The 288,358-nt window shown below is 42.4% G+C and overlaps 1 protein-coding gene across 5 annotated transcripts; it reads right to left on the reverse strand.

Moving 5' to 3' along the window:
• Positions 1-921: 921 nt before the first annotated feature.
• Positions 922-238,183, reverse strand: lzts3a (leucine zipper, putative tumor suppressor family member 3a). 5 transcript variants are annotated; one of them, XM_073042182.1, is made up of 5 exons: positions 238,070-238,122; positions 236,965-237,067; positions 54,734-55,222; positions 33,793-34,629; positions 922-11,781 (listed from the first exon to the last, which is right to left on the reverse strand). In XM_073042182.1, the coding sequence occupies exons 3-5, from the start codon at positions 55,181-55,183 to the stop codon at positions 11,074-11,076; spliced, it is 1,995 nt and encodes a 664-aa protein (XP_072898283.1). In that variant the 5' UTR covers positions 55,184-55,222; positions 236,965-237,067; positions 238,070-238,122; the 3' UTR covers positions 922-11,073. The 5 variants fall into 5 exon arrangements, with proteins under 5 accessions (XP_072898283.1, XP_072898285.1, XP_072898287.1 ...); XM_073042184.1 differs by lacking the exon at positions 238,070-238,122 and adding an exon at positions 237,744-237,977; XM_073042186.1 differs by lacking the exon at positions 236,965-237,067 and having other exon boundaries at positions 238,070-238,183.
• Positions 238,184-288,358: the final 50,175 nt, after the last annotated feature.

Here is a 288,358-nt window from a genome sequence, read left to right on the forward strand (position 1 = left end):
TGTGAAACCTAATAGAACATTGTTTGGATATTCAGATAAATTATTAATGGATTCCAATGGAAAAGAAGGTCCTGACCTCATTGCACATGTATTCAGTTCATCCCTGAGGTGAACTTAACTATTTTCACAGGCTTGTGTGTTGATTCAATAATGTCACTCTGGCAATGCCAGATGTTACTATGGTTGTCTCCCTACGTACATGTCAAACATATACATACCACACCACTCAGGCACCTAAAGCTTATGCATTATTCAGCGTGCATTTTAGTGTTATTCACAGAAGGCAAATATTTGCTCTCAGCAATTTATATTTATGCACTCAGAGTGTATGTATAAGTGTACGTTCATGGTCTGCTGCTGCTGCTGTAGCCCATCCACTTAAAGGTTCAATGTGTTGTGCATTCAGAAATGCTCTTCTGCACACCAATGTTGCAACATGTGGTTATTTGAGTTTACTATCGCCTTCCTGTCAGCTTGAACCAGTCTGGCCATTCTTCTCTGACCCTTCTCATACAAAAAGACATTTTCACCCACAGAACTACTGCTCACTGGATGTTTGTTTGTTGTTGTTGTTGTACTTTGCACCATTCTCTGTAAACTCAAGAGACTGTTGTGCATAAAAATCCCAGGAGATCAGCAGTTTCTGAGCTGAGATACTCAGAACACCCCGTCCACAGTCGAAGTCACTTAGATCACAGTTCATCCCGCATTTGGATGTTTCGGCTGAGCAACAACTGAATCACTTGACCATGCCTGCACGCTTTTATATATTGAGCTGCCACACAACTGGCTGATCAGATACTTGCATTAACGTGCAGGTGAACCTCATAAAGTGGCCATTAAGTGCACAGAGATCATTTTACTCCCAAACCAAGTAAATCTGAACTTGAAAACACAACTCAGACAGACCTTGAGCAAAACTGTTATATAATCATGTTTATTTTCTTTTAATTTATGAGCCATAAACAAGAGTATTTTATGTTACAAAAGAAACAAAACATTAATTTAATATTTTGTATAGAATAGTTGATATTCAGAAATTAAAATGTTTTAAAGTAGCTTCTGACCACATACAAAGATGAATTGAGTCGATGTATAACAGAAATTCAGGAGGAATTTTTGAAATCTCTTTTGAAAACATTATGTTCCAATGCTTAGGTCCAGTTGAATGGTATGTGGCTCCTTCAAGACAGGAGGGCAAGAACTAGAAACATTTCAGCCATCTTTTGCCACATTTTTTATTGGTGAGAGTAATTTCTGGTGTACCTGGAGATAACTTTTACCCTTTTCCTTCTGAAAAACAATCTGCAAAACCTTATGTTTTCTTTTATCCTTTGGCCAATATTCAGAGGTGCAAAGGAATTGGTTTGGCGTGATGCTCCTTACATTCTCTAATTATGTGTGAATTGTTAACTAGTGGTAGGACTGTTAACCGAAACTAATTTAACAAACTCAAAAGTGTTACTGTTTTTATATAGGATGATTACAATCTGAAATGTCTTACCTGAAAGGACTCTGGAAGACTTTCAACAGTAATTTTTGAAAGGTCAATCAACCCAAAGAAAGGTGGAATGAGACTCAGTGGGAACATTAGAACTGGAGGCTAGCAAGTAGCCCCTTGAGCCTTGTCCTGCCAGTCTTTGTGATTATAACTATTATGAAATCTAACTGTATATATTTGCCTTTTCCTTACATCCCCTAATACTTTAGGTTAACAAAAATACATCAATTTCAGATTTAAAGCATTAGGAGAGGCTTCCAACTTTCCACCAGCTCCTGATGTAGAAACACTTTACTCTTGGAAGACGTGGTTCTAATTTTTAGGTTATTCCTGCCAGAATTGCCTAATCAGCAGAATTGGGTGGCAAGGTGGAGATCCGTCTCTGCCAAAGGAGATGCATAGCACTCCTTCCCTCCGCTAGCCTGCAGGTCACCCTCAGACAAGGCATAGCATCTGCTTAACCCCCATAACCCACCCCAATCAGGGTCATGTAAACCCAAGGGAACAGGTGGTGGATGGTCATATGAGCAGCTGGTTCATATGCAACCAGTGACGCCAGGCAGACAATTTCTGACGTATTGGTAAGGCTGGGGTTACTCATCTTGTAAAGATACTATCCAGAAGAAGGCAATGGCAAATCACTTCTATAGAAAAATTTGCCAATGGTCATGGTCATTGGGAGACCATGATCACCCACGTCACACGACACAACCCATAACAACGATGATGAATCAGCAGAGATAATTTATCACCCGTGGATCCACTTACTAGTCAGAAAACATCAAACTGGGATTATAAAATCCAGGGAAGACCATTCTATTCTCTGTAGTCTGTCACTGTCATTTAATGCTTTGCTTAGAAGTTGGAATCTACCCTTAATAAACAGAAGTTGATGGCATGGGGAAGAAGTAATTGAAATCCCCTCCAGAACAATTGGAAAACTTAAAATTTAGCTTTTAAAAATTAGTACTGTTGTTTTTACTGATTGGTCCATTAAAACATGTGCACCTTGCAATGGTAACTGCCTGACTGTGTCTTTGCTGCTGGAAATTGAGTCTGAGCCTCTGTGCTAGACGTAGTAATCTAAAAGGCCACCACAGGGGTGTGGGAAGCGGGGTGGAATTTACAAGGAGAGCATGTGCCTTTTGAGTGTGTACTCACTGCCTCATCTGTGATTGGGGCACAGATCGAGTCCCATGTTGTGACTGGCACCAGAGCACTCACGACTCTGTGCAGAGTCCAAAACACACCTGTGCTGTGAGTAACTTTCCTAAACCCAGAGATCTGGCAGTGACGTGTCAGCAGAGTACTATAAACTCGGGTTGGCAAATAAAGACAGCCAAACCGGACGCTCCAATGGGGGCCCTACCTCCTTTGAGGGTTGAAATCAAAGGTTATAGTTCACATAATATCGCTCCAACTTCTGTTAGCAAATCAGAGGCGGCTCTCACACTTGTCAGGGACCTCACTGTGTTTTGGAATGATGGTGGAAAACCACTAGCTTCACAAAGATGAATGGACCTCATTCTCAGTTTCACCATTTCCACAGGGAATTGCTACATCACGTTAAAATGTGCTTGTATGCATGATTTTTGCTTTAAAAGAGGGTGCAATTTCCAGTTTCTACACATTGGAATCCAGGGCTTCAGTCAAATAGTTCTTTTAAGGAACTAGCACAGCATGATAGGCCATATTGCTTCGTTCTGAAAGTGTGCACCTAAGTCATAAAGCTCGTCAGTCAATACCTGGTAATAAACAAAGCAATTGACAAGATTAACATTGGTACAATCCATTCACTGATGCAGCAGATTGGAGCACCATTGCACTGGGCTGCACTTGCTTGTGCTTTTGGGCTTTAGTTTTCTAACCAGATTCAACATGCTTCAAATATCTCTCCTGAGTTTCAGTGTTCTTATCAACTTGTGACAAAATAAAATTGGTGATGACATTTCTGAAGACTAATTTTTTTTAACCAGTTCCTGACAAACAATTTTACTTCTATTTTTGTTGCATGTGATCTGAGCTCATCTCCTAAAAGTCATTACCCACTGGGGCAGGGGTTCCCGACCTTTTTTATGCCATTGACCCCTACCATAACCCAAGGGGTTGATGGGCCCCAATTTGGGAACCCCTGCACAGTGAGGAATGTTGGCTGGGAAGAATCAGCATCCCAAGGGGATAGTTTATCACTAGACATCACAGCTCATTGATCCTCATACAGATCCTTCTAAACACAATTGTACAATAGTCAATCCTGGACAAAATGGCAAATTACAGAACATTATGAATCTACATTGAGGACTTACTGTAAAAGTAGACATTGCCTGCCATTGAAAAAGTGCTTTTACCACGTACCATTTTTTGTTTATTGCTATATTTCAATTACTTCCCTGGATGTGGTGTACGGGTGATTGTTACAACCATACACCCCTCTGAGAGGGCATATGCCAATTCAGCACTGGCATTGCCATAGTGCAATCCTTGGAGGTAGCCAATAAGAAGGTGGCCCTATGGGTCAGTCAGCATCCAGTTTATTATTGGCATCAGATTTGAACTATTTTGCATCAACTTAGCCATGTGCATGCACAACCAATTCTCTGACAAAGACAATCTTGCTGGAGCAAGTTGGTAAGGATATCTTAATGGCACGGACACCTGAGCACAAGATATTTGGGTTTCTAATTATTGAGCAAATGCATCGGGGAGAGGGACTTGAATGTTGCTTTTTGTATCTAGCATCATGAAAAAAAACACAGCCAAAGGTAACTTTACGTGCTCTATAGTACAGAGAGCACCAAGAACAAACAGAAATATACTTGCTGCTGCACAAGCTTTCCATTTCTTCTCCAGTGTTTGGTTTCTTAAAGGATAAATTAGCAACATTTTTAGGTGATGAAGCGGTAGTAAGGCTGTGCACACAGCCTTAAATAGATTTGGAAACCATGGACCCTGACTCTGCTGGAGTTCACTCAGCAGATCCTGGTGAGCTTTGACAAGATGGATGCGAGGAGAATGTTTTCTCTTGTGGGTGAATCTACAGCCATTTATGAAATAGATGAGGCAAGATGCTTTGAGGGTCTGTGGAACTCTTTCTCAGAGGGGGAGTGGAATGTTTTAAAGACAGGTGGAGATAGAAGCTTGAGAATTAAGTGGTATATGATACCACAAGTAGTGGGAGTGTGGGGTTGAGATTACAATCAAGACTGGTATGGGGGGGTGGGGGGGGGAACAACTGCACAGGATCAGCAAATGCTGCAGAAAGTTGTAAACCCACCATGGACAACAGCCTTCCCACCATCAAGGAGATCTTCAACAGGTGATGCCTCAAGAAGGTGCCATCCATCACTAAGAACCACCACCACCCAGGACATGCCCTCTTCTCAGTGCTGTCATAAGAGAAGAGGTACAGGAGCCTAAAGTGCTTTAGGAGCAGCTTCTTCCCATCCACCACCAGATTTCTGATGGACAATGAATCCATGAAAACTACCTCACTATTGTTACATCACGTACTAATTTTTACAGTGTATTTATAGGCTTCTAATTGTAATTTATAGTGTATCTCATGTACTGCACTTCACTTCTGCTGCAAAACAACAAATTTCATGATATATATCAGTGATATTAAATGTGATTCTGATTCTAATTCTGAAATCAGCGATGGTCTATGGACTATGGACTCACTTTCAAGGACTCTTCATCTCACGTTCTCGATATTTATTGCTTGCTTGCTTATTTATTTATTTGTTTGTTTGTTTATTATCTCTTTTTGTATTTGCAGAGTTTGTTGTCTTTTGCATGTCCAAGATGGTGCAGTCTTTAATTCATTATGTAATGGTTATTGTTCTATAATGGATTTATTGAGTGTGCCCACATGAAAATAAATCTCAGGGTTGTATATGGTGAGAGATGCACTTCGACAATAAATTTACTTTGAACTTTGACCATATTAAATGGTGCACCAGACTCAAGGATTCAAGGGGCATATCCATCCTAATTCATGTGTTGCAAACCCATTATCAAACTTCATACTATAGGTACTCAGGAATGAACTGTCAGCTAAAATATTGAGTTTCTTGCTGAGACTGGGGATTGGTTAACCAGACGGGATGGGGGTATCAGACTAATATCAGGAGAACTGGCCGCATTAAGGTGATGCAAGGGTAAGCACATGGATCTCAGTTAGTTATAACCCTCCATCAGTACTTGGGTGAGGGGCTGACAGTACAAAGCAGGGAGGTGAGCAGTGAGGAGGAAGCAGAGACCCTACAATTGATACGGAGGAGTTCAGTGACCAAACAGAAAACCAGAGGATTTAACCAAAGCAAATCACTATTGGTGCTGGAATTCTGCATTTTACATAACAAGGATTTAATTATATTTCACACTTTGACCTAAACATGGTCCAGACAATCTTTTATTGATGGTGATTTTGTATTAACCCACAAATTAATGATTCAAAGTTAAATCAAGATTCCCAAGGGATTCTTGGTGTGTTTTAGGACTCTGGTGATCAGTCAGCCTCAGAAGGTATGCTCGGAAAGCCCCTCCTCAGCCTATCCGGGGAAGAGTATGGGTACGCTGGCTAAACAAATACTCTTGTCAACCTGACGAATCGAGCAGCATACATCCAGCCTATTCACTCCCTTACTCACCAGGCCATTAAAGCTCAGGTGCAGCCCTTTACATTCAAGGGCAGACAGTCACCATGTTAGCTGCAAGTCGAGGTTCAGCAATCATAGCCTCCCATACTCTTCCCCTCACTTTTCAGAGTGTGGCTACTCAACCTTACGCTGAAGGGATCGAACCAGAGATGCCAGCTTCAGAACGTATAATGTCCTGCGGCTTGGGATGGTAGCTAACTGATCACTTCCTGTGTGTGTGGTGAGTGATTGAATCTTGAGGGAGCTGACGAGAATGTGGAAGAGAGTAAAATGCAGTCAGTGTAAGATGGTTAGCATTAACACACTGGGCCAAAGGGCCTGTTTATATCCTGTGTGATTCTACACCTGACCATTAACCACCACCTCCACAACCACCAATACCTTCTCTTTCAACTCTGCACCTCAAGCAGAGATTGCAGAGATTGGTTGTATGTGCAACTGGGTTAAAGAGATGAAAGTAGAAGCCCAAGATGTCCAGCCAGATGCCAGATGGTGTATAATGCAGTAAAGTGTAGCATTAGGCAGAATAAAAAAAAACAAATTATATTTCAGGATTATAACTTGATAAGTAGAGAGATTTAGGTAGCCTACACAGATTACCACAAGCAATGAAGAAAATACATGAATGACTAGTATTTATTGCAAGGGGATCTAAGTACAAGAGTTGCTTCAACTTAATGGGACTTCACCATCAGTATAGAGACTGACTGGAGGTAAAACTGGGTTCTCAAGGAATTAAAATAGAATTGCACTTTTTAATTTCCTGAATATTCGAGTTATCCGGGTGCAAATTACAAATCTGTTCAGCTTTAGGGTGAAATCTACTGATGGAGCAGCCTATGGTTAACAAGCTGGATGACTGTCTTTTGAAATGTCACTCATGCAAAATCATGAGGGGCATTTAAGAAACTCTTGGTAGGCATATAGATGATAGGAGAAAGGAGGACTATGTAGGAGGGGGAGTTATTTTAATCTTAGAGTAGGTTAAAAGTTGGCTGAAGAGCCTGTATTGGGCTGTAATGTTCTACGTTCAGTCTGTTCACCAGAGCCTCCGCAGCCATTTATGACGTGGAATCATCCACTTTAAAGGCAATCCCTCCTCTCCAGCAAGGTTTGGTCAAGGTATGAAGGACTGCTGAGTAAACAGGGAGCTTGAAATTAACTTTTCGTCATGGATTTTCAGATGGGAGTTTACTGCTTCTAGGTTCAATCTATTTTCAATTGCGTGATGTTTTGGAAAGATAAAGATCTCTTGGCGATCATTATCTTTCCAAAGAAAGCTGTGCAGCAAATAAGAAATGCATTGTCTAATTGTTTAGGAAACCTTTAGAAACCACAGTGTGTAACCTCAGGAAGGATAATGTCTACCTTTACACACGGCACAGGCATACATATTTACATAGAACTATACACGCGCTACCCAACATTTACCAACAGACAAATTACTGGATAACTCCTCTTTCGAGTGGTTTTACAACAGGTAGATTACCAGTAATTCTCTGAAGACTGAAACAGTGGGAAACACCTCTTAAATTAAGAGGGACAGAGGAGACATTTGTTTCCCTGGATGATACAATAATATTGACAAAGACGTGAATTACTGAATTACAATCATCTTTCCTTCCCTGTCACCTCTTTTAGCATAATGGGCCAAATGGCCTCCTTCTGTGCTGTTCGACTTTATTTAATAATATGTGATTCTCCTTAATCTTGCACATTCTCTTTTATCACTATGGTAATGAGGACAAATTTTTAAAAAATGCCAAGACAGCCAGGTTTGTGGATTCTATTTGATTGCAAAGCGACTCTGTTGGATTTCCACAATTGGAAACGGTGATGCAGTCAGGTTGCCACTGGAAGGACGTCACCTAGTGTTAAATTCCTCGTGCATCAGCTGCTCAGCAAGTAATCAGATGTACCACTGTGTCAAGTCATTGAATGCATTTACTTCTGATGTGAAAGAAACAATTCTAAAGGACAAATAGAGAGAGACACATCTTGCTGTGTACATATGGGAAACTAAATGTAAAATAAGATGAGCAAATGGCTAACACAAGGGGGCATAATTTTAAGGTGATTGGAGGAAAGCATAAGGGCATCTCAGAGGTAGTTTTTTTTAAACACAGACTGCAATGGGTGCATGTAACACCTTGCCAGGGGCGATGGCTGAGACAGATATATTAGGGACATTTAACAGACTCTTGGATAGGCATATGCATGATAGAAAAATAGAGGCCGATGTAGGAGTTAGATTGATCTTAGAGCAGGTTAAAAGGCCAGCACAATATCATGGGCTAAAGGGCCTGTACTGTGCTGTAATACTCTATGTTCTAAAGGATATCGCAATTAATAAATGGATAATTCCAGATGTTAGGAGTCAGACACACTTTCTCCAGGAAAAAAAACTGGGATGCCATTCAAATACAAGGGATTGATAAATCTCTTGTAAATGTAGGTGAACAAATCTTAGGGTTGGAGCAGGGCAAAGATGTCAGGGAATGCATTAACACCAAAGAAACTCATGCAAAGTACATTCACTGTGGCAGTGTTCATGAATCCAATTACCTGGGAACAAAGGAGATAAAGGAATTTTACAAGGCCAAGGGATGTGCAGGTTTGCAGGGTTTTATTCTGTCAAGCTGAGAAAATGCCTCTAACTCCATGTAAAATTTAAGATGGCAGCCAGGAGAAGGGGGTCACAACTGGGACAACAGGATGCGTCCCAGGCAGCTCGGTAAGTGGGATAGGAAAATTTGGGAGGTGATTATTTTTACAACATGGAAGGAATGGGAAATAAAAACAGACAGATAGTTCACAAGCACATTTGCAGCTGTGCCCCCCTAGTGTCAAGCACTGGTGGCACGTGGGTGACATGAACACCGTAGAGCTGCTTGGACCCCATTCCAGCTTTCCACCTGGGATTAACATGGAACAGACACCACACAAAATGGAACAGGGATAAGGAATGCTGATGGATATGCAGGAGAGAGAAGGGAATAGTGCTGCCTATGTCATTTCCTTGCCTGATTATGCCTTGTATCTGGTTTTGTGAACACTCTGTGCCATCCTTACATAAAGGGCGATTGTACAGGAAGCTAATGTACTCCAGTGATTTGCACAGAACATGGTTAGGATGGACAATTTCACCGACAGTTAGCTTGTCCTTTCTTTTACTGATCTTGAACACCTCAATTCCACTCCACTATTTAATTAAATCAGGGCTGATTTAGAGCATAACTTCAATAGGCTGGATTGGTAAAATGTCTCTTATACTCTTGCTTAACAGAATTTGTTCTTGTTTCCAGAACTTCAAGCCCCTCAAGACAATGTTAGGTAGGTGGCAGAGACTGAAGAGAGGGGTTGGGTAGGGAAGAGGGGTTTCAAGGAGGGTGTGAGGACAAAATAAAAACACAGAACAACTTAAAATGAGATCACGTTAGATTCAGGGTTGTTAAATGCTATTGGGAGAGGGACACTCGTGGGACAGGAATACGTAACTGCAGATGATTTCATCTACACGGGCAACACAACCATGGTAATGTAGAGGATAGCATGATGCTATTGCATTTCAGGGCCTTGGAGTTTGGAGTCCAATCCCGGTGAACTCTGAAAGGAGTTTGTACGTTCTCTCCATGGAATGTGTGGGCTTCCCCCAGGTACTCCAGTTTCCTCCACAGTCCGAAGACGTACCAGTTAGTTGGTTAATTGGTCATTGTAAATTGTCCTGTGTTTAGGTTAGGGTTAAATCAGGGGTTGCTGGGTGGCATGGCTCAAAGGGCCATCCTGTACCTCTAAATAAAACAAAATACTCAGCAGGTCAGGCGGCATCTGTGGAGAGGGAAACTGAATTAATGTTTCAGTGATGGGACTTCATCTGAACTGGAAGCTTCTGTACTTTAATGTGTGCAATAGGAAAGATTGGCTTTACTTGTCACATGTACATCAAAACATACAGTGAAATGCGACATTTGCGCCAAATCAAATCAGCGAAGATTGTGCAGGACAAGTGTCGCCACATAGCATGCCCACAACTCACTAACCATAACCCATAAGTCTTTGGAGTGTTGGAGGAAACCAGAGCACCCATTGAAACCCTACACGGTCAGAGGGAAAACGTACAAACTCCTTACAGAGTACGGTGGAAATTGAGCCCTGATCTTACAACTGGTGCTGCAATAGCGTCACGCTAACTGCTATGCCACCATGCGACGGAAAAGGAAGTGTGGGTGGAGGGAAAAGGAAAAGCAAAAGGGAAGGCTGTGGGAGGGAAATGGGAAAACACATGCAAAATAATGCTGCCAGCCTTGTCGTATTTTCTGCTTTTTGATTTCAGACTCACATGGTGTGGAGTATTTTGTTCAATTGTAATCGACTTCCCGAAGATCAGGGGCTTGAGGGCAGTGATCAAGGTGCCTACAGTCTGACTGAGGTATTGACTGCATTGCATACACTGGTAAACAAGTCACCCAACCCCTCTCTGCTGAAGGGGGAGAAACAGGGCAAGCGTGTTACCTTACCTAGAGACAGAAGAGACTGTAGACGCTGCTCAAATCCAGAGCAACAAACAATCTGCTGATTAGACGAATTCATCTGGTCATGCAGCATCTCTGGAGGGGGGGGTGTGGGGGAAGAGGAACTCGAGGTCAAAAACCCTCCATCAGGATTCAGACGCTGAGTTCTTCCAGCAGATTGTCTGTTGCTTGTTATTTGACCTTCAGGGCGAGAGTATGTGCTAGGGTTGGTGGAACGGGACTAATTTTGTCCTCACACAGTTTTGAAAGTAAAGGGGTCAAACTTTATACAAGTCAAACACAGACTGTAATATAAAATGAGAAGATGAACTTTACAGGTAAGTGGCTTCAGAGATCCGTGTAAATGATCTCAGTGATACATTAATGGAAGTGTCACAGGTTAGATCTCTGTGGATTCAATCCTTTCCAGACGAGATGGTGTCCATTGCTTCATGTCATCGGCTGTGGGGGAGTTGACCGTTGTGTTTATCTCATTAAGTTTGCTCTCCAGTGCTTGGTTCTTCTGGTACATCTCCACATAGTTCAATTGCAGCTGCTTCTGATACTTGATGACTTTGTCCTTCTCCTCCTGCCAGGTTTGCCTCTCCTCCTCGAAGTGGGAGAGCTGCTGCTCGTGCTGCTGACGCTCCAGCCTCAGCTCTCCCTGCAGCCGCTCGATTTGCCTCCTCAGGGCCTTCACCGTGTCCTCGTTCTGCCGCTGCATCTTGGCCTCGTCGCTCTCGCAGGTTTGCTCGTCCCTCTCCTCCTCTGGCGCCTCCTCGCTGCACCCTGTCGGCTGGCCCGCACTGGCCAGGGCTTGCTTCAAGCCCGAGATCTCTACCTCATTCTGGCCTAGCTTCTCCCTCAGGAGCTGGGCCTCACTGGCTTTCCTCTGCAGCTCATTCTCGCACACTTCCAGCTCGATGCCCTTGGCACCGAAGGAGTCCTTCAGCTCGAGGATCTGCTCCTCCTTGGCCCGCAGTGCTGATGTCAACTCCTTTAGCTGTGTCCTTAATACCACCATCTCGTTCAGCTTCTGGGCCACATCAGCCTGTGAGTCTTTCATCTGCTGCTTCATTAAGGAGATTTCACCCGCCTTCTGACATACCTGAGGCAAACATAGAGACAGCGTTAATAAAGATACAATTCCCACATTATACTCATAGAGTAATACAGTACAGATGGAGGCCCTTTGGCCCAACTGGTCCATACTGACCACAGCATCTTCCCTGCTAGCAGTCCCAGTTACCTGTGTTCACCCCATAATCCCCCAAGCCCTGCCCATCCTTTACTCTGATCCCTGTAGGATCTCACTTTCTGTGATAAGACTGTAACGCATAGGAACAGTATTAGGACACCTAGCCCATCTAGTCTGCTCCAGCATTAATCACACCAGCCCTATCACAGAGACACAGAAGACACAGCTGCCACCTCACAACTCTTGTGACCTGACCTTGGGTGCTGTCTGTGTGGAGTTAGCATATTCTCCCTGTGACAGCGTGGATTTCTGCCATGTCCCCTGATTTCCTCCCACACCCCTAAGGCAAGTGGACGGGTTGATATTCTCCGCGACCACCATACGATGGCACTCAACGGGGATTTCTTTGAGCTCATCTGCAGAAACAGCTTAATTTCTACCTTTTTCCTTTTCAAGGTGGATGGGGTTCTATCGAAGATCCTGACCTTAAGCTACATTTGAACATCGGTTCTTTGCGGTGATGGAACCCACGTCAGGGGCTCACCGACCAGCAGTTTACCGAGATCCCAAGGGTGCAGCTTAGAAGATGAGCACGCCTTCAGGGTTGCGAGGTTTTGAGGCCCTGGAGATGAGTCGTTTCTATGCTGATACCACTGACTGAAGTGTCACAGGCGAAAACGGAAAATTGGGAACAGCGGATTAGCAGTCGGGGGCTCCGTACTCGGATTGCGCTCTCTCTCTCTTTCCCTCGTTGGTGGGGGAGAGCTTGTTGCTGATTCTTAAGCTGGAGAACTCGGAAAAAATGCGACGCGGCACACTTTAACACCATAAATCAGTGATTTTTTTTGTTGGTCTTCCCTCTCACTGTGAAACAGGGGCAGCTCTTTGCCGTTTATAGGGGAGGGGAGGGGAGGGAATAAAGTAGGAATTGGTGTCAGTGGGTGGTTGACAGCTAGCGGAGACTCAGGGATCCAATGGGCCTGCGTCCACTGACTCTCTGAATCTGCCCTCCCTCATTCCTCCAACTCCAGCTTCCTCTGTACGCTACTAGTAACTGCACACGATCGACAGTTCTGATTTATTTATCACGTGTATATCAAAATGTACAGTGAAATGTGTCGTTTGAGTCAACAACCAACCAACACAACCCAAGGATGTGCTGGGGGCAGCCTACAAGTGCTACCACCCATTCCATAATGACTGGCAGAACAGCACAGGACACAACAAGCAACAAAACAGCTACAGCAAAACAAGCCCCATTCCTCCCTCCCACCCACACAGTCTTCCAGCACCAAGACAAGCCATCTTCATCCTGACCTCTAATTCGCCCCACATCCCCGTCACGAAACCTTACCCTGGCCTCTAATGCCTCTTTCTGTCCTCAAAACCAAATCTGCAAACCTAAAAATCAATTGAACAAAAACAACTAAGTCTGATCTGTGACCTTGACGGAGACCGCAGATCAGCACCATCTTGGAAATCTGAAACACCCTCTTTAAAACTATCCACTTCTATGTAAGAACGTCTGAGAATCCAGCCTCTTTAACAAAATATTTTATCAGCTGACTGAGGTCTCTTTCTGTTAGAGCTCCTGTTGAAAGCACAAATGCGAGATTTAATCAATCACTAGCGTTCTATAGCAGACCCCTTCATTGCAAAGACCCCACCTGTGAAAACCAATCAGAAGCACTCACTGACATTCAGACCCTGCGCCTTTGCTTCAAACTGAATCTGCATCTTCAGAGACACAGAGTTAGGTTATCACAGTTTTATTTCAGTAAACTATCACAATAAGGCAGGGCCCAAGTAATGTCTTATTCATAGATTTTGATAAAGCATTTCAAAATGAATTTGAGGTTTACAAGTGAGTTATAGAATGATTCAGCACAGATATAGGCCCCCCAGCCCTCTGAGATCATGCTAACTACCAAACATGCACTTGTCAGTAATCCTACATGAATCCCATTTTACCCTCCATACAATATCCAAATTCTACCACTTACCTTTGGCTAATTAACTTACCAACCCACACGTCAAAGATGTGTGCTTAACTCAGTGCTCTACTCTCCCTACACTCATGACTGTGTGGCTAAGCACAGCTCAAATGACACTTACAAATTTGCAGACATTGGTAAAATCCCATATGGCGACAATGGGATATGCAGTCGGCGGAGAGCATTTTGAATGACTGCATCACTGCTTGGTGCAGAGTCTCCAATGCACAGGATTGCAAGAGGCTGCAGAGGGTTATTGGGTCAGCCAGCTGCACGACAGGGAACAAACCTCCCCACCATCAAGGACAGCTTCAAGAGACAGTACTTCAATAATGCGGCATCCGTCACTAAGGGTCATCACCATCCAGGACATGACCTCTTCTCATAGACTCGCACTCAATGACTCAGAAATAGACTTTCCCCTCTGCTATCGGATATCCAAACAATCATGAACCCATAACTCCAAGTTGCTATTCCTTTTTTTTGCGCTATTTATTTATGTTGTAATTTATAGGTTTTTTCTTTATATTGTACAGCCGCCGAGAAACAAACTTCACGTCAGATATTAAACCTGACTCTGATTCTTTTGGATCAATTTACACAGCTAGGGTGCCTCAGACCTTTGCACAGTACTGTAGTAATTTTATGCATTGCACTGTACTGCTGCCGCAAAAAGAAAAATAATGACATATGTGAGTGGTGATAAGCCCGGTTCGGATTTGGGTCTCTGTTGCGGACTGAGAGTGGGGACGGGGGCAGGGAGAGGGGAGTCATGGTTGGGAAAAGGGGAAGGGAGAGGGGAAGCACCAGAGAGACATTCTGTAATGATTAATAAACCAACTGTTTGGAATCAAGTGACCATGCCTGGTGTCTCAGGGTTGGGTGTGTCTGCAGCAAAACCCTGTCCCAACACTTCACTGTCACCTGTCCCACACCCCACCAACTTCACCATTCCAACATCCTTTGCTCCCGCTGGATTTACAAACTCGCTCTCCGCTCCACGTTGACAAATGCAGTGCTGTATACGTGTATTTATTTAGAGATACAGCACAGTATCAGGCTCTTCCAATCCAAGAGCCCACACTGCCCAATTCCAGCTATGTGACCAATTAATCGACTGACCTGTATGTCTTTGAAATGCCAGAGGAAATCCATACGTTCACCAGAGAACATACAAACTCCTGGCACCATTACAATATTATACTAACTGCTAGCCTACCATGCTGCCTACGACATGTGAAGAAATCCATGTGGTCACATGGAGAACGTGTAACCTCCACACAAACAACACCAGAGGTCAGGACTGAACCAGGGACACTGGAGAGCTGAGGCCCCAGCTCTTCCAGTTGCACCTCTGCGCCTAGTTCTCTCTGCTACTGGGCTTAATGAAAATGCAAACCAATTTCAACAGAGAAGGGAAGAGGAATGAGGAAGAGCATGCTTGAAGAACTTGGTGGGTCAGGCAACATATGGAGAGGCCAAGGGCTCAAGTCAACATTTCAGATGGAGATACTGAGCCAGTCAATGAATCTACACATGCATGATGAACCTATTTAGTGATACAGTGCGGATCAGTATCTTCCGGCCCAGTGAGCTCAGCAACCCACCTATTTAACCCTAGCCTAATCACAGGACAATTTACAAAGAGCAATTAACCTATTAATCAGTACATCTTTGGACTGTGGAAGGAAGCTGGAGCACCTGGAGGAAACCCATGCAGTACACTGGAAGGTCATACAGACTCCTTACAGATGGTGTTGGAATTGAACTCCTAACTCCGGAACGCCCCGAACCGTAACAGCGTCACACTAACCGCTGCGCTACCATGGCGACGTTGGCAGGCATTGCCTCAGAGACCAATGTAAGCAGAATGAAGAGTAATTTTAAAAAGGAAATGAGTAAAGAGTTGGAAAGGAACATTGTGCAGGGATGTGGAGAAAGAGTGGGTGAGGTGGGTAGCACAAATTGGAGAGCACTCAATGACTTCCTTTGATGCGGTAAGATTCGGCACTTGCCAACGAAAACACATATTATTAACATGCCAGAACATTAAAATTATTTTCACACTTCTCTCTGACAAGGAAATGATGTCAGCATGTTAATGTTTCATCCAGTATCCATTATGAAAATAATCTGAGAAACACTAAACAAACTTCCTCTGTTGACTCATCAAAATGGAACAAAGTGCATGGGAGCTGCAACACTCAATTCTCTATAAGCACCAGCAGCCTGGACTCTGCCTTCAGCACCTGACGAGTTCCCAAATCATTTCTGCTCCACCAAGTGTTTTATAGTACTTACCTATTAACATGGAAATACCAAAAAAAGTAGGCCATTCATCCATGAGTCTGTTGCTAAGACCATAAAACATAACAGACTTAAGCCATTTAGCCCATTGAGTCCTCTCTGTCTTTCTATCATAGCTGATTTATTATCTCTCTCAGCCACATTCTCCTGCCTTTTTCCCATAACCTTTGGTGCCCTTACTAATCAAGAACCTCTCAACCTCTACTTTAAATATATCCAATGACTCTGCTTCCACAGCTGCCTGTGGCAAAGAATTCGACAAATTCACCACCCACTTGCTAAAGAAATTCCTCCTTATCTTTGTTCCAATGGGACGTCCTTCTCTCCCAAAGCTCTACCCTCTGGCCACAAGATCACTTTATATACCAAGTCTGCAACTTGATTCTTAACATCCATGTTAGCAAAATCTAGTAATTTTGGATCTTAAATTATTAAATGGCAATAAATTATAAACATTTGTTTTGGAACTATTTTCCCGTAGTCTTCCTATTCAAGGTATTGAATCCTGGGTGTAATTTCTAAGGTAACTTTTTCAGTTATCTTCCTTCATACACAAGCTAAGATGAGATAGCATTAATTTGAGGTTTGAGGTCAGCGGTCCCGAGAATGAGGGTTGATGATCTACCGAGGTCAGTGAGTTCAGGGGTCAGAGGTGTGAGGTCAGTGAGTCCCGAGATTGAAGGCCCGTGGTCAGTCAATGGGTCCCAAGGTTGGAGATCCATGATTGGTGAGGCCTGGGGTCAAAGCCTGGGGGTTGGTGAGTCTAAAGGTCAAAGACCGAGCTTCTCAAGTTTGAAGGTCGATGCCCCTAGGTCAGTGAGTCCTGAGGTTGGAGGTCCAATGTCAGTGAGTCTGGGTCCACGGTCTGAAGTTTGGAGGCTGGGGGGGAGCCTGTCCTGGGATTGGAGGCCAATCTGTGGATAGGGGTGGGGTGTGGGGGATTGTGGGAAGGGGGCTTGTTTTATTGTTGTTACTTACTGTATATTGGCTGCATGTTGTTCTGCTGAAATTTTTTTTCTCAATCTTTTTATTATTGTTATTAATATCAACAAAATAAAATTAATACAAAGATAATGGGATTACAAACATACACATTTTGACTAAACATGAAAGAATACATAAGCAATGATTACAGTATAAATGAGTATTCCCAAATCATGAACGATACAATATACAAATAAACAAGGCAAACCTAGGTATATCATAGTATATATTAAAAAAAAACAGAAAAAAGAAAAAGAAAAAAAAATACGCAAAAGAAAACTAATCTAATAATCTAATAACTAATAAAGAAAAAAAAACAAAAAAAAGAAAAAAGAGAAAAAGAAAAAATGGAAAAAAAGGGCTGTTTATAATATCTCACAAAAATACAAAATCATCAGTGTCATCAACTCCGATCCTCTCAACATATATAAAATTGAAACTGGAAAAACAAATAGGCTTGGAACAGGGTCATATTACATCATATGAAAATATTGAATAAATGGTCTCCATATCTTTTCAAATTTAATAGATGAAATACAACACTTCTAATTTTTTCTAAATTTAGACATAACATAGTTTGAGAAAACCAATGAAATACGGTAGGAGGATTAGTTTCTTTCCAATTCAACAAAATAGATCTTCTAGCCATTAATGTAAGAAATACAATCATTCGACAAGCAGAAGAGGATAAATGGAGTGAGTCCATCATTGGTAAACCAAAAATTGCAGTAATAGGATGAGGTTGTAAATACCACAGAAATAATATCAAAAATATCTTTCCAATATTTTTTCAAAAGCAGACACGACCAGAACATATGAGTTAAAGACACTATCTCAGAATGACATCTGTCACAAATAGGATTTATATAGGAATAAAAACGAGCCAATTTATCCTTGGACATATGAGCCCTGTGCACAACTTTAAACTGTATTAATGAATGTTTAGCACATATAGATGATGTATTAACTAATTGAAGAATTTTATCCCAATTCTCAATAGGGATAGTAAGGTTAAGTTCTCTTTCCCAATCATTTTTAGTCTTATAAAAGGGCTCTGAACGTATCTTCGTAATTATATTGTAAAGTTTTGATATTAGCCCTTTCTGAAAAGGATTTAGTTCAAACAAATTCTCCAAAATACCTGAAGACACAAAATTTGGAAAAGTAGGAAGTACAGTATTTAAGAAATTCCTAATCTGTAAATATCTAAAAAAATGAAATCTAGGCAAATTATATTTATTAGATAATTGCTCAAAAGACATAAACAATTATCCAAAAATAAATCGGAAAATCGTAGTTATCCTTTAGTCTTCCAAGCTGAATAAGCTTGGTCTATAATAGAAGGATAAAAAAAGCAATTGGATACAATAGGAATATTTAAAACAAACTGAGTCAAGCCAAAAAATTTCCGAAATTGAAACCATATATGTAAAGTATGTTTAACTATCGGGTTATCAATTCGTTTCGGCAATTTAGAAAGAGCAAAGGGAAGAGAAGTCCCTAAAATAGAACCCAATGCAAATCCTTGTACAGATTTAATTTCCAGGTTCACCCAATGAGGGCTAAAAGATATATCCCAATCCTTTAACCAACATATCAAATATCTGATATTAACTGCCCAATAATAAAATCTAAAATTAGGCAATGCCAATCCACCCTCCTTCCTTGCCTTCTGTAAATACATTTTACCTAACCTAGGATTTTTATTCTGCCATATATATGAGGAAATTTTTGAATCAACATTAGCAAAGAAAGATTTCAGAATAAAAATAGGTACCGCTTGAACTATATATAAAAACTTGGGTAAAATAACCATCTTAATAGCATTAATCCGACCTATCAGAGATAAAGATACTGGTGACCACTTAGTAAACAAACATTTAATCTGATCGATTAAGGGTAAAAAATTAACCTTAAATAAGTCTTTATAGTTTTTTGTGATTTTAATCCCTAAATAAATAAGAGTCATTAACTAATTTAAAAGGTAAATTTCCATAAATTGGAACCTGTCTATTTAAAGGAAACAATTCACTCTTATTAAGATTTAATTTATACCCGGAAAAATCACTAAATTGAGCCAACAATGATAAAACTGCAGGAATGGATTTCTCAGGATCAGAAATAAATAATAATAAATCATCTGCATATAATGATAACTTTGTATATCTGTCCCACAATTAATGCCAAAAAATGTTCTGTGATTCTCTGAGGGCAATTGCCAAGGGTTCTAAAGCAATATCAAATAATAATGGACTGAGAGGACAACCTTGTCTAGTACCCCAAAATAAATGAAAAAAGGGAGATATTTGATTGTTAGTAAGCACCGAGGCTACTGGAGTATGATATATCAGTTTAATTCAGGAAATGAATGTCGGACTGAAATTAAACTTCTCAAGCACATTAAATAAGTATGGCCATTCAACTCTATCAAATGCTTTCTCCACATCTAATGAAATGACACATTCTGAGGTGCTATGTGAAGGAGTATAAACAATATTCAATAATCTCCTAACATTGAAATAAGAATAGCGATTTTTTATAAAACCGGTTTGATCTTCCGAAATAATTTGGGGTAATACCTTCTCCAGTTGGATGCCAGTAACTTGGAAAAGATCTTGGAATCTACATTCAATAAAGATATTGGTCTATAGGATGCACAGTCAGTAGGGTCTTTATCTTTCTTCAATATTAAAGAAATGGAAGCTCTACAAAAAGATTGTAGCAAATTGCCCAATCTAATTGCTTCTTCAAAAACCCTGCATAACCAAGGAGAAAGAGTAGCGGAAAAACATTTTAAAAATTCTACTGTATACCCATCTGGACCTGGTGCTTTCCCAGAATTCATAGAGGAAATAACCCCTTTAATTTCTGCATCCCTAATAGGAGTTTCTAATATTGAAAGATCATCTGATGATAATTTTGGAAAATTCAATTTCCCAAGAAAAGCACACATGGTATTATGATCATGAGGGAATTCGGAATGATACAGGGAGGTATAAAAATCTTGAAATGATTTATTTATCTCATCATGGTTAACTGTCAGATCCCCATTCTGCTGACGGATCTTAGTAATTTGACGTTTAACCAAAGCATTCTTCAATTGACTAGCTAACAATTTACCCGATTTATCACTATGTATATAAAAATCAGATCTGATTTTCATTAATTGATTTTCAATCGAAGATGTAAGTAATAAACTATGTTCCGTTTGAAGTTCAACCCTTTGTTTGTAAAGCTCCTTACTAGGAGTAATCGAATATTTCTTGTCAATCTCTTTAATTTTATCAACCAACAAAAGAGTTTCCTTCTTGATGCGTTTTCTCAGACCAACAGAGTAGGAGATAATCCATCCACGTATATACGCTTTAAAAGTGTCCCAAAGTGTTCCGCAAGAAATATCATCCGTGGAATTAGTTAAAAAGAAGAAATCGATCTGTTCCTTCATAAATTTAATAAAATCCGGATCTTGTAGTAAGGTAGAATCAAATCGCCATTGTCTAGCACTAGAAGCTGTATCCGTAAATTTAATAGAAAGTTTTAATGGAGCATGGTCAGAGGTGCCTATAATATCATAATTACAACCAATTACCGATGGAATAAAACAAGAGTCACTAAAAAAAATAATCAATTCTCAAATAGGAATGATAAACATGTGAGAAAAATGAAAACTCTTTGTCCTTAGAATGCCGAAATCTCCAAATATCAAAAATTCCATTATCAGTCAAAAAAGAGTTAATACAAGTGGCCGACTTATTAGGTAAAGTCTGATTAGATATAGATTTGTCCATCAAAGGATTTAAACAACAATTAAAGTCACCACCCATTATTAACTTATATTCATTTAGATTAGGTAGAGAAGTAAATAAGGACTTAAAAAAATCGGGACAATCCACATTTGGAGCATAAACATTAACCATAGCAACCTTTTTGTTAAAAAGTAAGCCAGTAATTAACAAAAATCTACCATTCAGATCCAAAAAGATATCATGTTGGACAAATGCAATAGAGGAGTCAATAAAAATTGAAACTCCCTTAACTTTGGCATTCGAATTCGAATAATACTGTTGACCCCTCCAAAACCTAAAAAAATGATAATTGTCCTCTTTCCTCACATGAGTTTCTTGTGCAAAAATAATGTGAGCATTAAGTCTTTGGAATAATTTGAAAATCTTTTTCCGTTTAATCGGATGGTTTAAGCCATTAGTATTCCAAGAGACAAAATTAATGGTCTGAGCCATATTTCTGAAATCAACCCTTTGGTATATAAAGGGTTAACCAACTTATGAACTCATGCACCCGGAAGAGGAACAAAAATAAGGGGAGGACCCAGAAGTGATGACATCGCGGACATTTTTGTAGTTTAAAATCAGCCCAAATGAAAAAACTAAAAAAAAGTAATAAAAGAAACATAAGAATTAGAAAAAGACCTCCCACCCCCCACCCAAGAGGAAAAAACAAGACTATCCCAGCAAGGGATAGGCTGGGAAAAAGAAAAGATGAAACTAAATCTACCCCCATATCAGCAGAAGACAACTCCGTACATAAAGGATAAAAAAAAGATCCACCCAAACTCTAAAGAAATAATAATCACCATATAAAAACCAAACCACTTAATTGGTAGTAAAAAAAAAACAAAAGGAGCATAATCACTAGTAACTTATAAATCGGGTTAAAACCCAAACAAACTAAAAAAAAATTTAAACTATGATAAGAGATGCATTATAGGAAGAAGAGAAAATAAAACGGCGAAATAAAAAAAAACCAAAATATTTTAGAGAAGAAACCGCCATCTTAGTAAAAAAAAATTCACCTTCGAAGGATTAATAATAATGACCAAAGATAAAGTACAGTGGTTGAAGTAAGTAAAATAAAAAGATTAGCATGTCGAGAAAAAAAAACTTTAACTAGAGTATAAAATATAGAGTAAACCTACACCAATAGCCAGAAACAAATTCTGGTTTTGGAAATAAAAACCATCTTGCACGATCAAAATCACTCATTTATTTGGAATGAGTGTCCGTGGCAGTAGGGAAGTTCTCATCAAGAAAGCTTCTCGCTTCAGATGTAGAAAGGAAAACTCGCCTTGGTGCATTCGGAGGCGATATTCTGAACTTCGCTGGGTATAAGAGCGCAGGTTTTAGATTTTTCTCATAACATTCAGACGTCAGAGGTTTAAAAAGAAGCCTTGCCTTCATTACTTCTGGACTAAAGTCTTCTACTAAACGAAAATTGTGATCTTGAAATTTGACCATCCCTACACGCCGAGCCACATGAATAAGTTGCTCTTTAACATGCACATAGTGAAATCGGACAATTACAACCGGTGGTTTAGCTGAAGCACTTGGTAATTGACGCATAATTCTGTGAGCGCGATCGAGTAACGGAGGACTGTCTGGGAATACAGAAGGGAACGCATCCTTTAAAAGTTGAGCAAAGTACTTCGAGGGGTCCCCTTGTTCAATACCTTCCGGGAGACCAAGTATGCGTAGGTTCTGTCTTCTGGACCGATTCTCAAAGTCGACACTCTTGGTTTTAAGTGTTTCCACCTGTTTAATCGTTGAAAGTAAGTTCTGCTCCAATTTTTCAATGATCAAATCTCGCTTCCGAGCGTCTTCTTGCAAAGTTGCGATTAGAACTTGCTGCTGGTTAACTACTGAATCCGTCTTATCCATATAATCTTGAAAAGCCTTTATATCTTGTTTAAAAATTTGTCATTGTTCTTCAAATTTTTGATTTAAAACCTCCAATAACATTTCATAAGTCAATTCAGTGCCCTAGGATCAGTCGTCTTCTTCTTCCCGTTACCGTTAAAATCCTTCCCGTGTTCTCGCCCTTTAGATCTAAGAGCCATTTCTGTATTCCTTTCTTCAAAAATTCACAATAAACTCTTAAAGATAAGTCCAAAAAAGTAACAAGAATCTTTTGGTGTAGGTAAAAATAAGTTAAATAAGGGTGATCATAGATTAAAAAAAGTAAAGGTTATGGAGCGAATCTGAAACAGTGCTCACTCCATGAGCGTCTCCTGCTGACCTCCTGTTCTGCTGAAAATTGTGGGCATGTCTTGCTGGCACTGGAATGTATGCCACTGGACCCTGACCCCGATCTGTCAAGGACCGTGTGGTGGTTGCCCGTGCCTCAGCCTCCCCACGTTAAATAAAGTCAGAGGCAGGAATTCTCCACTAAGGGAATCCATCCTAACATCATGGATTGAGAACCGTGGCAATCAGCAAGAAGTGAAGGGAGCAAGTTGTGGTCTGGAAGCCGCTAATCATGATCTGGCCAGAATATGTGGATCCTAATCACCCCTACCACCAGACAGTCTCTTAGAAAAACATCAGACTTGGCTTGAGTGATCCCACTACTACTTAGATGCTAATTTACTGAATTACTGTGTGTAAAGCCTGTACCTGTTGTGAGCGTTGTGTTGGGGCAGGGCAGCTAGGGAGATCACCTCCTACAGAAGGTGTTAATGCATCATATTACCAAGACTGGAAAGCTTCCTGAACTAGTCTGGATAGTCCAAGGGTAGGGTAATGGAGGGGAATGAAATTGCTCATATATATTTCTCCCAAGTTGACGTGCTTGTTGCCAATCTCAGGAGCTCATGCTGTTTTGTGATTCAGTAGCATTTACAGAGTGTGGTCGAGTCTGGCAGATGCTGCCTACAGAGCTGCTGCAGGCCAATACACAACACTTTAGAAGTATGTAGACACCAATATACTTTACCAAGGCATGAAAGGCTTCAGACCAAATGGGATTAAGTGTAGGCAGGTATAATGGTAGATATAGACTTGGTGACCCTCAGGATCTGTTTCAGTGCTGTAGGACTCCATGGTACTCTGAGGATGGCCATGCCCATGGACATGGTCATAAAGAACCAAGTGTGGTGTGTGGCAGATTGAATGAGCCAGACAATGTTTTGTCAGTGGTCCTATATCTGTAGACCAGGGAAATAGCCCAGAGCAGGAAACCCTGGGCTAACATCTAGCCAAAATATGCACCATCTAGCACATAGGAGAGGAAAGCTCTCCTTAACAATAGCTAAAACCATCAGAATAAACAATTGGTATCTCCTCACAAGAGGCACAAAAAACAATGGCAACTGGAGGCAATGAGCACCAATAGAGAAGCTGGTCACTGGACTTTATAGCTCAGCTGCCCAATGACCCAGAAACAAGAGAAAATCTCTAGACGCTGGAAATCCAAAGCACATACAAACAAAATACTAGAGCAACTCAGCAGGTTAGGCAGCAACTATGGAAACGAGTAAACAGTCAACATTTCGGGCTGAGACCCTTCTTCAGGAGTGGGTGTGATAAAGTGTCTTTGCTCTGTGCTACAAGAATTCAGTTCCGGCTACAATTCTGGCCTTGACCGAATGCAGCTGGAGCAACAAATAGGAAGATGGAGGAACTCAGGAGGTCAGGCGGCATCAGAGCAGGGAAATGGATGGACAACATTTGAGGTTGAGACCCTTCTGCTGGACTGGAAGAGTAGAGGGCCGGGGGGAGGGGAGGGGAGAGCTGTGGAGAAAGAAGTGCAACAGGAACTGTCAAGCAATAGGTGGATCCAGGTGCCTTGGCAGAGAGAGAGGAGGAAAGAGGGGAAGTAGTGACAGAGGCTGTGTGGTGCCAGTGGAGGTGACAAAGAACAGCAGATGATGGAATCTGATTGGAAAGGAAGGTGGAGCTTGGAACTAACTATGTGTGAGGTTAACATTTTGCTCTCTCTCCCTATAACACTGGGAAGTCTAACAACTGCTCTTATAACCGTGACGATAACCTAAGTTTTTACAGGTTAAAAACTGATGTGAATTGCAGGACAAGCAGATGTTGTTACAGTTGCAAAATTTGATGTGTATTGGTAACATCCATAGATGCTGCCTGACCTACTGAGTTCCTCCAGCATCTTGTCAGTCTCACCGCCACGACCTTGCTGTTCTGGGGTTCAAAGGGAACTGCCCAGGACTCCTGCCTGAACCCAACACCTGCATCAGCCGCCATTCAGCCCTTAACAGAATCTCCTGAGTGTCACTGCAGTGACTTGCTGGGAACCCATTGCCTGCATTGAATCAGTCAGGGGCAACTGAAAGATCAGCAGCTGATGGGCAGGAGGGTAAGAGTGGAAAACTGGGTCAGGGTAGAAGTGGGAGACTGGGGCAGAATAGGAGTGGGAGACTGGGGCAGGGTAGCAGTGGGAGAATGGGGTAGGGTAGCAGTGGGAGAATGGGGTAGGGTTGGAGTGGGAGAATGGGGTAGGGTAGCAGTGGGAGAATGGGGTAGGTTTGGAGTGGGAGACTGGGGCAGGGTAGCAGTGGGAGAATGGGGTAGGGTTGGAGTGAGAGACTGGGGTAGGGTTGGAATGAGAGAATGGGGTAGGGTTGGAATGAGAGAATGGGGTAGGGTAGGAATGGGAGAATGGGGTAGGGTAGGAGTGGGAGAATGGGGTAGGGTAGCAGTGGGAGAATGGGGTAGGGTAGCAGTGGGAGAATGGGGTAGGGTAGGAGTGGGAGAATGGGGTAGGGTTGGAGTGGGAGACTGGGGTAGGGTAGGAGTGGGGGAATGGGGTAGGGTTGGAGTGGGAGACTGGGGTAGGGTTGGAGTGGGAGACTGGGGCAGGGTAGCAGTGGGAGAATGGGGTAGGGTTGGAGTGAGAGACTGGGGTAGGGTTGGAGTGAGAGACTGGGGCAGAGTTGGAGTTGGAGATTGGGGCAGGGTAGGAGACTGGAGCGGACTCGACTGCTGTACAAGAAACCAGCGTAGCCTCAACAGGATGAATAGAGCTTGCTCGTCCCAGGGGGCATATGGGGAAATAGAAATCATCAGGAGTTTTCAAGATTCTTGGGGGGGGGAGCACCCTAACTTGAGGCATGAGACCTGACCAACCATTAGTACGCAGGCACTTCCAACAAAAAGGATGAGGCACTGGAACACAGGAAGAACCATAGCTCTGTAAGTGGTTATCACTCACTGTAACTCATCCGAAACTCAGCAATCTCATCTGACCTTACCAACCAATTCAGGGAGTAGATGGGTGAGCATCGAGAGGGGGAAAGGGAGAAGGAAGACAGTGCAGGGTCCCCTGTGGCCATTCCCATCAGTAACAGGAACACCCCTTTGGATACTGCTGAGGGGGATGACCTATCTGGGCAGCAGCAGCCAGACCAATAGCACCGTGGTCAGCTCTGAGCCTCAGAAGGGAAGGGTGAAGTCGGGTGGAGCAATAATCAAAAGGGACTCAATAGTTAGGGGGACAGAGAGGAGATTCTGCGGCAGCAAAAGAGACACCAGGATAGTGTGTTGCCTCCCAGGAGCTAAGGTCTAGGATGTCTCTAAGCAGTTGCAGAATATTATTGAAGGGCAGCCAGCGGTCGTGGTACATGGTGGTACCAATGACATAGGCAGGAATGGGGTAGAGGTCCTGCACAGTAAGTTTAGGGAGTTAGGAAGGAGGCTGAAGAGCAGGACCTCCAAGATGGTCATCTCCAAGTTATTCCCTGTGCCACGAGCTAGTGAAGGTCAGCACAGGAAGATAGCACAGATGAATGAGTGGCTGAAGAGAGGGTGCAGGGGGCAGGTTTTCAAATTTTTGGATCATTGGAACCTTTTCTGGGGAAGAGGTGACCTATCAAGTGGGATGGGTTGCACCTGAACAGGAGGGGAACCAATATCCTGAGAGGGAGGTTACTGGGAAAGGTTTAAACTAGATTTGCAGGGGGGGGTGCGAACCGAAGTGAAGAGCCAGAGGATGGGGTGGTTGGCACACAAGTAGTGACAGCTTGTAGGGAGTTTATGAGGAAGGACAGGCAGATGATAGAATAAAGAAGCACTCAGGCCATTGGTTTAAGATGTGTCTCTTTTAATGCAAGGAGAATCATGAGCAAGGCAGGTGAACATTACAGAGACTTGGATGACTCAGGGGCAGGAATGGCTGCTGAGTGTGCCAGGCTTTAAATGTTTCAAAAAGGACAGAGAGGGAGGCAGAAGAGGTGGCAGAATGGCACTGCTATCAGGAATAGTGCCATGGCTGCAAAAAGGAGGAAGTCATGGAGGGATTGTCTACTGAGTCATTGTGGGTGGAAGTTAGGAACAGGAAGGGGTCAATAACTCTACTGGGTGTTTTCAGAGACCACCCCAGTAGTAACAGAGACATCGAGGAGCAGATAAGGAAGCAGATTCTGGAACAGTGCAATAATAATAGGGTCGCTGTGATAGGTCCTAATATTGACTGGCATCTCCTTAGAGCAAGGGGATTAGATGGGGTGGAGTTTGTTAGGTGTGTTCAGGAAAGTTTCCTGATGCAATTTGTAGATTAGCCATCTAGAGGAGAGGCTGTACTTGATCTGGTATTGGGAAACGAACCTGGTCATGTGTCAGATCTCTCGCTGAGAGAGCATCTTGGAGGTAGTGATCACAACTGTATCTCCTTCACCATAGTGGTGGAGAGGGATAGGAGCAGAAAATTTGGGAAACATTTAATTGGGGTAGGGGGAAATATGATTAAGCAGGAACTTGGGAACATGAATTGGGAACAGATGTTCTCAGGGAAATGCACGGCAGAAATGTGGCATATGTTCAGGGAACATTTGCATGGTGTTCTGCATATATTGTTCCATTGAGGCAGGGAAAGGATGGTAAGGTAAAAGAACCATGGTGTATAAAGGATGTAGAAAATCTAGTTAAGAAAAGAAAAGCTTACAAAGGGTTCAACAAACTAGTTACTGTTAGAGCTCTTGAAAATTACAAGGGTGCCAGAAAAGAACTCAAGAATTAAATTAGGAGAGCTAGAAGTGGCCATGAGAAGGCCTTGGTGAGCAGGATTAAGGAAAACCCCAAGGCATTCTACATTTATGTGAAGAGCAAGAGGTTGAGCCATGTGAGAATAGGACCAATCAGGAGTGAGAGTGGAAACATGTGCATGGAGCCAGAGAAGGTAGCAAAGGCACTTAATGAATACTTTGCTTCAGTTTTCACCAGTGAAAAGGACTTTGGCAATTGTGGGGATGACTTAAAGAGGACTGAACAACTTGAGTGTACAGACATTATGAAAGAGGATGTGCTGGAGTTTTTGAAAGGTGTTAAGTTAGACAAGTCACTGGGACCAGTCAAGATATAACCCAGGATACTGTGAGAAGTGAAGGAGGAGATTGCTGAGCCTCTAACAATGATCTTTGCATCATCAATAGGGACAGGACAAGTACCAGAGGATTGGAAGTTTACAAACATTGTTCCCTTGTTCAAGAAAGGGAGTAGAGATAACCCAGGAAATTATAGATCATTGAGTCTTACTTCAGTGATGGAAAAGTTGTTGGAGAAGATCTGGAGAGGCAGGATTTATGAGCATTTGGAGAGACATAATCTGATTAGGGTTAGTCAGCACGGTTTCCTCAAGGGCAGGTCATGCCTTACGAGCCTGATTGAATTCTTTGAGGATGTAACAAAACACATTGATGAAGGTAGAGCAGTGGATGTAGTGTATATGGATTTCAGTAAGGTGTTTGATAAGGTTCCCCATGGAAGGCTCATTTAGAAAGTAATGATGCATGGGATCCAAGGAGACCTTGCTTTATGGATCCAGAATTAGTTTGCCCACAGAAGGCAAAGGGTGGTTGTAGATGGTTCATATTCTGCATGGAGGTCGGTGACCAGTGGTGCTCTGCAAGGATCTGTTCTGGAACCCATCCTCTTAGTGATTTTTATAAATGACCTGAATGAAAAAGTGAAAGGCTGGGTTAGTAAGTTTGCTGATGGCACAAATTTTGGGGGTGTTGTGAATCGTCTGGAGGGTTGTCAGAGATTACAGCAGGTCATTGATCAGATGCAGAATTGGGTTGAGAAGTGGCAGATAGAGTTCAACCCAGGTAAGTGTGAAGTGGTTCATTTCGGTAGGTCAGATTTGAGGACAGACTATAATATTAATGGTAAGACTCTTGGCAGTGTGGAGGATCAGAGACATCTTGGGGTCCATGTCCATTGAACACTCAAAGCTGCTGCACAGGTTGACAGTGTTGTTAAGAAGGCGTATGGTGTGTTAGCCTTCATCAACCATGGGACTGAGTTCAAGAGTCATGAGATAATGTTACAGCTATAAAAGACCTTAGTTAGACCCCACATGGAGTACTGTGTTCAGTTTTGGTCACCTCATTACAGGGATGCAATAGAGAGAGGGCAGAGGAGATTTACAAGGATGTTGCCTGGATTGGAGAGCATGCCTTATGAGAATAGGTTGAATGAACTTGACCTTTTCACCCTGGAGCAATGGAGGATGAGAGGTGACCTGATAGAGGTGTATAAGATGATGAAAAGCATCGATCATGTGGATAGTCAGAGTTCTTCTCGACTTGCGGCATGGAGCGAGTTCATGCAATTTAACAGTTGGCAAGTCAAGCACACTCTCTCAACTTTCTCTACAGGTCACACAATGATACAGCACTGGCCAGAACCAAACAGTGAAATACAGCCAGTCAGTGAAGCTGCCAACCCAGAGGATTCCTCTTGAGGTGTTCAAAGCAATCCCGGTTTCATATGTGCAGTCAAGAGCCATCTTTGGGGATTATGAAACCTCACATGATTGGTCAATCACACTAACAGGAATAGTATAAAGGTAGTTTGCTGAACACCAGCGCTATCCTGACAAACATTCAGATTTTAATCTGAATCCTTGCCAATGCCATTTTTACTGTTATGATTGTCTTCATCTTCACCTCACTGTTCCTTTGCATGCTACTACCATCACTCCATCCACGTCAACTCATTGCGTTGCCAACATCTGATAAGCTATCCCAGTTTGGGTTAATCTTTTATTTTCGTTTAGCCCCGTTATTGATGGATAAATGTGTGTGATCTCTACGAGTCTGAAGGCAGTGAAGCCTTGAATTCTAATCCTGCTAAGAAACAGAAACTACAGAAAGGGTGTCAATACAATGTTACATACCTGGGTGTGGTTTTATTCTGTTCCCATCAGATCAGCAATGTCCCATGTGTCTTAATTGTAATACTGTACCATCTAATGAAGCCATGAAAACAGCAAGACTGCAGGAACACTTCCGTAAAAGACACTTTTGTGCACTTCATGCAGTCCTGTGTAGATCTGTAGTCTAGTGTAGCTTTCTCTGTGTTGTTTTTTTTTACATAGTTCAGTCTAGTTTTTGTATTGTGTCATGTAACACCATGGTCCTGAAAAACATTGTCTCATTTTTACTATGCACTGTACCAGCAGTTATGGTCAAAATGACAGTAAAAGTGACTTGACTTGACTTGACCTGACCTGAAAGGGCAACTAATGGTATTACTCAGTTCCAGATGATGAGAGGTGTAGTTCAAAAGCATTGCACACTCAAGAGATTTGCCAAGAAAGCTAAAAATGACCTTGATTGTAGCCTCATTGCTTCTTGTAAAATTTCCAAACTGATAAAGTGTGGAAGATCTCATACAATTGGTGAAAGATTGACAATGCCTGATGTATCAGAAGTGCTCACCACTGTTCTCAAAATGGATGCCAGTACTTTAAAATCAATTCCTCTGAGTAACAACACTGTAGTTCATCATATTGAAGATATGAGTGAAAACACTGAGTATCAGTTCTGCACAAAGCCACAAAAAACAGGATTTGGGATACAACTGGATGAGGCAACTGCAAGACAATGAGCCATTGCTAATGGCACATGCATAGTTTTTTCAAAAATGGAGAAGTTTATGAAGAGATCCTCTTCTTGTGTAAAGTTAAAAACAAATATCAACAGAAAATCAATCTATGACAACTCAAAATGTATACTGACTATAAAAGTATTCCAATTCGGAACATGGTTTCTTGTGTAACAGATAGAGCACTATCTATGACAGGTCGCCATGCCGGTTTAGTGACATTTATGAAAAAAGAAATTCCAAGTCTGTTTGCAATCCATTGTGTAATTCATTGTTAACATCTCACAGTTAAAAACCTCAGCTAGTGACTTTTTTCAAGCATGACTCTTAAAATATCTGCTAGCAACAAAATTAAAGCTCATCCATTAAATAGCAGAGTATTTGGCCAGTTATGCTAAGATAACAATGAAGAGTTTGAACGCTTCCTTTTCTCACACTGAATTATGTTGGCTGTCAAAATGCTGCTGTTTAAAACATTTATTTAATCTTTTTGACACTGTGGTTGAATTTTTGTTCAAACTGGACAAGAGCTTGGTAAACAAGATGTAACTTCTACATGTTGTGGCAAACCTAGCCAATCTGTATGACAAAATGAACGTTCCAAAAATGAATGTTCAATTTAATCCAGGCAAAAATTGCAGTGTCCATTTTTATCAGAAAATTGGAAATATATAAGCAAAACACTGGGAAAAGAATGTTCTTACAAGTTCCCTGCATGGAAATTATGGCACTCTCTTTCACAGACAGAGAGTACTGTTTACACCTGCAGTCACTGAAGGAGGATTTTCAGAATCGATTCAAGGATTTGAAAAATCTGGAAATTCCGGATTGGGCAATTAATCCATTTCTTTGCAAGATGGAAGAACAAGAAGAGAGCTTGCAAGAAGACATTATTGAAATTCCGAATGATGAAGAAGCAAAAATGCTTTTCAAAAATTTAGGCTTTCACGTTATGCAACTGCACTGTCATACAAGGTTTCCTGGTCTTTGGAGAAGAACCAAACTGGTACATAGAAAAAACATAGAAAACAAAGAAAACTTACAGCACAATACCAGCCCTTCGGCCCACAAAGCTGTGCTGAACATGTCCTTACCTGAGAAATTACCTAGGGTTGCCCATAGCCCTCTACTTTTCTGAGCTCCATGTACCTGTCCAGGAGTCTCTTAAAAAAACCCTATCATATCTCCCTCTGCCACCGTCGCGGGCAGCCCATTGGACACACTCACCACTCCGCAGAAAAAGCTTACCCCTGACATCTCCTCTGTACCTACTTCCAAGCACCTTAAAACTGTGTCCACTTCAGCCCTAGGAAAAAGCCTCTGACTATCCACATGAGCAATGCCTCTCATCATCTTATACACCTCTATCAGGTCTTCTCTCATCCTCCATCGCTCCAAGGAGAAAAGGCCAAGTTCACTCAACCTTTTCTCATAAGGCATGCTCCCCAATCCAGGCAACATCCTTATAAATCTCCTCTGCACCCTTTCTATGGTTTCCACATCCTTCCTGTAGTGAGGCGACCAGAACTGAACACAGTTGGGATCTGACCAGGGTCTTATATAGCTGCAACATTACCTCTCGGCTCCTAAACTCAGGGCATCATCACTGAAGAAGATGGCAGTCTGTCATTGAATCGTTGGTCATAATCGATAGCTGTACCTGGCTGGAAGCCCGAGAAGAGCTTATTCATCTTCATTGCATTTCCATCCTTCTACCTTGTTGAAAGAGGCTTCAGAACATTGATCCACATACTCACAAAAAACAGAAACCATTTGGACATTGTTACATGTGGAAATGTAAGGCTTTTGCTATCACAACGTGAACCAGACATTTCAGCTCTTGCTAAAAACCATCAAACTCAAGCATCACATTAATATTGAAGCTGCTGTACAGCGCACAGGTACTGTGCAAGCTAGGTTTACATACAAATAAAAATTTAAAACAAAATCATTTGTCTCATGTTAGCATATGTTTTTACATTATGAAAGTACACTGTGCCTAAGAGGGGCGCTGGCAAGTATGAAAGTGCTTTGGGGTGGGGGGGGGACATTGGGCTAAAAAAGGTTGGGAAACACTGGTCTAGTTGAAACTGCTTTCCTACTTTATCAGTAAGGCAATCTCCAGAGTGGGCGAACATTTAATAGGCAGCACGGAGGGGCAGTAGGTTCAGCCGCTGCCTTCGATTATCAAAGATCAGGGGTCAAGCCTGACCTCCGGGACAGTCTGTGTGGAATTAGCATGTGCTCACTGTGGCAGCCAGGATTTCCCCTGGTCGTCCATTTTCTTCCACATCCCAAAGACATGCAGGTTAATTGGTCAATGTATACTACCCCAGCGTGTAAATGACTGGTAAAATTTTAGTGAAGTTGATGGGAATGTGCAGAGAATAGGTTACCTAATAGCAGCGGAATGATATTGCTCGTGGATTTAGAAACTGGAACATAAAACTGTACAGCATAGGATCAGGCCCGTGCTGACCTGATTCAGCCACTGATGCCGAATTAAATTCTCATTTGCCCGCACGTGCTCTGTATCTCTTCATTCACCTATCTAAGATCTTCTTAAACATCTCTATTATACCAGCCTCAACTGCCACACCTGGCAACGCATTCCACACACCAACCGCTCTCTGTGTAAAAGATTTACCCCCTTCTCACCTTAAATGATTTGCTCCTTCTTGCATAAGACATTTTGATCCCAGGGGAGAAAAAAAAAGATGCAGCTGGTTACTCTATCTATCTATCTTATAATTTTATAAACTTCCATCAGGTCCTCCCTCAGTTTCTACCACTCCAGAGAAAACAACCCTAGTTTGTCCACTGTCTCCAAAGCCTCCCACAACTTTTCTATAAGGGGGCAACCAGAATGGAATGCAATTATCCAGAGTTTTTTGGAGGGCAAAAATAGCTGTCTTCTATGTTGTAACAGAATATGGTATGAAATATGGATGTCCATGAACCACAATGTGTTATTAATAATAACCAGTCCTCACCTCCCATTTGGTCTCCTCAAGTCTGGGCAGCAGCTCGGACTGCTCTTTTTTAAAGGTCAGGCATTTCTTCTCCAGCTCTTCCCGCTGCTGCAGGAGCTGTCCGACATCTTCCTGCAGCTTCTTCTTCTCCTGTTGCAATTTGAAGATCTGAAGCTGCAGGGCTTGCTGCGATCGCTGTGCCTTCTTCGACACCTGCTGCAACTTGTTTGCATAGTTTTGCTTCAGGTCATCCATCTCGCGCTCCCACATCTTCTGCTTCTCCTCGAAGACCTGCACGATGGCCGCCTCGCTCTTGTCGAGGCTCCGCCTCATCTGCAGGACTTCCTGCTCCTTCTCCCACAGCCGGTCTTCAAGGTCCTGAATGATGTCGTCGCTGGACGGCGAGTGGTAGGTGAGGGCCTCGTGTGCGTGGTTGAGCTTGTTGAAGGAGGACACGCTTTTGCTGGAGGAGCGACCGCTGTCCGAGGTTGAGATCCCATTGTACCCCAGCACGCCCCTCTCCCCGTACGACGTTCCGAGACGGTTGATGTGGCTGGTGGAGGCGCTCATCGGGCCAATGTGCTGGCTGTACCCTGAGCCATACGTCGGCAGGCTGGTCAGCGAGTTGCGGCCAGAATCCGACATCCCTCCAGTGTGGTTTATAGTCCTGCTGTGGCCTGCCTTGTCTATTCCAACTCTGCCCCCGGAAGGGCTGCTGCTGCTGTTGGGATGAGTATTAAGGCTTTTCCTGCTGTCTGATATCCCATTGGTTTGCGGCGGGCAGAGGTTCTGCATGGAGTGGAAGTTTTTGGGAACAACAGGCTTGAAAGCTGAGGGCCTAATCAATGCCTCATTGGTCTGTGGGGGAAAAGAAATAAACATGTTACTACTTCACAACATATAAAGTCTAATTAAGACTATTGAACAGTCTCCTAGTATGATAAGGTAGACTTATCAGTGATTGCTGACACTGTAAAGCGACTGTGATAATGGTGACACTCTCGCGCTGCCCTAGAATTGGGGGTAACAAACATTCTAACCCATACGCACATTAGGAATTTCTTCCACTGTAGAGCAGGGTCTTTGAGCACGGCTAACTGTGGACCCGAGAAACTTAGGGTCTGGAAGCACCAAGCAATGGGGGAAAGTGTCTGGCATTCACAAACTTGATGTGCCCTGACTGGTTCCACTTCCACTGTACTGCTGCCATGTGATCTGCGTGATTAATGCTGCTGTCTCAGTGAAGGAAAATAAAGAAACAATTCGTGCTATTGGGAAACACTGACAATCTGGCACTTCCATCGAAACGGTGTCCTTCAGACAGTTGACAGTTGTCAAAGATGAGCCAATAGCGGCTTGCCAACCTCTCTCTAGACACACACCCTCCTGAATCTCTCTTCCCTCTCCAAAGGGATCCTCAGTGACTCTAAAACCTATACGTTGGTAAATTATCTCAGAAGGTTGAACTTTGAGAGTTCAAACTTACCAGATGAGTCCATCCAACAGAATCACTCTCAATCAGTGGTTCCCAACCATTTTTATGCCATGGCCCCTACCATTAAACGTGGGGTCTGTGGACCACAGGTTTGGAATGCCAAATCCCAGAGGTTGTTGACCAAATCTGAAGCAGAATCAGTTTGGGTTTATTATCACTGACAATATCATGAAATTTGTTTTTTGACAGTACAGTGCAATACATAAAAAAAGAAACATAAGAATAATAAATAATAAGTAACTAGTTCAAAAAGAGAGAAAGTGAAGTAGTGTTCATGGGTTCACTGTCCATTCAGAAATCTGATGCCAGAGGGGTAGAAGCTGATCCTAAAACATTGAGTGGGTGTCTTCAGGCTCCCGTACCTCTTCCCTGATGGTAGCAATAAGAAGAGGGTATGTCGTTAATGACAAATGCTGCCTTTTGAAGACGTTCTCGACAGTTTCTTGATAAGCTCCTGCCTTCAGATAAACATCAGCAGCAGTTATATATTGCTACTTTGACATAACACAGCAGCCCAGGGCAATCCTACAGCATTCTCAAACAGAAAATAAAAGCACAGAGCCACTTAAGGAGATACTGAGGCAAATGGACAATAGCTTGGTCATGGAGTTAGGTGCCAGAATGAACCATACAGAGAGCAAATAGAGAGTTGAAGATATTTGAGGAGGGAATTCCAGAGGTTAGTTGCCATGGGCAGCTAAGGCCTGATGGAGTTACAGTGTCAGAATGTGGATATTGTGAAGGCTTAGAGCTGATGACACAAAACATAGGAGGTATGACTAGCAAGTCTAAAAAGACACAGACGTTGGTGGCGTTGCGGTCAGAAAGGAAGGTTGTCCAATGATACAGATCAGATAGAAATTTGAACAGAGCAGATGGAGTTTAATCCTGACAAATGTTATGTGATGGATCCTGGCGAAGTCTACTAGGGGTAAGACACATGCAGTAAATAGCGGGAACGTTGATGAACAGAAAGAACCTTGGGCAGGTTCAGGGCCATATTCAAACTGAAAACACTATAGATGCCCACGATACCTAGATCCGTTCTAATTAATTCAGCTAATGGTTCTATGGCCAATACAAATAGGGCAGGTGATAATGGACAGCCTTGTCTAGTTGACCTTGTTAACTGGAATGATGTTGAAATTTGACCGTTTGTCACTACTTTAGCTTTGGGACTAGTATTTAAGGTTTTAATCCATTTTATAAAAGATTTTCCTAACCCATATTTTTCCAATACCTTAAATAAAAAGTCCCATTCCAATCTATCAAATGCTTTTTCTGCATCCAAGGCAACAGCCACACTCATTTCCTCCCTCTCTTGTGCCAGATGAATTATGCTAAGTAACCGAGTTACATTATCCGCCGATTGTCTATTTTTAATAAAGCCTGTTTGATCCATATGTATTAATTTTGGTAAATATTTAGATAATCTATTAGATAAAATTTTTGCTATTATTTTATAATCCGTATTCAACAAAGGCCTATATGATGTTGGTTTTAAAGGATCTCTATCTTTTTTTGGCAATACTATTAGGATCGCTGTCGAAAAAGATTGTGGAAGTTTATGTGTTCTTTCCGCTTGATATATTAACTCCATAAAGGGAGGGATTAATAAATCTTTAAATTTTTTATAAAATTCAGGCGGAAAACCATCTTCTCCTGGAGATTTATTACTCTGAAGTGATCCTAAAGCTTCTTCAACCTCTTTTAATGTAAAGGGCATATCTAATCCTTTCTGTTCTTCCGAATTCAATTTTGGAAGAGTTATTTGTGATAAAAAAAATTCTACCTCAGCAACCTCATTTTGTGATTCTGATTGATATAATTCGGAGTAAAATTTTTTTAAAGTTTCATTAATTTCTAAAAGTTTATAAGTAATTTTATTTGCACTTGTTCTAATTGCATTTATTGCTTTGGAAGCCTGCTCTGTTTTCAACTGCCAAGCAAGAATCTTGTGTGATCTTTCACCTAATTCGTAATATCTCTGTTTAGTTCTCATAATTACTTTTTCTGTTCTATATGTCTGGAGTGTATTATATTGCAGCTTCTTATTAACAAGTTGTCTTCGTTTTTCTTCTGTCATATATCTTTGGGATTCTTTTTCTAATTTTGTAATCTCTTTTTCTAATTGATCTATTTCTACCATATATTCCTTCTTAATTTTAGAAGTATAACTTATTATCTGACCCCTCAAATATGCTTTCATCGCTTCCCATAATATAAATTTATCAACTGAATATGAGTTTGTATCCAAAAAAAATTGGATCTGTTTTTTCATAAAATCACAAAAATCTTGACATTTTAATAAAATTGATTGATTTTAATAAAAAGATAAAGAAATCTTTATTAGCAAAGAGAACCCTAAATTAAAATAGACATTCCTTTTCCAATGGATAATCAACTTTTATATAACTGGTTTCAAAAAGGGATCAGATATATAGGTGACTGTTTTGAAGGAGGTATATTGATGTCGTTTGATCAACTAAAGAATAAATATAAAATATCAAATAACACTCTTTTCTGTTATTTTCAATTAAAGGCCTATTTAAGAGATAAACTGGGTCAACAATGTTAATGCCAAAACCTAATGAAATAGAAACTTTAAATCAAAAAGGAAAAATTAAAAAATTTACATCTTGTATGTATAATTTGATTCAAAAACAGACAATCAAACCAGGAATTCATGTCAAGACAAAAATGGGAAACTGATTTGAATATTAAAATTGATGAAAAAAATTGGTCAAGACTATGTCTTGATAGTATGACAAATACAATAAATGTCCGACTTAGATTAGTACAATAAAAATTTTTACATCAATTATATATTACACCACAAAAAATAAACAGATTAAACCCAAATTTATCTGACCAATGTTTCTGATGTAATCAAGAAATCGGTACTTTTTTACACTGTACTTGGTCTTGTTTTAAAATTCAACCTTTTGGGATAAATCTAAGACTTTTACTGGAACAAATTATTGGAATACAACTTCCACATAGCCCAACATTATTTTTATTAGGTGATATTGAGGGGATAATACCGAAACCTAAATTGAATAAATATCAGAAAAAATTTATAAAAATTGCATTGGCAGTAGCCAAAAAATCTATTGCAGTTACTTGGAAATCAGATTCATACTTAACTATGGACCGTTGGAATAATGAAATATATAGCTGCATTCCACTTGAAAAAATTACTTATAATTTAAGAAATGAATATGATATATTTTTGAAAATTTGGCACCCTTATCTACAAAAGATAGGATTAAATATATAGGTCCTTTGAAGATAAAATTATTAGTTATTTGGGGAAAAAAATAAAGATAGATACTAAAGTTATTTTGAACTCCATGGTGCACGTGGGGATCCTCTGATATCCAGGCAATTCTTCTTTCTTTTTTTTCTTTTTTCTTTTTTTTAGACAGGGATGTTAAGGGGGGAATGGTTAAGGGGAGGGGGAGGGCTAATATTAATTTTCATTACTCTATTATTCTATTCATTGTAAGTAACTCTCTTAAAAATTTAATTAAAAAATATATTTTAAAAAACACGATAGATGGGATGGTTAAAAAAGTATACAAAATATTAGCCTATATCAGTTCAGGTAACTGAGGATAAAGCATGAAAATGATGCGACAGACACATAAAAATTTGGTATGGTGTGTAGTTTTCATTGGTGCTTTACAAGGTGGACGTGAAGACTTTGGGAGAAGGTGCAAGATATTCACCAATATGTTGCCTGAATTAGAGAGCTTAGCTATAAGAGGTTGGGCACATTTGAATAGTTTTCTCTGGTGTGTCAGAGGCTAAGGGGAGATATGATTGAAGTAAATAAAATTATGAGAGTGAGAGATAGGAAAGACAGCCAGAGTCTTTTTACCAGGTTGGAAATAATAATTAATACTAGCGGGCATAACTTTAAAGTAGGATGGGTAAAGTTTAAAGGATTTAAAGTTTAACTGATTTCCTTTTACAGAAGAACTGTTAAGTGTTGGAATGTGCTTACAGGGAAATTTTGGAAGCAGATATGAAAACAACATTTACAGACAATTATGTAGGCAGGCAATGGAGGGATATAGACCAGGTGCAGGCAGATGGGATTGGTTTAAATTGGCTTCATGGATCACCCAGATATAGTGGGCAGAAGAGCTTGTTCTTGTTCTGTTTCTCAGCTCAGAATGGCGAATGAACAGCAGCTCAAGGTGACCATACAAGTCTGGCCACGTTCCCAATGGGAGGAAGAAGATGTGGTTCTCAGTTAGAGTGGACCCAGAGGCAGGGAACCAGGATGCACTACCTAACAAGTCCCTAATCCTTCACCTGCTCCACCTCTCCATTCCAATCTGCCAAGCTCACTGTCAAACTGCTTTCCTTCGTCATCCCACCTGCATTTGCACAGTGCTGCCTGCAGCCCCGGGACACCACACAGTGCTTCAGAGACATTGCACTTCAGAAGTGCTGTTGATGCGGTAAAGTGTGGAAACATGGCAACAGGTCTGAGCATAGCAAACTCCCACAGGCAGGGACGAGATAATGACCAATGATCTGCTTGTCTGCAAGAGCAGCACTGCTCAGGGCACTAGATTAATTTGGGAATTTAAACATTCTCAGGATGGACAGGACCTCAGTTCATCAGCTCATTTGACATTGCTTCAGCACTGCACTGAAGTGCCAGGCCACGTTCCAGATTATAGAATAGAATAGAACTTCATTGTCAATGAGATTGTAGTGCTACTCCAGTCCGTGCAAAACTGATATATACAATGCATGAAGTACGGCTTAAATTAAATTTAAATATTTACATGCAACAAGTGACTTTGATTGTCCATAACACTCAAAAGGCCACTGGCAAGCCAGGGTGTAGCATTATTCAGTTGCACCACAGCCCTCCTGAAGAAGCTCTTTTTCAGTCTTACTATGATGATTCTGTATCTCCTACCAGGTGGCAGCAGATTGACCAGACAGGATCCGGGATAGGATGGGACTTTAGTTACGTTACAAGCATGCTGTAGGCATCAAGCATTGTAGACTGTAGATCATATTTCAGGAGTTGGCTTAAACCCAGACCACGTTGATGTGCAAGTGCTACCACCAAGATTAACGTGGAGCACTATGTTCAGTCTTTCTGATTCTGCCGATGCTGGAAATCCAGGGCAACACACACAAAATGCTGGAAGACTCTGCAAATCAGGTGGCAGCATCTATGGAGAGGACTAAACAGTCAACGTTTTGGGCTGAGACCCTTCATCGGGTCTGGAAAGTAAGGAGGAAGAAGTCAGAGAAGGTGGCATTGGGGAGAGGGGAAGAAAAGCAAGCCAGAAAGTGATTGGTGAAAGCAGGTGAGAGAGACGGTGGGGGAGGAGAGATGAACTGAGAAGCTGGGAGGTGATAGGTGGAAGAGAAGGAGTCTGATAGGAGACAAGAATGGACCATGGGAGAAAGGAAAGAAAGAAGGGGAACAGAGCAAGGTGATGGGCAGGTGGGGAGAAGAGAAGAGATAAGAGGGGAGTCAGAGTGGGGAACAGGAAATGAAATGAGGGAGAATTTACTGGAAGTTACAGAAATCAATATTGATAGCATCAGGTTTGGTGATTAGCCAGATAGAATATGAGGTGTTGCTCCTCCAGCCTGAGTGTGGCCTCATCATGACACTAGAGGAGACCATGGACTAACATGTCCTATTGGGAATGGGTAGTGGAATTGAAATGGTTGGCCATTGGGAAATCCTGCTTGTTGTGGATGGAGTGAACGTGACAGTCTGTTTCCCTAGATGGCTATGAGGAATGGAAATTGCCAAGAAGTGTAGAGGGCATTGATTGCTGAACCCAGTCCTTGTCGTAAGGGACAGATAACTCAATGGGCCTTAAAAGGACTCCTGTCTCCTCCTATAGCTGGTGATTAATAACCATTGTCAGCAACAACAGCTTAGACCATACTTCCCCTCGGACACAGACTGCTCGCATTGATTTGATATTTGACATTTGATAACACAGAAAGTATTATGAATTGCAAATTTTGAATAGAGCCTCATACTTCATCTGAAACCACACAGGAATTTAAGATAGAGCTTGGGATCATCACTCTCCATTTGAATTTCAATCAACCAAGATTTAATTTGAAGATATCTAGAAGGTTCGGACTTTGATTCAGAGCTGAGTAAATCAGGTATGTTATGGAAGGATTATAATGGAACATGCTTCAAAAATCTAATCATTCATTTACGTGCTGATCTGTGCTATTTAAACATGTGTGTCAGTCCTCCCCACTGCACACTCATAAGACAGAGGAGCAGCACTGGGCCAGTCAGCCCATCAAGTCTGCTCAGCCATTTCATCACAGCAGATCCATTTCCCTCTCAACCGCATTCTCCTGCCCTCTCCCTGTAACATTTCACACCCTGATTTATCCAAGAATCTATCAACGTCCGCCGTAAATACACCCAATGATCTGACTTCTACAGCTGACTCTGGCAATGAACTCTACAGATTCACCACCCTCTGGCTGAAGAAGTTCCTCTGTTAGTACAGTGTTTCGCACCTTGACTCTATAGTAACGCTGTCTCGTTTGGCTGTATTCATGGGTATTTATATATGGTCGAATGACAATCTAACATGAATTCCAGCAAGATGGTGGCATGACTGGTCGCAGCAGCTTCTGCGGGATCAACAAAAGGTGCTACCGTTCTACTTAAATGCACTTCTAATGATCGCAAGATCCTACTTCACATTAAGAATTTAAAGTACTGCAGGCCTATACCATCAGAGAGCTGCTCGCCGGTGAAGAATATTCAGGAGCTGCACAATGTACTGCTGCCTGAGTTGATGGAGGCTTGCAGTCAAATAGCGAGTGGCTGTCATGGTCGCTTTTCCTCTGATCGCAGGAGCCCTTTGGAAATTGGTAATCTGGTACCCCAAAAGATCGATTTACTGATTTATTAGATGAGAGCAGGGCAGATGGTGAGGAATTGTAGCAGACATCCCACCTCTCCCAAAAGTTCCGGGAGTCTCCCGCATATTGATAGCCACTCCCTGACGCCTGAAAATTCTATACAATATTCCGGAAATCGATTTTTTTGAGAGGGAGAGGGAGCATCCTGATTGGTCTCCCTTTGTGCTAAGTAGACCTATCAGTTTTCTCTGTGGGCGGGCTTTACAGTCAACCCCAATTTTTTTTGGCGGCTCACTCAGTGGAATCGGCCTCAAGCTGCAGAGGGGAGGAGTCCAAGCCGCCTCGCTCTACCAGGACAGCACAGTGCAGCTGTAGCCGACTGAAGATTTCAGTTGGACTAAGCGGCCCGGTTGTGCTTTTACTAATATTCTATCTATACTTGTATTTGCGAGGACCGGGCCTCAAAGCGGCAGTGTCACCTAGTGGGCAGAGGGGCAGGTCAACAGATGACATCGGTGGGCTGGTGGTTCTAGACATACATATTCCACATCACTGCATTTCACATTTTCTATGTGTTTGTTCACTTATAGGTGCGAGGACACTGGGCATCCAGCCGCAGTGTCGCTGGGTCGGGTGGGGCATCCGGACACTTTTACTTCTGTTCGACTACTGGTAATGTTTTTTAGCACCTCCACCCTGCTGTAACACCGTCTCGTTTGGCTGTAGTCATGAATGGTGGAATGGCAATTAAGCTTGAATTGAATTAAGTAGACGCTCAGAGCCATAAATACTTGTCATATGATAAGCCTTCCATTCCAGGAATCATTCTCAAGAACCTCTTCTGAACCCTCTCCAATATCAGCTCATCCTTTCTTAAATTAGAGGCCCAAAACTCTTTCTTTCAGCATTGTACTGACGATTAAGGAGTGCTTCATGTGGTAAACTCCATCCAGGTCCACTCATTGAAACCTCCACTGGGTGGCGCACATGAGCAAGCGGCCCATTCCCAGTCCGGCATGCCAGTCCATGGCCGCCTCTACTGTCATAACAAGGCCACTTTCAGTTTGGAGGAGTGACACCTCATATTCCGTCAGGATAGGAAACGGGCAGGAATGACTTGTGTCACTCCAGGTACAAAATTAAGGCTGCTACTTTGGCACAGTCTGAAGTGAGTGTTATACAGTCACAATTATTTTCTGGATCTAACAATCTGAGACTTCATCAGCTCTTGAAAGAACCTAATGAAAAAGTTCAGGCCAACACTTATCCCTAATTCATAGCCACTAAAGCAGAAATCAAATTCACTGCATTAGTATTTGTGGGATCTTACTCTGCCAAAATCTCACGGTGACCTTACTGGAACCTCAGCATTTCCTAAGCACAAGAAATTCTGCAAATGCTGGAAATCCAGAGTAACACAAATGAAACAGACAGCGTCTATGGAAATGAATAAAGAGTTGATGTCTCGGGCCAAGACATGATGTGGTCGAATGAGGGTTGACATTTGCTAACAACTTCTGCCACACCTGCACTACTGAGGTGGCAGAGTTGTGGGAAATCTTTGCCTGAGTGAGATCCCAGAAGCAACAGGAACTCAGAATCAATCTGAGATCAAGCTGGGGAAATCGGGGTTGGGGGGGGGACAGTTTTTAAATTTCAGTTTTTTAAGCTTTATAGTGGCACAAAAAGTGTCTGTTCATTTGGTCAGTGCACAAAATAAGTCCCGTCTTGCACTCCCCTCCCCTCCAAGTGTCTTCGCTATCTATTGTGGGTTGAAGACTGTCCAGACCAGGAACAACATCGAGTAGGCACATTAATGAAGTTCAGGCCTCCATCTTGCTCCATGAACCCCTTTGGTCTGTGGCTGTCTTGCACACCACACTGTTTATCACCAAACACTGACTGGCAATGACTCTTCCATGTGATTTTACAGCACATGCTGGGAAGCCAGTAACTGACAGAAGCCAGAAATGCCTCGAAACCTATCCAAGGAAAGATGTACTGGCTGTGGAGAGGGTCCAGAGGAGGTTCACAAGAATGATTCTAGAAATGGAAGGCTCAACACATAGAATGTAGAACAGCACAACTTTGTATAGATCCTTCAGCCCACAATGTTGTGCTGACCGGTTAACCTACTCTAAGGACAATCTAACCCTTTCCTCCCACACTGCCCTCCATTTTTCTTTCATCCATGTGCCCAAGAGTCTCTTAAATGTCTCTGAGCCACCACCCGACAATGCGTACCATGTACCATCCACTCTGTGTGTGAAAACCTACCTCTGAGATTCCCCCTATACTGTCCTCCAAACATCTTATAATTATGCCCCCTTGTATTAGCCATTTCTGCCCTGGGAAAAAGTCTCTGGCTGTCCACTCAATGCATCTTATCATCATTTGAGTGCGTAATATCTCCAAGCCTGTACTTGAAGAAGTTCAGAAGGATTGGGGGGGGGGGGGGAAGCTGGTTCTTATGGACGCTAAAAGACCTGAATAGAATGGAAATGGAGATGTTTCCATCAGTCAGTCAAGCACGGACTCAGAATGAAGGGGTGTTCCTTTCAAACAGAGATGAGAACGTATTTCTTAGTTCCAGAAAATCTGTGGAATTCATTGCCACAGAGGGCTGTGGTGGCAGAGTGATTAGGTGTATCCAAGGAAGGGATTCTTGATTGGCAAGAGGGTTGGGAAAAAAAGTCAAATATAACCGCATGTCAGAACAGACTCAACGGGCCGAATGTTCCTATGTTGTTTGCTCCTCTAGATTTTGGCCATATATTAAGACGGACTGGGATAACTGCAGTGCAGAGCTGCAGAGGATTATTAAGGTCACTCAGGTAGTCTCAGGCCATTAGTCATTGCTGAACTAAATGACAAAGTTGTTTGAATAATGGTTGAACATTAATAAAACAGCTTGGAGAAAGTTACATCGTGGATTGATAATGACAACGAGCACAGGGGAATGAGGAGCTGCACAATATTTAGAATCACAGAGCAATACAGCAGAGATACAGGTCCCTTTGTCCCAACAAGTCCTTGCTGACCCTGGTGCCCACCCACCTAGTTCCAATTTCTGCATGTGGCCCATACCCCTACAAGCCTCGCCCCTCCACGTACCTTCTTAAATGTACTATTGTACCTTTTTTTCGCTTTTTAAATGATACTATTGTAACTGCCTCAAGCATTTCCTCTGGCAGCTCCTTCCACACACAATCCACCTTCTGTGTATAAAAATCAGCTCTCAAGCTTCTTTTGAAAAATCTTCCCCCGCCCCGGGGAAAAGACTGTCACCACCCATCTTATCTTTGCCTCACAAGATTCTAAACATTTTCATACAGTTGCCCTTCATTCTCCTCTGTTCCAAGGAATAAAACAATAGCCTGGCCAACTTCTCTCCTTAACTCAGGCCTTCCATTCCTGGCAAAACCCCCATAAATCGTTTCTGCGATCTTGCCAGTTTAACCACATGTGTACTACAATGGGATGATTAAAACTGTATTCAGTCCTTCAAGTGTGGCCTCACCAATGACTTGTACAGTTACAACATAATGTCCCAACTCCTACAATTAATGCCCTGACTGACAAAAACCAGTGTGGTAAGCTCCTTGCTAATGCAGTCCTTAACCCATGAACTGTTCCCTTAAAACCTTCCTGGGCCCTCTCTAAAGCCTTCACATCCTTCAGCATGGTGACCAGGACTAAACAAGATTCTCCTGTTCGAGTCAGGCCTGTGTATTATAAAAGGAGCTCTCTGTTGCTTCTTAAAATTATAACTGGAGTTCCTTTTGTAACGTGACTTAGGGCATCTAAAATCAAGGCTTGATTGTGTTCGCTTCCAAAATACTAATCATAAAATAAACACAAGGCCAATCAGTCACGTGACCTCCACCTGCACAGCAAAGGGATTTCCCACAGCAAGAGACTGCTGAGTTCTGTCAGGACATAGCCAGGATTGCTGGGGTTTTGCCGGGAATTATAACCTTTGGCTGCTAGATAAGAAAATGGTGAATGGCCGGTGGGGTGACATGGCCATATATATTGACATAAAGGATTCAACATAACAGACATTTGAGACATTCAGTGAAACCTGTGTCGCCTTTTAGTCGCACGACCTGCAACTAATAAACCAATTAAAGCTACTACACAGCTACTGATAAACCTGCCAGGCAAGAGATTTTTCAAACACCGCATTCCATTTGTGACAGGTGATGCATACTCTCTATGCCTGGCAATTAGACAGGCAATTTAACAGAGTCCCTTGTTTAGCTTACTGTGTGTTCTTATGATGAAACCAGGATAAGAGTATCATTATCTTTCCCATCTCTTATTGTCAACTGTGGTTAAGTTCTCCTGCATGACTTCATACCTCCAAGTGGCCCATCTAGTCACACAACCTCTTCCTCTTTACCTCAATAATCAAGACCGTCCAAAGAAAATGGAAACAGGAAACATGTTTGGGTGTCGTTTTTCACTGATTCTAGTGCATTACTGGATTTCTTTGTTCTACTGTGAATGCCTGCAAGAAAATTCATCTCAGGGTAGAGTACGGTGACATGTAAAAGATCAAGTTCAACTTCAATTGTCATTCAACCAACTCATATATATAACTAAACAAAACAGCATTCCTCCAGGACCAAGGTACAAAACGTAACACCAACAGTCACACACAGCGCACAACACAAAGAACACATAGTTAAGATAGCATATAGGGCCACATAACATAATATTAGCACAAGTCCCTGAGTGACATGGCCTGCAGATTGATGGAGCATGGGATGTTGTCCTGAAGTCACGTCACGTTTCTGCAAGAACAAGCATGTAGTAGTTCCTTAACTGGTAGTGAGCCAGCCATAATGAAAACAGTCCTGCTTGTCTCATGCTGCGTCAGCCACAAGCAATCCAGATTGTTTTCCATGGAGCAAACACTGGACAGCAGCACCGATGGGAGGGGTCGGCACAGATTCCAGCACGCCTGCCGTGCCTTGTTCTCTCTCATACCAGCCCCCGTGCCTCCGCCCCTGGATGGCTGTAACAGGCGACACTGCGGCATCAGGGCCTGGTCTGCATTAACAGCCGAGGCCATGCAACTCCCTCACCGTCAGTCTCACCAGTGAGCAGGATTTGCAGAATTTTATATTACCAACTTTCAACACAAGAAAAACATTCAAGACAGACATTGCACCATATGTCGGACTACGCACCGCTATGGCTTACGTGCTTTGATAATAAATTTTACTTTGATTTTTGAATGATTTCACCCCTCCCCGACCGAGTCATTCACAACAGCTTCTGTGAGATCCTTGAACTCCGGGACTGTTGGCAACTCACTCCGGAGTACCGCCAGTGAATAGATTGTTGCTGAGGTACTGGGCTGATTTTCCAATGTTGCTCTGATCAGGCTCTAGTCACTCTTCCCAAGATGAAACTACTCATTTAAGTTTTACGTAAGTGAAGGCTGAGAAATGGTGAAACCCGGTGTACTGCAAAAAGAGTGCCATCGTTCTAAAGACCCAGGTGATTTACTAATATTAGTTCGGCAGAGAATCCTGCTCATTTTGATCTGTCTGGCTTCTGTCTAATCCTGGAGCCACAGTAAAGTGCTTATGTCTTAATTCCCCTCTGAAATGACCTGGTGGGTCACCGCCCCTTACCGTCACCTCTACATTCAGGGAAAGACTAAAACCAGGCCCACCAGCCTTCACCAACAGTCTCACAGAAGTTTCTTTACCACAGCCCGACATGGTTGTTTTGTACATAATCATACCACACCTTACCAAGAATGTGCCCAAGTCTTCCATCACAGCGGAGGTCAGAAAGTCAGGCAGCAACTATGAAGGGGCATAAACAGTCGATGCTTCAGTTCTGTTGAAGGATCTCAGCCCAGAATATCAACTGTTTATTCCCCTCCACAGATGCTGCCTGACTTGCCAAGTTCCTCCAGTGTTTGTGTGTGTTGCTGTAGATTTCCAGCATCTGCAGAAACTCTTGTGCCTTTCATAATGGTACCTGGACACTCCCTGTCCTATTGGTTGGGCAGCTGGTCCAGGAGGTTCGAGGTTCAAAGTTCAAAGTAATTTTATTATCAGAGTACTTGTATGTCACCACACACAATCCTGAGATTCATTTTCCTGTGGGTGTACTCAGCAGATCTACAGAATTATAACTATACTGCATCAAGTAGAGTGCAGAAGTCAACAAACTGAAAATGCAAATATAAATAAATAGCAATAAAGAAAAAGATAAAGTGTCTTTAAAGTGAGATCATTGGTTGTGGAACATCTCAATGGATGGGCAAGTGTTATCCCCTTTGTTCAAGAGCCTGATGTTTGAGGGGTAGTAACTGCTCTTGAACCTGGTGGGGCAAATTCTGAGGCTCCTGTACCTTCTTCCTGATGGCAGCAGCAGGAAGAGAGCATGCCTGGGTGGTGAGGATCCCTGATGGTGGATGCCGATTTCCTATAACAGTGTTTCATGTAGATGTGCTCAATGGTTGGGAGGGCTTTACCCGTGATGTTCTGGGCTAAATCCACTACCTTTTGTAGGATTGTCCATTCAAAGGCATTGGTACTTCCATATCAGGCCATGATGCAGCCAGTCAATACACTCTCCACCGTACACCTATAGAAGTAGGAGGGATAGATAAAGGACATGGAGAGGAAGGAATTGCCCTGCGAATTGTCAATACTGACTCTACAAGCCACAGTGTTTCATCACATCGGATTTTATGGGAAAGTATACCTTCTGTACCAACCACCATTCTCATGCATCTGAAGAATTACTCCTCCTCCATGTTGAGCAACATTTGGAAGAAGCATTGAGCAGCAAGGATTCCCTAAAGGTTATAGACAATAGGTGCAGAAGTTCAGCCCTTCGAGCCTGCACCACCATTCTGAGATCATGGCTGATCATCTACAATCAATACCCGGTTCCTGCCTTGTCCCCATATCCCTTGATATCCCTTGGGCAAATCAACCTACAAGTTAACTCTTAGGGAATCATTGCTGCTTCAACGCTTCTTCCAAAGTTTGGAGCTCAATTCCAGAGCCATTCTGTAAGGAGTTTCTATACATCCTCCCCTTGGAATGTACTGATTTTCCCCAGGTGCTCTGGTTTCCTCCCACAGTCTAAAGAAATACTGAATAGGTTAACTGTTTTTTGTAAATCGTCCTATGATTAGGTTAGGGTTAATTGAGGTTGTCAGGTATTGCTGGCTGGTGTGGCTCGAAGGGCCAACTCTGCGTTATCATTAAATAAGTAAATAAGGAAGGTGAATACAATATTACCATGCATTTCAAGAGGAAAAGAACACAAATGAAAGGACTTAATGCTGAGGCTTTATAAAGCATTAGTCAGACCACACCAGGGTTTTTGTGAACAGTTTTGGGCCCCTTATCTAAGAAAGGATACGCTGAAATTGGAGAGGGTCCAGAGGAGGTTCACAGTAGTGATCCCAGAAATGAAAGGGTGAGTATATGAGGAGTGTTTGATGTCTCTGGGCCTGTACTCGCTGAAGTTTAGAAGAATGAGGGGAATCTCACTGAAACACATCGAGAATTGAATAGTCTGGATAAGAGTGGATGTAGAGAATGGAGTCTAGGACCAGAGGGCACAGCCTCAGAATAGAAGGAAGTCCCTTGAGAACAGGGATGGGGAGGAATTTCTTCAGCCAGAGCTACAGATGACTTTGGAAGCAAAGTCATTGGCTATATTTAAACTGGAATTTGATCGGTTCTTAATTAGTAAGGGCATCAAAGGTTATGAGGAAAGGCAGAATGCGATTGAGAGGGATACTAAATCAGCCATGATGGAAAAGCAGAGTAGATTCATTGGGCCAAATTACCTAATTTGCTCCGATGACTTACGGCCCTACGGACAAAGATTCATATACACCCTGGTTTTGGTACAACAGCCACAATTCTATTGTGACTTGAATGATCGACTACCTGAAGGCTTTTCACTACTTTGCCTCTTTGGCTCCTTCTTCCACCCGTACATTCCTGGTGGGGCTAACATCATGTAGAAATACGTTACTAAGCTCCGCAGATACACACCATTTCTTCAAAGGAAAATAAATATCTGACATCAAAAGGCTGTGCATTCTCCTTTTAAATGCATGTTTCCACACCTACTCCAATTGGAAAGTCCCATTCACACAACCATTAACCTGGAAAGAAAGAAAACTCTGCTGCCTGGGCAAAGATCAAGTACAACGTCTTCACAACATGTTGTTCCAACTGATATATTTCAGAATACTTGTAATTCAACATGTCATCATGAGAATAGCTAGCTTTTGATTCATCTTTACAATTCCACAAGCTAAAATGTGCATTTTAAATGCACACCTTCCAGCAGAAAACACCATTCTGAACAACTTCATGTGGTCCCTCTGGTGCTTCCCCCCCCTTCTTTCTCCCGAGGCCTCCCGTCCCATGATCCTTTCCCTTCCCCAGCTCTGTATCACTTTCGCCAATCACCTTTCCAGCTCTTAGCTTCATCCCACCCCCTCCGGTCTTCTCCTATCATTTCGCATTTCCCCCTCCCCCACTACTTTCAAATCTCTTACTATCTTTCCTTTCGGTTAGTCCTGACGAAGGGTCTCGGCCCGAAACATCGACAGTGCTTCTCCTTATAGATACTGCCCGGCCTGCTGTGTTCCACCAGCATTTTGTGTGTGTTGTTTGAATTTCCAGCATCTGCAGATCTCCTCGTATTTACAAGTTAGGGCTAGTGAGTTGTAGTGATGGAAGTGTGGTGTCACGTGAGCTGACCCAGCACAATACCTGCTGATTTGACTTGATACAAACAACACATTTCACACCTTTCAGTGTAATAAATAAAGTAGATCTTTATCTTTAATATTCAACTATAGTCACCAAGGACACTGGAAATGCCCCTGATTTCCCACATGCCGTAAGAGAAACACACCTCTGCCTTAACTTCCATATCCTTTATCCCCAGTCTACCAAGAAAGAGAAGAAAACCCACCTTAGCTGGTCAGTACTTATCTTCACTGAAGCCTATTGCTCTCTACAGCCCACACTTTAACCTGCCTTTCAGTCTGCAAGCATGGCCATGAACTTCCAGTTGCTATCACTCCAAGTGTCTGCCCCATTCCCACTCTGCCCTTGCTGTCTATGGCGTCTCAAACCACTTCAGTGAAGTCCCATGTAGACTCGAGCCTCTGGACTCAAAATTGATTAATTGTAACAACGTATCATCAATATCAAATAACTGGCCTTTCCAGATTGCATCAGAACTGGCCAGTTCTGATGAAAAGCCATCAACCCTATAATTAACTCCATTGTTCTCTCCCTTCAGATGCAATCTGACCAGCTGAGTTTTTCCACCAGTTTATTTATTTCAGATTTCCAGCAATGGTTCCAGCAATGTTTCCTTTCTCCCTTCAGAGTCAGGGTAAAGAATAGTGAAAGGGCGCTTGGGCCTACCATATCTGTGGAGACCATCAAATACACACAACAAAATAGAGGCAAGAGTGCTGATTTTCTTTTATTCGTTACATGTTCATGGCTGATCTGTGCCAGCCTCAAATCGCTTCTGTGCCAAATCCCCACAACCTTCAAATCCTTTATCTTTCAGACATTTATCTACCTCCACCTTAAGTATATATAGAATGATCTGGCCATCACGCTCTACAGGGACAGAGTCTTCCAAACACTCATTAGCCTTTTAACACCTCAGCTTCAAATCACTGGCCTCTTGCTCTGTAGCTATGTACATTTGTTCCTGACTCTTGCCATTTCCCTGTGCTGTTCGTGCTTTGATGTTTCAGATTCTGGTTATAGTTGTGTCTGCTATGGAGGAAGGTTTCTCATTATCAACCCTTTACATGTCTCTCCTGATTTTGTATGGCTCTATGAGGTGTGCTGACAACACTGCCCAGGCCTCTCCGCTCCAAGGAAATCAATCCTTTTCCCTCCTTTTGTCCAAGCAACTTCCTAGTGAATCTCTCCTGCAGTCTCTCCACTGTAATCACTTCCTTCCTAAAGTATGGTGACTGCAGTGTGGACCAATGTCTTGTGTATTTAATACTTCAGTGACATTTGAGTGATCTTGTAAATATATTGTCTGATTAAGAATTCTTGTTCATATCAATAATTCATTATGGGTGATATGTAAAAATACGTGAATTGCGCTACCACATGATACATGCCTGCCTTGCTTAAGGTTAAACATGATCTCAGCTTTCGGTCTCCCACGTCTTCCTTAATGTTTTGAAGTTACAAAACATAGCATAACCATACTTTAACATAGTTGTATCTGTCTTACCCTAAACATTCCCATCGACTCTCCCTCCTCTCTACAGCCTAAGTCACACTTGTTTTCAGAACTACCAGTTCTGATGTTAGATAACCAATCAGAACTCTTGCTTTTAACTCTCCACAAATACGCCCACATCTGCTCAATGTTGCCTGCAGTTTCTACGTTTTTTTTTATTTCAGATTTCCAACATCTATAATCTGGGCCCTAAAGCCTCTTCCTCTTCCCTTTGGAGATTTCACATTTTTCAGTGCATGGTTGGGCAGCTGGTGTTGACAGTAAAATGAAGCTTAATCTGAACAAATCCTCAGTGCAGGCAAGAGCATGTTATATAAATAAAACATACTAAACAATGATTTTGAAGTTGTATGTTTGACAGTTCAAGGACTGGCTGCGATCTACTTTCGGCTGAAGTCTATGCCACATGTAGCCCTGTCTACTTAAAGTCTAGTAGGCAATCAATCCACATACAAGCAGGCAGACGGAAGAGTTGGCAGTCCTACAGTTTTACTGCATCTTAAGATCAGCAGTACCCTTTCATTTCAGGACAAGGTGCAAACAAGGGTGGAAACCACTGCTGGCAAAATAACAGAAGTTGGGAATGGAAAAAATAGTCTGCAAAGTTTACTCTATCAGGGTGGGCTGTAAGAGACTGCAAACATTTCATGCAGAATACCAAGTCAGCACCAAGCATTTCAGGAGCAAGCACATAGCAGTGTGACCACATGCATCCCTACACCATTGCTGCAATCACCTCATCATTCCATAACACCATAGTCCTAGGGACAGAATTAGGCCATTCAGCCCACTGAGTCTGCTCCACTATTCCATCATGGCTGATTTATTATCCAGCTCAACCCCATTCTCCTGCATTCTCCCCAAACTTCAAATGCTTTCGACGGCAAATGGGATTAACCTAGACAGGCACCTCGCTCGACATGAATCCCTCATCCAGTCCACTCTTGCTTCTGGAGAAGAATTTCATAGCTCGCTTCTGCCTGCCTTGTTCACCACTTTCATAAAGATTCATAAGGTTCGATTGTATGGAAACAGACTATTTGCTCAGACTCATTCATGTCGAGCAAGATGCCTGTCTAGGTTAATCCCATTTGCCTTCATTTCTTATCCAAGTACCTGCCCAGATATCTTTTTCAGATCCCATTAAAATACGGGATCATAAAACCACAAGACCCAGAAGCACACTTTGGCCATTTTACCCACTGAGTTTGTTCCGTCTTTCCATCATGGCTAATTTATTATTCCTCACAACCCCATTTTTCTGCCTTCTCCCAGTAGCCTTTGACACCCTGACTAATCAACCACAGCTCTAAATATACCCAATAACAGTCTCCATAGCCATCTGTGACAATGAATTCCACAGATTCAGCATCCTCCTGCTAATGAAATTCCTCAATGTCTCTCTTCTAAACGGGTGTCCTTGTATTCTGAGGCTGTGCCCTCTGATAGATGTAAATGCTTCCATTATTATAAGCCAGGGGATGATGGGGCTAGGAAACAAAGACAATAAAATGAAAGGAAGAAGCAAAGTATTCATGAAAATTCAAATCCAGGCCTGATCCTTGCTTTAGTCATTGTTATCCAGATTAACAGCTTTGAAATTCTTTTAGAGGCTTTTCATTCCAATTAAATATTCTATTAAAAAAATCAACCTACTCCTTTTCTTTCAATAAGACCATTAGATAAAGGATCAGAATTTGTGTCATTTCATCCCTTGAGTCTGCCCCGCCATTTCATCATGACTGATCCATTTCCCTCTCAGTCCCAATCACCCACCTTCTCCCCATAATCCTTCAGGTCCTGACTAATCAAGGACCTATCAACCTGTACCTTAAATATACCCAGTGACTTAACCTCCACAGTTGTCAGTGGCAATAAATTCCACAGATTCACCACTCTCTGGCTAAAGAAACTCTTCCTTATCTACGTTCTAAAATGAACGTGCCTCTGTTCTAAGACTCTCCCACCATAGGAAACATCCTCTCCATATCCACTCTATCGAGGCGTTTCAACATTCAATAGGTTTCAATGAGATCTCCCCCTTATTCTTATGAATTCTAGTGAGTACAGGCCCAGAACTATCAAACACTCCTCACATGACAAGCCTTTCAACCCTGGAATCATTTTCATGAACCTTCTTTGACCCTCTCCAATGTCAGCACATCCTTACTTAGACAAGTGGCCCAAACCTGCTGTCAATTCTCCAAGTGAGGGCTCATTTGTGCCTTATAGAGCCTCCACATTATATCCTCATGTTACAGTCAGACCTCACTGTCTTATTACCTGCTCTAGTTTGCCAGAGATGGGAAGTATCTTTGGAGGATTGCTTGGCTCTTTGTACTGTGGAGGCGTATTCTTCTCATTGTTGTTTGTCATGTCAGTTTTAGTTCTGGTTCCTATACGATGGTCCCCATTGATATACAAGGAATTTGTCATGTTCTCGGAATTAAAGCATTTCTCCTCAGACGAGAAGCGTTTTGAGAATTCCCGGGAAGCGTAACCGTTCCGCAGCCCGTCTTGCTGACGGCTGCTGTTCTGGATGAGGCCTGGTCGGTTGTTGCTGTTCATGCTCTTCATCGCAAACTCCTGCTCATTGGCGACACCGCTGCCCACGCTCCCCATTGTGCCCTGGGAGTAGCCCGGATCGGCGGTCCTGGGAGCAAACAACGGGTAGGTCTGGCAGCCGTGGTAAGCAGGCTCACTGGCCGTCGAAAGCATCTGAAGTTTGGCCATGTTGGCTCAGCAGCCGTGGAGCCACGTCAGCTGGCGTCCCTGAAAGACGGAAAAGAAACGGATGAGTGCCCTCAGCGGCAAGGATGGTAGATCATTTAAACCGCCCATCGATGGCAGGAATTCCACTCGCAATGCCAAGCTGAGAAGATAGTAGAACGCATCAAAAATTGGACAAAGGTGGACCTTTCAGCAAAAGGTTTGGTGAAATATTTCTTTTCCCTCCCCTGCCTTGTTCCACCTGTCCATCACATACTCTACCAACCAGCCTCATTATCCGCTTCTCCTACTGCTCCCATCTACCCATTATCCCTCCCTCATCCAATTTGACTCACCTTCCTTTCTTATCAGATTCCATTATCCGCAGCCCTTCCTCGCCTCCACCAATTATCTGCCAGCCTCTAGCTATCTCCAGCTCTCCCTCCACCCCACGACTCCATCTCCCCTTCTCACCTATCAATTGTCAGCTCCTGCCCCACCCCTCCCCTCACCTCTTTTTACTGGCTGTGCTTATATACTGCACTCTCATCCTGATGCAGGGTCATGGCCCAAAACATCAACTATCTCCCTCCCTCCACAGATGCTGCCCGATTCACTGTTCCTCCAGCTCCAGAGTCTAGCATCTGCAGCCTCCTGTGTCTCTTGCTTTCAACACCCTTCAAACCAGATTTATTATTAAAGTATGTATATGTCACCATGTACTATCTTGAGATTCATTTTCTTGCAGGCATCCACAGTAAAACAAAGAAATACAACAGAACCGATGCAAAACTGCACAAGGACTGACAAACAACAAGGTGGCAAACTGTGCAAGATAGACAAAAAAAAAACACAGAACAAAACATAAACTGAGAACGTGGGTTGTAGAGTCCTTGAAAGTGAGTCCTCAGGTTGAAGAATCCATTCTGAATTGGGATGACTGAAGTTATCGACACTGGTTCAGGAGCCCGATGGTTGAAGAGTAGTCGTTTTTCCTGAACCTAGTGGTGTGGGGCCTAAGGCTCCTGTACCTGCTTCTCCATGGCAGCATGAACTAAAAGGTGGGGACCTGTCTGGTTGCAAAGCCTTTGCCTGCCAGCACAACATGGTGGAGCAGCTTTAATCGGCCCAGCAGTCTAGAAGCCTGGACTGTTGCTTGGCAAACACGAGTTCAAACGTCGACTGTAGCAACGAGGCTTCGAAATTCAATTAACTGAGTAATCTGGGAGATAAACCTGAAGGGCATTGGCTACGATAAACCGATTGCAGTAAACATTCATCTGGTTCACGTGTCATTTCCAGAACGAAAATATGATATCCTTACCCAATCCATTCTTCATGCCAATCAGTATGAGGGTACTACAGGATGGTTAGAATGTTGGCACTGTCGATGCCACTTGGCACGGGAAAATGAATGACACTGTTTACTCTGCACAGTCCCGGCCTCTTGGTAGGTGACATTGGACAGTGAAACCAACATGAGTAACAATCTGCTGGAGAAACTCACTGAGTCAAGCTGCATCTGCGGGCTGAGGGGGGAGGAACTGTCGATGTTCTGGGTTGAAACTTTGTATCGAGTGATTGCAGAATTTGATGAGCCCCCCCCCCCCATACTTTCTTCTAGTCACTTAGAAAGATTCCCCCCGATATTAGTCATTTCCGTCCTGGGAAAAGGTCTCTGGCCAACCACTCAGTCTATGCCTCTTATCATCTTGTGTGCCTCTCGTTATTCAGGGCAAATTTGCAAATTGGTGTATTATTGTCAAAGTACTGAGACACGGTGGATAAAAATTTTGCTTTTGCCATCCACACAGATCAGTTCATCACACACACACACACACACACACACACACACACACACACACACACACACACACACACACACACACACACACACACACACACACACACACACACACACACACACACACACACACACCATGCTGAAGGAACTCAGCAGGTCAGGCAGCATCGTTACAGGGAAATGAGCAGTCGAAGTTTTGGGTCAAGACCCTTCCTCAGGACATCTAAATCTCCTGTCTTCATTTCATTGCAATACTGCATTGAAGCAGTACAGGAAAAATCAGAATGCCATATGAAGAGCTCAGTTACAGAGAAAATGTAGTCAATAAAGTACAAGGCTAGACTGTGAGATCGGAAGTTCACCTTGTGGTCCAACTGGAATCATTCAGTAGTCATAACAGAGGGATAGAAGCTGTCCTTCAGTGTGCAGGTACACACTTTCAGGCTTTTGTATCTTCTGCCTGAAGGAAAGGGAGAGAAGAGAGAATGTCCAGGGTGGGGTCTTCAATTATGCTGGCTGTTTTTCTGCAGCAAGAATTATTTTTCAAGATGATGGAGAGAACGTTGATTTCCATGATGTGCTGAGCTCCCTGCAGTTTCTTACATTCTGGGGCAGAGCAGTTGCCATACCAAACAGTGATATATCCCGATGGGGTGCTTTCTCTGGTGTATCTATAAAAGGTGGTGAGGGTCAAGGGGGACATGCCAAATTTCTTTAGCCTCCTAAGAAAGTAGAGGTAATGGAGCATGATTTTGCCATGGCATCGAAGTGTTTGCACCAGGACAATCTATTGGTGATCTTCACACCTGGAAACTTGAAGTTCTCAACCATCTCAACTTCAGCATTGTTAATATAAACCGGGACATTACACCATCCCCTTCTTGAAATCTATCATGGAAACCATCAAGAATTTGAAAGTACCAAACAAGTGGCACATATATAGAAAAGAAAATGACTATACTCATGCAATTGGCTATAAAATCAAAGCAATGTCCCTTCAACAAACAGCTCTTTAGGTTTGCTGACATCGAGGGAAAAGCTGAGGTCACAACATCATGCCATTTGGCTCCGGACTGCCTTCCTATGCTCCAACTCATCATTATTTGAGATCTGGTCGTGTCATCTTCAAACCAGTATATGGAGTTAAGAGATGAATCTGGACACAGACCAAGGAAAGAGCAAAGCTGGAATACAGAGTGGAGAATGATAAGTAGAATGCATTCCCTGGAAGAATGAGAAACGGTAGAACATAACATGGATGTTGTGTTAAAGTTGCACCACACAATTGTGAAGCCTAAATTCGAGTATTGTGCACAGTTTGGGTCACCTACCTTTCGGAAAAGTCTCAGTTGACAGACTGAAAGAATGCAGAGAAAATTTACAAGGATGTTGCTAGGACTTGAGGATCTGACTTGTAAGGAAAAGTTGAATAAGTTATGATTTTATTCCCTAGAGCTTAGGGGAATGAGGAGAGATTTGATGGAAGTATACAAAATTATGAGGGGTATAGATAAGGTAAATGCAAGCAGGCTTTTTCCTCTGAGGATGGACTAGAACCAGAGGTCATGGATTACAGGTGAAAGGTTAAGAGGAACATTTTCATTCAGAGTGATGAGAGTGTGGAATGATCTGCCAGCAGAAGTGGTGGATGAAGGGTTTGATTTCAACATTTAAGAGGAATTTGGATAGGTACATAGATGGTAGTAGTACAGAGGGCTACAGTCTGGGTGCAGGTTGATGGGATTAGACAAATTATATTAATGGTTTGGCGTGGATTAAGTTAGCTGAAGGGCCTGTTTCTGTGCTGTGAAGTTCCATGGCTCCAACATTGCATGGACTGCAAGAAATAGCTGGTTACCACTTTCTCTGTGTAACCAGTGACATGAAATAGACATGCCCTCGCCAGTCTCGGCAACACCATGAGCAACATTATGAAAAGTTCTTGAATAATTTGCCCAAATTTGACAGTCTTCTGTTGTTATATATTCTAAGGTGCTCGAAGTACACAGTTGTGAAAGACTCTTCAACAAACATGTTGACAGCACAGTGTGTCAACAAATTGATGGAAAGTGTCCCACTACACACCTTGTGCATGAGTAATCCAGCTATATATAATAACACAGCAAGTATTCTTAACATCCCCATGGGGCTTTCAAGGCCCATCCAGCAAGAATTGTTATGTCTCTTAGCAGTCATATTTTCCTCTCCAGTACCAGCCTCCCAACTGGATTATTCTCTGAACACAAATACCAGGTGCTCTCTCCACCTTTCTCAGCTTGTCATGTTTGATCCAAAATAAATCAGTTTGAAACTCGTACCAAATCCCTGATTTATTCCCATCTCTGCAACAGAAGAATGATGCTGGAATACTGAGCAGTGAGCTCATTGTTTAAACAGCGAAAGCTTTGGTCCTTCAGCTTCAACATCAGTCTCCAGTTATCATCTCTTTAATCTGAACTACACACTCAGTGGCCACTTTATTAGGTACACCTGGTTAATGCAAAATATCTATCAGACAATCATATGGTAGCAACTCGATGCACAGAAGCACACAAACATGGTCAAGATGTCCGGTTGCTGCTCAGACCACACTTCAGAATGGAGAAGAAACATGATCTAAGTGACTGGAATGATTATTGGTGCCAGATGGGGTGGTTTGAGTATCTCAGAAACTGCTGATCTCCTGGGATTTTCACACACAACAGCTTCTAGAGTTTACAGAGAATTGTACAAAAAATAAAAAGCATCCAGTGAGCGGCAGTTCTGTGGCCAATAATAATTCTGCGGCTTTGTTAATGAGAGATGTCGGAGGAGAATGGCCAGACTGGTTCCAGCTGACAGGAAGGCGACAGTAACTCAAATTACCGTGTGTAACAACAGTGGTGGTCAGAAGAGCATCTCTGAACAATAAACACATTGAACCTTGAAGTGGACGGGCTACAGAGGCAGACCTCGAACATCTACTCAGAGGCCACTTCATTAAGTACAGGAGGTAGCTAATAAAGAAATATACAAGTCTGGCATCATAATTCGCTGAAGGGCAGGTTCGTGACTATTTTCCCAAAATGCTGCCTTTTCACTCCAAAATCCACCTTCCTGAAGATGCTCCATCTGCTTAATGTTCCATGTACATTTCAAATTTCTCCTCAAATGTTACTGCAGTCTCTACCAGCTTACACAAACTGCCATTTATATTTATTTTCCACATAAGCAAGCCGACTACATGATACAGGAGCCTTTGGTCTCGCACCATTCGGCTTAGGAACAGTAGTAACCCTTCGACAACCAGGCTTCTGAACCAGCGTGAGTAACTTCATTCACTTCAACACCGAAAACAACCAATGGATTCACTTTCAAGATCTCTACAACTTGAGCTCTCAGCGTTATTTATTTGTTTCTTGTATTGGCACAGCTTGTCTTTTGCACATTGATTGTTTGTCCATCTTTGTGTGTAGATTTTCATTGATTCAATTGTATTTCTATGTTCTACTGTGAATGTCTGCAAGAAAATTAATCCCAGGGTGGTATATATTCACATATATGCACATTGATAATAAATTTACCTTGAACTTTGACTTAAAGCGTTTGGGTTAATTTATGCCACAACCACTGGACAGATGTCAATTCCCCAGTCTTATCACTGTCAATAGAGCAGCCCTCTGCTCTAAATTCTAATTTGAGTCGAGCCATTTGTATATGTTTATTTTTATTTAGAGATACAGCATAGTAACAGGCCCGTCTGGCCCCACAAGCCCTCACCACCCAATTACACCCGTTTGAATAATTAACCTACTAACCCATACATCTTTGGAACGTGGCAGGACTCCTGGAGGAAACCCAATCATGGCAGAATGAACAAATTCCTTACAGACATGGTGGAATTGAACACGGGTTGCTGGCACTGTAAGTAGCTTTACGCGATCTATTATGCTATCCGCTACACCTTGGACTCTCCAGCTTGGGAGAACAGCTGCTTACACCCATCCCACCTCTTTCTGCAACACTTTGTTAAGCAGAATTTGCACAGTGTGCACTGACCGGATGAGAGGTCATTTTCCCCTCGATGAATAGAACTGGCCTTAACGGTGAATACCATTGCACCCACTTTACAGGCACAAGGCAAAAGATATAGCCGTCTGCACATGCAGTATGTACAAATTTGGAGATGTGCTGCGCATTGCCGACTCTTCGGGCTCACACCAACATTGAATAAAAGCCCAGAATGTAACTAAGAAACTAGATGGTTAAAGGAAGAAATACAGAAATTCGAGCGGAGGCATGAGCATTGAAGAAATTACTTCTTTGAAACATGCTCCCGATGAACCTCGTTAATGCAGGTCTTGATGGGAGTTGTGTGACTCTATCACTGGTGAACGGGCCACGGAGCCAAAAGAACACGAGGAACTGAACCTTGTGTGGATTCTGACTCCCGAGCTCGAATGCAACATCAAGCCACGGGACGCAGACAGTCAAGGTGATTAATGTAGTTCAAGATCTAATTGGAGCTGGGATGGTCTGCAGAGTCTAACCTCAAGGCATGAAGTAAGTAGGCCTGAAGCCCATGACAGGTTCGACTGTAGTGCCTGTTTCTCAGGGAGGGATCGAATGGCTTATTGTCATTTCACGCATACTTGGTTCCTTTAAATTTCCTCCTAATTAAAGCACTAATCCGCTGGTGAGAGGAAACTGTACAGCAGAGCTCCAGTGTGCTACAGAATCCCTGTGCTTCTCTGCCCAAAATAAATATATTTAGAAAAGGTTAGACAAAACTGGTAATTTCTCACAGGCAACCGAGGTCATACCAAGAGAGGAGCCCCCATACCATACCGTGCAGTTAAACTCAAGCCATTACCTTCTTTCTTTGGTAACAAACAAAAGTGTCAGTTTTCATAGAGACATACATCACAGAAATGGCTGTTCAGCCCATCATATACATACTGATTATTGTACTTATCTATAATAATCCTGCTTGCATTAGGCTCATAGCCTTCTAAGTGTTTGGCTGGATGATTTTAAAAGATGGGATTGTATCTGTCTCTAACACCTCAAGTAGCCCATTGTAGATTCTAACTACAATCTATGTGAAAAAATTCCCCCTCAGGTTCCCTCCCTCTCATCTTATAACTATGCCCTCTTCTTTAAAAGACCCTCACTCTGAGGAAAAAGATTATTATTATCCTCCCTATCTGTGTGTCTCATAATTCTGCATTCCTTGTGGATCTGGAGCAATGTCTGTCTTCTCTCAGTCGTTTTATTTTCCCAACATCAGCTGGTAACCATAGTATGTGTGTGCTGTGGGTTCTTAACCTTGAACAAAGTCCATTGCAGAATGTACTGAATGATTTACCAGGAGCTCAAAAGCATTTTGGTTAAGTCATTAATTTTAATTACAGAGGAAATCATCACTAATCCTGATGTAGGTGAAAATACTAAATAGAAATGGCCCCTTCGGCCTACCATGTCCAATGTGACCTTTTGCCCATCTAGACTAAACCTATTTGCCCTCATTTGGACCATATGATTCTATACTTTGCCTAAATGTTTCTTAGACATTGTAATTGTATCTGATTCCAGCACTTTCTTTGTAATCTCAGATATTAACCACTCCCTGTGTAAAATAAAACTTGACCTTCAGATTCCCTGTAAAATCTGCTTCCTCTTACCTTAATCCCTTCAGTTTTAATGATGTTTACAGCAGACCATTTACGGTAGGTCATGCAGCCCATTATATTAGTGTTAGCTAATAAACACCAAAAGGGACTATTCCATTTTCCAGCCATTGATCTGCTGCCTCGTAGCCTCTGACAAAACCAAGGACTTAGGAAGTCTGATGAGCTTTTCCACCAGTGATCTCCAGATCACATGAACTTCTGGGTGAAAAACATGCTCTTTATGAGTCTAATCTCTAAGAGGCCACTGGTTTTGACTGTAACTTCCGTAGGACCATACAACAGGTTGCGGTGTTTTAGTTAGGGAGCAACACAAAGAACAGGGCTGCGCTTATTGGTAAAAGGAGATCTGATGGAGGCAGTCAAAAATCAGCAGCTAAAATAAATTTAAACAAATTATTCTAAGGGTTGTGAGTCTGTAACTGGAAGTGTAAATTTTGGTTTATCACAAAAATAGGAGTGGGAGAGATCTTGAAGTATTCCTTTGCACAGAAGGATGTTTTGATATAATAATGATGCCTAGCCAGCGTGAGCAGCAAAAGCAGAATTCATTAAAAATTCTGTGTTAGAGGAAGAAATGAGCTGGCACAGTCATGTAACTGGTAGAGTTAGAGATGGAGAGGGTCAGTAACATTAAATTCCTCAGCGATATCTGTTCAGAGGGTCTGTCCTGGGTCTAACACGCAAGGTATGGCAGTGCCTCTACTCGCTTAGAAGTTTGCAAAGCTTCGGATGCCATCAGAAACTTTGACAAACTCCTATGGACATGCAGTGTCGAGTATACAGACTGGTTGTACTATGGCCTGGCATGGAGACATTGATACCCTTTAATGGAAAACTCTACAAAACGTAGTTAATACAGCCCTGTCCATCACAGGAAAAGCCCTCTACACCACTGAACACATCCACAAGGAGCACTGTTGTAGGAAAGCAACATCCATCATCAGAGACTCCCACCATCCAGGTCATGCACTCTCCCTACTGCTGACATCAGGAAGGAGGTGCAAGAGCTTTAGGCCACACACCACCAGAACCAAGAACAGTTATTACCCCTCAACCATCAGGCTCCTCTTTCCAATTTCCCTCGGGATCAATAAAGTATGTCTGTCTGCCTCAGTGGATAATTTCACTCACCCCAATACTGAACTGATTCCACAACCAATGGACTTACTTCCAAGCACTTAACAACTCATTTTATGACTTATTCATTTTTTTCCCTTTTGTATCTGCACAATTTGTAGTCTCTTGCCCATTGATTGTTTATCTGTCTTTGATAGTGTACATTTTTTCTTTGATTCTATTGTGTTTCTTTGTATGTACTGTGAATGCCCACAAGAAAATGAATCTCGGGGTTGTATATGGGTGACATATACGTAGCCTGATAATAAAGTAACTTTGAACTTTGAGTCACCCCCTCACAGTGCCAGAGCCAGGAGTTCAGTCCTGACCTCTGTCTGTGTGGGGTTTCCACATACTCCAAGTGCTCTGCTCTCCTCCGACATCTCAAGGGCATTGAGCAAGCTAAGGCATTTCCCCTTGGAACATGGGGGGAGTTAACTTGATAGAGGTTATGAGATGACAAGTGGCATAAAAGAGTGGACAGCCAGTGCCTTTTTCCAAGGGTGGAAATGATTAATGCAAGAGGGCATAATTTTAAGATGATCATTAGAAAGTACAGGCAGGATGTCAGATTTTTTCCCCCAAACACAGAGAGTGGGTACATGGAACTCGCTGCAGGGTTGGTGGTAGAGGCAGGTACACCAGGGACATTTTAATGACACTTAGATAAGCACATGGATAAAAAGAAAAATGATGGGATCTTGGGATAGGATAAAATGCTAGCACAACCTCATGGGCTGAAGGGCCTGTACTCTTCTATGTTCTATGCAATCGGTCATTGTAAATTGGCCCTAGTGTACAAGTAGTCAAATCTGGGAGGAATGGTTGGGAACACAGAGAGAATAAAATGGCATTAATACAGGATGAGTGTGAGTGGATGACTTACAGATGGCACTGAGGGGCTTGTTTCAGTACTATATCTCTGAAACAGTGAAAATATTGCAAGGATAATGAAAGTAGATAGACAGCTCATTCACACAACTGGCACCGATTAGATGGGCTGGCTCGTCAGGTCCATGAGATCCAAGAAGGACAAGAGCACAGCCTTCAGATTCATCTCCATTCACAATATCCCCATTCTTCCTTTCTAGATAACCTTCTTCACCATCTACCATACCAGCAGATTTTAGTGTCATCCACAAAGTTATTAATCGTGCCAGCTACCTTACTGTGCAAAAATTTTAGGCACACATATAGAGCCTAAGACTTTTGCACAGTTACCATAGTAATTTTATGTATTGCACTGTACTGCTGCCGCAAAAATAAAACTATTCATGACATAGATGAGTGATGATAAACCTGATTCTGATATGGGTCTCTGGTGGGACGGGGAAGGGAGAGGGGAATCCTTGTGGGGAAAAAAAGGGAAGAGAGAGGGGATGGAGCTGGAAGTGCCAGAGAGACATTCCATAAAGATCAATAAACCAATTGTTTGAAATCAAATGATCTTGCCTGGTGTGAAGGCTGAGTGTGTCCCTGCCCCCGACACTCATTCTCTGCCACCTGTCCCATACCCCTCCCATGGGCCTCCACCCTCACCATACCCAATATCCTTTGCTCCCGACAGATTTACAAACTCACTCTTCGCTCCACGTTGACAAATACAGTACCATGCAAAAGCCTTAGGCACACTAGCTATATATATGTGCCTAAGATTTTTGTACAGTACTGTACATTCTCATCCAAGGCATTATCATAAATGATGTTGAACCATATAACCCAGCACCAATCCCTGCGGCACTCCGCTAGTCACAGGTCACTAATCTGACAAATGGCAGCCCATGACCAACACTCGCTGACTCCTCCCACCTTGCTAATTTTGTATCTAATTGGCTAACTCACCGTGGGTACCATGTGACCCTACAGAAATCCACAGCAGAATGGCAAAATCATAAAGTTACAAAACATTAGGATGAAATCACTGGTGATTTTCCCCACGCAAAGAAAAATAAAACCTTGCTTCTATATGGAAAAAATAAACTGCTGGAATAACTCAGCAGGTCAGGCAACATCTGTACGTCAGGGTTTTGACCCAAGATGTCACCATTCCTTTTCCTCCACAGACGCTGCTTGACCACTGAGTTATTCAGTGGTTTATATTTTGCTCCAGTTTCTACCATCAGCAGTCCTTCTGTCTTGCATTTATATATGGTCTGTTGCAAAGTCAAGCCCCTCCCTCATCCCCAGCCCAGAGTACTTTGCAACCAACAAATTTCATTCCATATAGCATCCAAACCTGATGGCCTCCCCTCACCCCACAACAGGAAGAGATGGGATGAACTGTACTTCAAGCTGCAGTGCCCAACAGGACTGACAAATCAGCAGCCAGCATCAAGCCTTGTCCTGTTTTCTTTAGCGAGTCATACAGCACAGAATCAGGTCCATTGGCCCAATTGGACCACGCCAACCAAGATAGTCCCAATTGTCAATATTTGGCTCATAACCTTCTAAACCTTTCCTAACCATGTACCTGACCAACTGTCTTTTTATTTTTTTAAAAAATTGTACCTGCATCAATCACTTCCTCTTGCAGCTCGTTCCACATATTTACCAACCTCTGTGTAAAATAAAAGATGCGCTCAAGTTCGTCATAGATCTTTTCCCATCTCACCTTAAACCCATGCCCTCTAGCTGATGATCCCCCAACTCCACAAAAAAGACTGAGTCCATTTACCCAATCTATACCCCTCATGACTTTATGCACCTCCAAGATTACCTCTCAGTCTCCAAGCAATAAAGTCCATGCCTGTCAATCTCTCCCTATAACTCAATTCCTCACATGCTGGCAACACCTTTGTAAATCTTTTCTGCACCCCTTCCCTGTTAGTAACGTTTGGAAACATCTGCAGTTCACCCAGAGTATCTCCAGTTTCAATTGTTGGTGCAGATGTAATCTTCATTCCTTCATTTCTTGCTGGACAAATACTGACTGACCTGACAAACATTTCCTGAATTTTGCTTCTTACAATAAAAAAGAGCTGTCACAATAAAAAGCTCTCAACAACCATTCTCTCCCCTTATAGAAAAGGGTTCATTGTGAGGTCATTCAAATACCTGCTTGTCATTTTCATCTGGGTCACTATCGACTCAATAACAGGTTGAACAAGTAACTAGTAAAAGGGACACTGTGCTTTCTTTTACTTGTTTAGAACTTATGCAAGTAACTTCTCTTAAAAAATGCTGAGACTTTCCTTTTGAGTATATCAGTCAAGTGACTGGTGTGACCAAGGGCAAAATAAACTTTAACGCTGAAATTCTGTTTCTGTGACATTCACAGATAGGTTTTGAAAAAGGAACAACAGCAATATTGAGAGTAGGTTTGCTCAGAGCCTGTGGCGAGACATAGAACACAAAGTACCTCTTTATCTATAAAAGAGGATGTTGTAGATGCACCTGTTCTCTATCTGCATTGTATTCTGTGTTGTGCGTTTATTATGGCAACTAGTCACAAGTGGGGGTGTGGTAAATCCGAGGAAATAAGTTTTGTATTCATACTTTGTTTAGGGCAGTTTGGAGCTGGGGGCTGACGGATGTCATATCTTTTATTTGCTTAGTCACGCTTATTTACATCACTTCAAGATTGTATGTTTGCTAATTACTAATAAAGGGTCGAATGCATATTTTGGGACAGTCATTATTGGAGTGATTGGAGGTACAAGTATACAAGTATAATAAATTTGCCAGGGTCACCAGCAACAGCAATCGGCTTGGTTAGAACTGGCCATTGCAGAAGTGTTGCATTACAGAAGGTCCAGATGAGGTTCTCAAGAATGATCCCAAGAATGAAAAAGTTAACATATGACGAGTGGTTGTTGGCTCCAGGCATTTACTTGCTGAAGTTTAGAAGAATGAGGGGGATTCTCATTGAAATTTATCGAATATTGAAAGGCCTAGACAGAGCGGACGTGGAGATGTTTCCTATAGTGGGGGAGTCTAGGGACAGCAGGCAAAACCTCAGAATCAAGATATGTCCCTTTAGAACACAGATGAGGAGGAATTTCTTTAGCTAGAGGGTGGTGAATTTGTGGAAATCATTGCCACAGCGACTGTGGAGGCCAAGTCATTAGGTATATTTAAAGTGGAGGTTGATAAGTTCTTGATTAGTATGGGAGTCAAATTTACAGGAAGAGGCAATGGAATGGAATTGAGAGGGATAATAAATCAATCATGATTTGATGGCAGAGCAGATTCAATAGGCCCCAGTGGCCTAACTCTGCTCCTATGACTTATGGTCTTACAATATACCCACAGATACACCAAAGGGGATGGGGAATTTCATCACTTCTGCTGTACCCACTGAGTGGAGAGAGGTTGTGGATGGGGCCACAGATGAACCACACAAACTTTGTACGGCATGATCTGTCTGGACAGCACACAAATGAAAGCTTTTCACCATCGTGGTACACATGACATCGAAAAGCCAATTGCAATATCACACCGTGTCACAGGGTTTTGAGGCCAACGTCACAATCCACAGTTTTTCCATCATACGACCTGAATTGGAAATGGGAAAAGGGACTTCCTTTGGTGCTTAGTGTCTGGTTGTGGTGTCCACAAAAGCATTTAAACACTGGCCCTCCAGCTCATGCCCAGCCTCTGATGTCATTCTTGGCACCAACATTTATGAGGTTTCTGCTGGCTGCAGATGGCTTTACAATCTGCTATTTCATATTGTTTCAAGCCTGGCTTTAAACTCAAAGGCTGCTGCCGAGTCCTGGCCTTTTCTCTTACCCCAATTTCAGAACCGCACCTCTACTGTTTTGAACTCTATTTCCCTGGGGCAGCACAGAAGCAAAGCGGTTAGCATATCTCTTTACAGCGCCAGTGATCTAGGTTCAAGTCCTGCCACTGTCCTGTAAGGAGCTTGTAAGTACTCTCCGTGACCACATGGAGATGCTCCAGTTTCCTCCCACATTCCAGTGATGTATGGTTAGGGTTGGTAAGCTGTGGGCATGCTATGTTGGCGCTGGCAGCATGGGCGCCAACACAGTACACTCACTGTTGCGGGCAGTCGCCAGCACATCCTCAGACTGTGTTGGTCATGAACACAAATTACACAATTCACTGTATGTTTCAATGTACTTCTGACAAATAAAGCTAATATTTAATCTTTAATCCAATTAATCATTACTGCTAAATGCAATGATGTAGTTATTACTCTCTCATATTGATTATGGGAATTTTCTGTGTTAATTGGTGTATCACAATAGTGACAAAAATTTGAACAAATGTGTTACTGACACTGCGGCACCTTGGGAAACCCTATGGTGAAAAAAGACAGAGAAATTCAATTCCTTTCCTTGGTATATAGCTTCATCTTCATCCTTTAAGGGAGGTTTCCTGACTCCCCGGTTTTAGGTCTCTTCATTTCATTTCAGCAACTTTACTTCCACTCTGAAAAATATTGGTAATTAGGGGGGGAGGGGGAATAGCAAGGGCAGTTCTCCTCTTTCCACTTGGTCACTGGAAATAGTGTAGTTAGAGGACAAATCTTGAGCCTTAGGTTGCGATGGGCGAGTGTGGAGGGCTCAAAGTTCAAAGTAAATTTATTATCAAAGTCCATCCAGTATATCTCTTTGAATCTAACCAACTAGAGTTGGCAACCTTTAGTTACTTTGCATTCATTTATAGCACAAGGGTAAAGCCAGCATTTACTGTCCATTTCGAAGTCAAAAAGGCAGTCCCCCAGCTAACAGCCAACATGAACGTATCAGCCAACAACATCCCTGCTGATGCTTTAAAAACTCGATGGAGAACAATATCCAACACAAATTCACAGGCCTGATTTCAAAGGAAGGGGGAAAAAAATGTGCTGGGTCTTCAGATATCTCTAATTATAACCATCTTTCAGAAAGAAAATAAATCTGACTGCAATATTGCACATTGTTCATTTAGACGAAGATGTAACAAAGATTTTTACTCCTCATGTATGTGAAAGATGTTAAGTAATAAAGTCAATTCAATTCAGTAACTATTTTCAAACTCTATTACAGCAGGAGGTTACCAGGGGGGTGGAGAAAGTGATTCTAAGATGTACCGCTAGCCTTCTTGGTATAGTACAACGTCCCCACAGATGACTGGAAATGCCTGGCCCATGGCCATTTAACATGGTAAGCTGGTTTATTAATGAGGCAGAATGGAAAGCTTTGTTTTGCACTGTCATCAATGCAGTTCACTTCATCACATCAGTACACCGAGTTAGTACAAAGGAAGAACAGTAACAGAATGCAGAAGAAAGTGTGACAGTTACAGAGAAAGTGCAGTGCAGGCAGTCAGTGGGGTGAAAGGCCATAACGAGGAGACTGAGAGGTCTGGAGTCCATCTTATTGTACTAGGTTCAACAGTCTTGTATCAGTGGCATGAAGCTGTCTTTGAGTCTGGTGCCATATGCGTTCAGGTTTCTGTATCTTTGACCCAATGGTATGGGGAGAAGAGAGAATGCAGGATTAGCACTGTGAAACTCACATCTATCTATCAGAAGTACACACCGGCCCAGCATACGTGGCGTTACTTCCCAAGCTATCTAAGTGTCTACCCAGTAAAGCACAAGAACAAAAGAAGTAGGCATTCTGGCTCATCAAGCCTGCTCCGCTATTCAATAAGAACCTGGTTGATCTGGCCATGGACTCCTCTCCACCTACCTGCCTCTTCCCCATAACCCTTAATTCCCCTGCTATGCAAAAATCTATCCAATCTTGTCTTAAATATATTTACTGAAGCACCTCCTGACCCTCCCAAAGCAGGGTCTAAAGATCCCACACAGATCTTAAAGGCCACGTACAGAGACAGTTAGCAGAGTACAGTTGAATCCGAATGGTGTTACAGGAATTCTAATCACATGTGGATGGCTATTTCAGTGACATGTAAAAAGGACCATGATTGGCCAGCCCTGACCAGTGCACCCAGGGTCAATAACACCCCTCACTAGTGAAACCAGACCACATCAAATCAGTATCAAGTTTATTAACATCTGGCAGGATTGGCGGCAGCAGTAAAACTCAATACATCAATAAGCTATGAATTGCAATAAGAGGGTGTCACACCGGTAGGAGTAGCTGGGTTAGGTCTTACACAGTGAACGGTAGGGCTCTGAGGAGTGTGGTAGAACAAAGGAATCTGGGAATATAGGTCCATAATTTGTTGAAAGTTGCATCACAGCTAGATAGGGTTGTTTAAAAATAAATCAAGGTATCAGGAAGAGGAGATGGGATGCTATGTTGAGGTTGTATAAGACCTTGGTGAGGCCTAATTTGGAGTATCATGTGCAGCTTTGGTCACCTACCTACAGGAAAGATGTAAATAAGGTTGAAAGAGTAGAGAAAATTTACAAGAATGTTGCCAGGTCTGGAGGACCTGAGTTATAAATGGGTTTGGACTTCATTTCTTGGAATGTAGAAGATTAAGAGGAGATTTGATAGAGGTATACAAAATTATGATGGATATAGATTGGGTAAATGCAAGCAAGCTTTTACTACTGAGGTTGGGTGGGACTACAAGTGTAGGCCATGGGTGAAAGGTGAAATGTTTAAGGGGAAGATGAGGGGAAACATCTTCTCTCAGTGAGTTGTGAAAGTGTTTGAACGAGCTGCCACTGCAAGTAGTGCATGTGAGCTCGATTTCAACCTTTAAGAGAAGTTTAGACAGGTACAGTATGGAGGGCTATGGTCCAGATGCAGGTCAAAGAGACTAAGTAGTTTGAATGGTTCAGTATGGACTAGATGGGATGATTGGCCTGTTTCTGTGCTGTACTTTTCTATGACTAAGAAATCTATATTAAAATATTAAATAAGTAGTGCAAAAAGAGACCAAATGCCACATCAGTTCCGCTGTATGCCCATCCATTGCATGCCACTCACAAACACTACTGCTGGATGGCTAATCAGATCCTTCTTCCTCACCAATCAATTACAACCAAGCCAATGCCCTGAACCAAGACCTGATGGCCAATCCATGTCCACCACCCCAACCCTCCACTCTACTAAACCTTGGACACCACTCTATTGCCTTGTCCTAGCTCCTCACAATCCGTCACGCATCTGACCTTCTCTGTGCAATCTGCCACTGCAGACTGATTAGGGGAATGGCCCTTGTGCACAGTAAACATGCACGGCCTGCTGTGTCCACACAAAGTCTTATGCCTCATCAGCAACGGGAATTCTTACAGTGCCAAGCTCTCACACAAATCTTGCAGAGTCCCACTGCAAGCCATTGATTTAATATATTCAAAAAGCAAAATAACTGGCAACTGTTAAAAGTCATAGAAATATACAGCATGGAAACAACCCAGTTGACCCAACTTGTCCATGGCAACCAAGGCATCTTCCTGAGCTAGTCCATTTAGACCATAAGACCATAAAATATCGGAGCAGAATTAGGCCATTTGGCCCATCAAGTCTACTTCACCATTTCCTCATGGCTGATCCAATTTTCCTCCCAGCTCCAATCACCTGCCTTCTCTGTACCCCTTCATGCCCTGACTAATCAAGAATCTATCACCCTCTACCTTAAATATACATATGGATTTGGCCATTTGCCTGTGTTTGGGTGATATGCCCCTCAGTGTCTTCAGTTAAAAATCTGTCTAAGTGTCTTCAGTTAAAAATCTGAAATTTAAATAAAACTGATTCAGCAGGTGAGGCAGCATCTGTGGAAAATGAGACAGAGTTAATATTTTGCCCAAAGTCTGATAGAAGGCCATTGATCTGAAACATCCCTTACTTTCCCCAGAGACGCTGCCTGGCCCACTGAATATTCCATTTTCTTTTATGTCCATTTAGTGCAGCTGACCCCAGTGTGGAAGTTGTTCTGGACCAAATTCCTCAGATAGCGTCCATAAACTAAGTCAGCACATTGTCTCAGCCCAGTTCAGTCCTGATCTCAGCTGCTTTCTACATGAAATTTGCATGTTACTCCTGTGACTGGGAGAGTTTCCTCCAGGTGCTCTGGTTCCCTCCCACATTCCAGGTTGGTACATTAAAAAACCATCATAAATTGCTTGAGTATCCAAATGTGTGAGAAAATTTGGGGTGGGGCCAGCTGGTGGGAGTGGAAGGAAATGTGCCGAGAACAATTCAGATTCATGTACAATTAGTGTTTGACAACCAGCATGGAGTCAGTGAGCCAATTGGTCTGTTACCACTCAGAGTGGTTCTGTGCCTAAATGAACCTTCCCACTGGGAGCACCAGTCCTGGAGCCCACAAGCTCCGTGTCTCGACACTGAACCTCTCCTGCTCCTTAAAAATCTCTCAATGATTCCAATCAACAACAACACACACAAAATGCTGGTGGAACACAGCAGGCCATGCAGCATCTATAAGGAGAAGCACTGTCGACGTTTCGGGCCGAGACCCTTCGTCAGGACTAACCGAAAGGAAAGATAGTAAGAGATTTGAAAGTAGGAGGGGGAGGGTGAAATGCGAAATGATAGGAGAAGACCGGAGGGGGTGAGATGAAGCTAAGAGCTGGAAAGGTGATTGGCGAAAGTGATACAGAGCTGGAGAAGGGAAAGGATCATGGGACGGGAGGCCTCAGGAGAAAGAAATGGGGGGGGGGGGGAAGCACCAGAGGGAGATGGAGAACAGGCAAACAGCTAAGTATGTCAGGGATGGGGTAAGAAGGGGAGGAGGGGCATTAAACGAAGTTAGAAAAGTCAAAATTCATGCCATCTGGTTGGAGGCTACCCAGCCGGTATATAAGGTGATGTTCCTCCAACCTGAGTTTGGATTCATTTTGACAGTAGAGGAGGCCATAGATAGACATATCAGAATGGGAATGGGACGTGGAATTAAAATGTGTGGCCACTGGGAGATCCTGCTTTTTCTGGCGGACTGAGCATAAGTGTTCAGCGAAACGGTCTCCCAGTCTGCATCGGGTCTCACCAATATATAAAAGGCCACACCGGGAGCACTGGACACAGTATACCACACCAGCCGACTCACAGGTGAAGTGTCGCCTCACCTGGAAGGACTGTCTGGGGCCCTGAATGTTGCTCTAGTTATCAACTTTCTCCATAAGTTTGATTCCGTTTGCTCCAGATTTCAACACCTGCAGTTTTTTTTGTATCCCTAGTTATCAGTATCATCTAAATTTTCTCTCCTTTCCGCACTGGCTCCACATCCAGCTTATGGTACCAACAGTTTACAACACTCCGAATATGACACCTGTTAGCTCAGGCTGTCTATGATCCCAATAAATGCACTTCCAGAAATATTTTGAAAGTTTAAAAAGTCTGCAGATGCTGGAAGTTTGAAATAAAACCAGAAACTCATCAAGTCAGTCAGTATTGGTGGAAGGAGGATCAGAGTTAACGTTTTGGTCAGAGACCATTACAGCGAATTGAACTCGATTTTTCTTTTCCACTGGCTGCAATATTTAAACAGCCCTTGCCCAGGTACATGGATAGAAAACATTTAGAGGGCTTGAGGCCAAATGCTAAAATGTGGATGGATCTTGGTCGGAAAGGACGAGTTGGGCCGAAGGGCTAAAACTATACAGGACGTCCTGGAAGGAATATTCCAACATACGTCCATCCTTTTACCAGAGCATCTTTGTGTTCCCACACTCGGTACCCACTGACAACTTGAAACCTAGTCTGTAGCTAACGCCGGGATATCCCGGGTTAGAATTTCTTCAGGAAAATGGAAATCCAATCACCACTGTCTACTGTTGGCTGGAATTGACGGTGTTTTGGTGTACGGAGGGATTAAAGGTTACTAAATAAACCACGTAAAGTTAAGATGGGACCCAAAAATTAGGATCTCCCCGAGTGGCGGAACAGGTTCGAAGGGCTGAATGGCCCACTATCATCCCCTGTTGCTCACAGATACCCGGCAACTGAAAGCGCCGAAGTCACCAAGTGAATGGAACGCCCGGGAGGCGTGCGCGGCAGCGCCACTGGAGAGCTCGCCGTGGATTACCGACCGGCTGTATTCAACGACTCTTCGGTAACGCGTTACGCGCAAAAGTAAAATGAGCCTGAAAAGAAGTGAAAATCTTTACCTCACAGCTCCTCCTTAAATGCATTTTGTCGTCTGCAATGCAGTAAGTGTTTCGGGAAGCTGGTGCAAGCGGTCATGTCTCACTGCGAAGTGCAATGGACACTTGATGAACGCGTCCTCGGAGCGCGCCGCCGACCTTGACACAGATGCTGCAATGCAGGAGGGAAGAGGAACTCACACTCGCACCTCCAACCTGGGAGGGGTTAAGGGACATTCTGCAGCCTCGGAAAGTAAACAACAAGCCAAGCCCGTCCAGTGACAAGTGGTTGACTCACAATCCCTTCTGTGTAACGTGGGCAAAAAGGCTACCAAGTTTGTTGATTCCGTCCGAGAGAAACCACCCCGCGGCAGGAAAAGCAAACACAGGAGTTTTAACTGTCGGGCACTGGGAAGTCAGGAATTCTTTCCGCGGGGAGACGCGAGCGCCTTAATGTTTCGCACCAGATTGCTTTCAACATTTCACTTTCAACGAATCACTTGAGACAAAGTCGTTGTTACTGCGGTTAAATACACCTGCTCCGGTTCGGGCACGGCAAGATCGCAAAATGACGGCTGCATTGGTGCTGCATCCCGCACTGGTGCGCAACCTGTCGGTTTTATTAACTTTACTGCCAATTTCCACCCTGCCCTCAAAATTCATGCGGGCTATTTCTGACACTTCTCTCCATCTCAGAAACCACACTATTCGATTTATATGGACTCACACAGCTGGACTACCCTGCCTCCTGCAAAGACACCATCCCCTTCTTTCAGTTTCTTGTATTATGGTGTCATATTATTCTTTAAAGATTACCTAATTTAAGGGATATTATAATTCAAGTTGGTTTGCAGATTGGAGGACTTGAAGGAACATTCCAATCAATAATATATTTTGTAAGACCATAAGCTGTAGGAGCAGATTTGGACTATTGGGCCCATCGAGTCTACTTTATCATTTCATCATGGCTGACCCATTTTTCCTCCCATTCGCAATCTCCTGCCTTCTCTCCGTATCCCTTCAGGCCCTGACCAATCAAGAATCTATCACCCTTTGCCTTGATTATTCACAAAGACTTGGCCTCCGCAGTTGCCTGTGGCAACAAATTCCACAGGTTCACCACCCTGTAGTGAAAGAAATTCCTCCTCATCTCTGTTGTAAAAGGACACTCATCCATTCTGAGGAAATGTCCTCTGGTCTTCGAGACTCCCACACAGGAAACATCCTCTCCTCATCAATCCTGTCAAGCCCTTTCACCACTCAATGAGGTCACCCCTCATTCTTCTAAATTCCAGTGAATACACGCTCAGAGCCATCAAACGGTCTTCATGTGAGCCTCCTTTGAACTCACTCCAAATTAAGCACATTCCATGATAAGGGCCACAAAACTGCTCACAATACTCCAAGTGAGGCTTCACCAGTGCTTTATAAAGTCTCAACATTACATCCTTGCTTTTATATTCTAGTCCTCTTGAAATGAATGCTACATCACATTTGCCTTCCTCACCACAGACTCCACCTGCAAATTAACCTTTAGAAAATCCTGCACAAAGACTATCAAATCCCTTTGCACCTCAGATTTTTGTATTTCGTATTTTAGAAAATAGTCAACCTTTCATTTCTTCTACCAAAGTGCAAGACCATCACACTTCCCAATACTATATTCTATCTTCAACTTCTTTGCCCATTCTCCTAATCCATCTATATTCTTCTGTAGCCTCTCTACTTGCTCAAAACTACCGGACCCTCCACTTATCTGAAAACTTTGCAACAAAGCTATCAATTCCATCATCCAAATCATTGACATATAACATAAAAAGAACACAAATCCCTGTGGAACACCACTAGTCGCTGATAAACAACCAGAAAAGGCCCCCTTTATTCCCATACTTTTCCTGCAGCCAATCAGCCACTGCTTTGTCCATGCTAGAATCTTTCCCGTAATTCCATGGTCTCATAGTTTGTTAAGCAGCCTCATGTGTGGCAATTTGTCAAAGACCCTCAGAAAATCCAAGCACACAACACCAACAGAATCTCCTTTGTCTATCCTTTGTTATTTCTTCAAAGAATTCCAACAGATTTGTCAGACAGGATTTTCCCTTGAGGAAACCATGCTGACTTTGGTCTATTTTGTCATATGCCTCCAAGTACCCAAAACCACATCCTTAACAATTGACTCCAACATCTTCCCAACCACTGAGGTCAGACTAACTGGCCTATAATTTCCTTTCTTCGGCCCTTCTCCCTTCTTGAAGTGTGGAGTGACATTAGCAATTTTTCAGTCTCCGGAACCATTCCAGAATCTAGTGATACTTGAAAGACCATTATTAATACCTCCATGATCTCTTCAGCCACCTCTTTCAAAACTCTGGGGTGTACACCATCTGGTCCAGGCGACTTACCTACCTTCAGATCGTTCAGTTTACCAAGAACCTTCTCTCTAGTTATGGTAACTTAACACACTTCAAACCCCCTGATGCTTAGAACTTTCCCCATACTACTAGTGTCTTCCACAGAGAAGACTGATGCAAAATACTTATTCAGTTCATCCACTATTTCTTTGACCTCCCCTCCCCCCCATTACTACCTTTGTGGCATAATTTTCCAGCAGTCCAATATCCACTCTTGCCTCTTTTACATTATGTTACTGAAGAAACTTTTGGTATCCTCTTTAATATTATTGGCTAACTTACTTTCATATTCCATCTTTACCTTCTTAATGACTTTTTAAGATGCCTTCTGTTGGTATTTAAAAGTTTCCAAATCCACTTCCTTCCCACTAATTTTTGCTGTATTATATGCCCTCTTTTTGGGTTTGTGTTGGTTTTGACTGCCCTTGTTAGCCATCTTGTCTGTAGAATACTACTTCCTCTTTAGGATGTGTATATCCTGTGCCTTCCAAATTGCTTCCAAAAATTCCATCCATTGCTGATCTGCTGTCATCACTGCCAGTGTTCTTTTTCAATCAATTCTGGCCAACTCCTCTCTCATGCCTCTTTAATTCCCTTTACTCTACTATAATACTGATACATCTGACTTTAGCTTCTCTTTCTCACTTTTCAGGGTGAATTTGATTTTATTATGATTGCTTGTCCCTAAGGGTTCTTTTACCTTAACCTTGCTAATCAATTACAGTTCATTGCACAACACCCATTCCAGAGCAGTTGGGGTTCAGTGTACAACTCCCATCTGGATCCTATCACCCTTGCAGTTCTTTTGCTCTATCCACAATGATTCAACATATTTTGACCCTATATCACCTCCTTCTCATGATTTAATTTAATCTTTTACCAACATGGTCACACCATCCCTCTGCCTTCCCATCTAACCTTTTGATATAATGTGTATCCTTGGACATTAAGGTCCCAGCTATAATTTTCTTTCAGCCATGATTCAGTAATGCCTACAACTTCATAAATGCCAATCTGTAACTGTGCTACAAGTTCATCAACCTTATTCTGTATACTGCACACATTCAAATATATCACCTCTAGTCCTGTAGTTACCCTTTTTGATTTTGTCCATCTTTTACGTTGCACCTCATCTTGTTGTCTGCAATTTTGCCCCATCATCAGCCTCTTCTTGCTAGGAGTCTCACTACACATTGCTTCTGTTTGTAACCCAACCACCTCATCTTCAGCACTATCACTTCAGTTGCCAAATTAGCTTAAACCCACCCAAACAACCCTAGCCAACCTGACAGCAAGGATATTGGAGCCCCGCCAGTTCAGCAGTAACCCATCCTTTTTGTACAGGTCATACCTTCCCTAGAAGAGATCCCAATGATCCAGAAATCTAAATCCCTGTCCCCTGCACCAGTTACTCAGCCACACATTCACCTGCTACATCATTCTATTCTTACCCTCACACTGGCACATGGCACAGGCATCAATCCAGAGATTACTACCCTGGAGGTCCTGTTTCTCAGCTTTCTACTGAGCTCCCTAAAAATCTCTCTTCAGGACCACCTCACCTTGTCTACCCATATCATTAGTGCCAATATGTACCAAGACTTCTGGCTGTTCACTCTTGCCCTTGAGAATGCCATGGACATGATCTGAGACATCCCTGATCCTTGCACCAGGGAGGCAACATACCATCCGGGTGTCTCTATCTAACAGAGATAGAGATTCGTCTCTGTTCCTCTGACTAATGAATCTCCTATCAACACTACAGTCCTCTACACTTCTCTGCTTTTCTGAGCCACAACGCCAGACACCCGGTCACTGAGGCTCCCCCTGGTAGGTTGCTCGCTCAATAGTATCTAACATTATTATTGAGGGGAACAGCCACAGATGTACACTGCACTGGCTGTGCACTTCCCCACTTCTCCTGACAGTCACCCAGTTACCTGTTTCCGACAACCTAGGGGTGACTACCTCCCTGTAGCTTCTGTCTGTCACCTCCTCATTCTCCCGTATGAGTTGAAGGTCACTGAGCTGCTGTTCCAGTTCCTTAATATGTTCTTTCAGGAGCTGCAACTCAGTGCACCTTCTGCCAATGGTGTTTATCCGGGAGACTAGAGGTCTCCCAGACTTTCCACATCCCACACACACTACAAAACGCTGCCCCGGAGCCATTCTCACTATACTATGCACTAATAGATGAGGATTGAACATAAAAGAAGTCAAAGAGAATAATTTACAAGACAATGTAGCTCACCCAAGCCTGATGATCAAAGCCACTCTAAAGACCGGCACACTCAAAAGAATGGTCGCTCTGCTTTATAACTTGCTCTTAGTAAAACAACTATATCCATCTGCCTCACCTTCCCCAGTATAGAAACCTTGCTCCCGATTAATTATATACCTCCTCAATGGCTATTGCATCAGGTCGAAGCAGATGGGTTTTGCTCATCAGCTTACGATCAATGTCCTCCTTATAATTAGATCCAAAGACATCCTGTTCTGCAAACGTTTGCTTTTATCCCAAATTAGATATTTTGCACTTCCATAATCGGCCATCCCAGATCCCTCTTTCTTGATCTGTCACCTGTTCATAAACTCCATGTGTCTGCTCTGCTTCAGCCACTGCCCTGTGCTAGCTGCTATATTCTTTCACTATAGAACATAGAATATGTTGGGCCATTTGGCCCACCAATGCCTTTGTTGACTGCGATGCCATGTTAAACCAACCCCATATGCTCACATATCCATATCCCTCAATTCCTTGTCTGTTCATGCATCTGTCTAAATGCCTTGTAAACCCTACTATCATATCTGCTTCTACCAGTTCCCCAGGCAAGGCATTCCTACTATTCTCTGTGCAGAAAATATTGCCTCTTAAATCTCTTTTAAAATCCCACCATCCCTCACCTTAATGTTATGCTCTCCAGTATTTTACATTTCCAACAGAGCAAAATGACTGACGATCCATCCTTTCAATACCTCTCACAGTTCTGTGCACTTCTATCAGTTTATCTTTCAGCTCCTCCAACACTCCAGAGAAAACATCCCAAGTTTGTCCACCCTCTCCTTATAGCTAATGCTCTCTAATCCAGGCAACATCCTGGTGAACATCTTTTGCACTCCCTACAGGATGTCCATATCCTTCTTGCAATGCAGTGATCAGAACTGCACACAATACTCTGAACGTGGTCCACCCAATGTTTTACACAGCTGCAACACAACTTCCTGACTTTTCAGTTCAACACACAGACCTATGAAGTCAAACATGCTGTTAGCCTTACCATCTACTTGTGTTTCCATTTTCGGAGAGCTGGGTACTTATACCCCGAGATCCCTTTGTAGATCAATTCTCGGCACTGTCTAAGAACATGTACATCCTCCCTGTGACCACACGAGTTTCCTCCAGGAGCTCTGGTTTCCTCCCACTTTCCAAAGGCATGCAGGTTAGAAGAGTAATTAGTCACATGGGTGTAAATGGGTGGTGTGGGCTCTTTATGTTGGAAGGGCCTGTTACCATGCTGTATTTCCTAAGGGTCCTGCCATTTACTATATACTTTCCTCTCAAACTTGACCTCCCAGAATTCGATACCTCACATTTTCAAAGGCAAAACTTGATCATTGCTTCCGAGTCTGTAAAAATCCTGGCAAAATATTCTTGTTCAACCTTCTCTGTAACACTGTTGAGTGCTCCGCTTGTGGCAGAGCAGTCGTTGTCAGGGCAGAGTCGGTTACCAAGAAGTAGAATGCTGGCTGTGGGGCTGGGAAAGCTTCACAACCATTCAGGGTCATACAATCATGTGACTCTGAGGCTCCACTCTCCTGAATTTCCTCCCCTAGCACCTTTGCATCTGCGTCTCACCGTCCCTTTCAAAACAACTGCTCTCACCAAGCTGTTCACCACCACAAATTTTGTTATCTTTGCACCTGTGAACTCACAGTGGGCATCCATGATCTTATCACTTCTGATCCACCACCACACAGTTAATGGCTGCCCCGTCCTGTCTGACACAGAGAGATGAAGGGATTGGAGCAGGGTCAGGGTAGATGAGGTGAAATATCTCTGTGGAAATGATAAAGGAGGATTAGGCCACTTTATTTGGGCAGTTATGTGTAGCTTATTTGCACAGTTCATCAACAAGAGGGTGAACAGAAACAAGCCCCCACTTTTAAGTCTTTTAACCTATTTTTGGGCAAAACTCTGCTGGAATAACATGTTAGAATAATTACATTCAGCATCAAAGGAACACAATTTAAAATTCCATAAGATCATAAGAAATAGGAGCAAGATTAGGCCATCAAAGCTACACCGCCATTCCATCATAGCTTATTTATTATCCCTCTCAACCCCACTCCTCTGCCTTCTCCCTGTAACCTTTGATGCCCTTGCTACTCGAGAACCTATCAACCCCTGCTTTAAGTATAACCAATGACTTGGCCTCCACAGCCATCTGTGGCAATGAATTTCACAGATTCACCTCCCTCTAGCTAAAGAAATTACTCCTCTTCTCTGTTCTAAAAAGACATCCATCTATTCTGAAGCTGTGCCCTCTGGTCCTAGACACCCCCCCCCCCCCCCACTATAGAAAACATCTTCTCCACATCCACTCTGATTAACGAAGCTGCTACAATGATAGATCATGTTGCAGTGAGCATTACAGCTGTATCTCTGCACTTAACTGGCTGACAGTTCTCTCACTTGCTTGACTTCCCTCTCCATTGGAATTTCTTTGTGCAAATTGGATGTCCAGTTCATTGAATGGTCTTACATGCTATTACACAGTGAGTTGACTAATCAATGTTCTAAGTAAATTTATCATCACAGCACATACATATAGTATATGTCACCACACACTAACCTAAGATTCACATTCTTGTGGTCATTCACAGTAGATACAAAGAAACCCAATGGAATCTCATTGGGGTCTCAATTACTTATAATGTTCAGTCAGCATCTGATACAGGAAATTTGCAGATTTCCAGATGCTTAGATGCAAAGTTGTTGTCACCAAACCCAATAACCATGACAATCCAGAGGAACTCAGCTATGGTTCATAGTAAACTGGTAAACTGGGCCACGAATGACAGACTCCCAAAATTCACCTAGGTCCTGGTCAGTTAATGATATTTTCTTTTCATTAATAAGATTCTTCTTTGTCTTCTCAAATGACCATCTGGGAACGAGGATGGGTTTCATCCACTCTAGAGGATTCAGAGGGGACAAGTCATGATGAGGACCTTGGACTCTTCCATAAAAGGGGCAGGAGTGGTTTGTTAATTGGAGTGCTTCTGCCATTTACGATGATCTTCTATGTGTGCAAGATGCATGGACACTAAGTTCTCAGTAACATTCTTCTCCGCGTTGAGTGGCCATGGACTGAGGTGTCCCAAGAGTTATTAGGGATGTTGTGTTTTTTTCTCCACCAAGGGGGCTTCAATTTTCTCTGTCCACCATATTAGAAGGCTCTAGAGTGTTATCCTGTGTGGGCCATTGGAGACAGAAGGTATAATAATGGGATCTTTCAGAAAATAATCAGGTTAGTGCTGGTGAATACAGCTTACCTCCCAGATGCCACACAAGGCTTCTAACCAAGAACTGATATGCACTACAAACAATGAGGTGTAACTACACTGCTTGGTACTTACTTACAATGTCCCATTTCTATCTGCACAAGTTGATTTGCTTATGTGAGACAGATTAGTCGGTGCCTCCAACAATCAGAGCAACAGTGTTATGATTTGCTGAGTCATTATCAAAAGTGCACTGTTCTTATCCTCAGTACTAATAAACTGACAGCTGTGCCAATGCAAACATATCTAGCGACATACCAAAGTCAGCCCAGCACAAGGAGTAAAGAAACTCCTCCTTTACTCCATCGGCCCTCACCACCTGAAAGCATCTGGCCATCTCTGCGATCGGTGTTATTGTGCAATCTTCTTCAGACTCTGAACAACCTTTCTGCCTATCATGTTCCACAGGTGGACCCCAGATGCAGCCCCGAACTGCAAGGACTACTGCTAACCATATACATATGGGCAACTGAGGCAGCTCATGTGTTGCTTGGACACAAGTGCAGCCTCTACCCTACCAGGTCTACTGCTGTTACTACACAGGTGAGTAAGAAAATTCTAAGTTCTAAGTGAATTTATTATCAAAGTACATACAATTTATGGCACCATATACTAATTTAAGATTCAGCTTTTCGCAGGCATTCACAGTAGTTCAGAGAAATAGAAAAGAATTCATGAAAAATTACACACAAAGACTAACATGCAAGTAATGTGCAAAAAGATGACAAACCGCACAAATAAAAATAATTAAATAAATAAATCGACAAGTAATACTGACAACATGAGTTGTAGAGTCCTTGAAAGTGAGTCCACATGTTGTGGGATCAGCTCAGAGTTGAGGTGGGTGAGGTTATCCACACTGGTTCAGGTGCTTGATGGTTGAAGGGGTGCCATCGTAGCATAGCAGTTAGCGCGATGTTATTACAGCTCACAGCGAGGAGTTCAGGGTTCAATCCTGGCATCGTCTGTAAGGAGTTTGTAGGTCCCCCCTGTGGAGTGCATGTGTTTTCTCTGGATGTTCCAGTTTCCTCCCACAGTCCAAAGACATACCAATTAGTAGGTTAATTGGTCATTGTAAGTTCTCCTGTGATTAGGCTAGGGCTAAATTAGGGGTTGCTGGCCCAAAGGGGCCCATTCTGTGCTATGTGTCAATAAATAAAATAAAAATAACTCAAGTTCAACTTCAAGTTTATTGTCATCTGACTGTACATACATACAATCAAATGACACAATGTTCCTCTAACAAAACTATTATAAATTAATAAAATATAATTCAAAATACAAGTAGTAAAGTACAGCAAGGTAAACAGTACAGTAAAGAGCAAACAGCTCGCAGTGTTAATGATGAGACCTCTGTGTCGTTAGCCTCAGAGCCTGGGGGAAGATGCTGTTACCCAGTCCTGGTAGTCCTAGTCCTGATGCTTCTGTACCTCCTGCCCGATGGTAGTGGGTCAAAGAGATTGTGGGATCAGCGGTAGGGATCCTCAATGATACTCTGGATCTTTCATCTGCAAGGCTCCAGTAAATGCCTCAAATTGTGGTGAGGGAGACCCCAGTGCTCCCAGTGGTGTTTACTGTTCTCCATAGGGTCCTGTGGTCCAATACCTTGCAGCTTCCGTACCACAAAGTGATGCAGTCAAACAGGAGACTCTCGGTGATGCTCCTGTAGAAAGTTGGAAGAATGTGAGTGGGGAGCCTTGCACGTCTGAATCTCTTCAGCAAGTGTAGACAATGCTGTACATTCTTGACTAGTGAGAAGGTGTTGTGGGTCCAGGTTAGATCATTCATTATGTGCACACCAAGGAACTTTGTGCTCTTCACTCTCTCCACGCCATGTGCAATGGAGAGTGGTCAACTTGTGCCTTCCTGAAGTCCACAATCATCTTTGCCTTGTCCACATTGAGACTCAGGTTGTTGTTATCACTCCACTTAACCAGCCTCTCTACCTCCTCCCTGTTTGCTGATGGGGCCAACCACCGTTGTATCATCAGCGAACTTGATGATGTGCTCTGGGCTGAAGCTGGTAGTGCAGTTGTGGGTCAGCAGTGGATTGGGTACACAAATCTGAGGGCACCACTGCTCAACATGATGGAGCTTGAGATGTTGCTGCCAACTTGGACTTTCCACCAAGAAGTCCAAGACCCAGTTACAGAGAGGAGTGTTGAGTACCAACGAGGACAGTTTATCCACTAGCCTCCGAGGGATGATGGAGTTAAATGCCAAGCTGAAGTCAATGAACAATGTCCTGGCGTAAGAGGCATCGTTTTCTAGGTAGGACAGCACGGAGTGGAGGACTGAGGCCACAGCATCATCAGTGCACCAGTTTGAGTAGTAGACAAAACTGGAAAGTATCTAATGTAGCTGGAAGGTGGGATTAACTGCTCCTGATCCTGGTGGTGTGGTACCTAAGGCTCCCGTATCTCCTGTCCAGAAGAGAGTGTGATCTTGATGCTGAAGGCCCTTGATGATGGAGACTGCTTTCTTGTGACAGTGCCCCTTGTAGATGTGCTCAGTGGTGGGAAGGGCTTTACCCGTGGCGCAATTCCTGCATTGTTTAGTCTACCGCTGGCAACGCATAAGTGGACAACATGTGCAGCCCTTGCCTCAAGCAACACAAACAAAATGCTGGAGGAGCTCAGCAAATCAGTCACCCTCTATGGAGGGGAATAAACAGTCAACGTTTATTTAACTCTACCATACTGGACTGCTGCCGGACCTGAAAGAAGCCAGAATGAGAAGGTGAGGGGGATGGGAAGGAGCACAAACTAGAGGGTGATGGTGAAGCCAGGTGAGAGGGAGGGTGGGTGGTGAAATGGGGAAAAGGAGATGAAGTGAGAATCTGGGGTGGGGTGATAGCTGGAAGAGGTAAAGCACTAAAGAAGAAGGAAGCTAATAGAGAGGACAGTGGGCCATGGGAGAAAGGGAAGGAGGGACACCAGAAGGTGAGAAGGTGAGAGGAGAACCAAAATGGAAAAAGGGAGGGGGGGGGGAAGAGAAATTTCCCAAGTTAAACTGTTCAATCTCCTCCGAAGATACTGCCTGACCTGCTGGAGTACTTCCAGCATTCTGTGTATTCAATATGGGTCTTGAATGTTCGCCTATTGGCTGTCACTTGTTGGAGGGAAATCGGGTCACAGTGCTCTTGGGTCAGACTGTATTTTCCCTGCCAGTAGCTCCTGGGGTCACAGTGTTCCTAGGATTGGCTGCCTTTTCCCTACCAGTAGGTCTCCTTTATCTATACCTCGCCAACAGTGGACCCAGGGGTATTGTACATCTCCCCTGAGCTGTCATTGAAATGACTCACGCAATCAATTAGAAAATAATTGAACTGGTTGTTCGCGTGATAAATGGCTTGCAAGCAACCGTTCCAAGATCATCACAAATATTTAAAAACCTCCGCACACTTCCGACTGAGGGCAGCTTGTATTAATTCTAAGGATCAGTCAACAGCGTTGGGATTCGGGTGAGCAGCTGGCCGGCTGCTCGTCAGATCTCAAAAGTAAATATCTAGCCAGCGGCTATACCTGTCCACGCCCACTGCTGAAAGCACCTTCACATGGCCTCAGTGAGGGCAGCGCTGAGGGCAGAGGGGTAAATCTGCCGCTCACACCTACCTCTGTCTTCCACACAGCAGATATATACTGGCTTCCCCGACACAGTCCCCGAACTCAAGAGTGGCAGCTTCCCGGTAGCTCACCTGTACACAAGACAGCCCATAACCTCAGCCCCACCTTCACAGCCCGATTGGTTGAAAAATCACATCTCTCGTGTATTCTTCCCGGCGATTGGCGTTCATTCCCTCATTTGCATCTACCAGCCTTGTTTACTAATGTCATGTTATTTACTCTTGGGATCATTACATGAAGTTATGAGAAAGGACTTTAGCCAAACAAATCTGTGTTCCCAGTCGGCTCAGCTCCTGTTGCTGTTCCCCTGTAGTAATGAAAGCCGGGTTGCAATTCACCTTACTTAACCACTAAACAGCCAAAGCTTTTCCTTTCCACTCTGTTCCTTTCAGCCCCCCACACACACACATCGGTTTCTAGAGAAACCAGCTATTTCCCAGAGAGATTCTTCCTGTTTGGGAGGGTGTTTGCCAATTAGTGTTCAGTCTAATTCTGTTCTCACACGTCACCATTTACAAATGCAAACACACACATTGGAGGTCCCATTAAAGAGCTGATTTATTCAACGACTCAAAAAGGCAACAGTCATTCAGATTTAAACTCATTTTCCTCTCTGTTGATGCTGCCTGCCCTGCTGAACATTTCCTGCACTTTCTGTTTGTAACTGTTCAATACAATCTCTCCTGTCATGATATGGGGGAAGGGGAGCGAACATCATGGTACTGCTTTAGGAATTGTTGGATTTGCATTCAGAAATAATGGGGTTTCAGAGACGGGGTGGGAACTGGGTCCAAGAAACGAGCACAGCCAATGGTTGCCTGGGGAAGACATGGCTGCCTGACAGTAGGGTTATATTTAAACACAACGCTGCAGACTCTTGACCCTAGTCAACCACTGATAGTAGTCTTTAGGAGGGAATTCACTCAAGTACAAGATATGCTTAACTGGGGTGCTCTGTGGTTGACAATCACAAGAGGGGTCAGCTGTGAAGGTTGCAGCATTCCAATGGAATCATTTCACTCTGCCTTCCTTCAAATATCTTCGAGCTGGCCAGCATTGAGCAGCTGCTGCTGGGAGCAGATTGCTCCATGTTCCCTCTGATCAACAGGGAATCCTCACTCCCAATCTCCCCCAAATCCTAATCCACACACAATCCATCCTCCACCACAAAGTGATGGTGCAGCTCTATAAAAGCCTGGTTAGACCACACTGGGAAAATTGTGTTCAGTTCTGGTTGCCTCATTATACAAAGGATGCAGAAGCTTTAGAAATGGTACAGAGGAGATCTACCAGGATGTTGCACTTAATCCATCCTCTACTTCAAGGTAATGTTGCAGCTCTATAAATCCCTGGTTAAATCACACTTGGAAAACTCTGTTCAGTTCTGTTTTTCCTTATAAAGGAAAGGATGTGGAAGCTTTAGAGAAAGTACAGAGGAGACTTACCAGGATGTTTCCTGGATTGGAGAGCATGTCCAAAGAGGATAGGATGAATGAGCTCAGTCTTTTCTCTTTGCAGTGAGGAAGGATGATAGTGAAGGATGATAAGAGAAATAGATTGAGTGAACAGCCAGAGACTTTTTCCCTGAGTGGAAATGGCTAATATGAGGGGTCATAAATCTTGAGGTGATAGGAGAAAAGAATAGGGCAGATGTCAATGGTATGTTTTTTTATACAGAGAGTGGTGGATACATTAGGTTTAGAAGAATGAGGAAGGGATCTCATTGAAATCTATTGAAGATTGAAAGGCCTAGATGGAATGGATGTGGAGAGGATGTTTCCTATAGTGGAGGAGTCTGGGACCAAAGGGCACAGCCTCAGAATAGAAGGGCGTCCAGTTAGAACAGAGACGAGCAGGAATTTCTTTAGCTAGAGGTTGGTCAATCTGTGGGACTGATGGCTGTGGAGGCCAAGTCATTCGGTACATTTAAAGTGGAGGTTAATGGGCTCCGGATTAGTAAGGGTGTCAAAAGTTATGGGAGAAGGCTGCCGAAAGGGGTTGAGATAGATAATAAATCGGCTATGATGGAATGATGGTGCAGACTCAATGGGCTGAATAGCTTATTTCTGCTCCAATGTCTTATGGTAGAATGTGTTGCCATGAGTGATGGTAGAGGAAGGTATATTAAGGACTTTTAAGAAACTTTTAGACACGCTCATGATGAAAGAAAAATGGAGGGCTATGTAGGAGGGAAGGGTTTGATGGATCTTCAAAGAGGTTATAAGTACAGCATAACATCATGGGCCAGAGGGTCTTTAAAGCCGTACAGTTCTATGATTGATGTTCTCCGCCTTCCCAATCTACAGGGAATCCTCAGTGCCAATCTCCCCAGATTTCCAATATTCAGAATGTCCTCACTGACTACATCCGTGATATTCTCAGTCCATAGAAAATCCTCATGCTAACCTCCCTGAATTCCCAATTTTAAGAAATTCTCATTGCCAACCTCCCCATCCCTCTTACATTCAGGTGCGGAGGGACAACAGACTCCCAAGTAGAGATGAAAACATGAGTTTACACATAGGAATTCCAACAGAACAATGGTGACTCGAACGAGCGACACCACAAGATGAATCATATTCATACCAAGGAACCCAGGATGAGCGCTGATTGGGAGTCTGCTTTAAATAATCACAGTACGCAAAAAATCGGTGCCAGTCAAAATAAATTTGACAAGATTAAACAAGGGCTTAACAAGTCCGGATAAGCCAACAATTAACAAATACAGATGCTCTAGAAACATCAGAGCCCAACACTCTATCGCTTGCCACATGGGCCCGCAGGGCTCACGACACCCAGTATTCCTAACCTTAAGGGAATCCCCACTACCAATTTTCCTTCTTTCTTACACTGTATTCAAATAATTCTCATTGCCAGCTTCACCATCATTCTGGTCCTTATACAGTGACCTCCCTCCTATTCATAGATGTTTCCCAGGTAATCATCTTGGGGGTTAACCCAGGGAATATCAATCAATGGCACCAGGTCAGATTTCCTCCCAGACCCAACTCCAAACAGCTCGCTCTTGATCTTCACTACAAACAAGTAATAAATTCAAGTGAAATTTGTAATTATATGGATGGTTTTATGAAGGGTGTCGCACTAAATTAAGTTTTCCGCCCACAGTAATTTGGGTCAAAGTGAGAATAATTTGCCATGATGCTCATGTATATTTGCATCAGTAATTTACTCAACTATAGACAGCATTTGTAAGCTCTGATGAGTTGATAATCTTATTAGTGGCCAGTCGAGTTTGTAAGGAAGACAATAGCAGATGAAAATGCAGTGCAAGGATGGATGAAACACGACCTAAGAGAGAGGGGGAAGGGTCAGGAGATTTATTTTATTTATTTATTGAGATACAGTGCAAAGTAGGCCCTTTTGAGCCAGAAATCTCCCAATTTATAATGCCAGCCTAATCACTGGACAATCTACAATAATCAATAACCTATCAACAGTTATGACTTTGGACTGTGGGAGGAATCTAGAGTACCTGGAGGAAACCCATGCCGTCACCATTCACGGGGAGAACGTACAAACTCCTTACAGGCAGCGGCGGGAATTGATCCAGTGTAACCTGTACTGTAAAGCGTTGTTCTAACCACTATGCTATTGTGTGAGATGAATGGTCTCCTTTCATGATCTTTATATCCTCCCATGCCAGGGAGTACAGATATCTCCCATCACTAAAAAGAGACAGAATATTACAAAATCTCAGTTTAATTTCAACTGTCTCAGCACCTTACACATCCAGAGAAACGTAAATCATTAGATATTCCACTTAAGTTTTTAAAATTTTATTTCTGCTGTGTATTGATGTCAGAGTAGGAAAAAAGTAGGCTACAATGATGCGATAGGGTGATCACGGGATCTCTGTGGGGTGGTTCTCAATGCTTAATGCAACTGTGCGGATTGGGAACTTGTACGTAAACACAACAAACCGCACAGGAGCAAGCCAGTCAGCTCAATGGGCCCTCGCTGTGTCTATGTTTCACATAAGCTTCATCTCACACTCCTCGTCAGTATTACCTCCTCTCCCTGGCATCAGCCTCCTGAGCTTGTCCCTCCATTCTTCAGACCATGGATAGATCACACCTTAACCTTATTGATTCCACGTCATTCCATATCCCTTTAAACTATGCACTACACATTCAATCCCAGGTCTGGAACTTTCTGTTGACAGAGCCTCAATAGTGTCCTTGGGAGAGAGTTCTGAATTTCTACTAATCTTTCCTCACCACAGCTGAGGGTGGAAGCCTACCTCACTATAGAGTCTACTCTGCAGGGTCTTCCGTCTCTGTGCTGGAGCACCAATCTGTTTAGCACATCAACCACACGAACATCCACTGGAGACAGAATCGCTGCGCATTTATTCAGCTGCCTCTCAAAAACTGGCTTAACTGGGAAAGAGGCAGGCTAGCTGAACTAAATTAAGCATTTTTGTATCTGGAGTCATAGAGCACTACAGCACAGAACCTGGCCCCTCTGCCCATCTAGTTCATGTCAGATTGTTAATCTGCCTAGTCTCATCTACTCACACCTGGACCATAGCCCTGGGTGCCCCTCCCATCTACGTATTTATCCAGCCTTCTCCTAAATGTTCCAATCGAAGCCCCATCCACCACTTCCACTGGCAGCTCCCCTATCTCTTTCGACTCACTCTGGTCTTCAGGTAGACCAATTTCTCTTCACTAAATGAATTTTATTGGTGGGAGACTATTCAATTTTACTGGGAATGCCAAATTTAGCACTGTCGGGAACATTCTGTTACTGATTGAAATGACTGGCTAGCTACTACTAGAGTAGAATGAGTAACCTTGGCAGCAGGGTGAACAGTTCGCTGCACTTATCCTCATTGCTTTCCAATTCTGAACCAAGCAAAAATGAACAGGACCATCCCCCCCCCCCCCCACCCTCCCCTCAACCATGTACAGTAACTTGAGTAATGTAGTCGTTTCCTGGGCAAAATACAAACTGCTGGAGAAACTCAATGGGTCAGGCACATCTGTAAAGACAAAGGGATAGTTTATATTTTGAGTTGAGACCCTGAATCAGGACTGAAAGAGTAAAAGGAGATTGCCAGTATAATGAGTTGAAGGGGGAGTAGAAGCTGGCATGTGATTTGTGGATCCAGATTTGGAGGGTTTAATGGGTAGATGGAGCTGTGTGGTGGGAGGGGAAGTAGAAGAGATAGCAGCAGAGGCAGGCAGGTGATTGGTGGAGGCAGGTTATGGAATCTGATGAGAAAGGAACATATTGAGCGAAGCCAAATAAATGTGGTATGGGGCAGATGAGAACATGAGGGCAGGGAAAGCCACTGAATGGAAAGAGTGGGTGGGTAACAGGCAGATGGAACTGGTGGATGGGGAGAGAAGTCACTGGATAACAGGTGACTCAGGCAGTATCGTAAACAAGAGGGTGCATGAGAGATATTGGGTGGATCAGTAGAGAAAGGAACAAAGGGTCAAAGTTAACCGAAGTTGGAGATTTTGTGATGTTCATGTCTTTGGGCTTAAAGCTACATAGGTTCAAAGTTTAAAGTAAATTTATTATCAAAGTACTTATGTATGTGTCACCATCAGAGACCATAAGACTATATAATACAGGAGCAGAATTAGGCCATTTGGCCCATCAAGTCTGCTCCACCATTTCATCATGGCCGATCTAATTTTCCTTTCAGCCCCAATCTCCTGTCTTCTCCCTGTATCCCTTCTGACTACTGAAGAATCTATCAACCTCTGCTTTAAATATACATAAGGACTTGGCCTCCACAGCTGCCTGTGGCAACAAATTCCCCAGATATAGTAGCCTGAGATTCATATTCTTGGGGGCATTGAAAATAGAAGAAAGAAATACAATGGAATCAATGAAAATCTATACAGAAACCACAAGCTGATAAACAACCAACGTGCAAAAAAGACAAACGGTGCAAATACAAAAAATAATAATAATAAAAGCAAATAAATAGTAAATTAATAATACTGAGAATATGAGGTATAGAATCCTTGGAAGTGAGTCCATAGTTTGTGGAATCAGTTCACTGTTGAGGTGAATGAAGTTATCTATGCAGGTTCAGGAGCCTGAAGGTTGAAGGATAATAACTGTTTCTGAACCTGGTGGTGTGGCTATGAAGTAATGTTTCTCTGTTTGCTGTATTTTCGCCCTGACAGCAGAGGAGGCTGGGGAGAGAAGGGTTGGTGTGGGACTGGGGAGGGGAAGGCGTTCTGAAATGGCTGCAAACCAGAAGCAGTTTGTACAGCTGCAACCTTTACACCCAAGCCTGCACACCACAAACAGCACAGATCTCTATTCTGTGCCACCACTCAGAGAAAAGCCGCCTGGTAACAGGGCAAAATTCCCTCAGCGTCAGGAGGCAGAGGGTAACGTCTGATGAGTGCATTTGCAAATGGAAGTCTCTTATGAGTACTCACTGCCTTGCTTCTTGTTGTCTACACTAATGATTGAATCTTACATGTGGTGGGGTGATAAAGAAGGATGACATACTGCACATGGTCTGTTCAGCCAGGCAAACAAATAGAAAATAAGATTTAATCAAGTGAGATATGTAAATAGTCTGAGGAGGTGCAGATTATTACCAGAGACAAATGAGTAATCTTGGCACGAGCAGTCAAGAGGGCCTTATGGTGACAGTTCACTGAACATATCCTCACTGCTTTCCAATGCAGAACCATGCAAAAATAAACAGAAGCCTAGCAATGTAACTCTAGTTAATGTAGCTGCTTGCTGATCTGTTTCCAAGACAAGAGATTTTCCAGTGACAGGGAGGTTATCAAGAAGTGTGAAGGAAGAAATGGATCTCTATCAATCTTTGTAGGCAGTGGAACAGATAGAATCCTTTATGAGCAGAGATAGAAGACGCAAATGCAGTGTGTTTGTGCTAGAGCACTTGTTACAACATGGTCTGAGTACATCATATAGTTTGGGTATAACAAAGGAAATATTGTATTGGAGATGTTTACACAAATGTTGGCAAGACTAGAAAATTGTAGTTATGGGGAAAGATGGGATAGACTGAGGTTGTTTTCTTTGGAACCATGGAGGGCTAAAGAAGATTTAATTAAGATGCATAAAACCATGAACTGCATGGAAATTATGAGCAGCCTGAAAGGACATATTGCCCTTGGATGGAGGTCAAAATACAAGCATTGAGATTTAAAGTACAGAGACTCCCTAGGTTACAAATGATCTGACTTTACACATATTCTCCCATACCATTTTAGAGCATTTTTCAGACTAGTTATGACAATAATAAAGTGTTAATGACTGGAGGCTGTATATATGCCAAGTAGTATAATTATGGGTAGTGTTACTTAATGAAATGAAATAATTATATATGTATGTGGTACGGTATGATCTGGGTTACTTTAGAAAACAGACATTTATGCTTACAGAGACATTGACTGTAGACAGTTTTCAGGAACGGAACCCTTACATAACCCAGGGGTTCTCTGTAATTGATCAAAGTCTCAATGGAAGAGAGATAAGAGACTTCTTTCACCCAGGGGACGGTGAGCATTGTCAAACTCTCTGTGAGTGCATGGTAGATGCTGAGATCTTCATTACAAACTACCAGATCTCTATCTGAAGAGCTGTGACCCACAGGACAAGGACATAGAGCAGAAGATTGGATTAAGCTTGGCAGTTCTCTGAAAATATGACGGACCAAATGGTTTCCTACTGTGTTGTAGATCTTCTGCGATTCTGTGATTACAGAATAGTACGGGGCCTTCGGCAGATTATGTTGTGCTGACCTTTTAATCTACTCCGAGGTCAACCTAATCCTTCCCTCCTACATAGCCCTCCATTTTTCTGTCACCCATGTGCCTCTCTAAGCAGTTCTTAAATGTCCATAATGTATCTCCTTCTACCACCGACCCTGGCAAGGTGTTCCGTGCACTCACCACTCTGTGTAAAAAAAAATTACTGGTGACATCACCCTGATACTTTTCTCTAATCAACTTAAAAGTATGCCCCCTGGTATTAGCCATTTCCACACAGGGAAAAAGTCTCTGGCTATCCACTCGATCTATGCCTCTTATAATCTTGTTACGCCTACATCAAGTCACCCCTCATCCTCCTTCTGCTCCAAAGAGGAAAGCCATAGTTCGTTCAACCTTTTCTCATAGTACATGCTCTCTAATCCAAAGGCATTCTAGTAAATCTCCTCAGCACCCTCTCTAAACCAGAATTGTACACAATATACCGTGTGGTCTTATAGGGTTTTATAGAGCTGCAACATTACCCTGTGACCAATGATAGAAGAATCCCCACAAACCAGGTGCTCCAGTGTCTCTACTTTCTTAGAAGTTTATGGAGATGCAGCACACCACTGAAGACTTTGACAATCTTCTACAGATGTACAGTGGGAAGGATTCTGATCGGTTGCACAATGCTCTGGTAAGAAAATTCTAATGCACAGGAACATGAGAGGCTCAATCATGGGTAAGGCTCTCCCACCACTGGGACAGGACCAAGAGGTGATTACTCGGGAAGGCAGACATCCATCATTAAGAACCCTCTTCTCAATGTCACCATCAGGCAAGAGGTACAAAAGCCTGATGACCGACACCTCAGGGTTCAACAAAACGGTAGCTTTGTGGTTAGCACAATGCTTTACAGTAGCAGTGACCCAGGTAAAGTTCCCACCGCTGCCTCTAAGGAGTTTCTGTGTTCTCCCTGTAACTGTGTGGGTTTCTTCCGGGTGCTCCGGTTTCCTCCCACAGTCCAAAGATGTACCAGTTGGTGCAGTATAAAAAAAATCAGAAAAGGAGGACTACAAAAATTGAAGAGAGTTTTAGGCTTGGAGATGGTTACCTAGTTAAAGATGGTTTAGAGTACAGAAATACACAAAGAGTAAGGCAGCTAGACTGGATATTTAGCCAGGACAGGAGCCTACTTACAAACTACAAGAGGAGCTTAGCAGGTCAGGCAGCATCTGTAGAAGGAAATGGATAGTCAATGTTTTGGGTTAAGACCCTTTATCTGGACCCTTCGACAGTGCAAGAGTCTCAATCCGAAACATTGACTTACTGAATTCCTCCATCAGTTTGTTTTCTTTTTGGTCCAGATTCCAGTATCTGCAGCCTCTGAGTGTTTCCAGGACATAATCTCAATCAGTGGGCACAAAAGTACTGGGTACAAGTCCTGATTCAAGTCTTGGACAAGCTCGAGTTTACAGAGGCTGGAAGGTAATTGGTAAAGTTACAGAGCACAAGTACATAGGAAACAGACATCACGAGAACAATTTTCTATATTTTATTTCTATTTTCCACTCACAGCCACAGATCAGTATACTGTGGTCACTGAACCATTAATCTGCCCTGACGAACATTGTCTTCATAGCACCCTTTATTAATGAAATACACAGTCAGAGATTCTAAGAGGTTGCAATTACTTTTCAAACATGGCACAACTTTGACCGTGAACTGTGCTGAAACCCTCACCTTTACTCCATTCTGCACTGTGGATCAGGTCTGTCTCTCAGTTGTTTGACCCAGAACTGTCAAAGCCCAGATCCCCGTTGGGAACAGCCGAGCTTGTTGCTAGTCAAGGCTGGAGTAAGAACTCATGAAGCCAGCCATTCGATGCTTCCCTGCTGCACTCAATTAACACATTTCGCTGCACCTAAGGAATGGGACAAGCTGATAAGCCAGGAGAATGATCCAGTTTCGGTCAGAATACTCCCTTCATGATGAAGAGCATTCCTAGCTATTTCCCACACACTGCAAGCAAACCCCCTTTCAAAACTCTCAATGATTTGTGCCACTGAACATCTCCACTCTGCTCCTGGTCCTTGCATTCTGGAGCCTTCACAGTGACAGAACCACTAACACAACGCTTTACAGCGCCAGTGATCACTGATCAACCACCGCTCATTGTAAGGAGTTGTGCGTTCTCCCTGTGACTGCCTGGGTTTCCCCCACATTCCAAAGACATCCTACATGTTACAGTTAGTAAGTAGTGGGTATACTATGTTGACGCCGGAAGTGTGGCAACATTTGTGGGCAGCCCCCGCCACATCCTGGGACTGTGTGATGCAAACAAAACATTTCACTGTACGTCTTGATGTTCCGGTGTAAATGTGACAAGTAAAGCTAATCCTTAAAACATTTTTATCTGTAAACTACTGCAACGAAACTGGTCATTTAAAGCTAGTGTGTCTTGGCCATGTCACATCCTTTGAGACTCAGTGCCAATTTTAATTACTTCATAGCCCAGTCGTTCCCAATATTTTAATCTTACAGTTCGACAATTTCTTTTTCTAAATCTAACTTACATTTTAGTCTCTTCAATCTTTTAAATCCCACTCGTCTTTCCAAGTTTTTTTCCAACATCTCAATGAAGTGAGCCCTGAATGTCACTTTACAACTTTGCACCCATCTGGATTTTGGTAAAACTCTTTCCTTGTGTGCAGACCCTGGTGTTGGCCCATTGAAGTAGAAATCAGGCCCAAAATACACTCAAAATAGATCAATCACCCATTTTAAAAGTCCACTGAGCATCAGAATAGGCCAATGCAAATCTGTGACCAGTCACAGGCTACCTGGGCACATTGGGCACTTTAACAAAATGGTGAGATCTGTTATCTGTTGACTGGTAAGTATTCCCACCTGAGGGCTACAGGATCATAAGCAAGATTAGGCTATTCAGCCCATCAAGTCTGCTCTGCCATTCCATCATGGCTAATTTATTATCCTTCTCAACTCCTGCCTTTTCCCCATAACCTTTGACACCCTTACTAATCATTAACCCATCAACTTTTGCTTTAAATATGCCCAAAGGCTTGGCCTCCATAGCCACCTCTGGTAAAGAATTCTACAGATTCGCCATCCTCTAGCTGAAAATATTCCTCATCTCTGTTCGAAAGGGATGATCTTCTATTCTGAGGCTGTGCTCTCTGGTCCTAGACTCCCTCACATCGTTTCCACATTCACTCTAAGTAGGCCTTTCAATATTCAATAGGTTTCAATGAGATCTCCTCCCCCCCCCCCCCCATTCTTCTAAACTCCAGCGAGTAGGAGCTATCAAATGCTCGTCATATGTTAACCCTTTCATTCCCAGGATCATTCTCGTGAACCTCGTCTCCAGCGACCTTGGCCACTGCCAGCCCCCCCGGATGGAACATTCCACTTATTTTCCTGTAAGGTTATTTTCCTGTAATTAAACCTGTGAAGTTTATAGTCCATAGAGCAGAGAAAACAGAGGAGAAAACCTGACCGGGTGTGCAAAACTATCAGGACATAGGCAACACAAATCGAAAGAAACTTTCCCCATACCAAAACCGGAGATTATGGATTTAAAATAAGGGGAAAGAGTTCTGGAGGGGATTTGAGGAAGAAGGTTTTCTTCCAGAGGGTAGTTAGAAGTTGGAATGTTATGCCTGATGAGAAAGTGCAAGATTTGCAATGGTGTCATGTGGTCTGCTGCTGTTGTAGCCCATCCACTTCAAGGTTTGTTGTGTTGTGCATTCAGAGATGCTCTCCTGCACATTGTTATTGTAACACGTGGTTATCTGACTTACTGTTGCCTTCCTGTCAGCTTGAACCAGTCTGGCTATTCTCCTCTGACCTCTCTCATTAACAAGGCATTCTCACCCACAGAACTACAACTCACAGGTTTTTTTTGTTTCTCGCCACCATTCTATAAACTCCAGAGATGGTTTGTGTGTAAAAACCTGAGGAGATCAGCAGTTTCTGAAATACTCAAACCACCCCATCTAGCACCGATAATCATTCCATGGTCAAAGTCACATAGATCATATTTTCTCCCCATTCTGATGTTTGGTCTCAACAACAACTGAACCTCTTGATCATGTCTGCATATTTTTATGTATTGAGTTGCTACTACCTGATTGGCTGATTAAATATTTGCATTAACGAGGTGTACAGGAGTTCTTAATAATGTGGCCACTGAGTGTATGTTTCAACACGTGTTAATGCTGATGTGATGAGACATGAAACCAAAACCCACCACGTTGGGATGATGAAGACTGGAAGCTTATTTAAGGCCAAGGAATGTTCTGTTTTGTACTTACTACTACTATACACACACACACACACACACACACACACACACACACACACACACACACACACACACACACACACACACACAAAGAACCACTGTCTAGTTAAAAGTTTCTAGTCTGTCAGTCTGTTGGCAGTCACACAGAGTCACTGATCTACTGAAAGAAAATAGTAATTTATGGAAATATTCAGTGGATCAGGCAGCATCTGAGGAGGACAATTAAGTTTAACTTCAAGTTCATGCATTGTCATGGACATACATAGACAGGGCATAAATGCCAAGAAAATTAGCTTTTTATTGCAGCGGAATCAGAATCAGTTTAATATCACAAGCATACGTCATGAAATTTATGAATTTTGTTGTTATGTGGCAGCAGTACATTGCAACACATAATAACAAAAAATGTAATTTACTATTTTATTAAATAAGCACACAAAAAGAGTAAAGAAGTTGTGAAGTACATGGGTTCATGGGTTTAATGTCCATTCAGAAATCTGATGGCAGCACAGTAACATGACAAAGAAAAAAATAACCTAAACTTAAATTAACATAAATTATACATACTGTAGCTTACATGATAAAAAAAGCAATATCATTTATATCAAAATTAGTGCAAATTGAGTGAGAGAGGAAAGAAATATTACCTGAGGCAGTGTTAGGCTTTTCCAGGTTGGTTAAAGAACCTGAGGGCCGTGGAGAAGAAGATGCCTTTGGGCCTTCAGGTGTGGGTCTTCAGGCCCTCATACTAATGGCAGAATCAAGAAGAGGATGTGTAATAGTTCATGCAAATTACTTTATAATTCTGTTTCTTCCTCTGCAGATGTTGCCTCACCCACTGAGTATTTCAAAGTGTTTTATATCAGATTTCTACCATCTTCGGCATTTTACCATCGAATCACAGAACTATGCAGCACAGAAATGTCCTGCCCACCACGTACATACCAACTGCAATGCCTATGTACGCTGATCCCATTTTCCCACACTAGGCCCCCTACACCTGCCGACACGCCTTTTAAACATTGCAATTGTATCTAGTTTTCAGTTCACTAACTATTCTGCGAGGTTAACTACCTAATGATAAACCAAAAGTAAATACAAAGACTGATTTATTGCTAATCAAGTTTCAATTACATATAATGTAGGAACATTACCAAACAGGCAGAAACTCTAAATGGGCCTGTCACGGGCAGAAAGCAGCAAACAACACTCACGGCAGGTCAGTGAGTGAACTGTTCATGCATTGCGACTCTCAGACATTGGGTGAGAAGGTTCCAGTTCCCAGTCCCCTCCAGTGTGGAGTTGACTGACCTCAACAGGAATATTAACAGAGATAAGGGCAGAGTTGTTGCTCCTGACTACCCACGTGTTCATTCCTACAGCACATCCTGCTCCGCCCATACCAGAGTCTGTGATCTCCATGTCGGTCTCACCAATTTGCTCAGAGCCCACAATGCTGAGTGGAAGTGAGGCATGCTCGACATCAAGGGTCTGCCGAAGAGTGAAGATTTTGCACAAGGAGCAGAGTCATAGACTGGACATATTAGGCAAAGATGGTGGAGTGCACATTATCAGTGAATTAGAATGGTTTTCGTAAACAATGCAATAGTTGATAATAAGATTAAAATTCCCCAGCTGGGATTTGAACTCATGACTCCATTTTATTAACCTGGGCCTCAGCATTGCTTTATGCCATAAAAAAACACTGTTTGGATCATATTCTAAGGACACAGATTTGAGTAACTTTGGGGGGGGACCACTGGATAGGCATTGAGGAAATATGTGGTGTGGGTCTGAAATTCATTGTCAGAGTGACAACACATGCAGGAAATCTCACCACACCCAATTTCAAGCAACACACACAAAATGCTGGTGGAACACAGCAGGCCAGGCAGCACCTATAGGGAGAAGCACTGTCGACGTCTCGGCCCGAAACGTTGACAGTGCTTCTCCCTATAGATGCTGCCTGGCCTGCTGTGTTCCACCAGCACTTTGTGTGTGTTGCTTGAATTTCCAGCATCTGCAGATTTCCTCGTGTTTGCTTTTTAAACACCCAATTTCAAACGGGTGTAGACTGCCATCACCTAGCAGAACATGGAAGTGGGAGTGGTCTCAGAAGGTCTGTTACAGCTTGCACGGACATGAGGGACCGAACGACCTCTTCAGCACACGAGTTTCTCAGCTTCTAGGGATACACGAGTTGTGTACTAAGCTCGGGAATGCCGAGTCTGTTGACATGAATCTCTAGGGTGCTGCTTATAACCATATCAGGGAGAACATTCTTTAAATTTCATGTTAAATCAACAGCTCCAAGCTAAACCCATCACCATCACTCTAGGATGTCAAACACTGGAGTGAGCTATTCGCCATCACACACTTCAGGGCTCAGTAGAGTGATTGGGACAGTGAGGTGCTGAAGCAAAGGGCTTGGGTTAGAGGGGTTTGGCCAAGAGAAAGAAATGCTTCTCAAGGGTTAAACAGCATAGAAACCGGCCGCTTGGCCCAGCTCATCCAGGGCAAACAAGATGTCTTCCAGAGCCAATTCCATTGACTGCATTTTGCCCATATCTCTCTTGACTTTTCATATCTATGTACCTGTCCAGGTGCTTTTTAAAATGTTGCCGTTGTACCATCCTCTGGCTGCAAGTTCCACACATTAACCTTGCTCTGTGAGAAAAAGTTTCCCCTCAGTTCCCCTTGCAATCTTTCCCCTCTCACTTTAAACCTGTGCCCTTTTGCTCTAGATCGTCGACCCTGGATAAAAGACTGTAGGTGTCTTTAACACCAATGATCCTCCCTATCTATGCCCCTCCTCAATTTATAACCCTCTGTAGGGTCACACTTCAACTTCATTTGTTCCAGGGAAAACAGTCCAAGCCTAACCAGTCTCTTCTCATAACACACAGCTTCCAGTCCTAGAAAAACACTTAACATCTTGTCAATCTTTTCTGCAACCTCTCTAGCCTAATCACACCCTTGGTGACCAGAAGAACACCTCCTCCTCTCAGTGGAGTGGATAGTGGAGCCAAGCACATATACAGAGATGGCGGCACTAGAAGTGCATAGGTGTTATTGGCAAGAACAAGCAGTTCCCAGCAGCCCAGAGACGAACGTACACATGCAACGTAGCTCATCTTCCAGCAAGCGAATACTGGAGAGCAGCACCAACAGCTGGGGCCAGCAAAGACGCTGCACTAAACTGAAATCTGAGGAAAAAAAGGGTTAATTTAGAATAAAATGCTTGGATTTCTATTTTTGAAGAACGGCCTATTCTTCCATGTATAGTTTTATTTATAAATGCTTGGAACAAACTGACCAGATTAGATATAACATTTCAGAAACATAATGTGCTGAATAGCTGCTTTGGTTTTTGTCTCTGAGGACTATTTAGCCTAGACAGTGCACAGCACCAGGCACTACACTGTTCCTTCCTACACTCCATGGCCATTTTATTAGGTACCTCCTGTACTTAATAAAGTGGCCAATGCGTGTATATTCATGGTGTTCTGCCTCTGTAACCCATCCACTTCAAGGTTTGATGTGTTCTGTGTTCAGAGATGCTCTTCTGCACACCACTGTTGTAACACGTGGATATTTGAGTTACTGTCGCCTTCCTGTCAGCCTGAACCAGTCTGGACAGTGTCCCAACTCATTAACAAGGCTTTTTCACCCACAGAACTGCTGCTCACTGGACCATTTTTTTAGGGGTTTTTTTGCACTGAAATCACCCCATCTGGCACCAACAATAATTTCAGTCAAAGTCACTGAAATCATGTTTCTTCCCGATTCTGACATTTGGTCTGAACAACAACTGTATCTTTTGAGCATGTCTGCATGCTTTTATGCATTGAGTTGCTGCCAAATGATTGGCTGATTAGATATTTGCATTAATTTGCATTGTACCCAATAAAGTGGACACTTAGTGTAACATTTCAAAAATGTAATGTTCTGAATAGATATTTTGGTTTTAACCTTTGGGTAATATTTAGCCTGGTCAGTGTACTGCATCAATCTGTACGCTGTTCCTTCCTGGTTATGTCTAATAAAGGCTGAATTTACATTTGCCTGTAGTGAAATCCAGTGGTTTATCTAGCTGGCTCAGTGGGACAGCTCAAGCTCATGTTCAAGTTCAAGTTCACATTTAATTATCATTCAACCATTCACATGAATACAGCCAAGTGAAACAGCTTTCCTCTGGGGCCAAGGTGCAAAACACAATACCAACAGTCATACATAGCACAAGGCACATGTAGCTCAAATATGATAGAAGTAAACATACAGTCACACAAAAATATATATGTAGCCCAAGCCCCTGAGTGGCTGATGTTGTAAGTTGAAGGTGCATGGTTGTTATTGGTAAGAACAAGCAGTTCCCAGCAGCCCAGAGATAAATGTACACATGCACACATGCAATGCAACTCATCTTCTAGCAAGCGAATACTGGAGGGAAGCACCGATGGGAGGGGCCAGCAAAGACCCTGCACTACACCTGCTCCAGCATCTCCTCTCCTGGACTAATGCAACAGGCAAGCCCAAGGCTTGAGGCCTAATCCTCGTGATAACTGAGGCCACACAGCTACCCCCACCATCTGTCCTGTCAATAAACAAGGGAAACTGCTTAAAGTATTTTACATTGCCAATATCCAAAAGGGTCTTGCGATTAGACTGAAGTAGTAAAAAATTAAAACAGAATGCGGAATATAAACACAAGGGATTCCACAGATGCAGGAAATCTTGGGCAACACACACAAAATGGAGCAACTCAGTAAGTTTATGAAAGACGAACTTAATGCCAAATGAACTTAGTGAGTACTTTGCATCTGTTTTCACTGTAGAAGGCACTAGCAGCGTGCCAGAGGAGTGAGTGCCATTGGTATTACACAGGAACAAGTGCTAGGCAAACTCAAAAGTCTTAAGGTGGATAAGTCACCTGGACCAGATGGGCTACATCCCAGAGTCCTGAGAGAGGTTGCTGAAGAGATAATGGATGCATTGGTCATGATCTTTCAAGAATCGCTTGATTCTGGCATGGCCCCAGAGAACTGAAAAACTGCAAATGTCACTCCACTTTTTAAGAAGGGAGGAAGGCAAAAGAAAGGAAATTATAGGCCAGTTAGCCTAACCTCAGTGGTTGGGAATGTGTTAGAATCTGGTACTAAGGATGAGGTTTCGGATACTTGCAGACTAATGATAAAATGAGTCAAAGTCAGCATGGTTTCTGTCAAGGGACTGCTACTTTTCACATTGTTTGCTAATGACTTGGATAATGGTATTCACAAAATGCTGGTGGAACACAGCAGGCCAGGCAGCATCTATAGGGAGAAGCACTGTCGACGTTTCGGGCCGAGACCCTTCGTCAGGACTAACCGAAAGGAAAGATAGTAAGAGATTTGAAAGTAGTGGGGGGAGGGGGAAATGTGAAATGATAGAAGACTGGAGGGGGTGGGATGAAGCTAAGAGCTGGAAAGGTGATTGGCGAAAGTGATACAGAGCTGGAGAAGGGAAAGGATCATGGGACGGGAGGCCTAGGGAGAAAGAAAGGGAGAGGGGAGCACCAAAGGGAGATGGAGAACAGGCAGAGTGATGGGCAGAGAGAGAGAGAGAAAAAAAACAACTAAGTATGTCAGAGATGGGGTAAGAAGGGGAGGAGGGGCATTAACGGAAATTAGAGAAGTCAATGTTCATGCCATCAGGTTGGAGGCTACCCAGCCGGTATATAAGGTGTTGTTCCTCCAACCTGAGTTTGGATTCATTTTGACAATAGAGGAGGCCATGGATAGACATATCAGAATGGGAATGGGACGTGGAATTAAAGTGTGTGGCCACTGGGAGATCCTGCTTTCTCTGGCGGACCGAGTGTAGGTGTTCAGCGAAACGGTCTCCCAGTCTGCGTCGGGTCTCACCAATATATAAAAGGCCACACCGGGAGCACCGGACACAGTATACCACACCAGCCGACTCACAGGTGAAGTGTCGCCTCACCTGGAAGGACTGTCTGGGGCCCTGAATGGTGGTGAGGGAGGAAGTGTAAGGGCAGATGTAGCACTTGTTCCATTTACAAGAATAAGTGCCAGGAGGGAGATCGGTGGGAAGGAATGGGGGGGACGAGTGGACAAGGGAGTCGCGTAGGGAGCGATCCCTGCGGAAAACAGAAAGGGGGGGAGGGAAAGATGTGCTGGGTAGTGGGATCCCGTTGGAGGTGGCGGAAGTTATGGAGAATTATACGTTGGACCTGGAGGCTTGTGGGGTGGTAGGTGAGGACAAGGGGAACCCTATCCCGAGTGGGGTGGCGGGCAGATGGGGTGAGGGCAGATATGCGGGAAATGGGAGAGATGTGTTTGAGAGCAGAGTTGATGGTGGAAGAAGGGAAGCCCCTTTGTTTAAAAAAGGAAGACATCTCCTTCGTCCTGGAATGAAAAGCCTCATCCTGAGAGCAGATGCGGCAGAGACGGAGGCATTGTGGTCCCTCTGGTGCTTCCCCCTCCCCCTTTCTTTCTCCCGAGGCCTCCCGTCCCATGATTCTTTCCCTTCTCCAGCTCTGTATCACTTTCGCCCCAATCACCTTTCCAGCTCTTAGCTTCATCCCACCCCCTCCGGTCTTCTCCTATCACTTCACATTTCCCCCTCCCCCCACTACTTTCAAATCACTTAGTATCTCTCCTTTCAGTTAGTCCTGACGAAGGGTCTCGGCCCGAAACATCGACAGCGCTTCTCCCTATAGATGCTGCCTGGTCTGCTGTGTTCCACCAGCATTTTGTGTGTGTTGTTTGAATTTCCACCATCTGCAGATTTCCTTGTGTTTGCTGGATAACGGTATTGATGGCTTTGTGGCAAAGTTTGCAGCTGATACAAAGATAAGTGGAGGGGGTAGTGCTGAAGAAGCAATGCAATTGCAGCAGGACTTGGACAAATTGGAAGAATGGGCAAAAAAGTGGGAATGGAAAATAGCATTGGGAAATGTATGCTATACATACAGACTATTATCTAAATGGGGAGAAGGTTCAAAGATCAGAGGTGGAAAGGATCTTGGGTGTCCTCGTGCAAGACTCCCAGAAGGTTAACTTGCAGGTTGAGTCTGTGGTAAAGAGGTAATTGCAATGCTGGTATTTATTTCAAGGGGAATAGAATATAAAAGCAAGGAGATAATGCTGAGACTTTGTAAGACACTAGTCAGGCTGCACTTGGAGCATTGTCAACAGTTTTGGGCACCATATCTTAGTAACGATGTGTTATCATCAGAGAGAGTCCAGAGGAGGTTCACGAGAATGATTCCAGGAATGAACGGGTTAACATATGAGGAGCATTTGGCAGCTTTGAGACTGTACTCACTGGAATTTAGAAGAATGCATGGGGAACTCATTGAATGCCTAGTGAATGTTGAAAGGACTAGATAGGGTGGATGTGGAGAGGAACTTTCCTATGGTTGGGTTATCCAGAACTAGAGAGCACAGCCTCAGAATTTAGGGGCAATCATTTAGAACAGAGGTAAGGAGGCTTTTTTTTTTAGCCAGAGAGTAGTGAACCTGTGGAATGCTCTGCCACAGACTGCAGTGGAGGCTAAATCTGTTAGTATATTTAAGGCGGAAGTTGATCGTTTCCTGATTGGTCAGGGCATCAAGGGATATGGTGAGAAGGCGGGTGTATGGGGTTGAGTGGGATCCAGATCAGCCATGATGGAATGGCAGAGCAGACTCAATGGGCTGAATGGCCTAATTCTGCTCCTGTATCTAAAGTTGAGTGGAATAAACAATTGGCATTTCAGGCTGAGACCATTCATCAGAATAGTGTTACTGTTGCAGAGAAAGTGCAGTGCAGGTAGACAAATAAAGTGCAAAGGTCACGACCCAGCGATGGGCCTGTTGAGAGCTATAAATATTCCCTATAGTGTGTAAACGAGTGATAGAATCAGGGATTAAGTTCAAAGTTCAAATTAAAGTGGTCAAAGTACATAAATACACTATATACAACCCTGAGATTCATCTTCTCACGGCAATCACAGAAAATCCAAGAAACACAATAGAATAATAAATAATACAACCCACAAAATAATAATAACAGAAAAACAATAGAAAAGTCAATGGACCACCAGGTTCAAAATAGTTACTACCCTTCAACCATTAGGCTCTTGAACAAAGGGGATAATGATACTCATTCTATTTCTGCAACCAATGGTCTCATGTTAACGACTCTTTATCTTTCATTTCATGTTATTCCATGCTTGGTATTTATTGCTAATTATTAATATTTGAATTTCCACAGTTGTTTATAGATCCTGTTTACGGTCACTGTTCTATAGCTTTGCTAAGTATGCCTACAAGGAAAAGAATCTCAGTATTGTATGTGGTGACATGTTTGTACTCTGATAATAAATTTTACTTTGAATTTTGAACTTTTGGAAATGTGGGAGAATAGATTACAGGGAACAAGATAGTAGTAATAAGATAATAGGTGCAGTTTTGTGGCACGAGCAGTAGAATTTTGGATGGTCACAAGTTCACCAAAAATGAAAGATGAGAGGCCTTACAGATCAAAAGAATAATTAGGTCTGGCAACAAGTGAAGGAGAAGGAAACCAGGCTTCAGGAAATCTCAAACCACTTGTACTGATATTATAGTTGATATTATTTGACTCATAAGGAATAGGAGCAGAATTAGGCCATTTGACCCTCTCAACCCCATTCTCCTGCCTTCTCCCCGCAACTTTGACTATTCAAGAACCTATCAACCTCCACTCTAAACAGACCCAATGACCTGGCTTCCACAGCTATCTGTGGCAATAAATTCCACAGATTCACCACTTCACCAGCTTCTGACTAAAGAAATTCCTCCTCATCTCTTCCCATAAAGTTGCACCGCATAGAAGCAGGCTGTTTGGCCCATTGGGTCTATGCTGACTATCAACACTATCGATATGAATCATGCTTGCCTGCATTAATTCCATATCCTGCTATGCCTTCCTGTCCAGATGCCTCTTAAATGTTGTCACTATTCCTGTCTTCTCCACCTCCTCTGGCAGCTCATTCCAGAAACCAACTAGTCTTTGTGCAAAAAAAATTAGTCCTTTAAACAACTTGCCACTCACCTTAAGCTTATGCTCACTAGTTTAAGACAGCCCATACAATGTGAAACAGATACTGATCATCAATCCTACCTTTGCCCCTCAATATTTGATATGTCTCTATCACGTTACCTCCCGGCCTCCTTCACTCCAGCCCATCTAATCGCTCTTTATAACTCAGGCCCTTCAATCCAGGAAACATTGTTGTGAATCTTTCCTGCAATGTCTCTGGTCTTTTTTTTTAAACTTAGAGATACAGAATGGTAACAGGCTCTTACAGTCTGTGCCGCGCAAATACACCCGTGTGACCGATTAACCTACTAACCCACTAACATCGTTAGAAACTGGAGGATCCGGAGGAAACCCATGAGGTCACAAGGGGAATTTATAAACTCTTTACAAACAACAGCAGAATTGAACCCCAGTCATTGACACTGTAAAAGTGTTACGCTAACCACTACACCTTCCTACAGTGTAGCAACCAGAAATGCACAAAATACCGTAAATGCAGCCTAACCAAAGGTTTGTACAACTGTAACATCATGTCGGCTCAATTGATGCAGGCAAGCATGTTATTACCCTTCCTCATATCTGTCTATCTATGCTGCCACTTTCTGGGAATTATGCACTTGTACCTCAAGGTCTCTTTGTTCAAAATTACACTCCCCAGAGCCCTGTCTTTCACTGCGTATGTTCTGCCCTAGTTTAATTTCATAAAATGCATCACTTCACGCTTCAACTCGGCACTTAACTTCTGAGTTAAAAATCTGCCTGCCGTTTTTTATCCTGTAATTGTGGACACCATTCCTACCACAAATTTATTTGTTTGTACTTTTACACCACATTGGTTCATTCCACAGGCCAATGGGATTGGGCAATAGGCTTCTGAGATCTATAATCATTTTTAAAGTGCTACCAATCAAAATATAAATTCAGCAGGGCTGACTTTTATTGCCTGCATCAGTTTTATATGTAAAAATGATTTAAAGACATTTCTCAGCTTGGACTCCAGGGATTTTCTTTTTCATATTTATACCATTCAAAATTGAAAAATACAAGCCTTGTCCAAGTAATCATTATTAGTGAAAGCACTGGGACTTGAGGCAGTAGTATCATTGAGAAATACAGATAATGTCCCAGCAGATCTATCAAGGAGAGTCTTGTTTTATGTCATATCATAAGCAGTTTCAAGGCTATCAGGTATCTCTCAGTGAAGTATAATTTTGTTGATTAACTCCACTATGCTTGAACTGCTTTAGTGCTGGGAGCAGCTGTTTATACAGGCATTGTCCTAATACTGTTTAGCGCATAACATTTATATTGTCATACCAATGAAGGCAGCAACCATTGGTTTATCAAGGTATCATTTGTCACCCGTTCTTCTGCAGTGGTGCTTGACATAATAAAATGTATTCTGAGGAATGCGTTTTGTTAACAGAGTTAATAATCTAATCAAAATAAATGTAACACAAAACTGCTTAGGGTGGATATAGGTCTAGCTATGTCTGAGCAGTGCTTATATTTTACATTTATTGTTATTTCCTTATACAAAGCAGGAAAACATTCAATCCTATGATCTCAGTTCCATTTCCCACACTTTTTTTATAATGCTGTTTACACGCCGGTACTTATGAATGTATGCTCATTTTTTTTTCAATATCCATCCATTTAATTATATTTTTACGTCATTCTGTATAGTTGCTGAATGTCACTGGTTTTTGTTGCATGGCACACCAACACACCTCAGCAAATTCCTGTTGCATGTAAATGTGATCCTTGATATTTGATCCTTATTCCCCTGTAAAATGATCTCTCTCCAATATCCATCAACTGGCTGATCCTCCCGCCATCCTCTTGCACTTGTGCAAGTTCTGTCTCCAATAAATGCAAGATCAGTGTAAATGGGTGTCTGCTGGCCCCATGAACTTGGTGGGGTGCCAGAATGCTTTTTTACATCTGATATCTGATTGTTTATCAAAGATTGTTTGTACAAAGTTTTTTTATTGATTCTCTTGTATTTCATTGTTCTAATGTGAATGCCTGCAAGAAAGTGAATCTCAGGATAGTATATGGTGCCATACACATACTTAGATAATACTTTGAACCTTTAACTTCGAACTTTGATGTAACTCCCTGTGCAGTATTTGCAAAAATATAAATAGCTTTGTGTTATTCATTATCCAGGAGAGAAAATAGTCGATGCTTGAGATTTAGTACAGAACAAGCAATATTGGATCACCCACGCATCATGTATCACCCTATATTTTTGAAATGTAAAATGCTGATAAAAGATATTTGACCTGGAGCAATAACTCACACTTCAACCCAGAATTTCACTTCTGAGTTCAATTCCATGTGCTGAATCTTATCAGTAATGTAGAAGACAGTTGAAAGATACATAAAACCAGCAGCTTGGCACTGTGAGACAAGCGAAATTGAGTTAGAATGAGAATTGGAAGCAATGCAGGTATAATGTTATCTGTTTTAAAATACCATTCTCAGTGAAAATTACTCCAGCAAATGAAAATCACGGAAATGTAGATATTGGAAATCTGAAATAGAATCAGAAAATGCTAGAAACTTTTAACAGATCAGACAGCATCCGTGGAGAGAGAAACAATTTATGTTTCAGCTTAAGAGTTTTGCTCCTTCGCTCTTTTAATTAACTTGGTACCATTATTCAGTTTAACCCCACAGCAACCCTGGTACAGATAGTCCCTCTGTCATTTCCATCTCTCCGTTTCTTCTCCAACCTACAAATAACTTGACTTGTCTCTTTCACAGTTCTGACAGGTCTTTGATCTGAAATATTAACCGTTTCTTTTTCCGCAGGTGCTGATTGGCCTGCTGAGTGCTACCAGCATCTTCTCCTTTTATGGCCTCAGTGAAATTCTGCAGAAATGTGTTCAGGGACCTCACTTCCCACACCACCAGATCAGGAACAGTTATTCCCTTCAACCATCAGGCTCCTGACCCAGCGTGGATATCTTCACTCACCTCAATGCTGAACTGATTCCACAACCTATGGACTCACTTCCAAGGATTCTACAAATCATGTTCACAGTATTACTGCATTTACTGTTTGTTTATTTATTTATTTTAAATTTTGTATTTGCACTGTTCGTCGTCTTTTTCACATTAGCTGTTTATCAGTCTTTGTGTGTAGTTTTCCTTTGATACCACTGTATTTCTTTGCTCTACTGTGAATGCCTGCAAGAAAATGATTCTCAGGGTAGTGTATGAGAACATACACAGTACCTACTTTGATAATAAATTTATTTTGAACTTTGGATAGATAAGCCGGATGAATGAATGACACACAGCCTTGTTCACTCACTCACAGACAAATAACCTGCTTACGTTCGTATGCTAATTTTAACCTGGAGCTGGGACTGGACAGATGGGATTACGATCTGCTCTGTCTTGGGAAACCTGGCATTCCCCATCAATTTCTGCTGAGCTTCATTTATCTGTCTTCCCCATGTCATCCAAGGATTTACAATCAGATATGTCAGATACATAATCTGCAATTTACCTCAGGATATCCATCCAAACAGTATTTTGGTGATTTTAACATAAGCCAGACCAAGCAACATTTATAATGTTAAAATACTAAAATTGTCACTGTTCCTGGATACGTTAAACTTCTAAGAACAAATGGGCTGAAAATCCTCTTAAATACAAGAAAATGAAGCTCAAGTAGATTGAAAACATTGAGCAAAGCATTTCCTTCTCTTCGTTGAATGATATGATACAAACATAATTCCTATTGTAAACCAACCATCCAGGCCAAGCTCTCTTCTTGCTACTACCATTGGACAGGAGGCCTCAGGTCCCACACACCAGGTTCAGGAGTGGTTGGTATCCCATCACAATCAGACTCCTGAATCGGCATGGATAACTTCAGTTGCCACAACGCTAAACTGCTTCCATAGCAAAGTGGTTAGCACATCGCTTTTAGTACCAGCCGCTGCCTGTAGGGAATTTGTACGTTCTCCCTGTGACTGAGTGGGTTTACCCCCAGTGCTCAGGTTTCCTCCCACAGTCCAAAGACGTACCGACCGGTAGGCTAATTTGTCATTGTAAATTGTCCCATGAAGAGGCTGGGATTAAATCAGACGATTCATGAGTGACAAGACCCAGAGAGCTACTTAGTGCTGTACCTCAATAAATAATAACCGATGGGCTCACTTTCAATGACTCTCCAACTCACCTTCTCAGTATTATTTCTTTATTTGCACATTGGTTGTTTGTCAGTCATTGTTTTTCATAAATTCTATTGTGTTTCTCTATTCTTCTATAAATGCAAGTAAGAAAATGAATCGAGGTAATATATGGAAACATATATGTACTTTGGTAATAAATTTTACTTTGACTGAAGGAGACAGTGATGATGCTGACCTTCACCTTGCAATATGTCCTTCACCAAAATGATGGACTGAATAGCCTCAAGTTGTTCTGCATGAAAAGGGAGAGACGGTCCTTCCACAATGCATGGAGATCGTTACAAGACATCCGGGTTATACTGTTCAGACCATTGCTGCACAGCCAAGGAAAATCAATACTGAGCTCTGCTTCCATGCACAAGTTAATAACTCATCTCCTTCTACCTTAGGCCACGAACTTATCAATCACCCATCTGTGGGCACTTTCTGGAGGTCCAAGATCCGTATGCTCCACAACTGCTGGACTAAGCGTGTAAATGTAGGAGGGGACTACGTTAAAAACTAAATGCGCTAGGTTTTCTGAAATTGACTCCTTCTACCTTAGGCCACGAACTTATCAATCACCCCTTGTAGATGGGGGCACTGAACAAATAAACTCTTCTCAGTCCAAAGCACGAGAAGAGTTTATTCATCCTATATGCTGGGTAAGCACTAGGTCCTTTTTGGACAAGTACATTTGATTAATAGAGCTATACTGAGAAGAAAGCTGTCAGATCTGAATGCTTCAGTAAGAAACAGATGTTAAATACCAACTGCTCGAGGGGGAAATCGCTGCAAATGTTAATAAACTAATAATCAACGCCGGTGTTCTGAGAAAATTTTAATTCATCTAATAATATGGAGCACACATGACTGAGTGTGAACCTCTTCGGCTAATTTATAGAAGTCAGAGACAGATCAACCATAATCTCAATGAATGGTTCAGCCAGCCTGAGGTATCCTGAGATTCTGGTCTCCAGATACCCCTATGCGTGTGGCTCAGAATGCAGTTTGGGTGAGGAAAGAGGTGACTGTGTCAATAATGGTCAAGTGTCATCTGTACATGGCCTCAGTAAGATGTCAGTCTAATCTGAGAATGTAAGTATTCTCTTATTTATTACATGGAGATTCAGACTAAGTGTCCGACCATGGACTGCAAAGTCATTTCAGTGGAAGAAATGGCTGCTGAGAATCTCGGACTATACACACAAAGTGCTGGAGGAACTCAGCAGGTCAGGCAGCTTCTACAGAAAAGAGTAGACAGTTGACATTTCAGGCCAAAGCCAGCCTTTTCATAGATGCTGCCTGACCTGCTGAGTTCCTCCAGTGTTTTATGTGTGTTGCTTTGGACTTCCAGCATTTGAAGATTTTCTGTTTTGCTATATGTGAGAATCTCAGAGATTTCTCTTTATCTGATAAAAATTTATAACTGTTGACAGTAATTACCTTTAAATGTAAGCATGTTAGAGACAGCGCATATCTTAAATCAAAGGTTCAGTGACTTAGAAGCAAATTCCTGCATTAATATTTTGTTTTCCTTTCACAAAGCCTGATTAAAGTGTGATGTTGTAGTAACAGGAAATATTGCTAAGAACTGCTTCTGTACTAGAACATATAACATAGAACAGTACAGGCCCTTTGGCCCACAATGTTGGGCCTACCTTTAAACCTACTTGAAGATCAATCTAACCCTTCCCTCCCCCATAGCCCTCCATTGTTCTATCAGCCACATACCAATCTAAGAGGCTCTTAAATGCCCCTAATGTGTCTGCCTATACCATCAGGCCTGGCAGTGTGATCCACTTGCCTACCCCTCGGTGTAAAAAACCTTCCTCTGATATCTCCCTATACTTCTCTTCAATCACCTTCAAATTATGCACTGTTATGTTACCCATTTCCACCCTGGGAAAAGTTCTCTGGCTGTCCACTCGATCTATACCTCTTATCATTTTTCTTCTGGTGAGATGGTGGAGCACATGTGCACTGTGGCCTCTCGGGGGGCAACCAAGGTGCTTATTTCCTTGTTAAATGTATTTTTATACATAGCAAGACTATTCTTGACTCCAATAACTACTTGTACAGCAGGTCCACCACATCAGTGAGCTGTTCATTGTTTGGAGTAGCTGACCAGGATGCCACAAGAGCCAGCTGGCGGTTCGGAAAAGGCGAGTTAGCCTGTCGGGACTGGACAGGTGAGTCAGCCCATCAGGGTATCAACTCAGGTCGGTGAGGTCCAGCTGGACCGTCAAGCCAGGGGATTCAAGTCAGGCCATCAGGCTGCAGGAGAAGCTAGATTGTGCTTGGAAGAGCTGACCTGGGTGCAGACTATGCTGCTGCCTGCTACTCGGAGGCATCAGAGTTGGTGCAAAGGCAGCATGCAGAGTAACCGTGAGTGACCACTTTGGACATTTCTTCTGCCATCACTAGACCCTGTTGGACTTTGTTTGCCACAGGCCTGCTTCCCTTGTTTGGTGGAGTGACAGGTGGCGAGGCAGCAGAGTCGCCTCAGTTGTAGCTGGGACTAGGCCTCAGTCCTTAGGCTTGTGTTGCAGTGTTGCATCTGGGCTCGGTTGGGGGTTGCCTCTCCTATTGGTGCTGCCCTCAAGTTGTGGAGCAGTGAAATAACAGGTTGGACTGCCAGGAACCAGCAATTTGCCAGACTTGTCGCTCAGGGACTTGGATAAAAATGCGCTTTCTTACTTGATAAAGTTCTTCTTTCCCCTTCCTCTTTATTTTGAATGTGCGTGCATGTTTTTGCATCTTGGCTACAGAGGAACACTGCCTCATTTGCCTGTATCCATGGATGGTTTGAATGACAATAAAACTTGATTTGATTTTGTATACCTCTCATCCTCCCTCATTCTAAATAGCCCTAGCCACTCAACCTATTCAGATAAGACATGATCTCTAAATCCAGGCAGCTTCCTGGTAAATCTCCCTTTACCTATTATCTAGTATTAAAATATTATTGGATGCAGCAACTGGCTTCTTCCTATAAATACTGGGTTAGGAACTGTGTAAGCAGGTAAGGCTCTCAGAGCTCAGTACAGTCCTGACTGTTTATTGCAAGACTCAGCAAAACTCCAATGGCAGTTGCTACAGCATGAGTGCAGTTTATCACATGGCTCCATTCTTAACTGGATAGCCGTCTTAAAGTCACATTCACCCTTCTACAGATGATATTAAATACACTCCACTTCACTTTGCTTTCTGTCCAAAAGAGGGATTCAGAACCACCTTAATCTGCCACACCAGCAATTTTTGTTTCCCCCAATGTTCTAATAGGAGCACTGCTCAGTAACCATCCCATCCTAGTGGTCGTTGTTCCATTCCAGCTGCTTAGCAGGCGTATACCATGACATGGGGAGAGGAGGGCAGACATTTGTAAATCGAAACACTGTTAAGCTTTTTAACTAATCATGAAAAATATAATTAGCACATAGCATCCAATCCTGGCCAAGGCTGGATGGCAGTTCACATGAGCCCAGAAGATAGCAGTGGTAGGGTGCTTGCAGCAGGTATTTTATATCTATTATCATGGCCCTCAGGTAGTCATTCTGAGGGCTGGAACCACTGCTTGGAGATACTGTGCAAAAGAGACTGTTCTCAACATGGTTTATATTCATTTCCTTTCAGGTCACCAGTCCTCAATGGAAATACAGGACATGCATAACTTGCCCCAGGCCTGGGTTAAACTCAAACAAATTTCTCCATGATTTAATGAAAAATGCATGGCATAGAGCTGAACTTTAATAAATGCCATTGCTGTTCTGGTGTGACTTGTTTCTGACGGGATACATGACATGGCAAGTATGGTGTCAAGCTTAATACCCTCATGTAATTCACTAAATGCTGGCAAGGCACGTGTGCTTTGGTGTGAAGCGCAAGATTCCAGATGAACATGCACAATTCTGGTTTGGCATGTAACTTCCTAGTACAAAGCCTTTTCTGATATTGTGTCAAAGCTCCAAACACATAACTTTATCCATCCTTCCACCTCATCAATTTTCATCCATTGTCCCCAACTCTGATTCTGATGTCCCAGGACCTTAATTCAATGGAACTGTAGGCATCCAAAATCAGAATCAGAATCAGGATTAACATCACCACATACTGCACCATATTACTCTTTAAATTTAGACCATAAGACATAGGAGCAGAATTAGGCCATTTGTCCCATCCGGTCTGCTCTGACATTCAATCATGGCTGATCCTTTTTTTCTCCTCCTCAACCCCAGTTCCCAGCTTTCTCCCCATAACCTATCAATCTCTGCCTTAAGTATACCCAACGACCTGGCCTCCACAGCTGCATGTGGTAACAAATTCCATCAATTCACCACCCTTTTGCTAAAGAAATATCTCCACATCTCCATTTTGAATGGGTGCCCCCTATCCTGAGGCTGTGCCTTCTTGTCCTAGACTCTCCCACCATGGGAAATATCTTTTCCACATCTACTCCGACTAGGCCTTTCAACATTGAAATGAGATCACCCCTCACTCTTCTGAATTCCAGCGAGTACAGACCCAGAGCCAAATGTTCCTCATATGATAACCCTTTCATTCCTGGAATCATCCTTGTGAACCTCCTCTGGACTCTCTCCTTTGCCAGCACATCTTTTCTAAGATGAGAGGCCCAAAACTGTTCACAATACTCAAGGTGAGGCCTCACCAGTGCCTTATAAAGCCTCAGCATCACATCCTTGTTCTTATATTCTAGACCTCCTGAAATGAACGCTAACATGACATTTGCCTTTCTCACCACCGACTCAACCTCCAAGTTAACCTTCAGGGAGTTCTACACACAGACTCCCAAGTCCCTCTGCATCTTAGATTCATGGATCTTCTCCAAATATACAACATCCACTGCATCCCCTTTATCCATCCTACAAGTAATCTCCTCAAAGAATTCCAACAGGCTTGTCAGGTAGGATTTTCCCTGAAAGAATCCATGCTGACTTTGTACTATCTTGTCCTGTGTCACCAAGTACTCCATCACCTCATCCTTAACAATTGACACTAACATCTTCCTAACCACTGAGGTCAGGCTTACTGGTCTATAATTTCTTTTCTGCTGCCTTCCTCCCTTCTTAAAGAGTGGAGTGACATCGGTTAAGGGTGAAGGGGGAAAAGTTTCAAGGAAACATTGGGGGGGCTTCTTCACACAGAGAGTGGTGGGACTGTGGAATGAGCTGCCAGATGAAGTGGTAAATGCAGCTCACTTTTAACATTTAAGAAAAACTTGGACACGTATATGGATGAGAGGTGTACGGAGGGATATGGTCCAGGTGCAGGTCAGTGGGACTAGCCAAGGAGGGCCAAAAGGCCTGTTTCTGTGCTGTAATGTTCTATGGTTCTATGGTTCCAATTTTCCAGACCTCTGGCACCATGCCAGAGTCTAATGATTTTTGAAAGATCATTTCTAATGCCACCATAATCTCTAACACTACCTCCTTTAGAACCCTAGGGTACAGTTCATTTGGACAGGGTGACTTGTGTACCTTTAGGTCTTTGGGCTTTTTGAGCACCTTCTCCTTTGTAATGGTAACTGCATCCACTTCTCTTCCTTCAAACTACAACAGACACACTGCTAGTGTCTTCCATTGTCCCCCGTTATTATTTCTCCTGCCTCATTTTCTAGCAGTCCTGTATCCACTCTCATTTCTCATTTGTTTTTAACATACTTAAAAAAACTCTTACTTTGATATTATTTGCTAGCTTGCTTTCATATTTCATCTTTTCCCTTCTAATTATTTTTTGTTCTAATAAAATTTGTTGTTATGCAGCAGCAGTATATTGCAAGAAACGATAATTAAAAACTGAATTGCAGTAAATATATGTATTAGGGAAATTAAATAAGTAGTGCAAAAAGAGAAAATAATGAGTTTATGTTCATGGATTCAACGTCCATTCAGTGATCTGATGGCAGAGAGGAAGATGCTATTCATGAACCATTGAGTGTATGCCTTCAGGCTCCTGTACCTCCTCCCTGATGGTAGCAATGAGAAGGGGGCATATCCTGGGTGATGGGGGTCCTTAATGGTGGATGCCACCTTTTTGAGGCATCATTCCTTGAAGAAGTCCCAGATGCTACAGAGTCTAGATCCCATGATGGAGATGACTGAGTTCACAACTCTCTGCAGCTTATTTCGATCCTGTGCAGTAGCTCACCCCCCCCCCCCATACCAAATGGTGATGCAGCCACTTAGAATGCTCTCCACAGTGTATCAATCTCTTCAGTTTCCCTTCCACCTGCAGTCTGTTGACTAACGAACTCCAGTCAATGGCTCGAGAGTTTTGTCCAGCATTTTATTTGAAAACTGAGAAGATCTGAAAGACAAGCCAAGTTGACAAGCAAAGGGACAAAATAACTGCAGGTTTGTGCACACTATAGTTGTGCACTCTTGTACTGTATCAGTTTTGATTGCTATCAGTCATGGTAATCAAATTTTTAAGCTCTCTTTATATTCTCTCTATATTGTACTGCTACCACAATTTTCATGGCACTTTACCATAACTTTACCATATCTAATCTGTTCAGGCCTTTTAACATTCAGAATGTTTCTATGAGATCCCCCGTCCTTCTCCTGAACTCCAGGGAATACAGCTCAAGAGCTGCCAGACGTTCCTCATACGGTAACCCTTTCATTCCTGGAATCATTCTCGTGAATCTTCTCTGAACCCTCTCCAATGTCAGTATATCTTTTTGTAAAATATGGACCCCAAAACTGCACACAATACTCCAAGTGTGGTCTGACGAGTGCCTTATAGAGCCTCAACATCACATCCCTGCTCTTATATTCTATACCTCTAGAAATGAATGCCAACGTTGTATTCGCCTTCTTCACCCCTACACAGAGTGGTGGGTACATGGAACAAAAGCTTCTCAAGTATTAGTTTGCATTCTTGTTATCTTGGAAAATAATAAGTTTCCCCTTGATTAGTTTTGCTTTTCTTTGTATTATTGGCACCTGTTCCCCTTTCTGTACTGTGAAAAAGACAATGAACAAAGCATGCAGATAATTAGGCTGCAATTTACATTTGTTCATTGTTCTTTCAGCCACACCTGTCTTCAATGAACCCACATTCTGCCGTCCATGATCTTTATCTGAATGTATTTGCATAAAGAGTTAGTTTGGAGACCTTTGAAAGCTTTTCCTTCACAAGCTCTCTTGTGCATAATGGAGCCACATTTCTGATGTTACTACACAGTCAACACATCACACTCATTGCTTGGAAGGCAATTGGACTTGAAGCTGGCACATATAGATATCTCCATTTAAACATAGACAATGTGTTTTTCACATTTCCTTAGTAGTCCCATATACCTTGCAGAGAGAGTACTAGATCTATACTCTGCATTTGTACAAATCTCTTCCTTCAGTTTGTTAATCTCTCCTGTTTGTTGACTCTGATAGAATAAAGGCCTTTTGACCTTTATGGTTGTGTTTTGAATTAAAATGTTTCTTTGAATCCATTCCATTGTATCTAGGTTAATCCAGTAACAGTTCAGTCTTTTTCTTTTTGTTCTCAGCTCTGAGATTGTGCTCGATTTAGATGTAAACCATTTGTTACTGAATCTCCTCCTTTCCCATTTGGTAAGACTGCTACCACAGTTTACACTATGATCCCCTACTGTCACATTGTTAACCAGCTCTGGTTTACAACTCAGCATTAAACCCAGCAAACACGAGGAAATCTGCAGATGCTGGAAATTCAAGCAACACAAACAAAGTGCTGGCCCCGATGAAGGGTCTCGGCCCGAAATGTCAGCTGTACTTCTTCCTATAGATGCTGCCTGGCCTGCTGCGTTCCATTAAACCCAGCATGCTCCTTTAGATGGTTGGCCCAAAAACATATTCTGTCCAAAGAATTCAATAATTCAGTGCTGTTATTTCTGAAGCATTACGCAACCGGAGATTAATTTATTTTCTGGAGTGGCAGCAGAAATTAATCGCAGAGGCCTCTCAATCAACACCATGAAGACAGAAAGCATGGTCATCTCCAGAAAGACAAACATCCCACAATGTGTGATCAAGATCGGAAATACAAACATCAAACAAGTCAACAAATTCAGATATCTTGGCAGCCAAATAACAAGTGACGGCAGGTGCGATACAGATATCAAATACAGAATAGCAATGGCGAAAGAAGCTTTCCAGAAAATGAAGACCATATTAACAGACAGAAAGATGAGCATGTACACTAAAAACAGAATACTGCAATGCTACATTTATTCTATCCTAACTTACGGAAGTGAATGCTGGACCATTTCCAAAAGAGACTAGAAGCAGCTGAATTATGGTTCTACAGGAGAATGTTAAGAATATCATGGACCACACACACATCAAATGAAGAAGTTCTCAGAAGAGCCCAAGCAGTTAGATCACTCATACCAACAATAAGAGAGACAACTCAGATTCCTAGGGCACATCATGTGGAAAGATGAACTAGAAAAGTTTACACTCTCTGGAAAGATCGAGGGGAGCAAACCTAGAGGAAGACCTCGGCTTATGTACATCAAAAGCCTAGCCAGCTGGCCATACATCGAGGAAATGGAAGTCATCCAAAGAACAAGGGATAGATCTGTATGGAAAACCATGGTCACCAACGTCCGCATCGGATATGATACCTAGACAGACAGGAGTGGAACATGATAACAAATTTCCCTAAGGCACAGATTGCCTTCACGTCCAATGTGATTTCTATGTCAGAAGCATGCAGAGTGATATTATTCTCTATGTTAAGCTCAAGGCCCCACTCTCCCGAGAATGGGCATTAACCCCAGGGCAACCTTGTTGCTGCTCTGGAGTGGGGCGATGTGAGGTAAGATCCTAAGGTTATTACTGATCCAGAAACACAAGTGATGCTGGAATTTGGAGCAACACAAAAGATGTTGGGGGAACTCAAGAGGTTGTCAGGCAGCATTTGGAAGTGTCTTTACCCAAAATGTCAACTGTCCATTTCCCTCCACTGATGCTGACCAACTGGGCATCTGGCATTTTGTATGTTACTTTTGATCTGCTAGCATGCCTTTCAGGGATCCCAATCTGCCCTTCATTGACTCTTTGTCACAAACATTCTTCACCCCCTAAACTTTACAGTAAAGCCTTGACTCTGACTCCCACCATTCAACCTCAATGGCCCCTATCTGCCACCCTACAACAAAACTCCCACTACACTCCATTCTTGAAGGTTTTCAGAGCTCCATTGTTCCAGGACCCTCAATGTTTGAAAATCACCAACCCCAATCCCCACCCCAAAACTCGGATGATCATGGTTTTTCTGGTTCCCAACCCCCCCCCCCCCAAACGTTCCCCTTTCCTTGACAGCCCCAACTGATGACTGCCACTCCCTGATCGTCTGGCCTTTAATATTTGTGATGGATATTCACGTTTCAGGGCCCAAAAGCCTCATTGCTAAACTCTGCTTTCTAACTTAGCAGAAAGACCTTTCCAAAGGGTCGGTGATAAAGTTAAACGTTTAACAAATATTCCTTGCTCAGCTTTTTTGTTGTAATCAAGAACCAGGGTCTCCAGTTCTTAATGTAAATTGTCGACAGCAATCAGTTTGAAGTTGGATGCACAGCTCTGCAGAGAGCGTTACAGAATACACGTTGCCATCCCGTGGCAGGTGGCCGCCTGCAAAGGGGTCTGCTTTGCGAGGCGACCAAGAGATTTCTTGTCTGCATTAGCCGAACACAAGACAATGGGTTACGCCACTTAGCACATCAAACATGGCTACAAGTTGGGATGTTTGTGTACTTGGAGAGTCAGCCCTCGCAGAATTAACTGTGGATGTTTGGAATCTCTGTTTCATGAAGATTTTAAGACCATCTGTATGAGTTGTTTTGTCCCAGGAAAGGTATCTAGAAAACATCATGAGCAGATGATGTCATCTAGTAGGAAGTAGTATAAATATCAAAAGCATCGTGGATTGTTCGGAATGACAAGGAGAACAACAGGAAGATACGGTTATATTAAGAAGAACTAGAATTCATTCTGCAACCTATGGTTTCCGTGACAGATGACTCATTCGTCTGCAACTCATTGGTGTGTTCTTCTGGTTCATAACATTTGGCCTGTGTTCAGAAATCCTTTATAGTTTATAAATCTTTTGTAATGTGGAATTCTTTTATAAATTAGAAATTCTCTCTGTGACTGTTAAATGTGTGCTATGAACTAATTATCTAAATTTAAATGAGTATCATTACAACTAAAATAAACTGTGTTTAAACTACTTTGTCAGCTGGAAGTATCTCTTCCTTGGTAGAGAGGGGGACCCCACCACTCAGTCTGTGGGTATGGACAGCTAAACCTCTCCATAGTGGCTAGACAGGAAAATAAGCTATTCCTTGAAGAGTAGGTTAGGTATAACCTCCCTAGATGAGAGTACCCAAAGATATCTATATCAGATAGGGCTTGAAATCTTCATTTTGAGTTCAGGGATTTGTGGATCGTGAACCCAATACTGTCACATCTTCAGCCACTTTCCTGATTTCCACCCCTGCTCACCATACACCCAGCCCCATGCTTTGACTCACAGAGTGCATCCTGGATATAGACATCACAGATGGTCTATCCTGGGCCTGACACATTGATGCAAACACGCAGAAGGCATGCCAGCCACTACACTTCATTCGGGGATTGAGGAGGTTCATATGTAATCAAGGCCTCCAGTAATTTCGACAGTTGTACTGTGGAGAGCATTCTGACTGGTTGCATCACTGCCTGATATGGAGGCTCCAATGCATAGGGTCGGAAGAGGCTTCAGAGGGTCGTAGTTTATCCAGGACACAAGCCTCACAACCATCGAGGACATTCCAAAAGTCAGTGCCTCAAGAAGGTAGAATCCATCATGAAGGACCCTCCCAATCCCGGATGTGGCCTCTTCTCGTTTGAATTGAATGAATGAATGAATTGACTTTATTTCTTACATCTTTCAGATACATGAGGAGTAAAAATCTTTACGTTTCATCTCTGTCTAAATGTGCAATATGGAATTTATAGTAATTTGTAATAAATAGTATGTACAACAGAGCAGTCAGTATAACATAGAAATACAGTTGTGTTAGCATGAATTAAGCAGTCTGATGGCCTGGTGGAAGAATCTATCCCAGAGCCTGTTGGTTCTCACTTTGACGCTGTGGTACTGTTTCCCAAATGGTAGCAGGTAGAACAGTTTGTGGTTGGGGAGACTCAGGTCCCCAATGATCCTTCGGGCCATTTTTTACACACCTGTCTCTGCAAATGTCCTGAATCATGGGAAGTTCACGACTGTCCACACCACTCTCTGCAGAGTCCTGCGGTTGAGGGAAGTACAGTTCCCACACCAGACAGTGATGCAGCCATCAGGATGCTCTCAATTGTGCCCCTATAAAAGGTTCTCAGGACTTGGGGGCCCATACCAAACTTCTCCAACTGTCTGAGAGGAAAGAGGTGCTGGTGTGCCTTTTTCACCACATAGCCGGTATGTACAGACCGTTTGAGATCCTTGGTGATGTTTATGCTCAGGAACATTAAGTTGTTTACTCTTTCAACCCCAGATCCAGTGACGTCAATAGGGGCTAGCCTGTCTCCATTCCTCCTGTAGTCCACAACCAGCTCCTTTGTTTTTGCGACATTGAAGGGGAAGATGTGCTCTTGACATCACTGTGTCAGGGTGATGACCTCTTCCCTGTAGGCTGCCTCATTGGCCTAATCTCAAATGATAATCAGTGTAGCGTCATCAGCAAATTTAATTAGCAGATTGGAGCTGTGGGTGGTGACACAGTCATGGGCATACAGAGAGTAAAGGAGGGGGCAGCTGTGTTGAGGGTCAGAGGGGCAGAGGTGAGGGAGCCCACTTTTACCACCTGCTGGCTATCTGACAGGAAGTCCAGGATCCAGCTACACAAGGCAGTGTGAAGGCTGAGGTCTCTGAGCTTTTTGTCCAGCCTAGAGGAAATTATGGTGTTGAATGCTGAACTGTAGTCCAAGAACAGCACTCTCACATAAGCATCCTACTTCTCCAGGTGTGTAAGGATGGTATGTAGAGCAGTGGCTATTGTGTCATCTGTCAATCAGTTGTGTCGGTAGGTGAATTGTAGGGATCCAGTTTGAGTGTAGCAAGCTGCATCCGTGAGGAAGTGCAGGTCCAACATTAAATTTCGGAACTGTCCTTGAAGCCATGAACACTACCTGATTTCTCTATTTTTCTACACATCTCTTTTGCACTTCTTTTTAAAGGTTCATTTATTATCAAAGTGTACAACTCTAAAGTTCTTCAATTCTCCAGATAGCCATGAAACCCAAGAAAGAAAAGAAAAATCATCAACCCCAAATCCCACGACCCCGCACCAAAAAAAAACAAAATTGGAACAGTCACATTGACCCCCCCCCCCACCAATCCTTCCTCCCGTACAAAAAAAAAACAAACAAAATGGATCAGACTCAAGGAACAGTCCCCAATCCTTCCTCCCACACAAAAAGACGAAGAAAACAGAACAGGCACACCAACCCCCAAACCCCTCTTCCCACACAAAAAAAATCAAGCAAAACAGATTATTTGTAACTTACTGGATTTTTACGTCTTGCACCGTACTGCTGCCTCAAAATAACAAATTTCATGACCTGCAGTGTGTCCGTGAAAATATATCTGACTCTGATCCCCCTCTACCCCACCTTCTTCCTTCATCCAACAACCCTAGTCAGAAACCTTGCTCACAGACTGGTGCCAGGTCACTCAAAGTCATAAATCTTCTGGAATTTAAAAAAAACACTTCCATAACTAGATTATTTACTATCACCGCCTGGGGTTTGGTCTCCCTAGTCACAAAGTCCAAATGTGTATTAATTACAACAGAGAAACTTGGACTTCTGCCAGTTCAGGTAAAGGTTTCTCAGAACATTTTCAAAAATTCTGGGCACATACAGGAATACACTCACAAACACCCACACTAACTTGCAATTACTTGCCATTTTAACATTCTGGATTATTTAATGAGAGTGTTACCAGTTTTTGTTTCAGACTAGATCACACAAAAAAATCCATATAAAATCTGCATTAAATAATTGGCACAGGAATAGGTTTTGACAAGCCTCTCAAAGAGAGGTGCAGAGTAAGGCAGGTGAAGTGAGGGGATTTCCAGAGCCTAGGGCATAGGCACGGCCAGCAATTATATTCAGGAATATGTATAACCTCTCGATTACTTTAAACTTGCACTCAGTGGCCACTTTATGCAGTACCTCCTGTACCTAATAAAGTGGCCACTGAGTGAACGTTCATGGTCTTCTGCTGCTGTAGACCACCCACTTTAAGATTGGATGTGCTGTGCATTCAGTGATGCTCTCCTACACACCACCATTGTAACACATGGTTATCTGAGTTACTGTCGCCTTCCTGTCAGCTTGAACCAGCCTGACCTCCCATTTTTGTCCACAGAACTACTGTGCACTGGATGCTTTTTGTTGTTTCTTGCACCATTCTCTGTAAGCTCTGGGGACTGTTGTGCAAACTGATCAGCAGTTTCTGAGATACTTGAACTGCCCCAACAATCATTCCACAGTTATTTGGATAATATTCCTTCTCCTATCCGATGTTTGGACTGAGCAGCAACTGAATTTGCATGACCGTGTCTGCATGCTTTTATGCATTGACTGCTACCAGATGATTGGCTGATTAGATAATTGAATTATGAGCAGGTGTAAAGTGGACACAGAGTGCATCTTGTTCAGCTCCTGACCCTTCTCTCAGTGATGACAGCTAATCAATCACAGCAATCAGGGGAGTGAAGTCTTACATCTCGGTCCAGTTTTCTTAGCATTGCCATTGCTTTAGAAAAACTTTATGGACTGTCCGAGCAGATAACTGAGCTGGTTTAGAGGGCATGTGCTCTTACAAAAGACTGCATAAACTTGGGTTGATTTCTCTGGAGTGTTGGAGGCTGAGGGGAGATCTGATGGGGATTACAAGTTTATGAGAAGCATAGATAGAGGAGACAGGGAGTATCTGTTTCCCAGGGTTGAAATCAAGGTCAAACCAAGGTAGAACATACATGGTAAATGGTAGGACACTGAGGAGTGCAGTAGAACAGAGGGATCTGGGAGTACAAATACATAATTCCCTAAAAGTGGTGTCACAGGTGGATAGGGCCATAAAGAGAGCTTTTGGTACATTGGCCTTTATAAATCAAAGTATTGAGTATAAGAGTTGGAATGTAATGGTGAGGTTGTATAAGACATTGGTGAGACCAAATTTGGAGTATTGTGTGCAGTTTTGGTCACCTAATTACAGGAAGGATATTAATAAGTTTGAAAGAGTGCAGAGAAGGTTTACAAGGATGTTACCGGGACTTGAGAAACTGAGTTACAGAGAAAGGTTGAATAGGTTAGGACTTTATTCCCTGGAGCGTAGGAGAATGAGGGGTGATTTGATAGAGGTGTATAAAATTATGATGGGTTTAAATAGAGTGAATGAAAGCAGGCTTTTTCCACTGAGGCCAGGGGAGAAAAAAACCAGAGGTCATGGGTTAAGGGTGAAGGGGGAAAAGTTTAAAGGGAACATGGGGGGGGGGGGCTTCTTCACGCAGAGATTTGTGGGAGTGTGGAATAAGCTGCCAGATGAAGTGGTGAATGCGGGCTCACTTTTGACATTTAAGAAAAACTTGGACAGGTATATGGATGAGAGGTGTATGGCGGGATATGGTCCAGGTGCAGGTCAGTGGGACTAGGCAGAAAATGGTTTGGCACAGCCAAGAAGGGCCAAAAGGCTTGTTTCTGTGCTGTAATGTTCTATGGTTCTATGGTTCTAAATGGCTAACACCAGAGGGCATGTATTGGAGGTGAGAAGGGGTAAGTTCAAAGGGGATGTGAGGAAGTTTTTTACTCAGAGAGTCGTGGATGTCTGGAATGCACTGCCTGGTATGGTGATAGAGTCAAGTACATTAGAGACTTTTAAAAGACATTTGTATAGGCTCATGGATGCAAGGAGGATGGAGGGATTCGTGTTTGGGTATTTTTGATTTGCTTTTTAATTGGTTCAGCACAACATTGTGGGCCAAATGGCCTGTTCCTGTGCTGTACTGCTCATGGTTCTATGTTCTAACTGAACTGGCATGGGAAGTACAAAATGCAAACTGGAATGCAAATGGCTGCTTCAATTCAGATTCAATTCAATGCTTCAATTCAATGTCTTGTTCAAATCAAGACCATCACCAGATTTCTGAATGGACAATGGACCCACAGACACCACCTCTCTATTTTTTTTTTCCACTACTTTTTAAATTTATTTTTTTTAATTATAATTTATGGTTTTCCAAATTATGTATTGCAATGTACTGCTGCCGCAAAACAACATATTTCATGACATAGCAACACACACAAAATGCTGGGGGAGCTCAGCAGGACAGGCAGCATCTGCAGAAAAGAGTACACTTAACGTTTCCTGATCCTGATGAACAGTCTCAATCCGAAACATCAACTGTTTACTCTTTTCCATAGATGCTGCCTGGCCTGCTGAGCTCCTCCAACATTTTGTGTGTGTTGCTTGGATTTCCAGCTTCTGCAGAATTTCTCACGTTTGTACTTCAGGACATACGGCAGTGATATTAAACCTGATTCAGATTTTGATTCGGGTTCTGAATTCAATTTATGCACTTTCTTTTACTTCATGTATGAAAATAAATTAGATTTTTTTTTTAATTGCACTGTTAAACCTGTGAAATAATAAAAGTATTTAAATAATTTTATTCATAATATCACTGTGTGTGGATTACCTTGTTAATCTTGTTGTCAGAATAAAGAAAATATCAAACAAAAACTATTTTGAACGCAACTAATTCCTATTTCCTCCACTATAATTACCAATTACAGCCTTTGAGGGTATAATTACATTTCACCAATTCTGCCTTAATAGACCTTTAATTAAATTTGCACGAACAAATGATCTGGTTCTGCAGGGAAAATGATATTTATTCTGCTCTGAATAAAAAGAACTTCTCTCAGTTAAAAGGAGTCACTGGGCAATTCCCTGGTTTAAAAAAAATCCCTCAAGTGTTTCCTTTTGATGGGGTAGTCACATTTAAATAAATGGCCTCGTTGGTTAGATAACTATGAAAGATGAAAAATTGTCTTCTCGTTTATCTGATGCTAACTATTCTAGTACATAAATTTACTGTGGTCTTTCTCTGAGTGCATTACAATCAGTTCCCTCCATTTCATGGGATGGGCTGAACCCTGTAAAATTCAAGAATACACAATCAAACTTTATCATCCACAAGTTTGTTTTATGGTTTTAGTCAAGTACTATGCAAGTCAAACATTGGCACAGTCACTTTGTTCTCCTTATCCTTTGCTTTCTTGCTTGTAAGTGGCTAGGTTAATTAATGATTGCTCAAAGTACAATTTAGCTTTGTGCTCATGACTGTTCAGCTAATATGTGAAGAAATATTGTAGCACTCTTCCTCTGTGTAGCTTAACTGTCCTGCTGGATGCACAATTTGCTTTTCATTCCAAGCCAGAAATTCTCATGTGACTTTGTGTGAGTTCTGTGAGAGACTCATTATCTAAAATTCTATTGCTAAATGGAATTGGCTCTCTGATGGCAGTGAACGACACTTTTGTAAATTGATCATGCCTCGTAACCAATAGAGGCCAAAGAGCACGTGTGGGAACATGATATGGTACCCATGCATTTGATGTCAGCTACACACTTCTTAATACAATTGGGGTCAGGAATAGCAGCAGCAGCATCCCCTATTAAACCAGGCCTCCAATGGAGAGCCAGACTGGTTTCTGTGTTAGTAATGGGACCATATTTACATAGCCAGCTGTCCAAAAGTCTGGGGCTTCTGCTGCCTTGCAAGGAAGTGTTCCTAAATCCAGGTTTTTTGGTGTTTCCTGCACAATCTCCTGAAGGACTATCTCAAGAAATTGGCCAAAACCTCCAGTGGAGGCTCAGTAATGTGCCTTGACCCATAGTGACAATCCACACTTAAGTCCTCCTCTGGTCCTCCCTCTAGTAGTAGTAGTAGTAGTAGTAAAATCACTTGAGTTGGGTATGATGTTCTCCTAAGGGAGCAGTCTATTGGTGAGTCCTCAGAGGCCAACCTGGGATCCACATATTCTGGTTCAGTGCGGTGGCTGTTACTAGTGGATGGGTCTTCTGGTTTTTCAGTCTCTTTTCACAGCTGTCATTTGTTCCCCTCTCACACCCCTTCAACCGCACGATCCACTGCAAACCAGGCTCCACCATCTTCACAAAGTCTCCCTAGCTTCAGCGCGAACACCGTTCCATCATAGACAAGGCCAATATACAACAGAGCTCTGCTGCAAGGAGACCTTATGCAAAGCTGCCCGAGGCCCCTCACCTGGGGGTTCCTAGTGTGAAAGAATTTTAAGTACTTAATTCCTGGTGCCCCGTGACTGAATGGAAGCCAAGGACAAAGCAGGAGGCTGGACACGGTCTTCCTATTCGGTGGGGATACAGAACGTTGTGAGGGCCTCTACAGCTTGGATCACTTGTGGTGAATAACGTGATTGTTTTAGCTAATGTGTTACAAAGAACATGCATAGAACAGTACAGCACAGGAACAGGCCCTTCAGCCCACAATGTCTGTGCCAACCACAATGCTAAATTTAACTAATGCTATTTGCCTGCACATGGCCCACTGCCCTCTATCCCAAGCACTTTGAAATGAATTCACACATGGTGTGAATGATAAATTCTGTTCTTGGATCAAGAGAGTCCCATTCCTGTTTGTTCCACTAGTGTGTAAGGGACCAATCAATCTTATTTCTATTATGGAGCTAATTCTTCCACTTTTTGTATTCCTTGTGTATTTTTTCCCCACCTGTGATTATCCTTATACAGGGGATTCCAATTAATTGGGACACACCAGGACCAGGACATTTTGGCCCAATAAAGCGGCTGCCCCAATTAGCCAAAGTTTTGTGGAAATAGTTAAAAAAGACAAACTACTGTATTGTGCTGGTCAGCTAAACTATTGTAAGTGCTGTATTTAGATGAAATAGAAAACTGATCAGAGCACTAACAATACTAGTACACTGTTATAAATCAGTGCATTAGTTCCTAATACTTATTGACGAGCAATTCACACAATTCACGCTGCCATGTTCTTTTGATTGACTGGAAATTACCAAAATTACTACAGGCATCTCTTGCAGATAGTGGACAGCTTCATACAATTGCACCCTTCATTTTCACTGTAATATTCAAGATGATTGTCAATCCAAATTCTTCGTAGTTCCTAACTTGTTGAAGTAATGAATTAGTTTCCTTCTTACTGCTGGCTGTTTCTGGCGTACCCAAGCCTAAATGCTTGAAACCGCAGTGAGCAAAATTATCTTACTCCTTTTTTCTCGCCAACAATCTGTGACAAAAATCACTGCTTTTTAAACAGAAAAACATGCAACTGACACAATGTAAAAACTGTTTGTTCTAAGAATGGTGTAATGTTTAACGGCCACACAACTGCACGCAACTGATGCCAGTTATAAACTTCAGCAGCAGTCTCCTGTCCCAATTAAGTTGTATAGTGTCCCAAATAAATGAAAGGAATTCTACTCTTTATTATTAGCATTTTTTTTAAGAGTTGTCCGAAATAAATGGCTGTTCTGATTAACCAATGGCCCAATTAACTGAAATCCACCGTAAATTGTCACATTCCTGGAATTTCTGCAGAATTTATGGCACCTGCCCCAATACCCACTAATTCTTTTACATCTGCGTTGTTCTGTGAAATCCTATAAATACTTTACTAAGTTACACGCACCATATAAACTTCAGCTTCTGTTACAGAACAAAAGTTCAAGTCACCTACTCTGTGAGGAAGCAATTGTTGAAAATGATGGAAGGTACCAAGGGAAGTTTGAAGGGATGGTCTTTGAGGGGGCTAAAGGCAGAGCAAGATTTGGAGATGTTTAAGGAAGAGCTATCAGGTAGAAGGACTGTGTACTTCACCAGAGAAAGAGCAAAGGAAGGAGATGATTTTCCAAAGACAAGTGTGAGAGGAATCAGAATCAGGTTTAATATCACCAGCATACGTCGTGAAATTTGTTAACTTGGCGGCAGCAGTACAATGCAATACATGAAAATATTTTTTTAAATGTACATCATTTACAGCAAGAATACTGCACATGTATACTAGTTAAATTTTAAATAGTGCAAAAAAGAGAATATATAGAATGTTCATGGGCTCAATGTCCATTTAGGAATTGGATGGCAGGGGGGAAGAAACTGTTCCTGAATCGATGAGTGTGTGTCTTCAGGCTTCTGTAACTTTTTCCTGACAGTAACAATGAGAAGTGGTGGCTGATGGAGGTCCTTAATAATGGATGCCACCTTTCTGAGGCACCGATCCTTGAAGACGTCGTGGATACTGCAGAATTGAGTATCTAGGAGACTGGTGACAATGACATGGTTCCATTCCAGTTTTATTTTTTAAATGTGGAGATACAGCACAGCAACAGGCTCTTCCCACGCCATCCAATTACACCAATGTGATCAATTAACCTCCTGCTCCCTCCCACATTCCACAGGCAAATGGATTAGGGTCAATCAGTTGTGGCCATGCTCTGTTGGTGCAGGAAGCATGGTTGCCCCCAGCACATCCTTGGAATTTGTTGGTCATTGACACAAAGGACACGTTTCACTTCTATGTTTTAATATACATGCGACAAGTAAAGCTAATCTACCTTTAAAAATATACTAAGCTGTTAAGTCTTAAAGCACGCAGAAAGGCCACACAGTCACGGGGAAAACATACAAACCCCTTACAGACAGCCGCAGAATTGAACTGGTGCTGTAGTAGTGTTATGGCTAACCCTCATGCTACAGAGCCACCCCTAAAGTTCTGCGTGCTGAAGTGAAATGATGGCATTCAATGTGGAATAAAACAGAAGTATGGTCCATTTGGAGCCCACTGCCAGCAAGGGTGGTAAAAGTAGAAACCCCCTTCACAGCTCCGGTAACACTGGTTCAATCCTAACTTTGGGTGCTAGTCCTTCCGATCAAGATGGCACTGCGTACAACGTTCCTTCGGTCGCCATCTTCTGGACAGATCATGAAACCATATATTTCACTTCTTTTATGTCTTTTACGTTTGTTTTCCATCTTGAATGTGATTCTGTAACTGCTGGAGCCTGTCATTTGCAGCTTGGAGATTGTTAGGATGTTTCTGCGCTCTGCTGTATCCAAGAGGATTCTGGGAGGCAGAGGCAGTGTGAGCAGTGTGGCGAGAAGGCTGTGGGGCACGAGCCGATGCTCAACTCCATGTCGCCAATTAAGGCGACAAGGGAGATGGAAACATCAAGATGAATGCGGAAGGTGAGAGCCGGCTGCCTATCTTTTGATCGCCGGTGAAATCGCTGTGCTACAGAGAGGGGAGACAGCCTTTTGATCGCCAGTGAGATTGCTGTGCTACAGAGAGGGGAGACTGCCTTTTGATCGCTGGTGAGATCACTCACTGTGGAGAGGGTAAGACCTGTGCTGTGCCTGTAAAACATTACCCAGGTTTTCTGTGTTTTGGATATGGATTTAGACTATAGATTTATAGTCCAAATGATTTACCAGTCTTACAGTTTTTCAGATTCTGTGTCTTTCCACTTGATCTTTGTTGGTTTTTTGTGTGTGAGGGAGGGGGACTTGGGGGTCAATGTGTCTGTTACATTTTTGTTCTTTTGTTTTGTGCGGGGAAGAGGGTTTGGGGGCTGATGGTCATGCTGTGGTTCTTTTGTGTTTTCGTGGCTATCTGGAGAAGAAGAATTTCAGAGTTGTATACTTTGATAATAAATGAAACGTGGAGTTTGCATGCTCTCCCCATTACTGCATGTGTCTACCTCCAATGCCAAACATGTGAAGGCTGGTAGGCTAATTCGAAGTTCAAAGTAAATTTTATTATCAAAGTACATATACAGGTCCATCACTGCATACAACCTTGAGACTTATTTTCTTGTGGGCATGTTTAACAAATCTAAAGAATAATAACTACAACAGGCTCAATGAAGATCACCAACTAGGGCATTCAACCGGAGTGCAGAATTCAAAAAACTATGCAAATACAAGAAAAGAAATAATAATAATAATAAATAAATGAGCGATAAATATCGAGAACATGAAATGAAGAGTCCTTGAAAGTGAGTCCGTCGGTTATGGGAATATTTCAATGATAGGGCAAGTGAAGTTGAGTGAAATTATCCCCTCTGGTTCAAGAGCCTGATGGTTGAGGGGTCATAATTGTTTCTGAACCTGGTAGTTCAGTCCTGAGACTCCTGTACCTTCTTCCTGATGGCAGCAGTGAGAAGAGAGCAAGTCCTGGGTGGTGGGGGTCCCTGATGATGGATGCTGCTTTCCACATTTCATGTAGATGTGCTCAATAGTGAGAAGGGCTTTACCTGTAATGGTGGCATCCACTACTTTTGTAGGATTTTCCGTTCAATGGCATTGGTGTTACCATACCAGACTGTGATGCAGCCAGTCAATATACCCTCCATCACTCATCTATAGGTTGTAAGTTTATAGGTTACTATAAATTGACCCAGTGCAAGAAAGTGGTAGTAGAATCAGGATGAAGAGGATAATTGATGGGTATGTGTGAAATAAGTGAGGGAAATGTTGGGTTTATTCTTAGAGCAAAGGTAGGCTTGATGAGCCAAGTAGCCTCCTTGAATGTCATAACAAACATGAGACACCTCTTAAAAATACTTGAATATGGACTCAGTGGCCACTTTATTATTATTTGTGCTGATTAACACAAGCATCTAATCAACCAATCACATGGCAGCAAGTCAATACATAAAAACATGCAGACATGGTGAAGAGTTTCAGTTGTTGTTCAGACCAAATATCGGAATGAGAAAGAAATATGATCTAAGTGACTTTGACTGTGAAACGATTGTTGGTGCCAGGCAGGGCGGTTTGAGTATCTAAGAAACTGCTGATCTCTGGGGATTTTCACGCACAACAAGAGTTTATAGAGGATGGTGTGTAACACATAAAACATGCAGTAAATGGCAGTTCTGTGGGCAAAAATGCCCTGTTCACAAGAGAAGTCCGAGAAGAACAGATAGACTGGTTCAAGCTGGCAGGAAGGCAATAGTAACTCAAATAACCTCTAAATCATGAAGTTTGATATACCAGGACAGGAAAGTTAAAGAGTAAATAATTTAGAGTTAGGTAGGTGGTTAAGCAAACATTTTTGTTATATACCAAGGTGAAAGACATAAGTTACAAGGGAAGGTCATTTGATTAAAGAATGAAAATAGTTTTGAAAGATTTAAAGGGGTTTAGATAGCTGAGTTTGTTTTTTTGTTTTGGACAAAATTATGTGGTTACTTACCTTGTTAAATCTTTCAGTTTTGTTTTCTTGGAACCAACTTAAAGGAAATATCCAGATGACCATATACAGGCGATCATCTTTGCTCTCATAAAAGAGTAGTTTGAGGTTTTTATGATGCATAATGACATTAAATTTTGCGTGGAAATCCTCTTGACAAGGTGCCAGATGGTTAAACACAAACTCAGCAGTAACACACACACAGTACGCCGGAGGAACTCAGCAGGTCAGGCAGCATCAATCAAACAAAGTAAACAGTCGACGCTTTGGGCCAAGACCCTTCATCAGGACTGAGAAGGAAGGGGGAAGATACAGAATAAAAAGGTGGCAGGAAAGAGACTAGCTGGAAGGTGATAGGTGAAGCCAGAGAGTGGGGTGGGGGGGGAGTGGGATAGGTCAATGGCTGGAGAAGAAAGAATCTGATAGGAGAGGAGAGCGGACAATAGGACAAAGGAAATGAGGAGGGGACCCGGGGCTGGGGGGGCACATGGGGGAGGGGGAAGTAATCGGCAGGTGGGAAAAAGTGAAAGGTCAGAGTGGGGAATAGAGGAAGGTGGGGCTGAAATTTGTTCACCGGAAGGAGAAATCAATGTTCATGCCATCAGGTTGGAAGTCACCCAGACGGAAAACAAGGTGTGGCTCCTCCACTGAGGGTGGCCTCATCTTGGCCCAAGAGCAGACCATGGATCAAATCATAAGATTGGGAATTGGAATCAAAATTAAAATGTTTGGCCACCGAGAAGTCCCGCTTGTGGCGAAGGGTGCAGAAGCGGTTTCCCAATTTCCGTCAGGTAACTCAGCAGTAACTCATTTTAACTGGCTGCAGTATAACAACAAATAATATTCAGCATAATAATATGGCATTCATCATCTGTAATTATCTACAAGGAAAATTATTTTATAACAAACCTGGCAGCCACATTGTTGAATTGCATAGCTTTTCAGTGTGACAGCTTTGCTGTAACTACACAAGATACAGGAATCGGGAGCAATGATTTATGTTAAGAGCTTCACTTTAAGCTGAGCAGTCTTTTGTGTGAAACTGAGGTATGGGGTGAATGATACAGGAAAGACGTTTGTGTAAAAATAGTAGTTAAAGGGCAGGCCTTCTGGGGAACCACAATGACCTTCAACAAAATGCAAATAACTCTGAAAGGACAAGTGACCAGATGTTGATCATGAGAATATGGTTTTGTTCTGCTTCAGTTTCTAAAGACCAGTACAATGAGATTAATATGATGCTGTACACCATATCTGTGCAAGCAAATATGAAAACCAAAGTACTGACTTGACTGACAAGCAATGGTTCACCTTCCAGGACCGTGTTTTTTCCAAAGCTGTCAGACACGAAGTTTAAAAATAACTGTTCGTTAGACACTGCCTGGAGAGTAAAGAGAAGACTTTTCACCTTCTTTATTATTTCACACATTGAGTGTTGCTAATGAAACTTGTGTTTTGGAGGTGTTACAAAAGAAAACGTTCTCAATTTTTTTTGTGAAGGGGGTGTCTCTTTAAGACGGAACCACTCTGTGTCATTTCCAAGTTCTGTTTCCATAAACTATGGACTCACTCTCAAGGACTCTACAGCCCATATTCCGATTTATTATTTGGGGGTTTATTCTTTGTTTCTGTGTAGTTTTTCACTGATTCTATTGTGTTTCTCTGCACCTACTGTGAATGCTCCTCCTCCTTTTGCTGCCAGGCTTGAGACCCCCCCCCCCCCCCTCCATGGCAGAGTTGACATATACATACTTTGAGAATAAATTTACTTTGAAGTACTGTTTTGCTTCTTGCTTTGGCCAAGGTAAAACAAATAAAGGTGAAGTTAAAAAAAGAAATGGATACTTGTGGGATCTAAGTTTGTGGTGCAGTATTTCCCTTTAGAAATGGTTTCAAACAGTACAATGCATTGCCCAATCACTGGAGTTGTTTACTAGCTTCACAGGGTTAAGGTCTCCTGATTATAGTGTACACATACAACTCAAACCCATCCCGTCAGAATCAGAATCCAGTTTATGTGAAACCTGTTGCTCTGTGGCAGCAGTACGGTGAAAAGGTATAAAATTAAGTAAATAATGTAAAGAAGGGAATAATGAGGTCATGTCCAGGGTTCATTGACCAGAAATATGATGGTGGAGGGAAAGAAATTGTATCTGGATTATTGAGTGTGAGTCTTCATGCTCCAGTACTTCTCCCCCATGGTGGTAACAAGAAGAGGGCATGTCCCAGATGATGAGGGTCCTTTGTGGAAGACAAAACCTACGATGTGAATTCTCCCATCTAGAAGAACAATACCAACAATGGCATGGAACAGCAGGTGGTTTACCCTACTGACCTGGGAATATACTGCTATTTCTACATCATTTCTGGGTCTAAACCTCATCCGTTTCCACCAAACAGATAATCATCACAAAGAGGACTGCAAAACGCCCCACTCACCACCACTTTCAGTTATTGATATTAAGTACTGACTACCAATAACCATTTCCTACAACTTGAATGAAAATGTTTCCCCTATCCCTGTTCTTTATCTCCACACAAACCTTTCCCCTTCAGAGCAACACACACAAACTGCTGGAGGAACTCAGCAGGTCAAGCAGCATCTATGGAGAGGAATAAAGAGTCGACATTTCAGGCCAACCCTTCAACAGGACTGGAAAGGAAAGGAGAAGAAGTCAGAATAAGAAGCCGGGGGGGGGGGAAGGGGGAGAAGTACAGGCTAGCAGGTGATAGGTGAAACCAGGTGAGGGGGAAGTTAGGTGAGAAGCTAGGAGGTGGTAGGTGGTGTAAAAGGTAAAAGGCTGAAGTAGAGGAACCTGGCAGAAGAGGATAGTGGACCATGGGAAAGAGAGAGGTGCTGGGCAGGTAAGCAGAAGTGAAAGGATGAGAGGGGAGCCAAAATTACTAATTGAAAAAGAGAGAAGGGGAAAGAGGCAGGATTAATCAAAAGTTAGAGATATCAACGTATAAATTAATTCAAATATAATATTTCTCCTTCAAATCGATTTGAAAACTGGTACTTTGATAGATGGCTTCTAATGCCCCCAAAAATAAGTGGGCTAAAATTTAGTTAGATGTCAAGGCTTTAAAAAAATTCAAATCCCTTTCCAAACTACCTAAATTTTTGTGTAGCTGTAATGGAAGGGGGGGGGCTTATTTAATGTTGGTTCCCTAAATCACAGCAAGAAAATCTTTCAACTAACAACACACACAAAATGCTGGAGGAATTCAACATGTTAGACAGCATCTCTGAAAATAAATAAACTGTCGACATTTAGGTCCGAGATCCTTCTTCAGAACAATACTCTTCACAATAACTCTGTAGCAGATATATCATAAACATCATTGCCACAGATGGCTGAGGAGGCCAAGCCATTAGATATATTTAAAGTGATAGGTATTTAATTAGTAAAGTAACCTCTTAGATGCACACATGGATGAAAGTTCAATTTCAAATTCATGTTCAAATGTATTGCCATACAGATGTAAACATGTAAAGAGCCAAACTAGACAACGTTCCCCTGGACCAAGGTGAACAACACAGTACATATAACTCACACACACAAAACATAAAGTAATATTACCACAAATAAATTAACAAATAATAAAATATATATTCCAGAAGGTTGACATTTACCATAGTGGGCATTTACGACACAAGTCAAAAAGTAAAAAGGGTAACATTACTGGTGCTTCATATGTGATAAGACCTGGTTGAAGCAGGGAGTTCAGGAGTTACAGCCGGGGGGGAGAAGCTGTTTTCACATCCTAACAGTCCTTGTTCTACTGCTACAGTACCTTCTCCATGATGGTCCAAGTTGAAGAGATTGTAGACGGATGGGAGGGATCCTTGACAATGCTAAGTACCCTACACATACAGCACTCCTGATATGTATCTCAGGTGGGTGACTGTAAGAAAAATGGAGGGCTATGTAGGAAGGACCATTAGATATAGGAGTAGAATTAGGCTATTTGTCCCATCAAGTCTGCTCTGTCATTTCAGCATGGCTGATCCAATTTTCCACTCAGCTCCAATTTCTTGCCTCCCCCCATATATCTTCATGCCCTAACAAATCAAGGACCTATCAAACTCTGCCTTAAATATACCTAAAGACTTAGCCTTCACAGCTATCTGTGGCAAAGAATTCTACAGATTCACCACCCTTCGGCTAAAGAAATTCCTCATTTCCATTCTAAAGGGTTGCCCCTCTATTCTGAGGCTGGGTCCTCTGTCTGAGACTCTACCACCATAGGTAGCATCCTCTCCACATCCACCCTATCAAGGCCTTTCACCATTCAATAGGTTTCAATGAGGTCTCCCATTATTCGTCTGAATTCTCAGAGCTATCAGACGCTCTTCATATGACAAGCCGTTGAATCCTGGCATCATTTTCATGAACCTCCCTTGAACCCTCTCCAGTTTAAGCACATTCCTTCTAAGATAAGGGGCCCAAGACTGTTCATAATATTCCAAGTGAGGCCTCCCCGGTGGTTTATACAGTATCGGCATTACAACCTTGTTTTTATGTGTATTTTAATCCTCTTGAAATGAATGCTAACATCGCATTCATTTGCCTTTCGTACTACAGACTCAACATGCAAATTAACCATTAAGGAATCCTACACAAGGACTCCCAAGTCCCTTTGTGCCTCAGTTGTTTTGTATTTTCTCTCCATTTAGAAAATTGCCAATCCTTTCAATTTTTCTACCAAAGTGCATTACCATACTGTATTCCATCTGCCAATTCTCCTAATCTAAGTCCTTTTGAATACCTCTTTCTCTATGGGATGTACATATCCTGTGCCTTGCGAATTGATTTCAGAAAATTCCAGCCATTGCTGCTCTGCCATCATCCCTGCCAGTGTTCTTTTCTAATTAATTCTGGCCAGCTCCTCTCTCAAGCCTCTGTAATTCCCTTTACTCCACTGTAAATACTGATACATCTGATTTTAAACTTCTTCTCAAATTTCAGGGTGAATTCGATCATATTGTGATCTCTTGCTTCTAAGGGTTCTTTTACCTTTAGCTCTCTAATTACAGTTCTTTGCACAACACCCAACCCAAAATAGCTGATCCCCACAACCACAAGCTGCTCTAAAAAGCCATTTTCTAGGTATTCTAGAAATTTTCCCCTCTTGGGATCCTGCACCAACCTGAATTCCCCGATCTACTTGCATGTTGAAATCTCCCTTAACTATTGTAACATTGCCCTTTTGGCATGTATTTTCTACTTCCCATTGTAATTTAGAGACTGCATCCTTACTACTGTTTTGGGCTCTGTATACAACTCCCATCGGTGTCTTTTTACTCTTGCAGTTCCTTAGATCTATCCACATTGATTCAACATTTGCTGACCCTATGTCACCTCTTTCTAATGATTTGATTTCACTTTTTACCAACAGAGCAATGCCACCTGCTCTGACTTCCCACCTATCCCTTCACTAAAATGTATATCCTTGGACATATAAGCTCCTAACTATAATCTTCTTTCAGCCATGATTCAGTGATGCCTACAACATCATACTTGCCAATCTCTAACTGTGCTACAAGTTTATCAACTTTATTCCATATACTGCAAGCATTCAGATATAACACCTTCAGTCCTGTATTTGCTCTTTTTGATTTTGTCTGCCTTTTACATTGCAACTCATCCTGTTGACTACAATTTTGCCCTATCATCAGCCTCTCCTTGCTAACAATCTCATTACACGTTGCTTCTGCTTGTAAACCAACTACTTCATCTATCACTCCAGTTCCTATCTCCTCCCCACCTCCCACCAAATTAGTTTCAATGCACCCTAACAACTCTAGCCAAGCTGCCCACAAGGATATTGGACCCCTCTAGTTCAGGTGTATCCCATCCTTTTTATATAAATCATACCTTCCCCAGAGGAGATCCTAATGATCCATAAATCTGAACCCCAGCCCTCTGCACCAGTTCCTCAGCCACACATTCACCTGCCAAATAATCCTATTCTTACCCCCACAGGCACGTGGCACAGGCAGCAATCCAGAGATTACTACCCTGGAGGTCCTGTTCCTCAGCTTTCTACCTAGCTCCTTGAAATCTCTCTTTAGATCTCTCTTGAAATCTATCTATCTATCTATCTTAGAACCTCGTCACCTTGTCTACCTATGTCATTGGTGCCAATATGTACCAAGACTTCTGGCTGCTCACCCTTGCCCTCGAGAATGGTATGGACTCAGTTCAAGACACCCCTGATCCTGGCACCATGGAGGTAACAAACCACCCAGGTGTCTCTATTCCATCCACAGAACCTCGTCTTGTTCCTCTGACTAAGGAATCTCCTATCAACACTGCAGTCCTCTTCACCTCTCTTCTCTTCTGAGCCACAGCACCAGACTCAGTGCCAGAAATCCACTTACTCTGGCCTCCCACCTGGTAGGATATAGGGAGAAAGCAGGAGAATGGGGTTAATGGGAAAAATAAATCAGCAATGATTAACCAGACTCGATGGACTGAATGGCCTAATTCTGCTCTTATATCTTCTGGTCTTATGGTCTACTTTAAGCACAAGTAACAGCAAAATCTCAGCAGAATGTTCCCTCGCATGCGAACTCACGTAGTTGAAAGTTAATAATCCAGTCAGTATGCTTCATGTAACATCATAAACCACAGTATATAGATTATTGAAAATTGATGGCACCTCAGCAGTTTATTTTATTTCTTCTTTTTCATCTTACATATGTGAAGTTCTTCACTTGTATCCCAACTGTGCCTATTCACTTGTCCTTTAAAAGTACAATTCACGGACAGCAGTGAAATAACAAGTCTCTCTGGAAAGTGTTCTGTGGGTTTAGCACACCAGCTCTATAATGTAGCCCATTAATCACCCTCAGATTTCTTTGTCAGAAGTACAACATCCTTTTCAGACGGTCACAGATAATTCTGCCGATGGAACACTGCGTTCCCTTGCTGATTGCGTTTTGACAATCTTTAACCTTTGATGCATTCCTTCTGTGGAACATTAACCAAAAGGAATAAGAAAACCTTGGCCTGGATACATGCAAATCTCTCAGCATTTACAATCCAGTCACTTTTCTGCAACTAACATATAAATAGTTTCGAGGTTTTCGAGCATGTGCCTGACTGATTGACCTGTATTCACTCTTGATTTATAATGGAAAATGAACTGTTTTTGCTGAGGTAAGACTGCCTTTTGTGGGGCTCTTAGTGATGGTCCTCCTCCCCATTCTGTCTGCTAGTCTAAACTGATGTTAGGTGACTGGCTACAGATGCAGGTTATTACCTTGTGAGATGGGGCCCAGGAAAAGGCCATATCTTCAAGCATTATTGATTGCTAAAGCAATACTAGATTCATCTTTTCCTTCATTACCCACCTCAACACTGAACTGATTCCTCACCTATACACTCGCTTTCAAGGACTCTACAACTCATACACTCAATGTTATTTATTTTATTTATTATTATGTGTTTGCTTTTGTATTTACTCAGTGTGTCTTCTTTTTTCATTGATTCTATTGTATTTCTTTATTCTACTGTGAATGCCTGCAAAAAGCATTTAGTGACATATACATACTTTGATAATAAATTTGAACTTTACGCTTTTCCTTATTGCTTTTAAAAAACAATTAAATGGAGACACAGAATTTCAAGATACTAGTTCTGCAACAGACAATCTGCTGGAAAAACCCAGCCGGTCAATCAAAGCGAGTGGGAGAAAAGGAATTGTCAGCATTTCAGTTGAAACCCTGCATTAGGACTGAGAGTGGAGAGGTGAGATGGCCAGCATAGAGAGGAGAAAGGGAGTGGAAGGAGAGGATTGGTGAACTGAGGAGGGGTTTAAGATGACAGGCAGGTGGTACCAGGGAGGGGAGAAAGCGGACAAAGAGAGAGGAAATAGGAAAAAGCAACAGATTGAGTAAGGTGGAGAAAGGGAGAGTGAAGATGGGAGATAAACAGGATCAGCATTCCTGGATTCTGATAAATATTGGAAGTGAGAATGGGAAACGTTAAGACTATACTTTTAAGAATCATTTCTATAGTCTGAGAATGGGAAACGTCAGGGAAGAAGGGAGATTCGAACGACAGTAGGAAACAGATGGGGAGGGGTGAGGCTGGGGAAGAAGCTGTGTGTGGTGTATAGATGGAGCCAGGAGGGGATAGAAAACAAAAGTCCAAGGATCAGAGGATCAATAACTACAAGGAGAGGGGTGGGAGAAAGGGGGAATGAGAAAGGAGCAGAAAATAAAAAGGTTGGGGGGAATTTAAAATTGGAGAACTCAATATTCATGCCACTGGGTTCTAGACTATCAAGGAGGAATACAAGTAATTGTTCCTTCAGTTTGTGTCGGGCATCATCCTGGCAGTAGAGAAAGGCAAAATTGGGCAGCTCATCATGGGAATGGGGAGAGAAGCTGGAATGGGGAGGGAAGTTGGAATGGGGAGGGAAGTTGGAATGGGGTGGGAAGTTGGAATGGGGTGGGAAGTTGGAATGGGGTGGGAAGTTGGAATGGGGAGGGAAGTTGGAATGGGGTGGGAAGTTGGAATGGGAAGAGAAGCTGGAATGGGGAGGGAAGTTGGAATGGGGAGAGAAGTTGGAATGGGGAGAGAAGTTGGAATGGGGTGGGAAGTTGGAATGGGGTGGGAAGTTGGAATGGGGTGGGAAGTTGGAATGGGGAGAGAAGCTGGAATGGGGAGGGAAGTTGGAATGGGGAGAGAAGTTGGAATGGGGAGAGAAGTTGGAATGGGGTGGGAAGTTGGAATGGGGAGAGAAGTTGGAATGGGGAGGGAAGTTGGAATGGGGTGGGAAGGAATGGGGTGGGAAGTTGGAATGGGGAGGGAAGTTGGAATGGGGAGGGAAGTTGGAATGGGGTGGGAAGTTGGAATGGGGAGAGAAGCTGGAATGGGGAGGGAAGTTGAAATGGGGTGGGAAGTTGGAATGGGGAGGGAAGTTGGAATGGGGAGGGAAGTTGGAATGGGGAGGGAAGTTGGAATGGGGTGGGAAATTGGAATAGGGAGGGAAGTTGGAATGGGGAGGGAAGTTGGAATGGGGTGAGAAGTTGGAATGGGGTGAGAAGTTGGAATGGGGTGAGAAGTTGGAATGGGGTGAGAAGTTGGAATGGGGTGAGAAGTTGGAATGGGGAGAGAAGTTGGAATGGGGTGGGAAGTTGGAATGGGGAGGGAAGTTGGAATGGGGTGGGAAGTTGGAATGGGGAGGGAAGTTGGAATGGGGTGGGAAGTTGGAATGGGGATGGAAGTTGGAATGGGGTGGGAAGTTGGAATGGGGAGGGAAGTTGGAATGGGGAGGGAAGTTGGAATGGGGTGGGAAGTTGGAATGGGGAGGGAAGTTGGAATGGGGTGGGAAGTTGGAATGGGGTGAGAAGTTGGAATGGGGTGGTAAATTGGAATGGGGTGGGAAGTTGGAATGGAGTGAGAAGTTGGAATGGGGAGGGAAGTTGGAATGGGGTGGGAAGTTGGAATGGAGTGGGATGTTGGAATGGGGAGGGAAGTTGGAATGGGGTGGGAAGTTGGAATGGGGAGGGAAGTTGGAATGAGGAGGGAAGTTGGAATGGGGAGGGAAGTTGGAATGGGGTGGGAAGTTGGAATGGGGTGGGAAGTTGGAATGGTCTGCAGCTGGAGATCCAAATGGCCTTTGTGGACAGAACATAGGCTGGCGAGTATGCACTTGGTCTTGCTAGTGTAGAGGAGGCCACATCAGGAGCATCCAGTGCAGTGGACAAGGTTGGAAGAGATGCACGTGAACCTTTGCCTCACCTGCAAGGACTATTTAGGTCCCTGGATGGTAGTGTCAGTGCAGGACTACAAAGGTGAGGACTGACTGCTCAGTATCAGAGAGGGGGAGGTCCAGGGAGATTGTAAGTACCCGGCAGGTGTTGGAGCTGGGGCAAGGCTTGAGGTCAGAAGAAGTGGATTGAGGTTATTGGAGGGGGTAGGGGAGCTGAGGTGAAAGGAGGGGGAGGTTTCAAGCAAAGAGGGGAGGAGGGAGTAGTAAGTGTAGTGTGGAGATTGGGGTGAGATATGAGGTTTGGAGGTGAGGAATTATGTTGAGAGCAGGAGTGAGGTACCTCTGAGTATCCCTGAACTTAATTCCTTCATCTTTGGCAGTTGTACCTCTTGCTGGCAGGGAACTGATCTCATAGAGTTTCTCTTCTATCTTTGCTGTTTCAAAGACTCGCCTTAAAGTCCAGTAGATGATCCTGGCCTTTGGTCATCTGCCTCATATCACCTTGTTTGGCCGTTAATGCAAATATCAAATCAGACAATCATGTGTCAGCAACTCAAAGCATAAAAGCATGCAGACATGGTCAAGAGGCTCAGTTGTTGTTCAGACCAAACATCAGAATGGGGACAAAATGTGATCTAAGTGGCTTTAACTATGATGCCAAACAGTGTGGTTTGAATATCTCAGAAACTGCTGATCTGGTGTGCAAAACAAAAAAAAAATACAAAAACTGCCAGTGAGCGGCAGTTCTGTGGGCAAAAACACCTTGTTATTGAGAGAGTGAAGCTAATAACTCTGTGTTACAACAGTCGTGTGTAAAAGAACATCTCTGAATGCACGTATTGAACCTTGAAGTGGATGGTTAAGTGAGACCATAAGCATACACTCAGTGGGCACTTCATTAAGTACAGAAAGTACCTGATCATGTGACCATTGCATGCACTGTCTAAGTCACTACAAACTACCTTGATATTTGTTTCTATGCAGGCATTTGCCAGAAAATAAAGAAAAAATCTATTTACGAAAAACTAGAATTAATAAAGACTGACAATCAATGTGCAAAAGACAAATTGTGCAAATCATTTTTTTTAATTAATAACTAATATTGAGTTGGAGAGTCCTTGAAAGTGAGTCTATAGGTTATGGAATCAGTGAAGTTATCCACTCTTGGTCAGGAGCCTAATGATTGTAGGTTAATGACTGTTCCCGAACCTGCTGGCGTGGGACCTAAGGCTCCTTTACCTCCTACCCACTCATAGTAGCAAGAACAGAGCATGTCACAAATGATAGGGGGTGCTAACTACACTAAAATTATTAAATAAATGGAACATTTTGTTTGATCTTTAAACAAAGCAGTTAAAAGACAAGTACGTACACACACACACACACACACACACACACACACACACACACACACACACACACACACACACACACACACACACACACACACACACACACACAGAGAGTCAGCAAAAGCTCTCTAGATTATATCCTGGTTTCAAGTGCCTTCTACGTACATTCAATTTGTGACAGAATGGTCTTTCCAAGTGCTCTGGTTTCCTCCCATATCTCACAGATATGTTGTGTATAGGCTGATTGGCTACTGCAAATTGCCCCCTGCGTATAGGTGAGCGGTTAACCTTGGGGCGGGGGGATTGAGGGTTGATAGGAAAGTGTGTGCGGGTGGATGGAAATAAAATTGGTGTTTGCTGGTCAAAGAGGCTGTTGAACTTCTTAAATATCATGTGTAAACACTTCTACCGCTCACTCAGAAGCTCCCCCTTAGATCTCATCTCAGCATTTTTCCCCTTGCTCTAAATGCATGTCCTTTAGCTGTTAAAATCTTTGCTCTGAGGAAAAGTTTCCTATTTTCTACTCTGCCTCTGTCCCTCACAATTCTGCACATGTCAGTAAGGTCCACTCCCCTCATCTCCAAGGAAAGCAAACCCAGTCTATCCAATGCAAAATGCAATAGGATGCAAAACTGGGCTGAGAAGTGGCAGATGGAGTTCAACGCAAATAAGTGTGAGGTGGTTCATTTTGACAGATCAAATATGATGGCAGAATATAGTATTAATGGTAAGAGTCTTGGCAGTGCAGAGAATCAGAAGGATCTTGAGGTCCGAGTCCATAGGACACTCAAAGCTGCTACATAGGTTGACTCTGTGGTTAAGGCGGCATATGGTACATTTGCCTTCATCAACGTGGAATTGAGTTCAAGAGCTATATAGAAGCCTTGTCAGACCCCACTTGGAGTACTGTGCTCAGTTCTGGTCACCTCACTACAGGAAGGATATGGAAACTACAGAAAGGGTGCAGAGGAGACTTACAAGGATGTTACCTGGATTGGAGGGCGTACCTCCAAAGAGAAAAGATTGCATTAACTTGGGTTTTTCTCCTTGGAGTGATGGAGGATGAGAGGTGACCTGATAGAGGTGTAGAAGATGATGACAGGCATTGATTGTGTGGATAGTCAGAGACTTTTTCCCAGGGCTAAAATGGCTAACACGAGAGGGTACAGTTTTAAGATGCTTAGAAGTAGGTACAGAGGAAATGTCAGGGGTAAGTACTTTTATGCAGAGAGTGGTGAGTGTGTGGAATAGGCAGCCGGCAACAGTGGTGGAGTTGGAATAATAGGTCTTTTAAGAGACTCTTAAAGCTTAGAAAAATAGAGGGCTATAGGTAACCCTAGGTAATTTCTAAAGTAAGTACATGTTCGGCACAGCATTGTGGGCTGAAGGGCCTGTATTGTGCTGTAGGTTTTCTATGTTTCCATGTAACACACACAAAATGCTGGAGAAACTCAGCTAGTCAGCAGCATCTATGAAAAGGAATAAACTGTCAATGTTTTAGGCTGAGACCTGACTTGCTGAGTCCCTCCAGGATTTTGTGTGTGCTATCTCAGATTTTCAACATCTGCAGAACCTCGTGTTCCAGCCTATCCAGTCTCTCCTCACCATAGGCAACATCCTCACGAATCTCCTTTGAATCTCCAGCGCAATTGCATCCTTCCTATAGAGGAATGACCAGAACTTCAATGTCTATGAAACTGTACCATGTTCTGGCTAATAAAGGTTAATACCCTGTAGAACTTCTGCACAACCTTATCTACCTGTGCTGCCATCTTCAAGGATTACTGTACTTCAATGTGTACTGTATGTCTGGCCCTTATTAGTCAAAGTTCAAAGCTCAAAGCAAATTCATTATCAAAGTACATATACGTCACCGTATACTACCCTGATATTCATTTTCTTGCAGGCATTCACTGTAGAGCAAAGAAATACAACAGGCTGACAAGCAACTGGTGTGCAAATACAAAAACAACAAATATCAATAATAAGTAAACAGATAATATTGAGAACACAATTTGCAGAGTCCTTGAAAATGAGTTCAGAGTTGAAGCTATCCATGTTGGTTCAGGAGCCTGACGGTTGAAGGGTAATAACTGTTCTTGAACCTGGTGGCGTAGGACCTAAGGCTCCTGTACCTCCTTCCCAATGGCAGCAGCGGGAAGAGAGAGCATGGCCTGGATGGTGGGGGTCCTTATTAATGAATGTTACTTTTTTGTAGCAGCTCTCCTTGTAGATGTGTTCAGTGGTGGTGCGTTAAATTCCAATTGCCATTTTTCTACCCATTCTCCAAATGATCATTATCTTCCTGAGACTATCCTCCCCACTTTCAATAACAGCAGCAGTTTCTGAGTCACCTTAATCATACTGTCTAAATTCATAGAAACATAGAAAATAGGTGCAGGAGTAGGCCATTTGGCCCTTCGAGCCTACACCGCCATTCAGTATGATCATGGCTGATCATCCAACTCAGAACCCTGTACCTGCTTTCTCTCCATACCCCTTGATCCCTTTAGCCACAAGGGCCATATCTAACTTCCTCTTAAATATAGCCAATGAACCGGCCTCAACTGTTTCCTGTGGCAGAGAATTCCACAGATTCACCACTCTCTGTGTGAAGAAGTTTTTCCTCATCTCAGTCCTAAAAGGCTTCCCCTTCATCCTTAAACTGTGACCCCTCATTCTGGACTTCCCCAACATCAGAAACAATCTTCCTGCATCTAGCCTGTCCAATCCCTTTAGAATTTTATACGTTTCAATAAGATCCCCCCTCAATCTTCTAAATTCCAGTGAGTATAAGCCTAGTCGATCCAGTCTTTCTTCATATGACAGTCCTGCCATCCCAGGAATCAATCTGCTGAACCTTCTTTGTACTCCCTCTATGGCAAGAATGTCTTTCCTCAGATTAGGGGACCAAAACTGCACACAATACTCTAGGTGCGGTCTCACCAAGGCCTTGTACAACTGCAGTAGAACCTCCCTGCTCCTGTACTCAAATCCTTTTGCTATGAATGCCAACACACCATTTGCCTTTTTCACCGCCTGCTGTACCTGCATGCCCACCTTCAATGACTGGTGTACAATGACACCCAGGTCTCATTGCACCTCCCCTTTTCCTAATCGGCCACCGTTCAGATAATAATCTGTTTTCCTGTTCTTTTTTTTTAAACTTTTTTTTATTGTGTTTTCAAGTAATTACAGAATAAAAGTATATGAAAAAAAAATGTATATTACCCTTCCCCCCTCCCCTTAACCCCTCCCCCCTAACATCCCTATAGAAAAAAAAAGAAGAAAGAAAGAAAGAAAAAAAAAGAAAGAGTGCCTGGATATTGGAAGATCTCCATATGCTCCATGGAGTTTGTGATAACTTTAGTATATATATTTATTTCTTTCGCCAAATAACCAATTATTTCATCTTCGGAGCACCTATATATTTAATCCTGTCTTTTGTAACTAAGAGCGCCAAATTTTCAAAAATGTTTCATATTTATCTCTTAAATTATAAGTAATTTTTTCAAGTGGAATACAGCCATAAATTTCTTTCTTCCAACGAACTATACTTAAATATGTATCCGATTTCCAAGTAACTGCAATAGCCTTTTTGGCTACTGCCAGTGCAATTTTTATAAATTCTTTCTGATATTTATTCAATTTGGGTTTCAGTTTTATCCCTTCAATATCGCCTAGTAAAAGTAAAAGTTTTCCTGTTCTTGCAACCAAAGTGGATAACCTCACATTTATCCACATTAAATTGCATCTGCCATGAATTTGCCCACTCACCTAACCTATCCAAGTCACCCTGCATCCTCTTAGCATCCTCCTCACAGTTAACACCACCGCCCAGCTTCGTGTCATCCCCAAACATGGAGATGCTGCATTTAATTCCCTCGTCTAAATCATTAATATATATTGTAAACAACTGGGGTCCCAGCACTGAGCCTTGCGGTACCTCACTAGTCACTGCCTGACATTCTGAAAAGGTCCCGTTTATTCCCACTCTTTGCTTCCTGTCTGCCAACCAATTCTCTATCCACATCAATACCATACCCCCAATACCGTGTGCTTTAAGTTTGCACACTATTCTCCTATGTGGGACATCGTCAAAAGCCTTTTGTAAATCTAAATATACCACATCCACTGGCTCTCCCCTATCCACTCTACTAGTTATATCTTCAAAAAATTCTATAAGATTCGTCAGACATGATTTTCCTTTCACAAATCCATGCTGACTTCGTCCAATGATTTCACCTCTTTCCAAATGTGCTGTTATCACATCTTTGATAACCGACTCTAGCATTTTCCCCACCACCGATGTCAGACGAACTGGTCTATAACTCCCCGGTTTCTCTCTCCCTCTTTTTTTAAAAAGTGGGGTTACATTAGCCACCCTCCAATCCTCAGGAACTTCATATCCACAAAATTCATATCCACATCATTAATGTATACAACAAAAAGTAAGGATTCCAGCACTGCTCTGTGATAAACCACTGGCCTTCGTCTTCCAACTACAACAACGATCCTCCGCCGTCTGTCTCTGCCTCTAATCACTAAACTAATGTTGATTCAATTTGCCAACTTGCCATGTGTCCCATAGGCTCTAACCATGTGGCTCAGCCTCCCATGTGGAATCATGCCAAGGACCTTGCTAAAGTCTATCATAATGAGGTTACTCAAACAGTACATTGTCACCCCAGTTAAGACGATACTGCTTCCAGAAACAGAGAGGGATTTAAATTGATTTTTATTATTCTATAGTATCATGGCCAATACCACCACATCTTATTAAAAACATCATTCCTTTGTATGCAAATGGTTGTGGTGACTCATAGTGTCATAGCACACAACAGCACAGAAACAAGCCCTTCAGCCCATCTAGTCCATGCCAAAATATTATTCTGCCTAGTCCCATTGACCTGCACCCAGACCATAACCTTCCATATCCCTCCCCATCCAAGCACCTATACAATTTTTTCTTAAATCTTCAATTCAAACCCGCATCTAACACTTCCACTGGCAGCTTGTTCCACATTCTCACTCCCGTGAGGTTCCTCTTAAACATTTCACCTTTCACCCTTAGCCCATGACCTCTAGTTCTGGTCTCACCCAGACTCAGTGCAAACAGCCTGCTTGCATTTACCCTCTCGATACCCCTCATAATTCTGTACACCTCTATAAAATCTCCCTTCCTTCTCATACACTCTAGGAAATAAAGTCCTAACCTATTCAACCTTTCTCTATAACTCAGGTACTCAAACCCTGGCAACATGCTGGTAAAATTTCCCTACTCCATTATGAGTCACTGTGCTTCAAATGGACTTCATTGCAATGGTATGAACATTGTGTTTTCCATTTCCCAATATCCCACAGTCCCTGTGCCCTTCTGATCCAACCTGATTTTCAAAAAAAAAAAATCCCACTCCCACTTCTCCCAATACACTGTTTAATTGCCTCCCCAGAACTGGTTTGCCTTGTCTATCACCACTCCCATATTTGATTCCAAGTTTTGCCCTCCTTACTTATCACACTCCTGCATTTGAAACCCCTTGTACATTCATTCTTCACCTTCCAGTCTCTGTCTCAATCCGCACTCTCCTCTCCTTTATGGTAAGAATTTAGCAAATCTCCCTTTGTTCAAGCACAGTGATGTAACTCACACTGCTTAGCCATTACATCATCGAAAGAAGAATCGTTCCCCTCTCACTTTGTTCCCAAGACACTGCTCCTTTAATAAATTCTGGTTACAGTGACAATGCATTGGAGAACAGGATATAGCAGCTCTGTAAACCAGTGAGTCTATAGACATTTGATCAATATCAGGCAAATAGACTCATTCCTTAATAGGCTTGAGCATTGCTTTCCTAGCCACTATCTCACATGGGTAATGATATTAATCTCCTGAGACTGCATTGGGCTGATGATGCTAATACTCACAGAAACCTGCGTAAAGACCGCTCTTGCAAAGTTCGGTTTCTATCACCCTTTGCAATCTAGCTTCGCAAGCACCAAAATCTTCACTTTACCAACAAAGAACAAGAAGAAGAAGGATACACTTTGATTTTTTTCCCTCATGGAAGAATATTTCCCTTTAGTGAAAGTTATTGGCCATCAATCAAAATGGCAGCTATAAAGAACATTTATTAATATATGGGCGCTCATATCAATTCATTTTAAAGGCTTCATTTCACTTTGCAGAGGAACAGCTTAAATAGTTTCAATTCTGCAAATGTAAATGTCTGTCAAGAGTGGGAGAATACAAAATAGATTCCGTTACATGTCAGGATGAAATCCTTGGACATCTGATTTAATACCAGGGCACCAAAACATTGTATATGTAATTACCTAGGAAAGAATAAACCAATTACTGTGACTGACAGAAGAGGCGAGTCTGATAATGTGGAGAATTATTAATGCCTTTGCTGGTGGGGAATTTGAAATAAATAGCTTTATTCGGTAGAATTAGTGTTTATACATTGCATTATGCTATCTTAAGCATGCTCATTTGACAACTTTATTGAATATATTAAAATGAACATTATTCTTATTAGTTTTTCTTAATATTCAGACACAGCATAATTGCCTCCAAAACAAAATTCTGGTAATCAAATGACTGCAAGAGTGTGGACCTATTATTTATGACACATACTGTATTTGTAATGCTTCTGTTAAATGGTAATTCAATAGCATTTTCATAGCAGGTGAGTTGGAAAATACCAGTGAAGCAAATAAATCCGAAAATAAATTAATAGAAGTTATTACTGAAAAATACTCATGATAGTGAAGATAATACACTTAAGATTAAGAACTCTTCTTGACTGACTGTTCTACCTGAGGGTATCAGAATGCAGTAAAAATACCACAGGTGTACAGGTGAGAGTTTTTCAAGCATTTCCAAATTCAAAAGAGACATCCGTGGTTTGAAGCGCAGCAAATATCTCTCCAGTAATCAGTGAATTTTGTTTTAAAAGTTTCTAGCCTGAGTATAAACTGCATGTTATTTTAGCAATTTAGTCTCGGTGTACAGAAGTGTAGGATTCTCTTTCTCAGTACTTTATCCCAAACATGAGGAATGGGAGATTTGATTTCACAAACCACTGGTTGGACTCCATTGTTGTGTTGTTGTGCTGCTTTCAGCTTTAGACATTGGCCTTCAAGAAAGAAATGATGAGTTTGGAGGGAGTTTAATTAATATCCTAATGACCTGAATTTGAAGTAGGAGAAGGCAAATTACTTCTTAAATCTGCTAATCAGTGAGGTCATGGCTAATCCCCTATCTCATTCAGTTTTATGCTCGGTTACAATGGCTTCTGAGCCCTGAGTATTGTGAGCTGTTTTGGACCCTTATCGAAGAAATGATGTGTTGGCATTGGAGAGGGACCAGAGGAGGTTCATGAGCATTATCCTGGGAATGAAAGGTGGTTAACATATGAGTAGCACTTGATGGCTCTGGCCTGTACACACTAGAGTTCAGAAGAATGAGCAGGTGATTTCTTTGAATATTGAAAGGCCTAGGCAGAGTGGACATGGAGTGAATGTTTTCTATAGTGGGGGCGGGGGAGTTTTAGAGGGCACAGCCTCAGAATAAAAAAAAAGTCCCTTTGGAACAGAGATGAGGAGAGATTTCTTTCACTAGAGAGTGGTGAATCTGTGGAATTCATTGGCACAGCAGCGGAGGCAAAGTCCTTTTTAAAGCAGAAGTTGATTGGTTCTTGATTAGTAAGAGCATCAAAGGTCATGGGGAAAGGGCAGGAGAATGGGGTTGAGAGGGATAATAAGTCAGCCATGATTGAATGGTTGAGCAGACTTGACAGGCCAAATGGCCTAATTCTGGTCCTATGACTTATGGTCTTTAACTTCCAAGCATCTGTGGATCTCATCTTTGGACATCATCTATGACTAGCAACCCCCCCAACAATCATCCAAGAACTTTCAACTGTACAAGTGAAGATATTTGTTATTATCTCAGTCTGAAACAGTGAAGAGATCCAGATCAGGAGACTATAATCCTAAAGGTGGATTCAAGCCACAAGTCAAACCCTTCAATTTTCATTCCCTCATCCCATGAAAGCAACAATAGATGTTCAGATCACAAGATGGATGCCAATAGCAAGGTATTAATAATCTCCAATTACCCTTTAAAAGTTGTCATTAGGAGTGATGAATACAAAGCCTTTGGACTGTCATAAAAAATCTGTTGGGTTCACTACCTTTCATCAGGAAATCTGATATCCTTATCTGGTGTGACTGCACAGTCCTTATAATGTGACTGCAGACAACCATTGTGATTGATTCTTATATTGTCTCCAAAACGCCCATTCAAAATGAGCACTCGATGTGGTTGCATCACCATCTGGTATGGAGGGGCCACTGTGCACAGACTCTCAAAAAGGTGCAGAGGGTTGAAAACTCATTCAGCTCCATCATGGCCACTAGACTCTCCAGCATCGATGACATGTTCAGAAGGTGATGATTCAAAAAGCTGGCATCCATCATTAAAGACCCCCAGCACCAAGGATATGCCCTCTTACATTACTATAATCAGAGAGGAGGTACAGGAGACTGAAGACACACGCTCAACATTTTAGTAACAGCTTCTTCCCCTCCACCATCAGATTTCAGAAGGGACAATGAACCAACCCATGAAAACTACCTAATTTAGCTCTCATTTTGTTCTACTTAATTAATTTAATTTATATCTATATTACATATAATATATATTTCTTATTGTAACTTATAGGTTTTTGTGTATTGCAATGTACTGCTGCCACTGAACAACAAATTTCACGACATACGTCAGTGATATAAAACCTGATTCTGATTCTGCTCCAGGTTAATTGGAAATGGCCAATAAATATGAGATGTCCAATAGCACCTAGAATCCCAAAAAATTGATTAATGAAAAACTTAAATTTAACAGGATGAAGAGAGAGTAAAAAAAATCAAAGGGGTGGTGGGGATTCTGAAACATCAAGTTGAAAAAAGTCCGATAAATGAAGAAAACAAACGACAAGGGGCAGCTCTAGTGGAGGAGAAGGCCAGTGTCAATAGAACTTAGAACTGTACAGCATAGGGACAGGCCCTTCAGCCCATAAAGTCTGTGCTGACCACTATAACAGTTTTAAACCAGTTTTTACTTGACCGCAGGAAACTGCAGAGAGTTGTGGATAGAGCCTCCTCTCCACGGACTCAGTAAACAGCCAGTATAATCAAAGACCCCACCCACCCTGGACACTCTCTGTTCTCCCTCCCCCATCAGGCAGAAGATACAAAACTTTGAAAGCACATGCCACCAAGCTCAAAGACAGCTGTTATCAGACCCCTGAATGACCTCCTGTATGATAAGATGGCCTTTAAACTTCACAAACTACACGTTGCTGTCTTAAACCTTATTGTTTACCTGTACCACACTTTCTCTGTAGCTTTTATACTTTATTCTGCATCCTGTTGTTTTATTTTGTTCTACCTCAATGCACAGTGTATGCTTCAATCTATTTAAGACAAGCTTTTCACTGTATTTTGGTACATGTGACAATAATAAACCAATATCTCATTAAGGCTTGTGTGAGTCAGTGCAGTGTGTAATGATTTGATCACTACGCAAGACAAGCATTTCGCTGTATCTTGTTTCCAATTCCAATATCAAATTGCACATACTGTAGACTATATCCTTCAATTTCCTGCCAGTTCATGTCTCTCTCAAATATTTTATTATATCTTCCACCAGCTCCCCGACAAGTTCCAGGTATTGATAGAAAGGAATAAAGAGCTGATGTTTCAGCCGAAACCCTTCATCTATCCTGATCAGAGTCCTGTTGAAGACTCTCGGTCCAAAATGTCAGCTCTTCATTCCTTCATGTCGTTGCTGTCTGACCTGCTGAGTTTCTCCAGTATTTTGTGTGTACTACTTAGGATATACAGCATCTGCAGAAGGCCACATAAATCTCCTTTCAACTTCTCACTGACCTTAAAATTCTGTCCTCTACTATTTGGTATTTCCAACTAGAAAAAAAATCATTTCCCCTATCTGTGCCTGTCTCATAATCTCACATACTATCAGGTCGACTGTCAACCTCCAACTCTCTAGAACAAACAACCCAATTTTGTCCAATCTGTCCATATTGCTAACATTCCCTAATCCAGGCAAAGTCCTGCTGAACTTCTTCTGCACCTACCCCCAAACCTCCAAATCCTTCCTGAAATGGTGTGACCAGAAATGCATCCAGTACTCCACAAACACAAGAAATCCTGCAGATGCTGGAAATCTTGAGTGACACACACAAATACGCTGGAGGCAGTCAGCAGTTCAGGCAGCATCTATGGAGAGGAATAAAGAGCCGACAGTTCAGGTCAAGACCCTTCATCAGTACTCCACGTGGCCTAACCAAAATTTTTTAGAGCTGTAGAACAACTTCCCAACTATCCTATTCAAAACTGCATCTGATGAAGGCAAGAGTGCCGTACACCTTCTCTACCACCCCATCGACTTGCATTGCTGCTTCCAAAGAGCTATGCACCTGTACTCTGGTTAATCAAAATTAACAACACAAAGCATTAGAAGAGGAAAGAGATGAAATGGATAAATAGAAAGTGTACATTAATCTTTTGCTTCATTGGTTATGGAAGAAGGTTGGAGGTGTTGTGGATAGTGTGGAGGGCTGTCAGAGGTTACAACGGGACATCGATAGGATGCAAAACTGGCCTGAGAAGTGGCAGATGGAGTTCAACCCAGATAAGTGTGAGGTGGTTCATTTTGGTAGGTCAAATATGATGGCAGAATATAGCATTAATGGTAAGACTCTTGGCAGTGTGGAGGGTCAGAGGGATCTTGGAGTCTGAGTCCATAAGATGCTCAAAGCAGCTGCGCAGGTTGACTCTGTGGTTAAGAAGGTGTACGGTGTATTGGCCTTTATCAATTGTGGAATTGAATTTAGGAGCTGAGAGGTAATGTTGCAGCTATATAGGACCCTGGTCAGACCCCACTTGGAGTACTGTGCTCAGTTCTAGTCACCTCACTACAGGAAGGATGTGGAAGCCATAGAAAAGGTGCAGAGGAGATTTACAAGGATGTTGCCTGGATTGGGGAGCATGCCTTATGAGAACAGCTTGAGTGAACTCGGCCTTTTCTCCTTGGAGCGAAGGAGGATGAGAAGTGACATGATAGAGGTGTACAAGATGATGAGAGGCATTGATCATGTGGCTAGTCAGAGGCTTTTTCCCAGGGCTGAAATGGTTGCCACAAAAGGACACAGGTTTAAGGTGCTGTGGAGTAGGTACAGAGGAGATGTCAGGGGTAAGTTTTTTACTCAGAGAATAGTGAGTGCGTAGAATGGGCTGCCGGCAACGGTGGTGGAGGCGGATACAATAAGGTCTTTTAAGTGGCTTTTACTTTGTAGATCGGTACATGGAGTTTAGTAAAATAGAGGGTATAGGTAAGTCTAGTAACTTCTAAGGTGGGGACGTGTTTGGCACAACTTTGTGGGCCAAAGGGCCTGTATTGTGCTGTAGGTTTCTACGTTTCTAAGATCAAGTGAGAACTGCACACTTTAAATCGCTGCTTAACCACCAATGTAATTCTCTACAGAATAAACAGACTTAAGTACTTGAAACTTGAGATGAAATAGTGTGTGCAGTTTATTTAAGGGCTCTTCACAAACCGCCCTGGACCTCTCTATAAGCACTGCTGCCACCTGAAGATGAACTGGTCACTTAACACAATCTTTATAGGGGAGATGGCTTTAAAGCTGCCATCACTGGTCACAACCTGCATTACGTTTGCCACCATATAAAGTAGTAGCTAAATTAAAGTCAAGATACGATGTGTATTACTGTTAACTATACTAAAAGGATCTGATAACACTGGACGATCTGTAGAGAAGATTTACAAGGATCTTGCCAGGGCTGGAAAATTATAATTATGAGGAAAGAACATTCGGAATAAAAGAGACTGAAAGGGAGGTTTGGTATTTAAGTAGGCAAGAGGACTAGGTAGGATAACCAGCAAGGCTCAATTTCCCTCACTGCTGAGGTTAGAAACCTGCTAAGGTATCGAGTTAAGTCAATTGGTCAAGATATGATACAATTCATTCTGCAGTTTGAGAGGGAGAATCTAAAGTCAGACGTCTCACTATTAGAGTAGAGTAAAGGGGATTACACAGTCTTAAAAGAGGAGCTGGCCCAAGTTTTATGAAGGAGACACTGGTAGGGATGATGGCAGAGCAGCAGTGGCTGGTGTTTCTGGGCACAATTCAGAAGGCAGAGGATAGATACATCAGAAAGAAGTATTCTAAAACGGAGGAAGATGCAACCATGACGAACAAGTCAAAGACAACATAAAAGCAAAACAAAAATTAGTGAGAAGTTAGAGGATTGGAAAGCTTTTAAAAACCAACAGAATGCAGTTTAAAGAAAAACCACGAGGAGAGAAAAGATGAAATAGGCTAGCCAATAATATAAAAAAAAGGATACCAAAAGTTTTTTTCAGATATAGAAAGAGTAAAGGAGAGGTGAAAGTAGATATCAGACTTCTGGAAAATGAGGTAGTAATAGGGGACAAACAAATGGCAGACAAATTTATTAAGTATATTGTCTCAAACTTCACTGTGGAAGATACTAGCAGTGTGCCAGAAATTCAAGTGTCAGGCAGCAGAAGTGAGTGTAGTTGCTGTTACTAAGGAGAAGGTGTTTGGGAAGCTGAAAGATTTGAAGTTAACCTGCAGTAAATGGACTATATATACCCCAGGGTTCTGAAAGAGGTAAATGAAGAGATTGTCAAGGCACTAATAATGATCTTTCCAGATTCACTAGATTCTGGAATGGTTCCGGAAGACTGGAAAATTGCAAATGTCACTTCACTTTTTAACAAGGGAGAGAGACAGTAGGAAGGAAATTATAGGCTAATTAGCTTGACTTCAGTTGTTGGGAAGATGTTGAAGTCCGTTATAAAGGATGAAGTCTCAGGGTACTTGGACACACATGATAAAATAGGCCAAAGTCAGCGTGGTTTTCTAAATGGGAAAACTTGCCTGACAAATGTGTTGGAATTCTTCGAGGAAGTAGCAGACAGAATAGACAAAGAGCAGTCAGTGAATGTTGTTTATTTGGATTTTCAGAAGACACATGAGGTAAGATTAGAGCCTATAGTTTTACAGAAAAGTTACTAGCATGGACAGAAGATTGGCTAACTGGCTGGTAAGTGGTGAGAAGGCAGCAAAAACAGTTGCGGATTTTCAAAGGATGAAGGTAGTAAGACGATGATCCTCTGGAAAAGGAGTAATTGAGGGAAGACCTAATGAACCAGAGGAATTGAGACTGATATCAGAGCAGGAAAAATAACCTAATAACCTTCTCTAGAATAAAAAGTAAATACTAAAAGGAAAGATTGAACCAACAAGAAGACTTCCTATTAATTTATTTTTGTCAAACTATTTCAATAATGATGAGATACAGCCCTGTGCAAATGTCTTTAGGACATATATATAGATAGGGAGCCCGAGACTTTTGCACAGTACTGTAATAATTTTATGTATTGCACTGTACTGCTACTGCAAAAAAACAAATTTCATGACATATGTGAGTGATAATAAACCTGATTCTGATATGGGTCTCTATTGTGGACTGGGAGTGGGAAGGGGGCAGGGAGAAGGAAGTCATGGTTGGGAAAACAGGAAGGGAGAGGAGACGGAACTGCAAGCACCAGACAGGCATTCTGTTCAAAGTTCAAGGTTCAAAGTAAAAAGTGCATTGATCAATAAACCAAATGTTTGAAATTAAGTGACCTTGCCTGGTGTCTCAGGGCTGTGTGCACCTGCCCCCACTCCACACCACCTGCTCCTAGCACACCTTGTCTGGCACCTGTTCCACACCCCTCCCGCAGCATTCCTCCTTCGCCATTCCCAACATCCTTCACTCCCGCCAGACTTACAAACTCGCTCTCCACTCCACGTTGACAAATACAGTACTGTGCAAAAGTCTTGGCACCCAAGCTATATTTATGTGCTTAAGCACTTTGCATGGTACCGTAGGCATTGTGATTTCTTGTAGTGTGAACTGTAATTATTTTGATCTATACTGAGGGAGTAATATTTACAGTGACCTTTATTTCGAGAAGCTAATGGTAAAATTAATTAGTTTCTAAAGTACGGCCACACTTGAGAGTTGAATGAATTTACCTCAGTGACTAATGATCTTTGCATTGCTACTATATTCCGAGTCAGTAAGGATGGGGAAACTGTACCTGGTGTTTTCACAAGCCTTATTTTTAAAAGTAGATACACCTTACATCTTACAAGAAAGCAGTTCTGAAAAAAAATTTAAGACAAACCTACCTTTTTGTATAATTTAAATTCTTGGCTCTAAGGTGCTGCAGTAGACACACTCAGCATTTGTCATATCAAGTATCTATCACAGAATCTATCACTCCGGCAACCCCTTTCAACAACCCCTTTCAATATTGTGGGGTGACTTTGTTTCCAGCATAATTTTGGACAGGCCACTGACAGAGCAGTCATGCAGAAAATATGTTGTAGATGCGACTGAATTAAGAGTGGCTCATTTTCTCTTTTTCATGAATAGGCTGCAAACTGATTCAGAAGCATCGTGGGATATCTCTGATGATTAATCAACCATGATGGTGACAAAAAGAATTAAGGTCACAGAAGAACTTTGCAACATATTACATTTGAAGCAAGTACACTGACGTAAGTCTGTTTGCTCCTGGTACTCACTTAGAAGATTATGAGACATAGACAGAGTAGACAGGCAGTAGCTTTTCCCCAGGGTTGAAATGTCTAATATAAGAGGGCCTGCATTTAAGACAAGAGGGGCAATTTCAAAGGAGATGTGGGAGGCAAGTTTTTTTTTAAACAGTGGTGGGTGCCTGGAATGTGCTGCTTGGGGTGGTGATAGAGGCAGGAATATTTTGGATTTTTAAAAGGAAAATTTAGTTAAGAGTATAAATAAGAGGAAAATGGAAGGATATGGACATTGTGTAGGCAGAAGAGATTAGTGTAGTTAGCCATCTGATTAATAATTTAACTGGTATAGCACAACATTGTGGGCCAAAGGGCCGGTTCCTGAGCTGTACTGTTCTGTGTTCCGTGTGGTGGGCAACATCAAATCAACCAGCTGGCCGGCGGCTGTGAGAAGAAATGTCAAATTTGGTAAATGGCGCCTCAAAAAGTATCTTCAGTGATGCAAACTAGACAGCAGAGGTCAAAGGAAAGAAAACCATAGATAATGTGCCATGCTCTGTCAGGATCTGTAAAAGGAACAGATATCAGAAGTGAAAGGTTTCACAACACCTCAAGAGTGGCTCCTTCCACCGTTTCTGTTGTTAAGGCTATTTCCACACTGATGTGCCCTTTGAAGATCTTTTTTTTTAATCCTTGCTTCACAAAGGTGACTTTCTATGCTCTATAAACTTCCGAACCTATTTATAGGTAGGTCTTGGTTTCTTCAGATTTAATTTTGTTCCATTTCAGAGTGTTTTTAGCTTAGTTAATGTTTGGCTAAATCAGATATTTTCAGTTAACAGAAAAATTGTGATTCCAGAGATGCATCAACTAGTATAGGCAAATTAATAGAAACTGTTAGCAATATCAACCTTTTCAGGGTTTACTTTAATTATTTTTTCAACAATAGCTTAACTTTCTTCCCGACAATCATAAAGCCCTTTCGGGATTCACCTGTTTCCTGGGCCAGTTCCACATGACCAGTGTATCACATGAAATAATGGGATCAGTCAAAGTTTACAAGAGCATCTTTGAAAGCAGCACATAGTAGCTCAAAGCAAAATGAAATTCTGCATTGCTGACATTTACAGTCAGCACAGAGTTTTATCGGCAAAAGAAAAATGATTTTCCAGGCAAGCCTTTAGAGCCGTCCTGTCTTTTATTGACTGACACAAAATAATCAAGCTCTCTATCTCCATTATTCCCACCAACTGCATTCTACATTTCTCTCAATCCACAGAAAATCTTGTTAACACTGCAGTTCAATATTACTCAGAAAATATTCCCTTCCCTCTTTTCAGGTGTTGACAGTTTGTTACGTGTTGTCAGCAATTTATTTTTCCATCCTAGTTTCATAATACATTTTTAAAGGATTTTACCATACAAGGATTGTTCCTCTTCCTTTGGACTTAAAATACTGCGCAGACAATCGATGAAACCCGTAGCATTGTTGACTACTTTCTGTGAGAGTTTCCAAGTTACTGTCATTGCGTTCGCTCTCTTCTCCGAGGCATTATTGGATTGGGACATAGAATTGTTGTTTTCTTGTACTTTAACTTACCCATGCTTACTTGCATTTTTATATAATCACATATATACTCGTAATCGTTCAGTGAATCTTCCAGTCATTATGGCATAGCACTTCTTTATTTTTCTAGAAACTTCTGAGTTTTCACTCACAGGTGTTACACACCCTGATCTGGCTATGTTACAGGTTAATTGCTGCCATTGGATTTTTTTTTTGTTAATCTCTAGTCTGACAACTGCTTTCCCCCCCCCCCCCCCTTTTCTCCTTACTTTTTTCTCTCAGTCCTCTCTTGCTTGTTTTCTGTTCTTGTAATATAGTAAAAAAAAAAGCCTTAGCAACAAATTAAATGCCTCATTCTTGATTTCCAAAGAACCTTTTGGATTGCAAAATTATCAGGTTGAAGCGCTATGTAAAACCAATTTCCTGTTACTGTAGCAGAGGACAATTGCACCTCTCAATATCCAGTACTGTGTAAAAGACTTAGGCATACATAAATAGCTAGGGTGCCTAAGACTTTTGTAGAGTACTGGATATTGGAGCGGAGAACGAGTTTGTAAATCTGAAGGGAGCAAAGGACGTTGGAATGGTGAGGTGGAGCACTGTGGGGCAGGTGGCAGAGAAGGAGTGCCAGGAGAGTAAGGTCATGTGGGTGCAGAAACACCCAGCCCAGAGACACTAGGCAAGGTCATTTGATTCCAAAGAGTTGGTTTATAGATCATTACAGAATGTATCTCTGGTGCTTCCTCTCCATTTCCCTCCAGGGTTCTCTCTCCTCTCCCTTCCCCTTTTCCCAACCATTATTCCCCTCTCCCTGCCCCACTCTCACTCTCAGTCCACAATAGATACTCATATTGGAATCAGGTTTATCATCACATATAAAATGCTGGAGGAACTCAGCAGGCCAGACTGCATCTGTGGAAAAGAGTACAGTTGATGTTTTGGGCCGAAACCCTTCAGTCCTTTCCACAGATGCTGCCTGGCCTACTGAGTTGCTCCAGCATTTTGTGTGAGGTGCTTGGATTTCCAGCATCTGCCGATTTTCTTTTGTTTGTGATCAGGTTTATCATCACTCAGATATGTCATGAAATTTGTTTTTTTTTGTAGCAGCAGTATGCTACAATACATAAAATTTCCACAGAAACATGCAAATGTCTTAAGGACCCTAGCTATATATTTGTGCCTGTGACTTTTGCACAGTGCAGTAGAGCATCTGAACCAATGGCAAATGAACTGGTTACATGGATTAGACCTCATTTGTCACATAATTGAAATATAACACATTGGTTTGTAGGCTCTGGCTCCTGCACAATGTGGAGACATAGGAAAGTGTCTCAGGATATGGATTTTGAGATAGGGCTGAAGAAAAATGTGCTCACTTGTAAGACCATATGACCATAAGACATAGGAGAATTAGGCCATTCAGCCCATTAAGTCTGCTCCACCTTTCCATCATGGCTGATTTATTATCCCTCTCAACGTTATTCTCCTGCCTTCTCCCCATAACCTTTGACACACAATCAAGAACCTATTGGGCTCTGCTTTAAATATATCCAATGACTTGGCCTCCACAGCACCTATGGCAATGAATTCCACAGGTTCACCACTCTCTGGCTAAAGAAATTCCTCCTCATCCCTGTTCTAAAGGGGCATCCTTCTATTCTGAAGCAGTACCCTCAAGTCCTAGACAACCCCACTATAACAAACATCCTCGCTATATCCACTCCATTTAGGCCTTTCAATATTCGATAGGTTTCAATGACATTTCCCCTCATTGTTCTAAACTTCAGCAAGTAATGGCCCAGAGTCACCAAACGCTCCTCATGTGTTAATCCTTTCATTCCTGGGAGCAGTCTCATGAACCTCCTCTGGACCTTCTCCAATGCCAGCACATCCTTACTTTGTGTTCTATGTCTCAGCACAGGCTTGGAGCAAACCTACTCTCAACATTGCTGCCGGTGCTCATTCATAAATCGGTCTGTGAAAGTCACGCAAACACGATTTCAGTGTTAAACAAAGGCTATTTTGTTCTTAGTCACACCAGTCACTCAACAGGAAAGTCTCAGCATTTTTAGAAAAGTTACTTGCATTGTTTCCAAACAAGTAAAAGAAAGCACAGTGTCCTTTTTACTAGTTACTAGTTCAACCTGTTACTGAGCCAGTAGTGACCTAGATGAAAATGACAAGCAGGTATTTGAATGACTACATTATGAACCTTTTTCTAAAAGGGTAGAGAAGTGTTGTTGACAGCTTTTTGTTGTGACAACTCTCTTTTATCATAAGAAGCAAAATTCAAGAAATACTAGTCAGGTCAGGCAGTATCAGTCCAGCAAGAAACGAAGGAATGAAGATTACAATAGATTACCAATGTCAGGATGCTGTTCGTTGACTATAGCTCAGCATTTAACAGCATCCTTCCCACTGTCCTGATGAGTAAGCTATAGAACCTGGGTCTCTGTACCTCCCTCTGCAATTGGTTCCTCGATATCCTAACCAGAAGACCACAATCTGTGTGGATTGATAATAATATCTCCTCCTCACTGACGATCAACTCTGGTACACCTCAGGGACGTGCGCTTAGCCCACTGCTCTACTCTCTCTATACTCATGATTGAGTGGCTAGATACGACTCTCAAGTACCATCTATAAATTTGCTGATAATACGACCATTGTTGATAGAGATGAGAGAGCATACAGGAGCAAGTGGAGTGGTGTTGCAGCAACAACCTTGCACTCAATATCAGTAAATCCAAAGAGCTGATTGTGGACTTCAGGAAGGGTAAGACAAGGGAACACAAACCAATACTCACAGAGGGATCAGAAGTGGAGACAGTGAGCAATTTCAAGCTCCTGGGTGTTAAGATCTCTGAGGAGCCAACCTGATCCCAACATTTCAATGCATTCTATAAATTAGGCAAGAGAGTGGTCAAATTTCATTTGGAGTTTGAAGATATTTGGTATGTCAACAAATAAACTCAAAAACTTCAATAGATGTACCGTGGAGAGCATTCTGATATGGTGCATCATTGTCTGCTGTTGAGGGGGGTGGTGCCTACAGCACAGGACCAAAAGAAGCTACAGAAAGTTGTAAAATTAGACAGCTCCATCTTGGGTGCTAGCCTCCGTAGTATTAAAGACATCTTCGAGGAATGGTGACTCAGAAAGGCAGCGTCCATTATTAAGGACCTCCAGCAGCCAGGGCATGTCCTTTTCTTGCTGTTAGCATCAGGTAGGAGGTACAGAAGCCCAAAAGCATAGGAATTCAGGAACAGCTTCTTCCCCTCTATCATCCAATTCATAAATGGACATTTAACCCATGAACACTACCTCACTTTTTAAAAATATATATTATCTCTGTTTTGCACTATGTTTAATCTATTCAATATACTGCACATACACACACACACATACTTACTGTAATTGATTAGGCTAAGGTTATATCAGGGGTTGCTGGGTGGCATGGCTCAAACAGCTGGAACAGTCTATTCCACGCTATATCTCAATAAATCAATAATGCACAAATCAAACTGCGAATGACAACTCACCAAGGCTGACCCTGAATACAACAGGATGCAATACTGTGTAATAATATTATGTAATAAATCATCAGTTGCTTATGTGAACTGAAAAATATCTATAATCTAAGCATGCCTATTACACCCCTCCAGTGCCACTCCTTCCATCCTTTCTCCCATGGTCCAGTCTCCTCTCCTACCAGATTCCTCCTTCTTCAGCCTATTACCTCTTCCACCTATCACCTCCCAGCTTGGTGCTTCATCCCCCGACACCCACTAACCCACCCTCTCTCTCACCTGGTCTCACCTATCTCCTGCCTTCCTGTACTTCTTTCCCTCTTATTCTGGTTTCTTCTCCCTTCCTTCCCAGTCCCGACAAAGCTGTAGATATTGGCCAGGATTCCGAGGTTAATCCCTCTGTTCCTTGTTAAGTAAGTGCCATGTGATCTTCATCCACTTAATAGTAAGCAAGTCTGACACAAAAGATCAGTAGTGCCAAACAGAGCGGGAATTTGGAAAGAATTTTGTAGGCAATGAGGTCAGAGACAGCAAAGTAATTATTAACATGTGTTCTGGTGAAATCTTCTATTGGAAAATTGTGAAGGTTTACTTTTGATATGTGTATTAAAATATGGCAGGGACGATAAGCAAGATGTTTCCAATATGACGGGTGGTATCCTTTGTGATTGTAGGTCAGACAGTACAAAACTTTACAAGGATTAACCAGAAAATGCACAATTTAATATTCTGCTGCTTTGGTAAAGCTACATCACATGACTGTTTTCAACAGGAACTTGGTGAGGTTAAATGAAGGTTTTGTAGTTCCTCCGCCAAGTTTGAAAATATTTGGAAAAGAAATTGTACATACAGAATTGTCAGGCACATGCAGAATTGTGAATGGCTGATGATACTGTATTTTAAAGCCCGGCAGATAACGAATGGTGTATAACACCTTCCAGAGCAATGTAGTCAGTAAAATACTTCTGAAGTGTGGTAATGGAAGCAAGACAGCAACCAACTGACACACAGCAAGTTTCCATGAGCAGTTATGCGATAATGCTTAAACAGTTTTGTTTAGTGACATTAATTGAAGAATGATCTTGGGCAAAATTTCCCTCCTCTTCTTGAAACAGCACCATTTGCATTCACCTGACAGTGAAGCTAGGACTGCAGTTTAACTCCCAGCAGAAGACACTAGAGGAACTCAGTATCTATGGAGAGTTATGAACAGTCAACGTTTCAAGCCAAGACTGGAAAGGAAGCAGGAAGAAGGCAGAATATAACGGTGGGGGAGGGAAAGCAGTACTATATGACAGGAGTAGGTGAGACCAGCTGAGGGGAAGTTGGTTGGGTGGAGAAATGGAGAAATAAAAATCTGGGAGGTGAAAGGCTGGAAAGGTAAAGGGCTGAAGAAGAAAGAATCTGACAGGAGAGGGGAGTGGATCATGGGAAAAGGGAAGGATGGGGGGAAGCAGAGGGAGGTAATGAGCAGGTGAAGAGAAGGGAAGGGGTAAGAGGAAAGGCAGAAAGGTAAATGGAAAAAGGGAGAAGGGGGAATGGTAGAAAATTACCAAAAGTTAGAGAAATCAGTTTTCATGCCCTCAGGTTGGTAGCTACCCAGGCAGGGAGTGGCTTCACTTTGCAGTAGAAGAGGCCATGACGTGTCAAAATGGGAACAGGAAGTAGAATTAAAATGGGTGGCCACCAGGAAATCCCGCTAATTCTGGCAGTCAGAGGGAAGGTGCCCAACAAAGCGGTCACTGACTCTACGTTGGATCTCACCGACGCGGAGAGGGCAGAACCAGAATCAGGTTTATTATCACCGGCATGTGACATGAAATTTGTTAACTTAGCAGCAGCAGTTCAATGTAATACATAATCCAGCAAAGAGGGAAAAAAAACAAAAATAAATGAACAAGTAAATCAATTACATATATTGAATAGATTAAAAAATGCAAAAACATTAATACTGTATATTAAAAAAAGTGAAGGTAGTGTCCAAAGATTCAATGTCCATTTAGGAATCCGATGGCAGAGGGGAAGAAGCTGTTCCTGAATCAAAATTCAGGATCTAATCAAAATGTCTCCACAAGTATCAGAAATAACACCAAGCTGCAATTTGAATCTAAACCCACTACGTAACCAAGTCTGTGCCACCACCAAAACAGCAATAATGTTTATAAAGGGCTACTGCTAAATCCTTACAGACGGCAGTTGGAATTGTACCCCAATCATCCAATACCTGGTGCGGTAAAGTGTGATGTTGACTGCTGCACTGCCCATATGTCTAATCTTTAACCTTTTGGAATGTGAGAAGAAACCAGAGTACCTGGAGGAAGCTCATGCAGTCACAGGGAGAACGTACAAACTCCCTACAGACAGTGGCGGGAACCAAACCACAATCAACAAATGCTCTAACTGCTATGCTACCATGACACCTTATTGTGGACATCAACATCACAACGTGGTTGCCAGGGACTAAAGTGAGAAAGCATCACCATACACTCATATGCTTCCAGACAGACATACATTGGAAAATAAAAGAAAAGTATTCAGCTCAATTGATTGGAATCTGGCAGATGTTAAATATGCTCAATATACAAAACCCTCTAAAAATCAGCAAGCGCTACTCCAAGGGTCTATATATCACAGCCATTTTGAAGCCAGATGCACATCATACATCACAATAATTGCATCAGCAGCTGAGGAAAGCCAGTAAACACATCTGTTGGAAAGAACCAGGCTGGGATCAAGTATGCATTTTTCTCAAAGCGTGATTGAAGCTGAGTTAAACTGTTACCTAGGGAATGGATTCCACCTGCACCAACAGATTAAGATTATTAATGGCATTTCGGTGCCAATAAACTAGCAGTGGTTCCCAACCTGAGGCCCATGGACCCCTTGGTCCATGGCATCAAAAATGGTTGGGAACCCTTGCAACAGAGGAGGTGTTTGAAGGAATTTGAAAAAAGCAGTATCACTTCCATCATATGTGCAGTGGAAGGATTTGAAGCCATTTCTTGATACAGTGTTTTAATGGAGCAAATTATATTTCAACACACACAGTTAGCTCAGATTGAGGAAGGAATGTAAGCAGGAGACAACGTGATACCTACTGAAAAAAAAATTAATGACATTCAGCATTTAGAATGTCATTGCTCAGTGAGAGACCCTGACAACAAGTGAATTAATTAATACACTAAACAGGAGACACAAAGACTGCAAATGCAAGAGTCCTAATGCAGTAGTTTCAAACTCAAGTTTATGATCAGTGATGTATTTTGTGAAATTAATTGTTTTGCAGCCATACAGTGCAATACATAAAAAATATTTTGTTTATAAACATAAATATAGTACAAAAAGAGAACAAATTAGTGAGGTTGTGTTCTGTCCTGATGAAAGGTCTCAACCTAAAATATCAACTGTTTATTCCTCTCCATAGGCGCTGCCTGACCTGCTGAGTTCCTCAGTACTTTTTGTGTATCGCTCAAGATTTCCAACATCTTCATGGACCATGTTCAGGTAGATATATTTACTGTATTTTAATAAGACCAGAAGACATAGGAGCAGAATTAGGCCATCTGGCTCATCAGGTCTGCCCTGCCATTTAATCATGGCTGATCCTTTTTTTCTCCCCCTCAACCCCAGTACGGCCTTTTCCCCGTAACCTTTGATGCCATGTCTAATCAAGAACTGATCAAACTCTGCCAGAGATTGCACAGTACGTGCGCTTGCAACACTGTGTGTCAGACAGAGTGGTCAGCAGCACTGGGGCTCCACAGGGGACTGTCCTGTCTCCCTTTCTCTTCACCATCTACACCTCAGACTTCAACTACAACACAGAGTCTTGCCATCTTCAGAAGTTTTCTGATGACTCTGCCATAGCTGGATGCATCAGCAAGGGAGATGAGGCGGAGTACAGGGCTATGGTGGGAAACTTTGTCACATGGTGCGAGCAGAATCATCTGCAGCTTAATGTGAAAAAGACTAAGGAGCTGGTGGTGGACCTGAGGAGGGCTAAGGCACTGGTGACCCCTGTTTCCATCCAAGGGGTCAGTGTAGACATGGTGGAGGATTACAAATACCTGGGGATACGAACTGACAATAAACTGGACTGGTCAAAGAACACTGAGGCTGTCTACAAGAAGGGTCAAAGCCGTCTCTATTTCCTGAGGAGACTGAGGTCCTTTGTGGCCAGTGCTATCATGTTTGCTGTTGTGTGCTGGGGCAGCAGGCTGAGGGTAGCAGACACCAACAGAATCAACAAACTCATTCGTAAGGCCAGTGATGTTGTGGGGGTGGAACTGGACTCTCTGACGGTGGTGTCTGAAAAGAGAATGCTGTCCAAGTTGCATGCCATCTTGGACAATGTCTCTTATCCACTCTATAATGTACTGGTTAGGCACAGGAGTACATTCAGCCAGAGACTCATCCCACCGAGATGTAACACTGAGCGTAATAGGAAGTCATTCCTACCTGTGGCCATCAAACTTTACAACTCCTCCCTCGGAGTGTCAGACACCCTGAGCCAATAGGCTGGTCCTGGACTTATTTCCACTTGGCATGATTAACTTATTATTATTTAATTATTTATGGGTTTATATTGCTATATTTCTTCACTATTCTTGGTTGGGGCGGCTGTAACGAAACCCAATTTCCCTCGGGATCAATAATGTATGTCTGTCTATCTGTCTTAAATACACCCAACGACCTGGACTCCACAGCTGCATGTGGCAAAAAATTCCACAAATTTACCGGCCTTCGACTAAAGAAATTTCTCTGCATCTCTGTTTTGATAGGGCGTCCCTCTATCCTGAGGTTGTACCTTCTTGTTCTAGACTCTCCCATCAGGGGAAACATCCTTTCCACGTTTAATCTGTCTGGGCCTTTCAACATTCGAAAGGTTTCAATGAGATCCCCCGCCCATCCTTCTGAATTCCAGCAAGTACAGACCCAGAGTCATCAAACATTCCTCGTATGATAACCCCTTCATTCCTGTAATCATCCTTGTGAACGTCCTCTGGACCCTCTCCAATGCCAGCGCATCTTTTCTAAGATGAGGGGCCCAAAACTGTTCACAATTATCAAGGTGATCCTCACCAGTGCCTTATAAAGCCCCAGAAACACATTCTTGCTCTTGTATGCTAGACCTCTTGAAATGGCATTTGCCTTCCTCACCACTGACTCAACCTGCAAGTTAACCTTCAGGGTGTTCTGCACAAGGACTCTCAAGTCCTGTTGCATCTCAGATTCCTGGATTTTCTCCCCGTTTAGAAAACAGTCCACTTATTTACTTCTACTACCAAAGTGCATGACCATGCATATTCTCACATTGTATTTCATTTGCCATTATCTTGCCCGTTCTCCTAATATGTCTAAGTCCTTCTGAATCCTACCTGTTTCCTCAACACTACCTGCCCCTCCACTGATCTTTGTATGGTCTGAAAACTTGGCAAAAAAGCCATCTATTCCAACATCTAAATCATTTATACACAGCATAAAAAAAAGTGTTCTCAACACCAATCCCTGCAGAACACCACTAGTCACTGGCAGCCAACCAGAAAAGGCTTCGTTTATTCCCACTTGCTGCATCCTACCAATCAGCCAATGCTCTAATCATGTCAGTAACTTTCCTCTAATACCATGGGCTCTCAACTTGGTGAGAAGCCTCATGTGTGACCTTGTCAAAGGCCTTCTGAAAGTCCAAATATACTGCATCCCCTTTATCTATCCTACTTGTAATCTACTCAAAGAATTCCAACAGGTTCGTCAGGCAGGATTTTCCCTGAATGAAACCATACTGACTTTGTATTATCTTGTCCTGTGTCAGCAAGTACTCCATAAATTCATCCTTAACAATTGACTCCAACATCTTCCCAACCACTGAGATCAGGCAAACTGGTCTATAATTTCTGCTGCCTTCCTCCTTTCTTAAAGAGTGGAGTAAATTTTTGCAGTTTTCCAGTCCTTTGGCACCATGCCAGAGTCCAATAATTTTTGAAAGATCATTTCAAGTGCTACCACAATCTCCAACACTACTTCATTCAGAACCCTATAGAGCAGTTCCTCTGGTCTGGGTGACTTATGTACCTTTAGGTCTTTCAGCTTTTTGAGCACCTTTTCTCTTGTAATTGTAACTTCACCCACTTCTCTTCCTTCACTCACTACAACATCAGGCACACTGCTAGCATCTTCCACAGTGAAGACTGACGCAAAATACTCATTTAGTTCATCAGCCATCTCCTTGTCCCCTGGTATTATTTCTACTGCCTCATTTTCTAGTGGTCCTATATCCACTCTCATTTCTCTAATATCCACTTTGATATTACTTGTTAACTTGCTTTCATATTTCATCTTTTCTCTTCCAATGATTTTTTTTAGTTGCTCTCTGTAGGTTTTTAAAAATTTCCCAATCTTCTATCTTCCCACTAATTTTTGCTTTGTTGTATGCCCTTTCTTTTGCTTTTACAATAGCTTTGACTTCCTTTGTCAGCCCCAGTTGTACTATTTTACCATTTGAGTATTTCTTCATTTTTGGAATGCTACCATCTGGGAAACGGTACTGCAGCATAAAAGCCAGGATCAACAGGATCTAGGACAGCATCTTCCACCGGGTCATCAGACTGATTAACTCACGCTAATTTGAGTGTATTCTATGTTACATTGACTGTTCTATATTATAAATTATTGTGATTGCACATTACACATTTAGACAGAGACGTAACATAAAGATTTTTACTCCTCACATATGTGAAAGATGTAAGAAATAAAGTCAATTCATTCAATTCATTCACATATCCTGCATCTTCCTCATCTTTCCCCACATGCCATTGCTGCTCTCTACTGGTGTCCCTGCCAGCAGCTCCTTCCAATTTCCTTTGACCAACTCCTCTCTCATCCCACTGTAATTTCCTTTACTCCACTGAAATACTGATACATCTGACTCTACTTTCTCCATATCAAATTTCATGTTGAACACAATCATACTGTGATTATTGGTTCCTAAGTGTCCTTTTACCTTAAGCTCCCTAATCGCTTCTGGCTCATTACATAACACCCAATCCAGTATAGCTGATCCCCTAGGAGGCTCAATGATAAACTCCTCTAAAAAGCCATCTTTTAGGCATTCAACAAACTCATTCCCTTGAGATCCATTACCAACCTGATTTTCCCAGTCGATCAGTATGTTAAAATCTCCCATGACTAGCATAACATTGCCCTTTTGGCAGGCTTTTTCTACTTCCTGTCGTAACCTGTGGTCCACCTCCCAGCCTGTATGTAACTGCCATCAACATCCTTTTACCATTACAGTTTCTTAACTCAACCCACAAGGATTCAACATTTTCTGATCCTGTGTCACGTTTTTCTACTCATTTGATGCCATTCTTTAGCAGTACAGCCTCACCACCCACCCCTCTTCCTACTTTCCTATCCCTCTGATATAACTCGTAACCTTGGATATTCAGCTCCCAACTACAACCATCCTTCAGCCACGATTCAGTGATGGCCACAACATCGTACCTGGCAATCTGCTATATTACAACAAGATCATCCACCTTATTACTTATACTACACGCATTTAGATACAACTCCTTGAGTACCATATTTGCTATCTTTTCTGATTCTTCATCCCAAATGATTTGATACTCAGCCTATTGGCTGCAACTGTCCCATCACCTGCCTGCCTTTTCTGACAATCTGACTGCACGGTATCTTCGCTTTTTTACCATCTGTCCTTCCCTGAGTCCCGTCACTCCGGTTTCCACCCCCCTGCCAAGTTAGTTTAATCCCTCCCCAACAGCTCTAACAAACCTGCCCACAAGAATATTGGTCCCCCTCGAGTTCAGGTGCAACCCATCAGATTATTGAACAGGTCATACCTCCCCCAGAAGAGATCCCAATGATCCAAGAACCTGAAGGCCTGCCCCCAGCACCAGCTTCTCAGCCATGCATTTATCTGCTAAATCATCCTGTTTCTACCTCACTTGCACGTGGCAATCCAGAAGTTACTACCCGAGAGGTCCTGCTTCTCAACTTTCAACCTAGCTCTCTAAATTCTCTTTACAGGACCTCATTGCTTTTCCTTCCTATGCCATTGTACCAAGATGCACCAATATTAATCTGGTATCATGGTCGGTGTAGACATTGTGGGCTAAAAGGGCCTTTTAATTGTGTTTTCTGTTCTAATCCCTCTTATGGTAAGGATATAATCTTGTCATTCTCTCAAAAACCACATGCTTTTTGAAATATTTGTTAAACTAATGACATTTCAGAGTGTACATTGATTTGATGTGTACATCAAATTTATTATCATTTTGCACTTGGTGATTTGTGCAAGGTATCGGGAAACAGTAACACACACAATGCTGGAGAAACTCAACAGGTCAGGCAGCATCTATGGAAATGAACAAACAATCTAGCTCTCCTCCTTCTCCACACACCACCCCCCAACCTGTTTATTCTGGCATCTTGCCCCTTCCTCTGTAGTCCTGAAGGAAGGCCTTGGCCCAAAATGTTGACCGTTTATTCATTTCCATTGATGCTGCCTGACCTGCTGGGTTCCTCCAGCATTTTGTGCGTGATGCTTTGGATTTCCAGCATCTACACACTTCTAATTTTTTTGTGATCTTTTTAAATGCCTAATTTGCTGCCTGAGGCAACTTTTCATGTGGTTGGCCTGTTTAATGGCTTCAATGTTGCTGGCCATAAGGGATCTCAGTGATCTACTCGAGACCTAACAACCAGAGGTGGAAGAGAGGCAAGTCCACATCACTGAGATTGCTGTATTTTGAAAAACAACTTTCTTCCAAGACACCCTATTCTCTCCTCAAGTTTGGACCACTAAGGAAAAAACTGCAGGTGTTGAAATCAAAAAATGCTGAAAAATACTCAGTAGGTCAGGCAATTTCCATAAGAGCGATAAAGAGGGATTGCATTTCAGCTCACTGACCTTTCAACAACATGGTTTTGATGGAAGAACATCAACCTCTGTTTCTCTCTCCACAGATGCTGCCTGACTTGCGGACTATTTCTAGTATTTTCTGGTTCTATTTCATTCCTAGGATAAGTGACTCAATACTGCGATCTTTTACAGTGAAATATATAAAATAAATCTTGCTACCCGCCACCCTGTCTACCCTCAACCAGGCATGGAGACCCTATAGTTAATCATTTTTTTAAATCTGTAGGGACTGAAGGTAGTTTTTTAAAAAAACAAGCGATGTTTTGTATGAAAGTTGTCTCGTTGAAAATTGAGGGGGAAAATGTTAAGAACAAATTTAAATGGAATAAAGACAAGTACCAATAAAAGGGGGATGCTGTGTGCCAGCTAGCACCACTGAATCAGTTAATAATGAAAGTTACACATGCATGTACTGTAATCATATACTCTACACTCATTAGTAATGGGACATTTAGGTCTCTTTACACAAGCCTGCTATAAAGACTTTCCTTTATTCTCCTCAATGAATAACTTTTCATCAGCCCTCATAAATCTATTTATAATATTAAATGACTCTATATAAGCACACTGTGGGCCTATTGTGTGGACACTGGAACGCAGTTATATTGTGGTACTTGTTCAGCCATTTCTATTCTTCTGGCACACAAGTACCTGGCCCCATTAACATTTCTAAAATACCACAAGAGTAGAAATTACTGGAGCTTCTGTTATTAAACGGCTATTTATGAAAACACACACTGAGCTCTTCTTGCTTATTTAATTTTCAAGTAGGAACGATTCCGTCTTGCTCTGCATGGCGGAGATGGACTGAAATAAATTTCTTGCTGTGTGTTTTGTTCCTGGTTTCAGATTGGCCTGGTGGGCTTGCTGGGCTGGTATCAGCTTTTCGCTCCGCTGGTAGAATGAGCCAGTTGGTGTTTTCACAATATGGTTACCGGTGTGGTTACGGTATTTCTAATGGAATACTGTCAATCTACTGGTATTGTGATGTTAGTCAGTCTGCTGGGTGTTGTAACTGATGTTTCTAATAGATTAATGTTGGCCTGCTGGTCTCAGATTGAACTATATCATTTTCACGCTTATTTTAAAATTCTGTTAATATTATCACCACTCTTTCCTTCAAGATTAATTGGTCCCTTCTCGACGCACTGGATTTGATCTCAAGTAACCTATTGATTGTTTGACATATTGTTTATCATATTGATCTCAAAATCTATCTTGCGTACATTCCAGAAAATCAGCCTCTGTATCCCAACCTGGGTCCATGGACCCCTTGATCAACAGCAAAGCTCTATAGCATAAAAAAGATTGGGAACCACTGCTGTACTAATATGATTTGCCCAGTCTATAGCTAGATTAAAATTTTCTACTGTCATGTTGGGGTGGCAGGGTGGAGATGTGCTCTAAATAAGGAGGTGTAAGGCGATCCATCCCTCTGCTGGCCTTCAGTTCACCTTTGGGGAAGGTGTAGCACCAGCTTAGCCAACCCCGCTGGGGTCACATGAAGTCACGGAAGCAGGCGGTGGATATCACAAGTCCTAGTTATTCAACCACTGATGCAGACAATCCCTGAAGAGTATCGATAATGGCTGGGGGTCCCCCTCTTGTAAACTGGCTCTCCCCTATCCACTCTACTAGTTACATCTTCAAAAAATTCTATAAGATTCGTCAGACATGATTTTCCTTTCACAAATCCATGCTGACTTTGTCCGATGATTTCACCTCCTTCCAAATGTGCTGTTATCACATCTTTGATAACCGACTCTAGCATTTTCCCCACCACTGATGTCAGACTAACTGGTCTATAATTCCCCGGTTTCTCTCTCCTTCCTTTTTTTAAAAAGTGGGGTTACATTAGCCACCCTCCAATCCTCAGGAACTAATCCAGAATCTAAGGAGTTTTGAAAAATTATCACTAATGCATCCACTATTTCTTGGGCTACTTCCTTAAGCACTCTGGGATGCAGACCATCTGGCCCTGGGGATTTATTTGCCTTTAATCCCTTCAATTTACCTAACACCACTTCCCTACTAACATGCATTTCCCTCAGTTCCTCCATCTCACTAGACCCTCGGTCCTTTACTATTTCTGGAAGATTATTTATGTCCTCCTTAGTGAAGACAGAACCAAAGTAGTTATTCAATTGGTCTGCCATGTCTTTGTTCCCTATGATCAATTCACCTGTTTCTGACTGTAAAGGACCTACATTTGTCTTGACCAATCTTTTTCTTTTCACGTATCTATAAAAGCTTTTACAGTCAGTTTTTATGTTCCCTGCCAGCTTTCTCTCATAATCTTTTTTCCCTTTCCTAATTAAGCCCTTTGTCCTCCTCTGCTGGTCTCTGAATTTCTCCCAGTCCTCAGGTGTGCCACTTTTTTTTTGCTAATTTATATGTTTCTTCTTTGGACTGGATACTATCCCTAATTTCCCTTGTCAGCCATGGGTGCACTACCTTCCCTGGTTTATTCTTTTGCCAAACTGGCAAATATACATATACATATAACCCGTAATGAATTAATTAAATGAACAAGAATACTTAATCAAACAATATTTTTATAATATTCCTTAAATACTACAAGCATATTAAATACACAACCCCAGGACAGCACAGGATACGCCGCAGCCAACAACGTCCATCTGATGTGTTAACCAGTATAGGGAACAGAGCAGACTATTTGTGCACAGCAATGTCTCACAGGTCGTTCTTTAATAAGTGATGATGGTTGCAGGATAAATAGTGGTCAGGACACTGGGAAAATAAACATTTTCTGTGTCCTATTTCTGTGTATTAATGCCCTGTCATTCATACTGAATGAGCAGCTGCAGAGGTGGACAGAGTCAGGGGCAAGAGCTTGGATCTTCTGCAGGAAATTAATAAAAATATTCTCTATAAAGTACATAATTGAAAGATATGAATAAGTTTGAAGTAAATTTATTATCAAAGTACATATATGTCACTATAGACTACACTGAGATCCATTTTTGCACAGGCATTCACAGTGGAACAAAGTCATACAATGGGATCAATGAAACACTATACACAAAGACAAACTGTGCAAAAAAACAAATGATTATATATAAATAAATAAACAATATTGAGGATATGAGTTGCAAAGTCCTTGTAAGTGTGTCCATAGGTTGTGGAATAAGGTCAGTATTGAGGAGAGTAATGATATCCAATTTGGTTCAGGAGCCTAATGGTTGAAGGGTAATAACTGTTCCTGAACCAGGTGGTGTGGGACCAAAGACTCTTGTACCTCCTTCCTGATGGCAGCAGTGAGAAGAGAGCATGGTCTGGATGGTGGGGACCCTTGATGATGGATGAAAGAGAGATGGAAAAGAGATAAGAAAAGGGAAAAGAGTGAGAATTAGGAAAATAATTGGTGAGCAAAAGAGTTGAATGAAAAGTTATATTCATTTTCTTGTGCACTTTGAAAACGTGCTGGGTTTTTTTGAAAGAATTCTCCAATTAGACCCATTCCACTAAAGTGCAAAAAAATTGCATCGCAACTCACTTATCATGCTTCGGTCTAGTAAATCTGTTTCATGATCAACTCTTCTTTTGAACAAGTTACTTATTGAATCCTCCTTTTTTCCCTTAGCATTACAGTCAGTGACAACCTTATTAGGTGTCTAATAAAGTGGCAACAGAGTACACGTCCGTGGCCTTCTGCTGCTGTACCCAGCCACTTCAAGGTTTGACATGTGCTTTCAGAGATGCTCTTCTGCACACTACTGTTATAACTTGGGGCTATTTGAGTTACTATCACCTTCCTGTCAGTTTGAACCCTTCTGGCCATTCTCCTCTGACCTCTTTCATTAACAAGACGTTTTCACCCACAGAACTGCCACTCACTGGATGTGGGGTTTTTTTTTGCACTATTGTCTGTTAACTCTGAGGCTTTTGTGCAAGAAAATCCCAGGAGATCAGCAATTTCTGGGATACTCAAACCACCCATTTGGCACCAACAATCATTCCACAATCAATGACACTTAGATCACATTTCTTCCCCATTCAGATGTTTGGCCTGAACAACAACTGAACCTCTTGACCATGTCTGCATGCACTGAGCTGCTGCCATGTGATTGGCTGATTAGATATTTGCATCAATGAGCACGTGCACTGCTGTACCTAATAAAGTGGCCACTGAAGTACATTCAATAGGAATCAGTGCTTTATCTATTGCTAAAGACATGAGCAACCTGATGAAAATTAGTTTGTCTATCTAAGTATCTAAGGAAGTTGAATTTCAAGAAAAATTATGATTTAAAGTTATTAATCATTATTTAAAATAATGATTTTACAACCCCAATCCAACACAAGTAACTTAATACGGCAGACTGGGTGAAGAAATACAGTGGATGAGAATTAGTGCTTTACCTGCTGCCTGAAGGCATCAGCAACCTTGATGAAAATAGGTTTGTCACCCTAAATATCTGTATTAGCATGTGACCCTACAACTGGCAAATTGTCTATCCGGTATAATGTTGCACAACGAGCAGAAACAATGAAGTAAATCCACCAAGTTGGATCTGGCTGAAGGAATATTTCTAATTTGCACTAGCTTTCTGATGCAGGAGTGCAGCTCAGCTGATCTCACTCAGCTTTAGCCTGGAGTCACTGGAGTTTGCAAACCCACTATCTCAGTGCTGCAATGCAAGAGCAGCTCTCCCTGAGAGGAGAAAGATAAATCCCCTTCTTTTATTTCTGAGCTTTTAAGTCATGGCCAGGAATATTTTTGCTTTTGCTTTTGTCAATAATCTTCAGTGTTTTTTTTTTAAATCACCTGGGATCTAATCTCTAAACACTTACAAAATTGATTTCTTTTTTTCATTCCATGAAAGCAACTCTCCAGGGGGACATTGAAATCAGCAACGCTCATTCATTTATTTTCCAAAAATAGAGCTCAATTTCTAACGCAGTATGAGGAATTCTTTTCCCCAGCCAACATAATCAAGGACCCCTCCCACCCTAGTAATTCCCTCTTCACTCCTCCCATCGGGCAGAAGTTTGAGGACACGTACCACCATGCTCAAGGACAGCCTCTATCTCACTGTGACAAGACTCTTGTGAAATACAAATCAACCTATCTCTGACCTCATACCAGTCTAAGTCACCATCACCCTTGCACCTTATATAGCTACTTCAACTGCACCTTCTCTGTGACTCTAGCACTATACTCTGCATCACGTACCAAATGCTGGAGGAACTCAGCAGATCAGGTAGCATCTGTGCAGAGGACTAAAAAGTCGATGTTTTGGGCTAAGACCCTTCATCAGGACTTTACATTCTGTTTTTTGTTCCTTTTCTATTAAAAGAAATGTACCATACTTATGTTTGGAAGGGATTGAAAAACAATTCTATTGAGGTTAGGGATGGAATTGATTACAAATTGGCCACTGATGTACATTTGTTGGGAATCAGTGATTTACCTGTTGCTGAAGACATGAGAAACCTTGTTGAAAAGAGGCTCGTCTTTCCAAATATCTGAGAAAGCTGCAGAGCAACACATTTCATAACGTGTGCCAGTGATATTAAACCCGATTCTGATTCTCATCTAAAATAGTGGCCACCTTTATTAGGTAAAATGAAGATAAATTTACTATCAAAGTGTGTGTGTGTGTATATATGGGAATCAGATAGGAGAGGACAGAAGGCCATGGAAGAAAGAAAAGGGGGTGGAGTACCAGAGGGAGTCCTATCAGATCCCAGCATCTCTTTCACCGATCAACTTCCCAGCTCTTTATTTCAATCCTCCCCCCTCCTTCTAACTCTGACTCCTCATCTTCTTTTCTCCAGTCCTGTTGAAGGGTCTCAGCCCGAAACGTCGACTGTACTCTTTTCCATAGATGCTGTCTGGCCTGCTGAGTTCCTCCAGCATCTTGTGTGTGTTGCTCACCATATACTATCTTGAGATTCACTTGCAAGCATATACAGGAAACTAAAGAAACACAGTAGATTTTATGAAAAACTATAGATAAATAAAGACAAGTAACCATGTGCACAGGAAGACAAACAGTGCAAATAAAAACTAAGTAATAATCATCATAAAGAAACAATACTGAGAAATAAAAACACAAAATGCTGACAGAATTCAGCAGGCCAGACAGCATCTATGGGAGGAGGTAGTGACGACGTTTTGGGCCGAAACTCTTCATCAGGAGTGAAGTAACATGGGATGGTCGAGAGGGGTAAGAAGTAGGGGGAGGGATGAAGTAGGGAGCTGGGAAGTGATAGGCTGGAGGGAAATGGGCTGGGGGAAGGTGGAGAATTATGGGAAATAAAAGAGAAAAAAAGGTAGGGCTGGGGGGAGATTATAGGAGGGGGGGAAAGAGAGAGAAAGAGAACCAGACTAAAATTATAGATAGGGATGGGGTAAGGGGGGCAGGGGTATCAACGGAGGTCTGTGAGTTGAATGTTCATGCCGGCAGGTAGGAGTCTATCTAGGCTGGAGATAAGGTATTGCTCCATCGACCTGCGTGTGGCCTCATCTTGACGGTAGAGGAGGCCATGGACAGACATGTCGGAGTGGGAATGGTCTGTGGAATTGAAGTGTGTGGCCACAGGGAGATCCCGCCACTGCTGGAGGACTGAGCGCCGGTGTTCGGCAAAACGGTCTCCCAGTCTGCGGCGGGTCTCCCCAATGTATAAATGGCCACATCGGGAGCACCGGATACAGTATATCACCCCAGTTGACTCGCAGGTGAAGTGGTGCCTCACACAAAAGGACTGGGGCCTAGGATGGTGGTGAGGGAAGAAATGTGGGGGCAGGTGTAGCACTTCTTCCGTTTGCAGGGATGAGTGCCTGGAGGGAGGTCGGTGGGGAGGGATGGGGGGGATGAATGGACAAGGGAGTCGCGTAGGGAGTGATCTCTGCGGAAAGCCGAGAGTGGGGGGGAGGGGAAGATGTGGCTGGTGGTGGGATCCCGTAGGAGGTGGCGGAAGTTATGGAGGATTATACGCTGGATCTGTAGGCTGGTAGGGTGATAGGTGAGGACCAGGGGGACTCTATCCCTGGTGGGCTGGTGGGGGGATGGGGTGAGGGCAGAGGTGCGTGAAATACGGGAGACGCGATGGAGGGCAGAGTTGATAGTGGACGAAGGGAAGCCCCTTTCTTTAAAAAAAGGAAGACATCTCCTTTGTCCTGGAATGAAAGGCATCCTGGGAGCAGATGTGGCAGAGGCAGAGGAATTGAGAGAAAGGGATAGCATTTTTGCAGGAGACAGGGTGCGAGGAGGAATAGTCTGGGTATCTGTGGGAGTCTGTAGGTTTGTAGTAGACATCAGTGTATAGGCTGTCTCCAGAGATAGAAACAGAAAGATCTAGAAAGGGGAGGGAGGTGTCAGAAATAGACCAGGTGAATTTGAGGGCGGGGTGAAAGTTGGAGGCGAAGTTAATGAAGTCGACGGCAATACCGAGAACTTCGGGTTGGAGGGTTCTTGACAGTGAGCCTGTAGGTTGTGGAATCAGCTCAGAGTTGAGGTGAGTGAAGTTATCCACACCAGTCGGACATCAGTTAAAATGCTCTCCATGGTAGATTGTTGCAAATTTGCTAGAATCAAACACAAATGGGAAATGGAAACGGGACCCATTGACCCAAGGCCTTTGTTGTTCATGAACAGGGCTAAGCTGTCCATGTAGGAATGCTAGCCCTCTCTAGACAGAGTGGGGCATTTCCCACTAACCCCATGACACCAAAGAAGGTCAAAATTTGTCACTGACCTACTGGGGTTATGTGCTACACTTCCTCGGCTAAATTTCTCTATGAAAAATCACCCCGTAATTGATAGCTTTCAATCTCAGAAAACCTCACACGAAAAAGCTGTGGCCCAGCGCTTCCACCCTAAACCCTGATGTGTGAATCAGATGCAAATTACAAAGAAGTTTTAAAAAGGGAAAATGCAAATGACAAACACAAACAGCTGCTCAGGAGATCCGTGCAAGTTTAAACTGTGAGCTGCTGCAGACTGCTTTTCAATTACAGCTTATTAGCCTAAACTGTAAATCTGTCATTTATTTGTGTTACCAGAATAGAGTGAGCACCGTTAGAAAGCTGATCTTCATTCACTCAGTGCCTTGATTTCACTGAATGTAAAGTTTCAGGCAACAGAAACAGTTGACGTCATGGCCAAGAAAACTCAGCAATATCTCTAATTCCTCAAGTTGCTAAAGAAATTTGCTATGTGCCCATTGACTATTACCAATATTTATCAATGCGCCATAGAAAGCATGCTGTCTGGATGCATCTCGGCTTGCTATGGCCGCTGCTCTACGCGCGACAGCAAAAATCTGCAGAGTCATGGGTACAGCGTAGCACATCACAGGAACCAGTCTCTGCTCTATGGACTACATCTATACTTGTTGCTGATTCAGTCAATTAGCCAGCAGGATCAGAGACCCCACTCACCCCGGACATTCTCTCTTCTCCCCTCTCCCATCAGCCAGAAGATACAAAAGCCTGCAAGCACATGCTGCCAGGCTCAAGGTCAGTGTCTATCCCACTGTCATCAGACACTGGCAGGTACCCCTTGTACAACAGGACGCCCTCTCGGCCTCATAATCTTGGGTGGCATAGTAGCACAGGCTCATCATGCTTTCCAACAATCGGGAGATCGTGGTTAAATCCCCACCGCCGGAGGCAAGGATTTTGTACCAGTGCTCCAGTTTCCTCCCACATTCCAAAGTGATATGCAGGTTAGGGCTAGAAAGTAGTGGGCATACTATGTTGGCATCGGAAGCATGGCAACACTTGCGAGCTGCCCCCAGCACATCCTCGGATTCTGTTGGTCATTGCCACAAACAATGCGTTTCACTGTATGTTTCCAATGTATATGTAACAAAGCTACTTCATCCAGCTCGTTATGATCTTGCACCATCATTTCTGCACTCCACTTTTTCTTTTGCTTTTACACTTTATTCTGCATTGTTATGATTTTACCTTGTTCTACCTCAATGCACTGTGTAATAACAAGCAGTATACAAGTCTTTCACTGTATCTTGGTACATGTGACAATAATAAACCAATCATGATGTTCTTGTGGGCACTGACTGCTGGACAGGTCCTTGGGGAATAAGGATCTTCCTCTACTTGCACCTGAAGTGTGTGTGTGTGTGTGTGTGTGTGTGTGTGTGTGTGTGTGTGTGTGTGTGTGTGTGTGTGTGTGTGTGTGTGTGTGTGTGTGTGTGTGTGTGTGTGTGTGTGTGTGTGTGTGTGTCGGGGAGGGGGGGGAGTCCATATTAACGCATACAAAATGCTGGAGGTCAAGCAGCATCTATGGAAAGGAATAAATATTTGACATTTTGGGCCAAAACCCTTCATTGGGCCCGATCTCAGCCTGAAATGTCGACGGTTTTCATTCCTGCCCATCCCAGGTTTATTCCTATCCATGGATGCTGCCCGAGCTGCAGAGTTCCTCCAGCATCTTGATGGTCCAGATTTCCATCATCTGCAGAATCTCAAAAACACAAGAGATTGTGCTGATGCTGGAAATCCAGAGCAGCAACACACACACACACACACACACACACACACACACACACACACACACACACACACACACACACACACACACACACACACACACACACACACACACACACACACACACACACACACACACACACACACACACAAGAACTCAGTAGATCAGGCAGCATTTATGGACATGATCAACAGCTGACCTCTCAGCTAAGACGTATCATCAGCACTGGAAAGGAAGGGGAAAGGTGCCAGAATAAGATGGTGGGGGAGGGGGAGGAGGACAAGCTAGAAGATGATAGGTGAAGCCAGTTGGGGGGGGGGGGGGGTAAAGTAAAAATCTGGGATGTGATAGATGGTAAAAGGCAAAAGGATAGAGAAGAAGGAAGCTAACAGGAGAGGAGAGTGGACCATGGGAGAAAGGGAAGGAGGAGGGGGACCAGGGAGAGGTGATAGGCAGTTGAAGAAGCAAGCTGGGGAATAGAAGAAGAGGGAAGGGAGAGGGGAAAAATATACTGGAAGGAAAAATCTATGTTCATGCCATCAGGTTGAAAGCTACCCAGACGGAATATGAGGCATTGCTCCTCCAGCCTCAGAGTGGCCTCATCGTGGCAGAAGAGGAGGCCATGGATTGACAAGTCAGAATGGGAACAGGGATTGGAATTAAAATGGCTGGACATCCGGAGAATCTCTTGCATTTGTGATTTGGGAGATCCTATTATTCTTCTTTTTTTTTAATATATTTATTTATTAAATTTTAGAAAATTACAAAGAATAAATGTGATAATAAAATAGTAAGAAAAATAATATTGACCCTCCCCCCTCCCCTTAACCCTCCCCCCCTTAACCCTTATCTAAAGAAAGAAAAAAGAAGAGAAAGATTGCCTGGATATCGGAGGATCCCCACATGCTCCATGGAGTTCAAAATAATTCAAATATTTATTTTTACTTTCCCCAATTACTTTATAATTTTATCTTCAAAGGACCTATGTATTTAATCCTATCTTTTGTAGAATAAGATGGTGGGGGAGGGGGAGGAGGACAAGCTAGAAGATGATAGGTGAAGCCAGTTGGGGGGAGGGGGGGGGGGTAAAGTAAAAATCTGGGATGTGATAGATGGTAAAAGGCAAAAGGATAGAGAAGAAGGAAGCTAACAGGAGAGGAGAGTGGACCATGGGAGAAAGGGAAGGAGGAGGGGGACCTGCGGACAGAGGTCCCTGCGGACAACATAACAGAGAGGTGAAAATTTGGGAGCCAAATTTTCAAAAATATATCATATTCATTTCTTAAATTGTATGTAATTTTTTCAAGTGGAATACAACTATGTATTTCATTATTCCAACAATCCATAGTTAAATATAAATCAGATTTCCAAGTAACTGTGATAACTTTTTTGGCTACTGACAATGCAATTTTTATAAATTTTTTCTGATACTTATTCAATTTAAGTTTCGGTATTGTCCCTTCAATGTCTCCTAATAAAAATAATAGTGGACTATGTGGGAGTTGTACTCCAGTAATTTGTTCCAATAAAAGTCTTAGATTTATCCAAAATGGTTGAATTTTAAAACAAGACCAAGTAGAATGTAAAAAAGTACCAATTTCTTGATTACATCGAAAACATTGGTCAGACATATTTGAATTTAATCTATTTATTTTCTGTGGTGTTATATATAATTGATGTAAAAAATTATATTGTATTAATCTAAGTCAAACATTTATTGTATTTATCGTACTATCAGAACATAATCTTGACCAGTTTTTTCCATCAATTTTAACATTCAAATCAGATTCCCATTTTTGTCTTGATTTATGAATTCCTGATTTAATTGTCTGTTTTTGAATCAAATTATACATACAAGATATAAATTTATCATGATTTATGGAATAAGGTAAATATGGGCGATGAGATAAGGAAATCTTTATTAGCAAAAAGTACTTTAATTCAAAATAGGCTTATTCCTTTTACAATGGATAATAAACTTTTACATAATTGGTTCCAAAAGGGGATTAAATATATAGGAGATTGTTTTGAAGGAGGTATATTGATATCATTTGATCAATTAAAAAATAAATATAAAATATCAAATAACACTCTTTTCTGTTATTTTCAATTAAAGGCTTATTTCCGAGAAAAGCTGGGTCAAACAATGTTGATGCCAAAATCTAGTGAAATAGAAATATTAATTCTATTATTCTTCTTTGACGGATTTCCTTTATTCACTGTTTCCAAATGAAACAACCCATCCAGAGTCTAAAATAGAATCTATTTTAAAAAAGGTTAGGAACTAAAGACATTCTGTATCAGGCTAGTGAAACAAAATAAACCCAGTATTGGGACAGAGAGATCCCATAATGATAGCACATAACAGTATGTGCTATCTCGGCCTTTTGTCCTTGGAGCGACGGAGGATGAGAGGTGACCTGATAGAGGTGTACAAGATGATTACAGGCATTGATGTGTGGATAGTCAGAGGCTTTTTCTCAGGGCTGAAATGGCTAGCACGAGAGGGCATAGTTTTAAGGTGCTTGGAAGTAGGTACAGAGGAGGGGTAAGTTTTTTTTATGCAGAGAGTGGTGAGTGCATGGAATGGACTGCCAGCGTCAGTGGTGGAGGCGGAAATGATAGGGTCTTTTAAGAGACTCCTGGCTGGATACATACAGCTTAGAAAAATAGAGGGCTATGGGTAAGCCTAGGTAGTTCTAAGGTAAAGACATGTTCAGCACAGCTTTGTGGGCCAAAGGGCCTGTATTGTGCTGTAGGTTTTCTATGTTTCTACGTTTAACAGTACTGGTGCATCAAATAAAGTACCCAAATAAGCCACCATCAATAAGCTGGAATAAAGTCTTACCTGTGACATCCCTGATTTATGTGGAGGCAGAATACAGCTGGTGGGTCAGAGAATTGGCCATCTGACAGGGAAAACAATCTGCTCTCTGACTACAACACAACCAGCTTGCATGCTACGAGACAGACCACAACATTCCTACAAATTGCAGGAAACCAGTCTGTACACTATCAAGAACACGCTCAGTGCCCCTGAGCCCCTGGTCCCTGGCTGTCTGAATTGTATGAACGGAGAGAAGGCTGGAAGCACTGAGGTGTGAATAAAGTGGTTCTTTAGTGCTTTAGGAATATTCAAGCTTCTTTTTATTGGCAAGAATCTGTTTTCTCTGCAGAAATGCAAATATCACTTCTGCAACTCCAGGGCAAGTCATCACACCATAACAAGAACATCTTGAATTGATGAAGTGATTTAATGTAGCAAAATGCCTCAAGATACTATTCAAAGAAAGAGACTGCATTTACACAGCATCCACTGGAGGCTCAGGATTTTCCCAAAATCTCTCCTGAAAAGCAAAGCTCTATTTTTAAAGTCCTCCCGAGCCGGAAGAAAATAAAATCCCACCCGGAATCACACAACATGTAAAAAAGATCCTTCCACCCATCATGGTCATACTGACCTTTGAGTAAACATCTACACACAGAGGCCACTTTATTAGGTCTACCTGTACCCCTGCTCGTTCATGCAAAATCTCATCAATCAATCATGTGGCAGCAAGTCAATGCATGAAAGCATGGAGACATGGTCAAGAGCTTCAGTTGTTGTTCAGACCAAACACTGGAATGGGGAAGAAATGTGATCCAAGTGACTTTGACCCTGGAATGATTGTTGGTGCCAGATGGGGTGCTTTGAGTATCTCAGAAACTGCTGATCTCCTGGGATTTTCACCCACAACAGAGTTTACAGAGAATAGCGCGAAACACACACAAAAAATCCACTGAGCAGCAGTTCTGGGTGTGAGAACACGTTGTCAATGAGAGAGATCAGAAGGGAATGGCCAGACTGATTCAGGCTGACAGGAAGGCAACAGTAACTCAAGTAACCATGGTTACAAGAGTGGTGTGCAGAAGAGCATCTCTGAATACACAACACATTAAAACTTGAAGTGGATATGCTACAGCAACAGAAGACCATGAATTTATACCCAGTGGCCACTTTATTAGATACAGGATGTGGCCTCTGAGTATATTCTAATCACATTTAACAGCACTTGTTCCAGAGCTTTATAAACCTGAGCAATTCATGTGTCAATATCGATGCTTTTTAAATATTGTACAACTAGTCGGGTCGAGCATTTATCAACTTCCTGCCACCTCTGCAATGGAAATATTCTTTCCCTCTAAACCTCCAGCCCTAAGTTTTGCTCTCCAGTTTTAGACACATGGGGAAATGTTTCCTATTGCTCTCCACAAGGAAAACAAACCCACAAATCCAGAGCAACATACACAGTATGCTGGAGGAACTCAGCAGGTCAAGCACCATCTTGTGAGAGGAATAAAGAGCTGACGCTTCAGGTAGAGAGCCTGCAGGACAGGAAAGGACAGACGCAGAAGGTGGAGGAGGGAAAGGAGTACAAAATGGCAGCAAATAGATTTGACCAGTTGAGGGGGAAGCTGGGTGGTGGAGAAAGGGGTATTTGGGTGGGTGGAGGAGGGGTAATTTGGGTGGGTGGAGGAGGGGAAGCTGGGTGGTGGAAGAAGGGGAAGTTGGGTGGGTGGAGGAGGGGTATTTGGGTGGGTGGAGGAGGGGGAAGCTGGATGGGTGGAGGAGGAGGAATTTGGGTGGGTGGAGGAGGGGGAAGCTGGGTGGGTGGAGAAGGGGGAATGAAGTAAGAAGCTGGGAAGTGATAAGTGGAAAAGGTAAAGGCCTGACAAAGAAACAATCTGATACAAGATGAAAGCGGACCATGGGAGAAAGGGAAGGATGAGGGGAAGAGCCAGAATAAACCGGTGGGGGGAGAGGAAGGAATACAAGCTAGAAGGTGACGGGGGGGGGGGGGGGGGGGATGAAGTGAGAAGTTGTGAGGTGATTGGTGGAATATCTTGATTATCCAGTTCTTGTATATAAATTGAATGTTCATTCCAAGCAACATCAACCTTTCAGTTTCTTCTGCCATCTCCTGAACTTTTAAACAACAACACACACAAAATGCTGGTGGAGCACAGCAGGCCAAGCAGCATCTATAGGGAGAAGCGCTGTCAAAGCTTCTCCCTATAGATGCTGCCTGGCCTGCTGTGTTCCACCAGCATTTTGTGTGTGTTGTTATTTGAATTTCCTGCATCTGCAGATTTCCTCGTGTTTGCTCCTAAACTTTTAACATGTCCTTTTCTTTCATAACTTTTCCCTCCCACATTAGCCTTCAAGTTGAAACTAAGAAACAATCTTGGGCTGAACTTCTTCAGTATCTTCTATTGGCCAGATGCACACAGATAAGCAGAATTTTTTGTTCTTTACTTAATCACAACTAAACTTTCTAAGGTCTTCCCATCAAATACCCAAGCAGAAATTCTCACCAGGACATCTTAAATGTATTGCTCTGTAATTGTCAAACCCACCTGGAATAGCTGGTTTTGCATACCGTATATAAAGATCAAATCATTACACAGAGCACGGAGCTAGAATAAGGTGAAACAGTAGCAATGGTGATAACAAGGCAAGCACTAGAGCACAACTCTGCCAAATAAGGTGTAAAATCTACAGAAAGTGCACAGTGAAGGTAGTGTCTTCCTGAATCGTGCTTAGCTTCATAAACAAGTGACTCCTGGATGTAATAAATATAGTTTGTAGACGTTGGAAATCTAAAATGAAAATAGATAATGCTGGAAATATCCAAAGGGCAAAGCACTGCAGATGGAGCTGGGATGTGCTTTTGTTTTACTGTAAGGTTCCATCTTTCTTCATTCAGTAAGTCTGTTTCTAGAATGCAATCCCTTCCGGAGAAAGGGGCAACAGGAAAAAGTGGGAAAAAGAGGGAAACTCAATTGGAGAGTTTGATAGGCAATAGAGCGAGTGGATAAATTTAGAATGTACTCTAGTACCTGGCTTTGAAGTATTCTGATTAATGCAGCAAAATCTTTCATTCTACTCATGTAAACAATTTTATACAAAGGGGCTGACTCTAAAGACCCTGGTCCATCATAAAAGCAAGAGTCGGCCACTCAGTCCTTTAAGCCTGCCCCTCTGATAAGAAAAATCATGGTTGATCTGTTCTAATGTGACATAAAGATATTAAAACATTAGAAATACTCAACAGTCAGTCAGCATCTGTGAAAAGTTAGACGGAGTTGACAAGGGAAAGAGAGAGGAAACAAGCTTAACTTGTACATGGTGGGAGAGGGATGGGTAGGACAAAGAGGAGCATCTCTGATACAATGAGGTCAGTGTTGTTCTCAGGATAATTTGTAAATTTCTCTCTCTCCCTCAGGATTAACTGAAAAGCAACATAAAGGGAGCTCTTTCTTTAACTGTACAGTCAACTTGTGCTAACTTGGGGAGTTGTGAATCTTTGGAATGCTCTGCCTGAGAGGGTTATGAAAGATCAGTCACTCAATCTGTTCAAGAAAGAAATAGGTATCTCTTTGGATATTAAGTGAATCAAGGGAATCTGCTTTGTGGAAGTATGTGGCACAGGGCTACAAGATCAGCCATGGTTCTATTGAATGACACAGCAGGTACAACAGGGCCAAATGCTCTACTCTGGTTTCCATTCAACTCTAATGTTTGGCAGATCAGGAAGTACACTGTAAATTGCTCAGTCCAAAGATGAGCAGTTTTCTATCACGGAAGCAATGATGTTGGCTGAATGGAGTGAGTTTCCTATCACGTCTCTCTTCCCCAGTGCCAGTACTGACACATTCATCAGGTAAAACTTCCTCTGCCTCAGAAGGAACTAAATTCAGAGTCAAAGAGCAATACAGCTTGGACACAAGCCCTTTGGCCCAACTTGTCCATGCAGAACAAGATGTTTCTCTATGCTAATCCTATTTGACTGCATTTGATCCACATCCCTAGCAGTCAGCGCAATGCTTTACAGTATGTCAGATGTCAGATCAGGGTTCTATTCCCGTCGCTGTCCGTAAGGAACTTGTACTACACGGGTTTCCTCCGGGTGCACAAGTTTGCTCCCACATTCCAAGTTAGGGTTAGTAAATTGTGAACATGATGTGCTGGTGCTGGAAGCATGACAACACTTGTTGGCTACCCGACCATATCCCCAATACAAGCAATGCATTTCACTGTGCATTTTGACGTTTCAATATAAATGAACCAAAAAAAACCTAATCTTAGACCAAAAACTTGTACAATATAGGTGCAGAATTAGGCCATTTGGCCCATCAAGTTTGCTCTATTTCATCACGGCTGATCCAATTTTTCTCTCAACCCCAATCTCCTGCCTTCTTCCGCTATATCCCTTCATGCACTGACCAATCAAGAATCTATCAACCATTACCTTAAATATACTTAAGACCTGGCCTCCACAGTTGCCTGTGGCAAAGAATTTCACAAATTCACCACTCTCAGGCTAAGGAAGTTCCTCTTTATCTCCATACTAAAAGGACACCCCTCTATTCTAGGGCTGTGTCCTCTCAACCATGGGAAACATCCTCTGCACATCCACTCTATCAAGACCTTTCACATTCAATAAGTTTCAATACGGTCAACCCTCACTCTTCTGAACTCTAGTGAATACAGGCCCAGAACCTTCAAACACTGTTCATATGAAAAGCCATTCAATCCTGGAGTAGTTTTCATGAACCTCCTTTGAACCTTCTCCAGTTTCAGCACATCCTTTCCAAGATAAAGGAAGGCAAATGCAATGTTAGCATTCATTTCAAGGTCTAGAATACAAGAGTAAGAATGTGATGCTGAGGCTTTACAAGGCACTGGTGAGGCCTCACCTTAAATATTTTGAACAGTTTTGGGCCTCTCATCTTAGATGGCTCTGGGTCTGTACTCACTGGCATTCAGAAGGATGGGGGGGGGGGGGGGCGGAATCTCATTCAAACCTTTCGAATGTTGAAAGGCCGAGACAGAGTAGACGTGGAAAGATGTTTCCCATGGTGGAAGAGTCTAGGACAAGAGGGCACAGCCTCAGGGTAGCGGGGCATCCTTTCAAAACAGAGTTTCAAAGAAATTTCTTTAGCCAAAGGGTGGTGAATTTGTTGCCACATGCAGTTGTGGAGGCCAGGTCATTGGGTGTATTTAAGGCAGAGATTGATAGGTTCTTGATTGGACAGGTCATCAACGGTTACAGGAAGAAGGCCGTGAACTGGGGTTGAGGAGGAGAAAAAAAAATGAGCAGCCATGATTGAATGGCGAAGCAGACTCTTTGGGCCAGATTCCCTAATTCTGCTCCTATGACTTATGGTCTATAAAGGGCCCTAAACTGCTCACAATATTCCAAATGAGGCCTCACCAGTGCTTTATGAAGCCTCAACATTACATCCTTGATTTTATATTCTAGTCCTCTTGAAATTAATGTTAACATTGCATTTGCCTTCCTCACCAGAGACTCAGCCTACCAATTAACCTTTAGGGAATCCTGCACAAGGACTTCCCTTTCCACCTCAGTTTTTTGTATTTTGCTTCCATTTAGAAAATAGTCAACCCTTTAATTTTTTTCTACCAAAGTGCATGATCATACACTTCCTGATGCTGTACAGTGTTTCATCTGCAATTTCTTTGCCCGTTCTCCTAACACAAATCCTTTTGTAGCCTCTCTACTTCCTCAAAACTACCTGCCCCACCACCCATCTTCATATTGTCTGCAAAACTTTGCAACAAATCCATCAATTCCATTAACCAAATCATTGACATATAACACAAAAAGAATTTGTCCCAACACAAACATGTGTGGAACGCCACTAGTCACTGACAAACAGAAAAGGCTCCATTTATTCCCACACTTTCCCTCCTGCCAATCAGCCACTGCTTTATCCATGCTAGAATCTTTCCCATCATGCCACAAGCTCGTAGCTTGTAAAACAGCCTCAAGTGCGGCACCTTGTCCAAGGCCTTCTGAAAATCCATATACACAACATCAACAGATTCTCCTTCGTCTATCTTGTTTGTTATTTCTTCAATGCTTGTCAGGCAAAATTTTCCCTTGAGGGAACCATACTGACTACAAGCTATTTTATCATGTGCCTCCAAGTACCCTGACGCCTCATTTTTAATAATCAACTCCAACAACATCTCAACCACTGAGGTCAGACTAACTGGCTAATAGTTTCATTTCTTCTGTCTCCCTCCCTTCTTAAAGAGTGGAGTGACACTTGCAATCTTCTCGTCTTCTGGATCCATTCCAGAATCTAGTGATTCTTGAAAGATCATTACTAATGCCTCAATAGAACCATGGAACCATAGAACATTACAGCACAGAAACTGGCCCTTTGGCCCTTCTTGGCTGTGCTGAACCATTTTTCTGCCTAGTCCCACTGACCTGCACCTGGACCTATCCCTCCATACCCCTTTCATCCATATACCTGTCCAAGTTTTTCTTAAATGTTAAAAGTGAGCCCACATTTACTACTTCAATTGGCAGCTCATTCCACACTCCCACCATTCTCTGTGTGAAGAAGCACCCCCCCATGTTCCCTTTAAACTTTTCCCCCCTTCACCCTTAACCCATGTCCTCTGGTTTTTTTCTCCCCTAGCCTCAGTGGAAAAAGCCTGCTTGCATTCACTCTATCTATACCCATCATAATTTTATATACCTCTATCAAATCTCCCCTTATTCTTCTACGCTCCAGGGAATAAAGTCCTAACCTATTCAACCTCTCTCTGTAACTCAGTTTCTCAAGTCCCAGCAACATCCTTGTAAACCCTCTCTGCACTCTTTCAACCTTATTAATATCCTTCCTGTAATTAGGTGACCAAAACTGCTCACAATACTCCAATGTCTTATACAACCTCACCATGATCTCTTCAGCCACTTCTTTCAGAGCTCTGGGGTGTACACCATGTTGTCCAGGTAGCTTATCTACCTTCAAACCTTTCAATTCCCAAGAACCTTTTCTCTAGTTATGGCAACTTCACACACTTCGTGACCTCTGACACCTGATACTTCCACCATACTGCTCGTGTCTCCTTCAGTGAAGACTGATGCAAAATAGTTATTCAGTTCATCTGCCATTTCGCTGTACCCATTGCTACTTCTCCAGCATCATTTTCCAGTGGTCCGATATCCACTTTCACCTCTCTTTTACATTTTATGTATCTGAAGAAACTTTTAGCATCCTCTTTAATATTATCAGTTTATTTTCATATTCCATCTTTACCTTTTTGATGACTGTTTTAGTTGCCTTCTGGTGGTTTTTAAAAGCTCCCAATCCTCTAACTTCCCACTAATTATATGCCCTCTCTTTGGCTTTTATGTTGGCTTCGACTTCTCGTTAGCCATGGTTCTGTCGTCCTTCCTTTAGAATACTACTTCCTCATTGGGATGTGTATATCCTGTGCCTTCCAAATTGCTTCCAGAAATTCCAGCCATTGCTGCTCTGCCATCATCCCTGCCAGTGTTCTTTTCCAATCAATTCTGGCCAACTCCTCTCTCATGCCTCTGTAATTCCCTTTACGCCACTGTAATACTGATACATCTGATTTTAGCTTCACCTTCTCAATTTTTCACATGAATTTGATCATATATTAATCATTCCCCCCAAGGGTTATTTTACCTTAAGTTCTCTAATCAATTCTAGTTCATTGCACAATACCCAATCCAGAATAGCTGATCCCCTAATGGGCTCAACCAGGAGCTGCTCTAAAAAGCCACCTCAAAAGCACTCTAGAAATTTTTCCTCCTGGAATCCAGCAACAACCTGATTTGCCCAATTTACCTGCATATTAAAGTCCCTCAGGACTATTGTAACATTGCCCTTTTGGCATGTATTTCTACCTCCCATTTTAATTTGTAGGCCACATCCTTACTACTGCTTGGGGCTCTTTTATCAACTCCCATCATGTTATTTTCACCCTTGTAGTTCCTTAGCCCTGTCCACATTGATTCAACAGCCTCCAACTGTACGTCACCTCTTTCAAATGATTTGATTTCATTTTTTTAACCAACAGAGCAACGCCAACCCTGCTACCTCCCTGCCTGTCATTTTGATACAAGGTGTATCCTTGGACATCATGTTCCCAGCTATAATCTTACAGCCATAATCCAGTGATGCCTACAACATCATACCTGCCAATCTACCTTAATCCATATACAGTACTCAGTGCATTCAAATATAACACCTTGAGTTCTGTATTCACCCCTTTTTGATTTTGTCCACATTTTACGTTGTAATTCATCCTGTTGACTGCAATTTTGCCCCTCCTCACTACACGTTGCCTCTGTTTGTAAACCAGCTCCCTCATCACCAGCACTATTATCCACCTTTCTGTGATACTTCTTACATTTAAATACAGGCAGCTCAGGATACTAATTGCACCATGCTCAACATTTTGATCCCTAAGTTTGCCAGAGGTCTCACCAGCATCTGTGTCCACAGCCTCCGCACTAACTGTTCTGGCACTCTGGTTCCCATCCCCCTTCAACTCTAGATTAAATCCCACCTTGCAGCATTAACAAACTTTCCCGCCATGATATTATTCCCCATCCAGTTCAGGTGCAGAAGTCTCTTCTGTACTGATCCCACATTCCCTGGAAGAGAGCCCAACGATCCAAAAATCTTCTGCCCTCTGCCTTACACAAACTCCTTAGCCACATATTAAATTGGATAGTCTTCCTAGCTCTGGCCTCACTAGCCCGTGGCACAGCTCGCAATCCTGAGATCAAAACCCCGGATGTCCTGCCCCTTCACTTAGCACCAAACTCTTAAACTCTCCATGCAAAACCTCATCCTACCCATGTCATTGGTGCCCATATGGGCCACGATTTCTGGCTGTTCATTTAAGAATGCAGAGGGCTCAGACCGAGATACCTTCTCTTAAACCTTTCCTATCGATTTACCTGCCCAGGATACATTTTTTTTACCTGTCTCTACCACCTCCTCAGGCAGCTTGTTTCATGTTAAGATGAACTCTGCACTTTGAACACTTGCACCATTTCCTTTCCCTGCAAATATCTCAGTGGCTGTCCTTGGTTCTGAAAGCATGAACCACCTTATCACCTTAAACCTCACACCTTATCAGTTCAATCTCCAATGTACATTGTATGAGAACAAGTTTACCTCTCCCAGGCAATTTGGAAAAGGTTAAAATACAATGACCAAAACCTTCCAGAGTAGGGTCATTTAAACTATATAACTGTCAAAACAATAAAAATTAATAGTATTTGATTTCATTCCAAATTTTTAAAAATTAAATTACAGTATGAAAATTTATATGGGGATCAGTCTCGGGTAAATAGAGACACTTCCTACACAAAGCTGCCTGTACCACTGGCAAGTTTATTCAAACAAGACTCCACCATCAGACACATTTTCCCACCTAATCATAAACACAAGAGATCCTGCATTTGCTGGAAATCCACAGTAACACACACAAAATCCTGGAGGAGCTCAGCAGGTCTGTCAGCATCTACAGAGAGGAACAAATAGTTGATGTTTTGGGCTAGGATCCTTGGTCCCGAAGAAAGGTTTCGACCAGAAACGTTGAGTTTGCTCCTCTCTATAGGTGCCAGCTTATCTTCTGAATGCCTCCAGCAGAGTGAGTGAGTGTGTGTGTTACGTATTCCCACATCTCCCCTTTCAGCTCTTCAAAAGGGATCCGTCCCTTCTCGAAGGGGACCAATATCCTGGTGGGGAGGTTTGCTAAGGCTATAGGTGAGAGTTTAAACTAGAACTCCTGAGGGTTGGGAACCAAATTGAAGAGATGGAGGAAGAGGTGGCTGGCTCACAAACAGAGAAAGCTTGAAAACAGTGAAAGAGGGAGGATAGGCAGGTAATAGAGAAGGGACACACTCAGACCGATGGTTTGATATGTTTCCTTTTTAATGCAAGGAGTATTGTGAACAAAGCAGATGAGCTTAAAGCATGGATCAGTACTTGGAGCTATGATGTTGTGGCCATTACAGAGAATTGGATGGCTCAGGGGCAGGAATGGTTATTTAGAGTGTCAGGCTTTAGATGTTTCAGAAAGGACAGGGAGGGAGGCAAAAGAGGTGGGGATGAGGCACTGTTGATCATAGGTAGTGTCATAGAAACATACAAAATAGGTGCAGGAGTAGGCCATTTGGCCCTTCGAGCCTGCACTGCCATTCAGTATGATCATGGCTGATCATCCAACTCAGAACCCTGTACCTGCTTTCTCTCCTTATCCCCTGATCCCTTCAGCCACAAGGGCCATATCTAACTTCCTCTTAAATATAGCCAATGAACCGGCCTCAAATGTTTCCTGTGGCAGAGAATTCCACAGATTCACCACTCTCTGTGTGAAGAAGTTTTTCCTCATCTTGGTCCTAAAAAGCTTCCCCTTTATCCTTAAACTGTGACCCCTCGTTCTGGACTTCCCCAACATCGGAAACAATCTTCCTGCATCTAGCCTGTCCAATCCCTTTAGAATTTTATACGTTTCAATAAGATCCCCCCCTCAATCTTCTAAATTCCAGTGAGTATAAGCCTAGTCAATCCAGTCTTTCTTCATATGAAAGTCCTGCCATCCCAGGAATCAATCTGGTGAACCTTCTCTGTACTCCCTCTATGGCAAGAATGTCTCTCCTCAGATTAGGGAACCAAAACTGCACACAATATTGTGATGTTCCAGTTGCCAGATGCTTCAATTCTGCATCACACTCCCACAATTCCCCCTTTGCCTGCAGCCTCCCACACTGTTCTAATGAGATCCAATGCGAGCTGGAAGAAGAGCACCTCGGCTTCCATTCTGTAGCCTTCCAGACTCAATATCAAATGTTCCAACTTCCGGCAATCTGCTCCTTCTGCTTGTATCAGAACTGACCAATTCTGCCAATCACTTGTCTCTGAGATTAGCTCATCTATCTCTCTCCATTTACATAGCCTCAGCTCCTGGACAAGTCCCACAGCACTGCTTTAAGCAACACCTAACACAGATAAAGAAGCATAATCTGCCTCGGTCTGTCACATTGACTCATTTGGTCTCACCCTATCAGAGATATTCCCCTCATCCTGCACCTTCTATGAAACTTAAGACTAACTTGTTTTCTTTCATTTAGATTCCTGATGAATGCTCTCAAACTGGAATGATTCCATGGACATTGCCTAACCCACTGAATGTTTTCAACATTTTCTGTTTTAATTTCAGATTTCCAGCATTTGCAGTTTTTTATTTTTTATTTTTATAAACTATATATCATGAGGAATTTAATATCAATGCCATCCAGGATACATATGACACATGCACTTGCAAGAGATCTTGCCTTTAAGATTTCTGAGTGGGCAGAGCATAAAAAGGCAACGTTCCAAAACTGGGATCTTTTGTCGCGATTGAGTTGCCAACTTGCGTTAGTTTTCTCCCACTGTATTGTAGGGTAATGTAAAGGGTGACAGATGACACATTTTGTTCATCATAGAAACTGTTGATAATTCACAAACACCATCATTGAGTTGTTGTGGTCATTTTAAGAGAGTGGCTGATGTAATGACCAGTTTAAGGCGACTGCTTTTGGTTTGTTTGTAAAGGAATTAAAGGGAACCAGGAATTAATGGGTGGTTAAGCACATAAAATGACTCTTGCATATTTTATTCACAAAATCCCACAGTATCATCACATGTTCCACTATGGCCTGTCCTATTATGCAATGACTGGCATAGCCATCATCACTGCCTTCTTTACAGCAACATTCATTATCTGATTAGATCCTTTTTCAAGTCAAGTCACTTTTATTGTCATTTTGACCATAACTGCTGGTACAGTACATAGTTAAAATGAGACAACGTTTTTCAGGACCATGGTGTTACATGACACAGTACAAAAACTAGACTGAACTACGTAAAAAAACAACACAGAGAAAGCTACGCTAGACTACAGACCTACATAGGACTGCATAAAGTGCACAAAAACAGTGCAGGCATTACAATAAATAATAAACAGGACAATAGGGCAAGGTGTCAGTCCAGGCTTCAGGTATTGAGGAGTCTGATAGCTTGGGGGAAGAAACTGTTATATAGTCTGGTCGTGAGAGCCTGAATGCTTCAGAGCCTTGTCCCAGACGGCAGGAGGGAGAAGAGATTGTATGAGGGGTGCATGGGGTCCTTCATAATGCTGTTTCCTTTGTGGATGCAGCGAGTAGTATAAATGTCCGTGATGGCAGGAAGAGAGACCCCGATGATCTTCTCTGCTGACCTCACTATCCGCTGCAGGGTCTTGCGATCCAAGATGGTGCAATTTCCAAACCAGGCAGTGATGCAGCTGCTCATGATGCTCTCAATACAACCCCTGTAGAATGTGATGAGGATGGGGGGTGGGAAATGGACTTCCCTCAGCCTTCGCAGAAAGTAGAGATGGAGAGAAAGTAGAGTAGAGAAAGTAGAGAAATGAAAATTTCATTTTCAATTAAATGTCATTCCCCTATCCTACCCTATGTCCATAATAAACAAAAGTATTCAAAAGGTGTTTTTAAAAATCTCCCTCTATATCTTCTCCTGGATTGACCAGAATAGTGTTACATGGATTAATTACCTGTTGTTGACAATTGCAAACAACTTCAGTTGTACTTGCAAGTGGTTCTGACTTGTTCTCTATCTAAACTCTCTTTCCTAAAAGATGTTCACTCTGTGGAGGGATGGCTCCTGCCTGTGTTCTCCCACTTCCTGATGTTACCAGATCAAAAGGAGCATAAGTCCAAGAATTAGTTTTTGTAGTGTTGTGGAGCAACAGAGGGATCCTGAGGTCCAAGTCCTTGGATCCCTCAAACAATGAATGGTCTTCTGGCAAGATGGTGGTGTGCCTTGTCACAGCAGCTTATCCAGGTCCAACAAACAGAGCAAATGTTGTGTTAACTGGGGTGTCCAGGAAGAGGGTGAGGGTAGTAGATGGGAGAAGGGATCATCAGTGCAATGTGTGGAATTCTGACAGGTAACATCTTTGCCTGGGAACTTGGAGGGGACATCATCCCATCTTTGATCACAATGACTATTCCTCAATGGACTGTCAGTGCACTTCTCTGAAATACCCAGCCTCATAGAGCAGATGCTGTGTCGTCACCATCTTGTTCTGCGGGTCAGGCCACAATGGTAGCATCACACCCCACCTCAATGAGGGCAACAACAGTTATTGTGATGTCCTTTCATACATCATAAATTGTTTTCATAGTCATAGACAAATAGAGTACGGGTACAGGCATTTTGGCCCAATGGGACCAGGCTGACCGTGGTACCCACCCAGCTATTTCCAGATCCCTGTGTTCAGCCTCGTCCCTCCATTTTCCAACCCAAATGCTTGACTGAGACACCTCCTCTGGCAGCTCCTTCCATTTCTCACTGTCCTCTGTGTGGGAAAAAAAATGCCCTCCAGGTCCCTTTTAAATCTTTCCCTTCTCACCCTAAACCTATGTCCCCCCACCCCACCCCCAAGTTCTGAACTCTCCTCTGCCTGGGAAAAGGCCACTGCTGTGCACCTGTGCACTGCTTGCACTGCAGAGGAGGACAAAGGGCTTAATTAGGAAAGGGAAAAAAGATTATGAGAGAAAGCTGGCAGGGAACATAAAAACTGACTGTAAAAGCTTTTGTAGATATGTGAAAAGAAAAAGATTGGTCAAGACAAATGTAGGTCCTTTACAGTCAGAAACAGGTGAATTGATCATAGGGAACAAAGACATGGCAGACCAATTGAATAACTACTTTGGTTCTGTCTTCACTAAGGAGGGCATAAATAATCTTCCAGAAATAGTAAGAGACGAGGGTCTAGTGAGATGGAGGAACTGAGGGAAATACATGTTAGTAGGGAAGTGGTGTTAGGTAAACTGAAGGGATTAAAGGCAGATAAATCCCCAGGGCCAGATGGTCTGCATCCCAGAGTGCTTAAGGAAGTAGCCCAAGAAATAGTGGATGCATTAGTGATAATTTTTCAAAACTCCTTAGATTCTGGATTAGTTCCCGAGGATTGGAGAGTGGCTAATGTAACCCCACTTTTTAAAAAAGGAGGGAGAGAGAAACTGGGGAATTATGGACCGGTTAGTCTGACATCGGTGGTGGGGAAAATGCTAGAGTCGGTTATCAAAGATGTGATAACAGCACATTTGGAAAGAGGTGAAATCATCGGACAAAGTCAGCATTGATTTGTGAAAGGAAAATCATGTTTGACGAATCTTATAGAATTTGTTGAAGATGTAACTAGTAGAGTGGATAGGGGAGAACCAGTGGATGTGGTATATTTGGATTTTCAAAAGGCTTTTGACAAGGTCCCACACAGGAGATTAGTGTGCAAACTTAAAGTACACAGTATTGGGGGTATGGTATTAATGTGGATAGAGAATTGGTTGGCAGACAGGAAGCAAAGAGTGGGAATAAATGGGACCTTTTCAGAATGGCAGGCAGTGACTAGCGGGGTACCGCAAGGCTCAGTGCTGGGACCCCAGTTGTTTACAATATATATTAATGATTTAGATGAGGGAATTAAATGCAGCATCTCCAAGTTTGCGGATGATACGAAGCTGGGCGGCAGTGTTAGCTGTGAGGAGGATGCTAAGAGGATGCAGGGTGACTTGGATAGGTTAGGTGAGTGGGCAAATTCATGGCAGATGCAATTTAATGTGGATAAATGTGAGGTTATCCACTTTGGTTGCAAGAACAGGAAAACAGATTATTATCTGAATGGTGGCCGATTAGGAAAAGGGGAGGTGCAATGAGACCTGGGTGTCATTGTACACCAGTCATTGAAGGTGGGCATGCAGGTACAGCAGGCGGTGAAAAAGGCAAATGGTATGTTGGCATTCATAGCAAAAGGATTTGAGTATAGGAGCAGGGAGGTTCTACTGCAGTTGTACAAGGCCTTGGTGAGACCGCACCTAGAATATTGTGTGCAGTTTTGGTCCCCTAATCTGAGGAAAGATATTCTTGCCATAGAGGGAGTACAGAGAAGGTTCACCAGATTGATTCCTGGGATGGCAGGACTTTCATATGAAGAAAGACTGGATTGACTAGGCTTATACTCACTGGAATTTAGAAGATTGAGGGGGGATCTTATTGAAACGTATAAAATTCTAAAGGGATTGGACAGGCTAGATGCAGGAGGATTGTTTCCGATGTTGGGGAAGTCCAGAACAAGGGGTCACAGTTTAAGGATGAAGGGGAAGCCTTTTAGGACTGAGATGAGGAAAATCTTCTTCACACAGAGTGGTGAATCTGTGGAATTCTCTGCCACAGGAAACAGTCGAGGCCAGTTCGTTGGCTATATTTAAGAGGAAGTTAGATATGGCCCTTGGGGCTAAAGGGATCAGGGGGTATGGAGAGAAAGCAGGTATAGGGTTCTGAGTTGGATGATCAGCCATGATCATACTGAATGGCGGTGCAGGCTCGAAGGGACGAATGGCCTACTCCTGCACCTATTTTCTATGTTTCTATGTTTATGTATGCATTGGAAAGATGAAGTCATGGAGTCACTAGCCAGTTACAGACCACCCAACAGTCTGAGGAACAAATTTGCAGCGAGATTGCAGACTGTTGTAAGAAGCATAAGGTTGTTATAGTAGGTGATTTTAATTTTCCACAAACTGACTGGGATTGCCATACTGTTTAATAAAATCCAATAGGGGATAACCAACAGGAAGAGGAAGGGTTAAGCCATTAATATACTTGGTGTGCATAGTGGTCATGCCCTTCTATTTCCTAAAGCAGTAGAACCACAAGATGAAAGTGGCACTGGTATTTATATGATTGCTGATACAGTCTCAGGTCATCCCAAAGACTTCAAAGGCAATGAAAGGCTTGTGTAACTATGATATGGCAGCCAATAAAAGCTCAGCAAGGTCATACAAATGATAGTGAATTAGTGACTGGAAAATCTGCTTTATTGTTGCTGAGTGAGAAGTAGATATTGTCTGACAGACCAGGGCTAAATGTTAATGCCATATCTAAAGAATTACACATTAACATTGATCCCTCAGCACTGCACTGGATCACACAGTCTAGTTCTGGAGTGGGATATGAATCCATGCTCTTCTAACGTCAAAATAATGTATTTTGGTGCCATTTTTAAATCAGGAATTGGACATTTGAAGCTTAACTGATTGAGTGGCACAGTAGCACAGCAGTAAATGCAATTGCTTTACAGCTTCATTGATCATTGATTGGGGTTTGATTCCCACCGCTGTCTATAAAGAGTTTGTACATTCTCCCTGTGACCACATGGATTTCCTCTGGGTGCCCCGGTCTCCTCCCGCATTCCAAAGATGTAGGGTTAGTGTTAATAAGTTGCAAGCCCTAATCCACCTTGGCTTTCCTCCATCATGTCCTGTTTAAGTTTAGAGAAAATAAGAAGTCGGACATTTGATACATCTTTTAAATTTGAAGAAATCTGGCAACTTTTTATTCAATATTTCCATATGATTTGATCTATTGATTGTTGTAATGACTCTCTTCCAGTTATTTTTCCAAAGTTTTGGATTTGATCAGAAAGTCTTTCTTCTCTTGGTTTTACTCTCAGGATGGACTGCCCAGTCCTTTTTTCTCTTTTTGTTTTTGTTTGTATAGAATAGTGGGTTTTTTCCAAAAAGGAAAACAAAAGTTGTAAGCATGCTATATTGGCATCAGAAGCATAGCAATAGCAAGTAGGCTATCCCCAGCATATCCTCAGACTCTCTTGCCACTGACACAAATGACACACTTGACTGTATGTTTCAATAGTTCAATATTTACATAACAAATGAAGCTATTCTTTAAAAGATCTTTAAAAGTTAGTCTTTCAATTTTTAATTATGATATATAATTTCTACAAATGAGCTCCTAAAGAAGCAGGAATCTCTCACACAAAGCAATACTTTGTAAATGAACTTACTGCAGCACTAGAAAGAGATCAGGGTTGACATCTGAGAGTTCACCAGTATCAGTGTCTCACGACCTCTGGAAGGTAAGGGAGCACGATACATGTTGAAAGCAGGAGAAAGAAACAGGAGGAGAGAAATGGACTGGAACAGCAGACTGCAGAAAAGGTCAGGAGCGGGAAGCAGTAACTGAGGGGAAAGAAGACAAAGCTGCAGCTGTGCGTGTTGAATGGAAGAAGCACAGTAACAGCAACAGAGATATTTTGCTTGATGTTGTGTACTTGGGCTAAAAAAAACACTAATTCCAATTCTATTTTATCATCACTCTCTTAGCTGGTCATGACAAGGCTTCCTGATAGCTTTTGACTGAATTCAGTGCACCATTATAAAAAAACAATACATCAGGATGATGAGCATCAATTGACCCAAATCAAAATTTGAGATGTGCTTTTTAATCAATCCAATCAAATGACAGAGTATCGGGCGAAATGTGGAATTCATAGAGTCTTGTCTCAAATGGGAAGAGGTCAGAAGTTTGAACATTAATCTCACATCTTGGGCTGTTTCAAATGCCAGTACACACTTAATCCATTACTGCATTCAATCATACTGCAGTGAGGGTTTGAAAGGTCAGTCATTTATATTCAGTTCATTTACTTGAATTTTCTGACTTCTGATTCAGTGAGACCCATCCAGATCCTCAAGCAGAGACTGGAAGGGAAGGGGAAATGATCGGATCTGTTTTTTCCCCTTCATAAAGCTCAGGAATTACAGGACTGTCAAAACTGTGAACTCAAGCAGGTCTGCAGCAGGAGGAAGACTGGGAAGATAGACGACATATAGAAGGTTCAATTGTCTCTTACAATCTGTGTCTTTCAATACAGAAACAGGAATAATGTGGCAGCAAAAAGGAACTCCCCAGCTCAAAAATGAAAATACATAACTCAGATGCAAAGGTGGGAATTATAAAAGGGGAAATGAAAAGCAGAGTATGGCAAGATGGGGTCTAGAGGATTAGTAAAGTCAAATAAAACATTGTTAAATTTAAACACTCTGCATGGACAAAACAGCAGATTTGTGGATTCACAGATATTGGTCCTTGAAATTCTTCAGCAAACTTGCTAGAGATTCATAGACTCAGAACTCTGCCTATCAGGCCTTAACTTCTGACCTTCCAATCGTCCTCTGAGCTTCGATCTGGAGTTCTGATCAACCTTTGGGCTTCAATTTTTGCTATCAACCCAGGACTTGCAGATGACAGTGATTGAGGACCCTGGATGCAGACCCAAACCACAGGCCTTGAACACCAGACTCGCCAACGATGGGACCCGATAATACCATCAACTCCATACTTCCATCTATCCATGCAAACCTATCACCACGGGGCTTATTAAGAATCTGTATGCTCCTGAGTTAAAAATATTTGGACTCTTTTTCAAAGAGAGGTTGAAAGACTCTCAGCCCTCTGAGAAGAAAATAACCTCATCTGTGCTTTATCTCCATATTATTAAACACTCACAAGAGGAAACATCCACTTCACATCAACCTCATCAGGATCACAATGAGATCCCTTCTCAACTCTAGAGGACACAAGTCATGCCCAACCTTCCTTCATAAGACAGTGCATGCATTCCAATAAATGTTCCTAAGATTACTTCCAACCCAATAACTATTCACTTATGTGGTTTCTTTGTTCCTTTTCCTCAAACTGGTATGATCCACCTATAAAATGAATCCTGTTCTACTCTCTGCCAATATTGCCCAACCTGCTGAGTGTTTCTAGCACTTAACATTTTTATTCTAGTCATCATTTGAAACCTAGAAACCCCACAGCACAATACAGGCCCTTCAGCCCACAATGCTGAGCCGAACATGTCCTTACCTTAGAAATTACCTAGGGTTACACATAGCCCTCGATCTTTCTAAGCTCCATGTACCTATCCAAGAGTCTCTTAGAAGATCAATCATTTGGTTACTGTCTTAGAGCTGCCAAACATTTACCTCATTTACCTTGTTTCAAACACAAACTGCAGCAGGAACACAGCAAGTTTGGCAAAATCCATGGAGGGGAATGGCCAGTCGACATCTGGGATGAGACCCTCCAACCAGACTGAAAGATGGAGTGGGGTAAATCAGCGTAAAGAGTAAGGAAGGGCGGAAGCAAGAGCTGGCAATCAACAGGTGGATCCAGGTGAGGACGAGGATAGGCAGATGGAGAAGGGAATGGTGGAAACAGTGACAGACTGGGTGGTGACAGGTGGAGGTGACAAAGAAGAAGATGAAGGAGTCTGATGGGAGAGAAATGTGGAGGATGGAACTGAATGAGATTGGAGGTGGACAGATGGGAACTGTGAGGGTGAGGTACACAGTGGGAGGAGAGTGTAGATGATTGGCAGAGAGAGTAGATGGAGGAGAAAAAAGGAACAGGATGTTTGGATGCGGGGGGAAGAGACAGTGGTGTGGTTTGTTATGTAAAGATTGAACTGAGTAAATGATTCCAGCATTTGCAATCTCTGTTATCTCTATTTCACTTGTTCTCACGCTGCTTAAGTCCAAGTTTGAATTGTTACAATAGAACATGGGAACCATTTGTGCAACAAAGCAACTTTAGCAACAATGGTTTATATTAGGTGCTCCGTTGATCAGGGCCGATCATGAATGTTGCACCCTGCTGTCTACACAACCCATTGCACGGGCCAGGGCAGTATAGTATGGTGGGCATCCTGTGCCCACGCAGCTGGCTCCCCCTCTCCACACAGCTGATGAATCCAAAGGAACGGCAGAGACTGATATAGTTTGGCGCCAGCAGCATCGCAGGTGTTGCCAGTCAGCCTTGAACTCAATGTAGATCTGCCTTAGGGCTCTGGATTTTCCCTCGGGGTTTACTCCCAAAGCCTTCCACATGTGTGGGCATAGCCACAAGGTAGTGGAGCTTTGTGATCAGTCTTCCTTCTCCTAGATGAGCTGTCAAGCACCATTGACGAGTCTTATCTGCCTGAAGGGACTGGTTTTAAGGCACCGGTAACCCGCCTTTGCCCCTTCTCCTGACAGTAGAAATATTCTCCGGGCTTAGTAGCTAAGCCACACGTGAAGGCCAGGAGCTGGACTTGGTTGTCAGAGGCTTGTTGAGACACATGGCACTGGAAGCATTTAATAGATTGTGTTATGGTTATTATTCCCGCTACTACCCCCACCTGTGACAACCTGAAGGACCCAACAATGGTTTGTACCAGTTCAATATCTTAGAGTAAAGGCTTTATGCTGCAGTCTATTGTTAGGTGTTGCTGCTACATTATATGGCAAATTCCTCATTCGGTGTCATTCAGCTTTGTAGTTGAGAAGGTGCACAGCAGTGAGATAGATCAACTGTCTGGGTGGTGTCGCAGCAACAACCTTGTACTCAAATCTGTAAGACCAAGGACTTAACTGTGGACTTCAGGAAGAGGAAACTGAGGGAACACACACCAGTCCTCATCAGAAGTGGAAAAGGGTGAGCAGTTCCAAGTTCCTGGTGTCAACATCTCTGAGGATCTATCCTGAGCCCAACATATTGATGCAATTACACAAAGGCACAACAGCGGCTGCATTTCATTGGGAGTTTGAGAACTGGTACATCACCAAAGACGCTTGCAAATTTCAACGGATATACCATGGGGAGTATTCTGACTGGTTGTATCACTCTCTGGTATGGAGGAGCCACTGCACAAGATCAGAAAGAGCTGCAGGAAGTTGTAAACTCAGTCTGCTCAATCAGGGGAACGAGCCTCCCCGGCATTCAGAACACCTTCAAAAGACAATGCCTCAAAACGGCGGCATCCATCACTCAGGATATGCCCCCTCTTCATTGCTACCATCAAGGATGAGATACAAGTGTCTGTATTCAGTGTTTCAGGAACAGCTTCTCCCCATCTGCTATCAGATTTCTGGATGGACAATGAACCCATGAACACTTCCTCAGTATTTTTCCCTCTCTTTTTGCACTACTTATTTATTTTGATTTTATATATTTCTTATTGTAATTTATAGTTTTTATGATGTATTGCAATGTACTGCTGCTGCAAAACAAAAAATATCACAACATATGCCGGTGATATCAAACCTGACTGAGTCTATCATTGATTCTGCTATAGTTATTATTCTGTAGATTTATTGAGAATGCCTGCAAAACAGGCACTTTGTACTTTGATTATAAATTTACTTTGAACTTCGAACTGAGCACAATTTTCTGGGTTGGTGCAGCAGTGCGGCGCTGAGCAAGAACAGAAACTACATCCACAAATTCGAAAATACTCTTCCATTTATTAAACAGTCTCTCAGACAAACAAACACTGTGAAATTTCCTTTGTCCACATATACCTATACACAGCATTTCTAGCCCTGTAACATGGATTGCTTTCGGTATCAAGGAAATTCATCATATAAAATCAATCCCAGACCTTCCTGTAATATTAGAGAAATTTGTAAGGATATTTATAAAAGGAGATATCTATTATGGGGCTTAAAGTTCAAAGTAAAATTCATTATCAGACTACATACATGTAACCATATACAACCTTGAGGTTATTTTTCTGCAAGCATACATAGCAAATCTATGGAACAGTATCTGTCAACATCAGGAACTGTGAACTACACAAACTCTGCAAATGCAGATATAAATAAATAGCAATAAATAACAAGCATGAAATACAATATAACAGAGCTATTAAATGTGTGGTTATCCCTTTTTGTTCAAGAGCCTGATGGTTAAGGGGTAGTAACTGTTCTTAAACCTGGTGGTGTGAGTCCTGAGGCACCTTAGTAAATAAAGTGACTTTGCTCTATAATATTGAGGGATTTTAGCCCCAATAAGACATATGCTGAGATTTACATGGCCAGAGTAGAAGGCAAAAGGTACATACAGTGTTTCTATAGGCAAGTTCAAAGTCCTTTAAAGGCATAATTGATACATAGATTATATACTGAGCTGTATCAATCAGATCTATCCTGATTTAACAATACCCAGATGGAACAATACTGTACTCCCAATAGTGGGGGCTTGGGAATGGGGTGGAAAGATGTGCGAGGAAAAGGATGAACTATCCAAGGTTTCACTTTCCAAGTGCCATCCCCAGTCCCTTACCGATGGACAGATGAAACCTCCTCTGTCCCCTACTGGTGGACAGGTGAAGCTGCCCCCTGCCCCCTGCCCCCTACTGGTGGACAGATGGAGCTACTCCCTGCCCCCTACTGGTGGACAGATGGAGCTACTCCCTGCCCCCTACTGGTGGACAGATGGAGCTACTCCCTGCCCCCTACTGGTGGACAGATGGAGCTACTCCCTGCCCCCTACTGTTGGACAGATGAAGCTGCTCCCTGCCCCCTACTGGCGGACAGATGAAGCTGCCCCCTGCCCCCTACTGTTGGACAGATGAAGCTGCTCCCTGCCCCCTACTGGTGGACAGATGAAGCTGCCCCCTGCCCCCTACTGGTGGACAGATAAAGTCCAGTTCAATTACACTGTTTCTAACACTCATCACTCAGGAGTGAAAGGAACCCATTTCGAAGAAAGACCGCAAACCCATGCCCCAATGTGAGTCGATGCCTGGAATGAAGGAGTTCTCTGAACAAAGTCTTTAAATCTCTAAAAGAAAGGTTCCTGTCAGGTTGATGGAGAGACACAGGAACACTGTAAGCAACAAAACCAGGAATGTAAACACAAGGTACCGCCTACCAATGCTTCGAGGAAAGCTCCTCACCAAACAGTAGGGTCAGAATGTGGAACTCACAGTCACTGGGATGAGCAGCACTGAGGCACTGAGGGAGAAGATCAACCCATCAAGGAGAAGAGGCAGGAGGCTCATGTGAACAAAAGGGGCTGGAATGAACTAGTCAGGCCATGCAGCCTGCCTCAGTGCTAAACATGGTGCAATGGGTGGCTTTATTCAAGAAACTAAACTAATAAGTTGACTATTTATGGCAGGTCACTCTGTAAGAAAGGCAGGTTATAATATTTCAGGCAAGTAGTTTTTTTAAAAGATCAGAATCAAAATGTCTGAAAATGCCTTTTTTCTGCACAGGCTGATGTATGTACTTCAAAATTTGAAATCTTCCCTTTATATTTCATCCTCATAATTCTCGGCTGTGAGGGGAGAATTGCCAGTGTTGGAAGTGCACAGATAGAGATAAATGAATACTTACTCTGAATTATTCAAAAAATAATGGTGATAGCAGTGCTGCAGGTTCTTTTTGAAGCCTAGATGGTGATATATTTTGTGGGGAGTTGGGTATGCGCAGAGGAGGGAGGAAGGGAAGCTTGATTGTACAATCAATGGCCCGTATGGTATTGGCGATGTATGTAGTAAGGCAGAATTCAAAACAAGGACGCGAGAGGTTATGAGAACAAATTCTGAAGGATGATGAATGGCACAAGAGGTACTGCAGATGCTGGAAATCTAGAGCAATACACACAATGTGCTGGAGGAGCTCAGCAAGCCGGGCAGCATCTATGGATGGGAATAAACAGTCGCCATTTCGGGCCGAGACCCTTCATGAGGATGATGGATGATGTTTGCAATGTGATCTGCGGATCCTGGGGTGTACCCAAGCTCATCATGGTCAAATGCAAGTGAGAACACCATTTGTCCCTGGGATGCAAGTGGGTCATGAAATGGAACAGAGACAAGAAGTATGAATGGGGTGAAGGAGTAAATTGAATTATTAGAAAATTGAGATCCATAACAGAGAGTAATTCACTACAGCAAACCATGGCTGTCTGATGTGGGGTACAGAAATTGAAAATCGTTATTTAAAAATGAATTAATCAACATTTCAGCCCTGCATGAACTTACATTCCCAGTACCACTGCCTGAACTCACAGGACAAGAACAGTCGAACTATTAAGCTGCATGTATATCCTTAGTTCTATACAGAACTGAGGTAAATCCATCAATTCTCAGAGGCCCTGCTGGAACTAATTAAATACTGACAGCAGAACCAAGAATAAGGCAAATTATCTTGTTTCTGCAGCTCATTGATTGAAGTCCCTTTCCTCCTAACTAGTACCAACACTGATGCCAGTGAAAATGTACCTCCAGTTCCAAAGGTTATACCACGTGAGTGTTCGGATATTAAATTTGAATCGGTGACCCTAACTGTACAAAGATTCAAGACTGTTTATTCTCATTCTTTCAGTGCACGAGTGAAAGGAGAACAAAATGATTGTTATTTTGGCTCTGATGTAGCATGTATAAAAAAATAAAAATAACAATACAAGTAGAAAAGCAATCCTATAAAACACAACATACATGTAACTATGAGTGAACTATGAAGCAACCACCTAGCTGCCTGTTTGGTCAATACTGTAAAGTTGTCCCAACACATCTTTAGCAGTAACACTCCGTTTGGGGGGTGGGGGGGGGGGGGTTGTTGGTAATGTGGCCAGCACTTTTTTTTTTAAATCACACATTTAAGAAAATCTAACAACCCAACATTAATCCCCAAATTTACCCTGATTCCATTTCTCTCAAATCACTTGGCAGCCAGCTGGATGATACACAGGTCCTGTTTTAAGTAAGAGACCATCACAATGCCTTGGAAACTTTAAGCAGGATCACGTTAAACAGAGCAACAAAATCTAACTGCATCATCTCTACTCGGTTATGACTCCCAACCGCCCACTTGTCAGATGGGAGCAGGTGGAGGGATGGAAGAAAGCATCTTTCAACTGCAATCCATTCTGTGTCCCTGGAGTGCTCAATCAGGCCTGTTCATGTTTCCTATGCACTGTGATGATATCAGATTTTGAGCCCATTATTTCAGCTGACCCAGAGGCAAACTCAGAGGAAGTGGGATAACCAGAAAGCACAGTGAATAGACATGGAATTTGTTTCCAATACGGAATCAGTCTTCAAGAGCAGGAGTAGGCCACTCGGCCCTTCAGGTCTGAGCTACCATTCAACCAGGTCGTGGCTGATTTGACCCCAGCTCTGTATTCCACCCCATCCTTGCTAACCTTTCACCCACTCACTGAGGAAAAGGCATGGGGGAGGAGGAGTGAGGCCAGCATAAATCACTCATGCTCATACTGAATGGTGGGACAGGCTGGAGGCACTGATAGCTTCCCCCTGCCCTTGTTTTCAGTCAGTTCAGATTAGCAACAACATCTCCTCCACCACGAGTCTGGGTGCTTAGCCCCTGCACTACTCACTTTATAATTGCAACTAAGTGTACATTTATGGTTTTCACCAACGTTTGAGAAAGAAAGGCCCAAAGATTTTGACACATGGAAAGAAAACAAAAATCACCTCTTCTCCACCTTTAACATTAACCCCTTATTTTCAAACTTTGAACCCCAGTTCAAGATTCTCCCACAACTGGAAATATCCTCTCCACATCCACCCTGTTTTAACATCTCAGTATCATATACATTTCAATAAAAACACCTCTATGTAGCATATGGCTAAAGCCAGCGTCTTTTTTCCCAGGGCAGAAATGGCTAACGTGAGAGGGCATTATGTTAAGGTGATTGGAGGAAATTATGGTGGGGGGGGAAATGTCAGAGGTAGAGTTTTGTTTATACAGAGAGTGGTGGATGCACGGAAAGTGCTGCCAGGGCTGGTGGTAGACGCCGATACATTAGGAGCACTACAGAAACTCTTAGATAGCCTCTTGCATGAAAGAAACATGGTGGCTCTGTGGAAGAGAAAGGTTAGATTGATCTTGGAGTAGGTTTATAGCTTGGGACAACTTCAATAAATATCACTCTAGCCTGACCTCATAAGACTACCTGCCAATTCTTGATAGTACTCCGGGTAAACTTTCTCTCTTTATGATTAGAAATGACAATGTTTATCATTCTGTTCAGATTACTGCTTCACCAATGGACCTGGTAGCATAATGGTTATATTACCAGGCCAGTGAACTAATGCCAGGAGACACAGGTTTGAGTCCCACCGGTTCAGCTGAGAATCTATATTTGCTTCAGTAAAACAAACTGAAATAATAATACAAATGATGGTCACAAAACTCGTGAGTTGCCAGTAATGCTGTTAAGAAAGAAAGAATAAAAATGAACTTTATTTGCTTACATGTACATTGATACATCAAACCACACAGTAAATTCTGGCATTTGCATCCAAGGATTAGTTAGGGTTGCTGCGTTCTGGCCGTGCTTCTGGCACCAACGTAGCATGCCCACAATTAATCCTAACTGTACATCTTTTGGTCCAGACAGCAGCGAGGAATTGAACCCCAGTTGGTGATCACCGGCACTCTGAAGCATTGCGCTAATTGCTACACTACTGTGCTGCTCCAGGAAATAAATGAGCTGTCCTTCCCCTGTCTGTGACAACAGAGGCTCAGTAACTCTGCCTGCCCTCTGAACAGACTCTCAATCCATAGAATACATGGTGAATGTGGACCCTTTTAGTAATCCCTGAGTGAAACAAAGATATAGTAACTTCCTTTCAGAGCTGCTAATGCTCAGTTGAAAGTGACCAACTTTACCCCGTTGAAAAGCTCAGAAAGTCATTGCTGTCCGTGTCTAACCCCATGCTTCTCACCACCAACACTGACTCATTCACGTATCTATGTGCCACTCTCTGAATGAGCTGGAGCCATCTCCACTCAGGCCTGCTCTGAATGCAACTCCGCGGATAAAGCAGTCCTGACAATATTCAAGAGAGGAAGGAGAATCATTTCAGTAGCTAACAAACTAACTTGTCATGTGACACTTTGCATTAAAACTCATTCTGTGATTCACAGCAGCTGGCAATAAAGGTTATTAACATATTTTATTACAAGAACTCTAGGGAGGTTGAGAACAGGTGGAGAAAAATTAATGAAACGTCAAATATCAATGAGGAGGAAGATTGCTGGTTCAGTAAATAAATTCATAATCAGTGGCCCAAAGTAGGGGATTGGCTATGCATTCATAAACAAGGGGAGTGTCTGCTATTTGATAGCTTGGTTGGGCCAAGGGACTAATCTCAGCTGGTGTGGCCACACAAATGTCACTATCTGTCTTCCAGGCAAAGTGAAGAGGTAGATTGTGCAAAGCTCAAAGTGGCTCCACTTCTAAACCAGCACTTGAGATGATCATCTCAAATGGCCAAATGGGAGTCATCGTGGTGTAGTGGTTAGTGTGACGCTATACAGTTCGGGGTGTCGGAGTTTGAGGTTCGATTCTGACACTGACTGTAAGGAGCCCGTACGTTCCTCCCCATGAATGGATTTCCTCTGGGTGCTCCAGTTTCCTACCACATTCCAGTTGGTAGATTAATTGTCATATTAAATTGCCCTGTAATTATGCTAGAATTAAATAGGTAGGTTGCTGAGCTCCTTGGGCCAGAAGGTCTCATTCTGAACTGTATCTCTAAATAAATATTAGTAGAGGTGGAAGGATGGGTGAGTAAATTTGCGGATGACACGAAGATTGGAGGAGTCGTGGATGGAGCTGCAGGTTGTCAAAGGTTACAAGAGGATATAGACAGACTGCAGAGTTGGGCAGAAAAATGGCAGATGGAGTTCAATCCGGATAAGTGTGAGGAGATGCATTTTGGAAGGACAAACCAGAAGACTGAGTACAGGATTAATGGTCAAGTTATTTAAGAGTGTGGATGAACAAAGGGACCTTGGGGTTCAAATCCATACATCTCTCAAGGTCGCTACGCAGGTTGATAGGGTAGTTAAGAAGGTCTATGGGATGCTAGGCTTCATTAACAGGGGGATTGAGTTCAAGAGTAGAGAGGTCATGTTGCAACTCTACAGATCTCTGGTGAGACCGCACTTGGAGTATTGTGTTCAATTCTAGTCACCTCATTATAGGAAGGATGTGGAGGCTATGGAGAGGGTGCAGAGGAGATTTACCAGGATGTTGCCTGGTTTGGAGAACAAGTCATATCAAGCAAGGTTAGCAGAGCTGGGACTTTTCTCTTTGGAGCGTAGAAGAATGAGAGGGGACTTGATAGAGGTCTACAAGATTATGAGAGGCATAGATAGGGTGGATAGTCAGTACCTGCTTCCCAGGGCACCAATAGCAAACACCAGAGGGCATATGTACAAAATTAAGGGAGGTAAGTTTAGGGGAGACATCGGGGTAAGTTTTTTTTTTTACACAGAGGGTTGTGAGTGCCTGGAATGACTTGCTAGGGATGGTGGTGGAGGCTAAAACATTAAGGGTATTTAAGAGCCTCTTGGACAGGCACATAGATGAAAGAAAAATAGAGAGTTATGGGGTAGTGTGGGTTTAGAACTTTTTTTAAGGATTATATGGGTCAGCACAACATGGAAGGCTGAAGGGTCTGTGCTGTGCTGTAATGTTCTAAGGTTAAACACACAAAAAATGCTGGAGGAACACAGCAGGTCAGGCTGTGGAGAGGAATGTACAGTTAATGTTTTGAGCCAAAACCCATCAAGGGAAGTGGGTAGAAGCTAGAATAAGAAGGGAAGAAGGGGAGGGGCACTAGAAGAAGGTGAAGGGCAGGTGAGGAGAAGAGAAGAGGTAAGAGGGGAGCCTGAATGGGGAATGGGAAAATGAGAAGAGTGGAGGGGGGGGAGAGAAACTAACGCGTTCAAGAAATTGATGTTCATGCAATCAGGTTGGAGGCTAGCCAGACGGAATATGAGGTGTTGCTCCTCCATCCTGAGAGTGGCCACATCATGGCAGTAGAGAAGACCATAGACTGACCATGTTGGAATGGGAATTGGCAATGGGATTAAAATGTTGGGTCACCGGGAAGTCCTACTTGCTGCAGAGTGAAGATTCCCCAGTCTACAATGTAGGGCAGGCTGTACTGGGAGCTCTGGATACTGCAGATTACCCTGACAGACTCCCAGGTGAAGTGTTGTCTCATCTGGAAGAACTGTTTGGGGACCTGAGTGGTGGTGAGGGAGGAGGTGAAAAGACAGTATAACAAGCCTCCCTTAAAAGTCTCTCTTTCCCTTGCTACAGATGTGGTCTAACCTGATGAGTATTTCCTGCAATTTCTGTTTTTATTCTGTGATTATGTTGATTTTCATTCAGTGGAGATTACTATATTTTAAAGAGGAAGAAAGGGATAATGTGAATAATTATAGACCTGCTGGTTTAATAGTAGTGGGCAAATTATTGGAAACAGTTCAGCTATAACCCTTCATTTCAAAAGGAGGTAGTAATGACAGTTTGCATTGATTTAACAGAAGGATTAGTCTGACTAACCTAATTGTGTTTATTTTTGAGGAGGTAACAAGAAGGATCAATAAAGACACTGCATTTGACATGGTTTTCAACAAGACTTTAGATGTGGTCCCGCCTGCCAAGCTGGTCTATAAAGTAAAAGTCCATTGATCCAACAGAGAGCGGCAAACTGAATCGAAAATTTGCTGAGTGGCAGGAAGCAAAGGATAATGGTCTACAAGTGGTCGAAGATTGCTACCAATGCTGATGTTACCAATACTTGGTTCCCTGCTCTTAGTAATACATTTGGACTTAAATACAGCGAGCATAATAGAGAAATTTATATCTAAAGAATTGCCGTGCACTTAACAGAGACAAGCAAGATGCCAGTTGTGCAGAAAATAAGCATGCCAATTGGAAAGCTGCAACAAGACAAAGATATATACAATAAATGAGAGGATATGGTGGGGCATGGAGCATGTACATCTTCATGTTCTTGAAGCTACAGCATGCTTTCCTTTGTAAACCAAGATGTAAAATACACAGTAAAGGCAGGAAGGCTTTGCTAGAACCACCTACTAAACCAGTTGCCTACTGCTTGAATACAGTTTTGGTCACCATATTACAGCAAAGATGCGACTGCGCGGGGGATTTACAAGAGTATTTTGGGATTGGATAACTGCAGCTATGAGTAAGGATTAGATAAGCTAGGTTTGTTTTCCATGGAGGCTGAGGGGTGGTAGGTGAAATTATAAGAAACCTAGGTAGTTCATATTTTTCTTGTGAATGTTGGGTTTCTGATGCTATATGCCTGTGATACTGCTGCAAAAACATTTTTCCTAACCAGGCCTGGAATCGTAGAACTCAGTGAATGGAGCACCAGCAGCCTTCTGTTCCTTTGGCCCTACTGTTCATCGGCCCTACCATTCTGTTCACCACCCTAACCAAACTACGTTCCCCATTCTAACTCTCCTCTTACCCTTTCTCTTCTCCTCACTTCCCTCTGGTGCTCCTCCTCCTTCCTTTTCTCCCATGAGCCGCAGTACATTCCTATCTGATTCCTTCTTCTTCAGTCCTTCTGCTCTTCCACCTATCCCCTCCTAGCTTCTCATTGCATCCCCTTTCCCCCAGCCACCCACCTTTCCAGTCACCTGGCTTCACTTATCATCTGCCAGTACATACTCTTTCCCCTCCCCACATCTTCTTTTTCTGGTTTCTCCCTCCTTCCTTTCCAGTCCTGATAAGAAGGCTCTCAACTGGAAACATCCACTGTTTATTCCTTTCCATAGGTGCTGGCTGATCTGCTGAGTTCCTCCAGCATTTTGAGTGTGCTACCCAAATAACACAATTTATCTGTGCCTGTTACATATCAACGTTGCTTAGATAAACCGTAAGCATCACTTAGGTGCGGCTGGACGAAGTGTGGGAATGGTGTCATATAACAAATGAATGTAGGCTTTTTCTATTGAATTCAGGAGGTTTCTGAAAATCTCTGCAGCTAAGTGATGCAATGAACTGTGAGTTACCAGCGAGAGAGTGAGTTGAGTTGAGTTAGTTGAAGAGTTCACTACAGCAGTGGGCATTCCCAATATTTCTCCATGTCCAGAAGATTGTGATCATTTGCGGCACACACTGCATATTGGATACGTGACTGTCACTTTGTATGATCCATACTTGGGTTTCTGGAGCATTCTGTGGTGACCACTTTTTGTTAATCCATACGTGGATTCGGGTGGGTTACGTGGCAACCACTTGTGTTAATGAGTATTCCGTGACCGTCACCTTGTGATATCCCTACGTAGGGATCATCTGTGGAAAGATGTTATCCCTGCGTGGATCCAGTGTGTTACGTGACGATCACTTGTCCTCTGGAATTTTCCATGATCGTCACCTTGTGTCATCTTAATGTGGATTGATGAACCCTTCCTCACAGACACCTGCACCTGTTCCTGTGGACTCCGGAACCTTCTGGATTGTCATCCCAGGACTCTGTTTGAGTAAGACTTGGGAGGAACTGTTTCTAGACCTCCACAGTTTGTGAGCTAAGATGCATTGCACTGTTAATTTTTGGTTAGGGGAGCAATTGTTTTAATTGTCTATATTTTGGGTAGGTATTGAAAATATATTTGTTTAACATTAAAATCTGCGTCTGTGGTCTATGGCTGCTGGCACGTAACAATCATTATAATGTCTCCGAACTATCCTTATTCATCTCTTCTGGCTTTGTGTCCCATAGCACAATCAAACACAATGTCCTTGCACAACCACAGGTCTCCCTTCCACTTTTTCAATCCACAAAGATCTTTCTGCCTATTGTGTCCGTGCTGCCTCAGACTCTCTTTCATTCACTCTGTGGTAGCAACACTACCCTGCTCTGAATTGCTAACACCATCACACGTTTGAAACCTCCTTAAGGCAATCCTTCACTTCCCCGCTTTCCACCACCTCCCGTAATTCCCACAGCTGTTTATCTCTGTCTCAAACATTGATGACGTTAGATGTTTTGCACAATTGAAAATAAAGGAAGGTCTATATTACTTGCCATAATTGACAATTTTTTTCCAATTCAGATACACAATCAGTTCTATGTCATTGGGCAAACTATTCTGTCACCCACACAAACATTCCTAAATCAATTTTAAATACGTTTCATTCATACAAAAAAGTTGTGCATAGGCATTAACTTAATAACATTTTATAATTACATATTTATCTATTAGCTCTCTTTTGCAATTTCTGGTCATTTGTATTCAAGACACCGCTTGGTCCAAACAACAAGTGTAAATAAAGGACGGATTGTACAGACACAAAAACATGGGAAAATGCTAGAAGTGCATGCAAAACAACATGATGGTTAATATTCCATATGCAACCTCAGAAGCACTATGATAGTGTTAGTGATATGTTTTCCATATGCTCGATAAGAACATTTTTTCCATATCTGTTTTCACCTATCTCTCACCAGCCTCAGGCTCTAAACACCCTCCACCTAACTCCATCTGTCCATCATCTCCTCCACCTAACTTGGATCCACCCATCACCTACCAGCTCGATTTACCCCTCTCTTTCACCATCTCCTTCTCTTTATATTGGACAGAAACTGAACTAGTCTAACCATATAATCACCGTGGCTACCAGAGCACATCAAAGGCTAGGATTCCTGCAGCGTGTAACTCACCTCCTGACCCCCAAAAGCCTGTCCACATCGAGAAGGCTCAGGTCAGGAGTGTAATGGAATACTTGCCACTCGCCTGGATGAGTGCAGCTCCATCAACACTCAAGAAGCTTGACACCATCTAGTACAAGGCAGCCCACTTGATTGGTACCCCCTCCACGAGTTGCAGCAATGTGTACTGTCTACAAGATGCACTGCAACAACTCAGCAAAGTTCCTAAGGTAGTATCTTCCAGACCCATGACCACTACCATCTAGAAGGACGAGAACAGCAGATATCTAGGAACAGCACCACTTGGAAATCCCCCTCCAAGTCACTCACCATCCTGACTTAACGCCGTTCCTTCATTGTCACTGGGTAAAAATCATGAAATTCCATCCCTAACAATACTGTGGGTGTACCTACACAACAGGGTCTGCAGTGGTTCAAGAAGGCAGCTCATCACCACCTTCTCAAGGGTCAGTAGGGATGGGCAATAAACACTGACTTAGCTGGCAATGCCTACATCCCGTAAATTAATTGTTAAAGAATTGGCTGTTTCCACTCCACGCACTCTGTCCCGCTGCAGAATCTTGGCCCAAAATGCCATCATCCCTTAGCCTGTACAGGCGCTGCCTGATCTGCTCAGCTCCTCCTAAACAGTTTGCTTTTTGAAAGAGACTATTAAAGAAAGTTACTCTTTACATGGTGTACATTTCCAGACTGCTCTTGCCTCCTCTGAATCCAACTGAGCACACCCTGGCCCCAGTTCAAATGTTCAAATCATTTTCTTTTTTGGCTCTCACAGTCAACTCACATCCCCCTAAAAAAACCATGGAATAAATGCACTTTGGGAGGTCAGTTTCTGGTAGGATATCCAGAGTAAATGGCAGGGACCTGAAAGGCACCAAAGTACAGAGAGAGATCTTGGGGTACAAGTCTGTACCTCCCTGAAAGTGGCAACAAATGCAGACAGGGTAGCGAGAAAAAGTATTGATATGCTTGCCTTCAAAGAACAAGGCCTTGAGTAAAAAGAGTTGGGATATCATATTGCTGTTGTACAAGATAATGGTTAGACCAGATTATTTTGTACAGTTCTAGTGGCCACACTACAGAAAGGATGTACCAGGAAGAGAAACAGTGTGTAGAAGACATTGACCAGGATGTTGCCTGAGATGGACATTTAGAAGGAGAGCAAATCATAAACACAAGAGGTTATGCAGATGATGGAAACCCAGAACAACACATACAGCACTAGAGGAACTCAGCAGAGCACACAGAATCTATAAAGAAGGAATTCCTCTCCATTGATTCTGCCTGGCCTGCTGAGTTCCTCCAGCATTTTGTGGGTGCTAATTATAAGGAGAGGGTGGATAAGTTAGGTTTCTTCTCACTGGAACTTAAGAGGCCTAAGAGGTTTACAAAATGATGAGGATTGATAGAATCTTTATTCCTGGGCAGGGGAGAGGACAATGATGTACAGGAAATATGAAGAGCAGGCTTTTTCATATAGTGGGAGTGAATGTCTGGAACGGGCTGCAAGAGGAGATAGTGGAGGCTGATACAGGTTCTTGTATATTAAAAAGGTAGAAGGATTGGGCCTAATGTGGGTGAATGGGATTCATAAAACATAGAAAATAGGTGCAGGAGTAGGCCATTCGGCCCTTTGAACGAAGGACAGGCATCACAGTCAGCAAGGACAAGGCAGTCCTTTTATTTGTCAGACGTTTCTCCAATTCTGAAATTGTCATTCATTCATTATCGGTAACTAATGAAAAGCTCTAACTGAATGCAGTAGAGCAACTATGCACCCTTCTGCCTTAACCTCATGTGAACAGGCATATTACCTTCCAGCACCATCCATTCTGCAAACAAAGCAAAATTCACTGCAATATTTCTTGAATAAAGCCCTATTTATGCTTCAGCTCAGATGTACATAGAACAGTACTGTAGGATTTTGTGAATAAAACATGTGAGTCATTTTGTGCTTAACAGAAGCCACAGCCCTTTACTTCCATTATGAATAAAACAAATGCAGCCGTCCTACACTGATGTCATTACGTCAGACTTCGTTTGTATATTATGAACAACGTGTCATCTGTCACACATTACATTATCCAACAGTACAGCACAGGAACAGGCCCTTCAGCCCACAATGTTGTGCTGAACCAAATAACTTAATAATAATTGAATGGCCAACTAAACTAATCCCCTTTGCCTACACAAAGTCCACGTCCTTCCTTTTCCCTCAAATTCAAGTGCCAATCGAAATGTCTCTTAAAAGTACCTTATGTTTTGGTCACTACCAGCACCCCAGGCAGGATATTCTAGACACCCACCACTCTCTATGTAGAAAAAACTTGCTCCCCGCATCTTCTTTGAAATTCCCTCCTCTCACAACTGGTGCCCTCTGCTATTAGGCATCTCAACCCTGGGAAAAAGATACTGTCTACTCTATATATGACTCTCATAATCTTATACAACTCTATCAAATCTCCCTTCAGACTCCACCACTCCAGAGAAAACAACCTAGGTTTGTCCAACCTCTCCTTATTGCATGCTTTCTAATCCAGCAACATCCTGGTAAACCTCTTCTGCACCCCCTCTAAAGCCTCGACATCCTTCCTATATTGGAAAACTGAGAAATGTATGCAATGCTCCAGGTGCAACCCAACTAGAGTTTTATAAAGCTGCAACATAACTTCCTAACTTTTGAACTCAGTGCCTCGACTAATAAAGACAAACATACCAAATACCTTCTTAACCATCCTATTGACTTGTGTAGTCACTTTCAGGAGCAATGAACTTAGATCCATCTGCTCATTAACACTGTCTCTTTACATTTGACCTACCAAGATGCAGCACTTCACATTTGGTACATTAAACTGCATCTTACCATTTATCTGCCTATATCTGTAACTGATCTATATCCCACTGTATTCTTTGCTATTCTTCCATGCTATCCATGGCACCATCAATCTTTGTATCATTTGCAGACTTACTAACTCACCTATCTACATTTTCATCCAGGCCATTTATATACATCACAAACAACAGAGGTCCCAGTACAAAATGTAGAACATTTATTGACCAGAAATTTGCATTGAGGATAACATAATATTCAACATTCCACAGATGGTTTTCTCTCTTAGCCAATTTATTTGTGGCCCAACTTGTCCAAGTCAACCAAGAATGCCTGTCTATGCTTATCTCATTTGCCTTGGTTTGACCAATATCCTTCAGAACCTTTCCTATTCACCTGTGTACCTTTCCAAACATCCTAACTATTGTAACTGTACCTGCCTCTACCATCTCCTCTGACAGCTTGCTCCATACAGACCCAAACTTGAGAAAAGTTACAGCTCATATCCCTCTTAACTCTTTTCTCTCTCACTTTTAACCTCTACCCGCTATTTAAAACTCCCCTACCCTGGAAGCAAGACTCTAACTGTCTACCCTGTCTATGCCCCTCATTTTATATTCTTCTAAATCTGTGTTTCTCAAACTTTTTTAGGTTACTGCCCGTTTGGCTCCCAGACCGCATCCCCAGCACCCCTCTCCCTTTCTGGCCATTACATAAAAACTATAAAGAATTTTGATTTACAGTCCACAGTGCAAGTAAATAGGAACTGAAAGTTCAAAGCAGTGACAAATAATTGCAACAATTATCCAAATATATTTAAAGCTACAAATAAAATTATCTTTATTTAATTACAAGGAACAGAATTTTCATCAACAATTTTAGAGCATACATGAGTAGTCCAACTATTCACAATTTCATTGCTTTTTCCCCTTTCAATGAGAGGGATGGCCTTCAAGCAGGGATATCAGCTTCTCAATACTAGGCTGAATGCCACTCTGATTCTCTTGTTCAGTAATTTGCAATCTGCTTCATTGCATTGAAAGATGTCGGGCAACTGCACTGAAACCACGCTCCAATAAAGATGATGTTGGAAAGACAATAAAGAACATCTTGACCTTTCCATACTGCGCCTGATAGCATTCATAGACTTCTTTCAAATGGAAATCTTGATATGAGCTTTACCTCAATCATTTTGTAGCAAGATCAGTTCTTCCTCCATCCTTTCTTTTAATTCCTCATTACAAGAGTTCAGGAACGGATTTATTACCAATCTGGGATTTGGATCGAGAGAAGATCCTGAAATCTCTATGACATGTCTTTCTGGATCTCACCCTGGTGGTAAGAAAGAGGATGTGTCTGAGTGTTGCCATCTGGCCTCAGCAAGGTAGAGGTAGAGGGTCAGCCTGGCAGACTAATATAGCACCTCCTTTATTTGCAGGTTTGATAGTGAGGTTGTGATTAGTGCAGAGAGAGTGGAGAGCAGTGAATTCAGTGGGAGTGAGGTTTGAATTGGAGAGAGGAGTGTTAAAGTCGAGATGGTTGATGTCTCATCAGCAGTCAGCAATAAAAAGATCCTGAGCAGACAGAAGACCAGAGTGGGGTGTCCAGGAAAAGCAGAAGGGTTAAAAACGGGAGAAAGGGTCATTGGTGAGGGCTGTAGAGTCCTTGTCAAAGAAGTAGGCACGGACTCAGAGGCAATGGAAGAAGAGCTGGGTGTCATGGTGGGCACAGAACTCACTGAGGTGCAGGTGCAGGACAAAATGCTCTGCCTCAGAGAGGGGAAGATCGGAGGGAAGACCCAGCATGGATGAGAGCTGGAATCAGAGGGGGACAGAGTCTGAGGAGAGAGGAGAGTTGTGTGTTTAGGGAAGGTGGGGTGGGTGTAAGATGGAGGCTCCAAGGACCCAAGAACTGATGGTGTGGCCTGGAATGCCTAAGATTCTTGAGTTGATTACTGAATAAAACATTCAAAGAATTTTATCACTGTTTCAAATATCACATAAAATAGTCTCAGGCAGTTGCCCTTTGAGAGCCATATAACTTCTGTGTGCAACAGCAAGCATTCAGGCTGTTTATCATTCTCAATACAAAACTCTCAAAATAGTCAAGAATTGAGAGCATGGGAATTGATTTTATTTACCACTGTGATAAAAGTATTTAATGACTTGTGTAGCCAATCGCTTAGGTTTTTTGCAACAAGATGTTGTCCTTGAACTACACAGTGAATGGTAAATATGTTAGGGCCACTTTTTTTCGAGAAAGTAATAACTCCATGGTGGCATCATGTCATTGACAGTGCCTCATCTGTTGCACAAGCAAGAATGTTTGTGAATGAATGTCCTTTTCTTTGGGGAAAAAAAAAATCACTCAACAACCTGAAATATGGACTTCAGCAAGGCCTTTGACAAAGTTCCATATGGAAGGTTAGTTAAGAAGGTTCAGTCGTTAGGTATTAATGCTGGAGTAATAAAATGGATTCAACAGTGGCTAGATGGGAGATGCCAGAGAGTAGTGGTGGATAATTGTTTATCGGGATGGAGGCCGGTGACTAGCGGGGTGCCTCAGGGATCTGTTTTGGGCCCAATGTTGTTTGTAATATACATAAATGATCTGGATGATGGGGTGGTAAATTGGATTAGTAAGTATGCCGATGATACTAAGGTAGGAGGTGTTGTGGATAATGAGGTGGGTTTTCAAAGCTTGCAGGGAGATTTATGCCGGTTAGAAGAATGGGCTGAACGTTGGCAGATGGAGTTTAATGCTGAGAAGTGTGAGGTTCTACATTTTGGCAGGAATAATCCAAATAGAACATACAGGGTAAATGGTAGGGCATTGAGGAATGCAGTGGAACAGAGAGATCTAGGAATAACAGTGCATAGTTCCCTGAAGGTGGAGTCTCATGTAGATAGGGTGGTGAAGAAGGCTTTTGGAACGCTGGCCTTTATAAATCAGAGCATTGAGTCCAGAAGTTGGGATGTAATGTTAAAATTGTACAAGGCATTGGTAAGGCCAAATTTGGAATATTGTGTACAGTTCTGGTCACCGAATTATAGGAAAGATATCAATAAATTAGAGAGAGTGCAGAGACGATTTACTAGGATGTTACCTGGGTTTCAGCACTTAAGTTACAGAGAAAGGTTGAACAAGTTAGGTCTCTATTCATTGAAGCGTAGAAGGTTGTGGGGGGATTTGATTGAGGTATTTAAAATTTTGAGAGGGATAGATAGAGTTGACGTGAATAGACTGTTTCCATTGAGAGTAGGGGAGATTCAAACGAGAGGACATGATTTGAGAGTTAGGGGGCAAAAGTTTAAGGGAAACACGAGGGGGTATTTCTTTACTCAGAGAGTGATAGCTGTGTGGAATGAGCTTCCTGTAGAAGTAGTAGAGGCCAGTTCAGTTGTGTCATTTAAGGTAAAATTGGATAGGTATATGGACAGGAAAGGAGTGGAGGGTAATGGGCTGAGTGCGGGTAGGTGGGACTAGGTGAGATTAAGAGTTCAGCACAGACTAGGAGGGCCAGAATGGCCTGTTTCCGTGCTGTGATTGTTATATGGTTATATGGTTATTGACTTTCCTTTCATATCTGTTTCTAGTCCCCTTGCAAATAAGAACTTTTGAACCATGTTTTCATCTTTCATGAAGCGAGCATAACCAAGAAGCACAGATTCATTGTCCGGCAAAGCTGATTTATCCAATAGCAGAGCAAATTCTTCAACATTCTCAGACATTTTGTCCATTTGTCTTTGAACAGATTGTCACTGAGTGGATTCACTTTGTCTGGTGACTATGCAAAGCTGTACTCAGAAGCTCCCTTACTGCTGGCAGAAACAGTTCTTCTCTAATTGTATGGGGCTTTCCAGATTTAGCAATGGGCAATGAAATGTATGAAGCACCCACACTATCACTGTTCTGTTGTGAAATGCTAGCAAACATGTTTTGAAGAGCTTTCTATTTCTGAAAGTTTTCACAAAGGGACTGAAATAACCAAAGTTCTTGTTTGCTTCATCAGACTGTATTCTATTCAAATGTTCAAGGAACTTGAGTGTTTTCATTGCCTTATTTGAAAGAATATTTTTCACACAGCAGACACGTTGGCCGGTGTTGGTTGCTTGATGCTGGTATAAATCCATATTTCAGATACTCTACAGTATACTGTCTAGGCTTCTTTTTCATTTGATCTGCTTCTGCCATTTTCATTATGAACTAACAACCATGGTCTATTGCCTATTATTTAAGTCCAACCTCAAGTGCTACGATCAATAAAGGGGAAAGTTATGACGTCATCAGGCTCGAGCAAAACCTGACTCGCTGCTTGAAGGTGCTTCAAGTGGGGCAGAGATATTTCGGTTGGGCTGTGGGCTGGAGAAATGTGGTCAAAACTATTCTGAACTTACCCCATTGAATGTCATACCCTAATTCACAGGAATTGTGACACTATGTGCTTGGAATACAGGAATCGTACCAGCCAAGTATGCAGTCATAAGTGACAGTAATATGCAGGCCAGACCCGGAAATAACGCAACCTCTTCACTCCGGATTTCTTATGATATGCCAAATACAGAAGTGTCACAATGTTTTTCCAACAATTATAATGTGCTTCAAGAAAAGGCTAAGACAATGGTAGATAAGCAAGAGATGAGGCATTTACGTGACCATTGTAATCAATTAAGAGGCACTGAGGATCAAATGCTTATAATAAGTTATTTATTTCTTAACAAGCCTATAATTCCACAGCTGCCCCCTTTGCTACCAAATACTCTCCCACTTAGAAACTCCCACCAGGGGTTCAATATCGCCCACTTTGGAAACCACTGCATAAAAGGTCACATCTCAGCCTTGTTCACTCTAAGGAATACAGATCCAACTTATCTAGTCTCTTATTAGAACTCAAGCCCTCTTGTCCAGGGAACATCCTGTGAATCTTTTCTGCACCCCTCTCTAGCCCAGTCACATCTATCCTATGGCCAGAACTGCACACAATATTCCATGCATGTCCTGATCAATGATTTTTATAACTGTAACATGATCCCTAACTCTACTCAATGTCTTCACCACTTTGTTTATCTGTGTCATTACTGTCAGGGAGCTATGTATTTCTATCCTAAGGTCTAGCTGAATAAAACAATAACACTATAAGATATAGGAGCAGAAGTAGGCCATTTGGCTCATCGAGTCTGCTCCGCCATTCAATTATGGGCTGATCCAGTCATCCCCACTCCCCTGCCTTCACCCATACCCATTGATGCCCTGACTAATCAAGAACCTATCTATCTCTGCCTTAAATACACCCAAAGACTTGGCCTCCACAGCCGCTTGTGGCAACAAATTCCACAGATTTACCACCTTCTGACTAGAGTAATTTCTCTGCATCTCAGTTTAAAAGGACATCCTTCAATCCTGAAGTTGTGCCCTTTTGTCCTAGAATCCCCTACCATGAGAAATAACTTTGCCGTATCTAATCTCTTCAGGCCTTTTACCATTTGGAATGTTTCTATGAGATCCCCCTTCATTCTCATAAACTCCAGGGAATCCAGTTCAAGAGCTGCCAGACATTCCTCATATGATTACCCTTTCATTCCTGGAATCATTCTTGTGAATCTTCTCTGAAACCTCTCCAATGTCAGTATATCCTTTCTAAAATAAGGAGCCCAAAACTGCACACAATACTCCAAGTGTGGTCTCACGAGTGCCTTATAGAGTCTCAACATCACATCCCTGCTCTTATATTCTATACCTCCAGAAATGAATGCCAACATTGCATTTGCCTTCTTCACAACCGACTCAACCTGGAGATTAACCTTTAGGGCATCTTGCAGAAGGACTCCCAAGTCCTTTTGCATCTCTGCAGTTTGAATTCTGTGCCCATCTAAATAATAGTCTGCCCATTTATTTCTTCCACCAAAGTGCATGATCATACACTTTCCAACATTGTATTTCATTTGCCACTTCTTTGCCCATACCCCTAAACTATCTAAGTCTCTCTGCAGGCTCTCTGTTTCCTCAACACTACCTGCTCCTCCACCTATCTTTGTATCATCGGCAAATTTAGCCACAAATCCATTAATACCATAGTCCAAATCATTGACATACATCATAAAAAGCAGCGGTCCCAACACCAACCCCTGTGGAACTCCACTTGTAACCAGCAGCCAGCCAGAATAGGATCCCTTTATTCTCACTCTCTGTTTTCTGCCGCCCAACTAATTCTCCATCCATGCTAGTAACTTCCCTGCAATTCCATGGGCTCTTAGCTTGCTAAGCAGCCTCATGCACGGCACCTTGTTAAAGGCCTTCTGAAAATCCAAGTATACCATGTCTACTGCATCTCCTTTGTCTACCCTGCTTGTAATTTCCTCAAAGAATTGCAGTATGTTTGTCAGGCAGGATTTTCCTTTCAGGAAACCATTCTGGATTTGGCCTATCTTGTCATGTACCTCCAGGTGCTCCATAATCTCATCCCTAACAATTGATTTCAGCAACTTCCCAACCACTGATGTCAGGCTAACTGGTCCATATTTTCCTTTCTGCTGCCTCCTACTCTTCTTAAATAGTGGAGTAACGTTTGCAATTTTCCAGTCATCTGGTACAATGCCAGAATCTATCGATTCCTGAAAGATCATTGTTAATGCCTCCGCAATCTCTCCAGCTACTTCCTTCAGAACCCAAGGGTGCATTCCATCTGGTCCAGGAGACTTATCCACCTTCAGATCATTAAGCTTCCTGAGCACCTTCTCAGTCATAATTTTCATCGCACAAACTTCACTTCCTTGACACTCTTGAATGTCCGGTATACTGCAGACGTCTTCCACTGTGAAGACTGATGCTAAATATGCATTCAATTCCTCTGCCACCTCTGCATTTCTTATCACAGTATCTCCAGCATCATTTTGTATTGGTCCTATATCTACCCTTGATTCTCTTTTACCCTTTATATACTTAAAAAAAGCTTTTAGTATCTTCTTTGATATTAGTCTCCAGCTTCCTTTCATAATTCATCTTTTCCTTCCTAATGACATTCTTAGTTTCTTTCTGCAAGTTTTTAAAAGGTTTTCAATCCTCTATCTTCCCATTAGCTCTGGCTTTCTTGTATGCCCTCTCTTCTGCTTTTACTTTGGTTCTGAATTCATTTGTCCTTCTTCCCTTTGAAAATTTCTTCTTATTTGGAATATATCTGTCTTACACTTCCATCATTTTTCACGGAAACTCCAGCCATTGCTGCTCTGTTGTCCTTCCTGCAAATGTCCCTTTCCAGTCAACTTCGGCCAGTTCCCCTCTCATGCCATTGTAATTTCCTTTATTCCACTGAAGTACCGACACACTGGATTTTATTTTTCCCCTCTCAAATTTCAATGTGAACTCGATAATATTGTGATCACTGTTCCCTAAGGGTTCCTTAACCTTAATCTCTCTTATCACCTCCGGATCATTGCACAACACCCAATCCAGCACAGCCAGTCCCCTAGTGGGCTTAACAACAAGCTGTTCTAAAAAGCCATCCCTTAGACATTCTACAAATTCTCTCCCTTGAGGTCTAGTACTGACCTGGTTTTCTCAATCCACTTTCATGTTAAAATCCCCAGTGATTATCATGACATTGCCTTTCTGATATGCCTTTTCTATCTTCAGCTCCCAATGGCAGCCATCCTTTAGCCAAGTTCCAGAGATGGCCACAACGTCATATTTACCAATCTGTAGCTGAATTTCAAGATCGTCCATTTTATTCCTTATGCTGCGTGCATTCAAATATAAGACTCCCTGCCCAGTATTTGTTGCTTTCTGTTTTAACTGCACCACATCTCTATTGCCCTGTAACTCATGCCACTGGCTGTGATTAAGCCTCATCTCCTGCCTGTTCGTTCTATAATCTCTGTTGCACGCTATCTTTGATTTATTTCTGTTTTCCCCTTCCTCAACCCTATCGCTCTGGTTCCTACCACCCTGCCAAATTAGTTTAAACCCTCCTTAACAGCACTATTAAATGTGCCCGCTAGGATACTGGACCCCTTTGGGTTCAAGTGTAACCCGTCCTTTTTGTACAGCTTGTACTTCCCCCTGAAGAGGCCCCAATAATCCAGGAAATTGAAGCCCTGCCCCTGCACCAGTCTCTCAGCCACACATTAATATGCCTCTTGCTATTCTTACACTTGCTAGCACGTGGCACAGGCAGCAATCCTGAGATTACTACCCTAGGGACATGTATGTCCAGGACTAGTTTAACTCCCCAAAGTAAATTACTCTATTTTCAAGGTTACAGATGACAACGCTGTACTGGACTAGATCTCAAACAGTGATGAAACAGAATACGAGGAGGAGACAGGCGTGATCTCAATGGCTCTGACCAACATTCACAGATGCACATAAAAAGCATCCTATCCGGATGCATCACAGCCTGGTGCAGCGAAGACTTGCTAATGAAGTCCAGTAAATCACAGAAACCAGTCATACCTTCTGCCTCAGGCCTACACCTCCTGCTGCCTTGGAAAAGATGCCAACATGATCAAAGATTCACCCCAGACATTTTTCTTCTCCCCTCTCCTGACAGGCAGAAGATTCAAAAGCTTGAGAGCACGATGCACAATATTCAAAGACAGTTTCTCTCCTGTTATTATCAGACTCTTGTATGGACCTCTCATATGCTAAAAAAGAACTCTTGATCTTGAACGTTGACAGCGCTTCTCCCTATAGATGCTGCCTGACCTGCTGCATTCCACCTGCATTTTGTGTGTGTTTCTTGATCTCCCTTCTGCCTGGTTGTGGTCCTTACACTTTATCTGTCTGCCTGCACTGCACTCTCTTTGTGTAACTGTAACACTCAGGAGACCAGATGTCTGAGAATCTGTGAGTGTCCACCAGGGAAGTAAGAAGTCCAAGGCTGCAAGTCCACAAGTTGACAGGAGACTGAAGGCCCTCAGGCAGCCTGTGCTGGAGTTGTTTGTGTGTGAGTGAGTGGGTTGGTGGACAGGAGGAAGGAAAAGGGCTTGCTTTGCTGTTCTTTTATTTTGTTGCTGTTATTGTTGTAGCTTGCGTTGTTCTGCTGAACATGGGGGGCATGCTACATAGGTGCTGGACACTTGCAGTCTGCCCCCAGCACAGTCTTGCTAATACAAGTGGCACATTGCACTGTATATTTCGATGTACATGAAACTGAATACCAGTGCTGGTGACCGCACTGGTAGAAGTGACTAGCACACAGTTCTTGTGGAGTCCTGTGAGAACACCCTTTGCTATGTTGTGCAGAAGTACAATGGGACAAACTCAGAAGAGATCAATCAGCTCAAAATGGACACCACTGAGGCTCTGTGGATCATCAGGAGCAGCAAAGACATACACTGCCATAATCTGTAGCACCATGGCCAGGTACTTACAAGGACAGACTCGCAAACACCAGAGCCCTGGAGGACACCAACACAAACAGCATCTCACTGTGATAAAGCAATACCAACTCCAACGGGTAGGTCATGTCATCCAGATGCCAAAAAGATCCTTTACTTCCAGCAGAAGGTCGGTCAGCGGGCCCCTGATGGGCAAAGAAAATGCTTCAAAGACAACATCAAGTTCAGCCTGAAGAAATTCAATGTTGCATCTGAAAACTGGCAAGACATTGCACTCAATAGACACACCGGAAAGAAATCTGTTCAAGAGGAGTATGTGCTATTTGAGAGTGACCTCTGCTGTGCCACAGAAAACAAGCAGCGTTGAAAGGAGAGTCTGAACAAACCAAAAGATCTAAGCACAAACCACAGCCAGCACCTGCTCTTGCCCACACTGTACCAGAGTATGTGGATCCCAGAATGGTCTCTACAGCCTCCTGAGGACATAATAATAAGACAAACTCTTAAGAGGACATCATACTCAACTCAAGTGATCACACTACTTACTTCAGTCTACCAATACTATCACACCAGGAATCAACCCTGGGTCAATGAAGAGTATAAAAGAGCATGGCAAGAGTAGCGGCAGGCATCCTGAATATGATGAGGTGCTGGCCTAGTAAAGATGCACTACGATGCTAAACAACTAGATGATGTTGTTTGATATACACTGGTGTGGATAACTTCAGTCACTGCTACTTGACACAACTTAACCAACAGGCTGACTTTCATGGACTGTTTACAACTCACATTCTCAGTATTTTTTTTACTTGAGCTATCTGTCTTCTTTTGTACATTGGTTGATTGTGCTTAGTTTTTCATTAATTCTATTGTATTTATTTAATTTCTTGTAAATGTCTGCAAGAAACCGAATCGTAAGGTAGTAGAGAGTAGCATATCTTTTACTTTGACATTGATATATTGCTACTGGTATCAGAACCAATGGATCAGATCAAATCTGCAGTCCTTTCACATCCAGTTGAGAATTGTGGTGGATAACTAAAGAGCTTTTTGTATTTTATTGAGATGCAGCAGATAGACCCTTCTGCCCCTTCGAAGCCACATTGCCCTGCAGTACCCCGATTTTAACCCGAGCCTAATCAGGGGACAATTTGCAATGATCAATTAAACTACCAACCAGTACATCTTTGGACTGTCGGCAGAAACTGGAACACCTGGAGAAACCCACGTAGTCGGGAGATAACATACAATCTCCTTACAGGCGGCAACAGGAATTGAACCAGGTTGCCTGTACTGTAAAGCATTGTGAAGCCTCCAAGAAACTGTCCATTCTCAACACACAGGGCCCAGAATGCAAGTATTAAGGAACAGCTTGAAGGATTTTAACCATGTTCAGCCAAACAGATGACCAATTTCTACTTTAACCCAAGTTCCTCCCCACCATTGAATCCAATCTTTGTCCATTGTGATTCACTCCATATGATATCAAGAAATAGATGAAACCACTGGATAACAAAGACTATGGAACCAGACAACATCCTGGCTGTGCTGGGGAAAGCCCACACTCCAGAGAAACTCTTGCCTCTGGCTAATCTGTTCCCATTCATTACGACACTGCCATCTACCTAACAATGTGGGAAATTGTCCAGGTATGTCCTGTCCACCAAAAGAAGAGCTAATTCAATCTTCCAGTCCCCCTGCTATCGGTCTACTCTCAGTTGTTAGCAAGTGAGAGAAGCTTTTGTCAACAGTACTATCAAGTGGCACTTCATCATCACTCACCGACATCAGAAAATGAAAGTCAGAAAAGGACAGTAGATGTTGGAAAGCTGAAATAAACACTAAAGTACTGGAAAGACTCTACAAGAAAATCCCTCAAACTTCAGCATAAATTGCTAATTCTTTCCACAGATGCTGCCTGACCCACTGAGTGTTTCCAAAAGGTTCAGTTTTTATCACAGTTGCCCAGTTTGGGCCTTGCTAAGACCACTCAGACCTTTTCACAGCCCTGGTCCAAACACTGAGTCACAGAGCAATAGAGTACTTCAGCATGGATCCAGGCACTTTGGCCAACCATGTTGCCCACCTCGCTAGCCATAGTTGCCTGCATTTAGCCCTGATCCCTCCAGGCCTTGTCCCTCTATATACGTATCCAAGTGGTTCTCAAATGATAATATTTTACCAGCCTCAACCACTTCTTCTGGCTGCTCCTGCTATATCATCATCATCTTCTGTGTGGAAGAGTTCTCCCTCGGGTTTCTTTTAAACCTTTTCCCTAGTTTTGAATTCCCCTACCTTCGGGAATTACCTATACCTCTATAACATTTCTATAAGGTTGACTCTAATTTTTTCTGAGTCCTTCCAGTTTCTTGTTTGCTGCTCAAAAGTTAAAAGGACCAAATGCAGGCAAATGAAGCTCAGGTCAACAACTTGATCAGCACGGATGAGTTGGGCCAAAGGGCCTGTCGCCTTGACCTATGAGTTTATATGTATTATGCAGCTTTGAGTGATCCCAGGGGCCATAAGATAGACTCATAGGTCAAGACAACAAGATATCACCAAATTGAATACTTACTACTTCTATATTTACCAGAGGAGCTAACAAGGTTAATATATTATTAAAAGATATAAAGACTTGCATTATTTATTATGGATTTCCTTCTTGAACTGGGTGCGGATATGCAAAACAATAATTATAAAATAATCATTAATAATTAATCCTGCTGAGAGTAAGCAATACTGGTGGAATGTGGAGCTTGCAACCACATGGCCTAGTTGAAGCAATGAACATTAGGGAGGAAGCAATAGAAGGCTGTCTTGTTACATTGTAGGAACAGGTTTATGTGAAGCATGGATACCAGTTTAGATGTCAAGACCCATTTCTCAGCTCTAATTTTATATAAAAGTTAAAAAAATACATTTGCAGTGGCTGAAAGGCCATAGTTGGGAGCTTAACATCAAAGGATATACTTTGTATTGAAAGGACAGGCAGGAAGGCATAGGCAGTGGTGTGGCTCTGTTGGTAAAAAATGGAATTACATCTTTAGAAAGGAGTGGCATAGGGCCAGAGAATGTTGAATCATTGTGTGTGGAGTTTGTGGAGGTAAGAAATTGCAAAGGTAAAAAAAACCATAAAGGGAATCACACGCAGGCCTCCAAACAGCAGCCAAGATATGGGGTTGAGGTTGCAGAGGGAGTTGGAAAAGAACATGTAAAAAGGGTAATGTTGTAATTGTAATGGAGAACTTCAATATGCAAGGGGATTGGGAAAATGAGCTTGGTGTCAGATCTCAAGAGAAGGAATTTGTTGAGTCCCTACAAGATGGCTCTTTAGAGCAGCTTGTGCTTGAGCCTACTCAAGGAAAAGCTATCTTAGGTTGGGTGTTGTGTAAGAATCCAGATCTTATTAGGGAGCTTAACGTAAAAGAACCCTTAGGAGGCAGTGATCGTTATGATTGAATTCTTACTGCAATTTGAATGGGAGAAGCACAACTCACGTGTATCTATATCACAATGGAATCAAGGAAATTACAGAAGCATGAGAGAGGAGATTGCCCAGGTGGAATGGAGAAGGATACTGGTGGAAACGACGGCAGAGCAGAGATGGCTGAAGTTTCTGGGAATAGTTCATAAGGCACATGAAAGATATGTCCCACAGAGGAAGAAGTTCACAAATGGCAGGGGTAGACAACTGTGGCTGACAAAGGAAGTTAAGGACTGCATAAAAGCCATGGAAATAGCATACAAGATAGCAAAAGTGAGTGGGAAGTTGGATGATTGCGAAGCTTTTAAAATCCTACAAAAGGCAACTAAAAAAGCTGTAAGAAGGGAAAAGATGAAATGTGAGGGCAAGCTAGCCAATAATATAAAGAAAAATACCAAAAGTTCTTTTTTCAGTTATATAAAGTGTAAAAGAGGGGTGAGAGTTGATATTGGACCACTACAAAATTATGCTGGTGAGGTAGTAATGGGGGACAAAGAAATAGCAGATGAACTTAATGGGTACTTTGCATCAGTCTTCACTGTGGAAGACACTAGCAGTGTGCCAGTGGTCTGCGAGTGTCAGGGAGCAAGAGTGAGTGCGATTGCTATTACAAAGGAAAAAGTGCTAGGCAAACTCAAAGGTCTTAAGGTGGATAAGTCACCTGGGACAGATGAACAACATCCCAAAGTCCTGAGAGAGGTTGTTGAAGAGATAACGGATGCATCGGTCATGACCTTTTAAGAATCACTTGATTCTGGCAAGGTCCCGGACGACTAGAAGACTGCAAATGTCACTCCACTCTAAGAAGGGAGGAAGGCAAAAAAAAGGAAATTATAGACCAGCTAGCCTAACCACAGTGGTTGGGAAAGTGTTGGAGTCTATTATTAACAATGAGGTTTTGAGGTACTTGGAGACTAATGATAAAGTAAGTCAAAGTTAGCATGGTTTCTGTAAAGGGAAATCTTGCCTAGCAAATCTGTTAAAGTCTTCAAGGAAGTAACAAGCAGGGTGGACAAAGAAGAGGCAGTGGATGTCACTTACTTGTATTTACAGAAGGCATGTGATAAGGTACCACACATAAGGCTGCTGAACAAGATAAAATCATATGGTGTTACAGAAAAGATACTGGCATGGCTAGAGGACTGGTTGACAGGCAGGAGGCAGTGAGTGGGAATAAAAGGGGCCTTTTCTGGTTGGCTGCCAGTGACTAGTGGTGTTCCTCAGGGGTCAGTATTGGGACCACTGCTTTTCACTTTGTTTGTCAGTGACCTAGATAATGGAATTGATGGCTTTGTGGCAAAGTTTACAGATGATACGAAGATGGGTGGAGGGGTAGGTAGTGCCGAGGAAGCAATGCGATTGCAGCAGGACTTAAACAAATTGGAAGAATGGGCAAAAAATGGCAGATGGATTACAGGGTTGGGAAATGTGTGTTAATGCATTTTGGTAAGAGGAACAATAGTGCAGACTATTATCTAAATGGGGAGAAGGTTCAAACATCAGAGGTGCAGAGGGACTTAGGAGTCCTAGTGCAAGATTTCCAGAAGATTAATTTACAGGTTGAGCCTAAAAAGAAGGCAAATGCAATGTTGGTATTTATATCAAGAGGAATAGAATATAAAAGCAAGAAGATAATGCTGAGCCTTTAGAAGACACTAGTCAGGCTGCACTTGGAGTATTGTCAACAGTTTTGGGCCCCATATCTCAGAAAGGATGTGTTGTCATTTGAGAGAGTCCAGAGGAGGTTCACAAGGATGATTCCTGGAATGAAGGAGTCAACATATGAGGAGCATTTGGCAGCTTTGGGCCTGTACTCACTGGAATTTAGAAGAATGTTGGAGGGAGAAAATCTCACAGAAACCTACCTAATATTGAAAGGACTAGATAGGGTAGATGTGGAGAGGATGTTTCTGATGGTGGGGGTATCCAGAACTACAGGGCCCAGCCTCAAAACTGAGGGTGAACCTTTAGAACAGAGATGAGGAATTTTTTTTAGCTAGAGAGTAGTAAATCTGTGGAATGCTCTGCCACAGAGAGCAATGGAGGCCAATTCCATGCATATATTTAAGACAGAAGTTGATTGCTACCTGTTCGGTCAGGGCATCAAAGGATATGGCGAGAAGGCAGGTGTATGGGGCTGAGTGGGATCCAGGATCAGACATGATGGAATGGCAGAGCAGATTCGATGGGCTGAATGGTCTAATTCTGCTTCTATGTCTTACGGTCTTTATGGTCTTTAGACCAGAAGTGGAGAAGTAAGTTATGGAAAAGAAAATTCTTTGCCGATTTTCTTCAGCTGCCCTTGATGTTTCAAGAATTAAATATTTCAGGTAAACCAGGAACTCCAAAACTTTTAATGCCATGGACCAATACCATGATGCAAGGGGTCTGTGGGCCCCAGGTTGGGAACACCTGGGGGTAAACAGAAGCTGGAGTGGAAAACTTGAGATTGTTCTCTTTGGATCAAAGAAGATTGATTCAAGGTTCAAACTTCAAAGTGAATTTATTACCAAAGTAAGGTATTATCAAAATACCATACTGTGTGTCACCTTATACTACCCTGAGATTCATTTTCTTGCAGGTATTCAAGAGTTGGGGGGATGATACAAGGTCATGTTCAACTCAAAGCAAGCTATCCCATTGGTAGGTGGTTTGAGGATCAACAAACACAAAATGAAATTTTTGGGCAAAAGGTACAAGGATGATGAAAAGAAGGATACAAGGATCCTGAAAGGTTGGAATCAAAGAGCAATAGGACATGGATGCAAGTCTACACGGGTCAAAGTGATCTGCAGCTCACTGACAGCTCCGGGTATGGAGGTCGAATTAACATCTCCAAAAGGTAATGGACAGGCCCTTGAAAGGTTACACGGAAAGAATGAAACTAAGAACAAGCAATGGGCCTGGTGCTGTCATAATTTTACCATGATTTTATATTCTAAAATGTGCTCCTAACGGCAGACTATTTGAAGTGTCGTCAAACCTCACAATATTTTGATATCCTTCGGCAGGGCGCTGTTTCCTTCAAGCATTGTCACAGAAACGGTCGATCTGGAGAAGATCATCAGTCAAGTCAACATGACATTGAGAGCTAAAAAAAACAAAGGCAACTGACATGGATTCGTTTTAAAATACACTTTAATCTTCAGTTAACCTATATCGGTCTTAATGGGATGGGATGGGTAGGTGAAAATATAATTTGCCCAGTGACTGCAAACTTTAATTAACATCAGCACTTATTTCGGAAGATTATTGTACGGGGCTTGATCCTCGCTTTTGGTACAGGCGTGACTTGCATCGCTTTAACCACCAGGCTCCTCCCAAAAATAATTCAACCGCGGAAACCAGCGAAATGAAGGCAATGCTTCCTGATGCCAATCCCGACCATAAAGTTCCACCGATGTGTAAACCAATATCCTTCGCCCATCACCCTGGTCCCCAACGCGAGCCAGGGGTTTCCTTTCAACCAGAATTACGAAGCCGTCACCTGGCGTGACCTCCCGCTTAAAATCGGGAGAGCGCGCTAGGGGAGCAGCACACAGCCAGGGCAGCTACTGCGCCGATTTAAAATAAAGGTCAGTTACATTCACATCGTGGTTTGATTTAAAATATAATAAACACACAAATGGTGCAGTGCAGTGTCGCTCTGCCTTCCAGGAGAGGGGACAAGTTGAGAGTCCCTTTAAATCAGATCACGTACACAATCCGCTTACATCACCGAGGCCGGAGAGCCGAATGTACAAGATGAGAACCACATTCAGTATTACCTGCTTCGTTCAGCGTTGATTTTGCAGCTAATTTCAAACAGGGTGTAAAATAAGCCAACTAAACAGGTATAAACGAAAGTCCGCAATTCACATTCCGTGCAACAGATCCGGTATTCTTAGAAGCAAAGCCTCTGTTTCACGCCCTTAATATATTCCCCACCTGTCACGGCTTTGCAATCATGTCTAAGTCAGCTTAACTGCTAAACTTGGGACCAACTTAAATCTTCCGTCCGTAGCAAAAGTAGTCGGGTGCGCGTTCTTAAAAACGCCCTTTTGTTAGTCACGGGGCGGGGGGGGGGTGTAGAGGAGGAGGAGGAGGTACTCACCGTTGAGGTACATCCTGCGGTGAGAGCAAAGTTGTTCGCTTGCGATCAGGTCAAGAGTCTCTCAAAGAAAACCCCTCCCGAGGAGGAGGGAGCTTCTTGCGGGTTCCTCCGGCTGTGCTGTTGGTGGCGAATTGTCAAGTGTGGACATTCGCGTGGTAGCAGCCTAGGTCCTGCCTCCAGCCTTGCGCCAGCCTATCAGCTCCGGCAAGCCGTCATCCCTCGATGGCAAAGCAGCCCCGCACCTTCACTCAGCCTCCGTGACCAGTGCTGCTCCCTTCCCCGAGTGCAATGCTGATTTTACCGTCCGGACTTGCCTCTCGCACGTCCCCGAGCCCGCAAAGCGAGCCAAGACAGTGTGGCAGCGATCTACTTTGACCCTAGGTTGGTCGATGAAGAGAGGAAAAATAATTGTAACATTTCTGTAAAATTCAACCTCTTCTCTCGTTTGGCAGCTCCTGTCATTAATCCAAGTACAGTTTGCTCGCGCTAACTTGCGCTGTCCTTCTAAGGCATTGCAGTTGGAACTGTTACGCTTATCGTTGTCACCATGATAAATGTAGGTGAAAAGAAAGGGTGTGATATGTGACAAGGTGGCTACGGCCCGCAACCTGACGGCCCACGTCAAATGCAGCGCGGTGGGTTGAAAAGGGAATCTTATTTTAGAGTGGGCCAATCCAGCAGGGAACACACCAGTCACTGAGAGACCCGGGTTTGCGAAGAAGGTAAAGACTCCGTGATCTCACAAAGCATAGCGAGGTTCCGAAAGGCTGGTGTTCAGTGCTGAGAACGGGCAGCAGGTCAAAGATTTAGCCAACACAGTTGTTCTGGGTGGAACGAAGGGGGAGGGGACCAAACCTTTTCCAAATCTTTCCATCGACCTTCCTTATCCCTCTCAAGTCCCCCCGCCCTAATTTTAGCCAGTTGATTTTAATTTCTCTGCTATTACGGTAGAGCACGCTAGCGGCGATTGCTGTGCCAGCCGCCCGGGATCAATTCCTGCCACAGGGAGTTTGTACATTCTCCCTGTGTGTTTCCTCCGGGTACTCGGGTTTCCTCCTACATCCCAAAGACGTACGGGTTACGAGGTTAATAGGTCACATGAATGTGTGGCACCAACTCGGGCCTGTTACTGCTGTATCCCTCGGGAAGTAAAGACTACAGCATGGAAACAGGCCTACCTTGTGCAAAGTGAAAAACAGGTATATTATCCAAGTACAGATATGTCACCATATACAACCCGAGATACATTTTCTTGTGGGTATTCACAGTAAATGTAAAAAAACGCGATAGAATCGATGAACGACTGCACACAGCAAGACTGACAAACAAACAATGTGTAAAAGACAACAAGCTGTGTGAATACAAAAAGAAACATAAATAATAATTATTATAAATAAATATTGAGGACATGAGATGAAGAGTCGCTGAAAATGAGTCCATGTGTTCTGGGAACAGTTTAGTGATGGGGCTGTGTGAAGTTGTCCCCTCTGGCTCAAGAGCCTGATGGTTGGGAGTAATAATTGTTCCTGAACCTGGTGGTGTGGATCCTGAGCTCCTGTACTTTCTTCCTGATGGCAGCAGCGAGAAGAGAGTATGTCCAGGGTGGTGGGGATCCCTGAAGATGGATGCTGCTTTCCAGCAACAGTGCTCCATGTAGATGCGCTCAATGAGGGGAGGGCTTTATCTGTAACGGACTGGACTGTATCCATTTCTTTTTGTAGGCTTTTCTGCTCAAGGGCATTGGTGTTTCCATAGCAGGCTGTGATGTAACCAGTCAGTTCTGCACACATCTATAGAAGTTTGTCAAAGTTTTAGATGACATGTTGAATCTTCGCAAACTTCAAAGAGAGGTGCTGGCATGATTCATTCATCGTGGCACGTACATGCCAGCTTGGTTTTCTGCTTAGCTGCCCCCAGACCATAGCCCTCCATACCTCTCTCATCCATGTACCTATCCAAACTTCTCCTAAATGTTACAATTGGACGCACATCTATCTCTTCCACAGGCAGCTCAGTTCACACTCGAACCACCCTCTGAGTGAAGAAGATCCCCCTCAAATTCATCTTTCACCCTAATCCTATAACCTCTTGTTCTTGTCCCACCCAACCTGAGGTTAAAAAAAAGCCTGCACCCTATCTATACTCCTCATAATGTTGTATACCTCTATAAGATCTCCCCTAAGCATGTTATACAACTTCAACATAATATTCCAACTCCTGTACTCAATGCCCTGATTCATGAAAACCAATTGGCCAAAAACTGTCTACCTGTGATGTTACATTCAAGGAATTATGGGTCTGTGTTTCCAGGTTCCTTTGCTCTTCTGCACACTTCAGAGCACTAACATTCACTGTAATAGTCTGACACTGATTTGTCCTCCCATAATGCAACACTTCACATCTTCTGCATGAAGTTCCATCTGCCAATTTTCAGCCCATTTACCCAGCTGTTCCAGATCCTGTTACAAGCTTTGATAGCTTTCCTCACTGCTCACCACACTCCGATCTTGGTGTCATCCACAGATTTGCTGTTACACATTATCATCTAAATTATTAATATAGATGTGAAGTAACAACAGACCCATCACCGATCCCTGCAGCACACCACCAGTCGGCATATAAGAGTGCATTGTTACTTCAAGGAAGGTAATTAATGTCCCAAGTCAGCAAATACTTAATCTGTTGGGAAGCAAACAGCGGAATGACATATACTCAGTGGCTACTTCATTAGGCAAACCTGTACACTTCCTCCAAGCAGCCAGTCAGCTGGCAGCAACTCAATGCATAAAAGCATGCAGACATGGTCAAGAGGTCCTGTTGTTGTTCAGACCAAACAAGAGAATGTGGAAGAAAATTTCATCTAAGTGACTTTGACCGTGGAATCTCTCTTGGTGTCAGACAGGGCGGTTTGAGTATCTCAGAAACTGCCGACCTCCTGGGATTTTCATGTACAACTCTCTCTAGAGTTTACAGAGAATGGTGCGAGAAACTTAAAAAATCCAGTGAATGGTAGTTCTGTGGGCAAAAGCACTTTGTTAATGAGAGAGTTCAGAGGAGGATGACCAGTCTGGCTGAAGCAGAAATGAAGGGGACATTAACTCAAATAACCACGCTTTACAATAGCAGTGAGCAGAAGAACATCTCTGAATGCACAACATGTTGAATATTGAAGTGGGTGTACGAACAACAAAAGACCACTAACGTACACACAGTGGCCACTTTAATAGGTACAGGAGGTACCAAATAAAGTAGCCACTGAGTTTGAATCAGCCAAATGTAGAGATTCACAACTCATGGCAGGTCACTTACTGCACTGAATTTGATGGTTAATTATGCAACACTAATGGTGTGCAAGGTTAAAGTGACATTACTCTTGTGGCAAGATCCATCCCAGCTGTTTAGGACTAACATCAGCATTAAATGTAATGATAAATAATAAGCCTGAACTAGTCAACAATCTAACAGTGAGATTAAGAGGGCACCTTTCAAACCATAACTGGTTTAGAGTTTGAACAGGGAGAAATGAAAAAGTGAAGAAATAAATCTTCAGTAAAGGATAATGATGAAGATGTGAAATATAGATCAGCCTCAGTAATCTGGTTTGAACGGTTAGCAGGAAAATCTGCAGGCTTCAGTATTGGAGTAAGTATTTTACAAAACATTTTTTATAAATCCCGTAAGCACTATACACATGTGCAACAGTGGTCAACAGAACCAAGAGAGAGTATAAAGCCAAAAGAACAGTCTGACATTAGTACAAACAACAAGTTGGAAGATAATGAAAAGCAACAAGGGATACAAAAGAAGTATTAAGAGCTTCCAAACAGGAAAACAGAAAATGATGTCAGGGATAACAGAGCTGAGTGACTGAGAACTGGGGCAAAACTGAACTGTTCTGGGTTAATGTGCTTTGCCGAGGCTAAATCATGCCTGGCTAACTAGTTCAATAGTTTTGAAGAAGTCACTGGTAGCTTCTATGAAGTTATATATCAAATGTAAGACTTCTAGAAACTGTTTAATGAAGATCAGATTATGAATGAAGTGAGCACAAAATCAAAAGCAGCCTAATGAGATAGGTTTATTTATATATTGACCAGAGTTAACTTACTGAACATTGGGACATTTTACCCTTTTTGGGGATTCAGTAATTATGTATTACACCTAATATCAGATTAAAAACCCTGTTACTGCAACTTTACCTGTTAATTATTCAGCCAATGTGCTGTGGTCAGCTTATGCTATATTCTTTCAAGGCCCATGAAGAAATACGTAATAGGAAACTGCTCTATGCACTGTTACTTCAAGGCTGGAACAAAGTCAAAAGCTGGGATTCACTTTGCAACATGGTTTGGATAAAGGATTAGCGAGCTAAATTTGCAGAGGTTACTGAGTTGGAAGGGAAGGTGCCAAAGAGGATGATAAAGGAAATTGTGATGGAATGTTGCAGACCTGAAACATTGACTGTTTTTCTCTCTCCACAGCTGCTGTCCAGCCTGCTGAGTTTTTCAAGAATCTTCTGCTTTTAAAATTGCTAATTTCCAGATTTCCAGAATCTGCAGCTTTTATTGTGAGTTTCATTCACTGAGGTAACTTAGTTAACATGCAAATGAAGTCCAGCGTGGGAGTGAACTCATGCTCTTTAGATCCAAGAAAGACAAATCAGAGAAGCTGTGGAGAAACAAATTATTATAAGATGATCTGCAAGTTGAAAGCCAATCAAAAACACAAATGAAATGTTGATCTTTATCTCCAAGGAACTGACATTCAACAGGAGGATTGTATGCTTCAGTTTTGTTGGGCTTTAATTGGATTGCATCAGAATATTGTGTTCTGGAAGCACGCCTTACACGGGATATTGCGGTTACAATGAATATCAGTGTGGGGCGGCACAATAGCATGGTCATTAATGTAATGTTACTACAGAGCCTGCGACGCAGGTTCAATTCTGCCATTGTCTGTAAGAAGTGTACGTTCTCCCCGTGATCAAGTGGGTTTCCACCAGGTGCTCCAGTTTCCTCCCACATTCTAAAGACGTACAAGTTAGTCCATTAATTGGTCACATGGGTGTAAGTGGGCATTGCAGGTTTGTTGGGCCGAAAGGGCCTGTTACCATGCTATACCTCTTTAAAAAATAAATAAAAATAAACGCACCACAAAATAGCTAGGCCTAGTAGTTAGCAGCAGCAATTAATAAAGATTAAGACATTAGCATTCCCTCTGGGTACAATTTAAACATTGGACTCTCAACATTTAAATGGTGAAGTGTTGATGGAGATATTAGCAAACACAGATCAGTACAGTGCAGTACAGGCCCTTCGCACTAACTATGCAATTTCTAAATAAAAATAAATAAATAATCATTTTAAAAAGAGGTTGAATACACTTGAATAGTGTTCCTTTCTGCATAGAATACAAAGTGATGATCTGATCAATGTAAAATGATTTTAAAACTGCTTAATGAAGATTGAGCTTCTATGTTCGCTGGTGGAAGAATTCAGAGCATTTTAAAAATTGGAGCTGGCCTATCCAGGAAGGAAATAATGATGCACATTTTCACACAGAATTTTGAACTGTCTTCTACAGAAGTCTGTGGATAGGACGGGTTGAAACTTTCAAGGCTGAAATGGATAGACTGAGTGAGATAAGGGGAAATTGGATTGCGATGCCGAACAGCCAAGCTCAACCTGTAACAACGAAGCAACCCACGGTTCCACAACATTGTCTTAGTTCCTCTCATTCTGCAGTCACAAGCCAGATCAAATCATTTGTTCACACCAAAGAACATAAGCATGGTTAAAAGCATCAAGTGGATTCAGTTGTTAAAATGCAGGACACAGTCAAGCAGCAGAAATCCCCCTCCTCTTTGCTAATATTTCTTTTCCACTTATTTTTCCTTCTGCCTCTGGAGTGTCTCTAAGTGAATACATTTTATGAGCAGCAGATTCGTTCAGTGATCCATGCTGCAAATTTAATCGGTTGAGAGAAATGGAGAGTTTATTTTTTTTAGATGAAGGTCAGTTCTGATGAATGTACTCTACACCACACAATGTGACCTTTACTCTTGACAGATGCTACACAACATGCTGCACAGTTCTGAGTTTTATTATTATTGTTCTTCAGTTATTGTTTGGATATGCTCAACGATTATGCATTTAATTTATGAGGGCAGGACAGATGTTTGGGGAGCTTTGGTACTGCAATGGGTCGGTAACCATGTAGGAAAGGTCCCTTGTGAAACTCCTTCTGTTCTAAGACAATCGAAGGAAGATTCCTGCACTGTTGTGACAGCTCATTTCACATGGAGCCGTCTATTTTTAAATGAGCAGTCTGTTTATCACAAGCCCATTCACAGGATGTGTAGTAGCAGCCGTTCTCATTGAGATATACTGGTGTACGCCGCAGTCACAGGAATCGCAAGAAGTGTTACGGCGGATTCAGAGAAGCTAACTTACTAGATTTTATGTTTGGTTTGTGCATGGTCCCGGTGTCTTGCCTCTGCCCAGATGGCCAGCTCCATTCTCATGTCTTTCTTTACTTTGTTGCTGTTGTGGAGAGTGTACAGGATTGCCAAAGGATACAGCGGGATATACATCAGTTGTAGGTTTGCATAGAGAAATTGCAAACAGAGTTTCCAGCCAAGTGTGAGGTGTTGCACAAAGTGACAGTACAGGATGCTTTTTTAATATATTATTTATTTATTTAGGGATACATCACAGAAAGAGGTTCACGAAAATGATCCCCAGGGTTGAACAGCTTATCATATGAAGAGTGTTTGATGGCTCTGGGCCTGTTTTCACTGGAATTCAGAAGAATGAGGGGTGACCTCATTGAAACCTATCAAATGTTGAAGGCCCTTGTCAGAGTGGATGTGGAGTGGAAGCTTCCTATGGTGGGAGAGTCTAAGACCAGAGGACACATCCTCAGAATAGAGGACGCCTATTTAAAACGGAGATATGAAGGAATTTCTTCAGCCAGAGAGCAGTGAATCTGTGGAATTCGTTGCCATGGGCAGCTGTGAGGGCCACAGGCCATTGAGTGTATTTAAGGCAGACACTGATAGATTCTTGATTGGCCAGGGCATGAAGGGATACAGAGAGAAGGTAGAATGGGACTGAAAGGGAAAATGGATCAGTCCTGATGAAATGGTGAAGCAGACTGGATGGGCCGAATGGCTTAATTCTGTTCCTGTATCCTATGGCAACAGACTCTTCCAGCCCAATGTGCTCATGCAGCCCAATTATAAATGTGACCAATTAACCTACTGTCCTCAGAATGGAGGAGGAGACTGGAGCACCCAGAGAAACCTATGCAGTTATGGGGAGAACATACAAACTCCTTACAGGCAGCAGCGGGAACTGAACCTGGATCGCTGTCACTGTAATAGCAATACTCTAAACACTACACTACCAGACCCCTGAACAGAGGGATATTGGGGTTCTGAAAATGGCTGCACAAGTTGTTAGGGTGGTAAAAAAGTTTTCTGGCATGCCTATCTTTATTAGTTGAGGCATTGGGTCAAGAGGCTGCAGTATTACATTCAGTTCTGATCTCCCTATTATAGGAAGAACGTGGAGTCTTTTGAGAAGGTGAGAAAGAGGTTTACCAGGGTACTGCCTGGATTAGAGGGCATGTGCAAAAGTTCGACAAACCTGAGCGGTTTACTCTGGAGCGGCTGAGGGGCAGATCCAGTAGAAGTTTATAAAACGAGAGGCAAAGCTAGGGCAGAAAGCTGGTATCATTTCCCCAAGGTTGAAATGTCTAATTTGCAACAGTATGCATTTAAGTTTATTATTTCTTTATTTTTATCTTTGCCCAGTTTGTCGGTTATATACAGTGACATATATGCAATTTGATAACTAATAATAAATGTAATAATAATAATAAAATTAAAAATAATAATGAATGTAGTTTGAACTTTACGTTGAGAAGGGGAAAGTTCACGGGAGGTGTACAGGACAAGTTTCTTTAACAGAGATTGTGGTGGGTACCAATAATGCACTGACAGGGATGGAGGTGGAGGCAGATATGATAGAGACTCTGAAGAGGGTCTATGATTGGCGCATCATCGTGCAGAGAATGGAGCAACATGGACCATGTGTAGGGATTAGTTTAAATAGGCATCGTTAACTAATTAGCTCAGAGTTCAGCACAACATAATGGGCCGAAGTTCCTGTGCTATTCTAAGTTTTATGTACTTTTCCTCCATCAGTTGTATTCCAGATTTTTTCTCCAACCATTGCCTTCCCTCTTCCCCCTACTGCCCCTCCCTCCCACCTCCCCTGTCCCTCCCCCACAACCCACCCCCACCCACTGCATCTTATCCAAATGGCCATTATCTCAGAACACAGGAACTACTGCTCATGAAGATTGTTCTGGCTAGTCATCCTGTTCTTGTCACACAAACTGACATGATTTCAAATCTAGGACGTGCAAGACATTCATCATGATGAATCGTAATTGATTCTCCCAAGCTCTACTCAGAGCTACACACACAAGGACTTTTGGACGACTTCCCAGTTATTACCGCCACTTGATTTACTTCTCCGGCCAGACAACGTCAGTGGAGGAAAAAATTCTAGTCCAGATGAAGGGTCTTAACTGGAAATGTCCACTTCCCTCCACATATACTGCCTAATTTGCTGCGTTCCCCCAGCATTTTGAGTTTTTGCTACAGATTTCAGGATCTGTAGTTTCTTGTATCACTGATTTACCTGTCCCTTCATCAGGAAGATGAGATTGCCTTCCCAAGGTTCCCGACTTGGCACAAACCAAGGAAATGAAACAGATTGTTTCCTCGCCCACGTGGCCAATGCCTTTCCCAGCTGAGCTGTCAGTGAAATGCTGTTTACACTTCATGAATGACCAGTGGGAGGGAAAGACAGAGCAGAACAGAACTGCTGCCATACAGGGATGGAGGAACACTCCATAATGTCCTCTTTGTTTTGCAAAGAAATTAATTAGATATCAGAAACTCTGTAAAGAGATGACTGACAAAGAAGACTCAGAGGTCACTTTATTAAATACCTCCTGTAACTTTCATGGTCTTCTGCCACTGTAGCCCATCCACTTCAAGGTTGGTTATTTGAGTTACCGTCACCTTCCAGTCAGCTTTACTGAGAGATAACCTAGAAAAGGCCCCTCCGGCCCACCAAGCTATGCTGCCGAGCAGCCCACTGAATTAACCCCAAACCTAATCACAGGACAATTTACAATGGCCAATTATCCTACTAACTGGTACGTCTTCGGTAGTGTGGCACCAAACTCACGCGCACATGGGAAGAATGTACAGGCTTTCTTACAGAGAACACCGGAATTGATCTCCGAACTCCGATGCCCAGAGCTGTAATAGCATTGTCCTACGGTGGCACCCTCAACATGAGCCAGTCTCACCTCTCTCCTACCACGATATTAGAAGATGGTTTTTGTAAGGTCTTAATAATTCCTAGCTCACCCCATTTTAAAACAAATAATATTACAGTACAGTACATGCTCTTTGGTCCACAATGTCATGCCGACATTTTAACCTCCTCTCAGGTCAATCTAAACCTACACTCCTACATCAACCTCCATTCTTCTATCACCAATGTGTCTATCTAAGACTCTCTTAAATCTCTCTAATGTACCTGCCTCTACCATGCAGCAATCACTCCCTGTGTGAAAAAAACTTAACTCTGATATCCCCTCTCTACTTTCCTCTAATCGCCTTAAAAATGTGCTCCCAGCTAATACTTCCATTTTTAACCTGTAAAGGTGGGGGGGGGGGGGGGGGGTGCAGAATAGTATAACCCTATCGACGGGCTGAAAATCTGTGCACAGTAAGGGCACCGCGTTAGCATAGTGGTTACCAGAATGCTTTTACAACTCAGACTCCAGTATTTCAGAGTTCAATTCCAGCACCGTGTGTAAGTTCACCACGTGACCACATGGGTTTCCTCCGGGTGTTCAGGTCCAAAGACATATCAGATAGTGGTTTAGTTGGTCATTGTAAATTGTCCTGTGATGAGGCTAGTTTTAAATACATGGATTTCTGGGCAACACGGCTCAAAAGGCTGGAAGAGCCTGTTTCACGGCATATCTCTAACTAACCAACTAAATAAAATAAATACTTAGATAGATCAATAAATTGATTGATTGATTAATTAATTGTCTGAGTAAGTTTCTGTTAAGTTGCCCTTTTTTTAACTGTGCTAGGGGGACTTACTGTAGTTTAAATGGCCATTGTGTGTTCTTCATGCCAGATGTTGGAGTCCTGGGAGACCCAGAGTCTCCCAGAGAACTACATCTGCATGAAGTGCATCCAGTTGCAGCTCCTTGAAGGCTGTGTTAGGAAGCTGGAGCGACAGCTGGATGACCGGCTTGTTCGGGAGAGTGAGGAGATCATCGAACAAAGATACAGAGAAGTAGTCACCCCTAAGTTGCAGGAGGCGGGTAGCGGGGTGACTGTCAGGAGAAATGGAAGTGTGAATAGGCGGTTAGTGCAAGGCACCCCTGTGGCCATTCCCCTCAATAATAAGTATACAGTTTTGGATACTGTTGTGGGGGATGATCTCCCAAGGGAATGTCACTGAGACCAAGTTGCAGGCACTGAGCATGGGTCCATGGTGCAGAAGGGAAAGAGAGAGAAAAGGGCAGCGGTAGTGATAGAGGACTCAAAAGTCAGAGGAACAGACAGGAGATTCTGTGGACATGATCGGGACACCAAGGTGATATGTTGCCTCCCAGGTGGCAGGGTCAGGGGTGTCTCGGATCGCATCCACAGCATTTTGGAGGGTGAGGGAGAGCAGCCAAATGTCTTGGTACATACTGGTACCAAAGTAATAGGGAAGAAAAGCAAAGAGGTCATGAAAATAGCATTTAGAGAGCTAGGCAAAAAGCTGAGAAGCTGGGTAGTAATTTCTGGATTGCTCTCTGTGCCACATGCCAGTGAGGGTAGAAACAGGTAGATGATTTGGCAGATAAATGTGTGGCTGAGCAGCTGGTGTAGGACGCAGGGCTTCAGTTTCTTGGATCTCTTCTGGGGGAGGTATGACCTATAGAAAAGTGACTGGTTGCACCTGAACCCGAAGGGGACCAATATTCTCGTGGCCAAGTTTGTTAGAAATGTTGGGGAGGATTTAAACTAATTTGGCAGGGGGATGTGAACTGGAGTGAAAGAACTGAGGATAGGATGGATGGTAATAAAGCAAAGACAGTGTCCGTCAGACTGTCAGGAAGGGCAGGCAGATGATAGGACAGACTTGTAGCCAGCAGGGTGAACAGGGTACATTAGGGATGCAGAATCAAAAAGGGTAGCAAGTACAATACTCAAAGTGTTATATCTCAATGCATGCAGTATCGGAATTAAGGTGGATGGTCTTCTTGTACCTTTACAGATTGTCAGATATGATGTTGTGACCATCACTGAATCGTGGCTGAAGGATGGTTATAGTTGGGAGCTGAATGGCCAAAGTTACACATTGTATTTGAGGGATAGGAAGGTAGCAGAGCGGGTGGTGTGGCTCTAATGGTAAAGAATCAAATCATTAGAAATATAAGGCATAGGATCGGAAGATATTGAATCTTTATCGGTTGAGTTAAGAAACTGTGAGGGAAAAAGGACCCTGATGGCAGTTATATACAGTCCTCCAAACATTAGCTGGGATGTGAACTACAGATTACAATGGGAAATAGAAAAGGCATGTCAAAAGGGCAATGTTATGATAGTCATGGGAGATTTTAGCTTGCAGGTAGATTAGGAAATTTGGTTGGTAATGGATCTCAAGAGAGTGAATTGGTTGAATGCCTATGAGATGGCTTTTTAGAGCAGTTTGTCATTGAGCCTACTAGGGGAACTGCTATACTGGATTGGGTGTTATATAATGAACTGGAGGTGATTAGGGAGCTTAAGGTAAAGGAACCCTTAGAAGCCAGTGATCACAATGTGACTGAGTTCAACTTGAAATTTGATAGGGAGAAAGGAAAGTCTGATATAGCGGTATTTCAGTGGAATAAAGGAAATTACAGTGGTATGAGAGAGGAGCTGGCCAATGTAAATTGGAAGAATATGCTGGCAGGGATGACAACAGAGCAGCAATGACTTGAGTTTCTGAGAAAAAGAGGAAGGTGCAGGATATATGTATTCCGACAACAAAGAAATACTCAAATAGCAAGGGCTGACAGGGAAGTCAAAGCTAATGTAAAAGCAAAAGAGAGGGCACACAACAAAGCAAAAATTAGCGGGAAGATAGAGGATTGAGAAGCTTTTAAAAACCTACAGAAAGCAACTAAGAGAATCATTAGGAGGGAAGAGATGAAATATGAAAGGTTGCTAGCAAACAATATCAAGGTGAATAGGAAAAGCTTTTTCAAGTACCTGAAAAATAAAAGAGAGATGAGAGTGGATATAGGACCACTAGAAAATGAGGCCAGAGAAATAATAATGGGACAAGCAAATAGCAGAAAAACTTTGATGTATTTTGCATCAGTCTTCACTGTGGTAGACACTAGCAGTGTTCCAGGTGTTGAAGGGTGTGAGGGAAGAGAAGTGGGTGCAGTTATTATTACAAGAGAGAAGGTGCTCAAAAAGCTGAAAGACCTAAAGGTACATACGTCACTCAGACCAGATAAACTGCACCCTAGGGTTCTGAAAAAGATAACAGTCGAGATTATGGGGGCAATAGCAATGGTCTTTCAAGAATCATTGGCCTCTGGCATGGTTCCGGAGGACTGAAAAATTGAAAATGTCACACCACTCTTTAGGAAAGAAGGGAGGCAACAAAAAGGAAATTATACACCAGTTAGCCTGACCACAGTGATTGGGAAGATGTTGGAATCAATTTTTATGGATAAGATTATGGAGTACTTGGTGTCACAGGACAAAATAGGACAAAATCAGCATGGTTTCCTGAAGGAAAAATCTTCCCTGATGAACCTGTTGGAATTCTTTGAGGAGATTGCAATCAGGATAGATAAAGGGGATGCAGTGGATCTCGTATATTTGGATTTTCAGAAGGCCTTTTACGATGTGCCACTCTTGAGGCTACTTACCAAGTTAAGAGTCCATGGCATTACAGGAAAATTATTGGCATGGTTAGAGCATTGGCTGGTTGGTAGGAGGCAGTGAGTGGGAATAAAAGGATCCTTTTCTGGTTGGCTGCCAGTGACTAATGGTGTTCCCCAGGGTTTGGTGCTGGGACCACTTCTTTTTATGCTCAATATCAATAATTTAGATGACAGAATAGGTGCCTTTGTTGCCAAGTTTGCAGATGATACAAAGATTGGTGGAGGGGCAGGTAGTGTTGTGGAAACAGACTGGATGCAGAAGGACTTAGAGAGATTCAGAGAATGGGCAAGAAAGTGGCAAATGAAATACAATGTTGGAAAATGCATGGTCTTGCACTTTGGTGGAAGAAATAAATGTGCAGAATATTTTCTAAATGAGGAGAAAATCCAAAAATCTGAGATGCAGTGGGCCTTGGGAGTTCTTGTGCAGAACACCCAAAAGGTCAACTTACAGGTAGAGTCGGTGGAGAGGAAGGCAAATGCAATGTTAGCATTCATTTCAAGAGGCCTAGAGTATAAGAGCAGGGATGTGATGCTGAGCCTTTATAAAGGCACAGGTGAGGCCTCACCTTGAGTATTGTGAACAGTTTTGAGCTCCTAATCAAAGAAAAGATGTGTTGGCATTGGAGAGGGTTCAGAGCAGGTTCACAAGGATGTTTTCAGGAATGAAAGAGTTATCATATGAGGAATATTTGATGGCTCTGGGTCTGCACTCACTGTAATTTAGGATGGGCTTGGGGGGATCTCATTGAAACATTTCAAATGTTGAAAGACTTAGACACAGTTTATGTGGAAGGTGTGTTTCTCATAGTAGGGGGTCTAGGACAAGAGGGCACACCCTCAGAATAGAGGGTAGTCCATTTAAAACAGAGATGTGAAGAAATTTCTTTAGCCAAAGGGAGGTGAATTTGTGGAATTTGTTACCACAGGCAGCTGTGGAGGCCAGGTCACTGGGTGTATTTGAGGCAGAGATTGATAGGTCCTTGTTTGGCCATGGCATCAAAGGTTACAGGGAGAATGCTGAGGAGTGGAGCTGAGCAGGGGGAAAATGAATAGCCATGATTGAATGACAGAGGAGTCTCGATGGGTCAAATGGCCTAATTCTGCCCCTCTGTTTTATGGTCTTATAGTCTAAATAAAGGGATAGATTTTTTAAAAGTCTGGAATGACATTGTCAGTTAGTTTATAACCATATTGACAATTTAGATGCATTCTTTCCCAGACTATGTGAGAAGATCATCTCAGAGCTATGAAGAGATACCCTTCACCCCAAAGAATCAGTGCCTATCAAACACCCATTTATGCCAATTCTACCCTAATTTATTTTAATTCCCTCCACATTCCCATCAACTCTCCTCAGATTTTGCTACTCATCAACGATGTAGGGGCATTGACAGTGTCCAGTTAACCCAGTAAACAACATGTCTGTTGGAAGAAAATGGAGCGGTCCTGAAAACTCACGCAGCTGTGAGGGAGCATGTAAATTCCATACAGACAGCAGCTGGCCAAGGTCACTGGAGCTGTGAAGCAACAGAAATATACCCAATGCGTGATAATAAAACGATAAGACATAGGAGCAGAATTAGGCCATTTGGCCTGTTGATTCTGCTCCACCATTCTATCATGGTTTAATTTAATTTAATTTAAATCATGATTTAATTTCCCTCTCAACCTCCATTCTCCTGCCTTCTTCTCATAAGCTTTGGTGCCCTTACTAATCATACCTTCGAACTCTCCAGTGAACAGCAGGAGTATAAGAAATGAAGTACAATTTATTTTTCCTTCAGAAGACCTTGAGTCTCTCTTCCTCAAAGGGCGACAGAAACATTGTCTTTAAATACTTTTAAGACAGTGGAGGTTTTCTTGGTAAGCAATGGGATGAAAGTTTGCTGGGAGTCAGTAGGAATGCAGAAATGAGATTTCAGTATGATGGCCCATGATTTCACTGAATGACAGATTGAGCTTAAGGGGCCAACTTGCCTATTTCTCTTCCAAATTAATATACTCCTTGGAGCAAACGATGCATCATAAGTACCATAATAGAATAATTGTTGCTTAAATGCATTTGCAGTGTTTGGATAGAAATCAGGACTAGAGGACTGTAATTTCTGTATCTCATGCTGGGTTATGGGTTATCCAGCTGTAGAAATGGGAACTAAGATTTAGTGAAGATAGAAAGGAGGATAACTATTTCCATCTTTTGCACAATCTTCATTTAATGTTTCACTTTGTAAAATCAGACAAATCTTCTTTCTGTGGGTTATCTTTACTTTGTATCAGAGTTATATCCTCTGTTAACTCAGGCTCATGGTGTCCCAAATCACATTACAGTCCTGAATAAATTGGATAGAATAGATATGGAGAGGAAATTCCCATTTGGAGTGCCAAATCCTGGGCACAGCCTCAGAATAAAAAGGCAACCCTTTCAAACTGAGATGAAAAGGAATTTCTTTGGCCCGAGGGTGGTGAATCTGAAGAATTCATTATCAAAGAGGGCTGTGGAGACTAAATCATTGGGTGTATTTAAAGCAGAGGTTCCAGATTGGTAAGAAAAGGGTTGTAAAAAAAATCACCCATGATGTATTGTTGAAGCAGACTGTTCCAATATCTTGTGCGCTTAATGAAGTATTTCTGAAGAATAGTCACCATTGTAATGCAGGAGAACATAGCAGCCAATTTACACACAGCAAGCTACCACAGAAAGCACTGAAACCGTGAACAGACAATCTGTTGTAGTGATGACTGTTGGCCAAAGCACTAAGAAAACTTGCTTTCAATAATGCCAAGGATTTTAATGTCCATGTGCTTAACACTGCATCAAAAAGTAATGGCATCTCTATCAGTGCAGAGTAAATTTACAAGGATGTTGCCAGAACTTGCGGAGTTGAGTTAAAGGGAAAGATTGAATAGGTTAGGACTTAATTTCCTGGAGCGTAGGAGATTGAGGGGAGATTTGGTAGTGGTGTAGAGCATCACCTCAGATATAGACAGGGTAAATGCCAATAGGCTTTTTCCATTGAGGCTGGGTGAGACGAGAACTAGAGGTCAAGTGTTAAGGGTGAAAGGTGAACTGTTTAAGAAGAACATCAGGGGAACACCTTCACTCAGACAGTGGTGAGAGTGTGGAACAAACTACCAGCAGCAGTGGTGGATTGACATTTGATTTCAACATTTAAGAGAAATGTGGATAGGTCCATGGATGGAAGAGGTATGGAGATCTATGCTCGGGGCATAGTTTGATGGAATGAGGCAGATTAATAGTTCAGCATAGACTATACGGGCTGAATGGCCTGTTTCTGCACTATAGTATTCTATGGAGAATCAGTCTAGAAAACAGAAGTCACAGCATCAGCATTAAAATAGGCTGAATCTACTTAGTCCCATTTAACAGCACTTTGTCCTTTGGCTTCTATGACCTGCTGATCTAAGTGCTTGCTCAGATACTTCTTAAACATTATAAGAGTAAAAGCATTGAGTGTATTGTTACTGTCACTGGAAATCTACACAAACACACAATCCTCTATGAGATTGCCACCATATTCTGCTCCCATTTCATCTATTTTATATTCTGAACTAAGAAGCCATCTATCTGTTGGCAATTGATGAATGCTATGATGCACCCACGCAATTTTACAGTTGGGTTGAACTCACAAATGATTGTTGCTGTTGGTGCTGGATGCGTCAGGGAGTTGCCATTATCTGCAATAGGAGTTCTTCAAGTTGCCTTCCAAGTTCATCCATTGGACCTTCAAGTAGTGAAACAATCACTAGAACTGCCTTTTGACCTGGGGCATAGATCACCACTGTAGAAAGGATAGATAAATAGAGTATTACACAATGAATTTGAAAAAAATTAGACAGAGAACTTCCATGACACAAAATTCAGTTTGAGCTATTCAAGGAAAAAAACAATAGGATTCATCCAAGTTTTTGCAGAAGGTTTTCACTGCTGAAAAGTGTGGGGCTAGTCCTAATAACACACACAAAATGCTGGAGGAATTCGGCAGGTCAGGCAGTATCTATGGAGAGGAATAAACAGTCAACATTTCAGGTCAATGCTCTTCATCAGGACTCTTGCTCTTGTTTGATTAACCTGACTGTATTGAACCATAGGCAGGTTCTGGGAAGATAAACACAAGAGGAAAATAAAATTAATTCTCATGTTAATTGCACAGAAAGAAGTTATCCATAGACAAAAGTCCAAAAAAGTCCCTGAGAGATGACAGATGGATCACATGACTCAGCAATGTAGGCTTTGTTCATTATGGGCCATTGTATTGTGACAGATATGTGCCTGCACTTTTAATTCACTCATTTATATAATGCAATTTTTCTCGATGAGGATAGCATTTGTTGCTCGAGACCAAATTAACCCTAAGACGGGTACAGTGTTGCTTAAAGTAAAGCCATTTCTATAAATTAAATAAAGCTGAAGATGACCTGATTAGAAACTGCATTAAGTGTCTGGAGACAAAATGTAGGGATAATGGAAAGATACTCTGATTGCCATGCATTCTACCGGAATAATAAAAAAAATGTTTTTGCTGGAGCAACTCAGTGTGTTGAGCAGTGTGTGGTACTTGTGCTATCTTTGGCTAGAAATGTTGCATGTACATCCCCAATATGTCCAAGAATATCACCAATTTAGTTGTGCACATCCGAGTAAAAGCTGATAGGGTTAGGGTGAATTAAGAGCTGCACAAGACTCCATCTTCAGCATGGGGACCCTTTAGCTGTCTTCACTCCTTACTCAGGGGCTGGGGAAGTTCCATTGTACAGTGGGCAATGGGAGTCATATTCTTGTTTGTGGTCATATTCCTTTTATTCTCTTGCCTCAGATTACTCTGTGCAATATTAGCCCACAGAGCAGCTTTCAATCTGTGGGAACTGTCTAGAATCTCAAGAATTTGGAAAGCAGGTCATCAGATCCAGAGGATTTATTGGAATTTAATTCCATAAATCTCTCCAATAAAAATCCTCTCAAGATGTTTATTTCTTTTAGCTCTTCACTGTCTTCCAACTTGTTTTCCACTATTACCATAAGTTTCTTTAGGTCTGCTGTGAAGATTAACATAAAACATTTATTTATTTTCTTCTCATACCCTTCTGCAAGGAACAAGTGTTAATTTATCTCTTCCTTTTGACAGAGTTTTTGCAGTGTTTATGTTTCTTGGTAGATTCCTCATGTTCTCCCTTCCCTTTCCTTTCCTCAAGACCATAAAACCATAAGATTATAGGAGCAGAATTAAGCCATTTGGCCCATTGAACCAGCTCTGTCATTCAATCATGGCATGGCTGGGGTTTTTTTGCCAAACCCATTCTCTCACCTTCTCCACGTAAATTAACTCCCTTAACAGTCAAAACCCCAACAATCCCCACCTTAATTCACCTAATGGTTTGGCTTCTCTAGCTCTCCGTAGCAACAAACTCCCCCACATTCACTACCCTCAGGCTGAAGTGTCTTCATACTGCTTTGGATAGTTATAAAGATTTCCCAGTTCTAGTGTTAATTGCTATTTTTTTAGTAACATTACAAACCATTGATTTAATACTAATTTTAACATTTCTTGCTTGCCAAGGTAGGACCATATTTGCTTTTTGCTTTTTGTTCCTTAAAGTATGTCTTTGTGTAAACAATGCACTAATTTTTTAAATGTTAGTCTACTGCCATAGTTTATCACATAATTTCCAAATCTATCAGAATCCGCTCTTGCTTCATACTTCCCTACCTTTCTTTGTTTAACTTTGAGCAGTGAGCTCCAAATCTGATTGGCTGAGTGGGGACTGTGGTCTGGGGCAACGAACAACCTGCAAAAGGAACTCAATGGATTGAGCAGCATCTGTGGGAGGGTGTGGGAGGAGGGGCTGCAGAGAATAAATTGTCAAGATTTTGAATCGAAACCCTGCATCAGCACTAAGAATGGAGAAGAGAGATAGCCAGCTCAAAGAGGAGAAGGGCATGGTGAGAAAAGGGCCTGTGGGAGGCTTAGGAGGGATGCATGGTGACAAGTGAATCTGATTGGCTGAAGGCTGGCTTATGAAATAGGGAAGAACTTCAGGAGAGGATTACATTGGAAGGTCCACTTAGCACTTCAGGTTCAAAGTTCAAATTAAAATTATCATCAGAGTACATATAAATCATCTACCATGAGATTCGTTTTCTTGCAGATATTCACAGTAACTACAAAGAAACTCAATAGAATCAATGAATAACCGGCAGCTGTGGAGGCCAAGTCCTTGGGTATATTTAAGGCAGAGGTTAATAGATTCTTGATTGTTCAGGGCATGAAGGGATACGGGAAGAAGGCAGAAGATTGGGGCTGAGAGGAAAAATGGATCAGTCATGATGAAATGGCAGACTCAATGGACCAAATGGCCTAATCCTGTTCCTATAGCTTATGGTCTTAAGGTCTTAAAAACTGGAGGACGTGCAATGACTGCAATTCTTAGTAAGTACTTTCTGATCTGTAGAACAGAAATCCTCAGTTCTCCTCTGGATTGCAATCTCCACTCAATCAATTTATGCTGTATTCATACTTAGGACAAAATGCACAGTATTCATATTTCTTTCCAAGTCGGACAACATCAGTGGAAGATTCAATTTTTAACACCTCACGTTGAAAAACTTTCATTAGAAATCTGTTAAAAATTGTCTGTTTCAAAGAAGTCAAACCGAAATATTATGTAACTCTGTTTCTCTCTGCACAGTTGCTGCCTGACCTGCTGAGTATATCCACAATATTCTGATCTTGTTTCCAGTTGGTATTGGTAGTGTCACATTCACCGAGAGACAGTGAAAAGCTTTTGCTTGCGTGCCAACCGGACAGATAGTGCCCTGCATAATTACACTGTGGTGGTAAAAAAGGACAACAGAATGCAGAATAAAGTGTTGCAGTTAGAGAGAAAGTGTGGTGCAGAGAATCAAGTAAAGTGCAGGGGTCACAATCAGGTAGACGGAGAGATCAAGAGGTCCATTCCAGAGTCTGATAAGAATGAGGCCGATGCTTTTCTTGAGGCTGAATCTTGATCTCTAGCCTTTCTGCCTGATGGGAGAAGGGAGAAGAGAGAATGATCGGGGTGGGAGGCACTCTTGATTGTGTTGGTTGCCTTCTCAAGGCAGTGGGATATGGAGAGACAAGGTAATGCGTGTGAAAGATTGGGATGTGTTCACAACGTTCCGCAAGTTCTTATGGCTCTGAGCAAAGCAGCTGTACATCTATAAAAATTATTCAGAGGCATCAGCAACCTGCTAAGTTTCCTCAGCCTTCTAAGGAAGTACAGGTTTCTTTGCCCTGACATCTATATGGCTAGATTAGGACAAACTGTTGACAATATTTACACCTTTGAACTCAAAGCTCACCACCAACCCCACCTCAGCACTAATGATAATGAAAGTTGTCCTGACACATGCCAATAGGCTCTACACCACATTCCTGTGCTCCTGTCTCGTCTGTCACTTCTATGACTGCAAAGCTAAAATTATCAGAGTGAAGTATGGTCAAAATATCTTTTCAGGAAGGATTCAACATTGGTACAGTAAAGTTTTAACAATATCCTTTAGATCTTTTTTCTTTTGGATGCCAGAACTCACAGGACAAGGTCACTGGATGGAAATATCTTCTGATACTGGCAGTAGTAACTGAACAGTGACAACATTTCGGTCAGACAGGTGGTATTGACAACACTGAATAGTAAGGAAAGCTGGAAGTTTCCTATTGCATTATATAGACTTTTCTAAATCTTCCTGCCATGCAGACTTTACCTTTTCAATGGGTCAGTGATATTCATACTACTATCCTCAGAAGTCTCTAATGTGTCTGGCCACAATCCATTCTGCTTCTGAAATTAAATTTAACGATGATTTATGAATCAAAAATTGCAGTGCAGGTGTTCAGAACTTCAGAGTATAATTCAGTGCAATTCTTTTCCCTTTAGGCTGTTGTAGGTCCCTCCCGCACATGATGGGGGATGTGAAGCCTTTGGATTTTTAAGGAAGAAGTAGATTAAAGGTCATTGCGCCTGGAAGGGGATAAAGAATTTGAGGATACAGTTGGATTAGTCATGATCTCTGGCTCAGGGGGCTGAGTGATCTTTTCCAATTTCATCTGTTTAAAAGCATGTAGTATTAATTTATAAAAGGTAGAAAATTTACCCCTCAATAATCCTCAAAGTACTTTGCTTATAAAAATTTTCTTGTTAGGAAAATTGTTGGGGAGTATTCTTGGCGATAGTGTTAATGAGCATTTGGAAAACCATGGCCTAATTAAGGATAGTCAGCATGGTTTGTGTGGGGCAAGTTATGTCTTCCTAACTTGATTAAACATTTTGAGCAGGTAATGAAGACAATTTATGGTAAAGCTGTGGATGTTGTCTACGTGGATTTTAGGAAAGTGTCAACTTTCTATAAACATAGGGTAGTGGTCAATAGGACATATTCTGACTGGAGTTAAGGACTAGTGGTGTTTCAATGGGATCCATACTGATAACTGTGGTGTTGGTAAGATATCTGAACTGGATGAAAATGTGAATGGGTGGCAGTTAGTTCACAGATGCAAAGGTTGGTGATGTTGTGGAGAGGGTAGAAGACTACCAAAGCATACAGAGCACAATGCAAAAGGGTGCCTAAGACTTTTGTACAGTACTGTGTTTGTCAATGTGGAGCAGAGATTAAGTTTATATATCTGGTGGCAGCACAGGATGTTGGGAATGGTGAGAGTGGAGGCCTGCAGGAGGAATATGGGACAAGTGGCAGAGAAGGAGTGCCAAGGACATGGGATGGCATGGGTGCAGACACACCCAGCGCCCAAGACACCAGATGGTGCTTCCCGTTCCCTCCCTTCTCTCTTTCCCTTTTCCCAACCGTGATTCCCTTCTCCCTGCCACCTTCTCACTCTCAATCCACAATTGAATCATATCAAAATCATGTTTATCATCACTCAACGTATGTCATGAAACTTGTATTTTTTTGTGCGACAACAGTACAGTGCAATACGTAAAATTACCATGGTACAGTGCAAAATCTTAAGCTCCCTACCTCTCTCTCTCTCTCTCTCTATATATATATATACACACACACACACACACACACCGCCCCCCCACCCCCCCCCCCAGGATTTTTGCACAGTACTGTAGATCAGTTGCAGAAATGGTTGGAGTATTGAAAGACATTGCGTATCTTGGGCTGGTGAGGCCTGGCAGTGCCCACCCCTCTCCAGGCCAGACAACAGCCAATGTCCTCCAACTCGCTGGCTCACCCTGTCTCCAACACACAGCCATTGTTCTTCGAGGAACTCATCCAGCGTGGCCAGTAACTTTGTCAATGAGGTCCTTCGTCCAGTGGTGCCATGCTAACAGCACCCCCTTACATTGTTTAGCTCATCAACTGAAGCAATGTACCAGGATGTGCCACTTAGAGGCCGACATGAGAGTTTTAGGAGATGAATGAGGACCAGTGATGCCCATCCACCCTATGAGGTATAGTGCAGCTGCCAGACATCAAAGTACTACCTCTATCCAGAACCCTCCCCTACACCAGGCAGTAGAAATGAGATGCTGCAGAAGGCTCCTATGAAGACCATGTCTCAAAAGATGAAGTATGAAGAACCATCACCCAGCACATGGGACACCACAAAGATTTAGTGTCCATGGTAAAAAAGAGGAAATTGAGATGGAGTGGCCATGTAAGATCTAGTGGACTCTCAAAGTCCATTCTTCAGGAACAGTACAAGGGAAAAGAAAAAGGGCAGACAGAGGAAGAAACAGACAGACAACAAGAAGTGGACCAGAGGGAGCTTTGCCACGATGCAGGCACTCACCCACGACCGTGAGAGATGGAGGCAACCAGTGCAGCGCACCTACGACCCAGGAGGATTGCAGGATCTGTAACCATATTAACAGATGTGAGGCGTAGACACTAAATCCTGGAGGAACTCAGCACAGATAAAATCATGGAAGGAAATAAACAGTTGACGTTTTGGGATGAGGCAGGTCTGTGTGAGGTACTGTACCTTGGGAGATCAAGACAATTCCCTTAAAGGCATTGACATTCAAAAGGATCTTGGTGTTCAAGCCCTGAAAGTGTCTGCTCGGGTTGACAGGGTAGTAAAAGTGTATGACTTTCTCACCTTTATTACTCAAGGAACCGAATTCAAGAGTCAGGAAGTTATGATGCAGCTTAATAAAACTCTGGTTAGGCAGCATATGGAGCATTGCATTCAATTCTGGTTGCCCCATTAAAGAATGGATGTGGAGGCTTAGGAGGGGGTGCAGAAGAGGTTTATCAGAACGCTGCATGGATTCGAGGGCATCTGTGTTGTTGTTTTCTCTGGAGCAGCAGAGGCTGAGGAGAAATCTGATAGAAGTTTATACGTTTATGAGATGTAGAGTTAGGGAAGAAAGTCAGAATCTTTTTCCCAGAGTCAAGATATTTATTACGAGAGGACATACATTTAAGATGAGACGGGTAAAGTTCAAAGGGGTATGAGTTTATTACTCAGAGAATGGCAGACAATTGGCATGCACTCCCAGCAGTGGGAGTGAGAGAAAAATAAAATAGAGGTGTTCAAGAAGATCTCAGTTAGGTACATGAATGTGTAGGAAATGGAAGGATATGGGCATTGTGTGGGCAGAAGGGTTTGCCGTAGTTGGGCATTTGATTACTAATGTAAATAGTTCAGCATAACATTGTGGGCCAGAAGTCCTGTTCCTGTGCTTTATTGTTCTATGTTATGTTTTTTATGAGTACCTTGAGTCTTGATTGAATCCCTAGAGATATCCCTGTTCAGCTTTCAGATAATAAATTAAACCAAGACTTCCTCTGCCTGCCAGAATGATTCAGAATTCAATGCCATTAGTCCCAGAAGTTTGTCCGTGCCCTAAGCAACAAACTTTCCTCAACAAACATCAGCAAAAACACTTGGTTTGTTTGCTGTTTTCTGGACCTTGTTATGTGTGATGTGTCCGCTATGCTCAATTGCATAAACTTGACAACTTGCCTGAATGTAAATCCCTGGGTTAGCAACACGGCAGGAACTTCAGAGAGTGGGGAAAGACATTGAATGGATGCTATTCTGTGCATCCAAAGAAAAAATAAATTTATGTAAATGTGGATGTATTGCAAAAAGAGACTTATTTACTGAAAGGCAAATAGTTGTCACGTCAAACGGCTAGCTCCTCATAGCTTAGTAGTTTCACACCAGAAAGGGCAGACAAGGCTGGCAGTTCCAAAGAGTCAGCTTGCTCACAAATTACTTACACTCAGAGGCCATTTTATTAGGTACACCTGCTGATTAATGCAAATATCTAATCAGCTAATCATGTGGCAGCAACTCAATGCAGAAAAGTATGTAGATATGGTCAAGAGGTCCAGTCATTCAAACCAAACATTATAATGGGGTGAAAATGTGATCTCAGTGCCTTTGACCATGGAATAATTGTTGGTGCCAGACAGGGTGGTTTGAGTATCTCAGAAACAGCTGATCTCCTGGGAATTTTACACACAACAGTCTCTAGAGTTTACAGAGAATGGTGCAAGAAACAAGAAACACTTAGTGAGCAGCAGTTCTGTGGATGAAAATGCCTTGCTAATGAGAGAGGTCAGAGGAGAAAGGCCAGACTGGTTTCAGCTGACAGGAACTCAAATAACCACACGTTACAACAATGGTGTGGAGAAGAGCATCTCTGAATGCACAACAACATCAAACTTTAAAGCAGATGGTCTACAGGAGCAGAAGACCACAGACATACTCAGTGGCTACATTATTAGGTACAGGAAGTACCTAATAAAGTCATCACTGAGTGTATATGTAAATGTGAGTGTTTTGCAAAAGCTGTCTTATTTATTGAAACATAAATAGTTATCATGTCAAATTGCTAGTTCCTTGTAGCTTCATGGGTTTAATCAGAGGGACAGATGAGGCTGCAGTTCCAGACAGTCAGCTTGCTCACAAATTACTTTACATACACACCCATCTGCATTCAGTGAAAATACCAGAGATTGTGCTTGTAGAGATTGAAATGGAAGAGTTCATGGGAAGAAGCTCGACCAAGAATAGGGTCACACTGCCAAAAATATAACTGCATTCTGAACAAACAGGAATGTAGACAGCTTCTCCATCTGATGTGTGGATTGGCCAACAGCTGGCAGCAGCAGCTAATGTCATTCGCAAAATACATTGTGACAGTGAGATTTAAAAATATATCTCTTATTTTCATTTTCCAGCTACTTAGGATTACAAAGAGTGACCTTGTGCTCACAGTCTGGAGCAAAAAGCTGAACAGAGGATGAGCATGGAGGGCAAAATTCTCTCCACACAATCAAAGCCATCTTGACTAACTGTTAACACCATCACATGAGATCCCCATCTCATAAGACCATAAGAACAGAATTACACTATTCGGCCCATTGAGTCTGCACATTCCATCATGGATGATTTATTATCCCTCTTAACCCCATTCTCCTGCTTTCTCCCCGTAACCTTTGATGCCCTGCATAATCAAGAGCCTATCAACCTACACTTTAAATATATACAATAACTCAGCCTCCACAGTCATCTGTGGCAATGAATTCCACAGATTCGCCACCTGGCTTGAGAAATTCCTCCTCATCTCTGTTCTAAAGGGACATCCTTGTAATCTGAAGCTGTGCCCTCTGGACCTAAACTCTCCTATTGGAACCATCCTGCGGCACAAAACTACTGTGCCGCACCAATGGCTTTTGGGGCCATCTGGCGAAGGAAGCCATTGAAATAAAATGAGAGAAAATGAATTTTAACAAAGAGGAAGGTCTCACTCTAAGTAAGAACTGGAATTCGATTGCAAACAAGGTGAGAGAGCAGAAACCTGATTGGATGAGGACTAACCAATCAGGAGGGTTGGATGACGACCAGACTAGATATGCCCAGGCATCATCCCTGATGAAGATGGCAGAGTTTGTCATTGAAACATTGGTTAAAATCGATACCTGTACCTGGTTGGAAGGCCAAGAAGAGCTTATTCATGAATAGATAATACTAGGAGGAGGGAAAAAATGGTAAGCTGGTTTGTTATTGTCACATCTATTAAGGTGCAGTGAAAAACCTGTCTTGCAGACCATCTGTATAGATCACTTCATTCCAAAGCGACAATGAGCTCGTATGAGGCAAAACAATAATAGAATGCAGAGTAAAGTGATTACTTTTATGCTGTAGCACTTTATTGTACATTCTATTGTACTCTTTCCTTGTCCCAAAAAGTCTTTACTCCCCTGCTTTATAGGAGTTGTAGGGAGGTGGTCACACTGGGGCCATGGGACAATTACAGACAAGTGGGTAACAGTCAGGAGAGGTAAGGGGAAGAGTCAGGGTCTAGAGAGTACCCTTGCGGCTATCCCCCTGAACAATAAGTACTCCTGTTTGAGTACTGTTGGGGGGGACAGCCTGCCTGGGGGAGGCGGCAGTGACCGTGCCTCTGGCACAGAGTCCGGCCCTGTGGCTCAGAAGGGTAGGGAAGGGAAGAGGAAGGCAGTAGTGACAGGGGACTTTATAGTTAGGGAGTCAGACAGGCGATTCTGTGGACACAGGAAGGAAACGTGGATGGTAGTTTGCCTCCCAAGTGCCAGGGTCCAGGATGTTTCAGATCACGTCCACGATATCCTGCAGTGGGAGGGAGAACAGCCAGAGGTCGTGGTACATATTGGTACCAATGACTTAGGTAAGAAAAGGGAAGAGGTCCTGAAAACAGACTACAGGGAGTTAGGAAGGAAGTTGAGAAGCAGGACCACAAAGGTAGTAATCTCAGGATTACTGCCTGTGTGACGTGTCAGTGAGTATAGGAATGGAATGAGGTGGAGGATAAATGTGTGGCTGAGGGATTGGAGCAGGGGGCAGGGATTAAGATTTCTGGATCATTGGGACCTCTTTTGGGGCGGGTGTGACCAGTACAAAAAGGACGGGTTGCACTTGAATCCCAGGGGGACTAATATCCTGGCAGGGAGGTTTGCTAAGGCTACTGGGGAGAGTTTAAACTAGAATAGTTGGGGGCTGGGAACCAAACTGAAGAGACTGGGGAAGAGGCGGGTGGCTCACAAATAGAGAAAGCTTGGAGACAATGTGTGAGGGAGGATAGGCAGGTGATGGATAAGGGATGCGCTCAGACTGATGCTTTGAGGTGTGTCTATTTTAACTAGGAGTATTGTGAACAAAGCAGATGAGCTTAGCGCGTGGATCAGTACTTGGAGCAATGATGTGGTGGCCATTACAGAGACTTGGATGGCTCAAGGACATCCATGGTTACTTCAAGGGCCGGGTTTTAGATGTTTCAGAAAGGACAGAGAGGGAGGCAAAAGAGGTGGGGGCATGGCACTGCTGATCAGAGATAGTGTCACAGCTGCAGAAAAGGTGGATGTCATGGAGGGATTGTCTACAGAGTCTCTGTGGGTGGAGGTTAGTAACAGGAAGGGGTCAATAACTCTACTGGGTGTTCTTTATAGGCTGCCCAAAAGTAAAAGGGATATCGAGGAGCAGATAGGGAAACAGATCCTGGAAAGGTGTAATAATAATAGAGTTGTCGTGGTGGGAGATTTTAATTTCCCAATTATCAATTGACATCTCCCTAGAGCAAGGGGTTTAGATGGAGTGGAGTTTGTTAGGTGTATTCAGGAAGGTTTCTTGACACAATACATAGATAAGCCTACAAGAGGAGAGGCTGTACTTTATTTGGGTATTGGTGTCAGATCTCTCAGTGGGAGAGCATTTTGAAGATAGTGATCATAATTCTATCTCCTTTACAATAGCATTGGAGAGAGATAGGAACAGACAAGTTATAAAAGCATTTAATTGGAGTAAGGGGAATTATGAAGCTATCAGGCAGGAAATTGGAAGCTTAAATTGGGAACAGATGTTCTCAGAGAAAGGTACAGAAGAAATGTGGTAAACATTTAGGGGATATTTGTGTGGAGTTCTCTATAGGTACATTCCAATGAGACAGAGAAGTTATGGTAGGGTACAGGAACCGTGGTGTACAAAAGCTGTAATAAATCTTGTCAAGAACAAAAGAAAAGCTTACAAAAGCTTCAGAGAGCTAGGTAATGTTAGAGATCTAGAAGATTATAAGGCTAACAGGAAGGAACTTAAGAGCCAGAAGGGGCCATGAGAAGGCCTTGGCAGGCAGAATTAAGGAAAATCCCAAGGCATTCTACAAGTATGTGAAGAACAAGAGGATAAGACTTGAAAGAATAGGGCGTATCAAGTGTGACAGTGGGAGAGTGTGTATGGAACCGGAGGAAATAGCAGAGGTACTTAATGAATACTTTACTTCAATATTCACAGTGGAAAAGGATCTTGGTGATTGTAGTGATGACTTGCAGCAGATTGAAAAGCTTGAGCATTTAGATATTAAGGAAGAGGATTGCTGGAGCTTTTGGAAAGCATCAAGTTGGATAGGTCGCCGGGACCGGATGAGATGGACCCCAGGCTACCGTGGGAGGCGAGGGAGGAGATTGCTGATTCTCTGGCGATGATCTTTGCATCATCAATGGGGATGGGAGAGGTTCCGGAGGATTGGAGGGTTGCAGATGTTCCCTTATTCAAGAAAGGGAGTAAAGATAGCTAGGAAATTATAGACCAGTGAGTCTTACTTCAGTGATTGGTAAGTTAATGGAGAAGATCCTGAGAGGCAGGATTTATGAACATTTGGAGGTATAATATGATTAGGAATAATCAGCATAGCTTTTTCAAGGGCAGGTCGTGCCTTGCGAACCTGATTGAATTTTTTGAGGATGTGACTAAACACATTGATGAAGGTACAGCTGTAGATGTAGTGTATATGGATTTCAGCAAGGTTTTTGATAAAGTACCCCATGCAAGGCTTATTGAGAAAATAAGGAGGCATGGGATCCAAGGGGCCATTGCTTTGTGGATCCAGAACTGGTTTGCCTACAGAAGGCAAAGAGTGGTTGTAGACAGGTCATATTCTGCATGGAGTTCGGTGACCAGTGGTGTGCCTCAGGGATCTGTTCCGGGACCCTTACTCTTTGTGATTTTTATAAATGACCTGGATTTGGAAGTGGAGGGATGGGTTAGTAAGTTTGCTGATGACACAAAGGTTGGAGGTGTTGTGGATAGTGTGGAGGGATGGGTTAGTAAGTTTGCTGATGACACAAATGTTGGGGGTGTTGTGGATAGTGTGGAGGGCTGTCAGAGGTTACAACGGGACATTGATAGGATGCAAAACTGGGCTGAGAAGTGGCATATGGAGTTCACCCCAGATAAGTGTGAGGTGGTTCATTTTGGTAGATCAAATATGATGGCAGAATATAGTATTAATGGTAAGACTCTTGGCAGTGTGAAGGATCAGAGGGACCTTGGAGTCCGAGTCCATAGGACATTCAAAGCAACTGCGCAAGTTGACTCCATGGTTAAGAAGGCATATAGTGTATTGGCCTTCATCAATCGTGGAATTGAATTTAGGAGCCAAGAGGTAATGACGCAGCTATATAGAACCTTGGTCAGACCCCACGTGGAGTACTGTGCTCAGTTCTGGTCACCTCACTACAGGAAGGATGTGGAAGCCATAGAAAAGGTGCAGAGGAGATTTACAAGGACGTTGCCTGGATTGGGGAGCATGCCTTATGAAAACAGGTTGAGTAAACTCGACCTTTTCTCCTTGGAGTGATGGAGGATGAGAGGTGACCTGATAGAGGTGTATAAGATGATGAGAGGCATTGATTGTGTGGAAAGTCAGAGTCATCAAATTTGAGGAAGGACATTCTTGCTATTGAGGGTTCACAAGGTTGATTCCCAGGATGGCGACTCTGTCATATGTTGAAAGATTGGAGTGACTGGGTTTATATACACTGGAATTTAGAAGGATGAGAGGGAATCTGATTGAAACATATAAGATTATTAAGGGATTGGACACACTAGAGGCAGGAAACATGTTCCCAATTTTGGGGGAGTCCAGAACTAGAGGACACAGTTTAAGAATAAGGGGTAGGCCATTTAGAACAGAGTTGAAGAAAAACTTTTTCACCCAGAGGGTTGTGGATCTATGGAATGCTCTGCCTCAGAAGGCAGTGGAGGCCAATTCTCTGGATGCTTTCAAGAAAGGGTTAGATAGAGCTCTTAAAGATAGTGGAGTCAAGGGATATGGGGAGAAGGCAGGAATGGGGTACTGATTGTGGATGATTAGCCATGATCAGAGTGAATGGTGGTGCTGGTCCTAAGGGCCGAATGGCCTACTCCTGCACCTATTGTCTGAAATGGTTGCCACAAGAGGACACAGGTTGAAGGTGCTTGGGAGTAGGTACAGAGGAGATGTCAGGGAGAAGTTTTTTACGCAGAGAATGGTGAGTGCGTGGAATGGGCTGCCGGCAATGGTGGTGGAGGCAGATACAATAGGGTCTTTTAAGAGATTTTTAGATAGGTACATGGAGCTTAGAAAAATAGAGGGCTATTTGTAAGCCTAGTAATTTCTAAGGTAGGGACATGTTTGGCACAACTTTGTGGGCCAAGGGGCCTGTATTGTGCTGTAGGTTTTCTATTTTCCTATGTTTCTATGTTTTTATCAAAATGCTTTTCTGAAAAGGGTCCTCATCCAGATATCACAACCTACCTTTGATATACTTCATTTTGCAAGCTCTTTTTATCAACCTAGCAAGGATGGCCAGATTCCTTTGCCAAGCTTCCACTGTTAAACTTGGTAAATAAATCACTATTTAACATAGCACGACTCTTGCACTTGAACTTGGAACGGCAGCTCTTTGATGAGGAATTTGGACAATTTACTTCGAAGTGAGGCAAGCAGCATGAATGAATGTTTGATTATTCATTGTGCACCTGGTCAGACTGGTAGAACGGTCAGACGCATTACCGTCAGAATTCAATCCTGTAATAAGGGAGTGTTGCATTCTGACAGCACAAACACTACCCGGAGAATGCCAGCTGAAATCTTGAGTTGTTCTCAGTTGTACAAAGTCTTACAGATAATTGATTGTAATTGTACAAAATGAGAAAGCATATAGAAAGATTAAAAATGACGGAACAGTATAGGAACATCAATAAATAGACGACTCGGCCTGAAAAGTCGACTGTTTATTCCCCTCCATAGATGCTGCCTGAGTTGCTGAGCTTGAATGAGGAGATGTTAGGGCAGAGGATCAAAAGCTTGCTTATATATGTAGGCTTTACACAGTGTCTTAACCGAGGAAAGAGAGGTGGGAAGCTGGAGAGATTTTTGGCCTGGTCAGGAGGTTGGAAACAATGTGGAAGGACAAAAACTGGGATGCTTTAAAGAGACCGGATGACTGGAGGAGAATATGGAATCTATTCTGCATGTATTTGGTATTTCAAATTTGTAAGAGTATGGTACATCAAGATGAGGTACATCCCTCCCTCACGTGACATTACAGGCTGCATCTGTTCTTGAAGCAGACCAAGCAAAGGTGTGTCGTAGTGGCATCCGCTGAGCCACGTCATATTCACGAACTCAAGGAGTTCTGCAGAGGCTAGAAATCTTGAGTAACACACACAAATTGCTAGAGGAACTCCGCATATCAGGCAGCATCTACAGAGGGGAATGAACAGCCATCGCTTATTCATGCCGCCTTATGTACTGAATATTTTCTCCATTTTCTAGTTTTATTTCTGATTTTCAGTATCTCTGGATTTTTTGCTTTATAATTTAAATCATCACACCAGTTGATCATTTTATAATACACTGATGAAGTCACCTCCCTCTGCTGCCCCTCCTCCTTCCCTTTCTCCCATGGTCCATTGTCCTTTCCTATTAAGATACCTTCTTCTTCAACCCTTTACTTCTTCCGCCTATCACCTCCCAGATTCGAGTTAAATTCAAGTTCATGTTTATTGTCATTCAACTGTACACATGCATACTGCCAAATGAAACAATGTTCCTCCTGACTAAGGTGCATAACACAGTACATATAACTCACACATGAAATGATATTACCACAAGGAACTTAACAAATAATAAAATATATCCCAGAAGGTTGACATTTAGCATAATGGGCATTTACGACACAAGTCAAAGTGTAAACAGTATAATACTACTGGCGCTTCATATGTGATGAGACCTGGGTGGAGGCAGGGAGCTCAGTAGCCTCACTGCCTGGGGGAAGAAGCTGTTTTCCCATCCTAACACTCTTAGTTCTAATGCTATGCTACTTTCTGCCTAATGGTAGGGGGTCAGAGAGATTGTGGAACAAATGGGATGTATCCTTGACAATTTTAAGGGCTCCGCGTATTCATCGCTCCTGCTAAATATCTCGGAACGGTAGAAGACAGACCACAATAGTTGTCTCAATAGTCCTCACAATTCTTTGTAGGGTTTTGTGGTCAGATGCCTTGCAATTCCCATACCAGACAATGAATCTTACTTCATTCTTTACACCCCACCCACCCACCTTTTCACTCCCGTGGACTCACCTATCAACTGCCTGCTTGTACCCCTCCCCCACTTTCTTATTCTGGCACTTTCCCCCATCATTTCCAGTCCTGATGAAGAATCTCAGCCCGAAACATCAGCTGTTTATTCCCGTCTATAGATGCTGCCTGACTTGCTGAGAAAATCTGCAGATGCTGGAAGTCCCAGCAATACAATGCTGGAGGAACTCACAGCAGGCCAGGCAGCATCTATGGAAAAAAGGACAGTCGACATTTCGGCCAAGACCATTTGGCAGGACTGGAGAGAAAAAGGATGAGGAGCAGATTTAAAAAGGTAGGGGGAGGGAAGAGAGAGAAACACAAGGTGAAACTGGGAGGGGGAGGGCTAAAGTAAAGAGCTGGGAAGTTGATTGGTGAAAGAGATACAGGGCTGGAGGAGGAGGAGTCTAATAGAAGAGGACAGAAGGCCATGGAAGAAAGAAAAGGGGAGAGGAGCACCAGAGGGAGTCGATGGGCAGGTAAGGAGATAAGGTGAGAGAGGCAAAAGGGGAGGGGCAGTGCCATTGCTAGAAGTTCAATAAATCAATATTTATTTATTTATTTATTTATTTGCTGAGATACAGCACAAAATAGACCCTTCCACCCCCTCGAGCTGTGCCACCCAGCAACCCCTGAATCACGGGAAAATTTACAATGACCAATTTACCTAATAAGCGGTAGATCTTCGTACTGTGGGAAGATACCAGAGGAAATCCACGTTGTCACAGGGGGAAATGAACCCAGGTCAGTGGTCCAGAACTTTGTGCCTGCTGCCATTTACTAGTTCTCAGTGGGAGAAAATATTTTCCTATGGTCAACCATAAGATAGTTCAATTCTATCAGCTCTCTTAAGCGAGAGGTGGTTGTAATTCCAGCTGGGGTGGAGATTTCATAGAGAAAGTACAATGTTTGTTAGGGCTACAATACTCACCTGAATTAGTATCAATCATTTAGTTTAGGCAGGGAGGAATTATGCAGGTCTACTTTCTCCTAATTCGTCAGGGTTTTTATCTTTCTTTTTATCATTATCTCCGAAGACATCCCAAGTCTTTAGGTGAGATAGGGAAATGTGGTCAGAGGGGAAAGTGCAAAATCCATCCATTAGAGTTCATATGCTTACATAGCCCTCATTTTGAATTTGAAATCAGAGAGTTCCTGGAAACACAGAGAAAGCGATATCCACCACAGAGGACTGGGCTCATGCGACATCGGATTGTAGTGTGTTATCTCCCAATCTTCCAAACCCACAAATTGTTCCAGTGCTGAAGAATTTCCCACTCCTCCTTGGAGATCCACATGGTACTTCCTCCTATCCTCTGAGCTGATATTAACCGGGTAGAATTTACACAAGTGCAAAGACTCTGAAAGCTAAAATCTGCCTCTGTTCATTTTTGTGGTAAGCTGTTGGTTAAGTGTATGTGGACATGGGGTGTTTTTAAGTGCATAGATTTCACCCACCGAGAAACAGACTTCAACACCAAACTCAAACTCATCAACAGCTTGTCAATGACACTCCATCCAAAAGTCTAATGTCATTTCATTATTTATAAATGTGCTGCTATCTACTCTATGTAGCCATCAGCAGCCAAGTACTTCAATATCTAGAGTAACACACACAAAATGCTGGAGGAACTGGACAGATCAGGCAGCATCTATGAAAGGAGTAAAGAGTAGACATTTCAAGTCCTGATGAGAGGTCTTGCCCCAAAGCATCATCTCCTCACTCCTCTCTATAGATGCTGCTTGGCTTGCTGAACTCCTCCAGCATCTTGTGTGCATCCCCTGGATTCCCAGCATCTGCAGAATCTCTTGTGCTTATTTCTACTTTACTATCTAGCCCTATTTTCCAGTTCACAGCTTACTGCTATCCAGCACACATACAGGCAAGGAAAATTCCAATGAAATTAATTAAAAAGCCCAGTGACTAATCTATGTTAAAAATATCTGGCTAACATCAAATTAGAATTGTGCTGCTGTCTTAAGAGTCATTTTATTAGCATAAGTAGGCAGTCATACCTCTAACTGCGTCATCAGAATTCAGATCAAGCCTTATTGCTCCACATCCTGCACGAAAGAATCTTATTAAACAATTCTGAAAATTATTAAACCTCATGTTTATCACTCATTCGTTTGACAGACTTTTCCAAACCAAAGCAACTTCATTGTTATTTTATCTCATCTCTTTTCTGGGTTCTTTGGCTGCCTGTAAGGAGCCTGTGGGGTTTCCCGGGAGGGATCCCACCTCTGGTGAAGGGGTTGTCATGTCCATTCTGGGCAGCTCTCTCACCTTTGGTCCCCACTGGACACTCAGCTTTCACCTGTGGCTCCAAGAACTTGCAGGCAACAGCAGCCACACCCTGGTACACCTCTTCGACAGGCAAGCTAAAACCACGTGAGGGTAACTGGTGGCATCATACCCTGGTGAGACAGAGACATGCCTGTCCTAGCATTCAAAGTCAGCTCCAGCAGGCTGGGCAGATGAGATCTACAGTGAGGTCCATTGGCCAAGAAAGTGTTATTGCAACACACCATGGAGAGCAAAGGGCATGACAAGGCAGACATCATGGTCATCCAGTGCAACCAAAGAAGACCCCCGTTCGCGACACTTGTTCTTACCACCGAATCCGGACTTCTGAGGTCAAGAGTGTGGATCCCATAAATGCGTGGGCTTCCTCTACGTGTTCCGGTTTCCTCAACACAATCCTAAGACAAACCAGTTGCCTGGTTAATTGTCCCATGATTAGGCTAGAGTTAAGTAGGCGGGTTGCTGGGCAGCACAGGATGAAGGCTGGGAGCGCCTAATCCACCCTCAGTAAACTCTTCTCGGGCTTCCAGCCGGGTACAGTTATTGATTTTAATTGACATTTCAATGACAAACTCCACCATCTCCATCAGAGATGATGCCTAGGCACATCTAGTTTGGTGGTACATCTAGTCCCATCGTCCATCCTTCCTGATTGGTTAGTCCTCAACCAATCAGGTTTCCATTGTCCCACCTTGTTTACAATTGAATTCCAGTTCTTACTTAGAGTGAGACCTTCAATTTTGTTAAAATTCTTATTCTATTTTTTCTGCACGCAGTCAGACGGTGCTGAATAGCTGCTCATCTTCCACTTTCGTCCTCATTGATTTCAATATTTCCCTACACTTTAATTGGCAAGATCAGCAAAAAGTGGCGCTGATCATGGGCTTGCATGCTGTCTCCAGGTTTTTTGGCCTCCAGGCTGCACACTCCACTCCAAACCTCACCGAACTCCCTCGGAGACAGAAAAGTGCCAGATTGCTCAATCAACCTGAATACACAACATCAAAATGTACATCACAGTCTCCAACAGCACAGAGCTCAATAGTTGAATCATATATGAAAGCAGAAGAATTAAAAGAAGTAGGTTCATGATCTGTCAGAAGGACATCACATTGGTCACATTGTTTGTTGGCTCCATCTTCCTCATGCAAATATCCCAACTATTGATTGATCAAGACTACCTGTGACCACGTTTGATGTGCTCAGTGACAACATCAGTCTGGTCTGCAAGCTTCCTTGAACTCAGTCACAATTGTGCAAATAACTTACCCAATGTTGTCTGGTTTGTTACAGGCCAATTAACATAACCCCATTCTCATATGTTTGTCATTGTTCCACTTATTGTTGTAAACAAGTAAACAATGAAGTCTTTCATTATTTACTTGTTCACAACAACAAGCTGAGAAAAGAATATTGGTCAGAAGTTTAATTTTGTTCTCAACAACTCTGACTCTTCAGAAAGATCATGCTGCACTCCTTGAAAGCTGAGGTTAGAAATAAGATTTATGGGCCCTAGAAAGTGAATATCCATCAAATCCTCCAATCCAGGAACTTCCTGTTGAATCTCCTTTACACTTTCTCCAGCACTAGCATATCCTTCCTATGCTGTGGTGTTCTGAATTACACACAATTCTCCAAGTGCGGTTTAACCAGTGTTTTGTAAAGTTACAATATATCATCTTAATAATTTTTATATTCATACCCCACCCCATGAAGGCAAACGTGCCATATGCCTTCTTCCCTGTCCTATCAGTGTGCTTTCCCTCTTTCATGGGCTTGTACTGAAACCCAGTATTGGAAATCTGCTTATTTTTATGGTACCCTTCATTCTTTTTTTAGGGCAGGAGGAATATCAAGTTAAATAGAAAATGCTGGAAATACTCAGCAGGTCTAGGCAGATGTATTTTTACTTTAGATTTACAATATCTGCAGATTCTTTTTTTTTAATTTTCAGAATGTTAGTTTAACAGCACACCTGTGAAATGACTCAGCATTGCCATGAAGTGCACGTGGAAGTCAGATCCTCAGAATGAAAATTTAATGAAGAGAATCAAGGAAAATTGGGACAGAACAGGAATATAGGGTTGAGATAGAAGATCACACATGATCCCGATGAATGGTTTCCCACCAATTACTGCTGGCCAACCTGAAAATGACTCAATTCACCTTATTCTCCATTTCCCCATCTATTCACAAGAATATATTATCCTCAAAGTACTTGCAGTACTGTGCTCAGTTCTGGTCGCCTCACTACAGGAAGGATGTGGAAGCCATAGAAAGGGTGCAGAGGAGATTTACAAGGATGTTGCCTGGATTGGGGAGCATGCCTTATGAGAATAGGTTGAGTGAACTCAGCCTTTTCTCCTTGGAGCAATGGAGGATGAGAGGTGACCTGGTAGAGGTGTATAAGATGATGAGTGGCATTGATTGTGTGGATAGTCAGGTTTTTCCCAGGGCTGAAATGGTTGCCACAAGAGGACACAGGTGCTGGGGGAGTAGGTACAGAGGAGATGTCTGGGGTAAGTTTTTCACTCAGAGAGTGGTGAGTGTATGGAATGGGCTGCCGGCAACGGTGGTGGAGGCGGATACAATAGGATCTTTTAAAAGACTTTTGGATAGGTACATGGAGCTTAGAAAAGTAGAGGGCTATGGGTAAGCCTAGTCATTTCTAAGGTAGGGACATGTTCAGCACAATTTTGTGGGCCGAAGGGCCTGTATTGTGCTGTAGGTTTTCTATGTTTCTATGTTTTAAAGCCAAGATAGTTTGCATGGTAATCCTTCCTGTGTAATCTAATCAGATGACTCTAGAAATCCAAATACAGATTTCTCTTTAATCCCTCCCACTCATTACAGCTTCAAAGAACTCTAATAAATTTGTCAAACACTATTTCCTGTTCATAAAACCATGTTGACTCTGCTTGCTTTTATTATGATTTTCTAACTGTCCTCCTACAATGTTCTTTAATTAAAATAAAGACTTGTGTTAGTCATGGCTAATGCTACTGTGTGCTTTAAATTTAACTCTGCTCACTTAGCCAAGCAGTTAGATTATCCCTTGAGGTTTCCTGCCTTGACCCCAATGCTTCCCTGTAAATGGGCATCTTAACCTGAGCTTCAGGTTAACCTTATCAAATATTCAGACGGGGCGCTATGATATTAATGGGTCCAGCTGACATTTCACATCTACAAGAAGCCACGGGGTATCTTCTTTTGTTTACTATAGGGATCTGACAATCTCCCTTCCAACCACTTGACTACTCATTGTTCACTGACTTCCCTCCGAAGCCAATGAACAAGATCGGGAAAAGCTACAGAGGACTGAAAACAGTCAACTCCATTGTAGGCATTGGCCTCCCCACCATCAAGGACACCTTCAAAAGGCGAAACCTCGAGTAGGCAGCATCCAACATTAAGTACCCTCACCATCCAGGACATGCCTACTACCAGCAGGGAGGAGGTACAAGAGCCTGAAGTCTCACACTCAAAGTTTTGGGAACAGCTTCCTCCCCTGCAGCATCAGATTTCTGAGTGGTCCAAGATCCCATGAACACTAATCACTATTTTGCTTTATTTGTGCACTAATTATTTCTTTTCTATTACATATTGTAATTTGTGGTCAGATTTTTTGTATTACACTGTACTGATGCTGCAAAACAATAAATTTCATGATATATGTCAGCGATCATAGTAAACCTAGTTCTGAAATGGATGGCACAAAGGTGCAGCTGGTCCCTCAGAACTCCAGGAACCCAGGATCAATACCAGTCTTCGGTTCTGTTAGTGCAAAGATTGCTTGTGCTCCCTGTCTTCATGTGTGGGTTTCCTCTGTGTGTGTGGGTTGGTAGGTTAATTTGCCACTGTAAATTGAACCCTGATGTGGAGAAGTGGTAGAATTTGGATCTGGGGTGGGGGGGGGGGGGTGATGGGGTGTAAATTGTAACATGAGGAAAATAAAATGTTTTATGTCAGGATGAGTATAAAAATGGGTGCTTGCTAGCTATCAGACTCAATGACCTGAAGGGCCTTTTTCTCTCTATGGCTCTACGATATCATGCCCACAGTTCTACTTTTGCCTCCTACATAGTTCACACAGCTAAGGGCCAAAACTGAGATCTCATGGCCCACACAAAATAGAAGCCTCTGACCACTCTGGTGTTATGGTGACAAGGATAAGAGTCTGTGGAGATTTGGCACGACATCTAAAATTTTGACAAGCTTCTATAGATTTGTGGCAGAGAGTATACTGACTGGCTGCATCACAGCCTGGTACGGAAACACCAATGCCACCGAACGGAAAATCCTACAAAAAGTAATGGATACAGCCCAGTCTATCACTGGTAAAGCCCTCCCAATCATCGAGCACATCTACATGAAACGCTGTTGCAGGAAAGCAGCATCCTACATTAGAAACCCCACCAACCAGGACATGCTCTCTTCTCACTGCTGCCATCAGGAAGAAGGTACAGGAGCCTCAGGGCTCACAATACCAGGTTCAGGAACAGTTATTACTTCTCAGCCATCAGACTATTGAACAAAAAAGGATGACATCACTCAACTTCACTTGCCCCATCATTGAAATGTTCCTGAACCAATGTACTCTTAATCTCATGTTCTTGATTTTTTTTGCTTATTTATTTATATTATTGTGTCTTCTTTTTGCATTTGCACAGTTTGTTGCCTTCTGCGCTCTGGCTGAAAACCCTAGTTGGGTGGTCTTTCATTGATTCTGTTATAGTTATTTTTGTATAGATTTATTGAGTACGCTCACAAGAAAATTTAGTCTCAGGGTTGTATATGGTTATATATATGTACTTTGATAATAAGTTTATTTTGAACTTTGGTACTTTGATCAAAACAACCTTCCATTGTCTCTATTTAAAGAATTTCTCCATTGGAGCCAAGTCACTGTCACTGTGGTCTTCCTGGCAATTCATTACCATAATACTGGTACAACTCAGTCTTCTCTCTTGGTCCCTTTCATCTCATGTCCCACGCTGGGATGACAGTTCATACATAGCAGCCAAGAGAACCATTCCTTTGAAGTGCTCCTTGGCAAATCAGTCTATTTTGGCAAGGAAAAATCCCACAAGTACAGCATGATCTCACAAAGTTCAATGGACACAGGCTTCATGGCCATTCCTCACTGGTCCCGATGATCTCAAAGGCTCTGGAGACACTTGTGGAAGTTGTTTTCTTAGGCAGTCTGCAGCTCTTGATTGGAACTCTGTGGAGGTGGCTGCTATTTGTATCCACACACCAAAGTAAATGTGTTTATCATCGGAAAGGAAGACAGAATATAAGATGCAAAATAACTCCAGCTGCAATGAAGTGTAACCATTGTCCATAAAACAGTGGGACTAACATTGCTTTCATAGCTACAGAAGTTGCAGAAAAGTTATTGGTCAATGACGACCGAAGTACAGACACCACTGCCTGTATGAGGAGATGTCTGTGTAAGACAGCCCATCAGAGATTGATCTGTGCTCATGCAACCTCTGGTGGCTCAGTAGTGATACAGTTGGTGGTGCCGTCACAGAGTGCCAGTGAATCGGGTTTGATTCTTCTCTCCATTGCTGCCTGTGATTTTGTAGAACATAGAACAGTACAGACCCTTTGGCCCATGATGTTGTGTTGTCCTTTTAAGCTATTCCAAGATCAATCTAATTTTTCCCTCCACATAGTCCTTTTTTCCTTTTATCAACATGCCTGTCTCTTCAGTGTACCTAATTATCTGCCTCTACCACCAGCCCCACCAGTGTGCTTTATGCACTTACCACTCCCTGTGTAAAAATTCTACTCTGACATCCCCCCCCCTTACACTGCCCTCCAATCACCTTAAGACTATGCACTCTCATCTTAGCCATTGTTGCCCTGAGAGAAAGGCAATGGCTGTCCACTCTATCCATGCCTCTTATCATGTTAAACACCTCCCTTAAGTCACCTCTCATCCTCTTTCATTCCAAAGAAGGAACCCCTATCACAGTCAAGACACGCTCTATGATTCAGGCAGCTTCCTGATGAATCTCCTCTCCACCTTTACCAAAGCTCCCTCATCCTTCCTATAATGAGGCGACCAGAACTGAACATGATACTTCAAATGTGGTCTAACTAGAGCTTCAAAGAGCTGAAACGATACCTCATGGCTCTTGAACTCAGTCCTTGACTAATGAAGGCCAACACACCTTAACAACCCTATCATTTTGCATGGTAACTTTGAGCGATTTATGGACATGGACCCCAAGATCACTCTGTTTCTCCACACTGCTACAAATCCCGCCTTTACCTTGTACTGTCTTCAACTACGCAAAGTGTATCACTCCACACTCTCCAGATTGAACCCCATCTGCCACTTCTCATGCAACCTTCATGAGGTCTGCATCTTCCTCCTGTGACCATGTGGATTTCTCTCAGATGCACCAGGTTCCTCATATCTCCTAAAGACTTGCTGTGGATAAGCTGACTGACCACTACGAGGGGTGATAGATAAGTTCGTGGCCTAAGGTAGAAGGAGATGAGGAGACCGCTGGACTAAGTGCGTAAATGTAGGAGGGGACTATGTTGAAAAATAAATGTGCTAGGTTTTCTAAAATTGACTCCTTCTACCTTAGGCTATGAACTTATCAGTCACTCCTGGTATAAGTTGGCCCTGTGTGAGTCGCTGGGAGTAGGGCAGAGCTAAGAAATATCTGTAAGAGGACTAAGTGGGAGAATGGACTGCTCTCAGACCCTTCTGTTACATAGAACGGTACAGCATGGGAACAGACCCTTCCTCCCACAATATCTGTGCTGAATGTGATCCTGAATTACTAAGTCTCTTATGCTTGTAAGTGATCCACAACCTTCCATTCCCTGCATATTCACGTGTCAACCTATCAACCTCTTAAGTCCCACTGTTGTATGTTGCCAAAGGATATGGTGACACATGGTGAAATAAATTTTTAGTCAGGCAAATTTTAAGTGAAAATTTAACCCAATGGCTGTTAGGAGACTGGACTTTGCTTTCTCTCTTCCCCTGCTCAGGGGAATCCAGTTGTTTGGGGCTGCAGATGTAATTTCACACTGGGAGAATGGTATTGTCAACATGCTCTGTGGTGCATAGCTATTCTAATACTAATAGAGTCATTAATTGGCTTGCTCAGCCCTGCGTAAAGTGGTTCCTGCTGAAGCAGGCATCATTTAATTCTCTGTTAAATTCTTTTACAGCCCACAATCTATGTTACATTTTAGGGGCCTGCTTTTCTGATCCTGATTACTTATTTTGTTAAACTATCAGCCCTCCACCTCCCTGAATATGGTTCATAGAATCACAGGTCCGTACAGCACAGCAGCAGGTCCATTGTTCATGCTGAACATGACACCCTCTTCATCTACGCTCCGTGGCCATTTTATTAGACATGCCTGTACACCTGCTCTTAATGCAAATATCTAATCAACCAATCATGCAGCAGCAACTCAATGTATAAAAACATGTAAGCATGGTCAAGAGGTTCAAATCTCGAAGGTTCAAAGGTCAAATTTAATGTCAGAGAAATGTATACAATATACATCCTGAAATGCTTTTACTTCGCAAACATCCACAAAAACAGAAAAGTGCCCCAAAGAACGAATGACAGTTAAACGTGGGAACCCCATTGTCCCCCTCAGCTCCCCTCCCTCCCACATGTAAGCGGCAGCGAGCAACAATCCACCTCCCTCCCCCACGGCAAAAGAAAAGCACACATCAGCACCGTCACCGAGCACTCAAGCGTGAGCAAAGCAACAGCAAAGACACAGGCTTACAGTTACCCCAAAGACTTTGCATTTCACCCAGTATTCGACCTATCACAGGTTCTCTCTCTTCTTAATAAGGGAAAAAAAGGTGTCTCCATTTTTCCCCCCAGTGAGCAGGGAGCCATAACAAACAACTCACTGGTTTACAATGTTAAAAGGCCGTTATGTCGCTTTTTTCGAGCTCTGTGCCTAAAGACCGCAAAGATGCTGGGTCTTCGGGCCCACAGCAGATATCCCAACTCCCCTGACGACACACGGGTCTCCTGCTGCAACACTGACCCTCGATCCATCCGTCTCCAGAGCCCTGAGATCTTAGGCTTCTGAATTCGAGCCGGACTCTCAGGCTGAACCCTTAGTGTGCCAAACAATGGACAGTCCTGAAACATCAAGAACAGGTTCCATTCCCACAAAAAAATGAAGTCAGCATGTAACTCCAGGTCAGGGTCTTCAAAAGAACCCAGACAGGGAAAAATAAAGATATTAAAGATGGAAATAGAGCTGTTTCCAAAGATGGAAGCAAAGGATTCGCTGTTTAGCGCCACCTTAACTTCGCTCTGGTTCAGTTGTTATTTAGACCAAACATTAGAATGCGGAAGAAATGCGATCTAAATGACAAACAATAGAAAATGTGCAGATGCTGGAAATCCAAAGCAACAAACACAAAATGCTGGAGGAACCCAGCAGGCCTGGCAGCATCTACGGAAAGGAGTAAACAGTGACTGTTCACTCTTCTCTATAGATGCTGCCTGACCTGCTGAGTGCCTCCAGTACTGTGTGTATATTGCTGTGATCTAAATAACTTTGACTGTGGAATGATTGTTGGTGCCAGACGGGGTGGTGCAAGTATCTCAGAAACTGCCGATCTTCTAGGATTTTCATGTATGACAGTCTCTTGAGGTTACAGAGAAAGCTGTGAACAGTGAAAAGCATCCAATGAGTGACAGTTCTGTGGGCGAATACACCTTGTAAATGAGAGAGACCAGAGGAGAATGGTCAGACTGATTCAAGCTGACAGAATCATAATCAGGTTTAATATCACCGGCATATGTCCTGAAATTTGTTGGTTTGCAGCAGCTGTATATTGCAGTACATAATAATAAAAACTATAAATTACTACAATAAATATGTAAAAAAGAAAGTTTAATTAAATAAGTACTTAACAAAATACTGAGGTAGTGTTCATGGAGCTATTGTGCTTTCAGAAATCTGATCGCAGAGGGGAAGAAGCTGTTCCTAGAACGCTGAGTATGTGTCTTTAGGCTCTTGTATCTCCTTCTTGATGGTAGCAATGAGAAGAGGACATGTCCTGGGTGATGGGAGTCCTTAACGAAGATGCCATAGAATGGGGCCCATTCTATGGGGACAGTAACTTAGATAACCACGCATTACAACAGTGGTGTGCAGAAGAGCATCTCTGAATGCACAACACGTTGAATCTTGAAGTGGATCGGTAGGCTACAGCAGCAGAAGCCCATGAACATATACTCAGTGGTCACTTTATTAGGTACAGATAGCTACAAAGGAGGTGTAAAGTGCTCCTTCCCTCCACTAGCTTGTAGGTCACCCTTGGGCAAGGTGTAGCATCTGCCTAGCCCCTCCGATCAGGGTCACATGAAGGCATGGGGGAAGGTGGTGGATTGTTGTATGCTTTTCACAAGTCCTGGTTATGTCTCCACTGACGCCAGGTAGGCAATCTCTGAAGAGTATTGATAACAGCTGGAGTGAAGTCACTGCCCAAAAGCAGGCAATGGCAAACCACTTCTGTAGAAAGATTTGCCAAGAACAATCATGGTCATGGAAAGACCACGATCACCCGTGTCATACACCACGGCACATAATGAACAAATGAACTGACGGCGTGCTTCCTGGCCTTTTCAATACCTGTCCAAATGTCTTTTAAACATTGTAATAATATCTGCCTCCACCACGTACTCTGGCGGCTCAGTCCAAATACTCAACACCCTCTGTAAGGAAAATCTGACCCTCTTTGCATTCACCTCTTTTATTGAACCCGTTCTAAACAACCCCTGGCCTGAGAGAAAAAAGAGATTTTGGATATCTACCCTATACTCTTCATAATTTTGCAAACCTCTGTTAGATCAACTTTCAGCCTTTTACATTCCAATAGTTATAAACTCAGTCCATTCACTATCTCTTTATAAATATAACACACACCCCCATTCCAGACACTATCCTAGTTAAACTTTTCAGCACCCGCTATTGGACTGGGGAGCAGAATTGTTACTTTTCTTGTAGTTCAATTTTCCAATGCTTGCTTGTATTTTTATATCATCACCTATATACATGTAATTGTTCAGTGAATTTTCCAGTCATTATGGTATAACACTTCTGTAGTTTTCTATAAACTTCTTCATTTCAATTCTACTTGAATATGGTTTCTTTATATAGGTGAATTATTGTCATTAGAGTTTTTGTTATCTCTGGTCTGAGTACGAGATGACCATGACTGATTTTTTCTTTGTCTTCTTTGTTCTCTTAGTTCTCTTTTGTTTGGTTTTCATTTTATAATGTTTAATAAAACGACCATAAGCAACAAGCTTTATGCCTCATTCTTAACTCCCAGAAAACCTCTGGATCACAAAAGCATCAGGATCAAAATCTATCAGATGCTTCCTGTAATGAAGTGAGCAGAACTGTATGCCATTAAGGAAAGATGCTGAGAGTGAGAGGACAGGAAACCTCTGCACCATGACTATAATTTTCACATCTATCTCATGGAGAAAAGAGGAGGAAGGGTGACTTGAAATTCATTTTATGCCCATTCTGATGGTGGAACGTGGTATTTGCAAGATTAATGAGAACAGGAACAAATTGGCATCTCTCATTAAAAACATTATAGTCAAACTACTGACCTTTGAAATCACTGAGCCTCGAGCAAAAGCGGGAGAGATGATGATTGCCTTTCATGTTGAAATCCCCTGGATTTCTGTGCAAACTAGCCAGTCAGTCACTGACCATGGACCATAATGGACAAAGTGCAGCAAACTCAGCTTAGGGGACGCAGCACAGATCACCAAGAGGCTGGTGTGCTGGAGAACAGTTTTTACCCTAAATCCATCAGTCTTCTGAAACAGCAGGGATAACTCCACTCACCTCAATGCTATTACTGACTTCACAATCTATAGACTCACTTCCAAGGGCTGTCAGTATTATTTATTTATTTTGCATTATTTGCCCAATTTATCTTCTTTTGCATGTCAGTTGTTTGTCAATCTTTGCTATTTATAGCTTTTCATAAATTCTGCTGTATGTCTTTATTTCCATGTAAATGACTGCAAGAAAATTAATCTCAATGGTGGCATATAGGCACTTAGATAATTAATTTTCTTTGAACTTTGAACCAATCAAGTAGACAAAGTGTTTGAGATCCACACTGAACCATGAACTCTGACCAGATATGAACTTGGTGACATGACTCATTGCAAAATACCCAACAGATATTTAAACTACAAGGAAGCTAAATTAAATGATAAGAAAGCAGGAAAGAGGTGCTGAGCTGAAGAATGGGTCAGCCATGACCTTATTCAAAGGAGGAGCAGGATTGAGGGGCTGAAGCTCCTTATGCTCTCACGTTTTATACATTAAAGCAGTGACATATTTTTTATATTTTAAAATCTCTCCAGTGAGGCTTATAAAATATGACAGCAGAAATAGCTTTTCTTTATTAAAAGAGGATGATTGTTTTTGCAAATATTCACATTTTTAATTAAAAATTAACTTAGCAGTAATACACTGTGGAAGCTTAATAAACACAATTTGCCTCTGGCTATTAAAATGCTTTCATTACTCCAGCAGTAAAATTTCCTTCTGATGGCACTAAAAAATGAAATGCTTGATGCCCAGGGTGCGCACAATGATTGTGCAGAAAGGCCCAACGATAATCTTCCCCTCCAGAAACCCTCAGTGTTGTAATGTGGGATTGTAAAAACCTACAGTATAATGAAATAATTAGCTCCGATATGAATAATGTAGTCTGAAGCAGATTCTGAGGAATCTGACTAAGCCAGAGCACCATGAAGAGTACCCAGACCAGCTGCATCACCTTCTGGTAAAGAATTGCAAGGCATTTGACCGTAAGACCCTGCAATGGACTGTGAGGACTGCTGAGAGAATCTTCAGGATCTCTCTCTCCCCAACCAGCACCCCACCATCCTGGACATGTCACTAGAAGCCCTGAGTTCTAAAGCACTCAACATTTTCAAAGATCCCTTCCATCCATCCCACAATCTCCTTGGCCTCTTATCATCAGGCTGAAGGTACTGAAGTGTAAGAACAAAGACTGTTAGCTTCTTCCCCCAGGCTGTGAGGCTTCTAAACTCCCTGCTACCACCCAGTACTCTCTATGACAGTGCCAGTAGCATTACACTGTTGTATATTTAACCATATATTATCTATGCACTTTATGTCAACTTGGACCTCTACAGAATTTTATTTATCTGTTAATATTATTGCATTATTTTATGTGCTGTGTGTGATATATATACTGTATTTTGCACTTTGGTCCCAGAGGAAGGTTATTTCATTTAGGCATATACATGTGTACAGTTGAATGACAATAAACTGGAATTTGAACTTGAACTTAAAAATGCCCTTCAGAGAAGAGCTCTAACCAGACAATTATTCTTCACTTATATATTTGAGGTAAATGCAATCATAAGAACATAAGAACTAGAAGCAGGAATCAGCCTTTCAGCCTCTACTGGGTTTCCTCTGGGTGCTCTGGTTTCCTCCCAGAGTCCAAAGACATACCAGTTATTGGACATGGTAAATTATCCCGTGATTAGGCTGGGGTTAATTCGGTGGATGGCATAGCTCAAAAGGTCAGAGGAATCTGTTCAGAATCAGAATCAGGTTTAATATCACTGGCATATGTCATGACATTTAGTAACCTTGCAGCAGCAATACAGTGCAATTCATGATCATATATCAATACATGTGTATTAGTTAAATTAAATAGCAGTACAAAAACAGAAATATCAAAAAGTAGTGAGATAGTGTTCATGGGTTCTATGTTTATTCAGAAATCCGATGGCAGAGGGGAAGAAGCTGTTCCTGTGTGATTGAGTGTGCACCTTCACACTTCTGTACCTCCTTCCGGGCTGTATCTCTAAATAAATAAATACTAATTGCTCTGCCAGTCAATAAGATCACGGTGATGTATTACCTCAGGATCACTTTCCTCTACCAACGCCTATCACTTAATTTCCTTAATATCAAAAATCACTTACTCACTCACTGACAGTGTGTCTTTGCCAGCTTGTTGGCAGGCTGCCACTTGTACTTCCCTGCTTGGAATTTCTTAACCATGGCTTCTATCACTTACAATTCAACTCAATTTGTACTCATTATAAAGTATTTCTATGAAAGCATACAGACGTTCATTATGTAGAGAACCAATGTCTTGCAATTAAATATATATGAGGAGTTAAGTAGACTCTAACTCTCCAAGGAACTTTATGAATTATATAAATGCACTATTGGAATTTTTGGTCTGATGGAAAACATATTTGCAAGAGAAAAAGTTTAAAAATTGCATTATTCATGTTAAAATTAATATTCAATGAATGAGTTCATTCTCCAAGATTAATGAAATCAGGATTTAATTCCAGTAAATCTAATTACCAAAAGATAATTAAGATATAATTTTAGTGCAATTCCACCAACCGGACCCATGGAACTGGGTTGGAGTGGGTTATTCAACAACAATAACACCAATAATTGGGTGCCACACAGTAGCATAGCAGTTAGCGTTATATAATTACAGCTCAGGGCGTTCCAGAGTTCAGAGTTCAATTCATGCGCTGTCTGTAAGGAGTTTGTATGTTCTTCCCACGAACTGTGTGGATTTCCTCCGGGTGCTTTGGTTTTCTCCCACAGTCCAAAGACCTACCAGTTAGTAGGTTAATGGGTCATTGTAAATTGCCCTGTGATTATTCTACTGTTTGAATAGGTGGGTTGCTGGGTGGTGTGGCTCATTGGGCCGGAAGGGCCTCTTCTGTAATGTATCTCTGAATAAAATAAAGAAATAAAATAAAATACAACCTGCATTTATATAAATACACTTGACGCAGCCAAACATCCCAAGAGCTGCACAAGATTGTTATCAATCCAAATCTAACACCAGAATCAGGTTTAATATCACCAGCATATGTCATGAAATTTGTTAACCTGGTGGCAGCAGTACAATGCAATGCATAATAAAGAGAAAAAAATCTGAATTATAGAATTAATATACATATATTAATAGTTAAATTTTAAAAATTAAAAAAAAAAGTAGTGAAGTCATGTTCATGGGTTCAATGTCCATTCAGAAAATGGATGGCAGAGGAAAGAAGCTGATTAAGATAATGTTTGGTCAGAAAGGAACATCTTATAAAGCATTTTTTTAAAAGCAGGTGGAGAGAAGGGAAATACTTATGCACAGAATTCTGTAGCTTATAATTTCCTCGGACTACCACTGCTCTGCTAAAAAATTATCAGAACCTGCCTACCAAAATTCTATAATGTTTTAAGAGGTCAGATCAATAAAGGAATCTGTTCAATTTCTATGGTTCATAGCAGTTCATTAGGATGCAAAACTTTAAAACTGAATTACTGTGCACTCTAAAGGTGCAGAGTGTGGACATGTAACATGTCCCTTACAATAATAGATGACTGAAAAATAGTTTGCTCTGCTCTGAAATGCATAAGAACTCATTTACCTTCATGGACAATGAGCCAATGCCAACAAGAGATATTGCCCCAACAACTAAGGTGCTCAAAGATACATAAGCCAATATTTTGCAAATAAGAAAAGCATTTTGTATGACTTTTTGATTTTGCCAGTGGAAGTGTGAAAGTCATGAATCCTTCAAATCTTGAATGAAATGAGAATACATTAAATTTGCCCCTCATCTTTCAACAACAAAAGGTTTATCTTTTCTTTATGTAAAGGGGAAGATATACTAATGGTAATAAGTTTGCACAAGATCATACTTGAGGATGGAGAGATACAAGGAAGGGAGTTTGGGGAAGCGAGGGCCATTCTATGAAGGATCAAAGAACCAAAACTAAGAAAGAGCAATAGCCATTACATCAGAGCAGAGTGAAAGAGCTGGAAGCACCTTCGGGAAATGACACACCTTTGGGTGTTACCAGAATGAAGCTTTGATTAAAATCTGATTGTTAACAGGCCCTTGAGCCCACGGGGTGTCTGTTTGGATCATGATGCCAATATAAACTGCGTATGGTCCATATCCCTCTTTTCCCTGTTCATGTGTCTATGCATCTTCAGTGATACTGTTGTATCTGTTTTCACCACTTTGCCAGCAGCAGTTTCCAATCACCTGCCACTCTGCGTGTCAAAACAGCATTTTTGTATAGCTCCTTTCTAACTTCACCCCTCTCACATTAAACTTATGTCTTCTAGTATTTAACATTTCCATCCTGGGAAAAAGAATCCAGTGTATGAGTCTCATACTTTGAACTCTGAACTTCATCAAGTCACCCCTCAGCCTCCGATGCTCGAAAGAAAACATTATAACTTTGTGCAACCTCTCTTTACAGCTAATACAATCAGATCCAGGAAGCATCCCAGTGAACCTCCCCTGCATCTTCTCCAAAGCCTCCACGACCTTCCCACAACGTGGTGATCGGCGCTGCACACAGTGCTCCAAACACAGCCTAACCAAAGTTTTATACAGCTACAATGTGACTTCCCCACCTTACCACTTAACACCACAACTAATAAAGGCA

The sequence above is a fragment of the Hemitrygon akajei genome, chromosome 4, assembly GCF_048418815.1.
Source record: "Hemitrygon akajei chromosome 4, sHemAka1.3, whole genome shotgun sequence".
Taxonomy (NCBI): Eukaryota; Metazoa; Chordata; class Chondrichthyes; order Myliobatiformes; family Dasyatidae; genus Hemitrygon; species Hemitrygon akajei.

Coding starts and splice junctions, on each gene's coding strand:
- lzts3a (XM_073042186.1), bottom strand. CDS start 55,183: ATGGCCAAACTTCAGATGCTTTCGACGGCCAGTGAGCCTGCTTACCAC. Junction 34,630..54,733: donor TCTCTGGCAAACTAGAGCAG/GTAATAAGACAG, acceptor TTTCCCCCACAG/ACCAATGAGGCATTGATTAG. Junction 11,782..33,792: donor TTGAGGAGACCAAATGGGAG/GTGAGGACTGGT, acceptor TGTTTGCCTCAG/GTATGTCAGAAGGCGGGTGA.